Source organism: Crocodylus siamensis, chromosome 14, assembly GCF_052110815.1.
Source record: "Crocodylus siamensis isolate JL-2025a chromosome 14, ASM5211081v1, whole genome shotgun sequence".
NCBI lineage: Eukaryota > Metazoa > Chordata > Crocodylia > Crocodylidae > Crocodylus > Crocodylus siamensis.
Genome location: NC_143408.1, coordinates 11,433,490 through 11,721,847, shown reverse-complemented (window position 1 = coordinate 11,721,847; position 288,358 = coordinate 11,433,490). Strand labels below are relative to the sequence as shown.

The following is a 288,358-nucleotide window of genomic DNA, read 5'->3' as shown; positions in this document are numbered from 1 at the left end:
TGAGCTGGACTTCTATGTAGGGCATTTTTCTGGGTTGGCAGGGATTTCAGGCTTTCTGTACTTCTAGTGGACCAGGAGGATCCTCTGTCAAATTTAAAGTCTGCTTCATTGCATGGAGGCATAAAAGCATTTCAGTGAACGTGTTGAGAATTTGCAGAGCTGAACAAGATTTTCCTTTCCACATTCTCAGAAATGGCTAAACTATTTTTGTTTTTTCCCTGACATTTTCTAAAGCAATTCAGCCACAGGCAGACACACAAACAGTGTACAAAACTTTAACCTGAGCGGTTAAAGGTTGATAAAGTTATAAGCAACTAACAATAAAGTCTTATAACAGAAAGAAATCAGGTGATACAGGTAGTAATACATGTAATTGTATAAGTAGCAGCTCTACAGAATATGCCTAGTTAATTAGGGCCAGATCCCATTACAGTTAGGTATCTCCGTCCACTTTGGACCAAACATTATCATGTCTATTTTGTAACATACCATTACCTTAACCCAAGTCACAAAAAGGAGTGAAGAGGAGGAAGATCCCTTCACCTAACTGTGTTTTGGGGTTCCAAGCAAGGTGAAATAGGATGAAAGTTAAATGCCTAAATCTACTTAGGTGCCTAATAGGTGGAAGAGGGCCTGGCCTTTAGTTGACATGTGCAGGCTGGGCAGTTGTCTCATTTTATAATGTAATTCCCTCCTGTGCATGTTAAGTTGTGTGTTCTAAAATAAGCAAAACATCACTATTAAACCTTTTTTTCAACCTATGCAAAATCTCTCTCTCTGCACCCTAGGACTTAGTCAAAAGAAACCTGAAGTATTGGAACTGAGCTGAGTTACTTCCTGTTCTGAAAAGAATTTTACTTAACTTTTTTCGGGGTTACCTCAAAAAGACATAATACTTCAACCCCAAAAGGAAAATTTAGAAAGTGAACAGGGTGCAACTTGTATAAAACCGAAACAGACATAGTTTTTGTATTGTGATAGGGGCCACCAGAGCTCTGAAAGTTTGCAGCCCATGCAGAGGGAGAGGCTGGTAGTTTACCCACTTTCGGTTTTTATTCATATGTTTATTTCTCATATATGAACTATTTTTCTTTATGCTTTCAATAAGCAAGGGCAGCTTATCTTCTATTATGAGTGATTCATACAGAAAGTCTAGGGACTTTTACCAACCTACCTAACCAGAGGGTACATTTTTGGCATGCTGTTGAAACGAGTATATATTTAGATGATAATGACCAGAATTTAGTAAGATGAGATGACCATTTGATTTGCCTATCTTTTCGGATCCACTAACATTTAGAAAAGGGTTGAAAATAGATATGCAGAATAAAAAATCAGGGTCCTCTTAACATATGTTCACCTTTACCCTGTAGAGGGCAATCATGCTCTATTCATTTATAAACTCTTCTTTTTCAGAGGGTATCTTGGCCATTTGGAGAATTTAATTCATTGTCTAACCGGTTATGCAGATTGTTGAGTCTCCTGAGACAGTTTATTAGGTCAAGGATTTAGCAAAGAAGTGTCTTTAAAGGAACTCTCAGATGCAGCCTGCATAGTAATGACTTAGAATTCCTTCAGTTTCCTCTGAACGGGGATTATTCTTTTCAGTGCTAGGAATGAGATCTAACATATATGCCTATCAGTCTGTTTTCCCAGATCATCTACTCTGAGGAGTCACCAGTATTGTCAGGGTAGATTCCGTCTGTGTTATCTGAGGTTGCTAGTGTTGTTACAGAGTTGGGTGTTACCAGTCACATCAGGCTCCCTCAGTTTGGATGGTCTATGCGTACACTATCAGGATCTGTGATGCTGCCCCTAAAGACTTAATTGTTACAAGAAAGAGACCACAGACTTCAGTTTTTAGTGACAAAGAGCTCAACCAGGAGTATTATCTACAAATAAGCCTAGATACTAGTGTCCATGACCAGCCTACATGGTGCTAGCTGAATTATTTGCAGGCATTCTGTAGGCCTAATATGCAGTGAATGTACCCTCTAAGCCCAGTACAAAGTATTAAGGGTTCCCAGGTCCCTTTTTAAACACCAATAAAAATAAGCTTCATGTTTACAGCCTTGGGCAGACCCAGAGGGGATGAGGTAGCATGGTTACACATTCCTTAACTGTACAGTGCATGCACAGTGAGCTTGCTGAGATCCCCAGCATGTCAGTGCAGCTGCTGCCAGGAGCACTACATGTGCTATGACCTCTGAGCTCACCAGGTGGTTGACATGGGCTCTGGCTGGGGCTTCTGCTTTTCTGTAGCTCTAGTACCTGTGGTGGACTGTGCTGTTGGGCAGCAAAGACTGGGAGTGGAAACCCAGAGCCCACAAAGGGCCAGACCAAGGCTGAGGGGCCCAGGAGCCTAATACAGCGGACCTTGGGCAGAGGGACTCAGCTAAAGTGAGCCAAGGCCAGGGGGCCTCAAACTAGAGAAGAACCAGAGCCCTGAAATGAAATCCCCCTGCCCTCTAGCGGCAGACTCCCTGTCCAATTATAACAGCAAAGTGTGGCGGGTGAGACAATAGACTAGGACCTGAGAGACCACAGAGGCAAGCAAGGCAGGGTCCAAGCAGCCACTAGGCTGTGATTTTGTCACCCCAGTGCCAGACTCACTACAGGGTTGGACTAGATCTCCAGAGGTTCCTTCCAGCCCTACTTTTCTATGATTCTACTTTCCCAGCACTTCCATGCAAGTCATATGCCTCATTTTGTTCACTCAGGGCTACTTCAGTTCATACTGTTAGCAAGACCTCTGTGTTATTTGTATAAGTACTGATTAATGGTTGTATTAATCCAGAACAGTGATGCCTACAGACACTAGTTTCTTAGGTTGTGGAGGTCTCTTCCTGGGCAGCAGAATGATCACAGCCCACCTGCACAGAAGGGGACAGATTCCACCCTCCAAGAACTGGGAGCAGATGGCGATGAGGTCCAGGATGCAGAATGCATTGCAGAATTCCACGGTCAGGCCAGAGATGCCTGGAGATTTGTTGGTGGGCTTCAGACAAAGTTCATCTGTGAACTCATCCAGAGTACAAGGGAGGTCCACCCAGTTTCAGTTAGTTCTACTGACTAAGGTCCTGCAGGCTTGGGCAAGTATAAGCATCAGTCAGATCTGGAGAGAAAAGGACAGTGTAGAAAGGGATAATCCTTTCTTGTGTCTTCTCCGAGGTGTATAAGCCTCTTTCACTAGGAGGCAAATGATATGCTTTTTTGGCTCCTCTCTGCCTTTCTCCAGAACTGCTTTTGAAGGTGAGCTACTGCCCCCTATATTTAACAGTCACTGGTATAAAAAAAAAAAGCAGTCAGTGGGGAAGTTTCTGCCCTACTGGGAACAAGGATCCAAGGTTTACACCAGGCCTTACTTCTGCCTAAAGCAACAGCCATGTCACTGAGCTTAATACTGTCAAGCTTACCTTCCTTTTTCTGGCATATTGTTTTATTTTGGCTGCCCAAGGGGCGAGGTTCAAACAGAGGGGTGGAACAGAACTTGGTTAATGCATGACCTGAAGCCTGGGTGCTTAGAGAACTGTGCTAGAAAGTTAGCAAGACATAGGTAGGCTTCTCGAGGTGAGGGGGGACTAGAACATAGGTGTCCCAGTTCTTGGGCTGACTATTAGAGCTAAAATACCAGAAGGCCCTCCTTTTCCTGCCCCATCTAACACCCATTAGACATGGGCTTTTGTCCAGCATAATTTCATAACTTACACATCCAGAATGGGCATATGTATGCAGCTACATACCTGCTCAGCCACTCTAGAGCTTACTGTATATGCTCAGTATATGCATGCATGCTTACACAGTCACACTGAAGGGGTAATAAAATCACAAACTCTAAAAGTGCCAAAAAGTCCGCTTACACAACTGAAAAACTGTCATTTAAGTCCATAATGTAGAAAAGAACTCCTCCCTTAAGTGCTACAGGTTTAGGTGGCAGCTGAACACAGGTTTTGTAGATCTAGCTCTTGCAGTGACTGAAAATGGAATCCGCACAGCTCCCCTGCAAACGTGCTTGATTCCACCAGGCAAGGTGCCATGGCACCACAGTGGATCCCTTGAGTTACAGGGCAGATGGCACCAGGGTTCATTTGTGTGGTTTTTGGCCACTGGGCTCAGGATGCTGGGAGGAAGGCTGTGATATTCCTACTGGGGAGGGGAACTGCATTCAAAGCAGAGAGAGGGATGGTAGAGCAACAAACGGCAGCGAGATGGGTGTTGCAGGGGGCCGAAATTTCAGTGCCAAGTTTTGATGTGATGAGGCAAGGGAGTTGCCATTCTCATTATCGCTTTCTCATATGTGAGGGGTAGAGAGATCCATTTCCCCAGCTGAAAAGACAGTGAGTGGGTTGTCCTGGACTTCCAGGCCTTTCTGGGTCCCAGGTAATTGCAGTAGCAGGTGGAGGCAGGGGATGTTGGGGCTCCCCTTGTCCCTCCTCCTGGGTGGTGTCAGTGTCTGCATGATGAAGTAAACAGGTGTGTACAGAGTCATTTCCTGTGAGGATCTGTGACAACTTTTCATGTATAATGGTAAGCTGGTGCATGCCAGAGACCCTATTGGCATCTCATTCCCTTTTGTACCTCAACTTAAGGATCTGGTTTTGGCCTGGCATCGCAGTCCTGGCAGTGTCCTTGAGCTGCTATGTCCACAGCGTTGTACTCATAGAAAGCCTGGTTACAGTATATTGACTAGAGTGCCTGTTGGCTTATCTCATCACTCCAAATAACAAAAACAATACCAGTTTAAGCACATTTGGAATATTCTAATTATTATATGTATTCATACCCTTTAAAGGATTCAGCTGCCAAATGCTAACACTGAGCATAATCTGGCCAAATCTGTGCAGATTTTCATGATGACAATAAAAGGCACATCCATGACTTCAACCTGACCCATATGCTAGATTGCAATTCCCTGCTCCAATGAATGCATGGAGGCACTATACCTTCTAAACAAAACATTTGTAAATCCAAAAAAAAAGTTGTCAGAGGGCAGTAAATATTTTCTCAAATATTATTGTCTAAAACATTTTGACTAAATTTTCTAAATAAATCCAGATTCTGTGGTAAATGACCAGCATGGAAAATTTCAGCCCAAATCACTATTACCATGCAAAGTTATAAACAAGTGAAATGTAGGTCTTACCATGGAAGCTTCAGAAAACTTTCACCATAAGTTTCACCTGTGTATCTAATAAAAAATATGATAATATTCTGATGCTGGTGTGACCTAATTAGAAATACAGCAGTAGAATTTTTCCCCTTTTTATCATTAAAGAACATCTTGTTTGGACTCAAGAGCTACAGGGACATTTTTAGCTATAAGTAACTCCATGAAGTTTACAATCATCAGGCTTTAAGTGCAACAGGTAATATTATGCTCCCTAGCAATGTTCTAGTTAGAGTCCAAAGTTAATGGCATTGTTCAAATTACAGGAACACTAGCAATGTTGATCCCATCAGGGTTCTTAAGCCAGATCCTGATTTAATCCATCTGGTATAAAATTAGAGTTACTCTGCTGATTTAACTTGAATTATTCTTTTTAAAGCAGGGTAAATTAGATCTTTCAGTTTTATGATTCCAATAAAAAGTGAGCTCCATCTACCTTTAAAATGATTCCCCTTACCTTTGACTTCTAGAAATTAATTACAAGAGACACCTCCTTGCCACAAGCTTGGTCTCATTGGTTTTCTAGAATCTATTTTGGGAATAGGCTATTAAGACACTATAAAAACCATGCTTTCAGATTAGATTCTTTTTAGGAGGTCAGCATTTCCAAGGGGGCCTAACCTAGAAGTCATTGTGACTTTGACAAATTAAATTTTTTTCCTCAGGGAAGCTTATAATAAAAGCTCTTTAGACTTTCTCCTGATCAGACTTTGTAGCTGCGAGATCAGACCTTGAAAGCTGGGGGGGGGGGGAAGCTTCTTATTAGTGTGATAGTAATACTACTACTTAGCACTTTTTATCCTGAAGTATTTTATGTAGACTTATGTCCTTTTTACAGCTGAAGAAACAGCCACTAAGGCAAAGTTACTTTTGCATAGCCCTGTAAGAAGTCAGAAACAGAGCCAATCGTAAGTGGCACCTTATGTGTCCCATGGCAGCTGTCTCCTTTTCACATGCATCTTAATTGATACATTGTTAGTACAAGAATTCAGGGGATAGCAGGTGATGTTTGTACAGTGCCTAGAATAATACAGCATGTACTGTGTAACTATAATATAGATATAGCCATAAAAAGAAACTGGGGATAGAAAACAGGAGTCTGTGGGCCCATTTACATGTGCATTAATGCACCATTGTTACTAAGTTTAGTACCTGTAATAATAGGGACTAACTCAATGCTCAGTAAATGATACAACTGCCCAGTAGTGCTGGCGCATGGTTTTTTAGTGACACTAATGCACAGTAGACTCATTCTACTGCATATTAACACAGTTTTTGCCATAACATGGTAATGTGCAGTAGAATGAGTCTACTGAACATTTAGAGTTTCATATAGATGCATCCTGTATTCCTCATTTTGTACCCTATGCATTGTATTGTGTTACCTCCCAAAAGAACAGAGATATGCTATACTATTGTGTTTGTTCATTTTTCTATAGAAACAGGCAGGTAGACATGTATCAAGTATAAATAAAATGGACAACTTATTTTGTGATTAAAGGTTCCCAGTCTTTAAAATGATCCAATATATGATTCTTAATTCAGATTATGAACCCAGCAGTGTTTTATAAATCCAAGCTCAGAAAACACCAATACTGTAAAAACACAACTTCCCTCTCATACTGATAATTTAAAGACACTAGCTTGCTGGGCAGATGTCAGCTGGCTAGACTTAAGTGATCTCACTTTTTATCACTTCTACTTGCTGGGATTGTGGCAGGGCACTGTTGGTGCCTGCCACTTTAAGGGCTGAGCCAAGCAGCCAGCAAGTGCTTGATTGCGGCAGCCATTTTAGATCCCTGGCTGCCTATATAATCAGACCAGTTGCTGTTGTTAGGCCAGTTATAAACATCACCTTCCTGTAAGGCTGCATGTAACATCCTGGAGGTAAGGGCAGGAGCTGTAGGGGTGGTTTGGAGGCTCTTGGTCCTGGGCATGACCTAAATCTGCACCCTGCCAGGAGTGGGTGGTCTGGTGGGGCTCCCAGTGGCACGAGAGCCCCCAGGAAATGCCAAGCCAGTTACCACCCCAGTGAAAGTCAGGTAAGGGCACCTTAACCCGAGCCCTCACCTTCAGGTATGCTATTTGAATCATCTGATCCAGGGAAGGCCAGGTAAGCTTCAGGAAGTGCCTGAGCCTGCTGGGGTGAGTGATCCTGTGGGGCCAGGCACACTTCATGAAGGACCTGAGCTGGGAATGGGGGACCCTGATCCCTGAGTGCAGGACTCAAGTGGTCAATGCTGGGGCCAGGACTGGAAGGATCAAAAGGGCCAGGAGCCCACCACAAGGGATGCCCATATAGAGTGAAGAAGCTTAGGGTCCCAACTGGCCTGAGATGGGACCAGGGCTTCTAGGGAAGCCAAAGGGGCCACAGCTAATTGCAAAGGAGACGGTTGAGTCAGTTGCCTGAGATGCCATCTGCAAGGCTTGAGCTGTGGTGTAGGGGAGGAATGGAGCCTCAGATAGCACCCCCTGGCAAAAAATGGGCAGCCTCCTGCCTAATTAACACCTCAGTATGTTCCATCAGGGTGTGGCAGGTGAGACAGGTGGGTAGCATGCCCAGAGGCAAGTGGGAAAGCCAGCACTGTGGCTAGTCAGGAAGCCCCACTTTGCCACAGGGATCATGCCATCACTAAGCCATGGTATGTTCATTACATCAGTACTTACATCTTATGGGACTGACTACAAGGCACAGGCAACTGTGAAGTCACTCTCACATCACACCTAATTGGTGTGTGAAGGCACAGGCCCCCATAAGCTCATCATTCAATTAGTTTCTGCATGAAGGCCTAATATCAGTAGTCCTCTGTGTGGCTTACTGGCACAGCAACTATAGCTTGAGGAATATGTGTATCTAGCTGTGAACTTAATTTTTCATTGTAGCCTCCATTCTGGATTAAGACACCTGTTTTGTTTTATTCCAGTCAGTTATCCTGTTCAGGAAAGGACAGTTTTGTTTGCTGAAGGATGATGTCTAATTCTTCCACGGGGATCTGCCGGTAGGTAAGACAATGGGTTCTACCAAGAAACTAGAAGAGGGAAAGGACCAGCATAATAAGGGAGTAGATCACATAAAAAATGTAGATGATATTTGGAATGGGTCATTGAGAAGAAGTTTCAGTTTGTCATCCAAGATAACAGGTCAGGGGAGACAGAGGCCAGAATGGACAGAATAGAATCATAGAAAATGAGGGTTGGAAGGGACCTCAGGAGGTCACATCTAGTCCAACCCCCTGCTCAAAGCAGGACCATCCACAACTAGATCATCCCAGCCAAGGCTTTGGTCTAGCTGGGTCTTAAAAACCTCCAAGGATAGGAGATTCCACCACCTCTCTGGGAAAACTGTTCCAGTGTTCTACTGCCCTCCTAGTGAGGAAATTCATCCTAATATCTAACCTAAGCTTCCCTTGCTGAAACTTGAGACCGTTGCTCCTTGTTCTGTCATCTGCCACCATTGAATATAGTCTAGCTCCATCCTCTTTCAAACTTCCCTTCAAGTAGCTGAAGGCTGCTATTAAATCCCCTCTCTGTCTTCTCTTCTCCAGACTAAATAAACCCAATTCCCTCAGCCTCTACTCCATAAGTCATATGCCCCAGCCCCCTAACCATTTCTGTTGCCCTCTGCTGGACTCTCTCCAATTTGTTCACATCATTTCTCTGGTGGGTGGCCCAAAACTGAACGCAATACTCCACCGGAGCAGCCTCACAAGTGCTGAATAGAGGGGAATAATTGCCTCCTTTGATCTGCTGGCAACATACCTACCAATGCAGCCCAGTATGTCATTAGCCTCCCTTGGCAACAAGGGCATTCTGTTGGCTCATATTCAGCTTATTGTCCACTGTAACCCCCAGGACCTTTGCTGCAGAGCTGCTGCCCAGCTCCCAGCCTGAACTGGTGCATGGGATTGTTCCATCCTAAGTGCAAGACTTGGCACTTGTCCTTATTGAACCTCATGAGATTTCTTTTGGTCCAATCTTCCAATTTGTCTAGGTCTTTCTCAATCCTAGCCCTAGGTTCCAACATATCTACTACTCCCTGCAGCTTGGTGTCATCTGCAAACTTGATGAGGGTGCACTCTATGCCATCTTCCAGGTTGTTGATGAAAATATTGAACAAAACCAGACCCAGAACTGACTCCTGGGGCACTCCACTTGATACTGGCTGCCAACTAGACATTGAGCCATTGATTACTGCCATCTAGGCCTAATGATCCAGCCAGTTTTTTGTTCACCTTACAATCCATTCATCTAGCCCTTACTTAGCTTTCCTGTGAGCATGTTGTAAGAGACTGTATCAAAAGCCTTGCTAAAATTAAGGTATACCACATCTACTGGTCTCCTTAAATCCACAGAGCCAGTCATCTCATAAAAGGCAATCAGATTGGTCAGGCATGACTTCCCTTGGTGAATCCATGCTGACTGTTCTTAATCACCTTTGTCTCCTCAAAGTGCTTAGAAATGTACATTTTAAGGATCTTCTCCATGATTTTTCCAGGGACTGATGTGAGACTGACTGACTGGTTTGTAGTTGCCTGGATCCTCCTTTTACCCTTTCTTAAATATGGGCATTATATTTGACCTCTCCCAATCGCCATGAGTTTTCAAAGATTACATAGATTTTTTCATAGACATTAGGGCTGGAAGGGACCACGGAAGATCATCGAGTCCAAACCCCCACCCAAAGGGCAGGAAGTCAGCTGGGGTCATAGGATCCTGACAAGATAAGCATCCAATTTACTCTTGAAGGTGTTCAGTGTAGGTGCCTGAACTACCTCTGATGGCCAGCTATTCCAGAACTTGGGGGCTCGGACAGTGAAGAAATTCTTCCTTATGTCCAGCCTGAAACGGTCTTTGCAGGAGTTTATAACCATTTGACCTCATCCCTTGGGGTGCTGTGGTGAACAAACGTGCCCCCAGATCCTGGTTGTCACCCCTGATAAACTTATAGGTGGCCATCAGATCACCCCTGAGCCTGCGCTTTTCCAGGCTAAAAAGCCCCATGGCTCTCAGCCTGTCGTCATAAAGTCTGTTTTCCTGACCTCTGATCATGCATGTGGCTCTTCTTTGGACTCTCTCAAACTTCTCCACATCCTTTTTGAATTGTGGAGCCCAAAACTGGATGCAGTTGATGGTCAGAAGCTCTGCCATCAAATTGGCCAACTCCCTCATCACCCTTGGGTGCATCCCATCCTGCTCCATGGACTGGTATATATCCAGCTTTTCTGAATAGTTCCTAACCTGTTCTTTTGCCACTATTGGCTGCTTACCTTCTCCCCAAGTTGTGCTGCCAGATGCAGTAATCTGGGAGCTGCCCTTGCCTGTAAAGACTGAGGTAAAAACGGCATTGAGCACTTCAGCCTCTTCTGCATCCTCTGTTGCTAGGTTGCTTCCCCTATTCAGTAAGGGACCCACACATTCCCAGATCTTCCTCTTGTTACTGACATACTTGTAGAAACCCTTCTTGTTATCCTTCACATCCTTTGCTAGCTGTAACCCCAATTGTGCTTTGGCCTTCTTGACTTCATCCCTGCATGCCTAAACAATACTCTTATACTCCTCACTATTTTTTTTGTCCAACTCTCCACTTCTTATTAGCTTCCTTTTTGTGTTTTGTGTGTGTGTTTGTGTGTTTACTGAAGAGCTCCCTGCTAAGCCAAGCTTGTCTTCTGCCATACTTGCTACTGTTCCTGTGCATCACAATGGCTTTATTCCTGCACCCTCAGTAAGGCTTCTGTAAAGTACAGCCAGCTCTCCTGGATTCCTTTCCCCCTCTGATTTGGCTTCCCAGGGGATCCTGCCCACGAGTTCCCTGAGCAAGTCAAAGTCTGATCTTTTTTTTTTTTTTTTTTTTTTCCTGAAATTCAGGGTTTTTACTCTGCTGCTTTCCACCTTTCTTCAGTATCTTTTAACTTGATCATCTTGTGGTCACTGCTGTCCAAGTTGCCATCTACTAATACATTTCCCACCAATTTTTCCCTGTTTGAGCAACAGGTCAAGAAGAGCATGGCCCCTAGTTGGTCGCTTCAGCACTTGCACCAGGAAGTTGTCCCCAATGCTCTCCAAAAACTTCCTGGATTGCCTACACACCACTGTATTTCCCACCCAGCACATGTTGGGATGATTGAAGACTCTCATGAAAATGAGGGCCTGTAATTGGGAAACTTCCACTAGCAGTTTGAAGAAAGCCTCATATACCACTTTCTCCTGGTCTGGTGATCTACCACACACCCACCCTGACATCACCCTTGTTGCTCTCCCCTCTAACCTTAACCCAGAGACTTTCACCAGGCCTATCTTCAGCTTCATACTGGAGCCCTGAGTAATATGGCCCTTTTTTGGTAAAATCCAACTCCTCCTCTTTGCCCCTTCCTGAACAGTTTGTTTTTTTGTTTTTTTGGGTTTTTTTTTAATACCCATCCATGACAATGCTCCAGTCATGCGAGCTCCCTTGCTTCCATCTCGTCGCCCAGCCTGTCCCTCCAAACCCCCCGTCCTATCGCCGTCACCCCCTCTGCACCCTCAGGTGGGGCGAGGGCTGGCCAAGGGGAGTGGAAGAGTCTCTGTTATTCCAGTCAGGCCATAGCTCTGTGAATGTCCACAGGCTTCCAGTTCTTCCTGCTTGTTTCTCAGGCTCTGCATTCATGTGCAGGCACCTAAGGTAATTAGTCAATTGCCCTGGCAACAGAGCAGGTTGGCAGATGAATCCTTCTGTCCCTGCAGAAGGGAGTCTCCAACCAGCACCACCCATCACTACTTCTTGCTGGCAGTACAGCTCCATATCTATTCTCCAGATGGACTGCTACAGGTGGAGATGAAGACTTCTGCTTGCTGCCAGAGGTCACAGACTTCCAGCTTCCACCTTCCAGGGATTCCATGTCCTCTCCCTTCTCTTAGTGCCACCTATAGCAGTTCTTCCATAGTCAGCATCAGGTCTCCTTCAGCATCAAATCAATGAAATCCTCATGGCAGAGGATGCTTTGGAGTCTCACCACCTCCTTCTGTAGCTCTCTTGCCTGTTTCCTGCAAGACATCATGAGGAGGCACTGCTCACACCACAGGCACTCCCCCACCTGGCTGTCACTGGAAGGAACCTACAAGCCACAGTCCCCACAGCATCAAACCTGAACCTGGGGGGACGCCTCAATGGTGAGTGTTTTATGCCTGGACAGAAACCTCACAGGTGCAAACACTGACAGTGGCAGTGGCTCTGCCATTGTGACATTCTCCAGCCATTCCCTGGGTCTCTTAATCTGCTTCTTCCAAGCAAACCTTCCCTAGTGAACTTGCCTGGGAGCTGGCCTGTTTACTGTTCTTTGGCCCCAAAGGGTCCTTTTCCCCTGCTTCCTCACACCAAGCTGAAAGGCTCTTCCCACAAGGGGGCTGGAGGCAGAGGGGGCAAACTGACCTGCAAACTGTTTGCCCTATTTGCTCTGCCCCTGTTTGCTTATTCCCCAGTCACTCAAGGAGTCTTCTTTTATACTCTGCTGGGCTTGGATTGGCTCTGCACCCTCATTAGGGCTTCTGTCATGCACAAGCAGCAATCACTCAGCAATCATGACTGGTACTTGGAGAACAGTGGATCCCACAGCAAGAAGAGAAGGAGGATATTAATAATATCTACACATTGGAGGAAGCCATTGGACTTCATCCAAAGTTTCCCATATTAATAGTCTGAAGTAGGAAAAAGTGGCAGAAAGATGAGAGTTTTTTCATTTATATTGAGATGGTATAACCCAGTTAGGGGATTACCTTTCCCTTGAGATACAGATGGAGCAGCCAATCCTTTACAGAGTGTGTGAATTGGTTGGGTTGAAAGAATTTTATTAATTGTCATTATATGACCTGAAAATGTGACTGGTAGCTTAAAAAAAACTGAGACACCTCTGTGCTAGGTCTAAGTATCTGATAGGTATATAGGTGGGACATCTGCTTCTGAGCTTCTGTAAGGGCTAATGACCCAGGATTAGGATCCAGACAAAGGAACACATGAATGTTCTCCAGAAATAGCAATTGGGTGAACTCAAATTGGGGGACAGCACCAAAGTGATCCCCAAAGAATGATCCTAGTGATCTGACATTTTTGCCCAACTGAAGACAGGATGCATTTGGGCAAACTATTCAGGGACCATGCTCTTGGGAATGAAAATGCACCATGCAGGCTAATATGAGGTTGCTTCTACCTATCCAAATAATGTCATGCCATGGGTTTCTTCAGCAATGCCTGCTCAACACTTCTGTTTCCTAGATTTTATAATAAGAAGATTATGATGATCATTGGCTTCCACCTTTTGCCTTGTTTGGTAAATGAACAAGCCTAGGTCTACATCCTCTCGCTGTCCCCGCACATCAGCTTAAGAATTTGTGAACCCACAGGCAATTGTGAGACCATTGCATCATTACCTTAATTTGCTGGGATGAGGTCAAGACTGAGGGTATTGTGAGGTCACTAATTTGGCATGTGTTGCTTAGCAAACTGAAGCCAATGCAAAGCGCTTTGGAAGGTAAGTAGCTCAAGATTTTTAGCTTATTAAACAGATGCTAAGACACAGGTACCAGCTTAATTCCACTGGCTGAGCAGGTAGTGGGCCTTGAAGTTACTTAGCACCTCTGACCTGGTATATGTTCCAAGGCACCAATCTTCAAAAGGCAAATGGTTCAGTAATTCCTGCATCATCTCTTTCAAAACCTTTCCAGTTTAATACACTTGAAGAGTCAGTAAAGACTTAGTGTGGTTTTTTTTTTCTTTTTGAATGGTGCAACAAGGTGAAGAAGGGAACCCTGTTACCTGGTGACCGAATGGGTGTCATGGAAAGGACAAAGGAATTCATTTGCCCAAAGGGGGAAAAGGGTTAGAGAAAGGGCAAGGTTGATAGCCGACTGGACCCAGCTGACAAGCAACAGCACACTGGGAGGAAGTAAAGATTAAAGCAATTGTGACTGCCGACCACACTAAAATGCAAGCATCCAGAGAAAGAGCTGGATGCACCAGAAGAGAGAAGGAGAACGCTGAGAACAAGAAGACGAGGCAGGACCCGGGGGATCGCAAATCCCCTGTCGACTGGTGAGAAGTGGGAATACTTACCTATGGGGTCAGGGGCAGTGAAGACTGCTGAAGACAGGTGCAGGGAACCTATAAGGAAAAATCAAAAAGAGATGAGAAGAGTTAGTAAGTGTGAGGAAATACCAGCAACTTGCATGAGTGGTGAAGAAACCGTGTCTTGGTTGGGGGTTTGCAAGGTCAGTTCATTATCATTTGTAATCATTACCCAATAAATGAAATATTCTGTTTAACACCTAGCTGGGTGGCCAATGACTGTATACCTCACTTAGAATAAGAATGATTCCCTTTCTCTCACCTCAAGTCATGGCAGGAGAGCTCTGAGTGAGGCCAGGGAGCTCTATCTTCCCTCCCACAAATGATAATAGATTATCCTTTTCTTTTTTTTTTTTTCTTTTTTTTCTTGAAGGATTTTTAAATCTACTTTTATTTTATTGCTCTAAGTGAACAAACTAGAAAGGATAGAATTCTATTTCTTCCTAGTAGTCTAAATAGCATTTTTTTTAATTACCTACATGATACTTTTGGCACATGAAGGTAGAGATTCTATTAGATGATTATTTTATATGCATATACCTGGGCACATGCATCAGTAACAAAATAGTGGGTAAGAACGCTTCATTGTTTAAGCCCCAATGAAAAAGCTGCCTAGGGAACACGGAGACTAGGTACCAGCTTCCCCCCCCCCCCCGGGTTTGGGCCTGTATCTCTATGATGCTCAACCACTGAGCTCTAGTCAGCACACCACAGGTCGGCCACTACCTAGGGGCCCCTTTCTATTGGTCCTTTTATGAAGATGAATCTCTGCCCCTTCCATTTAATATAGTCACATGGTCAATGTTATGGTCGGGGCTGGTCAATGTTATGGTGACAACAAATTTTTTATGACACGGGACTGGTTCTTCTTCTAAGCATCTGACACTGCATCTTCCCCCCTCCCCCCCCCCCCCCCGGCTGTAACTGGTCATTCTGGTATGAGGACAAACTACTGCCCCCACCCACAATTTTTTTTGTTGGCACTTTTTATCAATAAGCTCCCTTGCACTGTTTGTTCAATAAAAGCCATCTTTCTAACAACCAACCATATCCTCAGTCCCTAGTCAGTCACGGCTCCTCATCCTGGCCCTCAGTCCTTTGGAACCCAGAAGCATAGGTCCAGTACTCCCATCTTCCTGAGTACCCTAAGTCAGGCAGGCATACTGCAGAGTTTGATCAGGTATTCACCCACTGCAAGAGGTTCTGAGTATGCTAACTTCCACCTCCTGGTGTTGAAACCACAGCACTTCAATGCATAAATGGTGACTCTTCTATCTGGAATGCTGGGCACTGTTGTGTGAATACCTCTGCTGCATGACAACTGTGAACTGGTTCCAAATCAGTGAGACTTTCCTATGGTTCAAGATACCATACTTGAGGTACTTGTGTGTCCACACCCTAAGCCAAACACTCTCAGGGTTGTTCCTTTTCTCCTGGTCCACATACTTCCAAAAGGTGGCTGGCTCCACCCTCATTCTGAGCTGCCAAGCTCCCTACACTCTTCTCCCTCTCAGCAGTGGCTCCCTTTCTGGGACCTTTGGCCACGCAGGCCCTGGCTTCACCTCTAGCGCAGTCAGAACCCCAGGCCCGCTGGATCTGGGCATCCCTCATGGCAGGTGCTCCGGCCATTTTGACCCTCCTGGTCCTGGCCCCAGCACTGACCAATCAAGGGTGCCTCAAGTCAAGCTAGCCCACTTTCTCTTGGGGTCCACCTGTTGTGGGGACTAGGGTTATAAGATGCCTTTCTCCTCACTTTTCACCAGGGTGGTAACTGGCCTGGCATTTCTGGGGGACTGTTTTGCCATCCAGTCATACCCAGCACCAGGAGCCTTCTGCTATCCCCGCAACTCCTGCCATTACCTCCAAGGTCTTCCTGAGCAGCAGCTCAGCCAGATGCTGTCTCCTGAGCTGCCAGCAGGAGCTGCCAGCAGCAGACTGCTGCCCCAGCCTGCGTGTGCTGCATCCTAAAATGGCCTAATGAGCACCTGCCAGCTGCCTGCCTCCAGCCCTTAAAGTGGCAGGCACTCACAGGTGCACTGCCGCAGTGGCTTTTTAAGGAAAGTCTTCTTAAAACTGAAGCCTGAGGCAGAGACCTTACATAGCCCTCCAGAGTCACCAGCTACCCAGGAATGTATAAGCATGAGTCTGGGGGTCCAAGCAGTACCTCCCCCTGCCAATCTAGCCACTTCTCCACAGTCTAACAATTGCCAGGCTGTTTTGGGAGAAAAGTACTCTTTAGAAGCTACAAAAGCTCTGGCAGCCCCAGTGCACCCAGTCACCTGGGAACCCAAAAGCGGGGATCCCGGCAGAACTTGCCCCTACACAAACACCTGGGCGCTCCCAGTTAGGGCACCACCACACAGACTTCAGTGAAATGCAGGAATAGTATTTATTGAACTCAAATTCTCTTTATTTGAATTCACTATTAGTCAGTCAGCCAGTGCTGAGGCCACACTGACCATTGATGTAGCAATAACTTTCCTCCATTCTTCCCGGTCTTTTGCAATCTTTGTACAATCAGTCAGTTTTAATCTCATCAGTCTTTGATGTTAATGGTCCACCGTGTTGTAGGTCTTCATCTTCTTCATCCAACCATATCACCCTGCAGGATGGTGTTGGCAAGGGTGCCAGGCCTTCTTGTTACATATCCAAAACACTCCATCTTTCTTCTTATGATTCCAAATATGGGTTCATATTTGCCAACTTCTTGTCTGATTTGATTTTTCACAGACTCATCTGTTCTATGTGCAGAGTAGGGTATGCCTAGAAGTCTTCTGAAGCATCACATTTCAAAGGTCTCAATGCACTTGTCCAGCGCCCTAGTGAGTGTCCAGGTCTCACAGCCACAGCGAGTTGTTGAAATGACAACAGCATATAGTAGGTGGAGTTTCATTTTCATTGTGATGGTGCTGCTAGTCTAGATTTTCTTCAGTCCTGCTATTTGTCCAATGGTGATTCCTATTCTTGTTTTTACTTTTTTTTCTGATGTAGTATCTTCTTTGATGGTTGCTCCAAAGTATTTAAAGTGTGTTACTTTTTCTAGTTTCTCACTACCAATTTTTGTTAATGCATCATCTTTGCTATTGGCTGATGTTATTACTTTCCTCTTCTCCACACTAATTTTCATTCCATATTTCTTTGCAGACTTATGCAGCCTTTCTGTTATTTCCTTCAGCTCTTTTCCAGTTCCAGCTATTAGACTAATGTCTTCAGAAAAATGAAGGTTGTTAATTTCTCATCCTCCAATGAACACTGTTCCCATGTCAGTTCTCTAAGGCATCTGGCATGATTTGTTCCAGGGATAAATTAAATAAACATGATGAGAGAAACAACCTTGGTATACTCCTACTGATGTTGCAAACCACTCCACAACGTTGCTTTCAAGCAGGACTCCACTACTTGTATTGTAGTAGAGTTTTTTTCATAAGACTTATCAGTGTGGGACTGATGTCATGCTTCTTCATTGTCAGCCAAAGTATTTTTCACCAAACCCTGTCAAAAGCTTTTCTAAAACCTATGAAATTATGATGGAGTTCTTTTTGGTGGTCACAGTACTTTTCACACGTGATTCTAAGGTTGAAGTTCTGTTCTATGGTGTTCCTTCCAGATCTGAACCCAGCTTGTTCTTCTGCTAATACAATTTCTATTTGTGGCTTGAACCTATTCAATATTATTCTAGGAAGCACCTTACTTGGATGACTGATGAAGCTAATGGTGTGGTATGGTATACTGGTGTAGATTCCCCTTCTTTGGGGTAGGAATTATCATTGATTTTGTCCACTGCATTGGCCAGGTTTTCCTTTTCCATATCATATTGCAAATTTTGTGCACTATGTCAATTGTCTTGTTCCCTGTTTTTAATAGTTCTGCAGGTATACTGTCCAGGCCAGTTGCTTTTCCACCTTCCATGCTCCTGATAGTTTCTTCTACTTCTTCTCTTGTGATATCTAAGCTTTTATCTTCATCTTCTACAGTTCCAGATTCTCCTTTCTCTAGTTAAGATTACTTTAGGTCTGCTCTGATATTTTGACTATACAGTTCTTTCACATGCTCTGTGCACCTTTTGTGTATTGCCCTGTTTTCAGTAAATAAGTCACCATTTTTGTTCTCTGTGGCCGTGTAGACAAAACAAGAGGCATGTGTGCACAACACTTTAAAGTGTGTTAAATGCTTTTGCACTGCTTTAATGGTGGAGGTGTTTGCACACCTTGATGGCGTATTGTGCAGTAATTCCAGCCGCTGTACCAAATTTGGCAGTGTAATGCGCCTTAAATGACTTGGGGCACAGCAAACTAAAACTCTGAGGAGTTTTAGTTTGCTGCCCTACAGCTGCAGAGCGAAGCACCGGGCTTCGCGCAGCTCAGGGGCTCTGCAGGAAGCCCATCCAGGACGTGTGGCAGTAGCCCGGAAAGGCAGGCTCCGCCCAAAAAAAGCAGCAAACCTGATCTTTTTTATTTTTCCCCCCTGGAGTCTGCCTGCCTGCCTGAGCTGTGCAGGGGCCCAGTGCTTCCCTCTGTGGCAGCGTTGCCCACGGGGACTGCCGAAGCCAGGTGTCTGTGGGTAGGTACTGTCTGCAGGGGAGAGGGGCGGGGGGAACGCCACTGCAGCAGAAGGAAGCACCTCACCATCCCACCCCCCCAGCCCAGGGACCGCTTCGCCCACTGGCAGCTCGCCCTCCCCTCCCCGCTGCCGGAAGGGCAGGTAAGTTCAGGTGTGTAAATGACATGGGGTTTAAAAGGGCCTAAATTGAAGCAGTGTTCTTAAAAACCCACCACTTCAATTTAGGCCCTCTGTTTTGTCTACACACAACCTACTGGATTTGTTCTTGCTTGATCCATCCTGGCTATCTTTTTCAGGTTCTAAAAAACTATTCAGAGCCTCTTTGAATCACTTCCATTCTGTTTAGGGTCCAGTTCTCTTTCACTTTCCTTATATCATTTATCACTTTTTTTGGTTGCATCTCTGTATTGGAGGCTACTGTAATCTAGTTGAAAGCATTTACCTCTTAGTTCTCTGCATGCATAGCACATTTCCATGATTTTGTCATTCATCCATGGTTGGTCCTTCTTCTTTTCTCTTCCAAGTACTTCTTCCACAGTTTCCCTGAGTGTTTGAGTGAAGCCATCTGTAATGTTCTACAGGTCAGTTAGCATTAGAAGTGGTTCAGACGTGCCCCTTATTTTTACTTCAAAGTCAGCTTTGTCTGCTGGATCTCCTAGTTTTTCTAAGTTATACCTAACTTGTGGTAGCTTTTTGCTACCAAAAAGCAAAAAAAAAATACTGAGAAGGAGCAGAAAATTTCATTTTGGGGCAACTGACATCTTATTCCTCTTCTTTGGCACCTAGCCAGTTGGGGGTCATCCTCCCCACTTGGAGAATCCTAAAGAAACTCCAGGCACCTACTACTGGGGGATATGATGGGCTGTGTAATCACTATCACCACTGGTGGTGGTTCAACAGCACTTCAGTGTCTAAAAGAGGAACGTTCTATTTGTTCCCCATTGTCGCAGAGCACTCAGGTGCCCTGCACCTAAAAGCAGAAATGGCTCAGGAGACGCCCCTAGTGGTGAGAAGGGGGAGGCTCAACTGCCAGTCACCAGGGCAGCACAGGTGCTGGTTGCTAAGGGAACCAAGGGGATCAGCTGACAGGAAGGGGCCTTCTTAAGCCCAAGCATGAGGCCAGGAGGGCAATTCCCCTCTGGCAGCCAAGGAGTGGGGAGTTGAGCCAGTGAGGAGATAGACTGCAGGAGCATCCCCTGGTTGCCGCTATGACTTGGAGTATTCCCGGCAGGGATAGAACGTGGTTTTGACCGGACGGTTTAGAGTTTATGTTGTAGCCCAGGGGCTTGAGTTTTGGTGTAGTTCTATAAAACCGGAGGACCGGGTGAGGCTACTGTAATCTAGTTGAAAGCATTTACCTTTTAGTTCTCTGCATGCATAGCACATTTCCATGATTTTGTCATTCATCCATGGTTGGTCCTTCTTCTATAAGGGGTCGGAGGAGGCCTTGTAAGAGCTCCACAGTAGCGTGGGGGCAGTGAGGAGCCTCGGAGCCGAGAGGGGGCAGTGAGGAGCCCCGGAGCAAGAGGGGACAGTGAGGAGCCCCAGAAGTAAAGAAGAAGGGCCAAGGCATAGGGCAAACCCTGTCAGGTACCATCTGTGAGGCTTGGGCTGCGGTGGAGGGGAGGAAAAGGAGCTGCAGATAGCACCCCTGACACCGGGCATATAAAGTGGGCAGCCTCCTGCTAATTACATCACTCAATCAATTAAGATCAAGGTGTGGCAGGAGAGTAAGAAGGCAGTTAGCCCAAGACAGGAAGCTGGAGCCGCCAATAGAAAGGCTCCCGCGAGATATTCCTGTCACACCCATGCAGACCTCTAACCTGGGATAGTTGTGAACAAATTCCAAATTCGTGACAATCTTGGAATAGGTCAATTGTTATGTGTATTCAAACTCTGTGATGAACCACAGAGTCATAGAAACATAGGAAAGTAGGGCTGGAAAGAACCACCAGAGATCATCTGGTTTGGCTTTCTGATCAAGGCAAGATCATCCCTGTCCCAACCATCCCAAACCAGCCTCTGTCTAACCCATTACAAAAACTATGCCTGATTCAGTGGCCTGATTCAGGCACAGGAATATGTGGCCTGATTCAGTGGCCAGCTCTCCAAATCGAATCAGAGGACACTTTAATCGCTCCAAATCAAAACAGAACCCTACAAATCAATTCAGAGAGATTTGGAATGATTTGGTGAATTGGACATAAAAACATTTAAAGCTGTGTCTTCTACATACCACTAGATAGCAGATGGCTCGTGAATGCTGAGATGCTGGGGTGTATGGAGTGTCCCACTGGAATGCGGGAGGCTCCCCAGCACACTTGGTAGCGGACTCAGAACTGGACCAGAAGCATTTCTGGTCCACTGCTGGGTTAGCTGCTGAGCATGTGGAGGGGCCCCCCGTGGGACACTCCATCTGCCTCACCATCACAGCATTCATGAGTTACACTGGTACCTTAAGGTATGTAGAAAAAGCTTTTAAAGTTTGTCTATGTCTGAATAGCTGATTCTCTGAATAAGCATCAAACCTTCAGATTCAGATTTGGCCGAATCGAATCAGGGACAGTGATCTGAATCAACAAATCAAATCACTGTCTTCGATTCAGGCCAAATCCAAATTGAATAGGGCCCACTTCACAACCCCTAGGGTTTCATAGATTCCATAGACATTAGGGCTGGAAAGGACCTCAGACGATCATTGAGTCCAGCCCCCTGCCCAAAGGGCAGGAAGTCAGCTGGGGTCATAGGATCCCAGCAAGTTGACCATCCAATTTACTCTTGAAGGTGTTCAGTGTGGGTGCTTGAATCACCTCCGATGGCAGGCTGTTCCAGACCCTGGGGGCTCGGACAGGAAAGAAATTCTTCCTTATGTCCAGCCTGAAACGGTCTTGCAGGAGGTTATAACCGTTTGACCTCGTCATCCCTTGGGGCGCTCTGGTGAACAAATGTTCCCCCAGAAACTGGTGGTCACCCCGATAAACATATAGGTGGCCATCAGGTCACCCTGAGCCTGTGCTTTTCCAGGCTAAAGAGCCCCATGGCTCTCAGTCTGTCATCATAAGGTCTATTTTCCTGACCTCTGATCACGTATGTGGCTCTTCTCTGGACTCTCTCAAGCTTCTCCACATCCTTTTTGAATTGTGGAGCCCAAAACTGGATGCAGTACTCCAGCTGCAGCCTCACCAAGGCCGAGTACAAGGGGAGAATGACGTCCCGGGATTTGCTTGAGAAGCATCTATGGATGCAAGCCAGTGTTTTGCTCGCTTTACTAGCTGCAGCATCGCATTGCAGGCTCATGTTCATCTTGTGGTCAATGATGACGCCCAAGTCTCTTTCTTCCATAGTGCTAGCCAGCGTAGCACTGCCGAGCCTATAAGGATGCTGCAGGTTTTTCCTCCCAAGATGGAGAACCTTGCATTTTTTGGTGTTAAACACCATCGGGTTCTCATCCGCCGATTTGCTGAGCCTGTCCAGGTCAGCCTGGATCACCTGCCTGTCTTCTGGTGTGGATGCTTTGCCCCAAAGTTTGGTGTCATCGGCGAACTTGGCCAGTCCGCTTCTGACTCCAATGTCCACATCATTAATGAAGATGTTGAACGATATGGGTCCAAGGACAGAGACTTGGGGGACCCCACAGGTCACCTGGCAGTATGATGATTGACTTTCACCTATTACTATCCTCTGGGTCTGACCACGAAGCCAATTTCCCAGCCAGCGGATCGTGGTGGACCCAAGGCCACAAGTGGCCAGTTTTGCCAAGAGGTGATCATGGGATATCAGATTGAAGGCTTTTTTGAAGTCAAGATATATGACATCAATCTCTTTTCAGGTAGTTTTCTCTCCTGTGCTCCCTGTTCCAAGCCACAGACCCAAGAGGGAAGGCTGCATGGAAGAGGTTAACATTGAGCCTTAGACAGTGATGTCACCGCAAAGGGTTTGGTTTCTTAGACCACACACACACTTCAGAGAGAGAGAGAGGACTCCTAGGATGAGATGGAATTCACATCATACAGAGAGGTAAGGCCGTGTTCTCAGCCAGGATAGCTGATCTACTAGACAAATCTTTAAACTGTCTTTGCTGGGGGATAGGGAAACTCCAAGTGGAGCATGCCAAGGGACTGGCACACAGGAAAGCTCCCTTGTGGAGGACACTAACACAAATGTTTTTGAAAATACTAACCAAACAGTTCTTCTACAGCGTCTCAGGAGATCAAGGGTGTCAGTTGGAGGCCTCAGCTGCCTATACACCAATGCCAGGAGCATGGGGAACAAGCAGGAGGAGCTAGCCCTTCTGCTGTCTAGTGAGCAATGTGACCTGGAAGGGATCATGGAGACCTGGTGGGACTCCTTGTATGATTGGAGTGTAGCCATAGAGGGCTACACCCTGCACAGAAGAGACAGAATAGGGAGAAAAGGCAGAGAGGTAGCTCTCTATGTGAGACAGCCTACACCTCTCTGGAGGCAGACACCGGCTCCAAAGATAAACAGCTTGGAACCCCCTGGGTGAAGCTATGTTGGGGTGCGGTGAGGGGAAGAGGTGAGTGAAACCTAACTGTAGGCATTTACTATAGGCCGCCAAACCAAGGGGAGGAGCTGAATCTGGAGTTCTCTTGAGAACTGATAGAGGCCAAGCGTGCAAGGGACTTGGTTGTCATGGGTGACTTCAATTACCTGGACATAGATTGGAAGGAGTACTTGGCTAGGTCAGATCAGTCACAGTTTCATGACTATGATTGAGGAGCAATTCCTGACCCAGGAAGTGCAAGGGCCAACCAGAGGTAATTCTCTCCTAGACCTGGTCTTGGCCAAGGGAGATGATCTGGTGTGTGGCTTGAGCATTGAGGATAACCTGGGCGACAGCAACCATGAAATTATCAGGTTCACCGTCCACCGCAAGGTCAACATGTCAATCAGCAGGATTGATGTCCTGGACTTCAAAAATGCTGACTTCAACAGTCTCAGAGCATTAGTAGGGGAGGTGATGCAGGACCAGGAAGGGAAGGCGAATGCGGTCCACAAAGAGTGGTTGTTGCTCAAGGATATGATCCTTAAAGCACAAAAGAAAACCATTATGCAAAAAAGAAAGGTAGCAGAAGGTCTGGCAAGCCCTCTTAGTTTAATAGGGACATCGTGGTCCACTTAAAACAGAAAAAAGAGGTGTATGCACAGTGAAAGCTAGGGACAATCCTCAAGGAGGGCTATACATTAGTGGCCAGCACTTGTAGGGAAATGATCAGGACAGCCAAGGCGGTTACTCAGTTTAGGTTAGCCACGGAAGTCAAGGATAATAAGAAGTCCTTCTTTAGGTATGTAGGCACTAGAAGGAAAACAAATGGAAGTGTGGGACCCCTGCTTAACACCTTGGGACAGCTAGTAACTGACATTCAGGAAAAAGCTGAACTCCTGAATGTCCACTTTCCTTCAGCATTTCACCAGACCAAGGAGAAAGACAAGTGAGATAAGGCTCACTGGGGGCATGCCAGGACTGACAGCCTTCCCACTGTGGATGCTGAGCAGGTACAATACCAACTAGAAAAGCTAGACATTTATAAGTCTGCAGAACCAGATGGACTTCATCTGAGAGTGCTGAAGGAGCTGGCTGAGGTCATCGTGGAACCCCTGGCAAAGCTCTTTCAGAATTAGTGGTGTCCAGGGGAGATCCCTGAGGATTGGAAGAGGGCCAGCATTGTGCCCATCTTCAAGGAGAGGAAGAGGGAGAACCTGGGCAACTATAGGCCGATCAACCTCATCTCCATCTCAGGGGAAATCCTGGAAAAGCTCAAAGAATCTATGTGCGATACGCTCACAGAAGGTAAGATTCTGAACGACAGCCAGAACGACAGCCAGCATGGCTTTGTCGCGGGTAGGTCTTGTCTTACCAATCTCATCTCCTTCTATGACAAGGTCTCTCATGTGGACATGGGAGACAAGGTAGACATTATATACCTAGACTTCCAAAAGACTTTTGATCTAGTATCCCATGATATCCTTGTGGGAAAACTGGAAGATTGTGGGCTCAGGTGCTCAACGGTTCAGTGGGTGGGAAACTGGCAAGAGGGTAGGATCCAGAGAGTTCTCATGAATGGATCTGTGTCATCCTGGCATGAAATGGCCAGTGGTGTCCCTCGGGGGTCTGTGCTTAGACCAATGCTTTTCAACATCTTTATCAATGATTTGGATGGGGGAGTGAAAAGCTCACTGGCAAAGTTTCATAGACATTACAGCTGGAAGGGACCTTGACGATCATCAAGTCCAGCCCCCTCCCCCAGGGGCAGGAAGTCAGCTAAGGTCAAAGGATCCCAGCAAGATAATCATCCAAACATTTCTTGAATGAGTCCAGGGTAGATGCCTGCACCACTTCTGGATGGAGTCTATTCCAGGTCTTGGGGGCTTGGACAGTAAAGAAATTTTTTCTTATGTCCAGTCTAAAACGGTCTTGGAGGAGTTTATGACCATTGGTCCTTGTTTTTCCTTGGGACGCTCTGGTGAACAGACATTCTTCCAGGTCCTGATGTACACCCCTTATGTACTTATAAGCAGTCACCAGGTCCCCCGTGAGCCTGCGTTTTTCCAGGCTGAAGAGTTCCATAGCTCTCAGCCTCTCCTCATAGGGCCTATTCTCTTGCCCTCTGATCATGCATGTAGCTTTCCTCTGGACTCTCTCAAGCTTCTCAACATCCTTCTTGAATTGTGGAGCCCAGAATTCAATGCAGTACGCCAGCTGTGGCCTCACCAAGGCTGAGTATAGAGGGAGGATGATATCCTGAGATTTACTTGAGAAGCATCTATGGATGCAAGCCAGGGGTTTTTTGCTTTACCAGCTGTGATGTTGCATTAGTGGCTCATGTTTATTTTGTGGTCAGTCATGACCCCCAAGTCTCTTTCAGCAGTGGTGCTAGCAAGCGTAGCACTGCCAAGCCTATAAGTATGCTGTGGGTTTTTTTTCCCCAAGGTGGAGTACCTTACATTTATTGGTATCGGACATCATCAGGTTTGTATCAGCCCACTTACTAAGTTTATCCAAGTCAGCCTGGATCACTAGCCTGTCCTCAGGTGTGGATACTATGCCCCAAAGTTTAGTGTCATCAGCAAACTTAGCCAGTGCGCTTTTGACCCCAATGTCCACATCATTGATAAAGATGCTAAAGAGAGCCGGTCCAAGGACAGAGCCTTGGGGGACACCACTGGTCACAGAGCACCATAATGACTTGCTACCATTGACCACTACTCTCTGAGTCTGACCTCATAGCCAATTCCCTAGCCATTGGACTGTGGTGTAGCTGAGGCCACAATTGGCCAGTTTTTCCATGAGGAGGTCATGGGACACCAGATCAAAGGCTTTTTTAAAGTCAAGATATACAGTGTCAATCTCTTCTCCCTTGTCCAGGTGATATGTCACCTGGTCATAGAAGGAAATAAGGTGGGTCAGGCAAGACCTACCCACAACAAACTTGTGCTGGCTGTCCCTCAGGACATTGTCCTCAGCCAGCTTATCCAGAAGGGTCTCCTTGATAATATTCTCCAGAATCTTACTGGGGATTGAGGTCAAGCTGATTGGTCTGTAATTCCCAGGTTCACCTTTCCACCCCTTCTTGAAGATGGGTACCACATTGGCCTTCTTCCAGTCCTCAGGTCCTGAGTGCCATGAGTTTTCAAATATTTTTGCCAATTGTTGAGCTATGACACCTGCCAGTTCCTTGAGTACTCTAGGGTATAATCTTTCAGGACCAGCTGACTTAAAGGTGTCCAGCCTCTCAATGTGATTTTTTTACTCAGTTAACACCGATGATGGGTATAAATACACCCTCACCCTGGCCATCCCCACATCTTGCTAGTCAGGGGGGTCCCATTGGCAGTCCCAAGTTTACAGAAGACAGCAAGTTATGGGGCAGTGTGGTCACATCAGAAGATAGGTTGCAGATACAGGTGGACTTGGACAGGCTCAAGAGTTGGGTAGACCAGAACCAGATGAAGTTTAACACTTCCAAGTGTAAGGTGCTCCATCTGGGGTCAAATAACCCTCAACATACATACAGGCTTGGTGGTGACAGCTTGACTTGCACCACGACCAAAAGGGACCTAGGGGTAATGATTGACCATTGTATGAATATGAGCTGTCAGTGCAATGCAGTGGCCAGCGGGGCAAATAACATGCTGGCATGTATCAACTGCAAGCTAATTCTATTCCATCTCAGAGGAAAGGCAGCAAGAGGGCACAACAGCCCACCTGGCTCTCCAGGGATCTAGCAGACCTCTTGAAGCTAAAAAGAAAGGTCTACAAAGGATGGAGGGATGGGATTCACCTCCAAGGAGGAATATTCTGCACTGGTCCGGTTCTGCAGGGAGTAAACCAGGAAAGCCAAGGCTGCAACTGAATTCCAACGGCTTCGAGCATTAAGGACAATAAAATGTCCTTTTTCAGATATGTGGAGAGCCGGAGGAAAAGCAAGGGCAACGGTGGACCCCTGCTGAACCAGATGGGACAACTGACAACTGACACCCAGGAAAAAGCCAACCTATTAAATGGGTACTTTGCGTCGGTCTTTCATCAGTACCATGGGATGCCCATGCCCACTACAGGACAGGGAGGTCTGGGTGGGGGGGATCCCTTGCCCTCCATAAATTCTGACCTCATGAAGGAAAACCTTGAGAGCCTGGATACCTTCAAGTCAGCCGGCTCTGATGATCTACACCCCAGGGTACTCAAGGAGCTGGCTAGCATTATAGCCCAGCCTCTGGCACAGATCTTTGAAAACTCCTGGCGATCTGGTGTAGTGCCTGAAGACTGGAAGAAGGCCAATGTGGTGCCTATCTTTAAGAAAGGGAGGAAAGTGGATCCAGATAACAATAGGCCTATCAGCCTGACTTATAACCCAGGGAAGATCTTAGAAAAGTTTATTAAAGAGGCCATCCTTAATGGACTGGTAGACACCAGCACCCTGAGGGATAGCCAGCATGGCTTTGTTGCGAGGAGGTCTTGCTTAACCAATCTCATTTCCTTCTACAACCAGGTGACCTATCACCTGGACAAGGGAGAAGAGATTTATGTCATACATCTTGACTTCAAAAAAGTCTTTGATCTAGTATCCCATGATCACCTCTTGGCAAAACTGGCCACTTGTGGCTTTGGGTCCACCACGATCCGCTGGCTGGGAAATTGGCTTCGTGGTCAGACCCAGAGGATAGTAATAGGTGAAAGTCAATCATCATACTGCCAGGTGACCTGTGGGGTCCCCCAAGTCTCTGTCCTTGGACCCATATCGTTCAACATCTTCATTAATGATGTGGACATTGGAGTCAGAAGCGGACTGGCCAAGTTCGCCGATGACACCAAACTTTGGGGCAAAGCATCCACACCAGAAGACAGGCAGGTGATCCAGGCTGACCTGGACAGGCTCAGCAAATGGGCGGATGAGAACCCGATGGTGTTTAACACCAAAAAATGCAAGGTTCTCCACCTTGGGAGGAAAAACCTGCAGCATCCTTATAGGCTCAGCAGTGCTACGCTGGCTAGCACTATGGAAGAAAGAGACTTGGGCGTCATCATTGACCACAAGATGAACATGAGCCTGCAATGTGATGCTGCAGCTAGTAAAGCGAGCAAAACACTGGCTTGCATCCATAGATGCTTCTCAAGCAAATCCCGGGACGTCATTCTCCCCTTGTACTCGGCCTTGGTGAGGCTGCAGCTGGAGTACTGCATCCAGTTTTGGGCTCCACAATTCAAAAACGATGTGGAGAAGCTTGAGAGAGTTCAAAGAAAAGAGCCACGCACATGATCAGAGGTCAGGAAAACAGACCTTATGACGACAGCCATGGGGCTCTTTAGCTTGGAAAAGCGTGATCTGATGGCCACCTATAAGTTTATCAGGGGTGACCACCGGTTTCTGGGGGAAAGTTTGTTCACCAGAGTGCCCCAAGGGATGATGAGGTCAAATGGTTATGAACTACTGCAAGACCATTTCAGGTTGAACATAAGGAAGAATTTCTTTCCTGTCTGAGCCCCCAAGGTCTGGAACAGCCTGCCATCGGAGGTAGTTCAAGCACCTACATTGAACACCTTCAAGAGTAAATTGGATGCTTATCTTGCTAGGATCCTATGACCCCATCTGACTTCCTGCCCTTTGGGCGGGGGGCTGGACTCGATGATCCTCTGAGATCTCTTCAAGCCCCAGTGTCTATGAAATCTGTGAAATATAGTATAAAACTAAGGAAGTGATACTCCCACTATACTTAGCGCTGGTGAGACCACAGTTGGAGTATTGTGTCCAGTTCTGGGCACCACACTTCAGTAAGGGCAGGGAAAAACTTGAGAGGGTCTCTGTAGAGAGACACCCATATGATTAGGGACTTGCAAGGCAAGCAGTACAAGGAAAGGCTGAGGGACCTGGGCCTCTTTAGCCTAAAGAAGATAGGACTTGATAGCGGCTTACTGCTATATCAGAGGAGTGCACCAGGAGCTCGGTGAACTGTTCACGAAGGCATCCCTGGGGAAGACCAGGACCAATAGATACAAACTTCTGGAAGGCTGCTTCAGGCTTAATACCAGGAAAAACTCTATCATAGGGTGTCCAGACTGTGGAATAAACTCCCCCTAGAGGTGGTGCAGTCACCTACCCTGGAGGTTTTCAAGAGGAGACTGGATGGTCACCTTGCTGGGGTCACTTGACCCTAGCTGTCTTCCTGTCTAGAGGTGGGGGGGACACCCAGTGATGTGCGAGGTTCCTTCCAGCCCCTAACAATTTATGAATAACAAATCAGAGAGAGAAGGCCCCAACCCCTGCTAGAGAGGGAGGCAAAAACCCCCACAGTCTGTACCAATCTGACTATAGGTAAACATTATTTTCTGATCTCAACATGGTGATCAGTCTGATCCTGAACAGAGGGGCAAGAAGTCTCCCAGCAAGAGTATTGGCACACTAAGTCAAAATCCCCAGCCATTCACTGCAGCCAACACCCAGTGCTTCTGAAGAAGGCAGAAAAAACTTCTGACACCTATAACAACAGGAAGGAGAAAAAATTCCTTCCAACCCCATGTGGCAACAAGAAAATCCCAGAAGAACAGGAAATGCCAAACACTCCCTTATGGTGTTCTGCAACCTGGAGACAGCAAACATAACTCCACACATTGGACCCTTGTGCTGGACAGGCAGAACACTTTCTACATCCCCTCCAGAATATTATACTAGCTCCTTTAATCTTCCATCATAATTAAGCTGTTTGGGGAGCTCTGCTTCATCTTCTGTGCTGACCATAGTCCTGCCCAATATCTACCTGCTCCAGGCTGCAGAGCTCCTCTTATTATTTCCCAATGATCTGTCTGGGGGTGGGGGTGGGGGTGGGGGTGAGGGGAGGGATGAGGGGAATCTCCTAGCCTTCCAACTGTGGCTCTTTCCAGAGAACTCTAGGCCTAGCTACTCCTACATCATCCCTGAGTGATGATGCTTATCCAGCCTCTTCCTAGAGACTCCACAGCTTCCCTTGGCAATGTATTCTACTGCTTCACTGTTCTAATAGTGAAGAAGTTTTCCTGATATCCAGACTAAACCCACTTGCTATAATTTCAAGCCATGGATCCACATCCCATTCTCTGCAGCAACAGAGTAAATATATTCTTGTTCTTTATGGCAGCCTTTCAGATATTTGAAAACTGTTGTCATGTCTTCTCTTAAGCACCTTTTCCACTAGCAGAAAGCCCCTATTCCTTTCAACTTTTCCTCAAAGGCTTTGACTTCCAAGCCCTTATCAGTTTTGTCCACCTCTGGACCCTAACTTCTCCATATCCTTTTAAAATGTGAAGCCCAAAACTGCACACTATACTCTAGATAAGGTCTAATTAGTACTGAGTAGCATCTTCCATGTCCTGCACCTAATACTCCTGTTGATGCTGCCCAAAATCACATTCTTCTCTGCAGCTGTGTCACACTGCAGTCTCATATTGAGTCTGTGATCCACTGAGACTCCTAGATGCTGCTCTGTAGTGCTGCCATCCAGCCAGTTGTCACTCATCCCATATCTGTGTTTTTGGTTATTCTTCCTGATGTGTCACACTTTGCATTTGTCATCGCTGAACTTTATCTTACTGGCTCTAGCCCAGATTTCCAATCTATCAAGACCTTTTGAATTGTGCTGCTCTCCTCCAGTGCCTTCGCAGTCCTTCCCTATTTTGTCTGATCTGAAAATTTGCTCAAGAAATTCTCATGTTGAACATCCCCAGGTCCAGGGCAGACCCCGTGTAGGACTCTACTTGAAACCTCCTGTCATTCTGACACAGATGCATTTATAAATTATCCTTTGCTTGCAGCTATAGAGCCAGCTGTCTAGCAACCTTGTAGCAATTTTGCCTAGCCCACATTTCTCCAATCTGTTTATAAGAAGGACATGTGGTTCCTTATCAAACACCTTGCTGAAGTCCAGATACACTATATCCACATGATTCCTTTCATCCATGCAAGCAGTTACTCTGTCAAAGAAAGAGATCAAGTTTGTTTGGATAATTTGTTCATAGTAATCCATACTGGCTTCTCATAATCAGCCTTTCCTCCTCCAGATGCTTGTAAATTGATTTCCTTATGATATGCTCCAGTAATTTCCCAGGTATTGAGATGAAATTAACCAATCTATAATTCTCCGTTCTTGCTTTTTGCATTTTTGAAAGAGGGAAACTGTGTTTTCCCTTTTCCAGTCCTCTGTGACATATCTCCCATTACTTTATATATATTATGGCCAAAGGCTCTGAGGTCTTTTTTGCCAGGTCCTTCAGTATCCTGGACTGAAGTTCATCAGGCCTGGCTCATGTGAATTCATTCTGACCCACCAAATGCTCTCTGATTGCCTCTTTTCTTATCTCAACTCTCATGTCATCTCCTTCCTTATCAAAATAATCCTAATTACCTGTCTGGTTGCAGCTTCATTTTTTTGTGACGACTGAGACAAAGTATCTGTTGAATAGCTCCACCTTCTTTTCATCTTCTGTTAAAGAGCTCACCCTGTTTTTTTAACAGTGGATCCGTAGTTTCTCTGGTGTTTCTTTTCTGGTTGACATATAGAACCTCTTCTTGTTGTCTTTAATTTTCTTCACCGTGTGTTGCTCTTTTTACATTTTCCTGCCAGATTTTGTCCCTGAAGGTTCTTGCTATTTCCTGGTATGCTGTGTTGGTGGTCTACCCATCTTTCCATTGCCCATATGTTTTCCTTTCCTTTTAAGGCATCCTAAAAGCTCCTTCTCCAGCCACAGTGGTCTTTTGCCATTCTTCTTGTACTTCCATTGTCTTGGGTAGCTTCTTGTTGAGTTTCTAATACTGTGTTGTTTAGAAACTTCCAGCCTTCCTGGGCCCCTTTAGCCTTCAATCTGTCTTCCCATGACACCATGCCTATTACCTCCCTGAGTTGGTTGAAACCTGCCTTTTTGAAATACGGTGTCTTAGTTCTATTGACATTGTGCTTTCCCCATCTCAGAACTGTCAATTATATCATACTGTGTTTGGTTCCCCCAAGTTTCCCACCATTAGAGAGGTTGACATTCATGCAGATGCTGAACGGGAAATAAGAGCAGGGAAGGTGGCATTATTTTCAGATATAAAAGCCTCAGTAAGACTGTCATGGCTGGGAGATTTAGGAAGAAAGATAAATGAAAAGTTGTAGGTAATGGAAGAAGTGAGGAACTATGCATAGGTCAGGAGGCCTTAGCTGTACTATCTCAAGAGGGTTGGATGAGGGTGGTAAGATCTCCTTTGGTTGGGACAACTTTGAATATTGTCCAGAAGTGGTCAACCTGCAGGACAGGTGCCATAAGTGGCATGGCCAGCCTCTCTATGGGGTCCATGGCAGTTGGGGAGGGGATAGGCAGTACAATGGCAGATAGGGCAGGAAACAGAAAGCAGAGCAGCAAATCAGGCAGGGAACACAGGGCTGGGTTCAGCAAGCACAGCAATAGATCATGCAAGGGAAAGGGTACAAAGTGGTACTTGGGGAGGGTACAGGCCTAATTTCTGGCATGCCTGCTAAAAAGGTCAGCTGAAGACACCTGGCACTGCCAGCCTCTGGTAAGTTTCAGTAAACCATTACAGTTACATTATGTTTAAAGATGCAATCTCCCTTCCCCCAGGAGAATCCCTTAGCAATGGGTCATCCTCCATCATCCCAATGGGTGATGCTTCCATGGTACCTAGTCAACTTGGGAAAATGGGTACAGGGTAAGGGGACATTGCTTCCTGTGTTCCCCAAATGTAGGGGTGTCAAACATTTGGCCTGCAGGCCAGATTAGCCCACAGAGCCACTCTAACTGGCCTGCTTCTGATTGGGGTGTTGATGACAGGCTACTGTCAGGCAACTGGAGGTTGGGTACTGTAGCCCGCAATGGATCCTGCAACACTTGTGCACAGGAGGACGTGATGATGGGTGGCAGGAGGGCAAGCAAGGGCCAATATAGTCTGTCATCCTCTAGCCACCTTGTCTGTCCACACCACCATGGCTCTACCTCCTTGGCTGTCAGTCTGTCCACACCACCATGGCTCTACCTCCTTGGCAGCAGTTCTGGCTCTGGCATGGGGCACGCTGCAGTGAAAAGAGCTCTACCTCCATTACAGGGCACATGGCAGGAGCTAGTGATTTTGCTGCTGCCATATGCCCCATGTCAGAAACACCATGCCCTGGATTAGTTCCAGTCTGCAAAAAGTCCTGCTGGCCAGATCCAGCTGAGGGCATGAGGTGAGTTTGATACCCAGCCCTAATGCATGCCTTGAGGCTAATCTGGGTATCCTTCAATCAATGCCCCCTCACCCATGACTGCTTTTCAGCATGGGAAGGGAGGAGAGAGTAAGGAGGGGACAATAAAGATGGAGGTAACAATTAAGGTGGTCCACTGTGTGAACCAAGTGTGTCCTTTCTGGAAATCAGATGCCCATTGTACAGTGAGTTCCCTTGCAAAGATAGGAGCCCAGTGTCATCATGGGCCACCTCACACCTCATTTCTGCAAGGCACTAATGGGTTAATGGAAGGCCAAGTGCTAGTGAGCCCCTCCCTGCTGGAAGGGTTAGCTGGGATGTCCGATAAGGTCATACACAGGAATTTGAGCAAAGGGGGAGTAGCAGGGCATGGTCTTGCACCAGTAGCATCTGTGCCCAACTCCTGAACCTGACCCCACCCTATCTGCACCATGCCACAGGGGAAAAAAAACTCTTGAGCTAGAGGTGATATCTTTTATTAGACCAACTAAATAGTAGCAAAAAAAATCTTTCTTTGTAAGCTATTGGGTCCAAACACCCTTTGTCAGGCTGAGGAGAATTCAAAGATTATAAAAGTTCTCCCAGGTAGAAAAGAAACTTCATTTTGCACAGGGGAGATAAAACGTGGATGTTTTTTCTCCTGGGTTCTATTTAGCTGGTCTACTAAAAGATATCACCACTAACCCAAAAGTTTTGTTTGTCTCTATTTCTTAGACCAACATGACCAAAACATACGTCCTATGCCACAGGAAAATAGCACAAACACACCCTTCCCAAAACATCCACCAATCACAGGCCCGGGAACTGGAACCAGTCCTCCAAGCCCCTTCTTCCCGGCTTTTTTGCTTCCCATTATGAAAATTTTCATAGTGTGGGGAAGCCAATGGGAGGGAGGGAGGCAGGGAGCAGAAAAAGCCAAGGACGTTGACTTTGCTTTCAGTGCAGAACCCTCAATTGTGTTTCTGCTACTGGGATCAGATGCTTTTGTGTGGACAAAGCTAGCACTTGGAAGTCACATTCTATTCCCACTTTCTAACCTGGGTGAGGGGCAAAGAAGCCCAAGACCCATGTGAAGAGGACCCTTCCTGATTTTTCCTGCAATTCCCTCACTTATTTGACAGTCCTAGACATCACATAAAGACTGGCTCTGGAGACTTTGATCATCTCAGTGGAACCTGAATGGGACCCACTGAATCCCTAGCCCACCTCCTCATCCCCCATCTATAAATGCAAAGGGCACTGCAATGTGGAACCGTGAAGGTCACCTCCCTCTTCCCTCCCTGCCTCCTTACTGCCCACTAGCTAAGGCAGGGGTAGGCAAAATGCAGCCTGCGGGCCGGATGTGGCCCGCCAGGCCATTCTATCCGGCCCACAGGGCTCTCCCCAAAATTTAGAAAATTAATATTTATCTGCCCCTGGCTGCTTGTCATGCAGCCTTAGATGGCTTGCCAAAACTCAGTAAGCGGACCTCTGCCCAAAATAATTGCTCGCCCCTGAGCTAAGGTACAAAAATACAAACCTTTGTAGATTCATAGAAGTAGGGTCAGAAGGGACCTTGTAGATCATCAGGTCTGACCCCCTGCCCTGGGCAGGAGAGAAAACTGGACTCAAATGACCCCAGCCAGGTAGACATCAAGCCTCCTCTTAAAGACCCCCAGGGTAGGAGCCAGCACCACTTCCCTTGGAAGTTGATTCCAGGTCCTAGCTGCCCTGACCGTGAAGTAGTGCCTTTGGATGTTTAGTCTAAACATACTCTCTAGCAACTTGTGGCTATTATTCCTTGTTACCCCAGGGGGTGCTAGGGGAACGGGGTCTCTCCCAAACCCTGCTGGTTCCCCATAGTGAGTTTATAGACAGCCACCAGGTCCCCCCTCAGCCTTCTCTTGCGAAGGCTGAACAGGTTAAGGTCCCATAGCCTCTCCTCATAGGGTCTGCCCTGCTGTCCCCTGACCATGCAAGTGGCCCTCCTCTGGACCCTCTCATTGCTCTCCACATCCCTCCTGAAGCGCGGCACTCAGAACTGGACGCAGTACTCCAGCTGTGGCCTGACCAGTGTCACATAGAGCGGGAGGATCACCTCCTTAGACCTGCTTGAGATGCATCTGTGGATGCATGACAAGGTACAGTTAGCCCTACTGACCGTGACCTTGCATTGTTGGCCCATGTTCATCTTGGAGTCAGTAATGACTCCAAGATCTCTTTCTGCCACCATGCTCTCAAGAAGGGAGTTTCCCAGCTTATAAGTGTGCTGCTGGTTCCTACTGCCCAAGTGCAGCAAGCACCCTGTACTTGTCAGTATTGAAACCCATCTTATTTTTGTTAGCCCACCCCTGTAACCTGTCCAGGTCCTGCTGTAATCTGTCCTTCCCTACTAGCGTGCCCACCTCACCCCAAATCTTGGTATCATCAGCAAATTTAAACAGGCTGCTTTTCATCCCATCCTCCAAGTCACTAGTAAAGAAATTGAACAGTGTTAATCTTTGCTAATTTTTTATTTACATTTGAGTAAAAGCCAGTGAGCCACCACAGCACTTCCCACATGCTGTGAAGATTTTCATAATGGGCAGTGGAGGGGTTGGTCTCTGGTCCCTGGCCTGTGATTGGTAGATGTGTTGGGAAGGGTTTGTTTGTGATATTTTCCTGTCCCACAGTACAGATAGGGTAGGGTTGGGTTCAGGAGTTGGGCACAGATATTACTGGTGCAAGATCATGCCCTGCTACTCCCCCTTTACTGGAATTCCTGTGTAGGACTTTATCAGACTACCCAGCTAACCCTTCAAGCAGGGAGAGGCTCACTAACACTTGGCTTTCCATTAACCCATTATTACCTTGCAGAAATGAGGTGTGAGGTGGCCCATGACACTAAGCTGCTGTCAATTCAAGATTTCAAGGGGAGGAAGGAAGGAAGGAGAGCACCAGAATAAGGAAACTGAACTTCAGAAAAGTAGACTTTAACAAACTCAGGGCCCTAGTGCAGGATATCGTGGGAGGCAATTCTGAGGTGAAAAGGAGTCCAAGAGAGCTGACTGTACTTTAAGGAGGCCCTTTTAAGAATGCAGGAACAAGTTATTCCAATGCGGCAGAAGAATGGGAAGTGCAACAGGAGCCAACTTGGCTAAACAGTGATTGCTGCAAGAAGTTGAAACTCAAAAAGGAATGCTATAAAAAGCAGACACTTGGTCATAGTACTAGGGAACAATGTAAGAGTATATCGCATGGGGATGCAAGGGGAAGGCCAAGGTGCAATTCAAGACACAACTGGCAAGGGATATAAAAGACAATAAAAAGTTTTCTATAGATATGTCAAAACTAAGAGAAAGACCATAGATTCCATAGGTCCCTTACAGAATAAGGAAAGCAATCAAGTCACAAATGATGCAGAGAAGGTTGAAGTATTTAATGCCTTTTTTACTTCAGTTTTCACAAATAGTAGCAGCTCCCAGATAATGAGTGAAGCTGGCAGCAGAGATAGGGATGGAGACAAACAGCCTAGAGTAATGGCAGAACAAGTAAGGGATTACTTAGAGAAGTTACATGCTTTCAACCTGGCAGGACCAGATAGGATGTATTGAAGGAATTGGCTGAGGTAATTTTGGAGCCATTGGCTATCCTTTCTGAGAACTCATGGAGGTCAGATGAAGTTCCAGTTGACTAGAAAAGAGCAAATATTGTGCCCATCTTTAAGGGGAAGAAGGAAGTTCCAGGGAACTACACACCAGTCGGCCTGACCTCTATACCTGAAAGATCATGGAGCCAGGTCCTCAAGGAATCCATTGCAAAGCACCTAGAGGAGAACAAGGTGATCAAGATGGCCATCACTGATTCACCAAGAGCAAGTTATGCCTGACCAATCTGATTTCCTTGTATGATAAAATGACAGTCTCCGTGGATGAGAAGACAGCAACAGACATGGTATCATCTGGTTTGATTTGGTATTTTATAACATATCTGGGACCCAGAGCCTTTCACAGGCTTTGTTAGTTACTATATAGTAAGTTACTACATCTTGAATATCCATTCAAGATCATGCGTGTCCAGACTAGGTTAAGTGCAGCTCATGTCCTGCAGCCTGATTAAATGGGTCAGTTGAAGCCATAAAACTAACCAGGGCCAGTTAAGCCCTAGCTTACAGGGGCAAGCCTAAGTGAGGCTTCTGCCCTGTATCCAGGGTAGAGGAGCCCTGGCTGAGCCCTAGCCTCTTCCCTCTGATTGGTCCCAAGCCTGCTCTTAAGGCATCCCTCCAGCACCTGAGCTTTGCTACACATGGTATTTTAAAGATGCAGTTGGCAGGTCCATATGCCTTTATTTTATCCCACTTCTGGTTTTACCCTATTGCTGTCTGATCAATAGTTCTTTCCTCATCCATAATCCTTGCACCTTTCACGTACTTGTGCAGTCACCACATTCCCCAAGTCAATGTTTTGCTATATATTTAGCTTCTTTAAACTTTTCACATGTCAAACCATCCTACATCTAGTCATTTTTGTTGTTCCTGTCCATATTCTCTCCCACTGAGTGATACAGCAGCCTCTTATCAGAGCTGGAGTGGCCTTGTTGGGCAGGTCTGTTTATGTTAGATGATCTCCCTCAAATCTAGCCTTCTTCTTTTTCACATTCCATTCTGAGTTAGTCTACAGTACATGAAAGGGCCAGGTTGAGCTACGCAAGAGAGAATTTCTGCTTTCAAACTGGCTACTCCCATGCTAGCATCTTTGATTAAAAATTAATCCTACTGCCCTAGCTCTGTGACTCTCCTACCTGAAAGTTCACAGTAGCTGCACTGTCATCACACTGGGCTGCGTCTGTCAAAGATGTCTCTTGCACATATATGTGTGTGTGCACACACGCGCACACACCTTTCCCTCCACTGTCTCCCACAACAGAAATGATTGCATAAGTACTGCACTCAGCTATGAGAAGGTAATTCCTCTGGAGCTACAGTGATGTCAGGCTTACAAGAGATGAGGCTGATTCTGACTCCAGCCAAATCTCTTTCTGTTTTTTCTTAATCATGGCCACTGGAGCTAGAAACATTGCAGACCACCCTCTGTAGTTAGTTACTCCATTTTTGTATTACCTACCTTTGGCAGCAGTTGGTAATACTCATGCCCCTTGTAGGCCTGCAGTAGCCTTAAATGCCCTCAACTTTAGTGGGCCACCTGGAGCAGCTGTTCGCCACCATGCAGTGGTCCTCCCCATGGAGACCCAGGTGGCCATCACCTTCCTCAAGCTCACCATGCTTGCCAATGTGTGCTATATCAGCCATTTCTTCAGGCCACCAGGGGACGTTGCTGTCACCCCTTCTCCCCTCCCCTGGGGTAACACCTTGTCATAAGTATATAACCTGACCTGGTGCTGAATGGAAAATGGCCTTCTAAACCTAGTGCGGGCGCTCTGAGTATCAGGTTATGGCATTTCAGCTAACCAATGCACCAGCTACGTTTCAGTATCATATCAATGATAATTTAGTATCACTTTCCTCTAGACTCTTGGGGGTGAGGGCTGTGAGGAAAGTAGACTTCCTTACTGAGGGTCATCAGTGTGAGACCTACCCCTTCCTTCCTCCCCCAGGTGGTCAGAAGAGAGGGGCTTTGCTGCCAAATCTACCCCAATGGTAGCCGAGGTCAGAAATTTGGCCTTGGTACTGACAAGGGAACTTATTTTGGGGGGGGGGTCCTGGCTCATTTTTTTTGGGTCCTGGCTCCAGAGCAAGATGCACAGGTGTAAGGCCGCTGTACCCCCATGAGCCCATGGACCCCAGAAGAGACCCCAGGACCCCCGATGAGCCCCAGCCTGTCTGCGGGGAAGGGGCCTGTGGTGGGAGGGATGTAGAGAGCTGGGAGTGGGCTGAGTGGGCTGAGGAGGGTCACGCCCCCCCGCCGACTCCTACTTGCCCAGCCCCTCAGGGAGCCAGGTGACCGGAGCCTCATGAACAGGCCGCACAAACAGCTGCACTCCTGGGCCCAGCGCGCAAGTTAGTGTGGAGTTTGCACAGGAGGGTGAGCAGGGGTGCCCAAGGACCTGCCTGTGAGGCCCCTAGATAGGCAGTCCCAGCTGCAGCTGGCCTACCAGCAGCATGCCGCAGATGGGAACACGCCACACCCCAAGGGTCCCCTTGGGGTCTGCGGCCCCCGCTGGCTCCTCAGAGGCCTCCACTCAGATGGAGCCCACGGTTCCAGGCTCCACGCAGATGGGACCCCTGGCTCTCATCTGCAGGGGCTGCCTGTGACTTTTTCAGGCTCTCGGGTCCGGGAGCATGACCATCTCCCCTTGTGAGGTCTCCTGCCTTTTGGGGTCTCTGGTGCACCAGAGCTCCAGACCGCAGTCCAGGGACTATGTGCCATCAGGGACTGTGAGCAGGAGATCGACTCCTACTGCCAGGCCCTTCACCCCCGGGAGCTGGACGGTAGACCACAGTCACCTTCCAGGACTGGGGAGGACTTGAGGACCTCCCATGCTGTCCAGCCCAGGGGCTGGACCAAGGCCCACTGCACGAAGGTTTCCCCCACTGCTGGAGCTTTGCAACAGGTATGAACCTGTTGCAGCCCCAGCAGAGCCTGCTAACTTGCCACCTCCTGCAGGCAACACAGGCAGTACTGTAGCTACCACCCCTGCTCTCCCCAAGACAAAACGTGAAGTGTTTGTCGTGGAAGACTCCATCCTGAAGGGGACTGAGGGGGCAATCTGCCACCATGACCCCTTAGCCCAGGAAGTCTGTTGCTTCCCAGGAGCCTGAATCCGAGACATTGCGCAGAAGATCCCTGAGCTCCTCCGGCCCACTGACCACTATCCTATGCTCCTTATCCATGTGGGCACAAATGACACAGTTTGGAGTGCTCCCAGCCGGGTCATTAAGCACTACAGGGATTTGGGAGTGGGGCTTAAGGGGTTGGGGGCACAGGTGGTGTTCTCATTGATCCTCCCAGTCTCGGGCTACGGGCTGAGGAGGGAGAGGAAGATTGAGGTAGTGATCCACAGACTGTAGCGCTGGTGTCATCGGGAAGGCTTCAGCTTCCATGACCACAGTCCGCCCTTTAGTGAGAGAGGCAATGAGCTGCTGGGAAGGGACGGCCTTCACCTCTGCTGGGGAGGAGGCTCTTCTCAGCCAGACTGGCTGACCTGCTCCACCGGGCTTTAAACTAAGCCTGCCAGGAGATGGGGGGGACTACCACTACTGCTGGCCCACTGAGCAACCCTTGCAAAGCCAGCAGGCCAAGGCACTCTAAGGAGCCCAGCCCTGCCCCAGCCCTGGAATGAACTGTAAGCAAGGCAGGGCCCCCCGAAGGGACACGTGCATGCCTATACACAAATGCCAGGAGCTTGGGGAATAAACAGAAGGAACTTGTCCTTCTGCTAAACACAAAAACACATTATGATGTCATAGGTATAACGGAGACTTGGTGGGACTCTACCCATGACTAAGTCACTAGTATAGATGGCTACACCTTGTACAGAAGAGATCGACTGGACAAAAGGGGCAAGGGTGTGGCTCTCTATGTCAAAGAAAGCTACGCATGCCTGCAAGCCAACATTGGCACCCAGGGTGGATGACTAGAGACTGTCTGGGTTAAAATCCATGGAGAACATGGAACAGGGGGCACTATGGTGGGAGTCTACTACAGACCCCCTACCCAGGATCAAGACCTTGACCAGGAGTTCACCAGGGAATTGGCTGATGCTGCACGCTCCCGGTGCATGGTTGTCATGCAAGACTTCAACTACCCAGACATCTCGTGGGAAGACCGCTCTGCCAAATCTGAGTGGTCACAAAGCTTTCTCTAGTGCATGGATGAGCTCTATCTGATGCAGGAAGTCTATGGGCCGATGAGCGGTAAAGTGCTGCTCAACCTGGTTCTGGCAGTGATGGATGACTTAATCAGCGACCTAACAATTGAAGGGAAGCTGGGTGACAGTGACCACGAGCTGATGACCTTCACCATCTGCCGTAAAGTTGGCAAGTCAGTAATACATAAGTCCCTGACTTCAGAAAAGCTGACTTGGACAAGCTCAGGAGGCTTGTCAGGGAGGCCCTAGAGGGCCACAGCCCAAAGGGGAGGGGAGTTCAGGACAAGTGGTTGCTCCTCAAGGGAGGAATCCTGGATGTGCAAGCAAAGTCTATCCTGTCTCAGAGGAAATGCAGCAAAAGGGCACAGCAGCCCCCTTTTCCTGGCTCTCCAGGAAACTAGTGGACCTCCTGTGTCTTAAAAGAAAGACCTACAAAGGATGGAGGACAGGATCCACCCCCAAGAAGGAATACTCTGCATTGGTCCAGACCTGCAGGGAGCGTACCAGGAAAGCCAAGGCTGTGATGGAACTGCAACTAGCTAAAAATCTCAAGGACAATAAAAAGTCCTTTTTTAGATACGTGGGGAGCCAGAGGAAAAGCAAGGGCAACACTGGACCCCTGCTAAACCAGATGGGACAACTGACAACCGACGCCCAGGAAGAAGCCAACTTGCTAAATGAGTACTTTGCATCAGTTTTTCACCAGTCCCATGGGACGCCCCTCCCCAGTACAGGACAGGGAGGCCTGGATGAGGGAGATACCTTACCCTCCATCAATGCTGACCTCGTGAAGGAACACCTTGAGAGGCTGGATACCTTCAAGTCAGCTGGCCCTGACAATCTACACCCCAGGGTATTCAAGGAGCTGGCGAGCATCATAGCCCAGCCCCTTGCACAGATCTTCAAGAGCTCATGGTGCTCTGGTGAAGTGCCTGAAGACTGGAAGAAGGCCAATGTGGTGCCTATCTTCAAGAAAGGGAAGAAAGTGGATCCAGCTAACTACAGGCCCATCAGCCTGACCTCTTCCCGGGGAAGGTCTTGGAAAAGATTATCAAAGAGACTATCCTTCACAGACTGGTTGATGGCAATATCCTGAGGGATAGCCAGTACGGGTTTGTTGTGTGTAGGTCTTGCTTGACCAATCTCATTTCCCTTTATGACCAGGTAACCTATCACCTGGACAAGGGGGAAGAGATTGATGTCATATATCTTGACTTCAAAAAAGCCTTGGATCTGGTATCCCATGATCACCTCTTGGCGAAACTGGCTAACTGCAGCCTTGGCCTCACCACGATTCACTGGCTGGGGAATTGGCTCCGTGGTAGGTCCCAGAGGGTGGTGGTTTGAAGGAAGTCAATCGTTGTGGTGCCCTGTGACCAGTGGGATCCCTCAAGGCTCTGCCCTTGGGCCTATACTATTTAACAGCTTCATTAATAATGTGGACATTGGTATCAGAAGCAGACTGGCCAAGTTTGCTGACGACTGCAAGACCTGGGGTAAAGCATCCACACCTGAGGACAGGAGGGTGATCCAGGCAGACCTTGACAGGCTCAGGAAATGGGCGGACGAGAACCTGATGGTGTTTGACACTGAAAAATGCAAGGGTCTCCACCTTGGGAGGAAAAATGTGCAGCATACTTATAGGCTCGGCAGCGCTACACTGGCTAGCACTACGGACGAAATGGAGTTGGGGGTCATGATTGACCACAAGATGAACTTGAGCCTTCAATGTGATGCTGTGGCTAGCAAAGTGAGCAAAACGCTGGCTTGCATTCAGAAATGCTTCTCAAGCAAATCCCAGGACGTCGTTCTCCCGTTGTACTCAGCCTTGGTGAGGCTGCAGCTGGAGTACTGCGTCCAGTTTTCGGCTCCACAATTGAAAAAGGATGTGGAGAAGCATGATCAAAGGTTAGGAAGACAGACCTTATGATGAGAGGCTGAGAGCTATAAACTCTTCAGGCTGGAATAGCGCAGGCTCAGGGGTGATCTGGTGGCTACCTATAAGTTTACCAGGGGTGTTCACCAGGATCTGGGGGAACATCTGTTCACCAGAGTGCCCCAAGGGATGACAAGGTCGAATGGTTATAAACTCCTCCAGGACCATTTCAGGCTGGACATAAGGAAGAACTTCTTTACTGTCTGAGCCCCCAAGGTTTGGAACAGACTGCTGCCAGAGGTGGTTCAAGCAGCTATTTTGAATGCCTTCAAGAGACATTTGAATGTTTATGTTGCTGGGATCCTATGACCCCAGCTGACTTCCTGCCCCTGAGGCAGGGGGCTGGACTTGATATTCCAAGGTCCCTTCCAGCCCTAATGTCTATGAATCTATGATTGAGAGGGGCCAAATTATGGGCAGAGTTAGGGGTGTCATTCTTGGGCTCTTTGGCCCAATGATGCCCTTGCTGTGCTGGGTTCTTAGAATCACAGAAAATTAGGGTTGAAAGGGACTCTGGTCATCTAGTCGAACTGCGTGCTTAAAGCAGGACCATCCTAATTAGATCTTCCCAGCCAAGGCTTTTTCTACCTGGGTCCTAAAACTTCTAAGGATGGAGATTCCACCATCTCTCTCTAGATAAACTAGTGCTTCACCACCCTCCTAGTGAGAAACATTTTCCATCTAATCTAAACTTCCCATGCTGCAAATTGAGACCATTGTTCCTTGTTCTCTCATCTGCCACCACTGAGAGCAGTCCAGCTCCATCCTCTTTGGAACTCCCCTTCAGGTAGCTGAAGGCTGCTATTAAATTCCCCTTCAATCTTCTCTTGTCCAGACTAAATAAGTCCAGTTCCCTCAGCATGTCCTCAGAACTAATGTGCCCCAGCCTTCTAACCATTTTAATTGCCCTCCATTGAACAGTCTCTGATATATCCTTTCTGTAGTGGAGGGCCCAAAACTGGACACAGTACTCCAGATGTGACCTCACCAATGGTGAATAGAGGGGAAAGATCACTTCCCTCAATCTGATGGCAACACTCCTACTAATACAGCCCAGTATGCTGTTAGCCTTCTTTGCAACAAGGTCATACTGTTGGCTTATATTCAGCTTATCATCCACTCTAACTCCCAGGTCCTTTTCTGCAGAGCTGCTGCTTAGCCAGTCAGTCTCCAGCCTGTACTAGTGCATGGGATTGTTCTGTATTAAGTGCAGGACTTTGCACTTCTTGTTATTGAACCTCATGAGATTTCTTTTGGCCCAATCCTCCAATATGTTGAGGTCAGTGTGGATCCTACCCCTACCCTCCAGAGTGTCAACTGCTTCTCGCAGCTTGGTGTCATCTGCATACTTGCTGAGGGTGCACTCCATCCAATCTTCCCGATTGCACAGCACCTTTGGTGCCTGCCACTTTAAGGGCTGAAAGCTAGTGGTAGAACAGCCTGCAGGCGACTGAAGTCTCCAATCAGGTGTCACATTGCCAGAAAGGGACTGCCTAATTGGGGAAGAGGGCTCAGCTGCTGACAGTAAGAGCAGGACTGAGCAGGACAGCCAGCAATTTGCTGGCTGCAGCCTTAGGGAAAACATCACCTGGCTGGAGCTGCTGCTCACAACATCTTGGAAGTAAAGGAAGGAGCTATGGGGATAGCAGGAGGCTCCCAGTCCTGGGTAATGACTGAAAACTACACCCTGCTAGGGATGGATGGTTGTGGTGGGGCTGCCTGTGTCAGAGTGGTCCCCAGGAAATGCCACACCAGTTGCCTTCCATGTGAAACATGATTATGGGGCACCTTATAGCCCCAGCCCCAACAACCTGGTAGGTAACCCAGTTGCAGGGACAGGCATGGGGACCGCGCATCCTTAGGAAGAGGCACCCAAGCCCCATGCAGTGCAAGACCCCAGTGGCCCCGGTGAGAGGGAACAGAAGTATATGCAGAGGCCCACACAAAGTAGGGTGTGCAGTGGTGGCCTGAAGGACTGTGTGTGAGGGGTGTAGAATAGGGTCTGCTGAGGTGGGCCTGAAGGGCTGCACCAGGGCCACGCAGAGTAGGATTGCAGGGGTGACCTGAAGGGCTGCATATGGGCCGGCCCCACAGGTGTGAACTTAAATAGGAGGACTTAGTGAGAGGGCATAAGTGGAAGGCACTAGTATGTGTGGAAGTGGAAGCCCTGGGGAGGGGGCAGAAAGTCCAAGGTACGTCTACAGATGCCTGAGGGCCAGAGGCTGAGACCCCAGGGTATAGGGTAGGTCAGAGCTGCGTATAATACCCTAGGCATTGCGGCATTGAATGGGTAGCCTCCTGCATTCAACATCTAGTTTAATACAACAAATTGTGGCAGGTGAGACAGGGCAGACTGCCCTAGACAGGTGGGCAGGCTGACATCAGGACTGGCCTTTGATGGCCCCCTGTCACACAGATCATTGATGAAGATATTGAACGAAAGGGCCACAGGACTGCTTCCTGGGGCACTCCACTTGGGAGTGGCTGTCAACTAAGTAGAGAGCTGTTGATCCTGGCCATCCAGCCAGCTTTTTATCCACCTTAAAGTCCACTCATCCAACCCTTACTTCCTTAGCTTGCTTATGAGAATGTATCAAAATCCCTGCTCTTCCTGCATCCACAGAGCCAGTCATCTCATCAGATAAGGCAATCAGTTTGGTCAGGCAGGACATGCTTTTGGCAAATCCATGCTGACTGTTCATAAATCACCTTCTTCTCCTCCAAGTGTTTAAAAATGGATTCCTTGAGGACCTGCTTCACAATTTTACCAGGGACTGAGGTGAGACTGACTGGTTTGTAGTTCCCTGGATCCTCCCCTTCTGTTTCTTAAAAATGGGCACTATATTTGCCCTTTCCAATCATCTGGAACCTCTCCCAACCACCACAAGTTTTCAGCAATAATGATCAGCAGCTCTGCAATCACATTAGAGAACTCCCTCAGCACTGTTGGGTGCATCCCGCCCACCCCCATGGACTTGTGCATGTTCAGCTTTTCTAAATAGTCCCTAACCTGTTCCTTCAGCACTGCTGGCTGCTGACCTCCTCCCCAAACTGTGCGGCCAGGTGCAATAGTCTGGAAGCTGACCTTGCCTGGGAAGACCGAGGTGAAAAACGCACTGAGCACTTAATTCTTTTCCACATCATCTGTCACTAGGTTGCCTCCCCCATTCTGTAAGGGACCCACACTTTCCCTGATCCTCCTTTTGTTGCTGACATACTTATAGATACCCATCATGTTCCTTGCTAGTTCCAACTCCAGTTAAGCTTTCACCTTCCTGATTTCAACGTTGTCTGCCCAAGCAAGGGTCTTATACTTCTCCCAAGTCATTTGTCTAAGTTTCCACCTCTTGTAAGCTTCCTTTCTGTGGTTAAGCTCACTGAAGAGTTCCCTTCTAAGCCATGCTGGTCTTCATCCATACTTGGTAATCTTCCTGCACGTTGGGATGGTTCATTCCTGCGCCCTCAGTACGGTTTGTTTGTTTTTTTAAACAGACTAGCTCTCCTGAACTACATTTCCCCTCAGACTGGACTCCCAGGGGATCCTCCCCATCATTTCCTTGAGTGAGCTGAAGTCTGCTTTTCTGAAGTCCAGGGTCCTTACTCTGATGCTCTCCTTCCTTCCTTTCCTCATGATCCCGAACTCAATCATCTCATGGTCACTGCTGCCCAAGTTGCCATCCACTGCTACATCCCCTAACAATTCTTCAATGTTTGTGAGTAGCAGGTCAAGAACAGCATGGCCCCTAGTTTGCCTCTTCAACACTTGCACCAGGAAATTGTCCCCCATACTCTCCAAGAACTTCCTGGATTGTCTGTGCACTGCTGTATTGTCCTCCCAGGATGTCAGGGTGACTGAAGTCCCTTATGAGAACCAGGACCTGTGATCAGGAAACTTCCACTAGCTGTTTAAAAAAAGGCCTCATCTACCTCATCCTCCTGGTTTGGTGGTCTATAGTGGACCCCTTACCCCAGTGTCACCCTTGTTGCTCTCTCCTCTGTCCCAAGCCCAGAGACTATCAATAGGCTAATGTCCAGTTTCACACTGGAGCTTTGAGCAATCATACAGCTCTTTTACATAAAGCACAGCTTTTCCTCCTCTTCTACCCTGCATGTCCTATCTGAACATTTTATACCCATCCATGACAGTGCTCCAGTCATGTGAGCTCCCACCAAGTCTCTGTTATTGCAAGTGCACCATTGTTCCGTATTCGCACAAGGACTTTCAGTTTCTCCTATTTTTTTCCCAGGCTCCATGCGTTTGTGTACAGATATCTGAGGTAACTAGTGGATTGCCCTACTTTGTCAGTAAGAATGAGAAGGCCTCCCCTGTAACCCGCTTCTGCTTGTGCTTCCTACAGGTCACCCGCTTCCCCACTCACCTCAAGGCTTTGGTCTCTATCCCCTGACGAACCTAGTTTAAAGCCTCCTCACTACATTAGCAAGCCTGTCTGTGAAGATAGTTTTCCCTCTCTTTGTCAGGTGGATCCCAGTTCTTCCTAGCAATCCTGTTTTTCAGAAAAACATCCCATGGTCAAAGAAGCCAAAGCCCTGCTGGCAACACCTTCTGCGTGGACATGCATTGATCTGCAAGATGTGTCCAGTCCTGCTCAGGCCCTTTCCCTTGACCAGAAGGATCAATCGGAACAGCACCTGTGCCCCTGTGCCCTTCACCCTTGCACCCAGAGCCCTGTAGTCACTTTTGATCTGCTCAGGGTCACTCCTGGCAGTTCCATTGGTACCCACGTGGATGAGCACATGGGGTAGTAGTCAGGGGATGGATGAGTCTCAGTAATTCCTCCATGACATCTTGGATACAGTCTGTGGACAAGCAACAGGCCTCTCAAGACAACAAGTCAGGCCAGCAGATGGATGACTCCATCCCTCACTGAAGGGAGACTCCAACCACCACCACCTGTCACTTCCTCTTCAGATTTCATAGACATTAAGGCTGCAAGGGACCTTGCAAAATCATAGAGTCCAGCCACCTGCTCAAAGGGCAGGAAGTCAGCTGGGGTCAGATGACCCCAACAAGATAACTATCCCAACGTTTCTTGAAAGTGTCTAGTGGCAGTGGTCTTGATCCTCCCAGTCTTGAGGATTCCTGGCCTGGCCTCCTCCACCAATGGAACATGCTTCTCCTCCTCCTGTTGCTAGTGCTCTATATCTGTTCTTCAGAATTGAAGGTGGAGATGAATACTTCTGCTTGCTGTCAGAGCTCACAAACTTTCAGCTTCTTGCGAGTCCATGTCCTTTTCCTTCTCTAGCATTGCCTGTGGCAGTCCTTCCTCTGCAGTGCTAGAGGTCTTCTCCAGCATCAAATCAATTAAGTCCTCATGGTGGCAGATGCTTTGGGTCCTTGCTACCTCCTTCTGTGGCTCCCTGAGGGACACCACCAGGAGGAACCCCTTACAATGCCGGCACTTCCCCACCTGGCTGTCACTGGAAGGAAACTGTAAGCCACAGTCTCCACAGTGCCAAACCAGGACCTGGGTAGAAGCCTTCTCCATGGTGTCTTCCACCCACTCGATTTTTCCCTGGAGATGGGTTTTCTGACAAAGCTCCAGAGATGACTGACATCAAGATAAATCCTGTCTCCATCTTTGGTGATGTGAGGGAGGCCTCCTCTGTGTTAGAGGGACTGAGCTGTGCCTGGGCCTTCTGTTTGGCATGGCTGGCTGTTCACTGCCCACAGTGGATCAACACTCACTCAGGTTTGCTGTGAGTTGGGAATGAGGCAGCTCCTAAGGGACTGACATGGCGTTAAGTTAGGAAGTGGTAGTGGTGATATGGTAGTGGGGGAAGTGTGACAGGGGCAAGCTTGCATGCCCAGTGCAAGCATCAGCTTGCCCCCTGTCTATGGGTCAGCCATCTGCCTTACTTGTCTGCCACGTCTTTATGTAATAATATTGAAGTGATAATTAGGTGGGAGGCTGCCTATTATACGCCTCGATATTGTGGGGGCTATCTGTGGCTCCATTCCACCCCTACACCATGGCCAAGCCTCGCAGATCGCATATCAGGTGGCCAACTCAATCATCTCCTTCACCCATTAGCTCTGGCCCCTTCCCTGGGACCTTTGGCTTTTCTTTAAGCCCTGGCCTCATCTCAGGCCAGTCGGGACCCCAAGCTTCTCTGCTCTATATGGGCATCCCTCATAGTGGGCTCCTGGCCCTTTTGATCCCTATCTGTATCCTGGTTCCAGCATTGACCAGTCAGGTCCCATGGTTAGGTCCAAGCCGCCTGCCTGGATTCAGGGATCAGGGTCCCCCATTCCTGGCTCAGATGCTTCACAAAGTGTGCCGGCCCTACGGGGTCACTCACCCCTGCAGGCTCAGGCCCTTTGAGAAGCTTATCTGGCCTTCCCTGGATTAGATGGATCAAATAACCCACCTGAAGGTGAGGGCTGGGGTTAAGGCACCCCTACCTGCCTTTCACTGGAGTGGTAACTGTCCTGGCATTTTCCTGGGGTTCCCACACCACTGGGAGCCCCACCAGACCACCCACTCCTAGCAGGTAAGGTTTTAGGTCATGCTTAGGACCAGAGCCTCCTGCTCCTACCTGCAACATGTTCTCATGCAGTAGCTCATCCAAGCAATGTTTCTTGCCTAGCTCCCAGCAGCAAACTGCTCTTGTTTATATAGGTGGCCAGAGTTCTAAAATGGCCGCTGTAATCAAACACCTGCTTAGTGCTTGATCTAGCAGCCCTTAAAGTGTCAGGCACCACTGGTGCCCTGCCACAGGAAGTAGTGCTTCCCCTCACCTCGTTTCTCTGCCCTCTCCCCACAAAGTGCCCTCAGCCCATGCTGTGTGCTGAGGCTGGGGTGCAGGGGATGCTAGTATTGTTTGCACTCCTCCTTAAAGTGGGGGCACACAGTGCCTCCTTCTGATGGCTCAGAGAGCATTCCTGGCAGAGGTGCCCTGATGCCCAGCAGCAGACACACTTACTTTCCCCTGCTGTTTAGTGAATCTTATACAGGGTCTCCTGGAAGGGGACCATTTGAGCCAGCTTCCAAAGAGATGCTGATCTGGTAGGGCAAGACATAAACACCCCCATAGAGATCACTTGCTCCACCACCTCTTGGGCAGTGACCTCTGGGGCAAGGAAAAAGATCATCTTAAAGACCACCATGATCTTGGGGGTAGGGGTAGGAACCTACAGTCCACACCAGGGTTTGATGTGGGTGCTTTAGGGATCAGGTGGCAGCATACCCTGTGGTGCCTAATGATGGTAGGGAAGGGGCCCTGTCTGCCTGAGGCGCTCTGGGCAGAAGCAATGAAAGGCCTAGACTGGGTGGCTGTAGGTTTCACTGAAGCTGCCTTGGCATATATCTGGCTGCTCTGCTGAGAAGCTGAACTTGGAGAGCTGGTAGAAGGCCAAGCGGGCAGCATGCTGGCTGATCAGGCAAACCTGCCTGCAGCAGGTGGATTTAGTTTGATCTTTGCATCATGTCCTTTACCCTCTACCCTCCCCGCCCCCAGGCTTGGAGGAGAAGCCAAGGAGATCTTGTCCTTGTTCCTGCCTTCACCCTGGTTTGGGGGTGCTGTTGCCCCATAGAAGGAGTGCCCTGGTCACACTTGTCATCCCCTGTCTCTCTTTCTGCCCTCTTGCTTGGGGCTTCTAGGGTGACATCTCCCTTAGGGGTGCTTTTCCTGCCATGGCAGGTTAGAGTGGGGTGGAGTGGGGAGGGCTAACGTGGGGAGCAGGAGCAGTGGGTTCTCCCCTCTGCGTAGGATAGAGAGGGTGGTATCTGGGAGGATGGGTCAGGGGTTACCTGGAAAGTTGGGGTGGGGAGACATAGAAAGTACGGGGAATAGCTGATAGGCCTGGGTCCATTTACATAAGGCTGGGGAAATGGAGCAGGGGGCTTGGAAACATGAGCTCAAAGACCCACACAAAGGGAAGGCTCAAGGCTGGCTTGCTCGGGCTGCAGAAACATGAGAGAAAACAGAGGGGTATCACTGCAGTGGATAGTGGAGGGGTCCCACTAGCATTGCAGAGCATCCCTTGGGGATGGAGCAGCTGTGGTGGCAGGGGGTGAGCAGGCCTTATCCTTTACCCTTCCTCCCCCCCACTTACCCAACAGGGGAGAGTGATGTGAGTCAGAGCCCTGGTGGAGAGCAGGCCTATTTGCAATACAAGGAGATGGTGAGCCTTTGTCAATGAAAAAGATCAGGAATGGGTATGAAGGTCAAAGGCTTATAACTAGGGTTCCAAAGTGGGATGCTGAGCAGAGAATACTGGCTAGCACCTGCTGCCCCTTGAATCTGTCTAAGGAGTCTGTGGACAGCAACCAATGAAAGTCTGCACAGAGGAGTAAGAGGAAAATAGTCATACAATTGCACAGGTTTCCCCTGGTCAGGGCCTCCTTCCTGGTTGATCTTGGCCAGAGCCCGGAGCAAGTTGACCAAGAGGTCCTGAGATTTGGTGGGGCTATGTATAGGATGTGCATAAAATACAAGGTGTGGGGAGAAGTGCAGCCAAAACCTCAAGAGGAGGAGACGCTAGAGGAGCTGCAGACCCGCGCACTCAGATAGGTGTGCACCAGGGTCTCCTTTCAACTACAGAAGAGACAGGTGTTGGGGAAGTCTAAAATGTACCACGTCTAGACCTGTGCTGATGGCTCTATGCAGGAGGCATCAATGTAGGTCCCTGGTGGCTTGCGGGATTAGGGTGGAATACAGGCTTGTCCACTGGTACTCTTGCCCTCCGCAAAAGAGTCCCACCACTTGGTGTTTGGGTGGAGTGTGAAGATGGGATGGCAGATGGGACGGACCACAAGCAGAGCTGGTGGCAGTTGATGGTCCTAGAGCAGACTGGTTCGATGTCCCACATATTGCAGTGGATGTTGAGGCAGGGGCCTGTAAGCAGCTCACTCACCCAGCTGCCTTATCTAGGCCAGGCAGCAGTGCATTCAGGGTTTCCAGACAGTTTATTTTATATAGGGAAAACTCATCTCCACAGTAAATGAAACAACAACAAAAGCAAATGTGCAAACAAAAACCAAACCAAACCAAACCCTGCTGTCTTCCTTCAGGCTTTGAGATGGGTGACCTAGGCTTTATGCTTCTCCCTCAGCACCACAGCCTCCTCTATTTTTGCACCCTGCTCCTAAAGCTTTTAACCCTCTTTATAGCTCCACCCCAATTTACTGGTCCCCAGATGCACCTGGCCCCCATTAACCACCTGCCACTGGATTTCAGCACCTCCTTACAGGCCTCACAACAAGCTCCAGAGGGCTGAGGTGACAGACCTATTTGGTGACTGAAGACTGTGGGGCTAGCCCACTACAGAATTTGTGGCTGCCACCTATGGGCAGCGATGAGACCTAAAGCCACCCACTGAATGCTGGGGACAACAAATGAAAAAACAGGGCATAGTCATGAGGTCATAGGGACAAAACAAGTGCATCCTGGGGGGACACCGAGCAGAGCACCCCGGCCAGCGCCCACCGGCTCTCAAAAGCAGCCAGCGAGCCAGCAGGTACTGCCCAGTGCTACTCTGCCCGGACGTGGGAATGAAGGAGACGCAGGAAAAAGGCCCCACAGTCCCCGGGGACCCTCCTGACCAGAGCCTCCTTCCTGGTCAGCCAGATGGCCAACTTGGCCAGGGCCAGGGCCAGGAGGAGGCTGACCAGGAGGTCCCGGGCCCTGGTGGGGCCACGGATGGGGGGAGTGCATAAAGAAATCGGTGTGGGGAGAAGTGAAGCCAGAACTTCAGCAGGAGGTTGTGGAGGAGGAGGTGCAGGGGCTGCAACCAGGCGCACTCCAGGACCAAGTGCCCCAGGGTGCCCCTCTGCCCACAGAATGGGCACGTATCAGGGTGGTTTGGGTCCTGGATGGCTAGGAGCAGGTCATCTGCACACTCTAAGAAGACAGACACTCTCCTGGATATTTTTAAGAGCAGGTTAGACAAACACTTGACTGGGATAGTTTAGTCAGCGTTAATCCTGTCTTGAGCACAGGGGTGTTGGTTGTAGCCACGTTGGTCTAAGGACGTAGGCAGACACAGTTCTTTGGGTAAATGTGATATCTTTTATTAGACCAGGGGTTGTCAACCGGGGGTACGCATACCCCCCAGGGTACTTGAGAAGGCCCTAAGGGATACGAGCGGTGGGTGGGGACGGAGTGCTGCCATGCGCTATCCTGCGCAGGCGCCGCCTGCCTGGCTGGACACTAGGGGTGAGGAAAGGTCACATGCTCCACATCCAGCCATGCACAGCCCCCTCCCCCCCCCCCAGCTCTGCGTCTGGCTGCTAGGGGTACACTGCCCCAAAAAGGTTGAAAACCCCTATATCAGACCGACTCAAATACTTGAAACAATCCTTCTTAGCAAGCTGTTGGGTTTAAAACCCCTTTGTTGGGCTGAGGAAGCCTTGGCAGTTGGCGTGTGCTCTTCCTGGATGGAAGGAATAGTAAAGAAGCCAGCGGCTGGGCTGGGCTGGTGCAAGAGAGGCCGTCAGTGAAGATGTAAACGGAGGAGTCCGTGGGTGGGAGGCAGGCCGGGGCCGGGCAGGGACATGAATGTAGCTGGTAAATAATGGGGAGTACCTGGGGAGTCAGCTGTTGGGCAGGTTATAATGTGTCATAAAACTAAGGTCTGTATTTAGTCCATGATTTTTAAAATTATGATGAGGACACCGCACTGGCCGCTCCCGGAGGTTTGGAATTCTTTCCTGCCGTCTCCCCAGCGTCGCCCGGGCTCCGGCCCTGCACCCCCGGCGGCGGCCGGAGCGACAGCTGCCGCTCCCCGGGCCCAGGCTCCGCGTTTTCCCGCCTCCCGAGCGGCCGGCAAGGGGCTGCGCGGCCCCGGGGCGGCAGCACGGGCCGCCCTGCTCTCGGCGGGGACGTGTCGTCCGCGTGTGCCCGCTCGGCGCCGCGGGAGCGGCTTCCCGCCGGGCCCGGCGCTGCGGGGGCAGAGGCCGCCCCGGGCGGGCGCGGGCGCGGCCCCAGCCGGCCGGGCGCGCAGGGGTTAAGCCCCGCGGCGCGAGCGGGGAAGCGGCCAAGGCGGCGCGCGCTGCTGCGCTCGGCGGGGCCCCGGCCGCGTAAGTACCGCCGTGCAGCCGGCGCCCGTCCCGTCCCGTCCCGTCCCCCCCGCGGGCTCCCGCGCCGGCCACGTGGAGACCCGGCGCCTGGCGAGCGCCGCGCTAGGCCCAGCGCCTGCCTCCCGCCGCCGGCCGGCTCTCCCTCCCGCGCCTCGTCCCCGCCGCCGCCGGCCGGCCCTGCCCGGGTACGCGCCCTCGAGCAGACTCCCGGTTTGGAGAAGAGCTGGAAATAAATCCGCTCGCTCCCTTCTCCCTTGCTCCCGAAACCAGCGGGCGCCCGGGCCTCGCGCCGCCACAGCCGGGGCGCCCCCCCCCCCCGCTCGGCCGTTGCCTTTCGCGGGCTCCGCGCCCCGGCCGCCGCAGGCAGGAGCCGGGCTACGGCGAGCCCGTCCCGGAGGAACGTGAGACCGCCCGTGGGCCGTGCGCGGATGGCCGGCGAGGTCTGCCCAGGCTCTGGCGATTTGGGCGGTCTCTTGCACCCACCAGCGCGTGCTCTGGGTCCCCCACGCATCGCTTGTTATGCCCCATTTATAAAACTTGACCCCAAAAGTGAGATGTTTCTCCTTATTATCATAATTATCTGTGATTCAGAGTTTTAGAGGGTTGTAGATTAATTGTATATTTCTATGCATATTTTAAGAAATGATGTTAAGATGCTGGCAGGGTGAATAAGACTGATAGTTTAAATAACAAAAAACCACCTGATTGATTTTTTTTATTTCAAAAAGATTTCCCCCGCCCCCAACCCTGCCCCCATTACACATTTTAGTCTGCGTTACTGGACTGCCGGTTAACCCGGGAAGTGAGAGCTGGTGTGGATGCTCTACACGTTTGGGCCAGACTGTAAATGCTTGTTTCAATCTAGGGTTCAGCCTAGGTAAGGTGGCCTAGTGTAGACAAAACTGGACATCTGAATTTGAGAGCAAGAGGAAAATCGGGTCATAGCAGGATCTCTGGTCAGTGCGTCACACTGGCCACACTTAGTTACAAATGCAGAAATGGCTTTTCCAATGGCAAACAGCTTGGATTGTGGTAGTCAGCTGGGGTCTTGTCTGCGGACGTTGGATCAGTATTTCAGAATCTCCCGGCTACCGACAGCGCAACCTAGGCAGGCGGCGGGGCTCGCATCGGCGAGGGCAGGATCGGAAGGCAGTCGGGTAGCAAAGGTGGAAGCTGCTTCCCAAACTTTCATCTTGCAGATGACCCTCTCAACTCCACAGAGGCTGAGACTAACTTTTAGAGATGATAAATATTAAGGCCTCGCAGCACCTTCCTGGTAGCAGGAGAGCTGCCCCCCAGCTGTGCATTTACCATTTCTTTCACCAGCCTGCTTAGACCTGAGCCCAGGTTTCAAAAGTGGCACCATGCTCGGGTTCCCTGAGTTCCTGTGGATACAAAAGCTGTGAGGACCAGGAAACGCTTAGCAGGGCTCTCTCCTGCCAGGAGTCCTGAGGCTGTGTAGTCCTCTATTCCCGGCAAGTAGCGGCAGATGTTAGAATTGCTTTTTGGAGGCTTAAGTAGTACTGGGATGCCCCACTGGGAACTCTGCCCAGTCCCACTAAGTAAAGCTGCTGCCTCATATGTGCAGTCTCTGCTCCAGGGTATTACACGGGTTTGGAGTTAGGGGCAAGGCAAGGCAGGGAGTACCCAGAAGAATCTCTGTGTATCTCAGTGCACTGCAGTGTCTTACAGATAAGAGGAAAGACCGGGGTGGGAGGGGTGTGTGTCGTCCTTTCCCTGTTGGTTGTCAGCTGTCACGGTGGCAGGTAACTGGAGAATTGTGGGCTCCAGCCTTGGCAGCTGAACAAACTGTCTCTATTAAAGAGCCTTCCAGAGTGAGACATCCAGGTAAGCGCATCAAGCCATCTCAGTGGGTGGGGTGATAGGGTTCAGAAGGGCTCGCCTAGTGATCCTGACTGAGGACAAACTGCCTTGGACAGCGTGGGAGGTGGATACAAGCAGAAACAAACACCGGTGCTTACTGAGCTCTTTTGCTACCGTAAACATCATAGGCCTCTCCCCTTCTCAGGTACCCTCTGACAAAGATCTCAAAGCCACAAATCCATTGGTTAAGCTGAACTTTTTGAGCAGTCACAGCCATCATGCAGCAGTAGAAACAGGTAGAAGGAGGTGAAATCATTGAATCAAGGGCATAGAGCAAGGTAGTGGCAGAGCCAGGAATAGAGTCCCACTGTTTTGACCCCTACATAGTTGTTCTGCCAATAATTAGTACTGTATCCCAGGGTATGGATGTTGTGTGGGGCTTTACAGGGGGAGGAGTTGCTGCTGCTCTGGCCCTGGCCTCAGTTGTTATCTTTTAGCTGTTAGATGTTCAGGAGCCTGGAGCTGTACATATCTAGCAAAACTGCTCCAACTTTAACCCTGCCTCACCAGGGTCAGAGCTGTTGCAATTTTGCTTCCTTATATTGCTACAGACTCATGTAGCTGTTAAAATTACATCATAACAGCTGCAGCAGGCAGCCCTGCAGCAGTTCCCCCTCCCCATTTGAAGTTTGCCTATAGCCCCAGACAATGTATTAATGAATCACTGCTGTGGTCCATAACATGTCTACTAGGGACAGAAATTACACATGAACCAGTATAAGTGATTGAAAACGGGTTCAAATCTGTAACACAACAGAAGTTTAGTGCGCAGAAACCACTTTCAAAATGACCAAAACCAGTTTAAAATAAACCTGGTTGAATGTAGTATCAGACTTCCCCCAGCATCCCAGGATGGTTTGCACGTCCTCCTCCCACAAACCCCACACTCACAGGGTGGGTGCACTAGCCTTGGCCCAAGCTGTCTGCTCCAGCTGAGCAGGGAGATGTGTCCTAGCCCCCCACTCCTCCCTCTGGCTTCTGCCCTGGGTCACTGCATGTATGTGGCTGCCTTTCTGAAATCAAAAGGGAATGTCTGTTCACTCAATCTACAGCTTAGACTAACCTGCAAAGATTGAATCAATTCAGCCTCTGGCTTTTTGACTGGCTGTGCTTAGCCCATATGTGATTAGCAGTGATTCTCAACCAGTGTGCCAAAACACCTGAGTGTGCTGTGAGATCCTTTTAAGGGTGCCATGGTGTGTCACGCAATATTAGCACTGTGCAAACACACCTACACACGAGTCACAAGATAAATCCAGAGATTTCACACAGGGGTTAAAAAAAATTCTGACCTGTTGTGAATTCTTTTCAACAGAAGAATTGCTCTATTATTTTTCCATAGTCAAAAAAATGAATGAAAGGTAAAAGCTGGCGTTTTCTAAGGGGTTCCTTGAGTCTGGCAAGGAGTTGCTTGCATCTAAAAAGCATTGAGAACCACTGGTGTAGAAGGCACAATGTGGTGCAATGCAGATCCCTTAAGCAATGGGTGTCAAACTTGCTCGGTCCCCCAGGCCAGATTCAGACTGCAAGGGACCTTGCAAGCTGGATCTGGACCCTCACTGGTGACGGGGCAAGCAGCAGCAGTGTTAAACCACAGGCAGCTGTGGGTACCTGAGTCACTGTGTCCTCAGTAGTGCTCCATACCCCAGAATTCAATAGGCCTTGCCTCCGCTCACTTCTCCCATGAATTCCCAACCCCGTCAGGAGTCCTATGGGTTGGATGACATGGCTCTGAGGGCTGGATTTGGCTCACAGGCTGTATCTTTATCCAGAAGTGTAGCTCAGATGATGGGAAGCATAAGGCAGTAAGGGCTGCTGCTGTGCTGATTACAGCAGCAAGATCAGCTGCTGCTGTGGTGGTGGCTGTTTTTCTGCCCTCCCACCCCGAAAGGTGGCATCTAGGGCTCCTGTCCCAGTCCCCGGCCCCCCCCACCCCCAATTACTCTGCTATCTTTGACACCCATGCCTTAAGCTAAGTGTGGAAGAAATACAGTCATGTTAAGTGCAACATTAGTAACCAGACTAATAAGCTTTGCTTCTTAGCAGAGCTAATTAGCTCAGGCACTGTGCCACTTTACAGTTCTTTATGTTTCTCTGCAGGTATTTGCTCCCTGGAGATCTACTACTTGCTTGTCCTACATTAAAATGGTGCAAGTTTTATTGTATCTGGAAAAAAATATTTCACTCTCAAAGTGCTTTTACAAACCTAACAGTTGCTGCTCAGGCAAAAACCTCACTGGCTGATGAGAGAGTTCCTAGGTGTAGTATCCTCCATGGTGCAGACTTGTGTGTAATGAATGTGGAAGGGGTTCATTATCGAGGCTATTAAGCACAGAGAGGTAGTTCTCTCAGGCTCTTGAGCCTGTGCTGCATAGTTTTAGCACATAAGATCTCCCCAAATCCGGACTAGGTCTAAGTCATAGAAGGCCCTGCAGTGGTTGGTTCTCACCCCTGTCATATGAATTTATACAGCCCTTTGTGATTCATGCCTAATTTCATGTACCACATGCAATAGAAATTCCAGCCCTCACACCTTTCCTTATATAAATCTGGAAGACAGGTTCAAGAGTCTCTCAAAAAATGCGAGTGACCAGCAGCACTCAAGTTCTGTGCATTGCTTCTTGCTGCTTTACAGCAGGAGGTGACATCCCCTTGATATCATGATGTAACACAGTGAGCAAATGACAAGGCTCTGGTTTTCAGACATACTCATTGGGCACATGGTGTCTGGAAAACTATATATAATCTGACCTGTGGGTGTGGGTTGGGGGGTGATTGGAGGTGATAGGGGAAGCAGGACAGATTCCTATCTTGTTCTATGTGCAAAATGGCAGTTTTCTAACTGTATGAGTGCCATTTTGGGTACTTACCCATAGTTTACTATTCTGTTGCCCTTGTAGCATGGATACATACGCCTAGACTGACTACACACAGCCTAGCTAGGTAAGTATGCAGTTGTGTAAGTTTGTACCTGAGCATATGTCCTAGGGGTGAAAAAACAGTACGCCTCCAATACCCTCCCCATAGGGCCACTCTGTCCAGCCTGCTGGGCTACAAGGGTTGGGGGCATGGCCTGCCACAGAATCCAGGGCCCCCAGACCTACAGCTGCTTGCCCTACTGCTGCAGCCTGGATCCCACCCAGGGCATGGGATGAGTTTGACACCCTTGTTTTAGCCCCAGATAGCTAGATTGTTAGGATAGTAACCAGAAATGCAGGCTTGTGGCCCTCTTTAACCAGAAGGGGGTTGAACCTGTGTCATTCCAACTTGCTAATACTGCACAGTGGTCTAGCCACTACACAACAAGCTAAACATTATCCAGCCCCTTCTTCAGTGCTTCTTTTTAAGCTGAGCTACTTCACTGTGAACATTCATCAGTGGATAAAGTAAAGGGAGAACAGTGAAGAAGTTTCTGCTTCAACAGAAAAAGGCATAGGCTAGAAGTCAGCACCTGCTTTCTTCTAGGGCAGCAGCCATCTTACTGAACCATACAACTTAGACCTTGGGTTTTTTTCTTCCTGGCTCCACATGTCTTTCTTAGCAGCGCAAGGCCAGTGCAGAAGGAAACCAAAAGAAAACCCTGCATGGCACCTAATCTCTGCTATAGTAGTCTGAGTGCTATGCCAGGAAGTCAGAGAAATAGATATAGGTTCAAAATTCCTCTGCCTTAGAATCCAGATCTGGTGAATTGACCTAACCACCAGCTCATGGGCTTTTGTCTGGCCACATATTCATGACTTATGAATCCACAATGGGTATGTGCATGTAGCTTTTGTAGCACCTGCCAGGCTAGTGTGCAGCCTACTGCACATGCTCAGAGTATATGTATGTCTACACTTAGGCTTAATAATAGTAGCATAAAGATAGAGTAGTAGAGTTGCAAACTGTACACAAGTGCCAAAGAAGCCACTTAGGGCACTGTAAAACTGACATTTAAAAACAACTGAAATAGAATTCTGCCCTGAGTTTTCACTGAAAGTCCAGGCTAGAGTTAGGTGACAAGGTTGGCTAAGTTTATTCACATGTAGCTCTGACAAATCAAGACAAACTCAAGTTCTGACAAAGTGAAGATTTGTATCACGTTTGGTATTCAGTTCCGCTTCTCAGGTTGAGGGATAACCTGCAGTCCTGCATCCAAAACAGCTCTGTCCGTTTAATCGATGCTGAGTCACAACAATGATATTCCATTTCTTGTCTTTGAGTAATTCTGCTTAATACAGGAAAGTTATTGCAGACTTCACGCTTCAAATATGATAAGTGAAAATAGATTTTGGTCTTTTACAGCAGGGGTGTCAAATATATAGCCCATGGGCTGGATCTGGCCTGTGAAGCCACATCATCTGTCTGGGGAGCATTTCATCCAGACCCTGCTGCTGACCCTGGGTCTTGAGTAGATCCACATCACATGTGGTGCATGCTGGATGGGCCTTGCGCGCAGGGCTGGGAAACATGCCACCCACAACCCGTACTGCACAGTCAGTCTGGGACCCCCACCCTGCATACCAAATTCAGCGCCTGCAGCTCCTGTTCTGGTCAGTGATCCAGGACGTGAACCACATTTGGTGCCTACTCCAGCCAGTCTGGAATGGGCGTCACATGCAGAACGGGTCCCATGGTACGCACTGCATGCAATGCAATTCTAGATCGTCCAAAGTGGATGCTGGATCTGGCACACAGACATCCATGGGTCCCATGCAGGCTTTATCAAATGCCCACTCTGGTTGGTTCAGTACTGCTCTGCACAAAGCACCCACTCCAGCCAGTCTGGGGCCCACCCTGGATGCAGCACCTGCCCTGATCCAGCACTATACCATGTACAGCTTGTGTCCTGAACTGGCCAAAGCAGGCGCTGTGGGTACTGGATCCAGCATGTGGGGGGAGGGAGTTGTTCATGGGCCCAGTCCAGCCTAGGGCGCCACATGAATTTGACACCCCCATGTTAGAGTGAGGTTCCTCTGTCAGAGACCTCAAAATTATTTACATAGAAGAATTTTAAGCACTATCAGTAGCAATTCTGCATGTCCTCAATAACGAGCCAACATCTTCGTTTGGCCTGCTATTTGTTCCTCCTATAGAATTAATTGGATGCTCGTGTTGTGCATGATATAGCTGTTGTTTTGGCAGATTGTGAGTGATTTCTTGTAACAACAGTAACTGTTTGGCATTTTTGTATTTATGAGTAGAGAAAGGTAGTTAGCCATGTTGGTCTGAAGTCAGGCAAAAGGCAGGGCAGGGTGGCACCTTATAGATTAACTCGCTTAGAAAGCGTTTCTGAACAAACTACTGTAGTCTGTAAGGTGTCACCCTGCCCTGCCTTTTGTCTTTCTTGTATTTTGTCTTTATAGCTTTTCGTAACTTTATATTGTATTTTGTATTATAGCTTATTGTAACTTCTCCAGGGTTCTCTGGCTTTGACTAGCTTTTTAGATGTTGGCACTAAAGCTTTATTCATTCTCTCCGTAAACCTCTGAACTGATGATCTTAATGACGTATTGTGAAATATGTTGTGATATTCTAACTATGCTAAGTAAGGATAACTTGATTCATTTAGGGCTTTTAATCAGGTTCTTTGTTACATTATCTTCATTTTCTGCTAATTTGATTGTTCACAGTAAGGGCTGGACAGACTGTGTCTTACCTTGATGGTACCATTAGCTGGATTCAAAGAAAAATGATTACATTCTCCCCCTCCTCCCCCCCCCAAGTTAGCTAGATTTGTTAATAATATTCTGTTATTAACTTAATCTTGTGTGAAAGAAATTACTTTGTTAGGTATTGCTGCATTGCTACTCGAGATGCTGTGTAATGGCTAATTTAAAAAAGAGTAGAAATTGAAGAATAAGAGGTAATCTTCTTTGTCTAATTAATATAGCTAAATTTTTAAGGATAGAAGTGACCTTGATAATGCCTGGCCTGTGGCATAACAAAAACCCAACACATTTCAATCACTTATCCCTGCAGAGTCCAGTAACTTATGGAAAGTATTACCCAATTGTAATTTAAAGATATCAAGATACAAACACTGCAACATCCTAAGGTACGTTGTACCAATGATGAGTTACATTTACTGCAAAGATTTTTCACCATACTTACAATTAGAATTGATCTTATTGTACCTTTGCCTGATAAATTAAGGAGCCTTCTAATTAAGTAAATACTACATTTCAGAGCCTTCAGGAATCTCCCAATATAGGTACTTAAAATGGTGGTCAAGTCACTTTATAATCTTTCTTTAAATCAGGGGTCAGCAACCCCCAGCACATGGGCCGAGCACGGCACGTGAGGCCATTTTGCTTGGCACACCACTGCCAGCCTGGGCTCTAGGCAGCTGCTGCCAGCCACGAAGCCCAGGCTGCTCCCAGCAGGCTGCTGGGTAGCTGCAAGCCCTGCTGCAAGCAGATTGGGCTCTGTGGTTGGCAGCAGCTACCCAGAGCCTGGGCCAGCTGCAGCCAGGAGGCTGCAAACATCTGCTCCGGGCTCCGGCATCAGCTCCATACAGGCGGGTGCACACGTGCCTCAGAGCGGACTGTGGGACAGGGGCCTGAGGCAGCACAACCCTGGCCTCTCCCCCGCTGCCGGCACAGAGCTGATGACAGCTCCGGAGCCCGGCACAGCTGTTTGTAGCCAGCCTGGGCTCCGGGCAGCTGCAGCAGGCAAGCTGCAAACAGCTGCGCTGGGCTCCACAGCCGCGGCATCTGCTCCATGCTGGCGGCAACTGCATATGCACCTCAGAGCGGGCAGTGGGAGGGCTTTGCTGCCTCGGGCCCTATCACCACTGTCCGCTCCAAGGCGTGCGTGCACCTGCTGGTATGGAGCTGATGCTGGAGCCCGGAGCAGCTGTTTGCAGCCTCCTGACTGCGGCTGGCCCAGGCTCTGGTAGCTGCTGCCAACCACGGAGCCCAGGTTGCCTGCAGCAGGGCTTGCAGCTGAGCCTGCCTGACTTCCACCTGCTCCAAGCCCAGCCCCGGCACAGCCTCCCACCAGGATGAGGCTGGTGCTGCCCCTTGCCAGAAGCACCGCACCTTTTGTGGGTTTAGCTGTGTGGGGTGGTTGGGCTGTTGGGCAGGCTTCAAGCCAGGGCCTTGGCCAGCTGTGCTGCAGCTCCGGGGGCTGGCTCCCCAGGGAAGCACAGGGGCCCTGGTGGCACGAGGGCATTGTTGGGTCGGACTCTGTCCAGTGGTCCAGGAGCCTGGCTTCATGCTCCCACACAGCTGGTTCTGTGCGTTTGTCTGCCTCTGTCTGGTTCTGTGTGTCTGTGTGTGCACACGTGTCTGGTTTTGGATGTGTGTGTGCATGTGTCTGTTCTGGGTATGTTCTGGTTCTCTGTGTGCATGTGCGTGCACCTGGTTCTCTCTTTGCTCTCCTTTTTCTCTCTCTCTCTCTCCTCTTTCTCTTATTTGTCCCTTTTATCTCTCTCTCATTGCAACATGCTCAACAAAAAAGGAATACACAACAACAAAGGCAACATTTTATTATGTATATCCCCACCTCCCCCCTATTTTGTTTTTCTGGCACTCTGGCACCTTCCAAGGTAGACATTGTGGGTTTTTTGGCAATCCAGCCAAAAATGTTGCCTGCCCCTGGTTTAAATAAAGTGAGAGTTTGACACGGCCTCGTTTGCTGCATATGATTTAACCCTGCACAGTTGGATCTCAATATATGGGTGTGTGTGGGTGTTAATTTTTGACCAGTCACCTATTTTGCATTGTTGCAATATTGTTTTTTCGTTTGTGCTTTTTCAGTTTGGTTTCAGGCTTGGGTAATACTTGAGACATATTTACCTTGCAGATGTTTCCTTTTGCTATTTATGGGAGCTCTTGGAACCAACTGCTATAAGAAATTCTCTACTGGCCCCTCTTTTTCACACATAATGAATATTTTTGCCATGTCATAATTGCTGAGGTCAAGTCAGTATGTTGCACAATTCTTCATGTAGTACGGCTTCTAAATGCAAGTATTTATGATCTGTTTTTAACTGAACCACTTTCCTCCACTGTACAAAGTTGCCTACCAAATCCAGTAGCGTACAAGAAAAAAAAAATGGCAAATCTCTTAAAGACCGATGCTTAACCTGTGACCTGTTGGTTTAGAGCACTTTTCAGGGAAGGAGAAAGTTGAAACCTCTTCTGGGTAAGAATACCTGAGTGTGCCTCCTACTTCCTGGGCAGGTGTTCTTACCAGTAGATTTCATAGACATTAGGGCTGGAAGGGACCTCGGAGGATCATCAAGTCCAGCCCCCAAATTATTGGGGCCTCCAAGATTATTGGACTTAAACATTGGAGGATCCTTTCCCAGCCCTCCCCACATCGCACTCCAGCAAGTCTGTGTACAGGAAAATTCTAGTTTGCCCTGTGGCTAAACCAAATCCAAAAATACACAAGTGTCAGAACCTGGTCGCACATGGTTGTGCATGTGCCATTCAAGTGCGTAAAGTGAAGCAGGGTTTATCACTTAGTTTTCTTGCTCACACTAATTCTAATGGGGCTCTCTCTCGCTTCAAACATGTGCTTACAATCAAGCATATTTTTAAATGTTGCCTGAATAGATATTCTTTCTGGAATTGAGGTCTTAATAGGTAACCTAATTCAAGGTTTGTGTGTAAGTTAGTCTTTTTTGTGGTGCTTTCCAATTGCACATCACTTGGCTAGTTTTATGTAATTAATTGCTGATTGCTGCTGTCAAGCATTCACTCAGTTACCTAGCTAATTGTAGAAAAGCCTGTTTAAGCTCTTTTCGTGCTCTCTAGCATCAGAAGCAGCAGGGTATATGGTTTCAACAAGTCAGCAAAGCACTGCATGCATTTAGAGAGAAGCATGAAACAGTTTCCATGATTCCTAGCTAATTCTATGACAGTTCTCATGAGTTACTGTTCTACGTACATTATTGTGATAAGCAACAGTGCAAAGCAACATTTCTAGCTTCCCTATCCTAAATATAGTTCATTTTCAGCTTTTCTTTAAATACATTAAAATATTTTTGCCAGCTATATATACAAATGTAGAAACGTGTGTGTGAGTGAGAGACAGAAGGAAAGAGGGTCATGGGCATATATGCTACAAATGCTTTCTATAGCACTTCAAAAGTCTAGTCAACAAAGGGGTATGCCCCACAGAGCTACGGAAATGGCAGACATGCTCTAGGAATGTCGTTGGATGAAACCCAGGATCTACCATGCCTCCCCCTGCCCCCCTTACCCCCACCCAGTAGGTCAGCCTGTGGAAGGGGCAGATCGAGGCCCCCGTGGTGAGGGGGGGAGTGGGGCAGCAGGGGCAGGGGTGAGTGGGGCCCAGCTGGTCGGAGCCCAAGCAGCTCATCCAGGCGCACAGGGTGGGGGGGCTCCCAATGCTGCGTGCACCTTGGCGGAGGCCCAGGGAGGCATGTGCCTCCCCCGATCTGTGTGCAGGGCGAGGCAGCTGCTGCTGCATGCTGGGCTTTGTGGGGAGTGAATAGCAGTCCCAGGAGACCCAAGGGTGGGGAATGGAGCTGCAGCCATCAGGACATCAGGCTACAGGCGTGGGCAAAATGCGGTCCATTGGCCAGATGTGGCCCGCCAGGCCATTTTATCTGGACCACGGCGCCCCTAAAAAATTTAGAAAATTAATATTTATCTGCCTCTGGCTGCCTGTCGTGCAGCCCTCGATGGCTTGCCAAAACTCAGGGGCAGTGTGAGCTGACCCAGGGGAGAGACCAGCGAGGGACAACAAGGAAGGAGCTTCACAGAGCTGGCAAGAGCTGAGCCAGCAGGGCAGGCGCAGTGCCCCGGAAGAGCCTGAAAGAGCAGGACCTGCAGGCAGCAGTGGGACCCTCAGCAGCGTGGCGTGCAGCCGGCAGGAGAGGCTCCCCGCTGGGCTCCAGGATCCCCGGGGAGAGGCTGCAGCCAGCAGGAGAGGCTCCCTCTGCTCCAGGAAGGATCTGAGCAGTGACCTGAGAGGTTTCCAGCTCTGCTTCCAGCTCCTCCAATCAGAGGCCAGGCAGCTTGACATGAGGCTGGGGCTCTGGGAAGGTCAAGACCCCTAGCAGGCTTGAGTAGTGCTACCAGTGGTGGCTCTGTGGCAGTGTTCCTGCCTACCACGTGGGCGGTCTGGGTTTAAGTCTTAGCTGGGGTGAATGAGCTAACAAGAAGCAAATCTTCTTGCAGTGGAAAGGTGCCATTGTGTTTCCCCACTCCAGGTACCAAGGCCCTAAATTTCCTTATCATTTGACATTTTGCATTTTTAGCCTTTTTATATTTCACCAACCTGTATTGTTTGTTCTGCTGTTTGTGTTTTATATTTTGTGAACCCTGTTTTTTGTCAGTGATTTTAAGTGTCTAACCTTTATTAAATCCTGCCCCCTTGGGGCATTGTAGTGTCCACTATACCCTCTGATTTATGCCTGTTATGTTCCCAGTATTAAAAGGTATATGGTTAAGTCCCCATTGGTGGTTTGGCTCTGCTCTATAGGGGGAGGAGAGTCCCTACATCTCCCACAGCGTTTGTACACCTGCTTTGATCCCTTCAATTGGAGAGGGGGTACCTCTTGGAGTACCGCCTGGGTTACACAGTATATGAACCAATAGGCTGCCCCCAGATGGAGGGGAGTTGCGGGGAAGGGAGGAGAGCCGTGCTGCAGTCCTAGGGGACCTGGGCTGCAGCAGGGTCTCCTCTCATACCATGAGGCAGGGAGGAAGCCACAGGTCCAAGCAATCTCCTATTGTAACCACTGGCTGGAAAGCAGACTGCTGTATGCCTTTGCAGTGTTTTTGTAGCATTTCAGCCTGAGGGCTCAGCAGGGGGTCATCACATCTGTTTTTGCAGTGCTACATTTTATAGCACTTCAAAGTGAAGTGACACTTGTAGCACTACAGATGTAGTGTCTGTCCACAGCCAGAGATGTGGAGAGGTGTATTTGCCCATGTGTGTGACAGAGTGAGGAAGAAAATGGCATGTGGAAGAGAGAGGGGCCTGTTTCCGTACCTTCAGGCATGAGAACAGAGCAAGGTGTCAAACTTAATTATTACATCACTCTTCATACTTCCCTAGTTTCATGAAGTTTGAGGTCAGAAGGGACTATTAGCTCATCAGGTCTGACCTCTGTATACCACAGTCCATTTTACCAGTAACCCCTATATTGCAGATCACCAGGGATTCTGGTTGTCTCTGATTTTTAAAAAATCCCCAATTTTTGGATTTAAAGAAGTAACCCAAAATCCACATTTTTCCATGATTAAAATGAAACACCACTAATATATATATCCTGCACTCATTCTCCCTATCCCCTTCACCTTTTGCCCAGCTTTTCCCCCTCCCTCTTCTCCTTTCTTTCCCACCCCACTCACCCACCACTGCTCAGCTTTCAGTACAGGGAACAAAAGTCTTGGAAGATAGCTAGCCCACAAGGGAAGAGTTAGGAGCAGTACCTTGCCTCCTGAGATATTAGCCTCATGGGGCAGATAGCTGTTACTAAAACACAAACTGCCTAACACAACCTTAACACAACCTTGCCTGAAGAGGAATAACTTTGAGAGGCTCAGATCAACTTTTCTTGTCCTAATGTGTGGACACTCTCATCTTAAGAGCATTTAACATGTTTGAAAGGTAACATGTAACTGTGCTGCCCTTCTCTCATGCATTCTTGCCATTTGGAAATATGAACTGCATTGCCAAACAAGAAACAAAGATTTTTAACCTCCCTGGCTACCTCTGACATTGGACACCTCCAGGGATGAAATCAGCCCAATCTGTACATCACAGACTCACAAAAGCAGTCTCAGACCCAGGGGAATACACTTCTAGCTCCTATCTCCCCTGGGCAAAATGAACTTTATTTTTTTTCCTAAAAGCACTTTTACAATCTTTGGTTTCTCCTTCTCAGCCTGAAGAAGGGTACATGTGCTTGAAAGCTTGCAAAGAAAGAACTTTTTTTGTTACTATTTAGTTGGTCTAATAAAAGATATTGCCTCTGATCTAAAAGCTCTGTGTATTTTTCCCAGACCAACACAGCTATGATTGATCCCTTCTCTCATGTGCATTCATTCCCATTTGTCCATGTCTTTTTTTTTGGACATGTGGGGATCAAAACTAGACATGGTACTCCAGGTGAATCCTCCCCAGTGCTGAAGAGAGCAGAGGATCACTTTCCTTGACTTGCAAGTGATGCTGCTGTTAATACTGCCCAGTATGGTCTTGGCTTTTATTGCAACAAGAACACACTGTTGACTCACATTCAGCCTACAGCCCACTATGACCACCCCCCTGGTCTTTTTCTGCAATACTGCAGCCTAGCCAATTGCTCTCAATTCTACATTTGTGTATGTGATTGTTTCATCCTAAGAGCAGGATTTTCACTTGTCCTTACTGAATCCTATCTGATTGTTTTCAGTCCATTGTTCCAGTTTAGCAATGTCATCCTGAATCCTAATTCTGTCCTCCAAACTGTCTCGGCTCCATCCATTTTGGTGTTATCTGTTAATTTGCTAAGTGTGCATTCAAAACCAATCCTTCAAATCATTAATGAAAATATTGAACAGTACAGACATAGGACAGACCCTGAGAACCATACTTAATACCTCCTCCCAATTACAAATTGATCTTTGAGCACAAAGACCTAAGCAGCCAGGATTCCACATTATACTTCTTTCATCTAGATTGAATTTCCTCAGTTTACTAGTGAGAATGTCAAGGGAAACCGTGTCAAAAGCCTTGCTACAATCAAGATCTATTAAAAAGGAGGGCTATCTAGTAGAGAAAGGGAAGTGATCTTGCTATTGTAAACACCAAGGGAATATTGAAAGTAATGTCCTGTCTATTTCTGCTGTCCATACTTCAAGAAGGTACCTGAGAGTTAAAAGGTTACCAAGTTTCCTAGGGGAAAAATACTTTATGAAGTGAGACTTAAAAGAGTTCACCTTGCTTGATGTATCAAAGCGAAGGCCGAAGGGTGACTTGATCACTCTGTATAAATGCTTATACATGGAAAAGAGATGTGACAGTGAGGAGCTCACTGGTAATCTTATAGTTTTGGTAACATAGTGATAAGTTATGAAAGAGTGGGGGCTAACTGTTTTGGGTACAGGATAAGTCTTCCCAAGCACCATTCCAAGCCCCTTCCCCTGATTGATCTTTCTTTTTTCTGCTCCCTGCCTGATCTGTTGCTCTGCTCCCTGCCTATCTGCTGCTGTTATCCCTGCTTCCTCCCCAATTTGCCAGCATGCCATACTTAGGGGCTGTCTGCATCATTTATGGCATGCATGTGGCAGGTTGGTCACACCTGCTCTGAAACATCAGGGATTGGCCACAGATGGAGATAGGAGCACCAGATATACTGGAGCACTGTTATGAGGTAGCACCAAGTATTCTCTTTCTTAGATGCCTGACTGATGAGTCTTGTTCATAGTCAGGTAATATTGATAATCAGATTTAGGGTAAGGAGGGAAGTGGCTGGAACTGTGGGACACTTTTGCCTTCCTCAGTATCAAGGAGCATACCTTCTGGTGCCTCAGATCCTCTGGACATACCTTAACTAATCATATCCCTGCCTCCATATCTTCTGTACTATTCCTATAGTGCACAAAAAATTAGGCAAGCGAAGACTGAAATATTCCATCTAAATCAAGGATGCCAAACATACAGACCATAGGCCAAATCTGGCCCATGGGGCCATGCCCTCTAGCACTTGGGGCTTCTAGAGGGGCTGGGTCCTCACTGAAATCCAGAGGTACAGAGCCCTGTTGGGGATGCATGTCACCAGCAGGGAGTGAATGATGGCTGCATTAATCCTCATGGCTCCTAATGCCACTTGCCCCCTATCACCACAGCTCACCATGCCACTGGGTCCTGCACTTCTAAACAGAGCCCATGTTGCCCCCATGCAACCAGACTGAGCTTCACCATCCCCACATGCTTGGATCACGGCCCCACATGCCTGGATTGAGCCCTGTTGCCCCCTCTGGGCAACCTCAGGGGTGAGGCAGGTGAGTGGGCAGCTGCAGGGCCTGGAGGGGGCAGCACGGGCTCAGTCCAGGCATATGGGGCAGTGTGGCCCAATCTAGAGCTCAGTGGGGACAGCAGAGGTGCCATCTCGGCTCTAGGAGGTAGCACAGGCTTGATCTGGGTATGCAGGGATGGCAAGACCCGATTTTCAAGGGCAGGGCTGAAGAACATGTACTACCACTAGACAGCCAGTGAAATAGGCAGGCACAGAGTTGATTTGACAGCTCTTATCCAGGCCCCTGTTCACCAGTCCTCTAGCAGCAAGTCAGAGCTGTGTACATTAGAGGGCATTAGCCCTTAATGTGCAACTGCTCACAGTAGGTGCAAGCTGTAACATTGTAACAGCCCTTACCAGGTACTAATTTTAACATGTAACTACTCCTTAACAAGAATGACTAGCGTTCTAGAAAACTTGTCATATGAGAAAGTGTTGGAAGAACTGGGATGATTTAGTCTAGAGAAGGGAAGACTAAGGGAGGGGGTTGATAAAAGGCTTCAAGTTGCACTGGCATGTAGTTATAAAGAGGATGGTGATAAACTGTCTTCTGTGCCTACAGGAGAACAGATTGCAACAAGGGAAATTTGCATTGGATATTAAAAATAATTTTCTTACTATGGCGGTGGTTCAGACTTTGAACAGGTAACTGAAAGAAGTTATGAAATCTCCATCTTTGGATGTTTTTAAGAGCAGGTCAAATATTTGTCTGGAATGGTTTAGTCAAGATGGTTCAGGTCTTGAGCAGGGAGTTGGACTAGAACTAGATGATCTCCCAAGGTCTCTTCCAGCCCTACTTGCTAGGTCTCTAGGTACCTAGAATGACCTCTGACAGTCACTACTTTATAAGATAGTCTCCTATCCTGTATATATTATGTGTATTCTTGATTTGCAGGTGCATTATCTCACATTTGGTGGTATTAAAATGGATTTTGTTGTGAATGTTAATTTAACCAGACAGTTCAGATCACTCCGTAGCAGGAACCTATCTGCCTCATTAACAGCAAAGACTTTTTATCATTATTTACATTACTTTAAAAATATTGAATAGAACCAAGAATTGACCTCTGGGGAACCCCACTAGAAGCAATCTACCTCTTGATGTCTTCCCAGTAACACTTTGAGATCAATTTTTAATCCAGATGTTTTATAGTAGTAAGGCAAATATGTTGGAGAAATATATCAGTGCAAGCTGGCTTTATTAAGGAGACCTGCAATCATCAGGTTTTGACAATCAATTGTAACTTTCCAATTAGATGACCCATTTCCATAAGTTTCAATAAGATCTACCATATCATATTTCTTTTCTTACAGAAGCATCTTCAACTCTTCTCATTACCTAGATTGCTAGCGTTTATTTACAGATAATCAAAAATCTGTTTCTTATGTGCCTTTTTGTGCTTAGTTGATTCTGTGTAATAACTTATGTCCAAATTAGTGAACATTTAGTGACACCATAGACTTTAAACATGTTGACATCCATGAACAACCTGGTTTATAGATGGTTAGCAATAGGTGCAGCAAAGCCTGTTTGCTAAGATTTTCATGCCTGGTTTATGGATTAAGTTACACAACTGTCAGTGACATTAATTTGAGAAGATCACCTAATTATCCTGGTAAGTCTCAACCTTTTTGCCCTTGTTAGTGGCATAAGCTGGGACACCTTTTTGTAAGTGGTTCAGCATTTTGTTATATAGGTTAGATCCTTCCAACTATATTTATGTTTGGCTGATCTCTCTACAGTGCTGAGGCACTGAGAGATAGTAGTAAATTCTGAGAAAATCTAGGCGCTAATACTGTCATCCAGCATAGTAAGTATGCAAACATTGTTGCATGGTGGTTCACATGTGACCATGTCATGAAAAAGCTGCTGTGTAAACTCAGCTCAGCTGTGTGTTGTATCTGGATTGTGTCGTGAGCAGACTTTCCTTATAACAATGATTGGATTTCAGGACCTGGCCCAGCCTAGAACCTGTGATGCAAATGAAACTTCAAACCTCACCTGATGGGTCCTGTACAATGGAGCACAGATTAGTAGAGGCCCTGCCTTGTCAATTCAGGGCAGTGGCAGGGGTTCTGGGACAGGGGTCCCGGTTGGGATTTCCCTAACCAGTCTCTGTTTTAGATGGTGGCAAAGCTGCTTCATGATTTGTTGAATATCTGAGAGTCGCAGGGGAAAGTCTAGTCCCTCTGTCCATAGAGGAGGGTCAGGCTGAGCGTAGGCAAGCCTCTGGGCCCCAAGCTGTCATATTTCTTTTACAACTGCACTGAATGATGAAAGCTACATGCTGCCAAGAGGAGCAGCTCGCACTGTCTCATAGCTTATTACAGAAAGTGAGCCAGAGGGGAGGCATGTTCCCAGCACTAGTTCTTATCAGGCCACCTCCACTGTGAGCTCCCTGATCTACTTTCAGTGATTGCTTTTGACCTAGTAGAATTTAGAAGAAGCCCCTGAGAAATCTCACAGCTAATGCATGGAGCTAAAGGGGAGCTAGTAAGCAGCCATGCTAGGGAGCCAGACACATGTCAGAGTTGAAGATGCTTCTGTAAGAAACTGCCTCATCAGGTGGAAAATTCCAGTGCTCTTCCCAGTGGAAGATTACACGGGGGTGACACTACTTAGGAAGGAGACCTTGAGAACAACTTGTCCATATACTATCCAAACTACTGCCTCTGCATCGGTCCTGTGAGCTGTATAATCCACCAGGATGTTGTTGTGCTTGCTAACCCTCCCTCTCAGCCGTGCAGTGTGGAGCACCTAGGGAGCATCCACTGGCCTCCCTCTGCTCCGTCATTGTTTTAGGAAGGCTCATCCATAATAGAGATTATGCCATCTTTGCATGCTGTGGGTCCCTCTCATTTTATCTTTGATTGAGAACTGGCTGTGCTAATGGCCTAGTTGGCACCTCATGCAGCATCTGTGCTCTACAGTCAATGCCTGAACAATTCTCTCTTTGCTGCACCTGGCTTCATTCCTGGAGCTTGAAATAAGGCCCTGGGCATTGCATAAAGGATTATGGCACCTTGCCTGAATCCTGATTCTGTCCTTCCACAGCATGGCCTGGGCTGTCTAATCAAGTTCTAAGCTTGCTGGGACCCAGCTGTCCCACCTGCCCTGCCCAGTTTCTCCCCATCCCCACTATTTTGTGAAAGTTGATTCTGTCGCCTTCACTCATATGTAAACTATTCATTAGAAAAGGTAAGAGCACTTTATGGTAAGCAATAACAAGTGGGTGGGCTAAGAAAAAGGGGGCCTAGAGTTAGAAAATGAAGCAGGGAGATGGGTAGGGGCTAAGTATAGTTGTGGGGTCAGTACAATTCCACAGTTCAAGTACAAGTACTTGCTTGCAGACTGCACCCTGAAGACCACGGGTGGGTGCCACCTGCAGCACAGATCCTGGAGCAGCCAGAATCAGTGTGGTGTGTAGTGTGGATCCCAGACTGGTCAGAGCAGATGTCATGCTATGCACAGCACCCTCAGCAGCTGGTCCAGGACTGCACCACATGCGGCACGTACTCCAGCTAGGTCAGGAGCCATGTACAGTTCTGGTCCCAGACCACCTGGAGCAGGCCCTGTGTATAGCCCATGTCCTGAAAAACCCAGAGCAGGTGCTGCCTGTGGCATAGTTCCCAGAGAGGATGGAGCAGGCACTGTATGCAGCATATGTCTTCGGCCCTGCCTCTGGGGCTGGCCTGAGTCCATTCAGACTCAGGGGTAGCACTAGGGTTGGATAACAGGGCTCCATGGACTGGATCTGGCCCACAGGCCATGTGTTTAATAACCTTGTTCTAAGTGTGTTAGGGATCCCACAACCACGATTTCTTGTACACCCCCTGATCCCCTCTTTCTCTGGCCAGCTGGATATCTTGACTAGCATGGCCTACATTTTGGGATAGCTGGGAGGATCCCAGGGTGATGTCCAGGGCCAGGAATGGACATTGTGCCCTAGTGGGAGTTGTTCCCTGGGGAGTGGAGGGGAGAGTAATCATACTGTGGTGAGAGTCAGCAAGTAGAAGGAATGGTCCTGTGAGATGGATGGCCTTGTTCCTCATTCAGAAAACTAGCACCTAGTTGACTATGTCATAGGGCATGCCTGAGACTATTGCAATGCACGTATCACCACAGCTATGACCAGTGCAGACAACTGCTGGAGGAGTCATCATTTGGTACATTCCATTATGTCCATTTGTGTTGCCCCTAAACGACATAGAAGTAGCAACCAAGAGGTTCAATATCGAGGGCTTAAAAACTCTGCAAAAAGTGATCATCCCGTACAGTGCCTCAGTGAGAAACTCTCTGACTTCCCTGATCATCTTGACACCACCAATCACTGGGAGAGCCTCAAGAAAGAAATCCAGGAGGTGTACGAAGAATCTCTAGGCTTCTTCACAAAGAAATACCAGGACTGGTTTGATGAAAATGATAAGGACATTAAAGCTCTCACTGGGCACGTTTACATTAATGTGCTGTAATTACAGTGCATTAAGTTTAGTACGTATAATAACAGGTACTAACAATGCACTGTAATTGGCACTACTACACAGTAGTGCTGGTGCATGCTTTTTTGCGATACTAATGAACAGTAGACTAATTCTACTGTGCATTAGTGTATTGGTACGATTTTTGCCTGCCACAGTAATGCACAGTAGAATTAGTCTACTGCGCTTCTCATGTAGACGCACCCGCTGACAGAAAACAAAAAGAGAGCCTTCAAAACTTGGCAGAATAGTACCAACTGCAAATTAGAAACAAGTTAACATTAAAGCTGAGCCCCAGAGGAAAATTTGAGAACAAAAGAACAGGTAGGGGAAAGACAAAGTGAAAGAGATTAAAAAATTGTTGATAGCCACAACATGCATAGTTTCTTCATTGCAACCTTAGCTATCTTTGGGCCAGGACAAAAGGAACCATCCCTCTGAGGTCTGAGGATAGAGCAACACTGCTTAAGGTCGCTCCACCATCACTGCGTGGTGGAAGGAACACTTTTGCAAGCTCCTGAATCAAGATGCCTATGTTGAATGGAGTAGCATTGAAACCATTCCACTGCACCCCATTCTGGACTACTTTACAGATCAACCAACTTATAAAGAGGTCTTGAAAAACAACAAAGCATGATCTTAATGCAATACCAATTGAAATTGATAAGCAAGGTGGCAAAAAGTTTTCATTAGCTACACATCATTATGAAAATCTGGAAGGATGAACAAATTCCTAGTGACTTGCAAGATGCCAGAATCATTACTTATTCAGTGAGAATGATCAGATTGCAGCAATAATCATGATATTGTACTCCTTTCTGTACCTGGGAAGACCCTCACCTGCATTCTCCAAAATAGATTCATTTTACTCACTGAGGAAATTCTACCCAAGTCCTACTGTGGTACCACTCAGAGGTACAATAGATATGATATTTGAGCTAGGCAGCTGCAGGAGAAGTGCCAGGAGCAACACCATGGTTTTTTCATGGCATTGATTGACCTAAGATCTTTGAGTCAATCAACAGAGAGGCCTTATGGAAGATCCTGGTGAAATTTGAATTCCTGTTCAAGTTTTACCATCAGACTGCTTCATGATGACATGAAAGCAGTTGTCCTAACCAATGACTCAGAAACACTTCACTATTAGAGCTGGAGTCAAGCAAGGATGTGTGACTGCCCTAACACTCTCTTCATAGATTTCATAGACATCAGGGCTGGAAGGGACCTCGGGAGATCATTGAGTCCAGCCCCTGCCCAAAGGGCAGGAAGTCAGCTGGGGTCATAGGATCCCAGCAAGATAAGCATCCAATTTACTCTTGAAGGTGTTCAGTGTAGGTGCTTGAACCACCTCCGCTGGCAGACTGTTCCAGACCTTGGGGGCTCGGACAGTAAAGAAATTCTTCCTTATGTCCAGCCTGAAACGGTCTTGCAGGAGTTTGTGACCGTTCGACCTAGTCATCCCTTGGGGCGCTCTGGTGAACAAACGTTCCCCCAGATCCTGGTGGTCACCCCTGATAAACTTATAGGTGGCCATCAGATCACCCCTGAGCCTACGCTTTTCCAGGCTAAAGAGTCCCATGTCTCTCAGCCTGTCATCGTAAGATCTGTTTTCCTGACCTCTGATCATGTGCGTGGCTCTCCTCTGGACTCTCTCAAGCTTCTCCACATCCTTTTTGAATTGTGGAGCCCAAAACTGGACGCAGTACTCCAGCTGCGGCCTCACCAAGGCCGAGTACAAGGGGAGAATGACATCCCGGGATTTGCTCGAGAAGTATCTATGGATGCAAGCCAGCTTTTTGGTCACTTTATTAGCCGCAGCATCGCATTGCAGGCTCATGTTCATCTTGTGGTCAATGATGACCTCCAAGTCTCTTTCTTCTGTAGTGCTATCCAACGTAGCACTGCCGAGCCTATAAGGATGCTGCAGGTTTTTCCTCCCAAGGTGGAGAACCTTGCATTTTTCGGTGTTAAGCACCATGAGGTTCTCGTCTGCCCATTTGGTGAGCTTGTCCAGGTCAGCCTGGATCACCCGCCTATCTTCTGGCGTGGATGCTTTGCCCCAAAGTTTGGTGTCATCGGCGAACTTGGCCAGTCCACTCCTGACTCCAATGTCCACATCGTTAATGAAGATGTTGAACAGTATGGGTCCCAGGACAGAGCCTTGAGAGACCCCATTGGTCACAGGGCACCACGATGAGTGACTGCCATCAATTACAACCCTCTGGGTCCGACCACGGAGCCAATTTCCCAGCCAGCGGATTGTGGTGGAGCCAAGGCCACAACTGGGCAGTTTGGCCAAGAGGTGATCATGGGATACCAGATCAAAAGCTTTTTTGAAGTCAAGATATATGACATCAATCTCATCTCCCTCGTCCAGGTGATAGGTCACCTGGTCATAGGAGGAAATGAGATTGGTCAAACAAGACCTACCTGCAACAAACCCGTGCTGGCTATCCCTTAGGATGTTAGCCTGGGCCAGTCCATCAAGGATGGCCTCCAACTATATCACAACTGTTCCACATCTTGTTGCTTAAAGACTTCCATCTGAAGTCAGCATCTGATATTGCTTGGATGGGAGTCTCTTTATCATCAACCAGTTGCATTCCAAATCCAAAATAACCAACACCTTCATTAATGATGATCATGACATCAGGACCCAAAACAAATTTCTCATCTCCCAGGCTGTTGTCATCCCTACCACCAGCGAGGTCTTCACAAGATATGCAATTGTGGGCTCCATGTTTTACAAAGGATGTTGAGAGGTTAGAGAGGGTCTAGAGACCTGCAACAATAATGATAAAGGGCTTGGAAGGCAAATCATATGAGGAGACCTTGAAGGAAATAGGCATGTTAATTTTGTGGAAAAGGCATGTAAGAGGCAACAGGATACCAGTTTTCAAAAATCTGAAGGGCTGCTGTAAAGAAGAGTAAAAACACCTTTTCTCTGTCGGTGCAGAGAGCAGATATAGACCAGTGGCTTGAAGTTACAGCGAAGTAGGCTTAGATTGAATATCAGCAAAAAACTTCTTCATTATTAGAAGAGTGAGGCAGTGAAATACCTAAGGAAGTTGCGGACTCTCCATCACTGGAAGTCTTCAAGAAAGGGCTGTACAGGCATTGGCCAGGGATGATTGAGAAGTAGCTATGCCTATGTTATACTATGGATATTTTCCACGCTTCTGGGTGTTACTGGTTGCCTCATGGGGCTGGGAGGGAATTTCACCCCCCACCCCCTGCTGCTACATGTGTTAGGGATTTTTTTAAGCCTTCCTCAAGGTCACTAGGTGCTGGTTGCAACCAAGGCTGGGGATTTTGACGGGTGTGTCCATACTCTTGCTGGGACGTAAGTCTGGAGGTTCCTGACTTAGAGGGTCTTCCCTTCCACTCAGGGTGAAACAAATCACAATATTTGGGGTCAGGTAGGAATTTACCCCGCGGTCAGACTGGGCTGTGTGGTTTTTGCGGCCCTTTTCCTTGGAGATGTCAAGCATTTTAAACAAGTTTTGCAGCACCAGGATGTTGGCCACCGTGTTCCCCTGCTTTACCTGTGGCAGGTTAGGGTGTTATACGCTGTGATTGTGTCAGAGTTGACTGTGTAGTTTTGCTAATCGGTTAGACAATGGATTGGTATAGGATGCTTTGGATAGGGATGATCCTGACTCAGGCAAGGGTTAAACTATGTGAGCCCTGGAAGTTCCTTCCAGCCCTACTTATCTATGATTCTATGATCCTTCATACCGGTAGGAAGGAGAGAAAAACAAATGCCAGAATCCTGGCTCAAGCAAACATCACCAGCGTTGAAGCCATGTTTATATGCCACCAGTTACATTGGTGTCGCAGGGCACTTAGGTGCCTGCTCCTAGAAGAGCAGAAACTGCCTGGGGAGAGCCCAAAGAGCCAGACAGGAGCCCAGGTGCAGGTTGCCATGGCAACCAGCTAATGAGGAAATTAGCCTTCACCTAGTCAGCTGGCTGGAAGGGGCAGGGCCCTGGGCCCTCATAAACCCCAGACTGGGACTAGGGAAGGCAGTTTCCTGCTAGCAGCCAGAGGGGAAGGAGCCTCCAGGCAGGAAGTGCCCAGTGACGCTGCGACTGCCTGATATGCTGCACTTAGGGCTAAGGGGACTCCGTGAGCTCCACAGGTGCCCTTGCCTACTAGACACTTAGTGCCAGGGACAAAATCTTATTCTTTTAAAGGGGCAGAGCACACCCCAATCCTTTGTATTATGTTATAGCCCAGGGCCCTATGTTTTGTTTGCTGTTGTATAACACCGGTGGTTTGGGAGAGGCTACTGGGAAAGGAGGAGGCCTCATTGGGGCCCCGCTATAGTGTGGGGACCCCAGCGCCAGAGAGGGTGCGGCATTTGGGGTGCATAGACCCCAGTGCCAGAGAGGGTGCGGTATTTGGGGCACACAGAGCCCGGCATCGAGGGGCGCAGAGACAGGGCTACGGAGAGCCCAGTGAGGACAAGGGGCCAAGTTGTAGTAAGGCCTGGGGGAGACAACAGCAATACCATCTGGGAGGCTTGGGGCGTGGTAAAGGGGCAGTTTGGAGCCACACATATAGCCCATAAGGCTAGGGTGTCCCAAAACATCTATTTTGAAACAGGATCCACTAGGGGTCTGGGGACCCATGGGGTCCAGGAAAGTCCATCAGGACCGTGTCCAACCAAATGTGAAAGCAGCCTGCCTATATTACATTTACATCAAGAGATGGCAGGCAAGAAAAGAGGGTGCCCATTAAGCTGAATTGGCATGGTTGAGGGGCCTTAGGAGATCACGGCCATCCTTGGATACCCCATCCCATGACAAGTGGACAAGATATGTCATAAGGATTCCTGTGCTTCCAAGTGACCAATGGTCATTGCTCTAGAGGTGGGCAAAAGAAGCGATTCAAGGACATCTTGAAGGCCAATCAGAAGAAATGAAATATTAATGTCAACACCTGGGAGATGCAAGCACTGAATTGTCTCTAATGGTGCCATGATGTATGACAAGGCATCAGTCATTTTGACCACACTCACCTCACTATGGAGCTGGATAGATGAGATGGACAAAGGGAAAGAGCTGTGATCAGACATTATCTACTCCTTCCTCCTGGTTCTGTTTGTCATATCTGTAATTAAACATGTGGATCTCAGATCAGCCTCCTCAAACATCTGTGAACCACTGATGACTTTTCTATTTACTTGAAAACTGTTATCCTATTCTGAGGGACTGCCAATGATGGCATTGCCTGTTACCTAACCTTAGTGTTAGAATTTAGGTGGTGGCACCGAAGTAATGAAAACGCTTGGACAAGAATAGTCTGTTCTCTGAAGAGAGCATTTATTGAGAACATCAATCCACAATTTTAAGCATAAGATAAAGAGACAACATAAAACTTAGCCTAAGAAAAGGCACAACAGAAATTTTGCGTAAGTAGTCCTGAGGACACAGGAGTCCTGCATAGTCCTGAGGATAGGGTGTCTCCCTGCAGGCAGGCATTCAGAAGGTTTTCTGAGGTCCGCAGTTCTTCAGGTGGGGACGGCAGTTTCAAAGTTATTTCTGCTTGCGTTTTTTATGGGTGAGCTGTCCTCCCTTGGTTGCCTTGACAATGGCACATCTTTCATGTCCATTGCTCCTCTCATGTGTTCCACATCCTTTGCCCCTTTCAGGATGTTTGACTGTTGGTTCCCAGTTTTCATAGGGCTCACTTTGAAATGTAGCATCCTGCTTCCTTAGGTCATACAGGTTATCTATTCAATATCCTCTTCCTACAGAATTAATTAAGGGGCCAGAAACTGTTATGACTGTGCCAAGTGTTTGCCAACAGGCACTTGGAATAAACTTTGCAGTTGATGAAGTCCCAGCCATGGTGTGCAGGCGAAAGGATGGCAATGAGTGTGCTATCATTGGCCCTAATGCACTTTAGGAACAGAGGCTGGTAAAACGGTCCACAGCTTCTTGTGGGTTGGTCATGTGTATCTGTAGCAAGTGCTGGACCCCAGGGGTGGTCGTGATGCCCCCGGTAGCCATGCAGCTCCTGCTCTCCTTTGGTTCTAGGCTACCCTCCCTCTTCCTTCACCTGCTGCACCTTTGTTGGCATTATGAGAATGTGAAAAGGGAGGCTGCCCAACGGTGCTAGTGCAAGCCCTAGTCTGATTGCCAGCAGACCCCTCTCATATCCCATTGATCCCAATTCTGCACTTGTTTTAGGTGGGCCCTCCTAATCTGCCTGTGCCTCCAAAACATCTGATACCTAATGGACCATTCATGGTCTCCCTTATATCCACATCCATGCCTCACAGATATTGCTGTTCAATCACCCTCCCTTGCTGGGGCTTCAACCTTCATGGCATCCTCCCCTTTCCTCTTTCTGGGCCCTTGAGCCCAGGCCTACTGTACTGGACCTGGCTTCTGGGTTCCAGTCTTTGTCTCCCCCACTTTGGTTCTGGGTGCTTGGCCCTGGTGTCTTCTTCTCGGGCACTGACCCCCCTGGACCTGTCACCACCCTGCTTGTGCACTACTGGTATCTCCTCCACTCCTGATAGACCCAATCAGTCTGCTGATATATACTATAACAAAGGAATAAGACACCTGGCTATAACCAAAACTCCATATTTGGTCTGGACATAACTCATCAGTTACCTGGCAGAACCCCAAACTCCACTCTACCCTGAATCCTACTCCCCTGCAAGCCAGCAGTGTCCTACTTGCATTTTCCCAGGGCAGCCCAAGTATCAGCCAGGAACTCTTCTGCAGGAACTCTTTCCTCCACAGCCTTCAGGGCCAGGATACCCATCCTGACTCAGATCCTGGGCTTATGTGCTCCCTAAACCCTACCTCCTTCTGGTCAGGTGACTTCCCCAGCCACCCACAAGAGTCCTCTTTCTGAGCTTGATCAGGGGTTAGTTGCAGGAGGAAAAGCAGGTTGCCTTTCCTTCTGCAGCTAATCCCTGCTCAGCTGCCTGGGCTCCGTCTGCTGCGGTTTCTCACTTAAAATAACAGGAACTCTAAGCTCCCTGTTACAGTATGATCTATGGTGCCATGATCCCCTTGATCAGCAGGGACACCTCCTACATGTGATCACATGCTATGAATGTACCAACATCAAACTGGTTTACCATGGACGTACCAGTTAAACTGGTGTAACTGTTGGAGATAGTGAGCTTGGACTTATATTCCAGTTGTTAGCCTCTCAAAGCAGGCACCACCTCTGGGGTGATCTGTGTGAAGGTGGGCTGTGACATGCAGAAGTTCACCTACTCCTGTTCGTCATCCCAGATGGCCACAGCGATCTGGTCCCACTGGTCAACATCGGACTGGTGTTGTCTCCCTGACCCAGAAGTGCTGTAAGCTTTCATTGCTTGCTTCCCTGGCCCAGAAACACCACTCCACAGTTTGGAGACACTCCCACATTGGTCTGGGCACACTGCATTGTATGGCAGCCAGCAGTTCTTCACGGTAAATGACACTAGTGGCAAGGGACAGTTGGACATAGCCACAACCGTATCTTCCATGGAATCCAGCAACTGCATGGTCGTTTCCACTGTGAAATGTCCATCCTTGATCATTTTGCAGCTTAGAGAGGTTTACCAGGGGTGGGCAATTATTTTGGGCCGAAGGGCTGCTTAGCAAGTTTTAGCAAGCTGTCGAGGGCTGCATGGGTAACCCCACCCCTTGACAGGTGCCCTGCCCCCTGGTCACCATCTTAGTACTGGAAGTCCCGCCCCTGACCTCTGACCCTTGCCACCGTAAGTCCTCCCCTTGCCCCTGGAATTACTCCTTCAGAGAAGAGGGTTTTTGCTATCTTAGAACTGGGAAAAAAACAAATTATGTACTAAAAATCAAATACCCATAATATTATATTTTAATTCAATTAAAATATATATTTTTGTCCTGATACCTGTGTGTTTGTGCTTTATATGTAGAAATGATTGCATAATAGCTCAAAATGTAGTCTTACTCTTGTATAGTGTGTGGGGTGTGCAGCGGTGGTATTGGGTGGGTGGATGTGGGGTTTGTGGGGAGCTGTGTATGTGTGTGTGTGGTATTTGTGGGATGTGTGATTGTGTCTGGAGGAGGGTGTGGCTGTGGGGTTTGCAGAAAGGGTTGCAAGGGGGGAGCCAGCCAGGCACTTGCTGCCCCAAGCCTTATGCCTGTGTTTGAGCTCTGGGGGCTGCCATGGAAGGGCCTGTCAGGCTTAGGGGACAGTGCAGGGGGCTCCTGGAGCCACTGGGGGTGGCATGAGTCAGTGGGGATATGGCACGGGATGTGGGAAGCCCAAGGAGCTGGTGCAGAACTTGCATTGCGCGCCTGAGGCTTGGGGTAGCAAATGCTTGGCTGCCACCCCCCAAGGGCAGCCCGAGGGTTGCCACCACCCTGGGGGGATGGCCAGCCTGACAGCAGCTTGCCTCCCAGCCCTGGGACAGCCAGAGGCTGCGCCAGGAGCCAGAGCAGAGCCGTGGCTGATTTTCTGCTTTAGGAGCTCCTGCAGCTTCCAGGAGGCTGGGGGCCCCAGGGAAGCTCCTGGGGACAGTGTGGGGGTGTACCTGAGGCTGCTGAAGGTGGCACATAGCCCAGGAAGTCCAGGGATGCGGTGCGGAAGTTGCATCCTGTGCCTGAGGCTTGGGATGGCAACAACCTGGCTGCCCCCCCCCACCCCCATGGGCATCCCCCGTGGCTGCCACCACCCTGGGGGGAAGGCCCCCCCCCTGCCTCCAGCAGGAGCCTGGTGGCAGCTTGCCCCCCAGCCCCAGGACAGTGCAGGAGGCTGCACCAGGAGCCAGAGTGGAGCCATGGCTGCTTTTTTCCTCTCAAAGCTCCTGCAGCCTCCCCAAGCTTCTTGTGCCCTGGGCCAGGACCCTGCCAGGTTGTGCCACCCCAGCAGCCTCAGGAGGTGACCTGTGCTGCCCCTGGTGCTGGCCAGGAGCTTCCCCAGGGCCCCTGGGCTCCTTATGGCCGCAGGAACTTCTGGAGCAGAAAAGCGGCCACAGATCCACTCCCACTCCTGGTGCAGCCTCCCGCCCATCCTGGGGCCAGGGAGCAAGCTGCCACTGGGTCCCTGTGGGGTGGGAGGCCCAGGCCTTCCCCCCCCAGGGTGGCAGCACCCACCAGAGCCTCCTGTGGCTGGGGCAGCTGGGCTGTTGCTGCCCCAAGCCTCAGGCATGGGATGGAAGTTCCACGCTGCCTCCCCGGGCCACATCCCCAGCTGGGTCATGCCACCCCCAGCAGCCCCAGGCACCCCCCCGTGCTGCCCCCAGGGTCCTGGGGGGATGGGAGCCAGCAACAGCTGGGTGGTGCCCCCAGTGCCAGTGGGGCCCAGAGCAGGATGGCAGGAGCCTGGGTGCAGCTGGCTGGGCTCCATGGAGCTGGGCTGGTTGCCCCAGCAGGGAGAGAGGGGAGCCACCCTGCTCTGGGCCCCACCAGCGCTGGCTCCCACACCCCCTTGCTCCCAGCCCCCCTAGCCCTGTGGCCAGATGGGGACCAGCGTGCCCCCCAACCCCCTCTTACCTGAGCTTCCCACTCCCTCACAGGAGGGAACAGCCTCATGATCCCTCCTGCTGGGGGGGGGGTGGGGCAGGGCGGGCCCTGCTCCTCCAGGGGCCTGCTGTGGCTTCCCCTGGGTCCTACTGCCCCTGGCTCCTTTCACTTTTGACTGGAGCCAGAGGCAAATAAATATTAATTTTTAAAAAATTTCTAGGGGCCCGAATGCAGCCTGGGCCAGACCCCTGAGAACATCAGGATAAAACAGAGCACTGCCCCACCTCGTTCCTCCAAATGGGTTTGGCAATGCAGCCTTCCAGCACTTCTGAAAAATGTCCATAGCATATTTGCTGGGGAACAGTTTCACCCCTGTGTTTGCCACCTACATAGGAGGTATAAAGTGAAATTATTAGGTGGCAGGTTTAAAATGAATAAAAGGATTTTTTTTTCACTCAGTGTACAATTTAACTTACTGCCACAGGGTGTTATAGGAAGCTAATAATTTAACCAGGCTCAAGAGGGGATTGGATATAGTCATGCAGGATAAGTATACATGAGCTGGGGTGCAAACTCCAAATTAGGGCTGCCTAGGCCTCTGAATATTGGAAGCTGCAGGGGAAAAGGAGCAGATCAGTTTGAACAGGCCCTACATAAATACTCTTTCCATTAGCATCTGTTCTCTGCTACTGTGAAGTACAGTATACTGGGCTAGATGGACCTGTCATCTGACACACTACAGCATTTTCATGTTCTTATACCAATATTAAGCATATTACTTATTCTTTGATGGATGGGTCATGTTTCCCACAGAAGTTCAAGTCCCGTCTAGGATGCTTTTTTATGTAACTCGTTTTGGCCATTCACAGCTTCCACAGCTGTCAGTGGGCACTGAACCCAGCACAAGCCTCTGAACCACAGCCGCCTGGATTAATAAGAATTCCCTCAGCTGTCAGGTAGTAGCTGACATTTATCCAGAATGGGGCGAGCTTCTAGAAGCAGATATGCACTAAGACATGACACCGTAGCTTTGAAACAGGCAGGTGGGGGTAGGGGGGAGTTGGTGTCTTTGTGCATTCTTCTCTTCCTATCCCGTATCACAGGAGTGATGACTAGTTTGAAAATGCTTGTACTTGACACCTAAAATATGTTCTTGTGGTTTTGCGGTAATTTTGGTGTTTAACCTGGTTTCCATTAGAGAAGTACCTCTAGTCATCAGTATTTAATAAAGCAATACAGGAAGTCAATGGAAGCTGTACCCAGTTCCTTGAAGACTGAATTTGGCCCACAGCTAAAATGTATGGCTTGCTTATTTCTTCTGCGTGCTACATAAATAGAATCTGGCTGGTGACGTGACTGATGTGTACACAGGAGAAACCTGCATGTTTGGATAAAGTCCAAAAATGTGTATTTTCAGTTCTTCAAATGACGCTGTGCGGTCTTGATGTGTATTTAGCTCTCAAAGCTTCTGTTTACATAAAGAAGATTAGTAAAAGAAAAAAACCCTGGGCTCAGTATCTGGTAACCTTCTGGCTTTTGCATCTAAGTGGGTTTCTGAATGAAAGGCAATCTAGTTGAAAGCTACAGAAGGTAAGGGATATAGGACTGGAAGAGCAAGTGAAACCTTCTCTAGCACCATACATTGTTCATCATATTATCATCCTGTGCCCTTGACTGCTATTAACTCTTTTTTGCAGTTTGTATGAGGAGGGAGAAGTAGTCACACAAGCATTGTCAGTGTTAATTCCTGCCTGGAATATATGCAGCATCTTGGTGACAGGTGCCTTGAGTCCCCAGCTCTCCCACAATCATTTTCAGATCTTTCAGTCTCCTCCTCCCTGCTACCTCTATCCCGCCCCCCACTGTTATCTATCTTAAGAATAATACAGGCTTCCTTTCTCCTTTCAAAAGGCACTGCTGAGAGCTCTCCACTAAGCTGAACCTTCTTAAGAAGGATATTTTGCCTCCTGTTTGTGGTGGAGGAACAAAAGGGAAGAACAAAAGAAGTCAGAGTAACCCCCACCAACACAGGCAGTTTTCAGAGTAAAGAGTCCTGCTGCCCTTCCAGCCTCTGGAGAACTGAAACCTGCTCCAGGTGAGTAGTTTTGTCTGTAAAAGCTGTGATGTCAACAATGCACGAATATGATTGCTGCTGGGTCCAAGCTGCTGAAGTGGGATGTAGGCATGCTATAATGGAGGATGGGGATTTTCCCAAGCTATTGTGTAAGGGAACTTTGAAAGGTAGCAGCAGTGATAGTTCTGCTTTAGAAAGGAGTCCTCCCATAGGAGGAAGTGCCTGGGAAAGAAGGCCGGCTCAGTGGTTACATTATTATAGCGTTATATAGTCTAGTGCTGGAACTAGAGGCTCTGTAGAGCCTCAGAAGAAGCAATTTCCATTATAGAGCATGAATCTCAGTGGGTACATATTTTTAGGACAGGGAATTCCCCTTCCTTTCTATCACTGCTCCTCTTTTATTACCCGCTTTGTGGTGGTGGAGTCTGTTATCTTTCTGCATCTTCCCACAGTCGTGGAGAGTTCCCTCCCTTCCTTCCCTTTTCCAGGGGAGACAGCATTCTTTCCCAGGCTGGATCCTGTGTATAGACCACCCCAGCATACATCCTTCTGTGTAAACCTTGAGCTCCCTGGTGGAGAGAAACTATTTCCTCTTGTCAACCATTACCTGCCTAATTTGTGCCTGTTCTCCTCTTCCCAGCTTCCAGTTTCCTGCTCTCCCTGTTCCTTCCTTTCCTCCACCCCCACTCCAGAACATGCTGCTCCTGATGTAAGACAGCATAGCAGTGTTTCCTTGGAGACAAAGGAAGGAGTTTTCTTAACTATGGTGATTATTCCCAAGATCTCTGGTTGATTTCCAGCTACAAAGAAGCACCAGCAGATGTTAACAGAAAGAAGGGACTGTTTTTTAGGGGGATAAAGTCGGCCCAGTGGAATCACTGGCCCATGGGACACTTTTTTAGAGCTGCCATTTTTGGTGGTAAATCATATGGGCTGTGCTACTTGGAAAGGGTACCCCTTTCCGTGGCAGAAGAATGATGACTTGCTAGGAACAATGATAAGACGGCTGGTCTGAATCTAGTGCTTGAGCTCACAAATTGGGTATTTTCCTGGATCCTTCCTTTGTGCCCGCTCCTTACTTTAAGGCTAGCTGTGTGATGGTAATACTCTAATCATTTTCATTGGTGATTATGCAGATTGTAGCAATATTTTAGCAAGTGCCTTACTGTGCTCTACATATATACAGACATGGAGCATGTGGTCCATCCCAGTCTCTCCTGTAATTAGTGCTTTGGAGGGAGTATGCTGGGGGAGACAAGATAGAGTGGTCATTCCCATCCAAAATTCACTTCAATTTTAATTTTCAAAACTCACTGGGACCTTTAAGAGAGAAAAAGGTCCCTATGACACTTCCTGTCCTATAAGGGGCTCAGAAATTGTGCTCATCCATGAACAAACACTCCATTTTAAATGGAAGTAGTTTACCTTTATAACATCTGGTTGTCATGCTATAGCTGTCTAACACAAGAGGACTATAAGAGAAAAAACACCATCATTATACTGCAATGAGGAGATATAAATAAGTCTATTCAATAATGAAAAGATGACATGAAACAGTCCTGTTCCCCTTCTGTGCAAAACCTAATGGATGGTGATTTTGAGGGCAGTCACTGAAGCATTCATGTAGATGATCGCAGCTTGTACCCAAAACTTTATTTTATTATATTGTTGTGTGTTAGTATTAAAGAAAAAAAGATGGTAGTAGAGAGGAATGAATTTGTTTAAGCTACTAAGGATCTGCTTTGTCAGCCACCTTGTTTCCATCAGGACTTCTCTAGGCCTTGGCCCTCTTTTTTCTCACATCTGTTTGTTTCCCTGGAATAGTTATTTCAATGTTAGCCACTCTCATGACTTCTGGTGTTGTTCTTGAAGTCCACGCTTTGGGAATGTGAAAAAAAACTTAACTCTTTCTTATATTATATGTTCTACTTATGCATCTACTAGCTACATGGATGGATGGATGCTGTAAGTATTCACAACTCTTGGTAGGGGCAATATCTTTATTAGACCAACTAAATAGTTGTGGAAAAAATCCTTTATTAGCAAGCTTTCTGACTCATGTGCCTTTCCTCATGCAAATGAGAATGAACAGATTGTAACATCTCCCAGATAGAAATGAAATTTCATATTGCACAGTAGAATAGAAAGGCATTATAGGTTCCCTTGGGTGGAAAAGTTCATTTTATGCAAATTAGGCTCAAATAAAAGTTGGAGCAGTCAGTTTACCGCCAACGTGTCTGATGGCAAGCAGGGTGTTGAAATTTTCCTCCTCCTTGGTAAGGTGTTTTCTATTGCACAGCAGAGAAGGTGATGGGATGTCTCCTGACTGAGGCAGTTCTGTTGTGTAGAGCTTGTTTAGATGTATGCTGGGAATATTAGGTAGTTATCCCAAAATGCCTCAGCAGGAGACAGAATGACTACAGAGCATGCACACCACCTGGAAACAGGGAGTGCAGAAGCAGCCTAAATAGGAATGAAAAATAGTTATTTGAATATAACCAAAACTCAGGCAGTGTTTGGTTTGGAAGTTAAGAAAAGGCTTGGGGACTCAAGCAGGGGAATCATCTTTAATCTAACAAATTCCCTAGAGAAGCTATTGTTTTTTGCTTTCTGAAATCAACCTCATGACTTGGCCATAATGACCCTGAGCTAAGAAAAGGGTTGTAATCTTTACAGCTAGAGGCCAGATGATGAATAGGAATTTGGGCATCAGTACATGTTACAGATAAATTTCAGAGGCTTTGATTACTATCAGTCTCCCCACAGACCTGTCTAGTTCTCTCCATATTCCATGTATCTTTTCTGTCTTATGGTAGTGCCTACTGTCCCCAACCAGGGTCAAAGCCCATTGTTCCAGGTGCTGAACAAGTACAGCATAAGAAGGAGTCTTAGCCTTGAAGAGGCTAAAATTAAGACACGACTAATGAAGGAAGGCCTGGTTCTCCCCCCTGTTACAAGTCTGAGACTAAATTAAGAGGCTAATTTTTATTATGCAACTTGCCCATTCAGGAAGCTGCAACCACAGCTTTGAAATGAGTCTAGATCTCCCGAGTAACAGCCTGGAGTCTTAACCTTCACTTACGAGCACAGGTCCTAGCACGTTACATTACATCACATCCTCAAGATTTTGCTCATGAGGTTTTAAGATGGAATTTCAAGTTACTGTTTTGGTTTATGCAAGTCTCCTTGGCTCTTTCCCCTGTGGAATTGAATACTGTACTCTAAGCAGGTAACCATGAACATTGTGCACCACACCTAATGGAAAAACTAAGCATGTATTTAGCTTCTGTGGCCTGCATGCTCATACCTGAGAGCACCACCGTGAAGTATGATGTACACACTTACTCCCATTCTTCATGCCAAATCCTGAAAATGAGGTAACATGGTCTCTTCAGGGTAGTACTGAATACATGCTAAATAAGGATGCTCACGACAGAGAGCCTAAGAGTAGTGCTGGGATGTATTCTCAGTGCCACTTGCAGGCCTCACTTCTAGTATTTGACACAGCCAGAGGAATGAGTGAGTGGTATTAGGTACTTGTGTCAGGGTGGGCCTAAAACAGTCATGGCATCCCCTGCCCTGCTTCAGCTCCTTCATATACCTCTCGGGACCTGAGTTTATATCCCTCTGGGCACCCTTCCAGTCACATGGTTTCTCCACCATGTACAAAGGTTCCCTCTGAGCCCAATAATCCTCCTGCTTCTACTGCTCTGCTGTGTCTGGACCTTTGCCCCTTTTCCTACTGCAGTGGGAAACTTGCAGCCCAGTAGCCCCTTATCTTGGTTTTCTTCTGGCTGCTTACTCCAGATGACTAACTCAACTGTTCTTTCCTCCTTAAAGGGACAAAGGCAGAAGCCCGTTACAGTACTATTTTTTTTTATTTTATTTTTTTTTAAAGAAAAAGGTCCCTTTAACCTTATATACAAAGATGAGTTTCCTCATGTTAATATAAAATACTCAAAAAGATACAAGATGCTACAGATGCCATCTGGAGAGAATGATTCATTTTTAATATGCTCATGGAATGTGCTAGATTAGGCTCAGAGTAATTCAAATTTCTCAGGACAGAGCTGGGAAATGTATTGTCTGGCTGAAATAAGACAGCAGTTTACAAAGCAGATTACTTAATAGCCCTTTTCTCTTGCATCATATGCATTAGGCTTCCAGGTGAGGCACGTGCCCATTCAGAAACTTAGAATCATAGAAAATTAGTGTTGGAAGGGACCTCCGGAGGTCATCTAGTCCACCCCCTGCTAAAGCAGAACCATCCCCAATTAGATAATCCCAGCCAAAGCTTTGTCTGCCTGGGTCTTAAAACCCCCCAAGAACAGAGAGTCCACAACCTCTCTGGGTAACTTGTTCCAGTGCTTCACTACTTTGTGAGAGAGTTTTTCCCTTAACCTAAACCTTCCCTTGCTGCAACTTCATAGATTTCATAGACTTTTAGGGTTGGAAGGGACCTTAGTAGATGGAGTCTGACCCCCTGCCCTGGGCAGGAAAGAGCGGTGGGGTCAGATGACCCCATCCAAGTGCTTGTCTAGTCTCCTCTTAAAAACCTCCAAGGTAGGGAAGAGCACCACCTCCCTTGGAAGCCCATTCCAGACTTTGGCAACCCTTACTGTAAAGAAACTTCCTAATGTCTAATCTAAATCTCTTCTGTCAGTTTATGGTCATTGTTCCTAATAACCCCAAGGGTTCCATGTCCAACTTTTCTAAGTAGTCTTTGTGTTTTAGTTCACTGAAGCATTTCCTGCTACGCAAAGCTAGTCCTCTGCCAGACTTCCTAGTCTTCTTGCACATCAGGCTGATTCATTCCTGCACCCTCAGTAACGCGTCTTTAAAACATGACCACCTCTTCTGCACACCTTTCTCCCTCAGACTGGCCTCCCAAGGGATCTTGCCCATAATTTCCCCGAATTCTGCTTTTCTGAATTCCCTGAATTCTGCTTTTCACGATCCAGGGTGGGAGACTCCCCTTCCTTCTTTCCTCAGCATCCTGAACTAAATCATCTAGTGGTTGCTGCTGCTCAAGTTGCCATCCACTACTAAATTCCCCACCAATTCTTCCCTGTTTGTGAACAGCAGGTCAAGACCATGGCCCCTTATTGGCCTCTCCAACATTTGCACCAAGAAGTTGTCCCCAACCCTCTCCCAAAGCTTCCTGGACTGTCTGTGCACTGCTGTATTGCCCTCCCAGCAGATGTCAGGGAGACTGAAGTCCTCCATGAGAACCAGGGCCTGTGACTGGGAAACTTCCACTAGCCATTTGAAGAAAGCCTCATCCTCCAGGTCAGATGGTCTATAGCAGATCCTTACCATGATGTCACACTTGTTGCTCTCCTTGTGGCACAGTGGGCCTGCCTGCCTAGCCACAGTGCTAGGTTCCCCACTTGCCCTTGGGCATGCCTCCCACCTGACTCACCTGCCACATCTAGTTCTTATTAGTTATGATGTTAATTAAGCTGCCCATTTGTTGCCCCAATGCCAGGGGGCACAATCTGCAGCTCCAAACCTCCCCTACACTGCAGCCTGTGCCTCACAGATGGCATCCAGCTGTTAATCACACTAGCCCCCTGCTGGGCTCCAGAATCCTCCTATCAGGACCCCCCTTTGATCCCTCCACTCAGGCGGCCTACTCCGCTATCATTCAGGCTGGTGAACTCCTTGTAGCTCTCTCTTCTTAGGCATGGTCCCCCTGAGCCCATCAGCCACACAGGCCCTGGCCTCACCTCCAAGGCCAGGCAGGACCCCAGGCACTCTGCTCTGGGCATCCCTCATGGTGGGCCCCTGAAGCTTTTGACCATTCTGGTCCTGGCCCTAGCATTGGCCAGCTGAGGGGGTACTCTCCCTTCAGCTTCTCACTAGCCCCACACTCTCTCTCAGGTCCACCTTCCTGGATGTGGGAGCTCAGGTGCCTCACACCATGACTTGTGCTCCAGGGTCTCACAGGGGACTCTCACACCCCGCTGGAGCAGCAGGTCATTGTGCTACTTAAGCTCTTACTTTTGATGCACACTCAGCCTCCCAGAAGTGGAGGACTTACCAGAGTCAAGACTCACCCCTCTCTCTCTTGGTCTGAGCCCCCTTTACTTGACCTCTGGCCCAAACTTCAGCCTTAGGCAGCCAAAGACCTACCTGGGCCTACTTCCCTCACACAGGGCTCCACATCACCCCCTCATCTGGGGCTCTAGATCTCTGCCCCCTTCCCTCAGGGCTACTCATCTCTGCTCCCTCTCCTCAGGCCACAGGGTTTTCCTCTCCAGCAGGCTCAGGTGGCCACCACCATGCCTGGCCCCAGCTTTCCCTCTTGGGGGTCTCTCAGGGTCTTGCACCCCACAGGGTACAGGTGGCCACAGCCATACCTGGCCCCAACTACCTCCAGTGTCACATAACCCACCCAAAGGTGAAGGCAAGGGTTAAGGCACCCCTACCCACCTTTCACCAGGGTGAGAACTGGCCTGGCATTTCCTGGGGGCTCCCACACCACTGAGAGCCGCACCTGGCCACCCACTCCCAGCAGGGTGCAGTTTTAGGTCATGCCCAGAACCAGGAGCCTCCAGACCATCCCCATAAGCTCCTGCCCTTACCTCCCAAATGCTACACAAAACCACAACATTACAACCTTCCCAGCTAGCAGGGAACTCAGCTCTTTATATAGGCAGCCAGAGATCTAAAATGGCTGCCTTAATCAAGCAGCTACTGGCTGCTTAGCTTTGGTCTTAAAGTGGCAGGCACCAGCAGTGCCCTGCCACACACCTTCCCCCTTTAAATGGTACCTAAGGGGTTTCCCCTGCTGCTCCTCCAAAGCAGGCTCCCACTGGAGCCTATGGGAGCCCCCAAGTGGTAAGCACCCTCAAAGGTGCTCCACCACACTCCCCCCTGACCTTAACCCAGAGATTTTCAACAGGCCTATGCCCAGTTCCATACTGGAGCTCTGAGCAATCATACAGCCCTTTTACATAAAACACAGCTTCTCCTCCTCTTCTGCCCTGCTTGTCCTTCCGGAACAGTTCATACCCACCCATCACAGTTCTGCAGTCATGGAAGCTATCCTACCAAGTCTCTGTTATTCCAACTAGCATTTCTCCTGCTAGTTTCCCAGGCTCCATGCATTCATGTACAGATACCTGAGGTAACTAGATGTCTACTCTACTTTGTCAGGAAAAATGAGGCCTCCTCTGTTGCTCCCTCCCGCATGTGCTTCCTCCAGGTCACCCACTTCCCCAATTACCTGAGGGCACTGGTCTCCATCCCCTGGTGAACCTAGTCTGAAGTCCTCCTCACTAGGTTTGCAAACCTGTCTGCAAAAAAGCTCTTCCTTCTCTTTGTCAGGTGGATTCTCTCTCTTCCTAGAAATCTTGCTTCTTGGAACAACTTCCATGGTCAAAGAAGCCAAAATGTTGCTGGAGACACCATCTGCGCAGTCATGCATTTATCTGCAGGATGCTTCTACCCCATAGTTAGGCCCTTCCCCTTAACCAGAAAAAAATCATGAAAACACCACCTGTGCCCCTGTGCCCTTCACCGTTGCACCCAGAGCCCTGTAGTTACTTTTGATCTGCTCAGGGTCACCCCTGGCTGTATCACTGGTGCCCACGTGGATGAGCACCATGTGGTAACAGAAGGCTGGGTGAGTCTTGGTAATGCCTCTGTGACATCTCTATCTGGGCTCCACACAAGCAGCAGACTTTCCACATGTATATGAGTCCCTGAGCATTGTTCGTTGTGATTTCAGGGAGCCTTTTTTGGTGTTTATCGTGTTTTGTTTGGACCATGTCTAAATTCCTATTCCTGTTTCAAAGGGACATGACCAATCACTATGGACGGATTACGTTTGTAGTGGGAGAAAAAGCATACAGCCATTCAAGGGATTTCTTGCAGAAGAGAACTGGCTGTTCCGCAACAAAGTTAGATGGATTCCTACTAGGAAAATCTCCCTCTTCCTGTGCTAACTTGAATGTCTGCATGTTTCATTACGGTGTTGAGGACACCTAATACCCCACAATCTCCTGTTCTCCCTCCTTGCCTCCTCTAAGGGAGAGGGAGGGAGAAGCCTGGCTCCCTGTTGGTTCATCTGTGGGTGCACTGTCAGGAAGCCCCCTGAGGACTCCGTGTTGGAAAACTCCACCCCTCAGCCACAATGCGCTGATTCGTGGGAGAGCAGTTGTTCTGCAGGGGAAGCCTGCTGGAGTCCCAGGAGAGTTGCTGCCACAGAGAATGGCCCCCCACCCCTGTGCTCCTCCAATTCAACCGTGCTACTCCTGCTATCTGCCGGCAGCAGTAAACAAAAAGAAATAGCAACTTAGACTTCATGCTCCAAACTGAGAAGCTGTGGTCTAGTGGCCTTCACCCTGATTTTGTTTACAACAGTGTGTATCTCATTTCCAAAATCATTTAATATAGGGAGTATTTCCATTATATGGAGCAAATGACCAGAGGAGCTGAAAACATCCAGCACTGACTAGTCAAAAAGCACATGTCATATACTCTCCTGCACATTAGATAAGCTTTGAAGAAAGCAAATGCATTTTAAAGGGATCTGCAAGCATCCTGCCACTCAAGCTGTCTCTTTTTGGCAACTCTTTCACCAAATGACCCCATATTTGTACCACAAAGCTCATTCTTGCTACTACTGTAAGACGCCAGTTTCAAGACAGTTTCCCCATGCATATAGATTTTGCCGCTCTTATATCTTGTTTTCACAGTAAAAGTGCCATATTTTTCTCTCTGGCTGACTAATATGCACGAGCCATTCTAAGAAAAGAACACTGATCGGATTGTTTTGGCTTCACTCTGAGGCATGCCAGTGTCAGGGCTATACCTCCATGAGGGTTCACCTTAATAAGTTTACCTCATGATAAAGTCCAAGGGCATTGTCTTCACTGTGTTTTGCCCTTTGGGATTGCTTACACATATTAGTTTCCCTAAGTTAAAAAATAGTTTTTAGCCATGAAGATAAACCTTTAAACAAAAAGACCTCCTATTTGATGTAACTATGGAAGTTTCTACCAGTGTTAAGTCCTTAAAACTGCCAGCACAAAACTTCTGAGCCTCAGTAGCAGTGCTACCCATAGAAATGGGGAGCCCTGGGAAAAGTTTCTACCTGATGCCAACATACCTCTTTGCAGCTACTGAACTTAGGGTCATGGCTCCCTTAAGGTCATATCTATACTGCCCAGGACATTAGTGAATACCAGGCTAAAATGTGCCATGCTTATTCCATGCATGCTACCTGCTGAACCAGAGGCAGTATAGCTGGCTTAGTACAGCAGAAGGTGCACGTCAATAAGCTGTTCCATTTTGGAGAATTCATTGGTACACCTAAGTGCTGTACTAAGATGACCAAACTACTTCTAGTTCAGGAGCTAGTTCATGTGGGGTAGTCCTACCATATCTCATTATGAACCTCCTAGTACAATACTGCAGGAGAATAAACATGTATTTCATTATATTTCTGCATTTTAAGCACGATAAAATAGAGGCCCATCATAGATTTAATGTAAAAGAAAAAATAGCTTCTTGTAAAACCATTAAAAAAACCAAAAAACAGTCAAGACCTCTAGAATACCCAGTCCTAGGAAAAAATTCCTGGTTGTCCTCCAGGTGAGCAGCCCAACAGTAAGTAGTGAAATGTACACTAGAAACTCACAAAACACTCTTGGTCTCCTGGCCCTGAAGACAGAGAGCTGTGCAAGGAATCATACTTTCCAGGCTTAGTGCTGAAGATGATGATTCCTCGAATGGCTCTCCGGCTCTAGAGACTGCCAAGGACAGCCGAGCACTACCCTTTCCTCCCTGCCAGAACTGGTAGACTGAAGGCCCTGCACCCCACCACTAGAACTGGGAAACGGGGCAGAGAGACGTGCAGGCATTCCAAGTCTGCAGTCCTGGGGCTGGCTGAGCACACTGGAGAGTGCTCATTGGCTATCCACCCTGCCGTCTGCCCACTCCTTCTGGTGTGGCAGCGGGGAGGGAATGCCAGAGAACTGAGCAGCTACCTATCATGCTCTGCAGCCATCATTTTGAAATGCTTCCAAACATGGGCTGATCCGGGTTTTTAAAAAGGGGTGGGCATGGCAGGTAGAACCAGGACCACCATGGTAGGGATGCATGTGAGATATAGCTGGACCCCTAGGCCTATAGTGGACACCCAATGGCAGTTGGGCAGGGAGTAGGCATAGGAAGGGGAACTTCCTGTCGCTGATGTTGTCCCTGGCTGAATATGGCATCCTTGCAGCTGCTCTCCACAGCTGGAGCCTCCAGGTCAGTGTGGGGAACCTGTGAGAGAGAGCTGAGTAAAGAGCAGCAGCCTATCCACTGCTGCTGTCCCTGGCCATGCCCAGAACCCCTTGCAGCTGCTCCTCATAGCCCTTGGCTTGGGTTTGCCTCCACACCCAAGTCATCTGGGGATGGTGGTAGTGGCAGATCTCATCCTCCCTGCACCTGATTCTGGGAACTCCAGCTCTAGGCAGTCACTGAGTGGGATACTGGGCTCAGCTGGGAACAGCAGTGGCAGGCAGGTCTGTCCCCACTGTCCTGGGATGGAGCTCATGGAGTGCCAGGCTCAGCCAGAGGTAGTGGTAGTGGAGACAGCAGCAGGCAGATCCCTGTTTCCTGCCTGAAGTGTTTGAAGTACCTCAAATGCCAGATAGCCTCAGAGTGCACTAGGCATCCTCCCCACAATTTATGTAGCTAGATAGGCACTCTAGTGACTTCTTAATTATTACTCCTGCAATGAAAATGTGGGTGCTAGACAACAGTTGAGGTCAAATTCCATCAGATAATATCCGATTGGTGCAGATCAGTGCAAGCCACAAATATGTGCAAAAAAGGGGAAGAAAAAGAAAATTTTACTGACCATTCCTTCTTTTCTAACAGCTGTCTTTTGAAACTTAATAACAAAATGGTCTTGTAACTATTCCCTATGCCCCAATAAAACACAGGTGTTTTCAAGACAATAGTAATTAAGCATAAAACATTGAGAAAGAGAATGTTGGTTCCTGTTGAACAGACAAGGGGTTGATGTTTTTTGCTGTTGCCAAGGCAACAGACAGAGGCCCTGCACTGCCTGCACCCTTGCCCCAAAACTTATTCTGCTGTGGGTGCCCCAGCCTGAAGAGCCTGAATCTTGCAGAGCACTTGCATAAAGACTATCAAGTCTATGAAAGCCTACAATAAATCTAGGATTCTCCCTTCCATTTTGTCCCATTCCCAGGTCTTCTGTTTCTCACCCCTCTCCATTCACGCACTGGGAGGAGAGCTTCCAAGAGTCTGCCTGACAAAAGATAAATTACAAGTTATCCCTTCTTCCTTCCTTTTTTTTTGTCTTTGTGACAAGGTATTTTTAGCAGAATTCACAGATTCACTGGAATCTGACAGGCTGCACTGTGAGCACTTTTGCTTTGGCCTCGAATTTGTGACTGTGTCACTGTGCCCCCCCACAGCCTCCAGGAGTATGCGGCATTCATGCACCCTGCCATACTGAGCATATAGAGTGAGCATGCACAGCAGACCTATGCACTGCACATGTATGTGGCTATGTGTACATGCACCCATTTGCAGGTACCAGAAACAAAGATAGGGGGAAGGACCCTCCCATGTTTTAGCTCTAATAGCTAAGTAGTTAGAGCACTCACTGAGCAAGTGAGAAATCTAGATTTTAGCTCCCTCCCTTCTCCACACCTCCCCCGCCATTACACAGACGTGCATGAACTTACAGCTCTCTGACTTTCCTGCCTAGTGAGCTAACTACCACACCACAGACTAAGTATCACCCCAGCCATGGGTGGATCCAGGATTGCAGTGACGGGGATGTGGCTGCATGCCCTTCAAGGATGGGGCACATGCTCGGTGAAGAGAACTCATTGCACATGAGCTACTCAGCTGAGGGGGATGTGGCCCCAGCCCACCACTGTGATCCTAGATGCCAGCAAGCTCTCAGCAGCTCATGCTAGGAACTGCACATGTGATATTTGAGCCCACTGGCACAGGGTCTGCTGGAGTCCCTGCTTTCAAGCAGCTTCCAGGGCCTGCTGCTCTTCATTCTTCCTTCCCTACTCTCCCACCTAATTCATCAGCAGGAGGAGATGGGAAGAGCAGTGGCAGTATGGTGCCTCCGGAGCTTTGTGAAAGCAGAGGTTTCATTGCTACTGGTTGCTCTGCCCCTTCACAGCCTGCTGCCCCCAGGGAGAGGAGGAGGAGAGGAGTGAGGGGAAGAGTAAAGAGAAGCAGGGACTCCAGGCAGAATCTGTGCTGACCACTGGTGAGCTCACAGAGCTCGCTGCACATATGAAAATCCCAGCACAAGCTGTTACATGGGTGAGCTGTGAAAGCTCACTATATATGTGGTAAAACTTTAGTTTTTGAAACTTTTTTTGTTATTTTTATTTATTATGATTAGGGACCTACAAATTCACAGGCCCCGGCTGCTGATTACACAACTGTAACAGAGCCGGGGCCCCTGATTTCATGACCGTATCATGGCCGAGGCCACCATTTTGAAAGCTGCACTGGGCAAGCAGTTTCAGCCAGGTGGCTCCTACCTCAGTGCATGAGGCTCTGGCTTTGGCTCTCAGCTGCCAGATCTGGAGCCGGAGCCCCAGCACTCTTCATGGGGCTGAGCCCTACTTGCTTGTGCTGGAGCAGCCCACGCCATGCTCCGACGGGTGTCCACAGCCCGGCCAGGTGCTGCTCTGTTCCTCCCTCCTCTAATTCCAGTATCCGGAGCTGGGCTCCCACGTGCCTCCTGGCAGTGGCACGGTGTGGTGCAGCAGGAGCACGAGGAGCTACTACTGAAGGTGACGGGTGCACAGGAGCATCTGGCTGGCTGCAGCCGCACTGGGAACAGCCCGCTGGAAGCTGCTCCTGCCCCTGCTACGCCACACCGCTCCAGGCGGGCAAATGAGCAGCTTCAATGAGGTGGCTCCTGCCACAGTGCCTGTGCTCCAGCTCCAGCTCCTGGCTGCTGTCCCTGGAGTTGGAGCCCTGTGTGCTGGGGCAGGAGCAAGAGCAGGAGCAGCTTCCAGCAGGCTGTTCCCAGGGCCCCCGGCCTCCTGCATCAGCTCCTCCTTTCACTCTTGCTGCACTGCGCCGTGCCACTCCTGGCAGGCATGTGGGGGTCTGGCTCTAGATCCTGGAACTGGAGGCAGGGGGGGCACAAAGCAGCACCTGACCAGGCTGCAGGCACCAGTGGGAGCACAGTCTGCTCTGGGGCAAACAAGCGAGGCTTAGCCCCATGCAGAGTGCTGTGGCTAGGGTTACCATATTTCAAGGTCCAAAAAGAGGATACCTGTGGAGCGGGGGAGCAGGGGGAATATGATGGGGGGGCAGTGACATGCTGGTGCCCTGCCCCTGCCCATTCTGTTGTCCCTCACTGACACGCCCCCCCGCCCCCAGCTGCTGCCCCTCACTCTGGACCCACTGATCCCAGCCCTGCTAGTACCCCTCACTCCCAAACTGCAGCCCCCTGGCACTGCCAGTGCCCTGCCCACCCAACCCACAGTCACCTGTCCCATCCCCTGTGCTCCTCACTCGCGACCCACTGCCCCCTCCACCTCTCCCAGCCCTGCCAGTGCCTCTTACTCCCTACCTGCAGCCCCTTGCCCCCCAGCCTTGCTGCTCAAGCAGCTCTTGCATTGTGCACACACTGGCTGTCTCTCACACACACACTCCAGCTTCTGGAGATGGGCAGTCTGCCTTTTTAAAAATCTTTCCTCCCTGCCCCCTGCCCTTCTCGGAGACAAACTTTTTACCATGAAAAAGGGGGGGAAGCGGCTGTGTTCAAAAAACTTTTTGCCAGCTCTTTGCTGGCTATTTCATGTGAGACTGCCAGTTCCATGAAATCGTGTATTTGGTAGGTCCCTAATTATGATTCTTTAGCGTCACAGGGCACACCACAACATAGCAGGCTATGAACAGCCAAGCCATGCCCACTTTTTCATTGAGCCAGAACTTTCTGGATAAAGCACAACTTCTAGAAATCATTATCAGCATTGTTGCTGTTATCATTATACTAGCCAATTGCCCGTCAAGAATGATGGGCCTGGGGGGGAGCGGGTGGGGATGGACATCCCCCCCCACCCCAGGCCCTGTCCCCCTTCCCTCTGGCTGCTTGGGGTCTGAGCCTGCCCCCCACCCCGTCCCGCAGCGGCAGGGAGGAGCGGGCCTGGGCCTGATGCGGGGGGGGACTGAGCCCAAGGGGTGGGGAGAAGCCGGGCCACCATGGCCTGGGGGGGCCAGGAGGAGCGGGCTGGGAGTGGGGGTGGGGAAGGAGTGGGCCAGGGCCTGAGGGAGGGAGGATGCCTGCTCCTTCCCTCCCCCAGCTGCTGCTGTGACTGCGTTGGGTCAGGCCCGCTATTCTTCCCCCATCTTGACACGGTGGGCCGGCTTTTCCCTCGCTCGGGCTCCTTCCTCCTCCTGCGTTGGGCCCGGGCCCACGCCCCCCTCCCCACCGTGTTGGGCCTAGGCCCACTCCCCTCCCCCGCGTTACCCGTGTTAGCCTTGCCCCCCCCGCTCCGTCCCCTGCATCCCCACCATCGCGTGGCAGGCTGCCTTCTGCCAGAATGCTTCTTTGCGCTCTGATTGGCTGTTTGTAACGCAATGCATTGTCAGCAGGACAAGGGAAGTGATTATTCCCCACTATCCAGCACTGGTGAGGCCACATCTGGAGTGCTGTGTCCCGTTTTGCCCCTCCCACCCCCACTACAGAAAGGATGTGGGCAAGCTGGAGAGAATCGTTCAGAGGGCAATGGAAATGGTTCAGGGACTGGGGCACATGACTTACAAGGAGAGGCTGAGGGAACTGGACTTATTTAGTCTGCAGAAGAGAAGACCAAAGTGGGGATTTGATAGCAGCCTTTTACTACCTTAAGGGTGGTTCCAGAGAGGACGGAGCTAGACCATTCTCAGTGGAGGCAGATGACCGTCAAAGAGAAATGGTCTCGAGTTGCAGCAAGGGACGTTTAGGTTAGCAAAAGCTTTCTCAGTAGGAGGATGGTGAAGCACTGGAATGGGTTACTTAGAGGGGTGGTGGAACTGCCATCCTTGGAGGTTTTTAAGGCCTTGCTTGACAAAGTCCTGGGTGGAATGATGTAGTTAGGGATGGTCCTGTTTCGAGCAGGGGGTTGGACTATTTGACTTTCTGAGGTCCCTTCCAACCATAATTTTCTATGATTCTATAAAGAGCTATGTTGGTGACTGGCACTGTTTGAAGAACAAAGGCATGAAGTTGACATTTTGATGCTTTATGAAGTGTTGCATGTATCTTTGTACAATAAAGGAATTGGGGCGGGGGGAGGGGAGGTGGGTGAAAGTGGGCTCGTTCTTCACTTAACAGTCAGGATTCATTATCTGTCGTGTATAAAATGCATTCATGGGAAACTTCTGTACAGTGTACTGGCTGAAACTATACCAGCATTCATTCTTGCGCTCATAGAGGAGAAGAATCTATGAGACGGTGCCTGACTGAGTTGTAGGCAGGAATAAAGCCAATATGGTGTTATGATGAATGAAAGACGTACCTTCAGAGATTCACTTGAGTTAATAACAATCTTTTCCTCTTTTTATAGCCCCTTTCAGCTCAGCATCTCACAGCATTTGACATATATGAATTCAGCCTCATACCCTTATCTTTTCTTAAGTAGAGGAATCTCCTTCTTTTACAGACTACCACAGAAAGATGACATGGCATAGTGAAAGAAAAAAATCATACATCAGATAGAAAACCTGTGCTATACTGCTACCATTATGACTGTTCTTCCTGAAATACGTAAAGTTTGTCCCACCAGGTCTCTCAGATTCCAAACAGATCATAGCTGTTTTCATGAACTGTGACTTCCAGCACATCTTGTTTGTTTCCTTTACTTCCCACATTTGTATACATGTATCTGATGTATTTTGCATGTTGACCTACTTGTTTCCCTTTTGCATCCCTTCTTGCTGTCCTTTGTCTCTCTGGACCTTTTCCACAGTTGAGGGTCTTATTCTGGTCCTCTCAGCTCTGGATTGCTTTCTCTGTTGCTGCAGGCCTTTATTCACCATCCTCCAGGGAGCCTAGTTTAAAGCCCTCCTTATCAGGTTGGCCAGGTGACCCCCAAAGGTGCTCTTTCCAGTTCTGGGCAGATGGATCCCATCTCTTGATAGCAATCCTCCTCCCCAAAATATCTGCCCATCATAGGTACCGCAGAGCCTGTGTGGGGCAGAGATGGATGAGAGCTGCCCGCTGTGGACTCAGGGCTCCGTGCCCTGCTGCTGCCCCCCCAGGAGCCTGGCACCACCATGGCGAAGCACTCGTTGCTCACCCGGCAGCAGTGGGAGGCACAGCTCTCTGCCACCACCTCTGTTGCTGCTAGGTGGGCAGAGGGCACTTTGCCATGGCAGCGCAACCGGTGGAGGACTCCTGGAGGGAGGGCAGCTGGGTGGGGGGTTCTGAGCCCACAGTGGGCAGCCTGCATCTACTCCTGTGCCATGCCCAAATCTGCAGGGCACATGCCCCCCCCCCCATGTCCCTCTCCCCAGGAGTGTGCACAGCAGCAGGGAGCTGCCCCTGCTCCTCCCCCTCCCCTGAACACGCCATCTATGGCTCTGTGCCACTCACTGCCCTGGCCTCAGGCCTCATGCACTGCCCTGGCTGGGCCATGCCCCCAGCCCCAGCCCCTGCCCCACTCCCTGCCTCACTGTGGGGTCCTCAATTTCTTCCCCCCCTCTCCCCCATAGACTACCTGCAGACAGCCAGGGGAACTGCTGCCTGAGGCTGTATTTCTGGCCATGTGTATGTGTGCATGTGCACGTATGCACATGGCGCCTGCATCCCACTCCTCTAAGCCCCTTGCAGGCTGGAACTCTGCCAGCCTGCAAGGGAAGAACTGCCATTTCCTGGATCCCTACGTGATGCTGGGAATCTGGGACAAAAGCTGTCTTGGAGTCATGCAGCCTGGGACCAGGACTTGATGTTCCCATTTTGGGACTGCCTCTTCCAATAGAAGGCCAGGGCCCTTGGGCATACTTGGCGCCTATGCCGCCCGTTGTCAAAGAATTGTAGGCCTTCGCATTACCCCCACTATCTCAGCCACACCTTTACTTCCATGTTTAACAGGGGGCCAAAGGCCTCTGTTACTAAAAAGGGGAAAGTGCAGCAAGCTAGCCTAGCTGTGTAGGTAGGCAGGCAGCTGAGACAAGGCTAGCTGCACAGCAAGAAGCTGAGGGAGTAATGCAGATTCCCAGGTGGCCAGAGGATAAAGGCTGCAAGCAGTGAGGCTGAGCTGCAGCAGGGGGGAGTAGGCTGCCCATTAGATGAAAGGAGAACCCCCTGTTCAGGATTATGGAATCACCTGACCAAATGGGGCAGGGCTTGAGGGTAAATAAACCCAGTGCCTGGAGGAAGGTGGGCAGTGAGGCCTGTTGCATTGCAGGGAACAGAGCTCTCAGGAGAGAGGGGCTACAGAAGACACCCTGATAGGCACCAAAATACTCGGGGAGTGGAGAGGTGACAGCTCAAGGCAAGGAGAGCTAGAAAGATATTTTTTTTTATAAAGCGGTGGCTTCCATTTTGGTTTTAGTTTAGACCCAAGGACAAGGTTGTGGCTAGGAAAGGTGGGGTGGGGTGGGGTGGGTGGAGGCCACAGGAGTGCCTGAGGAGCACACAGCTGAGAACATTGCCAGGGCCAGTGACTCCAGGGAGCTAGAGCTGAGAGAGGGCAGCCTCACCTGGGTCAGTAGTCCCAGGGACTGAAATGAGACAGGTCAGAGGGCCTATAACCTGAGAAGGGTGAGACCAGGACCAGGGACCCTAGAACCAAAGAAGGGCTTGAGCCCAGAAGCTGAGGTCTGGGGTGGTGGATCTACACTGAGGGGGACCCAGCCACAGAAAAGGAGCTGAAGCCAGGAAAGTTGAAGCCCCTGTAAAGGTTTTGTTGTCTGAGAGGCCCAAGCACTATGGTGTGGCTAGGCAGTGATATCATATACCATTTGTAAGGCATGACTGTGGCCATGGGGGTGGACAGAGGCTACAAATACAGCCCATAAAGTGCCAGGTGTCCAAGGCCCTAATAGGGCCAGAAGGGCTGCGATTAATTGCTTTAGTGGCAAGTTTGCCACAGACTGGACCCACTCTGGGCCCTTGGGGCAGCTGCGCAAACCCTTTTGAGCAGCATCAAGATGTGGCAGGAAACATAATAGGGAGGGGCACTCCTAGGGATCTACGTGAGCAAGAGCCATGTGTCTACCAGGGGGTGGCGTGGCACCACTGGAGCATGGGTCATGTCATACCCTGATATGATGGTTATTGAGAATACCAGTTGTGATCTAAGCTCCTTCATCCTCCTGCCAAGAGCCTCATAGTGTCCTCTGATCTGTTCAGTGTCATTTCTTGCAGTATCATTGGTGCATACATGGACAAGAAGGAAAGTTAGTGGTCTGAGCAAAGGATGAACTCTGGCTGTCTTTCTGTGATATCCTGAATACAGGATCCAAGCACATCTCCCAGGGCCCCAAATCCAGATGACAGATTGATGCTTCTGTCCCCTGCAATACAGAGTCACCTACCATCACCACTGTCCTGTTCCTTCTTGGTGCACCAGCTTTAGAGCCCCCATCTTTGGGGCCCTGTACTTCCTGCTGTCTTAACTGTGTTGCTCCTGCTGTTCCACAACAGGGTGCCTGGAAGTGGTTACTGGCTTTAGTCTGTTCCTCTTGAATTCTGGGAGTTTCCTTCTAGCAATCATATGCTGCCACTTCTCTTCTTTTTCCTTTGGCCCTTCCAATGCCAGTTTCTCATAACTCCTGTTTAACAAGTCTTAATTTTTCCTGATAGTATGCAGTGTGGATTTTAATCTTTTCCTTCAAGACAGACACCAACTTATAGTCGGTGCAGATGAAATGATCTTGACCCCTGGGAGGAACATAGACCTGGCAGATCCTACACAAATAACAAATGCTGATCCAGTGTCCATTTATACCTCCTCTGCTACCTGGAGAACAGGAGGAAAAAAAAGAAAAAAAACCTCACACACCAGAGCAATACACACAAACACACACATGCATGTACCTCCTGCTCCCTGGCTCCCACATGCAACAAACTCCCAGACAGACTTCCTCTCTGTTCACTGCTCCCTCTGTTTGCAAGGAGTTGGTGTTAATAAGGCTGCCTACCCTGGGCCTGGCTGTGCCCCCCCTGCCTCCCAGATAGCTAAACCTGGCTCTCTTGAAGCAAACCACTCCACACACAGCTAGAAGCACACTCTCTGTCAAGCATTCAATCCAAAAGAGGCACAGATCAAACACACAGGCACCACAAATTAGACAAACAAAAGTTCTGGTGTTCAGACAACCAGTTTCCAGAAAAGCCTAAGCAAGACAGTCCCACCACTGAGCTGGTCCTCTCCTGTCCTCACAGCATCTCCAGGCAAACTCTGCTTTTCTGTTCAGTATCCACCACTTCTTTTGTAGAAGGAAATCCATGAGTACTAATTAAAGATTTTATCCTGCAAAAAACAGTATTATGATTACTTACTGCAGTAATGCCAACTGTTGCAAAACCATCATGAGACTCGATCTTTCAAAGTCAAAGTAACTCCAGCTCGTGATCTCCCAATCCAACCCTCAGATCTCTGGATTTTCCCAGCTGGTAAGTGGAGGGAAAGGGGCAGGGGTGTGTGTGTGTGTGGTGCGGGGGGGAGATCAAGGCCCCCATGGTGAGGGAGGGAGTGGGGCAGGAGCAGGGGCTGGGGTGAATGGGGCCCTGGGGCTGGGACGGGTTGTCCAGAGGTGCATGCAGTGTGGGAACAGAGGTGGGCTGCCTATTGTAGGCCCAGGCTCTGCACCCTGCTGCCTTGCTTTGGAAGCTCAGCCACGCGACCCCAGTGTGCCTCCTGCTGCCGGGTGCGTATGGGATGTGCGGTACGGGCAACGTGCCTCACATCCCCTGCCCCCCCAGTGGGCGACAGTGGCATCGTGCAGCTGAGCTCCTGGTGCAAGGCAGAAGGGCGCAGAGCCCCAGCCTGCAGCAGGCAGCCTCCTTCTGCCCTCTGGGGGGCATGTGCCCTCATGCTTTCCCCAGGAGTGTGTGCCTCTGCAGGGGACCGCACCTTTCCCCCATTCCTCTGCACACCTTGCCCTGGCCCCGGGGCCCCATTCACACCTACCCCAGCTCCTGCCCCACTCCCTCCCTCACTGCAGGGGCCTCAACCTGCCCCTCCACACCTCTTCCCTCTCCCCCACCACCTCCCTTCCCCTCCATTTACCAGCTGGGTGCTGTCTGTGCATCTGTATCTCTGTCTGTCTGCTTTTCAATCCCAAACCACAGTCCAGGGTGTGTTGGGACCCCCCTCTCCAGGCTCCAGACCCCACACACACACCCACAACCCCCAACACCTTCACAAATAACTGCCCCCCACACACGCATACACATTTACTTCAAAAACAGCATCTCATGATTTACGTGCCAGTTTCTTGATTTTTTAAGAGTTCATCTCATGATTTTTGCTACCGTGGGGTTGGCAATACTGTTACTGTTTCCCCTCACTAGCCACCAACTGATGCAAAAGAAAGAGAGCCTTCTACGACCAGGTCACAAAATCCTTAGATGCAGGGGTAGCAGTGGACATAGTCTTTCTGGACTTTAGGATGGCCTTTGACACCATCTCTCACCCTATTCTCATTAAAAAACTTGGAGATAGTGGTGTCAACTCCTACACAGTCAGATGGGTCACTAACTGGCTGGAGGGCTGCACCCAGAGAGTGGTGGTGGACGGGTCATTTTCGATCTGGAGGGATGTGGGCAATGGGGTCCCCCAGGGCTCGGTCCTTGGGCCCGCACTGTTCAACATCTTCATCCATGACTTGGACGAGGGGGTAAAAAGCACCCTGTTCAAATTCGCTGATGACACTAAGATGTGGGGGGACATGGGCACGCTAGATGGGAGGAATAGGCTGCAATCGGACCTAGACAGGTTACAGGGATGGGTGGATGAGAATAGGATGGGTTTCAACACTGACAAGTGCAAGGAGATGCATCTGGGGAGGAATAACCAGCACCATACCTACAGGTTGGGGAACTCCCTTCTCATCAGTGCAGCAGCAGAAAAGGATCTTGGAGTCATCATTGATGCCAAGATGAACATGGGCCGGCAGTGTGGGGAGGCAGTCAGGAAGTCCAACCACACCTTGTCATGCATCCACAGATGTACCTCGAGCAGGTCCAAGGAGGTGATCCTCCCCTTCTATGCGGCACTGGTCAGGCCGCAGCTGGAGTACTGCGTCCAGTTCTGGGCGCCGCACTTCAAGAGGGATGTGGACAACATGGGGGTCCAGAGGAGGCCACTCGCATGATCAGGGGACAGCAGGGCAGGCCCGACAAGGAGAGGCTACGGGACCTGAACCTGTTCAGCCTTCACAAGAGGAGGCTGAGGGGGGATCTAGTGGCCTGTTACAAACTAGTCAGGGGGGATCAGCAGGCATTGGGGGAGTCCCTGTTCCCCTGAGCACCACCAGGAGTGACTAGAAATAACGGTCACAAGCTGGCAGAGGGTAGATTCAGGCTAGACATCAGGAGGCGCGACTTCACTGTCAGGTTGGCTAGGATCTGGAACCAGCTTCCAAGAGAAGTGGTGCTGGCTCCTACCCTGGGGGTCTTTAAGAGGAGGCTGGATGAACACCTGGCTGGGGTCATTTGATCCCAGGACTCTTTCCTGCTATGGCAGGGGGTCGGACTAGAAGATCTGCTCAGGTCCCTTCCAACCTGACCAACTATGAAACTATTTACATGGACTCCTGTCAGTTGCACTGAACTTCCTATGTGTAGTGTAAGGGAAGTTGCTATGTTGCCAAATACACAGAGGGAGAAGTCAGTAAGGAGGGCAAGAAACATGACAGCAGTGAATTGGCACAAGCTGTTCTATAAAACAAGGATTCTGGGTCACCTTCCTCTGATTGTGTTTGCCTCTCTAACTATAGAACAGATCAGCACCAGGTCCTCTATAACTTTTTCATGGGCTGTAAGCAGCCTCTGTTCAATGAATTATGCTTGGTTTAGTTCCTAATGGAGAAATGTTACTAAAATATGTGAAACAATCGTGGTTGATGTAGGGGCAATGTGAGTGCCAAACACAGCATCAGGCTTCCTGGATTTTATTCCCGGCAGCATTAGCGACACATAGGGGGTACACGTGTACCCCCGAGCATGGCAGTGCACCCCCTGCGAAAAAGCACTGCCAACACTGCCGGTGGCGCCTGCGGCAGTTGCTGCTCGCCATCCCTCCCCTCCAGCCCTGCCCCTCACCGCCAACAGTGCCACCGCTGCCTGCAGGAGATCACCGTGCCCCCCCCGGCCTCCAGTGACATGCGGTGTTCATGCCCAGCAGAGTCATTGTGTGATCCTGGGGAAGTCCATTACTGTCCCTGTGCCCCTGCTTCCTTCTGAGTAAACGGATATAATACTGCTGACTGCCCATTGGAAAGTGCTCAGGTGTCTCTGGATGAAAGATGCTCTATCAGGGCTGAGTATTATTATCTCACTTAAAGCTTGTTTACTCTGTGGTGGAATATGTCCCAACCAGGATGGGCCCCCACACGTCTTGCCCACTTCCCACTTATTCAGGCCTGTGGGCCTGCTCTAAACTTGGAATTTCATTATTAAAGCTGTTTAATATCCTTTTGAGGATACTCTCAGGCATTTGGTCTCTGGAGGTGCATCTATACGTACACTTCAGTGCACCTTAGCCTATTTTAATGCACATTAAAGAGTCACTAAAAAGTGCTTTTTAGTTATTGCGCATTAAAATAGGCTAATGCACATTAAGCGTCACTTAAAAAACATGCTCTTTAGTTAATGCACATTTAGACAAGCTAATGCACATTTTCCTACTACTTCACAATAGAGGGTACCTGTGAATGAGCATGGAGCCTGCTCCAATGTGCAGTAATTACAGTGTGTCGGAGCAGACTCAGTTAATCGAGTCTTCTGGAGCGTAGTAATTACCATGCTCCAACAGCCTCCTGCATCTCATGTATCAGCATCCCTGCACTTCACAATGGTGGTGGGGGTGCTTGAACTAAAGCTCATCGAACAAGCTTTAATTCAAGCCCTCCTTCCCCCCCACTATTTTGAAGCGTGAGGATGCTAATACGCAAGACACTGTAGCTTTTTAATTAAAGTGGCTGTCAGAGCTGCTCTGATTAAAGCACCACCCCCCAACCCCTGGAGCATGTGTAAAAGTGCTTGGAGGTACTAGATTTAATGTGCATTAACTAAAGCATATTAATGCATGTGTAGATGCACCCTGGCATGCTTGAGAGCAGCCACTGGGGATGAACAAGAATTGGCCTTGCAGGCTTATTTTGTAGCCAGTTCAATTATTTTTCCCTTTGCTTTGAATTGAATATTTAAATTACTGCTATCTTATTGGGCTTGGATAGAATTTGCTCAGATGAAACTTTTTGTTTCTGGATTCTTAAAGACTTAAAACATCAATGCTAAAAACAAAAAAAAGATCTCAGGATTCTTTATTAGATAACTTCTCATGCTAAGTTAGAATGTGTATATGGTTATAGCAAAACTAAAGAAGAATACCGCACTTACCTGCACAGTCTTCCATGTCTTGTTAGATAATTCAGGAAGTCAACAGATAAGAATGAAATTCAATAACATACCAAGAGGCCTTCAAGTCAAAAACTCTGTCACAAAATATCACCTCTTTTTATACTATTTTATTCTCATTCCTATTTCTACTTGGCCTAAGTTAGTATACATCAACAGGCATAAAACATGCATCAGGATCACAGAAATTAAGGGCTGAAAGGGACCTCAAAAGATCAAGTCCAACCCTCCTGCTCTTGGCAGGAATACTGCTGAGATCAAATGATCCCAGCAAGGTGTCTGTCCAGTCTCCCCTTGAAGACTTCCAAGGCTGGGGACTGCACCACCTCCTTGGGAAATCTATTCCAGATTCTGGTCACCCTTACCATAAATAAGTTCTTCCTTACATCCAACCTGAAACCATCCTCTAACGGTTTATGGCCATTGCTCCTTGTCCTTTCCTTGGACACCATAATGAACAGTTTTTTTCCCCGGTTCCCAATAATCGCCCCTTACATACTTACAGATGGCCACCAAGTCCCTTCTCAGTCTTCTCTTCCCCAGGCCGAATAGTCTCAGATCCCTTCATCATTCCTCATAAGGTTTGTCCTCTAGGCCCTTAATCATTCTTGTGTTGCTTCTCTGGACCCTTTCAAGATTCTCCACATCTTTTTTGAATTGCAGCACCCAGAACTGGACACAGTACTTCAGCTGGGGTCTCACTAATGCTGAGTAGAGGGGAAGCATCATTTCTTTAGCCCTGCTCATGACACATCGGCTAATGCATCCCAGTATCCTATTAGCTCTGTTGACTACAACTTAGTCCTGTTCATTTTGAATCAACCATAACCCTGAGGTCCCTTTCAGCCATCGTGCTAGCCAGGACACCTCCTTCTAACCTATATTCATGTCTCCAGTTATTCCTCCCTGGTTGAAGCACTTTGCATTTAACTGCATCCAGTTCTGCTTCACCCACCTTTCCAGCTTGTCCCTGCTTGGATCCACATCCTATCCCATAGCACAACTGCTTTTCCCCATAAGTTAGTATCATCCACAAACTTGACCAGTATGCTTTCCACATCCTCATCTAAAATGTTGATAAAGATGTTGAACAGCACAGAACCAAACTCTGCGAGACACCACTGGCCACCTCCTGCCAAGATGATACAGACCTGTCCACTAACACTCTCTGGGTTCAACCTCTTAGTCAGTTCCCAACCCATCTGACCTTGGACTCTGCCAGCCCACAATCCCCCAATAAGTATATGACATCAACTGTGTCTCCCACATCCCACATCTAAGCAGTTCATTGCTTGACCATAAGAGATGAGGTTGGTCAGACACAACCTGCCCGCAACAAAACCATGTTGGCTATCCTTCAGCATCATGTCTTCTGCCAGTCTCTCACAAATGGACTTCTTGATAATTTTTTCCAAAATTTTACCCAGTGTCAAGGTCAAATCAACTGACCTGGAGTTTCCCAGATCCTCCCTCCTCCCCTTCTTAAAGATTGGCACCACACTGGCCCTTTTCCAGTCTTCCTTAACCTCTCCTGAGCACCATGAGTGTGCCTGAGCAATAAAAAGTTTTTAAAAATTTCACCTAGATAAAAAAAATGATAGAGTTATAGCGCCCCTATACACATGTGCAGAGCCTGCTCCAACATGCTGGAAATCCAGCACATCAGAGCAGACTCAATCAAGTCTGCTGGAGCACGGAAGTTGATGTGCTCCAGCAGCCTTCCACATCACATGTATCAGTGTTGCCGCACATCTCCACACTGAAAAAATGGTGGCAGAGCACTTTGAAATAAAATATATTCGATGAGCTTTAGTTCAAAGCACTCTGTAAATATTTTTTCAGCGCAGAGATGCACAGGGTTGCTGATACATGTAACACGGGGGCACTTTTAGTTAATGTGGCTCCCTAATAAAGTGCCCGGTGCTACATCCCACACCACATGTAAAAATGCCCATAGGGTTGAAAGGGACCTCAAGGATCATTTGGTCCAACCCCTTGCACAAACACAGAATTGCTGTTTCTAAATCATTTCTGCCCAATGCCTATCTAGGGTCCTCTTAAAAACCTCCAACAAAGGACATTCCACAACTTCTCTGAGCAGCCTACACTAATACCTTATTGTTCTAACAGTAAGGAAGTTTTTCAGACATCTAAGACAAATCTTCTTTGCCACAATTTAAAATCATTGCTTTGTGTCTTGCACCCTGTAGACAGGTGTTCTCTCTTTTCTTTATGGCAGCCTTTCAAATATTTGCTTAAAACATTCTTGTAACAGAGAGCTTGGGGCTCCTTGTTACTGTAAGATAAAAGCAGCCCAGCCAGGGAGATCTGCAGGCTAGGCAGAGCACAGCAGCTACAGGGGCCAGGGACAGGCTCAAGGCTCAAGCAGTATTGAGCCCAAAGTGGGCAGAGTACAAGGCAGCAGGGAGACAGGGGCTAGGGGCCTGGCACCCAAGAGGGGTGTAATGTGCAGTGAAAGACAGGGACCAGGGACTTGGTGCCCAAGAGAGGCAAACTGAGAGACAGGAGCAAGGGGCCCAGCATGTAAGAGGGGCAGAATGAGAGACAGGCTAGGGGCCTGGCATCTGAGAGGGGCACAGTGAGAGACAGGGGCCAGAGGCCAGATACAGTAAGCTCAGGCTAGAAGGCCTTGCTATAGTAAAGGGGCAGAGGCTGAGGAGGCCAAAGCCCCAACAAAGGGAACAATGTTATTGTAACACCTGTGAGGCATGGGGCATGGTGTAGGGGAGGTTTTGGAGCCACACAACTAGCCCTTAAGGCTTGAGGTGCCCTCCAGTGGCAGAGTTACAGAGTGAGGACCAGTGAGGGACTTAAGTATCAGTGAAGCCTGGCGACGGGCTTGGGCACAGGCAGAGGCTGGTGGGGTCCAGGTGGACTGAGGCCACACGAAGGCCCATGGGTACCTTGCTTATTTATTATAATACCATCAAGGCAGGCTAGATGGGAAGGTGCCCTAGGGGTGGAGTGGGGCACGATTATGGAGCCACCAGGTGGCATCATGGCCACCCCTGGGACCCTGACCTTGTTACGCTGGTGCACTGGCTGGCAAAGTTGGCTGTGCCAGAAAGTGAGGGAACGCATAGGTCAAGTAAAGCCAGACAGAATACAGATAATGCTCCTTACCCAGCACTGAGATTGGGGGGAGGTATAGAAAGCAGAGATGGCTGCAGAGATGGAGTGGCAAGTGCAGGCATTAATCAAGCAACAGATTTCTGTGACTGAGCAGGCCCAGGAATGGGAGATCAGAGAGGTAGTTCCCTAGCAGCTTAACCAGCTGGAATCCAGATGGCGGCTAGCCAAGATTTACTGAAGCAAAGAGTGCAGATGTTCCAGCATGTGAAAGAAGAGATTTGCAAACTCCAGCTGCAGAGTATGAAACCCCAACAAGCATGGATAGTGGTGCAGCAGAGACTGCCGGAGCACCTATCTGTCCAGGGGATGGAGCTCCCTGAGTGGCAAGAGTAAGGCACTGTTGGAGGCTGATCATGTAGATACTTTGGAGCATGAACTATTAAAGACACAACTTTTTGCAGATGAGGTGGGTGGACAGGCAGACCACCTGCAATAGGAACTGGAGGTGAAGCACCAAGGCTGCAAGCAAACTGAAGCAGAGGTTAACTTCCCTAAGGCAATAGATGCTGACCAGGAGTAAGGAGAATAAAAGCAAAGAATTGAGATGCCTATTGGCAGTCACAACAGCAGCAATTAAGGAAATAAGGCAAATGATAGTGGCCAAGGCAGAAAAGAGCCAAGAGCAGGAGGCAGTTGCAAGCGGTCCAAGATAGGGTGGGCGCTGTTGCCGCTCAAGCTGGGGGGATGGTCTCTGCCCCAGTGAATGAAGGCTTTGACAGCTCAGGAGAGGGGGAAAGTACAGCAGGCCAAGATAGCAGCCCTGAAGAAGCAGAGGTACAAAACAGAGATCACCATGCAGCAGGACATGTAGGACTGGCAAGGAAAGTACGTAGAGAATGAGCAGCTCTTGTCTGTGTTACAAGAAGACCTTGTTAGTGCCCAAGCCCTAGTGCAGGAGCTGATGCCTGTGGCATACCTGAGTATAGACAGGCATAGACAGAGTGAGCAGGAAGACCTCAGGCACTTGACCTCAGGTGCAGCCTCAACCAAAAGGGTGGCTTGAAGAGAAGAGGGCAGTGGGAGTCTTTGGCACAACAGTGGCTAGGGGAGAGATCGATTCACCCCAAAGAGGAGTTGCAAAGCCACCAGAGCACTAGGAGAAGGCCCCAGAGAAGACCAAATAGGTTCCAGAGGGAGAAGAAGGTCTTCCTGCCCAGGCCCAGGTGGGGGCCAAACTTACTTTGAGGACTCCAGACTTGGACCAGAAGAAAAAGAGAGTCCACCAAAGGGTGAGCTACCCAACCCCAGGAAGTCCAGGTAAACCCCTTGAAAGTATGTGGGGTGAGGGCTTCTATGGAGAAATTCATGGACAGTGGGCATGTGGATCTACTTGTAGCGAGTATGATATACAGCCAAGCTCCAGACACACTTCCTTAAGTAGGAGGGGGTAGATAGCACTTCCACGATGCAGACAGAAAGACTTTTGTAGGGGAAAATATCCTGGGGCACAGAAGAACCCAGGGCACAGCCATACCTGGGTGGGCAGGGGGACTAGAGGAGTGCAAAGGGTGCCAGAGATCCTGCTGCCTATAAGTGGAATATGGCAGCCTGTGCAAGAGCCAGGGACAGAGACACAGGCTGCACGGAGATCACCCACCAGGCCTACAAATGAGCAGAGAGCCAGTACAGACCAGGGTAGGAGACGTCAACCTGACACCAGCCTGGGAGGTAAGGGATGGTGGCTCAAGATCTAAATGGTTCTGAGGTGCAGAAAGCTGTTCATGAATAACCTCCCTGAGTGGGTTTCCTGGTGGACTATCAAAGACCACTTGAGAAACCAAGAATATTACATTCGTATTGCTGTACAGAGACTCAGACCCAGTGGCCGAGGTGTGGTCAACTGTAAAGACAAAGCTACTGCCCTGAAAATAGTAGAGGCCATAGAGTTTTTGGACCTCAGAAGGAGGACTTTCAGCAGGGGGAGCAGATGATATGATCAGGAAATTCCCTGGGGCAGTAGGAGTAGAAATGGCAGGTCCCTGAAGCCTTGGAGTTGCCAGAATGCCCTGGAGATCACAAGACAGGTAGCCTGGGACCTATGTCAAAAGAAACCATCAACAAGAGATAGGGAAATCTGTGCCCACTGGCCTGAGATGAAGATTAGGGGGCACCAGGCAGCTGCTGGGCACCTCCCTTTGCCTATCCGCTGAAGATAGGGAGGGAAGGTGTATAACAGAGAGCCTGGGGCTCCCTGTTGCTGCAAGATGAAAGGAGCCCGGCCTGGGAGATCTGCAGGCTAGGCAGAGCACAGCAGCTTCAGGGGCCAGAAGCAGGCTCAAGGCTTAAGCAGTATTGAGCTGGAAATGGGCAGAGAGTGCAAGGTGACAGGGCTAGGGGCCTAGCACCTGAGAGGGGCACAGTGAGTGATGGGAGCCAGGGGCCCAGTGGCAGAGAGCAGTGTAGCTACACAGGGCCAGGGGCCCACCAGATGGGCCATGGGCCCAGTGACCAGAAAGGACAAGCGAGAGCAAGTGCCTCAGAGCCAGGTCCAATACAGTGGGCTCAAGCAAGAAGACCTAACTATAGTAAAGGGGCCAAGGCCAAGGAGGCCGAAGCCCCAACAAAGGGAACAATATTATTGTAACACCCACAGCTGACACCATAGTAAATACCTAACTATGCTAAAGGAGCATGGTGTAGAGGACAACTTGGTGCTGCACAATTAATCCTTAAGGCTTGAGGTGCCCTCCAGTGGCACAGTTACGGAGTGAGACCCAGCCAAGTCTGGCAGAGGCTGGCAGGGTCCAGGTGGGCTTAGGCCATGCAGAGGCCTGTAGACAGCCTCCCTATTTATTATAATACCATCAAGGTGTGGGCAAAATGGGAAGGCACCCTAGGGGTGGAGCGGGGCACGGTTGTGGAGCCACTGGGGGTTTCATGGCCACCCTTGGGAGCCCAACCTCGTTACAGTGCCCTGCTTAAAATTGATCAGTTCTATTCTTTTCATTTGTCAAGAAACCCCAAATGAGTTATGAACTTCCCTGTGTTTTAATAACTTTTCTCTACTTTTACTTCATATAACACAGCCTAATTATTAATACTTTTGCCTTTATTATTTAAACTTTCAAGCCTACCCTGACTTTAATTGAACCTAGCTTTTAGCATCACTAAAATATATATTCTGTAAACTATAGTCAGTAAACAGTTTTATTTTTAGACCCTTTATGGGCAACAATGTCCAGGTTTGAGTACCCCTGTCAGCCCAAGTGGGTACAGTAGGGGCCTGTTGTACCTGGGCTAGGCCACTGTTATGGTGTGGACAAATCTTTTGAAACTGGTCTCCCCAGATCATGTTGGCAGGCATGTGGGAACTCCAGTCTGCAATTAACCAGCCATGAATTTAGGACAGGGGTGTCAAACTCATTCAGCCCCACAGGGCACATGAATGATATGGGGCTAGTCCACGGTTCAGGCCAGACCCATAAATTGGCCCTCCATTCTGGTCCTGATGGTCACCGCAGGACTGTCACTGCATGGCCCCAGAGCTGCCACCATGGGGTTTTGCCACATCAACTCGGAGCTCCCCCCACCCCATCACAGGGTTGTGCAATACTGTCCCAGAGTGGTCAGGAGCTGCATTTGGCTGCTCTGGGGTTGTGCTGCGTGTGGCAGTCACTCCACAGACCCTTGCATGGCCATTCAGCATACTTTGCATGCTGCCTATGGGTCACTCCAAGACCAGAGGCAGCACTGGGGACTGGATGATATGGCCATATTTTTGACAATCCTGATTTACGACCTCACTCCCTAGAGTTCAGCCTGGCACCTTTCACCTGTGCTTCAGAAATAAGAGAGGAACTGTAAGCTTCCATACCAAGATGGCCTCAGAAAGTATCCTGTGATGTCCGTTGCAAAGAAGGGCTATCTGCTCACTGATGTCATTGACACTGCTGTTTCTAAAATTGCCTACTTCAGAAGTTTAACAACTCTCCCGTTGCAGAATATTATTCACTAAAATCCCTGTTTGTCAAAGTGCCTCCTCATCATTGAAGGTATAAACAGTTAGAATAAATTAGAATAGGTTCCTAATGATCAGAGAAGTTAAGTTCTGGAACAGCCTTCAAAAAAGTCAAGAAAGGTAACTACTTTTAAGGTGGAGTTTGGTCAGTTAATGGAAGGGACTATATGACATGGTTTCATGTATTACAGGGGTCTAGACTCAATGACTGATTCCCTTCAGTCTTATATTCCTTTAAAAAAAGTTAATGAAGCCATTTGTGAACAAGACAAAGGGAGGCAGATATAGCAACACATCAAGGTTTGCTGTTGTTACCAACCACTCATGCCTGGCATCTGGAAATACCATATGCTACAAGTTATAGCTAAGAGATCAATAAGTAATGTAAGGCCCTGGAGCACATGAAACAGAATTCACAATGCTACTGAATTCACAGCACAGACACAACTTGGATGAATTTTTCATTTGTTTCCCATGTGAGGAGTAGCAGAAAGGACACAAACTGGAATCTTTGCCAGAGTGAAAGTCTACTCTGTTAACATATAAGAGTTGGGACTGTGTAACAGAAGAGCAAATGTGAGATTCCAGATGCACTGAAGCAGGTGAAAAAAATGAAACCTAAAGAACATTTTTTGATAAACCTGAAGCTTATGTGTTTAACTTCCATAAACTTAATTCAAACTAAGTCTTAGGAGAGATGTGCAATGGAGAGCTCAGGGAGACTGTTAAAAAAGAGAGGTGCTCCTAACTGTCTCTCCATTATCCTGCACCTTTAACATCTGTGCAAAGGATACGCAAAATATTCCCACAACAGAATGACAGTGGTTTCTCGCTCATTGCTCTGATGTACCTGACTGCACCGTGTGACACAGCATTAAGGAATTAGGCCCTTCATGTCCAAGAATGGAAAGCAGAATAGTTAAATTTAGGCATAAAGCTTCCGATTATTAAAATACAATAGTCTAAGCCTTGAGTTGACAAAGGCATGTCTGATGGTGGCCAGATCTGAATCTGAAAGAAAGGGTCACAGCCTACTAACCAGATGGAGCTGTTGGAAGGTGATCCTAGCAGCTGCTGCCACCTAAAGATCCAAGTGCAGTGTGGGAATCAGGAGCATCCTAAGCCTGTGAACCTGAGTGACAAGGGAAGGCTGAACCTCCTCAACGATAGGTGTTCCAATCCCACCATCAAGTCAAACTGTTATAATCATCATCACCTCTGTCTTGTTGGATTCAGTTTCATCTGGTTCACCCACATTTAGTGCTGCCAGGCACTTGAAAAGGACTAAGGCTGAGAGGCCAAGGTCAGATGAGAAGGAGAGAGGTTTCATTAACATGCTGATGGCATCCCACTCCAAAACTCCAGACTGTCTCTCCCAGGGGTCGCATATACAAATTGAATATGAGGGCCAACAAGACCCCAAAGGATCCCACAGGAAAGGTAGAGGTGATCACCCTCACCATCCTCTGGGGCTTCCCCTTTAGTAAAAAGCAGAACCAATTTAGAACAGCCATGTGACTATGCAGTCATATATATTCTTTATCAGCACCCGATGTTCAGCTGTATCGAAGGCCACTGAAAGACTGAGTAAGATCAGCAGGGCATAAATTGCACTGCTGATCTTCAGATGAAGGTCATCAGCCAGTGCCATTACTGCAGTCTCTGTGCTCTATCCAGAACTAAAACCAGACTGACAAGGCTAATGGAAACCAGTGGAATCCAGATGTACCTGGAACTGTTGGCTTTCCACCCATTCAGTGACCTTTTGCAAAAAGGGGAGGTTGGAGATGGGCAATAACTGGATGGGCAAGCATCAAGCAATGGTTTCTTGAGAAGGGAGAGCTCATGGCAAAACTGAATTCAGTGTACAAAACAGAGCCACTTTTGCTCAAAAACTCAGCAGGGGGTGGTATCCATTTTTTACCCAGTGATCTACTGATTACAGCACTCATCCACGAAGTGGGAGACTTCTATTTCAGGACCTCTTCAGCCTGAAGAGATTCAGACCCACATCTCCAACTTACCAGAGTGCCCTAACCATTAGGCTATAGAACAGTCTGAGTGGATACACTTTACTGTTCCTATTGAACCTGGGCCATTGTGAAGTCAAGAATACAAAAGTCATGGAGCTAGAATGAAAGCATGCAAATAAAAAGTGTATCTTAATGTATTCAGAAGACCTTGTTTTTGCAGAAAAACTTACAGTTCCTCTTCAGGCAAATTTAAGAAGTTTGGTTTATTTGTGAAGTTATAGAACAGTTTGCTTACAGCTGAATTTAATTCAGGTGGATTCTCATTATCCAAACTGGCAGATTCTCCTAAAAATGAGTGAACATTTCCATCTAGTATCAAGCTTCTTCTCTCCCCCAATCCAGAACTTAGTTTCTTTGCTGAGATATTGTTGCAGCATGAGCCAACTGCTTCTTGGGAGAAGTGATAGTATTGTAGCTTTTTAGTCAGGGTCTGAATCGAAATCACTTGGAGCCCTGGCAGCTCCTTAGACTCAGTGTCTTTCTAATTTAGCTCCATTCGGTTCTAGAGCAGTTTTCCAGTCTTAGAAATTAGAATTACACAGGGGCCAGAGGCATGTTATCAAAGTTGAGAAAATGTGTCAGTTTATCTCATTTTTTCTCCTCTGCTTCTCCTTTCCCAGTTTCCCAAGAGTCGTGTTTCCTGGATCTGGTGCTTAAGGCGATTATGAGTGAACAGCAGGGCCACGTGAACAGCCTGTTCCTGAATGAGGACTCCACCAAGCAGCGCAGCAGTGAGGGCTGGATTCAGCACTTCCAAAAGGCAGTGCAGAAGCGGACAGCACGGGCCAAGAAACGAATGTCTACTATCACTAAGGACCATGCCAAGGGCTTTCTCAGGAGAAATGCTTTCGTCCTTTTCACCATCGCTGCTGTTGTACTAGGTAAAAGACTGGGTTCGGGAGGCCTGCACTGTATTTATTGATCCCCAGCTATTAGTGGTGACTATAGAGCAACACTGCGGAGCCAGGAAATCAGGGTTCTGTTTCTCTGCCATAAGCTCATTCTGTACCCCTGGGGAGGTCACTTCACCTTTCAGGACCTCAGTTATGATTTGTGGCATTTAGGAACCCCAGTCCAAATTTTAGATTAGACTCCACTGTACTAGGGATTATTCACAATGAAGTCTATTTAGCCCTATAGCTGGGATAATAATGGGAGCTAGGAATGTCATGTCTCACATTTTTCAAGTAGCAAAAGCCCCAGTTACATTACCAAGAAGTCTGTTTGTTGGAATAGATTATTTCCTTTGGGAACTGGTAAAAGCCATGTTAGAAATCTTCTCCAGGATAAATGAGACCATAGTACTACCTGCAAAGTGAGGATGATATCAGAGGCTAAAGACAGACATGGGTTTCTCCTGTGACCAAGCCTTTTATTCTGGGATCTAAGTCTTAAAAACTCTTTGTCCCACTTTAAATACTTCTGAAGTACTGCTGAATTTCCCAGCATAACACTTTTTTCCCCAAGACAATTGCAGCTAATCAAAGTTAATTGTCATTCAAGCTGCGTATGTAAATGCTCTCTTCCCCCCCACCTTCTTTTTGATGTGACTCAGAGCTGGAGATCATTAGACCCAGGACAAACCAGATGTCTGTTTTTAACCAGACATTGCCTCTGCAGTACTATGGTTTTAATTTACGCACAGTTTAAGGGCCTTGTTACATGGTAATTTTGGGTGGTTCCTGGAGCTCTGAACCCCTAGACTGTCTGCATATTAGCAGCTGAAACTGGTCTGCATATTAGCACCTGGTTTTCAGCACTCATCATCATGCAGCTCAAAATGATGTCCTCCAGGAGACAATTCTCTCTGATCCCTTCTACCAAGCTCCTGTTGCACTAAGATGCAGCCGGGCTAGGCTAAACTTAAGTGCAGTGATTTTCGACCTGTGGTCTGGTGACCTCTGAGGGTCTACTGACTATGACTAAGGGGTCCGCAAAAGATAACTGTGACCAATCAAAAGTATGTGAATACCTACACTTACAATTCAAATGGGTCCACACCTCCATTCCAAATTTTTAGGGGTCTGCACACCAAAAAAGGTTGAAAACTCCTGCCTTGGTGTAAACGCTCCACCCTCACCTACTGGGCCAGGTCAGGCCCACTGATCCCTCCTCCCCTGCCCTATTCACCCCAGATCCCTGCCCCCACTTGCCTTCTCCTCCTCCCTGCTGCCCCCCCTCCCCCTCCCACCTGTGCTGTCTGTCCGGTGGTGCAGGCAGGGAAATGTTAGTCTGCCCATCCAGCTGACACCATTGCTGCTCTCTGGGCCAGGCAAGCAGCACCCTGGCAGCAGCAGCAGCCGGGCAGGTAGGTGAACCCTTTCCTGCCGAATTCCCTGGGATAGATAGCTTAGCAGCCATAAGTAAATAGTGCTTCAGTGGCAGAGGGAGGCAAGGTAAGTGGAAAATAGGGGATTGGAACACATGACTTCTGAGGCGAGGCTGAGGGAACTGGGCTTATTTAGTTTACACAAGAGAAGATGGGGGTGATTTGAAAGCAGCCTTCAGCTTCCTGAAGGGGGGTTGCAGAGAGGATGGGGCTGGATTGTTCTCAGTGGTGGCTGATGACAGAACAAGGAGCAACCATCTCAGGTTGCAGCAAGGGAAGTTTAGGTTGGATATTAGGGAAAAACTCTCACTAGGAGGGTGGTGAAGCACTGGAATGGATTACCTAGAGAGGTGGAGGAATTTCTATCCTTGGTGGTTTTTAAGGCCTTGCTTGACAAAAGCCCCGGCTGGAATGATCTAGTGGGAGAGATGGTCCTGTTCTGAGCAGGGGGCTGGTCTATATCAGCATTTTGCAACCCGTGGGTCACGACCCAAAAGTGGATCGCAAGAATATATGAAAGGGTAGTGAACAAGCTTTCAAAATGGATTCTTCTTTAAAGGAGAAAAACATGCGAAACCATGGCTTTTCCCTCACAGACTGGCAGAGTTCCAGCCTTCAAGGGGCTGCCAGGGGCCCCCTTTGCCCCACACAAACCCCACTGTGCCCCACACACCCACTTCCTGCCCCCCACACCATGGGGCTGGGACCTGGGGACAGGGGGCAGTGGGTTGGGAGTGAGGGGCACTGGGTCGGGACTGGCCATTGGTGTTTACAAATTGGTCCTGGTACAAAAAAGGTTGAGGACTACTGGACTAGATGGCGTCCTGAGGTCCCTGCCAACCCTAATTTTCTTTGATTCCATGAACAGCGGGTGCCCCCGGTGGTTGGGGGGGCACAGCTGTGCCAGTGGTAGCAGGAGCCCAGCAGCGGCGAGTGGAGAGCTCCTGCAAATGCCACCAGCACTGTCGGCAGCCAGGGTGGGGACGTGGCAAGCGCCGACCAGTGGTCAGTGACCATCTGTAGGCACTGCTGGCAGCAGTGCCATGGGGCAATCGTGGACCAGCGGCAGGGTGGCGGGCGGCGACCGCCCACAGGCGCTGCTGACAGTGTCAGTGGTGCCTTTTTGCTGGGTGTGCACCGCCACGCACAGGGGCGCATGTGCACCCATGTGTACCCCCAACGTGTCGCCCCCGTTTGATTCTGTGCCATCCTGAGAGACAGGGTGGAGTCCCAGAGTTATAGGGAAACCGGGGGAGCCTGGAATGAGAGCGGCGGGTTACCTTTCAGTCCTTCAGGCCCCTGCTGGCGTGAAGTGTGACTGTTCCAAACTCAAGCTAGCACTAATACCCGTCACCATTTGTATGGCTCACAGTGTAAGGTGTAACAAAGCCCCAAGTGTCTGCCAGACTGACTGTGCCTCTGAATGCCGACGCTCATAGAGGCAAGTTAGTCTGGTAGATACTTAAATTGCTGTCACACAGCCAGCTCCAGAAGTTGGATTCCTGAAAGCAATAATAAATCTTTTCATTACCACAGAATCTTTCAGCAGACACTCTGAGAGCTTTATAATGAATGCCCATCACCTGGAGCCTCTGAATCAAGAGTGAACTTTTCTTTCTAAAAGAACTGCTCCAGCTCAGCTGCTGGAGTTGTGTCAATACAGGAATCATGGGATCAAATTTCTGGTTTGTTTGACATGGGCTGTCAGACTAGGTTATCACAGTTGTTGCTCCTAAAGTTGAAATTTTGGCATTTATGAGCTGCATGGCTGTAATCCAGGAGTGCAGTGGAAGGTTTAAAGAGCAATACCACCCTTCAACTTTCTTATTGAGCTCTGGCTGGCTATTGCATTTCCATAATCTGGCTTCTGTTTACCAAAGTATCTTAGGGCAGGGGTTTTCAACCTTTTTTAATCAAAGTACCTCTGGCAGCTGGACATGGAACTCCTGTCTTAGTGCATCTTTACACATGCTCTGCGGTGGGATGGGAGGTGGGCACTTTAATTAGAGTGGCTCTTGGGAACTCCTATAATTAAAGCGCTCACAGCATCTCATGTATTTAGCATCTCTTGCTTCAAAATGGCAGTGGGGGGCACTTTAGCTACAGCTCGTTCAACAAGCTTTAGTTAAAGCATCCCTGTTACCCTTTTGAAGCACTGGGATGCTGAATACAGAGGATGCCAGCAGACGCAGTTAATCAGTTCTGCTCCAACATGTGCTAAGTAGCATGCTTTGGAGCAAGCATCAGGCATGTGTGTAGGTACCCTTAAAGTTTACATAAGTGGTATCTAGTGTAATAAGAAGTGGTCCTGCAAATTCTAGGGAGAGCCATTCCCAGTCCCTGATACATTTTTTTTTCCTACTTAGGAATTGTTTTTTAAGAAAGGGAGTTCCATTAACTTTCTTCCTAACTAAGCTAGCTAAAGGGGTTTGTTTCATCCTCCTGCTACTGAGTATGGACATCTCCAATGTACATCTGCTTTAGACTACAGAGGTCTTCTAATTATCTCCCTGCAAGCCACGGGCAGGTAGGGGAGCCAGGCTCTAGATCTTCCAACTGTTGCTCTTTACAGAGCACTTCAGGTGTAGCTACTCCCAGATCATTCCTGACCAGTGGTTATCTAGTCTATTCTTGAATACCTCCAGTGATTGAGATTCCACAATATCCCTGGGCAGTCTGTTCTTCACTGTTACAGTGAAGTTTTTCCTGATAGCCAATCCATACCTATTGTGCTGAAACTTCAAGCCATTGGTCCATGTCCTGCTCTCTGCAGCAAGAGGGAAAAGGTGTTCTCACTCTTTTTTTGACAGCCCTTCAGGTACATGACAACCACTCTTTCCTGGGTCAGGTATTGTTTAATATCTTCATTAATGATTTGGACAATGGAATTGAGTTCATGCTTCACAAATTTGTGGATGACACCAAGTTGAGTGGAATTGCAAACACTTCAGGAAAAAAGGTCTACAATGAATCAGATGAGGTTCAACATGGACAGTTGCAAAATCCTGTACTTAGAATAATTGCATATACAAAAAGAGACTAGGGAATAACTGGCTAGGCTGCAGTACTTCAGAGAGGGACCTGGGGGTTACAGTTGACCGTAAACTGAATTTGAGCTAGCAATGTGCTCTTGTTACAAAAAAGGCCAACATCATAGTGGGCATATACACGAGACACTTTACTGTGCAGTACAGCTAATTACTGTGCACTAAGTGTCAGCATCTACATGTGCGGATGCTTATTGTGCAATAGTTAGCTCTAATCACAAGTAAACTTGCTACCTGCAAATGCAAGTAGCAAATTTACTTGTGATTAGTAACTGTGCAGTAGCACATGTACAGATGTGTGACCCAAAGCAAATGCGCTCCCAAGCAGCAGGAGCGGGAGATTGCTTTCTGCACCAGGGAGCTGCTTATTGCCAGGGTGGGCTCCGCCCCTGGAGCCTGGGCTGGGACAATGTCCCCCTGCTTGGCAGCAGGGAGCTTCCAGCCCCTGCTCTGTGATCATGGGGCCACGTGTGGGAGATCCTTATCTCCCAGCCCTAGCCCCACAGTCACAGGGCTGGCACTGGGAGATCCTCATCCTGTGGTCACCTGGCCTAAGCTAGATCTTTATTTTCCAGCCTCAGTCCTGCAGTTGTGGAGTGGGGGCTTGCTTTGCAGCAGGCAGCTCCCAGGTCAGGGAGCAATGTCCCAGCCCCTGCTAGGAGACGGCTATCTCCTGGCCCCTGGGCTAACACCGAGGGGGACCCTAGTTTAGGATTACAATATTTCCAGATCCAAAAAAGAGGATACCTGTCATGGAGAGTGGGGGGTGGGGGCAGGAATATGATGGGGCGGAGCAGTGACAAGCCGGTGCCCTGCCCCTGCCCATTCTGTTGTCCCTCACTGACAAGCCGCCCTCCACAGCCCTGCTGCTGCCCCTCACTCCAGACCCACTGACCCCAGCACTACAAGTGCCCCTTATTCCCAAACAGCAGTACCCTGCCCCCCACCCCTTGCTGGTGCCCCTCACACCCAACCCGCACCCCCTGGTGCTGGCAGTGCCCTGGACACCCACTCTTCAGTCACCCATCCCATCCCCCCGTGCCCCTCACTCCTAATCTGCAGCCCCCTGCCACTTACCCAGCCCTGGCGGTGCCCCTTGCCCCCCTTCCAGTGACCCTCACTCCAGACCCACAGACCCCTGCACCCCTCCCAGACCTGCCAGTGCCCCTCACTCCTGACCTGCAGCCTCCTGCCCCCTAGCCTTGCCAGTTCCCCTCACCCATGACCTGCAGCCCCCCAGGAGCTCAGGCAGTGCTTCTCACCCCAATCTGTGGCCCCTGCCCCCCAATCCCTGCCAGTGCCTCTCACTCCCAACTCACAGCCCCCTTCCTCCCAGCCCTGCTGCTCAAGCAGTTCTTGCATTGCTTTCTTACTCTCTGCCCCTCCCTCCCCCTGGCTGTTTTTCGTTGTTCCTCTGCTCTCCCACAAGGTGAATGGCTGTCAGGGGCATGTGACCGCCAACAGCCAATCACCTTGTCTGCTGCTTCCAGTTGCAAGCAACTGGCCCAGGAGGGCAGAGGAACAGCAAAAAACCAGGACATTTTGCTCTTAATTTTAAAACCCTCCTGGACGCAGCAGAGGGGGCCAAAAAAGAGGACATGTCCAGGAAAACTCGGACATATGGTAACCCTAGCCTAGCTGGCTGTTGAAGGGGCCTGTTGCAGGGAGTAGGAGCAATCTGCTGCTAAGAGCAGCAAATCTGTTCCTGCATCCTTGCACTAGTGTCCAGGAGAGCTTACTCTCAAGTAGTTTACTTGAGAATAGGTTGCTCCTGAATGATTTTCATGTATAGTTGCGCTCTGAGTTGTATTAACAGACATATCACTTGCACATTGAGGGAAGTGATTCTTCCACTGTATTCAAGATTGATGAGGCCTCCCCTGGACTACTGTGTTCAGTTTTGAGCCCTGCACTTCAAGAAGAATGCCAACAGATTGGAAAGAGTCCAGTGAAGGGCAACAAAAATGATTAAGGGCCTGGGTGACAGGATATATGAGGAAAAGCTGAAAGAGCAAGGATTATTTAGTCTGGCAAAGAGAAGATTTAGTGGATTTGATAACAGGCTTCAAATACCTGAAGGGAAATTACAGAGCGGATGGAGATGGACTTTTCTATGTGGCTGCATAGATAGGCTGCATAGGATTAGGAGAAATGGCCTCAAGCAGGAACAATTAGGGCTGTAGTTTAGGAAATGCTTTCTGACTATGAGAGTGGTCAGCAATTGGAACAGGCTACCTAGAGAGACTGTGGAATCTCCACTCCTGGAAGTTTTAGAGAACAGGTTAGACAGATACCTGGCCTAGTTTGGGATGAACCTGTCTTGAGTAGAGGGTTGCACTAGATCAACATGTGAAGTCCCTTTCAGCCCTACTTTCTTATGATCGTATATCTTCTCTTGATCATTTTTTCTGCAAGCTGAACACTTTTTTCAACTTTCAAGCTCTTCATCATATTTGTTGCCTGCCTCTGGACCCACTGTAATGTCTCTATTTCTTTTTTCAAAGTGTGGAGCCCAAAACATCCCACAATATTCTAGATAAGGCCTAACCAGTGCCAAGTTAAGAGGTACTAGAACCTCCTGTTTCTTACACCTTTTGCTCCTATAGGTGCACCCCAAAAACACATTTGTACAGCTGTGTCACACTATAGGCTCATATCAAGTCTATGATCCACCAACTCTCCTAGAACGTTCTCCACAGTGCTGCCATCTCGGGCTGTGCGAAGCTTCAGGTGGTGATTCGATTCAGAAGAGATTTGGCCCAATTCAGTGGCCGAAACTCCAAATCCAAATCAAATCAGGGAACCAATTAAAAGGTTTAAATTGTTGCGAAGCTCTTTGAATCAATTCGGAAAAGATTTGGAAAGCTTCGGTGATTCGGGCAGTCCCCACCCACTGCAGCAGGGAGCTGGACCTGGACTCTGAGCTGGTAAGTAGGGAGTGGGGGAGGAGGGCTGGATGAGGGGACCCCCGACAGGCCCTATCCTCTGCCTGCTCCCCCAGCCCCACCCCATGGCTGCCCCGCCCACCCCAGCTCCTGGCCCTTTAAAAAAAGCTCCTACCTGCCAGCTGCTGCCCGGGGGGGGTGATCCCTGCTGCTCCCCATTGCCCTACACTGCATGGGGGCATCTGTCATAGTTTCATAGTTGCTAGAGCAGATCATCTAGTCCGGCAGGAAAGAGGACCGGGGACAAACGAGCTCCCACACCCCGCTCCCAGCCCTCCATGGCTGCCTTGCCTGCTCCAGCTCTGGGCCCTTTAAGGAAAAAAAACAAACAATCCCCCCTGGACTCACCAGCTTCTGCAGCAGTCTTAGGGCAGTGTGGGGCAGTGGGAGCCAGTGAGTCAGGGCTTGTTTTGTTTTGTTTTGTTTTTAAAGGGTGGGAGCTGGGGTGGGCGGGGCAGCCATGGGGGGTGGGGGCTGGGAGAGTGGGTGGGGGTCAGCAGGGCCTACCTAATTTGTGACAGAAGTTCACAGCGCGGTGGCACCTTTAATCTCACTCTTTTTGCCACGTGCCCCTCCCCCCACTGCTGAGTGGCCAAGAGACAAAACCTTAGCATTAATTGCCTCTCAGCCATTTAGTCGGGGGGGGGGGAAGGAGGATGTACAGCGAAAGGAGTGAAATTAAAGGTGCTGCTGTACCTCAAACTTTCTCCATGATTTATGTAGGTCCCTACAGATTATTCTTCCCAAAGTGAAGCAGCTTGCATTTGTCAGCATTGAACAAGGTGGCAGAAGATTTTAGGGAGGCCCCACCACTGACACTATTGCATGGGACTGAGCAGTGTTGAAAGGCTTTCTTGGTATGACTGCTGTTTAGAAGAGATGTAGACAGATTCTTTTCATATTTTCTTTTTTGTCCCTTTTTTTGTCAGGGATCATTCTGGCCTTTGCTCTCCGACCCTACAAGCTGACCTATCGCCAAATCAAGTATTTTTCCTTCCCAGGAGAGTTGTTGATGCGGATGCTCCAAATGCTGGTTCTTCCCCTCATTGTCTCCAGCCTGGTCACAGGTGAGGAATCTTTCCGTCTGCACAAATCATGCCATGGTTAATATGCTGTGCAAGCAGATGCCAACATTGCCTAGAATGCCATTATCGTGCTCAGATGCTAGTGCCCACGTTTGTTTGACTCACATTGATAAGCCCGAGCTGGAGCATGCAGGAACATCCTTCTGTGTCCCTGGTTGGCTTTGTCTGTGAAGGGTAAAAAAGAAGAATCGTGGTACTGTACTGCCCACTCCAGCATTCAAACAGTGTAGGATTCTGTTTCCCTTTGTGTGTCTGAATGTCATCTTTCTAGTCACGTAAGCAATAGTTCTGGCACCTACACACAGGTTGCAATTCTGTTACCGCCACTATAGACATGTAAGCATGTGCACATATGCTGAGCATATGCAGCAGGCTGCACACTGGCTGGGTACATGTGCAGTGACTTGCACATGCTCACTGTGGATTCATGTATGTCCCAAAGACATAGCCAGCAAGAAACCCATCACTAACAGCTGTTAAACACTGAAGGGGGGTAGGGGCTCTCATGTTGTAGCTTAAATAGCTGAGTAGGAAGTGTACTTACCAAGGAAGTGGAAGACTAAGCTTCTAGAACCCTCCTTCTTCCCCTCCAACCCCAAGGGGGTTTGAACCTGCATCTTGCTAACTTCTGAATATGGCACTCAAGTGTCTGAGTGTGCTAAACAGGTCAGGCTGTATCAAGCTACCCTCCAGCATCCTTTTAAACCCAAGCCACTGCATCTTGTATTCAATAGTCATAGGATAACACAGATAGAAAACAGGAGAATGTGAAAGTTTCTGCCTTACTGGAAGCAAGTATCCAGACTAGAATCCAGAGTCTTTTCCTCTCTGTTGCAGCCTCCCTCTCAATAAGCCACATATTCTTTAGTCCATAACCTTTCTCTAGGTTCCACGTACCTCCCACTCTTGATTGCTGTCTTCCAAAGAGGCATTTCAGATTAAGGCTGACTATTGCTTAACCTACAGTGTAATGATTGGAGTATTGTACTGGAATATCAGAGTAATACAGGCTCAGCTCCACTCTGGCTGACGGGCTAGAACCTGAGTTTCTCATCTCCTGGATAAGTGCATTTACCACTCAGCTATTTACACCAAAACATGGAGCAATTTTCTTTTTCCCAGACTTACACTCAAATATGTGCGTGTGTAGCCACAAGTGCCCTAACCACTCAGCTCTCTGAGCTAAAACATGGCAAGTCCCTCCTCCTCCCTTCCCCTTCTCCAGACTTACATTCATGTGTATGTGTATTCAGCTGCATCTATGCACAGCCAGTGTCTAACTGACTGAGCATATTTGATGTAAGCACGCTCACTTATGCAGCTATAGTGCTGAGGGAGGCCAAAAAACAGACATGTGGCTAGAAAACTGCCATTTCGGCCCGCTTTACACATACCTGGTATCGCACAATTAACTGGTTAATTACACAATTGCTATGAGACCAGCTACACATGCAAAGTAGTAACTATACCAGCCAACTGTAAAGTTAGACCTCAAAAGTGTGTCCTAACTTTATAGCTGGTTGTTGTCAAGCTTTAATTTGCATCTGCAGCAGGGAGACCCTGCAGCTGGAACCCCATCAGCTGACAGGCTCCCAGCCGCAGGGGTACACCAGTCAGGCATGGGTCCTAGCAGCCATGGGGCTTGGCTGCCCCAGGGGTGCATGAAACCCCCAGACAGGGCCATCCTTAGGGGGGCAAATTGGGGTGATTTTCCCTAGGGTGATTTGGCCCGAGTCCTGCACCCTGCTTGGGTCATCTCTGCCCCCAGAGCTGGGGGATCATGGTAGCCATGATCCCTCAGCCCCAGGGATGAATGGGGCACCCCACAGCTGAGAGCCCCTCACCTGAGGGGCTCCCAGCCACAGGAGTTTGCTCCAGCACACACCCGTCTCACGCGGGGCAAACAGAAGCAGGGCAAGACTGCGGCAGGACCTAGCCCTGGGAGCTGTCCCAGGTAAACAGGGACTGGGGGTGAGGGAGCGGTGTGATTTCTGGGGTTGGGGGCAATGGATGTGGGATGTGTGATTGGGTGTGTGGGAAGTGGTGGGGAGTATGTTGGGGAATGTGGGGTTTGTGGGGGGACTGCCACACGCCCACCCCCCTCCTCTGCAGCATCAGCCAGGCCATGCCAGTGACAGCAGTGCCATACCTGCAGTCTGTGCAGGGAGGACAGGCCCGGCTGGACCTGACCCGGCCCAGCCCGCTAGCATGGCTTGGGACAGGACCAGGATGTAGGGCTCTGGGATGCACAGCTCCTATCCAAAGGCATGTGCTAGCTGGCCAGGCCAGGCCAGGCTGCATTGGGCCCGTTCTCCATGAGGGTCAGACGTACAGCTGACAATGCACGGCCGTACAGCTGTGCCTACAGCAGGCCATGGTGTATCGCCACCTGACCCTTATGGAGAACAGACCCGACGTGACTCAGCCCAGCTTGCCCAGCTAGCGCATGATTTTGGACAGCAGCCATGCGTCCCAGAGCCCCATAGCCTGGTCCTGTCACAAAGCACGCTAGCGGACTGGGCTTGTTCTCCCTGCACAGACCGTGGGTCTGGAAATGCTGCTGCCAGCACAGCCTGGTTGGTGCTGCAGGGGGTGGCAGCTCCCCCCACACAATCCATATCCCCCCATCCCCTTCCTGCAAACCCCCACCACCCCACCCCCGTCCTGCAAACCCCACACCACCCCTGCACCCACCCACACACCCCACACCCCGTCACCCCTCTCCTGCAAACCCAACACTACCTACACACCTCACACCACATCCACACACCCCCACACCCACCACACCTCTTCCCACCCTCCTCCTGGAAACCTCACATCCCCATATCACATACCGAGTGTTCCCAGCTGCCAGACAGGATGAGACCTGCTGGCAGGAGCTGTGGGTTCCCACACCGTGGTTAGTGAAGGGATCAGGGACAGCTCTAATTTTTCTATGATAAGAAAGCCAAAAGCAAACATAAAAGCATATAGATATTTAGAATTTTTTTATTATGATGACAGAGACACTGGTAGGCTTCCAGATTGCTTTAAAATTGTAAATATATCAATAAAAACATTGCCCAACTGATCTCTCTCTCTCTCTCTCTCAGATATCTATCTGTCTATCTCGCTATCTGTCCTTTGTTTTAATTGTGCAAGAACATGGATTTTGGGACATTTTAAAGAGTGAATTTGGGATTTTTTATAAGAGAATTTGCAGTTTTTAAATAGGGAACCCCAGGATTCCTGTTAGTGAGGCATAGTTGGTAGGGTCGGAAGGGACCTGAGCAGATCATTTGGTCCAACCCCATGCCACTGCTTGAAAAAGTACTGAGGTCAAACGACCCCAGCAAGGTGTCGGAATTTTAAAGTTCGCGAATGCCAATGGGGAAGGGAAGCACGCAGGACACGGAGACAGGATAACAATATGATGGAACATTTTATTTGTGTGGATAAGCGTAGAATACAAGGGGGTTGTTGGGTCACGGGGTTCTCGGTAATCCCTTGCTTTCAAGCCTGAGGGCTTGGTGCGGCTGACCATCGGTAAGTCCCAGACTGGGTAGACGACTTATATAAAGACAGAACCACTGGGTCACGGGGTTTGCGGTGATCCCTTGCTTTCAAGCCCGAGGGCTTGGTACAGCTGACCACCGGTAAGTCCCAGACTGGGTAGGCGGCATAGGGTAGTGTACCTAACAAACTAAACTAAGCTGTAAAAGTCCTTATAAAGTAAAGCTAACGCTAAACTATTTACAGTGCTTAAGCGAAAAAGGCACGGCGGCTCACCAGTTCCATCTTTGTTGCTGGAGAGATAAAGATTACTCTGTTCGGCAGGCCTGAAGGTCACTCAGGGATTCATCCTGGGGGAGGCAGCTCCTGGGTGATCAGTCCAGTCGCTCTTGTCACTTGAGGTTCGGTCGTGTGGTTCCTCCGACGAGCGCTTGGAGCATTGCACCTTTTATGAAAGTTCTGCAGGGAACTTTATCCAATCATTGCAAGTGTGCATGCCTGCTATATTTCGTGTTGCTGTGGGTTTTGGCAGGCTTTTGTTTCTTGCTGCGTAACTATAGCTGGTAATTTTCTGCCTGCTCAGAGACCTTTTGACCTGGTCGATGGACCCTGCCAGCGGCTTGCCTGGCTCGGCCATATTCTGAGTAGGGATTCTGACACAAGGTGTACATCCAGCCTCCTCTTGAAGACCCCCAGGGTAGGAGCCAGCACCACTTTGCTTGGAAGTTGGTTCCAGATCCTAGCCGCCCTGACAGTGAAGTCGTGCCTCCTGATGTCTAGCCTGAATCTACCCTCTGCCAGCTTGTGACCGTTATTTCTAGTCACTCTGGGTAGTGCTCGTGGGAACAGGGACTCCCCCAGTGCCTGCTGGTCCCCTCTGACTAGTTTGTAACAGGCCACTAGATCCCCCCTCAGCCTCCTCTTGTGGAGGCTGAACAGGTTCAGGTCCTGTAGCCTGTCCTCGTAGGGCCTGCCCTGCTGCCCGCTGATCATGCGAGTGGCCTCCTGTGGACCCTCTCTATGTTGTCCACATCCCTCCTGAAGTGCGGTGCCCAGAACTGGACGCAGTACTCCAGCTGCGGCCTGACCAGTGCCGCATAGAGGGGGAGGATCACCTCCTTGGACCTGCTCGAGATGCATCTGTGCATGCATGACAAGGTGCGGTTGGCCTTCCCTGACTGCATCCCCACACTGCCAGTCCATGTTCATCTTGGGATCAATGATGGCTCCAAGATCCTTTTCTGCCTCTGTACTGATGAGAAGGGAGTTCCCCAGCCTGTAGGTATGGTGCTGGTTCTTCCTCCACAGGTGCAGCACCTTGCACTTGACGGTGTTGAATCCCATCCTATTCTCATCCACCCACCCCTGTAACCTGTCTAGGTCCGATTGCAGCCTATTCCTCCCTCCTAGCATGCCCATGTCACTCATCTTAGTGTCATCAGCAAATTTGAACAGGGTGCTTTTTACTCCCTCGTCCAAGTCACTGATGAAGATGTTGAACAGTGCAGGCCCAAGGACCGAGCCCTGGGGAACCCCACTGCCCACATCCCTCCAGGTCTAAAATGACCCGTCCACCACCACTCTCTGGGTGCGGCCCTCCAGCCAGTTAGCGACCCATCTGACTGTGTGGGTGTCAACGCCACAGCCCCACAGTTTTTTAATGAGAATGGGGTGAGAGACAGTGTCGAAGGCCTTCCTAAAGTCCAGAAAGACTATGTCCACTGCTACCCCTGCATCTAAGGATTTTGTGACCTGGTCACAGAAGGCCACCAGGTTGGTCTGACAGGACCTGCCTCTAATGAACCCGTGTTGGTTGCCCCTAAGCATAATCTCCCCCGCTGGCCTCTTGAGGACGTGCGCCAGGATAATTCTCTCAAAAAGCTTACCCAGGATTGAGGTAAGACTGACTGGCTTATAGTTCCCCAGGTCCTCCTTCCTCCCTTTTTTGAAAATGGGAACCACGTTGGCCCTCTTCCAGTGCTCTGGCACCTCACAGGAGCACCACGAGTGCTCATAAAGCCGTGCCAGGGATCCCACAATGACCTCTGCTAATTCCCTCAGCCCTCTGGGGTGGAGATCATCAGGACCTGCTGATTTAAATACATCCAGTCCCTCCAGAAGTTCCCTGACTAGGTCCTCTCTGACCCTAGGCCTCGGTGCACCTCCCCTGGGGCCTGAGGGGATCCTGGTGGGGAGGATGATCTGGTCCCTGCTCAGGAAAATGGAGGCAAAGAAATTGTTAAATAGGTTGGCTTTGTCGTCCGGTGTGATGACCAGATTTCCTAGCATGGCTTCCAAGTGGCAGGACCCAGGCAGATTTCCTGCTCAGGACTGGCACCTAGGGCCCAGCTGGAGGGCAAATTAGGTGGCTCACCTCCTGGCCATTTGGAGCCAGGAGGACATGCTTTGACAGTTCAAAGCAGGCCACCATGCTGAGAACATCTTCTGGGAGATAGCTGCCCAGATGGCAGGGCACGGGCACACATGGCAGCAGTGCCGCACAAAGGCCAACTGTGCAGCCACAGCCCACTGGCAACTGGCCCAGGGCTGCAGATGCTTCTGCTGCAGCCATGCAGTCCCTGTCCGAGTCTGGCAGGGGTGCAGCTTTGGGGCCACATGCTGTCACATGTGGCAGAATATCCTATCCAGGCAGCAGCCCCTACTTCCAGACTGCTGCAGTGGGTAGAGGGTTCAGGGAACTCTCAGTTAGGGCTGCTTCACCCATCCAGCTGGCACAAGGGGTAGTGTCCTCAGATACCAATTGGCTGGGCCCCAAAAGCTCCTGACTATTTATATAACCCAATTATTGTGGGCCGTGAATGGCATGTGCCCCCAGTGGCTGGTGGGGCATGGCTGTGCTGGCGGCAGCAGGAATGATGGTGGTGAGCGGGGGGGGAGCTCCTGCAGACACCGCTGGCATTGTCGGCGGTGCAGGGGGGTGGGGGATGGCAAAGGCCAACCATGGGTCGGCGACCACCCACAGGTGCTGCTGGCAGTGGTGGCAGCAGCCGGGGGCGATCATGGACTGCCTGCAGATGCCAGTGGCGGTACTGGCAGTGCAGTGATGAGTGGCGACTGCATGCAGGCACTGCCGATAGTGCTGGTGGCACCTTTTTGCAGGGGGTGCACTGCCATGCACAGGGGCTGCATGTGCACCTGCATGTACCCCCTATGCATCGCCCCTATCATGGGCCCTGAGGTCCACACGGCTAACTAATAGCCCCTATAGTAGGGGGCCAATGGATGGATGATACAACAGAATAATTGGGAGAATTAATTAAAAAAAACAACAGAATAGGAGTGTTGTGTGGGTCAAAACGTGAAAAGAAATTCGCCGGAGGGGTGTGACAACGAAGATAGAAAAGGGTAGGCGTGACGTGGGGATTATAGGTTCAAAATGTGAAAAGTAGTTTGCCAGAAGGGGACACCAGGCAGAGCCCACCTGTCCTCAAAGGCATCCAAGAAGCCAGTGGATGCCGCCCACTGGTGCTCTGCCCAGAAATGTGCATAGACAAGGGAAAGTAAAGCAGCCCCACAGTCTCCAGGCACCTTCCTGGCCAGATCCTCCTTCCTGGTTAAGTACAGGGCCCACTTGGCCAGGACCAGGAGGTCCCAGGACTTGGTGGGGCTGAGGATGGGGTGACCAAAGAAAAAAAGGTGGGGGGTGAAATTCAATCAGAACCTCCAGGGGAGGTTCTGGAGGTGGAGATGGAGGAGCTGCACCCTGTCACACTTGAGGAGCCACCAGCCGAGGTCCCCAGGGGCTCGTGGGATGAGGGTGGAGTATGGAATCAATCACTAGGGTGCCCTAGCCACACCCTCACGGAGCAGGTCCCACCACTTGGTGAAGCTCCTGAGAGCAAGTAGCCCTGAGCTGCTTGTCAGGGCAGCTTTTTATACTGCTGGGGCCATTTCTCCCCCCATTTCACATCCCCCTTCATATCTCAACATCTGCCTCTTGCACTCCACATTCCTCTTCACTCCTCAGAGTCTGCTTCTGGCTCCCCCATACTCCCCATGTATAATTTAACAAACTAGACACTCTTGCCTTGTTTTTCATTTCCCAGGTATGGCCTCACTGGATGGTAAAGCTTCAGGGAAAATGGGAATGCGGGCTGTAATTTACTACATGGTGACCACCATCATAGCAGTCTTCATTGGCATACTTATGGTGATCATCATCCATCCAGGCAAAGGAACCAAGGACAAACTCCATCGGGAGGGGAAAATTGAGCAGGTGCAAACAACTGATGCCTTCATGGACCTGGTGAGGTAAGAGTATAAGTTGGTTTAGGGTAAGAGCATGCCTTGTGATAAGCTGACATTACTGCACTGAAAACCATTCTGAATATTCATTCTGTAGCTGTAGAACAGGGGTGTCAAACATACATCCTATGGACTGAAATCCATCTCATTGAGCTGGGTCATCTGTCCCACAGCCTTGATAAGGGACCTTATCAAGGCTCCCCTGTGGCAGCCAAGCCACAGGGGCGAGATCCGTGGTGCTAGAGCCCCAGGAGTACTGCAGGAAGAAGCCCAGCACTGCAGTTGCTTGGTAGGGCTGTGCAAAATTTTGCCTGGTGTTTCATTTCAAATCCGTTTCAATGCATTTTGAGCTCAAAACAGTGAAATCAAAATGAAAGAAAGGCCTTTGAAACATCTATGAAACAAAACAAGGGCACTTGGAACGTTTCAAAACGTGTCGAGTTTCCAAGCCAGGCTTACTTGGCTTCAGTGCCAGTCCCAGCTGGCAGCAGCAACCTCCTGTCATCTGGCAGGCAGACTGGGGGCCTGCCCGCACTCCCGGGAGGGCTGCAGGGGCTATCACACCCCCTAGGGATGGCCCTGATTGCCACTGGCCCCGGCAGGCAGATTGGGGGCCTGTATCCCCAGGAGCAGTCCGGCACAGCCGCCGCAGCCCTCCCGGGGATGCCTGCTCGATGACAGGAGGCTTCTGGTGCTGGGTGGGGCCAGCAGCAGCACCAATCTTCCTGGCACTGGGTGTGGGCTGCACCCAGCACTGTCCCAGGCACCAGGAGCAGCCTCCTGTGATCTAACAGGCAGATTGGGGGCCCCCCGTATCCCTGGGAAGAGTTGGCAAAGCCCCAGAGCCCTCCCAGGGGTGTAGGGGGGCCCTGATCTGCCTGCCAGATTACAGGAGTAGCAAATGCAATGCAAATGGCATTGAGCCTCTTTTCAAGTTATTCCTCTATCTGCCAGAGCTTGCCAACAAAGCTTGCCACAATCTCTTTAGTTAAATGATGAAGCCTCATTTGTCTGAAACATCTAAAAAAAGGCTGGGAGCTGCACAGTGGCAGCACCCCTGGCCTGTCACTGATCTGATAGCCAATTTCTGGACGTGGACACACGTAACAATTGAACTGTTCCAAAATGTCAGTGACTGGAACCAGTTCACAATTCTGTGAAGTGCTGTGACTTCAACACCGGAGGGTAGGAGTGCTCACACCCATGCTTTGGTGGCTTAAGGGGCTGGGTGACCTATAACTGGAGGCATTTTCACTTTTCTGCTTTCCCTTCTCTTCTAAAACATACGAGGTAAATAAACTTCATTAGTCTGCAGTTGGCCAAAGTCTGCAGTGTCCTTGTCTGATTTGGAGGGGAAGTGCTTGGACCCAGGCCTTTCAGTTTTCAGGAACCAGGGAGGCATGATTAGGGGCTGCAATTGAGTAGGGAGTGAAGACACTTTGTTTTTTATTGAGTAAATAGTGCAAGGTGGCTTATTCATAAAAAGTGCCAAAAAAGCAGGCAAAAAAATAGGGGAGGGGAGGACAATAGAATTTTGCCTTTGTACCAAAGCCAGGGGTGGGGAGTGAAAAGAAGGAATGTGGGATGCCTGAAGGACTAACCAGGACCACTTGGGGTCCGGACATGATACCTAACCAGTTCACAATGAACCAGTTCAAAACAATACTCAGTTTTCCAGGTATGCTTTTGAATCATTCTTGGTAGCTTTAAACTGATATAACAGGCTTGTATGTCTCTCTGCTTCAGATTTAAACCACTTTTAACCCACTCTGAGTGTTATGTATGTCAATGCCTTCTATTTCTTATGTTTCTGGACCATGGGGTATACTTTGAATCAGTGGGGAAGTACAGTCTGTGTAAGAACAGGGCTCAGTGACAGAACTGCCAAATCCTGTAGCCTTTGTCTCCCACTAATATGCTGCATCTAGGACCCTCCAAGAAGGAGACACAGTTTGGCCCTCCAACATAATTGGTACTTGTGCTGGGTATATTGGAGTAAGAGCAAGAACAGAGATCTCTAACCAGGGAATGATCATTTATGGTTCATGAGACTGGGAGAGGAACTCTGATCTTGCTGCGTTTTTAGTGTATAGATGGTCTAAGATCAGGACATCACTGTTTTCTTTTAGGTGATTCAGTCAGGAAGAAAGAGACTTTTCTGCCACAGCAGATTGATCTGGCTTTTGAGTAAGCCTAAGTGTCCTGAAGGGAGCCAGCATTTAATACTAAGACTGTTAGGCAAAAAGCCTGCTAACCTGATTTCAAGCCAAATAGGATCATAACTGTCTTTTTGCTTTGTCTGCTGCAGGAATATGTTCCCACCTAATCTAGTGGAAGCCTGCTTCAAACAGGTATGGATGCCAATTTGCCTGGCTTGCTTTCTCCTGCCCAGCACTCTTATTCTTTAAGCCTATGCAGAATAGACTGTCTATGTTGCCTCTTTGGAGGCCCAAGAACAAGGGTGGCTTGACTGCCACTTTTGTACTTCCCACAGTTTGCTTTGGAGGCTACTGTAGATGCTTGTTTAAATCAGAGTAACCTGCAGACAGCCTTTCCAACTTGTCTGTAGACAACTCAGAACTGCCAAATCAAGGATTGCTTTGGGCAGTCCTCTTCCTGCCTGCAGCTTGCATCTTTCCAGGGGCCTAAGTGGAAGCAGTATGGTGCCATAGATGTCAGATCTTCACTGCCTGCAAATAGAGGGAATTCTTCCAGAGCTGCTTTGCAACTTTTCAGTGTCTGTAATTGTGGGAGTAGTATAAATGGTCCACAGTATACTGTCAGGCACCTTGAGTTGAGCTTCAGGGTTGACTCCATTGCTGGTATAAATAGCAGACTTCTAGGGTCACTCGACTAGGCCACTAAGGAAGATTTAATCCCATGCGGAGTTAAACTTCTCATACAGAATGAACTGCATTGTTTGGTAAGCTGAACCCATTCAAATAAAATGAGTTCAGGGGACTCTGCTTTTTTGGGGTTTAATTGGGAGGAGCTATGGAGATGTCCAGATTTATGTTGCAGCTAATAATATGTATCATTTCAGTACAAGACCCAGTACAACACCAGGGTCCTCACCAGAACTGTCCTTCACAACAGCACCGCCACAGCAGATGCCACCACCACTCAGATCTCTGTGCCTGAGAATGTCACTGGCATCCTGGAGAATGTCACACATGCACTCGGGAGCATCCAGGAGGTGCTGACCTTTGAGGAGATCATTCCTGTCCCTGGCTCAGCAAATGGGGTGAACGCACTGGGACTGGTCGTATTCTCTGTGTGTTTTGGTTTAGTAATCGGTGGCATGAAACAGAAGGGACGGGCCCTGCAGGAGTTCTTCAACTGCCTCAATGAAGCCATCATGAAGCTGGTGGCCATTATCATCTGGTGAGAAGCGAAGTGGGGGGCCTGCGGCCCATGCCCCATTGTTCTGATGAGGCATTAATTAGCTATAAACATGAACAGCCAAATTCTAGAATCTTACATTACCTGGAGAGAAAACGTTCCTCTCTCAGTTGCTTCAGTTTTATTTCCCTTTTATCCCTGATGTCATATTTATGTTGCAGGGACATGTGGGGAGTGGATCATGGCTCTGCCCCAGACCCAAGCTGTCACTTCCCATGATCCTGGCCCCAGTCCCACCTGCCCTGCTCCTGGATACCGCTCCCTGTCTGCCTATGGCCCCATCACATTCACCCAACTGAACATGCCCTACCTGCTGGGGTCCTGGGCTAGTCTCCATGGACACCCTGCCCACCTGCCTGCCCACTCTGTCCGGTGCCTGTAGCTGTAGGTGCAGGGTAGATGGACTGGGGTGCCTGGGAAGCAGGGCCAAATGCAGCAGTGGAGACACTGGCAGCGGCAGCCTAAAGGAGCCGCTGCCACAGGGGCTCCTAAGACGCCAAGTCTGGCTGCTGCTTTGCTTGGTCCTGTGGACTACAGCAGTGTTTCCCAACCTTTTCCAGCCCAAGGCACACTTAGATTAATAAAATCTTTCTGTGGCACATCTATTTAAGCATTCCCCTTCCCCACACTCATAAGCTCATTGTAGTTCATTACCGTGGTAAAATTCTGTGAAACAGCTGTTCAGAGGTTCGCAAATTGTGCATCCCCCAAAGCCAACACATGCGCAGTACATGAATTTCTTTCTTCTTGGCTGGTTCTTTCTCTCCCGCACAGCCAACACATGCACAAGTTTTCTGTGAATATCTCATCAACATGGCTTATTCGTTATCGGTAGGAGTCTGGAGAACTTTCTTTTCATTATTCCAAAATTCTCGCAGCATACCAGGGAACAATTTGCAGCACCCTGGTTAAAAAGCATTAGACTACAGCTCCCAGATTGCACAAGAGCTGTGTGCGGGGATAAGGTGGGCTGCACTCCTGCCCCTAGGAGCTGAAACTAAGTAACTTTCAGGCAGTCTTGTTTCATAGTAACTAGATAACTCAAAGTTAGATACTGTAGTCCTTGACCCTGAATTTGACCTATGTTCTGAAAGTTTGAGAACAACTCTTGACTGTCTCTTGTGCATGCTTCTTGTTCGTCTGTCTGTATACTGCAAAGCACTTTTGGACATTTTGTTCTTGAGACTGAAGTCTCTGGCTTGAGTGTTATTTTAAAATGCTCTAAAATCCATGTACAGACTTAGATATATTACTTTTTAAGTATTATAAACAAATAACAGTTGTTTAATTAAAGAGAAAGACTAGTAAGCATTTAGGATAATATAATTACATATTCCAAAAAGTTGGACTTAATGTGATCAAAGAAAAACAAGCAACTGGGTCATTTAGTCCAAGGGTTCCTACTACTCATTCCTGTTAAAATTAGCTGCTCCTTAGAGTTTCTTATAATTCTGGGGGAAGAGTGCAGTGAGTGTGGAGAGTGTGAGGGTTGCAAAGGTGCAGAGAGGAAAGGAAGTAATAGGAAAGTCTTAAATAAGGATGGTTGTCAGATGAGGATTAAAAGGGGTGAGAGAGTTTGGTGGTAGATTTGGGGGAGCAAGGAGAGATGAGGATTCAGTGCAGTGAGATGGAAGGGTGGTGGCTAGGAAGAGTGACATGGGAGTGGATGGCGGGGAGGAATTAGGGGCAGGGGGCCAATCAGTCCTACATGATCCCCTCCCACTTGAAGCCTCCCTTTTTCCTCTTATACTGGATGAGCTAGATAGTGAGGAGGAGTCTGCTATCCGCAGCACCATTGCTTGGAGTGACAGACAGGGCTACAAGATGAAGGACCTCACACACAGAGTAGAATGAGAAGAAGCAAACTTCAACCTTTGAGAAGACATGGACTCCCTCTGTGATCCAGGACCTGGAGGTATGTCTCCTCCAGGGTGGTCTGAGCCCATCTCGCTGGCCCCTTTATGTGAGCCAGAAGCCCGAGGTGTTTCCCTTTTGAGGATTGTTTCAGTCATTCTTCAGGACTCTGCATGCATTAGTCAAGATATTAAATACCCAAGGGAGAAGGGGTGATAATACACACTGTTTATCACAGGCTATTATGCTTCATCAGTAACACCTGCTTAGAGCCCAATAACTTGCATTAGATTAAGAAAATATCTGTCATCAAGACATGCAAGCCTTGACTTGAAGACATCAAATGAAACAAAGTCCCCTTGTTCCATTGGTCATTTGTTCCAATGGTTAATCAAGACCCCGATTTAAAAAAAAAAAAGATCCCCACTTCTAATTTGAGTTTGTCTAGGTTCGTCTTCAAGCTAGTCATTCTTGTCCATATTAAATAGTCCATTTGAATCTGGTATTTTCTCCTTGTGGAAATGCTTAAACATATTTCAGTATCAGTCTCACTACTGAATATTTTAAAGAAAATTCACCTCTCTACATCTGCTGACAGCTTCATTGTTTAGAAATCTAAGGACTAATCCAAGTCAAAACCAAGAGTAAATGGGAGTGGGCTAGCCCTTTACACATATAGTCTTTCCAAATTGCATCCTTGCCCCTGATAGGCTTGTCTCTAGAATAGATGTCAATTAACTTGAATGAGCAGAGATTAGTTTACAGACTACACAGCGTTGTCCCTGGAAAAGGTGTTAACACTTTCAGACAGTTAGGCTTGTGCTCTGTTGAATCCTGGAACAAAAGGTTTTCTTCCAGGTGGAATGGAATGTCTTTTTACATCTTTAAGGCTGGGCATTGAGCAGCAGACTTATTCCTGCTGTCTGTAGATCCCTCAGTTCCCATGAAGGAATGGAGAAGCAGCAAACAGAGAAAGTTTGCCTTGGGGCTGCTGTAAGAGAAGCAGATCACTGGTAGGACTGCCTTGAGGAGACTTTTCTGGATGCTGATGACCCTGGGCATCTAATTAGTGGTTTTGGGGTGTTTGATTTGTGCCTTGCTTTTTATTTTGTTTTTCCCCTGGAGTGACAGCTTTCAGGATTTTCATTCCCAGCTCTGTGCGAGTTATCTACTTCAAGTGCAGCTGGTTTCTCTGACTGAGGAGTGAAGCTAGGCTAGGCAGCCTTTTAAAGGCAGCTCCTTGCAAACACAGAGAGAGCAGCAAACAGAGAGGGAGTTCACCTGGGAGTTCATGGTAGGAAGGAGCAGGAGACTCTGTCTGCATGTGTGTGTATGCATGCATGCGCAAGCATGTGCATTTTTTTTCTGCTCTTTTCTTTTTCTTTGCTTTTGTTTTTTATAGCCTAGGCATCCTCCAGAGAGCAAAGGAGGCATAAATGGAGACTGGATCAGCAGTTGTGACCTGCATGTGCCATGTTCATGTTCTTCCCAGAGGGTCAAGTGTGAGCTGGTGTCTGCCTTGGAGGAAAAAATTGAAAGGTTAGAAGCACAGATATCCATGCTGAATTTTTTCAAGGAAGAGGAAGATTATATGGGCAGGGGTTATGTGTGGCTGATAGTGGAGAGACCAAAGGGAAAAGAGAAGTGGCAACATGTGACTGCTAGAAGAAAGTGTCCCCAGAATTCAAGAAAAACAGATTGTACTCAGCAACTGCTTTCGAACACTCTGCAGTAGAGCAGTTGAGGAAAAGGCAGAGATGAGGACATCAACAGGCAAGATCCAAAGGACTCAGCAGTCTAGAGAGCAGAAAATACAGAGTGCCAGAGATGGTGGTGCTAATGTCACTACATCAGAAAGGAAGAGGAGAGTGGGGATGGTTAAGTCTCTCCCTTCTGCAGGGAACAGAAGCACCAATATGGGGTCACAGGAGGTGTGCTGTCTACCTGGAGCATCTTTGGGAGTCATCTGGCCAACCTAGTAAGGAGGGCTTTAAACTAGGTTCCATGAGGGATGGTGAACAAAACCCTCCAGCCACAGAGAAAACAATTCATAGGAGAAAGGTCCTGAAGAAGCAGTTCAACAGCAGGAAAGGGTCAGAGAGCCACAGGACAGCAACGAGTGATGCAAAAGAGAAACAAGTAGGGTGAAATGCAAAATACATCTAATGTATGTATGCAAATGTGAGAAGCATGGGGAACAAACAAGATGAGATGGAAGTCACAGCCTCTGGAAAAGCTATGATCTGATTGGTATCACAGAGACTTGATGGGAAAGCTCTGATGACTAGAACATCAACATTGAGGGCTGCATTCTGTTCGGAAACGGTTGGGAGAAAAGGTGGTGGCATCACCTCTTATGTCAGAAACACATATACTTGTTCCCTAGTTTAGGAGGAACAAGATAGTAGACCAGAATATATTTGAGTGAAGACAAAAGGTGAAAGGTACAATAAATATATTGATAGGGATTTATTGTAGGCCACCAAGTCAGGAAGAGGAGGTGGATAAGGCACTCTTCAAAGAGGTTTCAAAGTTATCCAAAAGTTATGAGATGGTACATATGGAAGATTTCTATTTTCTGAATATCTGGTGGAAGAACAATACAGCCAGTGCAAAATGCCGAGACCATTGCTAACCTGTGTGAACAGCTTTCTATTTCAGAAGGTGGAGAATACAACTATGGGGTCTTCTATCTTGGATCTTGTCCTGATCAATAGGGAACAACTGGTGGAGAATGTGAAGGTGATGGAAAACTTGGGAAGAAGTGATCATAATATGATAGAATTCAAGATCCTGAGATGGAGGGAACATGAGGTCAGCAAAGCTAAGATGCTAGATTTCAAAGAGGTGGATTTCAACCAACTCAAGAAGTTAACAGTCATGACGCAATGGGAAGACAGACTGAAGGATGAAGGTGTGCAGGAGTGCTGGGAACTTCTAAAGGGCACAGTACTGAAAGCTCAGTGAGAAGTTATTCTGGCATGATGGAAACATGAGAATGGAAAGAGGCCAATGTGGAGCATCTAGCATACCTCAAAAGCAGAGGGAAGGTATACAGGCAATGGAAGGACAGGCACATCACCAAGGAGACATACCAGGAAATAACAAGAACTTCCAGGGACAAAATCAGAAGACAAAGGTAAAAATGAGACTTCACTTGATGAGGAAAATTGGGGGGGGGCGTTATTGTTTTTAAGGATATGATGATGCAATGATAACAGAACAAGGAAAAACATATTCACAATTTTATGTCCAAATTTTGCAGCCAACTGTTTGCCTCAGGTATAGTATTGTGCAAATCCAGTAGATTTCTGTTAAATGCATGGAGAGGGCATTCAGCGATGATGCAGTTCAAAGTTTGAAATGGGCCACCACAGTTGCAGTTCCGTGAGCTAGTCCAGCCCTATCAATGCAACAGAAATCCACATCTTCCATGTCTTGTCCTGATTCAGTTTAGAGAAGACTAAAGATGTCTAGGGAGATCAAAGCCAGCTGGTCTAATGGTAGGATTTGTAATAATGATTTCTGTATTAAGGGGTGAATTGGGCCACCCTTGCGTCCAGGCATCTTGGATGTTAAATGAGTCTTGCTCAAGTTGAATTGTTGTGCTCCAAGCGGGATGTCTAAAATTTTAATCTTAGACTTGCTGTGGTTTTAAGAGATCATTATGTATAGGCATCTGTGACTTATTTTTTATTGCAGTCTGTAATTTAGTTAAGGCATTTTTTCTTCTTAATGGGGGAGGATATATGTTACTAAGAATAGAGGATTGGATTATTACTGTAATGATTTGTATTGCTAGGTTGAGTTGTATGTCAACCTTATCAGTAGGAGCACTGGTTAACCAGACTGGGGCACAGTATTCTACTGAAGAGTAGGCCAACACTAAAGCTGTTGTTCTCAGCGCATCGGCATCAGCACCCTAAGAAATCCCAGGGAGTTTCTGAAGCAAATTATTATGGGGTTCGCTGCTGTCCTAGTTAAGTGTTTTTTTAAAGGACAGCATTCTTGCTAATTATCTTGTTTATTGTTCAAGTGAAATGTAGGTACTTCCACTTCCACAAGCTTTGAGTGCAGGCACCATTGTTTAAAGTAGGTATCTAAAGTATTGAGATCAGATGTGAGTATTATTTCTATCTGTGGAGAAACAAGATTGCTGCATAACCAGGGCAATGCTATTAGCATATATCAGTTTTCTTGAGGAGGTGCCTGGGAGGTCATGAATATAAAGATTAAACAGCAGAGGCACAAGGGCTGATCCCTGCAGGAGTCCAGTGTTCAATTTATGTGGTCTACTCTTAATGTTATCTGGAACCATCTATTGCTAAGCATGTTGTCTAATAAATTAGTAATTTATTTACTTTGGGCTCTGCTTATCCCCTCAATATTGAGTTGGCAGGTGCACAGTGAGGTCCTGATGTTATGGATCTGAAAGCTCTGTGGTGATCTGTTGATGTTCATTTATCTTTATGATCATTGGCTTGTGAGGTCCAAAGGACAGTTTTGACGACATCAAGTTGTAGACTATTTATCAGTATCCAGGGTGCACCGTGTGGAAGCAGTCTACATTACATGGGGGGAGTTAAAGATAATAAGAAGAGGTTTTACAAGAATACTGGCCAGAAAAAGACCAAGGAACCTGTGGCTTCACTGTTAACTAACCAGGGAGAACTCTTAAAAGAAGATGCAAAGAACACAGAGCTACTCAACAGCTATTTTACTGCAGTTCTCACAAAATATTAAGCTGAAACCAGATACCTAATAAGGTTCATTTGGATAAAGAAGGGGACAAGCTGAGGGATGAAATAACAAAAGAAACAGAGAGCTTTTGATGGATCTGAATGAATTCAAGTTAGGAGGGCTTGATGAATTTCATCCTAGATTACTGAAAGAATGAGCAGAGGAGATCTCTGAGCCCTTGGCAATAATATTTATGAATTCATGGGAATCAGGTGAGGTACCAGAGAACTGGTAAAGGGTCAACATAATGCCTGTTTAAAAAAAGAAAAAAGAAAGAGCAACCAGTTAGCCTTACCATGATACCAAGCAAGTTACTGGAGCATATCATAAAGAACTCCATTTTCAAACATCTGTGGGAAATGACTGATTGCAAACAGCCAGCATACATTTACTAAAAATAAAATATGCCCAACAAACTTGATCTCCTTCTTTGACAAAATAACTACCTGTGTGGATGAAGGTAACAAAGTGGATCTAGTATATGAGGACATCAGCAAAACTTGTGACAAAATCCCTCATGACCTTCTCATAAATTAGAAAAATATGGGTTAGACAAAACTACTTACAAGGTGGACAGACAAATGGCTCAATAGCCACAAGCAAAGGATAATTATAAATGGAATAATGACAGACTAGCAGGAGGTTGCAAATGGAGTCCCACAGGAGTCAGCCCTGGGCCCAGTGGTGTTCAGTGTGTTTATAAATTATCTGAATGCTGGAAGAGAAAGCAAATTTGTAGGTGATAAAAATGGGAAGGATTGTGAACACACCGGAGGACAGGAGCGCAATTCAGAACGATCTAGACCGACTGGAAAGCTGGGCTAGAGCCAACAGGATGAAGTTCAATGCTAACAGATGCAAGACACTGCATCTCAGGAAAAATAATAAAAAATACAAATACAAAATGGATGGATGGATGGCAGAACTATGGAGAAGGATGTTGGGAGTATTGGTGCATCACAGACTCAGTATGAGTCTGTGGCATGTTGAAGCTGCACTGAAGACAAATACGGTTTTGAGATGCATTAACAGAAGCATTAGGTACAAGACACTAGAGGAGATAGTGCCTCTCTACCCAGCACTGGTTAGGCTTCTTCTGGAGCACTGTGTGCAGTTCTGGGCTCCACATTTTAAAAAGGACATGAAGAAGTTAGAGAGAGTCCAGAGGTAGGCAACAAAGATGATTAAAGGCTTGGAAGGCGAGTCATATGAGAAAAGACTGAAGGAGCTAGGCATGTTCAGCTTATGGAAAAGGTATGTAAGAGGGGGCATGATAACAGTTTTCAAATATGTGAAGGACTGCCATAAAAGAAGGGAGAACACGTTTCTCTCTTGCTGCAGAGAGTAGGATGTGGATCTATGGCTTGGAGTTTCAGCAAAGTAGGTTTATATTGGATGTAAAGGAAAACTTTTGCACTAGTAGAACAGTGAGGCAGAGAAATAGACTGCCTAGGGAGGCTGTGGACTCCATCACTGGAGGTGTTCACAAAGAAGTTAAACAGCCAATGGTCAGGGATGTTCTAGGCATAACTATGCCTGCATCAGTATTCCCATGCTTCTGTGCTTTGTTGGTTGCTGCATGGGGCTGAGAGGAAATTCTGCCCTCTTCCCCTCTCCCCCCACTTCTTTTAAGCCTTCCCAGAGGTATCAGATGTTGGCTGCAGCCAAGGCTGGGGATTTTAACTGGGGTGTGCCAGTACTGCTGCTGGAACTGAAGCCCAGAGGTTCCTGGTAAGAGAGCCTTATGCTTCCACTTGGGGTCAGACCAACAGTCGTATTTGGGGTAAGGAAGGACTTTTACCTCATGGTCAGACTGATATGGACTGTGAGGTTTATGCCTTCTTTTGTAGCAGGGGGCCTGAATCTCTTCCTTGGATCTCTCGTGTGTTGTAATAACCTTTGCGAGCAGAAGGATGTTGGCCACCATGGTCCCCTGCATTACTTGTGGCAGTGTAACAGTGTCTTGCTCCAGAGGTGGCTGTGATGCCCCTGTAGCCCCTTTAGCCCTTATCAACTTCACTTTCTTTTGCTGTCCCTGGGCAATCTCCCTTTCTCCTTTTCTGCCATGCCTTGATGTTGTTATGATTTTAGAAAATGGGAGGCTGTTCCAGGGTTTCTCAAGCCTGATCTCACGCTTCTGACCTCAGGTGTCTTCACTCTGCACCTTAAGGGATAATTACGTGGGCTCTGTCCCCCCAGTACCCACGCCCATGAGTCACAGATATCACGCACACTAATTAAATCATAACCGTCCCTACAGGCTATGGGCTCCTGGATCTGTTTGTTCTTACACTAGTTCCTCTTTGGACTAAGGGCAGTCTGGCCCCCTCAGTCTCTGGCCATGCCTTTGGCAATTCTCCTTAGACCCTGACCCCACTCCTAGACCAGTTGAGACCCATGAGCTCTCCAGCTCCACCAGTCTCTGGCTGTGGCCTTTTCTTGGCCTTCAGCCCCTCCTGAACCCTGACTCTGCTCCTAGGCCAGAGAGACCTACAGGCACTCTGGCCCTACCTGCTCCTCAGGCCCTCCAGCCCCTGCTCTGTTTCTGGGCCCTCTGGTCCTTTGTTTTCTCTCTGTGTCCCTGGCCCTGCTCTCCTGCTGAGCCCTCTGGTCCCTCTCTCTTGGGCCAGCTGGGACATCCTTACCTTCCCTTAATGCCTTCCACAAATCACCAAGGTTGCTTAACCCAGCTCAGATGTTAACCAGGAGCCCTGCTGCCCAGGAGTTCCTCTTCCCATGGCTCTCATGGCTCGATCGCCTGCCCAGCTCCATCTCTGAACTTATATCCTGATAATCCAGCTCCTGTAGCCCATATGATTCCTAATTGCCCCCTAGCATACCTGCAGGCTGCTTCTCAAGTAGCCTGCCTTCTCTTAAAATAGCAGGAGCATCAAGCACCCTGTGCTCCCACCCAGCTGCTGCTGAGCTCCACGTGCCCATTCACTGTCCCTTCCCCATGCCTGCTGCTGCTTTCATAGCTTCTCTGCCTGTAGCTGCTGCCACTCCTCTACACCTCCTGCCAGCTGCTATGGTACCATGTGGCTCCCGGCTGCAGCACCAGTACCACAGTAGCTGGCTCAAACCAACCCTGAGGACTGGGGTGATCACCCACAGTCCTCCCCTGCCTCTCCTCTCCTCCCCCTTCTTATCTGAATTTCCCTCTGGCACAGGGAGGCAGGAACAGCCCCAGGGACCCAGGCCAGAAGCCTCTGCTTCACCTGGGGCTTCTGGCTGGGGTTGGGGGGACAGGCCACCAGGCCTTGCTTCTGCTTGATCCTGCCAGCAGCTTCCCCTGGATCCTACTACCCCTGACTTCTGTCAACTTTGACAGGCAGCCAGGAGCAGATATATTATTTTCAGGTTTTTTTTAGGGGCCCTGCAGGCTGGATAGAATGGCCTGGTGGGCCAGATATGGCCCGCGGACTGTATTTTTTCCGCCCCTGCATTAGTGTCCATTCCTGTCTCTCTGAGATCCATGCCACAAGCATCATAAGACTCAGACTAGCTTGAGTGGCCATCAGATTGGGTATGCTAGAGGAGTGGGAGGGGAGAGGAAAGGGAAGAGGGGTTGTGGGCCTGATCTGTCCCATAGATAAGCCGTGGTTCTGTATAGGATGGTTTGGATACAGATGATCCTGCCTCAGGCAGAGCATTGCATTAAATGACCTCTGGAGGTTCCTTCCAACACTACTGTTCAGTATTTTTTTGTGAGAATCCTCCAGCCCCGTTCTATTATTGCCCTAATGACAACTACATTTGGAGATCTATCAACTAGCTGATTCTTAATCCATTTAACACAGTTTTGTATATATTGTATGGTGCTTATAAGAATAACGTGATAGCTAGTAATATGTTTAGATTTTTGAGTGATCAGCCAAACACCTGACCAGTGATGTAATGAAGGTTGTGCAACCAGGGCACTGGCTCCAGGAGCCCACTTATAGGGGTGCAAGAATGGCAGTTGCCATTGCCACCCAGAGTACAGACCTTGGTAGTTATGGCTCTGCATCAGATGACCCCAGAGAATGAGATCAGGTTTACTTGACAAAATCTATTTTCTATATACCCTTACTTATTATCATTCATTGTATTTCTAGCCTTTAATTCTGTATTAACTGAATGTCACAACAGCTTTTCCATTATTGTCCAGGACTGAAAATACGTTAATCCTAAAATTCCCTTCTACCTCTTATGAACACTGACACAACTTTGGTATTTTTCCAGTGTCCAGGAATTTCCCTGGTATTCCAAGACTTATTACAAAAAATTAGCAGGCCAGAAATCTCCTCAACCAGCTTCTTTAGCAGTCTTCAGTGCAAGTTATTCAGGCCAACTTATTTAAAAACGTTTATCTAAAGGTGTCCTCTAATAAATCTCCATGGTTGCCAGTGGACTGGAAATTACTTCATCCTGCTTCTTTCCCAGCAAAGAACAGAAATATTTACCAAACATGCCTGCCTTTTTTCACATTAGTAACAGTGAGTCTATACTATTGTCAGATTTTTTTGGCCCTAGCACACTTAAAAAATGCTTCTTATTGTCTTCAGTCCTTTATACTGTAGATTTTTCCCTGTTATTTTTAGTTTCCATTACAAATTTTCTATTCCTTACAACTCTAAGTTATATCAGTTGCCATCCTTTTTTACCTATTTGTTACATAGTGTTTTGTTCTAATTGCTGCCTTCAGTTTGATGAATTAGGAAGAGCTTTTAGCCAAAGCTAGCTACTCTCTTGACTGTAAGATCATGCCTATTTGTGGCCATGTAATACATTCTGCCTAAAGAACACCCAAGTTTCATTTTTTTCCTTGCATTTTTCCCCCTCGATTTCTCTCAGCTTTGGAAAACTGGCCTTTTTGAATCATCAGCTATACATGCATGCAAACTTCTGAGAGTCACATGCTGCAGAGGGATCTGTAGATCTACTCTGCAATACGCTAGCCCCAGATCTGATTCTGGCATTCTAAATGTTCACTGTTTTGCTACTGCTGGCCATCATGACCAACACAGTTTTCCCACCTCCCTCTCACCTCTTGAAGTAGCATGAAAAACATGGAGAGTTGAGCTGGTGTGTAGAGCTCAAAACTCAGTGTGCGTATTTGTGTGTGTGCGTGTGCGCGCGCGCACAGAGCAAGAATGGTGTGGAAGTGGTCAAAGCAAAGGATATGGTGGAGCAGTGATGTATCGTGGGTCTCCAGTGCCCAGGAGCCAATACTTGTATTTGCATCCCCTACTCCCCCACCATCCTTCTTGTAGCAATACTTAAAGCAGAGTTGGCCCACAGTTTTTTGGGGCTCCCTGATACAAAGAAGTGGGGGGGGTCGTGAAGCCAGTGGGGGGGTGGAGGGGGGAGGGGGTGGCAAGTGACCAGATGTGAAACTGGCAGCGGCAATGCGGACTGGTGGCAACCGCCCACCCCCCTTGCTATGGCACTGATTTCGAGTGTTCATGGCTGCAGGGCACCCCTTGGCTGCAGGGCGCCTGTGGCCACAGGTTCTGCAGGATAGGGCGGCCCGGCTCTGACTTAGTCACGTTGCACAATAGGAACTCTGAAGGGCCCAGCTGGTGCCCCCCACCCCAAACCAGGGCCCCCACCCGTCAGTCCGCCGCTGCGGTGGAGAGAATGTCGGATCACAGCTTGTCCAAGGGACCTGAACAATTTCAGAGAATTGAGAGCTACAAGGAGAGGGCCTTGTTTCCCACTCCAGAAGAAGGCAAACCCTCTCCCCCCACCGCTCCTCCCCTCACCTCTCCAGTCCATAACAGTCTGACTACCGGTTAAAACTGCTTCCTGATTCCCAAAGGTGGTCTGACCCTGAGCACACGGCCCTGAGCACAACCCTGTACCACAAACCTTTGGGTTTAAGTGACACAAAAATAACGTTCTCAATGAACTGATAGAAGCAACAGGACTGGCATCCATGGTCTTTATGCTTAGGCAGTCTAGTGTGCTAATAATGTCTATTGAAAAATGGTGACTATTCTAGTGATTCAGAAGGAAAAAGCACATCACATTTCTTGCACCATATAGACAAACAAGCATTAAAGCCTACTTAATGCTGATTATTGTGAGGATCACTTTTCCTGTGTCTGGTTTACCTAGAGTTGTAATCAATAGCTCCTTTCTTTGAGCATTGAATTTAAAATCCTTTAAAATACTTTTCTTTCAGAAATGACCATCTGAAGGAAAGAACGTCTTCAAAGGCTGAAACCCATGAAACAGGGCATTTGGTTATGGCAGGGCCAGGAGCTATTCAGGAGAAATAAAGGAAGGGGGAGCCTCCAAAGGTCAGATGCCTTAAGTTCAGCTGGTCCAATAGATGCTAAAAGTGCAGTGCATTACCCAAACCTTTATCAGAACTGAGTAAGAATCTCCCAATAACAGGCTTTCCCACAAAAGACCTGGTATCTGCCTCTAGCTGGGAATGTCTTTAATAGTAAGGCCACAAAGAATATTGAAATATGGGATGTTTGTAAAGTCTACTTAACTAAACTTTAACAAATCTCCCAGATTGAATTGGAGTCCTGATACCTTCAAGAATGAGCTGTGTTTTGCTCGAGTCCCTTGCATATGATTCCTGTCCTGTGACCAACCTTGAAAATGAGCCTGAGATACTGGAGCTCAGAGCTACTGGAGTGCAAAGCCGGAGTTTGTACATGGGTGGGTGTGAAACCAAAGTCTTGTTTACCTGAAGGTAATTCACTGTCCTGTGATCTCCATTTTAGGAGTAAGGCTTGTATTCTGTCTCAGCCCTGCTACTTCTCATTGGTTCTCATGGGAACCATAAACCCAGCCTGGAAGATATTATAGGGGAAATGGGACCTATGAGATAGAGGTGACAAGTCCCAGCTTGAGAAAATGTTGTAAGACCAATGCAAGCATCATTTAAATACAACTTCATGCTCATCCCCATGTTCTTCTCTAGCGCCAGGACCCAATTTCAGGCATCTATATATCCCCATTCCTAGCGCCACCTACTACCACAATTAAATAAGTGCATAAATAAAAATATTAGTTTAGCCACTATCAATAATGCAGCTGCTTGTACCTATCCCCAGACAAGCCCTGTCTCCAACCCCCAGCGAGGAAGACCTGGAGGAGAGGGGAGAGTGCACATGCTTATGGAGCCCACCATGCAGAAAAGCCAGGGTTATTGGGAGTTAGATGCCAGGGGAGATGGAAAGCAAGGCTTCTGAACTGAAAGAAGAGAATCCCCCACAATGCACAATCCATGCATTCAGCAGATGACCAGGCTCTTTGACAGATGAGCAAACATTGCTTGCCAGTTAAGTCTGGATTCTAAAGTATGCCAGTTCCCTGCTATCCCTCTGCTTGCTAGGGAGGGTCAGTCATAGAACCATTTAATGACTTCACATGTTATTGTGCCTTTGAGTACCCTCAAATAATGTGACGTTCTCCTGGTAGTGTTTGCTAGGACTGGTGTGACAATATGGATGCCAGCTCTAAGTACTTGGCTTCTGTGTTTTGATAACAGGTATGCGCCAGTTGGGATAATGTTTTTAATTGCTGGAAAAATTCTGGAGATGGATGACTTAGCAGTGATGGGGGGCCAGCTGGGGATGTACACAGTCACTGTCATCGTGGGATTGCTCATCCATGCCCTTTGTGTCTTGCCGCTGCTGTACTTCATCGTCACCCAGAAGAATCCCTGGGTTTTCATTGGAGGCCTTCTACAGGCTCTTATCACTGCGCTTGGCACCTCCTCAAGGTATAGTTTATACACTACCATCTATCCCTACCTACTCTGCTCTGTTGGCATGAGTAAAAAATAGCCAACAGAAGTGTGTGTGTGGCAGCGGGGGTGACTGGACTGGGCACTTATTTAGATGTCATGGATCAGACACTGTTGGTCCAAGCTTCCACTGTTTTCAGTGGGCTACTAAGATCTTTTCAAACCCTTTGCACTAGGCAAAGCCAAAGCTAAAACTCACTGAAGTCAGTAAAATAAATAAATAAATAAACCAGCAAAAAAACCAATCATTGATTTTCTTGGCCCCTGAATTGGGACCTGAATCGTAAGAAAATCCACTTTCCATCTGTGTTATTCGGAGAATATCCAGTGTGCTTGTTTAAACAGCTGACTCCGTAATTAGGCTAGGACTGAAGGGCTAAGCTCAGGATACAAACCACTAAAACAATGGCTATGCCTCAAAGGAAGTTTGTCAGAAATGCCGTAACAAACTTGTACAAACACTCTCACACTTTCACAGATATGCACATTGACATGTACACATATTCATAGATTCATGCATACCCAGCATTATCTCACCACTTGGTGAGAGGGCAGCAGGACAGGCCCTACAAGGAGAGACTGAGGTACCTGATCCTGTTCAGCCTCAGCAAGAGGAGGCTGAGGGGGGACCTGGTAGCTGCCTACAAACTCATCAGGGGAGATCAACAGCAAATAGGTAGAGCCCTTTTCTCCCCAGCACTACCTGGGGTGTCGAGGAACAATGGTAATAAGCTGATGGAGAATAGGTTTAGGTTAGAGATCAGAAGACAATATTTTAGTTAGAGTGGCCAAAATCTGGAACCAGCTTCCCAGGGAAGTGGTCCTCGCCCCTACTTTGGGCAAATTCAAGAGGAGGTTCAATGATCACCTGTCTGGGGTCTTGTGAACCGAGCATTCATTCCTGCCTGTGGCAGGGGGTCAGGTTAGATGATCTGTTCAGGTCCCTTCTGACCCTAGCTACAATGAAACTATCACATATATACTTATACATTTTTCTCCCTTCCTCTCTATACATATTCCCTTACACATATATATGAAATAACGTTTACTAATATAATGTACACACTCATGTACAAACACATTCTTACACAGTATCTTTCTGTCATACATAGGCACTTTTTCTCACATATATACACAAATGCACACACAATCACACTTGTTTATTCACAGAAGGCTCTCTATTCATATACAGTGAGAAGACATAAAAGTTTAGGCTTGTCTAACAATGACGCAAAAAATATCAGGGCCCCTTCTTGCAATAGAACCTGCATCCCTGTGGTATGCCCAACAAGTTCCTAATCCTGGCCTTGTTCTGATATGGCCAGCAGCAAGTCTACATAGACCCAATCCCAAGACTCTTAGGAGATCATGTGTCAAATGTACAGCTGCAGAGTGTGCCATGTCTTGGGAGATCTGCTTGGCCTGCATTCCTGCCCAAGATGACTACTGAGCTCCACCTGCTGGGCTACTGTGACCTTCCTTTGCACACCTGGCAGAGTGAGAAATCAGAGAGAAACACTGACAAATGAGGCAATGGTCAAATATGCTTGGGATGTGTGGTCTTTGATGTTGCCTAGAGGTAGGCAGCATGGTCTGGAATTAGAGATTTGAACTGTGAAAAGTCATATTTGGTGGTGAACCACCTTGAACAAAATCACTTCTTGTCTCTGACATACCTTCTTTACCAAGGCAGGTTTTAGGCAAAATGCTGGAGAGAGAGTAAGATAATCAGGGACCCTTTAGTGTTTGCAGAGATATACTCCATAATTAAGTGCCTTTGGGCAGGATACACTCTGTGCTTCACTAGTCACTGTCCCAAAAGTCAAGTGCTTCTATTTCACAGTCTTCTGGTGTTTCCTTTCAGCTCGGCCACTCTCCCCATCACATTCAGGTGCTTAGAAGGAAACATTGGAGTGGATAGGCGTGTAACTAGATTTGTTCTGCCTGTGGGCGCAACTATTAACATGGATGGCACAGCTCTGTATGAGGCCCTGGCAGCCATCTTCATCGCACAAGTCAACAATTATGAACTTGACTTCGGGCAGATCATCACAATAAGGTGTGTTTGTGTGCGCTTGTATCACGGTTTAGCTGAGCCCTCCAACTTGTGCTGGAAGGGACCCTGAGGGTTTTGAAAGCCCAATTCAAATGTGACCAGGCTTCTGCTCCACTTAGAAGATACAGTGAAAAGAGACAGGGGAGAGGAGAAGAAATAAATACAATCTAGTCATCATACCTCTTGGGCCTCACTTATACCAGTGGTCGCCTACAGGGAGTTCCACTATAAAATGGCCAGAGGCCTGCAAAGCCCAATTTGTGGTACACAGTATGAGCCATTATGAGGGCCAAGCAGTAGGGGTTGGCCCTGGAAGGTTGGGCAGGGAAGTGGGGTGGGTTTCTGACAGATTGACTCACATAATAAATATTGGTTTACCACTGAACTAGATAAGCAAGTTTTAAACTGAAGTGCCTTGAAAATCTTGTGAATTTAAATTACTTATGGGAAGCTCAAAATAGTTTTGTAAATTAAAAAAAAGAGAGCTTGAGACCTTCCCCATGTGTTGGATTCAGAATGGAATGCAAAGACACTGTATAGATGGTGAGTTAAAAATAAGCAACAAGTACCTGGTCAAACCTTTGGAAGTTCCCACAAAGGAATCCTTTGAGATCTCTGCTGGAGGAAAGAATAATTTCTCCAAGTTTTGGAGGATAACCAGGAGTTTGTTAGTATTTCTAGTGTTAGAGTGATGGTTGTAGCCATGAATATCCATGAATATAATGTGAGAATTCAAGACACCCTTTGTAGCAAAATGTAAGCTTCAGGGGCTGCAACACAGCAGAAAGTAGGCAAAGAGTTAAGTCTGGCTCAGTGAATGATAAATGCCTGGCCCCATGGGAGTTAAAAAGCACTGACAGAACTGCATAGCTGCAGAGTGCTTTAAAAATGCCCAATCATGCAACAAATTGAACCCTCATTACATGAGGGTTCAAATGAAGGTGCTCCAAAGCAGGGTGCCTTCAATAGCATTTGCCGCTACAGGCTGGGAGCAGGGCTGGGCAGAAGCTTGTCTGTCTTCAGAATGAGAGGGGACAGAGATCTGTCTGGGGTTTGTCCAGGCTACACTGGAGGATGGGGTGGGTAGACTGGAGTCCCCCCTGACTGTAAGGTGGGGAGGCTGCAATCCACCCACCTCACCCTCCAGTGCAGACTGGGCAAATCCCAGACTAAGCTCCCTCCACTCTTCCCCCCACATTCTGAAGACAGCATCAGAGCTGGGAAGGGGGAGGGGCAGGACTAGGAAGGAGCCACTGCAGAGACAGCTGCTCCAAACTGGAGTTCAGTCCCCCAGTCCCCAAGACCCAACAGCCAATGTCTGTTGTGCTGGGGGAGTGCTGTAATTCATGGCACTTCCTGTGAAGCACCATGAGTTACAACAGTGAGCTGCACATTTGTCAGTGCCCACAGTGTCTGCTGTGAGATCCTGATTAACTGGGGATGGCAGAGAAAAGAACTATAGAGGCAGCTGCAGAGGGCTGGTGCTGCTGCTGTGTTCAAGGCTGATTGTAACCATAGCAACTGCAAGTGTGCACTTCATTGCACACTGATCACCTTTGCCCCAGGGTGACATGGCTTTTCTCAGTGACTTGAGGCCAGAAGAGGTGTCAAAGCTGTTTTAGCTGATAGGGATTTGGGTGCCTTTGAGTATATTGAATTTATTACTCTTACATGAATTGCCCCTTTTAATGACACTGGTTCTGTGATAAGGATGCTGGACTAGAATCATGCGTGGAAGAAATCACTTGGTGAACTGTTGCACTTTTTTACTGTTAAAGTTGTGGCTTACTTACAGTTGGAATTTGCCTAGTATCAACTTCCAGCCACTAGATCTTGTTCTTCCGTGGTCTGCAAAGAGTTATCTGGTATTATAAATTTCCTATGTACATAGCCCTCATCCCATATGCAATTTATAGTTTGATGGTGACAGTGTGCTTAGGAGTCTAGTCAATGATGCACTGCAGGATAAGATTATTGGCAAGATGGGGGTCCAGGAAGTGCAGTCGTCCTAAAGGAAGCGATTCTTTGGGCACAGAGGGAGACTATCCCAGTACCAGGAAAAAGGGGGAAACGAGCCAAAAAACTTCCTTGGCTAAACAGGGAAATCCAGGGGAGCCTAAGGGCAAAAAAGAAGGCATATAGGCGGTGGAAGCAGGGGGAAGCTACCAAGGAGGGGTATACCTACTTGGCCCACACTTGCAGGAAGGCAGTTAGAAAGGCCAAAGCAACTACAGAGCTGAGGCTGGCAACACAAATTAATGACAACAAAAAGGTTTTTTTAGGTATGTAGGGAGTAAAAGGAAGGCAGAGGACAGTAAAGTCCCCTACTGAAGAAGAAGGAGCAATTAGTGACAGACAGGGAGGACAAGGCTGAGTTATTCAATAAGTTTTTTCCTCGGTGTCCCTGGACAGGGGTCAAGATAAGTCTCCTAAAGGGTTCTTAGATGGGCATCAAGTGACACTGCCCACCAACTGTTGACGCTGACTTGGTACAAAGTCATTTGGATGGACTAGAAGTGTTTAAGTCAGCAGGCCTGAATGAGCTTCATCCAAGAGTACTGAAGGAATTGGCCGGTGTCATAGCAGAACCACTGGCACGGCTGTTTGAGCACTCATGGCGTCCAGGTCAGGTCCTGGAGGACTGGAAAAGGGCCAATGTGGTCCCTATTTTCAAGAAGGGGAGGAAGGAGGATTCAAGTAATTATAGGCCAGTCAGTCTCACTTCCATCCTTGGAAAGGTCTTTGAAAATATTATGAAGAATCATATTTGTGGGAGTCCAGTGGGAAAATGGAAAAGAGGTGGATGTTGTTTTCCTGGATTTTAGAAAGGCCTTCAATACAGTATCTCATCCCAGTCTCATAACTGAATTAAGAGGCTGTGACATAGGTGTTTATACAGTCTGGTGGGTGGCAAATTGGCTTAACAGTTGCACCCAGAGTGTGGTAGTAGACGGGTCGGTATCAACCTGGAAGGATGTGGGTAGTGGGGTCCCGCAGAGTTAGGTCCTTGGACCTGTACTCTTCAATATCTTCATCAGTGACTAGGATGTGGGTGTGAAGTGTACTCTGTCCAAGTTTGCAGATGATACTAAATTGTGGGGTGCAGTGCACACTCCAGAGGGTAGGGAATGATTGCAAGCAGACCTGGACAGGATAGAAAAGTGGGCAGTACACAATAGGATGCAGTACAACAAAGACAAGTGCAGAGTGCTGTACCTAGGGCTCAAAAATATCCAGCACACCTATTGGCTGGGAAGTGACCCTCTCAGCAGCACAGAAGCGGAAAGGGATCTTGGAGTCATAGTGGACTCCAAAATGAACATGAGTCATCAGCGCGATGAAATCATCAGCAAAGCTAACCACACCTTATTATGCATCAGCAGATGCGTGACAAATAGATCCAAGGAGGTGATACTTCCCCTCTATGCAGCATTGGTCAGACCGCAGTTGGAGTACTGCGTCCAGTTTTGGGCACCGTACTTCAAGAAGGATGTGGATAGACTTGAGGGGGTCCAGAGGAGGCCCACTTGTATAGTGAGGGGCTTACAGGACAAGCCCTATGAGGAGAGACTGAGGGACCTGGACCTCTTCAGCCTCCACAAGAGAAGGCTGAGAGGTGGTCTTGTGGCCACCTGCAAATTCATTAAGGGGACGTAGCAAGGGATTGGAGATGCTCTGTTCACCAGGGTGCCTCTTTGGAGTAACAAGGAACAATGGTCACAAACTGACAGAGAGCAGATTTAGGCTAGATATCAGGAAAAATTTCTTCACAGTAAGGGTGGCCAAAAATTTGTAATGGGCTTTCAAGGGAGATGGTGCTCTCCCCTACCTTGGGGGTCTTTAAGAGAAGGCTGGACAGGCATCTGGCTGGGCTCATCTGACCCCAGGGCTCTTTCGTGCCTAGGCAGGGGGTTGGACTCAATGAGGTCCCTTCCAACCCTGGCATCTATGAGTCTGTGACAGTAAATGAGGTAGGGGCCATACACAAATGTTAAGTGTAAAATGGAAAGTTGGACAGCTGCCTGATTTCCGAGACACTATCCTTCCTGAGCACTGAATGAGGTGAGTAATTGTGGGGAATATAGTAAATGATCATAAAATACAAAATTATATAATAATGTTTTGATATATAGGGATAGGGTTATGATTCCGCATGCGACCATAAATCTGGTGTTTTATAATTTTCCTGTGCTGGAGTTAGTATCATTTTAATGTAGACAGTTTTGCTTGTAATTAAAGACAGAGAATCAAACTAAAATAATTGGAAAACCAATTTTTCCCCTTAAGTCATGAGAAGCTTTGTCAATAGTTTTGCCACTGGAGCAGGAACAGACACTAATTAAATGCAGTCTCTCCTATTTAGTAAGGCATGGCCTCTTTTTCTTTTCTTGCTGATAACTGTTTTTCTGTCCTCTCCAGCATCACTGCCACAGCAGCCAGTATTGGAGCAGCAGGTATCCCACAGGCAGGCCTAGTGACAATGGTTATAGTATTGACATCAGTGGGGCTGCCAACAGAGGACATCACACTGATCATCGCTGTGGACTGGTTTCTGTAAGTTCCTGCAGAGCAGCGGACACTGCCTAGTCCAGGTCCCTCTCTGCAGTATTCTGGAGTTTACTTTGCACAATCCCTGTCAGGAACACTTATTTGAAATATTTGGAATCATATTGTTTCTGTTCCAGGAAAAAGGATTCAGTACTAAAATACTAGGGTTACAAGGGTTACACTACTAGGGTAATTAATTAAGTTTGTAACATGCACCTGTCCCCAAGATCATTTCTGTTCCTTAAAAAACCTTAAAACCTGCATATCCATAGAGCGGCAGCTGCCATATTTGATCATAAAAATGTGATGAAAATATTCTAAAAATAAACACAGTAGGCTGAAAGAACAATTCCCAATTCTGGGATTATTTGTAAGAAGGAAACTGAAGAGAGCTGTAGACAACTGACGGGGCAGCGGGGGAAAGGGGGGTTGAATGGCAGAAGGTGCATCTGTGCAAGTTTGCATTAGAGAAAGAGTGTTACTGAAGGTATGAGGCTGGTCAAGGAAAACTAAGGAAATGGGAGCTTTTGAAATAATGATGGCTGTTGTGCTTAAAAATATTGCACATCTACCGAAAAAAGCTTTAAGTAATGCTTAAGCTTTTTCTGCTCAGTGTGTTGCACAAATTACCAATTAGCTCAAATGATGAGGGAAATAAGGCAAAATACCATGTTTATTGAGTATAATATTGAAAAGACGCTCATACATGCACACACACTCACTCTCAATCACTCTGCAGAGGTTATAGTTACCAAAATTCATTGCTCAAAAACTACACTAGGTAGCCAGCCTAGTTAGTATGAGATCAGGAATGGGGGATACAGACACATCTGTGTTCCAGTAAAGTCCATAGAGTGTTACCCCACCTCTTGCTGCTAAGTCTCTCTCCTTTATAGGGATTATTAAGTTGGTTTTGGGTGACTGGTCCACCTTTTCTGATTCTGTGGCTTCACTGTCTGAAATCTCAGTACTTTTCCATCCTGACAAGCAGTTCATCATTGTCTTTAGGTATTGCTCTTCAATCGTGCTGTTTTACAACATCCTTCCATTATTGCTGGTGTGGGCTGTGTCCTGAGTCTCTAGCTTTGAGATGTTGTAGACCTTATCATCAGTCTTGTCTTTTCTGTTTACCTTTATTCTTCTTCAGCATGATTCACCTTTTGGTAACTTGTTTGCTGACATATAATTTACTCTGCTTTTACCATTCACTCTCCATTCATTCATTCATTCGTCCATATATATAAAATGACTGCTATACTCATGCTAAACATTATTGATTTATACTAAAGCTTAATTACAACTAAATATTATTAAAATAAAACAAATACAAATTAGTTTAAAAACAAATAAACCAATGCTGGTTCAACAAGTGGTCCACAGGGCTGGATTGAGGAAAAGGTTTTGTGAGCCTTGTTGGGTGTATAGAGAAGTGCTGAGAGCTGTGTCAATACAGTTCCTAGCATCAACCTTCAGTAAAGCTTGTGCCTGGCACACTCGCATGTAACACAGGTCCCCAGTCTAATGCAACTCCATGCCCTCCCCCACCACACCAACGATTAAACCAGGGATGGCCAATTATTTTGGCTGGCGGGCCATTTAAAGAGTTTTGGAGACCTGTTGAGAGCCATCTCTCTCTCTCTCTGTCTCTCTCCCCTTCCCTCCCTCCCTCCCTCCAGAGCATAGCCAAACCTGTAGCTTGCCAGGAACCTTGAACCCGGGCAGGAGCTTCTGCCACCTTGGGTGGATGGCAGCATCAGCTGTAGGCACAGCCAACAGGTTCCAGAGCCCTGACACGGGACCTGCCAGCAGTGTCACAGCTGAGGCTGATGCCCGCTTGGCTCAGCAGATCTCCATTACAAAAAAGTAGGAAGTTTAAACACAAAAAATCTTATTGTGAAACAGTTACGGTTATGTCACGTGCAACTCATGTAATAAAAAAGCCACAAAAGCAAGGCAATTAAAAGGTAAGCCAGCAAACAGGTCATGCTCTCTGCTCCCCCATGGAGGGGCAGAACCAGAGGTGTAGTGGCATGGCTGCACCACCCTTTTAGATTGGACCACACCTTATGACTTTGTTAAAGTCCCCAAACCAGGTGAGAATCCACACTTTTCCCTCCATGTTCAGAACCATGTCTCCTCCTCCTCCCCTTCCCTTCTCCCCTCCCCCAACTGCCACTGTTGCTTTCCCTGCTATCTGGGGGGAAGCTCAAGAGCCACTCTGACCTGTTCCAGAAGGTCTGAATGGGGGCTGGGCTCAGCTGGGACAGAGGCAGCAACAGCATCATTGGGCACGCGGTGCTACCCTTCACGTGCCAGCTCCTGGGAGACTGGGCAGGGTGGGAGAACCTGTTTCCCACCCCTCACTGCCGCTGCTGTCACTCTTACTGTCCCAGCTGAGCTCAGACCCCATGCAGTCTGCCTGGAATGCGCAGGAGTGGCTCTGAATCTTCCCATTGCCCCAGGGACAGCAGGGAAAGGAGCAATGGTTAGCAGAGGGGAAGAGGGAGAGGGGACGGTAGAGGATGTGACTAGGCATGGAGGGAAATTGGTGATTCTTATCTGCTCTGGGGACTTTAAAAATTCCCTGGAGGCTCACACAGCCACCTCTGCAGTCCAGGTGCATTCCCACACACATACCCCACTTTGGTAAATCCTGGATTCACCACTGTCTCCACCCACAGATATTTGGATTCCACCATAACAATTACTGAGCACCATAACCTTGATTCTATCATACAAATGTCAGTTCAACTCCAAATTTTGCAATAAATAATAAAACATGAAGTGTTTTGCTGAGCACAGTAAAAGGTGCAGTTAAATCATGGCTTAAGCATAATCTAACATCTTGGCTTCAGCTTGTAAAAACATTTAGTTTCATTCCTTTAGCTGGGCAGTATGCATAGATGTGAGTCAGCTGGTCAGCCCCCTGATCACAGAACACAGAGATTCTCAATGGAAGTGGCAGGAAAAATATAATTGTTGGGTGTTGTGGGGAATGAGATTCCTTGGTTGATAATAAATACATTTTTGTTATTAACCCAAGAATCCCATTCCCCTCAACATTTGACAACTGTATTGACCCTGCCAACTCCATTGAGAATCTGTTTGTGTTCTTTGATCAGATACAAGCAAAGTAAAGGACAAAAGTGATTCCTGCCTAGATGTACTTTTCACATTCAATATAATTAATAGGTGGTTAACAGTAGAAAGTCAAAGTGAAACTGAAAAATGGTTCTTAGCAAAGTATGTATATGGAGTCAGAAGCTACAGTTCACAAGCTGTTCTTGTGATAAAGCTGTTCTTGTAGGCATAGTAGAGTGTGTATACTGTTAGATGAGTTAACTCTTCACTGCCATAGATTTTGTGTGACGGTTCTGTGTGGCCATCTGAATTACTTCATTAGCAAGGCTCTGTGTGAATGAATTAGTAGAACAATGATATTACAAATATCAACAAAAATATCAGAATTGGGTTAAGTAAGATTATATAATGCTGTTTGAGTTGCTTTGATGGATTTTATCTAGGCTTGTCTAAGGCGCAATTTTGTAAAGATAAGTGGGTTTTTGAAGATTACTTTTGGGTTCCCTGTTTGTCAATGTACCTAGATTAAATGTGAACTACCAAGCCTAAAAACTTTCTGCAACTCAAGTGTCAAGCTGGGTTCTTTCTCTGTGATGCATCCTCTTCAGTAGAAAATGTGCTACAAGCTAAATTTACCCTTTGTAACACCTATGTATTCTAGGTGGCATGATTGTCTAGTATTTAATATTCAATCTAGTAAATAATACAATGTTCCAGCTCACCCTGTCTCAGTCAGGCTATCTCTGCAGAATAGAAAAACAGTCACAGGTTATTAGTCACTGACGGTGATAGATATTCCTCCAATACAGACTCATGTTTCTTCTCACACCAGTGAGATACTGCTGATAACTCTGTTACGAGTTACACTGGTCCAAACGAGAGAAGGATCAGACAAACAGGGAGCAGGTTACTTGAAAGTCCATTTTGTAATACCTTCTTAGATTAAGATGCACTTCAGATGTCCTGAGTAATGCATGTTCTATTCCTTCCTACTTCCTACTACTTCCTACTCCACAGCCTCCTACATATTGCCTTAAGAAGGATTTTAGCTCACATTTTATTTTCATCCTATGACCCAAGTTATTCACTCACGAAGGTTCCTGACGTGCGTACAGGACCTGCGCCTCGTGCAGGAGGTACTCATCCCCACTAGAGAAAACGCCATACTAGATCTGGTGTTAGCCTCTGGGGACGACCTGGTGGGGGAGTGCTAGTGCAAGGGAGGCTAGGGGACAGTGATCATGAAATGATCCACTTTGCTATTCAGAGAAAGGTGGGGAGGGTAACTAGCACAGTGCAAATGCTTGACTTTAGGAAAGCCAACTTCGATGTGCTCAGGGCAGTAGTCAGGGAGGCAGTCGGAGCCCAGGGGGTCGCTAGTCTGGGGGTCCAGGAAAGATGGTCCTTCCTCAAGGAGGCTATCCTTGGGGCGCAGCAGGACGCAATTCCTCTGCATAGGAAGGCAGGAAAAGGGCCCAATAAACCTTCATGGCTGAGTGCAGATATCCAGGCTGGCCTGAGGGAAAGAAAAAAGCGTACTGGCAGTGGAAGCAGGGGGCAGGGACAACGGAGGAGTACACCTCCCTGACCCGAGCTTGTAGGGATTTGGTGAGGAAGGCGAAAGCAGCACTGGAGCTTAGATTAGTTTCTGGGATTAAGGATAACAAAAAGTCCTTTTTCATGTATATAGGTAGCAAGAAGAAGTCTCGGGGTAACATTGGACCCCTACGAGGCAGGGCAGGGCAGTTGGTGATGGACGCGCGAGAGAAGGCAGAACTCTCCAACAAGTTCTTTGCCTCCGTGTCCCTGTCTGCTGGCAATGGGGTGTAGAGAGGACCAGGAAGGATGCGAGTCCCCTGACTGTTAGCTCAGACCTAGTTAAGGATTACTTGGAGGGCTTAGATGTGTCCAAGTTGGCGGGCCCGGATGACCTTCATCCGCAGGTGCTGAGGGAATTGGCTGGTGTCATTGCGGAGCCATTGGCATGGCTGTTTGAAGACTCCTGGTGCTCGGGCCAAGTCCCTGAGGACTGGAAAAAGACCAACATGGTCCCTATTTTCAAGAAGAGAAGGAAGGAAGAGCCTGGCAACTCCAGGCCAGTCAGCCTCACATCTATCCTGGGGAAGGTCTTTGAAAAAATTATCAAGGGCCACATTTGTGAGAGCCCTGCAGGGGAAGTGATGTTGAGGGGTAACCAACATGGGTTTGTGCCAGGCCAATCCTGCCTAACTAACTTGGTCTCTTTCTATGACCAGGTAACAAAAAGCTTAGATGTGAAAGAGAAGTCGATGTCGTCTTCTTGGACTTCCAGAAGGCCTTCGACACAGTGTCCCACCCAATGCTGGTGGGCAAGCTGAGGGACTACGGCATTGACGAATGCACGGTCACGTGGGTGGCAAACTGGCTCCAGAGGTGCACCCAGAGGGTGGTGGTGGACGAGTGGATGTCGACCTGGGAGGGTGTGGGCAGCGGAGTCCCCCAGGGCTCGGTCCTTGGGCCAGTGCTGTTCAACATCTTCATTAGCAACCTGGACGAGGGTGTGGAGAGCACCCTGTTCAAGTTCACTGATGACACCAAGCTGTGGGGTAAAGTGAATACACCGGCAGGCAGGGACCACATCCAGGCAGACCTGGATAGGTTGGAGAAGTGGGCGGATCTGAACAGGATGCGGTTCAGCAAGGACAAGTGCAGGGTGCTGCACCTGGGGAGAGGGAACCAGCATTATGGTTATAGGTTAGGGGCTGCCCCTCTCAGCAGCACAGAGGCAGAGAGAGAACTTGGAGTCAGGATTGACTCCAGGATGAATATGAGTCACCAAAGCGATGAAGCAATAGGCAGAGCCAACCGCACCCTGTCATGCATCAACAGGAGCATCACTAACAGGTTCAGAGAGGTCTTTCTCTCCCTCTGTGCGGCGCTGGTCAGGCCACAGCTGGAGTCCTGCGTCCAGTTCTGGGCGCCGCACTTCGGGAGGGACGTGGGGAACCTGGAGAGGGTCCAGAGGAGGCCACTCATATGGTTGAGGGCCTCCGTGGCCAGCCCTATGAGGAAAGGCTGAGGGACCTGAATCTCTTCAGTCTCCGCAAGAGGAGACTGAAGGTGGATCTTGTGGCTGCCTACAACCTTATCAGGGGCCATCAGCAGGGACTCAGGGAAAGTCTGTTCACCAGGGCCCCCCTTGGAGTCACCAGGAACAATGGCCACAAGCTGAGGGAGGAGAGGTTTAGGTTAGATATTAGGAAGAACTACTTCACTGTAAGGGTGGCCAGAGCCTGGAACAGGCTTCCCAGAGGGGTGGTGCTCTCACCTTCCCTGGAGATCTTCAAGAGGAGACTGGATAGGCACCTGGCTGGGGTCTTATGACCCCTGCCACCTCCAGTGCTCCTTCCTGCCCATGGCAGGGGGTCAAACTCGATGATCTGTCTAGGTCCCTTCCCACTCATTGATTCGATGATTCTTATAATCACCTAAGTACAGTACCTCTCACTAAAGCTTCTTGAGATTCATCAAGGAAAGATTTTCCAGTGCGAAAACGTTGGATAAAACTCTCTTTTGTTGACATTTTTCAGCCAATTCTAGTCACAAAATAAATTAGTATTTCACAAAACCCCTTTTTTCTTCTTTTTCTTGGGAAATGTGGGAAGTCTTCCCAATGTCATTCTTCTCTGCTCTTCTACAGGGACCGTCTCAGAACAGCCACCAATGTACTGGGGGATTCTCTGGGAGCTGGCATAGTGGAACACTTGTCTCGGCATGAGCTGGAAGCACAAGACAGTGAGCTTGATAACTCTGTGATTGAGGATAATGAAAAGCCCTACCACCTGATCTTCCAGGATAACGAAACCCACAAACATCGCAGCAGCGAGACAACAATGTGAAACCAGGGAGCAGAGAACAGATTATTAAACCTCTAAAAAGTCAAGACTCAGAACAAACTTCAACAGTGGAGAATGGAAAAAAGAAATACACCCAGAACCAAACTTTTCTCCCTCCCCAACATTTCTACAAGAAGCCTGTCTTCCCTGACTCTTAAATTGAGGCTAAAGAGAAACATTAAACCCTTTCCTTATTTAGAGTTGGATGTTTTTCTGATGTTCCTGTTAGAGAAGCAGAACTAACAAGTGGTATCTTTGTGCTCCACCCCAGACTAGGTTAGGAATGAGAGGAATAACCAGTTAAATTAGGAACTTCCTCCTCTGTCTTATTAGGCAAAAGGTTGGCACACCCTCATCTCCTCTCTCTTAGCCCCCATTTAACTGAGCCACCACATTTCTTTAACTTCCTTCTTCATGTTTGTTTCCTTGACATGCCTTTACCTGGCATGTCAAGGATTAAAGACCAAGACAACGATCTGCTTAGAATTATTTGCCATTTTGGAGTCTCCAGTGAGAACCTGGTTGCTTCCATGTTATATTCCCATCGTTACACTCTTTGTTTTTGTGAAAGCCTGGCTCTCCAACTCCTGTTGGAATAATCCAGGAATCATACCTGAATAAGTAACTGTCAGTGGGAGAGCTGGCCTGGAAACACACTTGATGATCCTAAGCTGAAACACTAACCAAACTTATAACTGGAGCTAGATCAGTGACTGGACTGTCACTTGGGTCATGCTGAGGCACTGCCATGGTTTTCTCAATGTTTTGTTTTCCTACAGGGACACAGAGCCAAGCAATGGTCCAGGCTTCCATTGGTGTTTGGGCATTATGTTTACATGGTTGGCATGTAGCGTATAGTCACTATATAGATCCTTCTTATCAATGTTGAATGACAATTATATTTATGTGTGCATTATAAGAGAAGTGATAAGTGTTCTAGTAAAGAAGTTAAGGTGCCTCTATGGCTCTAAAAGCATGATATTAGGCCCTGCTCTGGATCTGTGCCAAAGGATGCTCCCAGTCAACCCAACTTTTAATGGGCACCTGGTCATTCAGGCTGGGAAGTCAAAGGCTGCCAAACATCACTCCCTTTTGTGCCATTGACTACAGAAACTAACACACCTTAACCATGCTAGCCTGAAGGGCCACTCAGCTGAACTAAACCTTTGACTTTTTTATAGTAACATAATAACTGCCAATCATAACACAATGGTTAATGGCTCCAGAGAGCCTCTCAGGCAGTACTGTCCCAGGCAGGTATCAATGCCACATGCTTCCCAAGGGATGAATACTGAATAACAGATGTGGACTTCTTCTTTGTCTGACCCAGGACAAATTATTACTGTACAAAGTAATCTAAGAACATAGGGTAAGCTGGCAGAACAGGGGAGGGTTGACTGATTACTGTTCTGTCTAAGCAGTAGCCTACAGGTGGGCAAAACAGTCTACCCAGTAGAATGGATAACTTTCACCCAAGACTCACCTCGCCTTTATTTTCATTTATTTTTTTCATTTATTTTTTTCCTTTTTAATACAATTTTAATACAGTTCTTCCCTTAACAAAACCCATAAGTGGGAACCCAGAGCGTAGGCAGCTGCTTACTTTCATAAGGCAGCTGGCCTGTTTTCCCAGCCCAGGAAGACTCATTGCTAAGTCCAAGTCTCTTCCAGGAAAGTTTTATTCTGAAACTTAAATTTAAAATGTAAGCAAGCTATCAAACAAGGTAGTCTGTCTACCAATTTACCCTTTACCATTCCAAAGACTCCCTCCTCTCAGTCACCCAGCTGCTGGATTTACTGCAGAAGCTCAGCTCTCAGTCTTTGGAGGAAACACCTAACCACTGTGCAAAGCTGTGCAAAGCTTCGGCTGGTGATTCGATTCAGAGATTCAAATCCAAATCGAATCAGGGAATCAATTTAAAAAGCCGAATCAATTCAAAGCTCTCCGAATCTTCAGAAAAGCTCAGGAGGCTTGTCAGTGAGGCCCTAAAGGGCCACAGCCGAAAGGGGAGGGGAGCTCAGGATGGGCGGTTGCTCCTCAAAGGAGAGATCCTGGATGCACAAGCAAAATCTATTTCATCTCGGAGGAAAGGCAGCAAAAGGGCACAGCAGCCCCCTTGGCTCTGCAGGGAACTAGCAGACCTCTTGTGTCTAAAAAGAAAGGCCTACAAAGGATGGAGGATGGGATTCACCTCCAAGGAGGAATATTCCGCACTGGTCTAGACCTGCAAGGGGAGAACCAGAAAAGCCAAGGCTGCAACGGAACTCCAACTAGCTACAAGTATCAAGGACAATAAAAAGTCCTTTTTTAGATATGTGGGGAGCTGGAGGAAAACCAAGGGTGACATTGGACCCCTGCTAAACCAGATGGGACAACTGACAACTCAACCCCCAGGAAAAAGCCAGCTTGCTAAATGGGTACTTTGCATCGGTCTTTCACCAGTCCCACGGGACACCCCTACCTATTACGGGACAGAGAGGACCGGGCGAGGGAGATCCCCTGCCCTCCATCAATGCTGACCTTGTGAAGGAACACCTTGAGAGGCTGGATACCTTCAAGTCAGCCGGCCCTGACAGTTTACACCCCAGGGTACTCAAGGAGCTGGCCTGCATCATAACTCAGCCCCTGGCACGGATCTTCGAGAGCTCCTGGCACTTAGGTTAAGTCCCTGAAGACTGGAAGAAGGCCAATGTGGTGCCTATCTTCAAGAAAGGTAGGAAAGTGGATCTGGCAAACTACAGGCCCATCAGCCTGACCTCTATCCCAGGGAAGGTCTTAGAAAAGATTATCAAAGAGGCCATTATCAAAGATTATCAAAGAGCCCATTATCAAGAGGTCTTAGAAAAGATTATCAAAGAGGCCATTCTCAACTGCTCAAAAAGGCCATTCTCAGCTGGCTGATGGCAACATCCTGACGGATAGCCAGCATGGGTTTGTTGTGGGTAGGTCTTGCTTGACCAATCTCATTTCCTTTTACAACCAGATGACCTATCACCTGGACAAGGGGAAAGAGATTGATGTCATATATCTTGACTTCAGAAAAGCCTTGGATCTGGTATCCCATGATCGCCTTGTAGCAAAACTAGCTAACTGCAGCCTCGGCCTCACCACGATCCGCTGGCTGGGGAACTGGCTCCATGGTAGGACCCAGAGGGTGGTAGTTGATGGAAGTCCATCGTTGTGGGGCCCTGTGACCAGTGGGATCCCTCAAGGCTCTGTCCTAGGGCCTATACTAGTCAACATCTTCATTAATGATGTGGACATTGGAGTCAGAAGCAGACTGGCCATGTTCGCTGATGACGCCAAACTGGGCTAAAGCATCCACACCTGAGGGCAGGAAGGTGATCAGGCTGACCTTGACAGGTTCAGGAAATGGGCGGACAAGAACTTGATGGTGTTTAACACCAAAAAATACACGGTTCTTCACCTTGGGAGGAAAAACCAGCATCCTTATAGGCTCGGCAGTGGTATGGTGGCTAGCACTACAGGCAAAAGAGACTTGGGGGTCATCATTGACCACAAGATGAACATGAGCCTTCAATGTGATGCTGTGGCTAGTAAAGCGACCAAAACGCTGGCTTGCATCCATAGATGCTTCTCAAGCAAATCCGAGGACGTCATTCTCCCCCTCGTACTCGGCCTTGGTGAGGCCGCAGCTGGAGTGCTGCGTCCAGTTTTGGGCTCCGCAATTCAGAAAGGATGTGGAAAAGCTTGTAAGAGTGCAGAGGAGAGCTGCGCACATCATCAAGGGTCACGAAAACAGACCTTATGAGAGGCTGAGAGCCATGGGACTCTTCAGCTTGGAAAAGCGCAGGCTCAGGGGTGATCTGGTAGCCACCTATAAGTTTATCAAGGGTACCCACCAGGATGTGGGGGAATGTCTGTTCAATGGAGCGCCCCAAAGGATGACAAGATTGAATGGTCACAAACTCCTCCAGGACCATTTCAGGCTGGACATAAGGAAGAACTTCTTTAGTGTCTGAGCCCCCAAGGTTTGAGATAGACTGCCGCCAGAGGCGGTTCAAGCACCTACTTTGAATGCCTTCAAGAGACACTTGGATGTTTATCTTGCTGGATCCTATGACCCCTGCTGACTTCCTGCCCATGGGGCAGGGGGCTGGACTCAATGATATTCTGAGGTCTCTGAATGTCTATGAAACCTATGAAAAGATTTGGAGAGCTTTGATGATTTGGTCAGTCCGCGGTGGCTGCAGCAGGGAGCTGCAGCTACTCTAAGCTGGTAAGTACTAGGGGTGGGAAGGGACCAAATTGAATCACTGTCCCCCAAATCGGCCAAATCCAAATCCGAAGTGAATGCTAGCTACTTTGCACAGGCCTGCTTACTAACCAGGTTGAACAACTGTATAGGGATAGCCCAAGGTCCTTGACTCTTAAAGGAGCAGGCCACTCCAGGGCATGTTCTAAAATTGGTATCGCCACTATAGCATAGTTTCTTTCAGTATATGGCTGATACCTCAGCTTCCAACATCTCATTCTTTTCTACTATTCTATAAGAAATTTAAGTGCAGATATTGCAAGCCTTCCTCTTTAGCAAGAAGGGCTCCCAGATTGCTTTTCACCCTGATACGAACCATTTGTTCCTTTTATACATTTAGTGTGAATAATCTTATCTTCAAAGGATACATCCTTCTAGCTCCTCTGTGGTCTTTGGATCCAATCCCACTTCCATATACTCAGGCCAGAACAGAGCATCCTCTTCTCACCTGGCTATCTTTAGTTAATATTTGTTCCTCAGATACATTTCCAAGTCATATGTTTCCCCCATTTTGGTTCTGTATCCTGGAAGTTAATTTTCTTATTCACAGCTTCACAGTTGTTAGGGCCATCACTCACTTACTAAGTCAAAAAGGTACATCTTTCTCTACCTTGTCATATCTGAAGTGTATCTCAGAGTAGTCTTTTTCCCTGGGATGATACGACATACCTTAGATGGCATATAAGGAATGAACACTTAAGAAAACATTCTAGCATCCTCCTTTGGAGGAAAAGGCACCCTCCATAATTGCACTCCTTGAATGGGTACTCTTCTTGATGTGCCCAAAGTTTCCATGGTAACATACTACCAAATTTCCTCTTAGTTGTAAAAAGGACAGGCAGCTGATAACCTTGCTGAAGCCCTCTATCTACATATCTCCAAAACTCTCCTCTTGAGAGTTTCTTTCAGCCTGAGACACCTCTTTCCTTCTGGGACTATGACCCTACTTTTACAGACTTCACCTCTTCTTGCCTTCCCAACTGAGAAATCCCCAGTATAGCATATTGCCCAGCACTCTCAAGTGCATTCATTGTAGGTGTTCTTACTCTCTCCACTACCTCCCCCACAGATGCCACCTTACCCAATAGCCAGTTTCAGCAGGAAGGACCTGGAAGACTTGTCTATAATCATCAGGTCCTTGATCCTCTTCAGGGAGTTAATCTCTAACAGACAATCAACAAGTAGCAGATTCCTGCAGTCATTGTCAAGTGCAAACATGTACACTCCCTAGTGGAAATGGCTCAACCCCAAATCAGTGATGATGTCCATCCAGGACAAGCCCTAGTCTATCTAAAATGGCATTTTTTTTTTGTCTTAGGATGCAAGGCAGCCTGCTTATCACCAGTATGTTGCCCATTGCCTGGGCCCCTCCTTTTAAAAACAGTATCACCCTGGCCACCAAGGCTGATTCCTATTAGCTGTCAGTACTGGCTATATATTCAAAGATGCAAAGGAATACCTCATGGTCATGTAGTGGGTCCCAGTTCCACCAATCAGGACTAGGCTTTCCTGATCTTTACTCTCCATGACCAGCACAACTCCCTGAAGCCTATTTTTAAGGTGCCTACTGTAGGTCCTACAGGAGTTGCAGGATTGGCTGCCTTTTAGTCAACTGTGTTTTGAAAGTACTTGAGAGCTTATACCAGCTATTTTGTCTCTGTAGATGCAAATGCTTTTTTCTTTCTCTAGGAACCTCCCTGTTTGGTTTTGTATTTAAACCATGCCAAAATGTCCATTTACGGTTTAGTACTGTTCTTACTGATTAAGTGTGCAATGTGCAAGATTAATAAATGAGCTTGTTTGTTCAAAGTTATAAATATGTAAAGAACTGCTTGGCCAATACACAGATCATTAAAATGAAGAATCGTGGACTTTCCAGGCCCAAGGCAATGTTTTGAAGTAATAATGCACATTTTCACACAGAAACAAATGTACAGTTTGTTCTCAGTGCCAGAAATATGCCCAGTAAACCTGCTTCTGGAATAATGGTCTGTCCCACTATAGCTGCAGCCAGAGATGGAAGAAATTGAAAACTGGAAATCACTGCTTTATGTTCTGGCGGGTTGGTTGTATTAGTGCTTGAAGGCTTTTTCTTTATGCTCTGAAGAAGCATAATAATGGAGACTCTGTGTATTTGAAAAATAAAAGAAAATGTAATCTTCTGGCCTCACTGATTGCAGACAAGAACTTGCCATGTGAACCTTAAAGTTTCAAAAGTCCTAAGCTTTCAGCTGTAAAGACTAGCGTGTATTGCTTCATCTTTTCAAGATTTTTTGCAAGGAAAAAGGCCAAAGAATTTATTATTTCTTTTACAATATTAAGACAAATGGTCTTACATCTTTGGTTAGGTGGCCTGGACATGCCTTCCTGTGTCTGATAAAATTGCCTAAAAATTTAGTTATAAGTTGAAAGACTGATCCAGTCCAGATTTCAGGGTTGTTTCCAGACTTGTCACAGTCTTTCTAAGTAAGGGGTGGGCAAAATACAGCCCACTTAGCCAGCCTGCCAATTGATCCTATCCAAGGGGACACCTGGGCTCAGCTAGGGAAGTAAGGGGACCATATAACCAGAAACGGGAGTTCAGGAGGATAAAAGCTAAGCCCTGGTGGTTAGGCCATGGTCCCCGATAGAGACAAGATCCTGCTTGCAAGAAAGGCTGCAGGGAAGCTGGAAGCCAGAAGAAGGATTTGCAGTGTGTAGAGGCCTGAGGTGAGTGAACAAGCTAACGTTAGGAGTTGGAGGGTTTATATTTGCATTTTGGTGTTTAAATTATTGGAGAATGAGGTTGAGGCTTTGGGGTTGGTGTGGAGGTCACAGAAAAGAAGAACTTTGTGTTTGAGCCTTGCAAAGGCCAGGGGCCCAAAGGGCAGAGAGCAAAAGAGGTGGAGGTTGCGAGGGCTGATGTCTGAGCACCTGGATAGACTTGGACTAAGACCCAGGGAGCGTGGGCATTGGTATGGGGGTGGTTGGATGCTACAATTAGAGCCTTTAAGGCACAGTTAGGACTAAGAGGGCCAGAACTGGCACCCTAAGGGGTAAGTCCTGTACAGCCAGGATCAGTGCCAAGAGGGCAAGCTTGGTGCCAGCAGGGCATAACTAGTGCAAGGAAATAAGCAGAGAAACTTTGTCAGTGGATGGAGGGTCCAGTGGCAAGGAGGATCTAGGCTACACCACCAGGATCACTCCAAGGCTCTGGGGCAGCCTCCTTAAATGCCATAAAAAGGCATGGTAGGCGAGACAGTAAAAGGGAGTATGCAGAAGAGCCAGATTGAGGGGCAGGATTTGTTTGGCCACCAGGTGACACCGTGACCACCTGTGGGCTGGTCCTATCACAGGGACATTCTGTGTTTTAAGATCTGCTCTGGGCAGGGATGCAAGGGGCTGAAACAGGAGCTGAGGTCCAAGACAGTGTGCTAGGGCTGAGGGTCTCAGCTAGAGAAAAAGGGCCATAGGTGGAAAGGCTGAAGCCTGAATAAGGGATTAAGGCCTGAGGGGCTGAGTTTATTGGGTGGGCCAAGAGGCCTCATGAAATTATGACTGAATGACACCTGTGAGGCATAGGCATGGCTATGGAGGAGGCTGGAGGCCATGCTATATAAACCGCTATATAGGCTACTGAGGCATGGGACCCTAGGCTGCTGAGTTAGCTAGTGATAAAAAGGAAGGATGAGCTGCACTTGGAACTGTGCTAGAGGTCCATAGCACCAAATCCACGTCTCTCACCCAGGGACCTTACAGGCAACTTCCAGCAACATTCAGGTTTCATGAAGGCATGGCAGACAAGTGACAAAGAGAAATCCCTAGGTTTGTGGAGGATGCAGAGTCGGCTTGCCACAAGGGTGTATACTTAAGCCCCTTCTGAGCTGGGCCTTTTATACTGGGCCACCCAAAAATGCAGGCAGCAAGTCTTTCACTGGTGACATGGCCAAAGTGACCAGTGATCAGCGTGTTGTGTCCAAGTCTGAGCCTCTTGAAACAGGGTGCCTTTCTGGAACACAGATACACAGCCCTGGTGATAAAGGATACCCTGTTCAAGTCTAAAATCCTGGTTGGGGTGAGGCCCTAAATTCAGCAAAGTGGGTGCAACTCTAGGCAAAATGGGATCTCTGAGAGTGGACTGGAAGAACTCCAATAACTCATATTGCATGCAACGTTCAGTGGGTCCAGGATCATGGATAGTTTCTGTGGGGTGTCCTTTATGTATTCTCCTTTCCTGAACAGGGAGTAAGCCTTGTTATTCCAAGTCCTAGATCTGCAGGTAATTAGACATTTGAACCTAGAAAAGAACAAAGATCAGCAGGCCTGTCACTGGTTGAGACCTCTTGTCAAGCAGAGAAACTCCAGGTTCTTTTGGTTAGTCAGGATCTGTACTGGGTATCAGGCTCTCTCCAAATGAGGGCACCATTCTGCAACAGCCTCCTAGATGACTAACAGTTCATTGTCCAAAATGTCATAGTTAACCTCAGCAGGGGTCATCTTCCAGGAGGCACACAGGTGCAATGTTTTCCTGAGGCCCCCAACACTGGGGAAAGAACTGTTCCAATCACAAAATTGGAAGCATTGCCTCCATTATGAAAAGAGGTGTGCCAAAACTGGCATGGAGCTTCAGGCAACTACTACGGGTTGAGATGCTAAGGACCATTGGAATAAGACCCCAATCTTTAGATACAAGGTAGCAGCACCCATAATGATGGAGAAATTCTGGATGAATCTGTGCCAGAAGTTCTCAAAGCCCAGGAACTGTTGGACTTCCCCCACATCTCTTGGAGAGGTTCAGACTAGCACAGCTGCTATCTTGTGGGGCCTCCAGACTGATGATATAGCCCAAGCATTCCATAGTGGGACTATCAAACTTGCACTTCTTTAATTTTGCAAAAAGGTGGAGCCATTATACATCAGGGCAAATGTGCTGGTTATGCTGTTCCTGGGACTCATTAAAATAAGGATATTGTGCACATACCCTAGACTTATTCATGGTACTATATCCCAAAAGATGTTATCGAAGTGCTAGAAAATGGCAAGTGTTGGAAAGGTCAAAGGGCATATTCAGAGAGACCACTGGTTAGAGCATGGCGCTAAAAGCACCAGGGTTGCAGGTTTGATCCCCAGTTAGACTAGATAATCTCTTGAGGTCCCTGCTAGCCTTACTTCTCTATGAAACCGTATCAAGTACTGAAGGGCATCTTTCACTCTTCCCCTACATGGATATGAATCAAGTTGTGTGACCCCCTCATGAACATGCAAATTGTCTCAGCCTTTCCAAGTTTATGAATACGGGGAAATGGATAGTGGTTCCAAATAGTGACCCTATTCAGGGCTCAGTAGTTCTATACACAGGCATAAGGAACCATTCTTCATTGTCACTAAGAGGACAGCAGGACCAGCTGGGAAAGTAGATGGTAGGATAAACTCCTTAGTCAAGGGTTCTATAAGGTGATTTCTTAAGATTCTTGGCTCTAGTTCACACAGGAAATACAGGTGAAAAAACAGAACCAGCTGGGGTGGTGCAGGCACCTACCCTGGAGATCTTCAAAAGGAGACTGGACGCACACAATGCTGGGGTTATTTGACTCCAGCAGTCTTTCCTGACCAGGGCGGGGGGCTGGACCCCATGATCTCACAAGGTCCCTTCCGGCTCTAAACTTCTGTGAATCACAGCTGTAGCTCAGTGGAGCAGTCATATGGCCTGTGGGTTAGTAGAATATCCGCATTTTTCTTATTGAAGACTTCAGCAAAATCCCAGTATTTACTGGGGAGTGTGGCAATTCTGGGGTCATTTTGCCCTGGTGTGTTCAGGGCTTACCACTTAAGAGGTCAGGGGCTGGGCTTCAGATGCCCCTGAGTTTCTGGGCATACACAGCTTCCCCAGGGAGGATGCTGGTGCAGGCCATGTAATGGCTTTGCTAGTAGGAGACAGGTTCTTCAGCAATACAGGTAACCCCCGCTTAGTGCTCTTAATTGGTTCCTGAAAAACTGAGTGTTAAGTGAAATGTGTATTAAGTGAAACCAAAAGTATCTGACGACCCAACATGGAGACCACAGTTGTTTTTAATGACCCAAAATGGCGACCGTGAGCATTATAATGAAACTTGCTGAGCGCTAAGTGAAATTGGGTATCAAATTATAAATGAGTGTGTAGTTCAAGCTGAGATGGACTGTCAGTGGATCTTGGATGTGGAACGTAAGTCAGGAGACCTCCAACGCCATAGGGGCATGTGCAGATATGTCATGGTCACTCTGCAAGGAAACTTGGTGGGAAGAAGTTTTGAGGATAATTGGGCCCTGAAGTGAGCAGCAAATAGTCAACTAATTCTATCACCACTGGGTTATGTCAGCATCATATGGGAATATGACATGCCCTGGTGAAGCCCTGGTCCATAAAATTGTCTGAGGTGCCAGAGTCCTCCAGGGTACCTTGCTGTACCTCACACATGACCAGATGGGAGAGATGCAGCATTGTCAGGAATGGTGAAGGGTAGTGGCTGTTAGGCCTGTGTAAGTAGGCAGCTATTCGATCCGGCTTCGGATCTGGCCGCTTCAGATGCCAGCGATCCGATCCGGAGCTCCGGACCGGGTTTCCACTTCGATCCAGCCAAAGCAGCTCCAAAGTTTCAGAGCTGCCTCAGAGATCCAGCCATAGGGTATAATGGGGAATCAATGAAATATCTGTAACTTTGTTGCTTTTTGTTTGAGTTGGATGAAACTGGCCGAGGTGGTAGCCGCTGCTGAGAGCATGAAGCCTGCCAAGTTTCAAAAAGATCAGTGCAGGGGTTCTGGGGCAACTGCACACCAAATTCTTGAAAGCAAAACTCATGTCACATGTATGTGTTATACCAACAGGGGGTGAAAACTGCAGGGGTGATAGCCCCTGGTGAGGCCACGAAGTCTGCCAAGTTTCAAGGTGATAGGTGCAAGGTTTTGGAGGGAACTGCTCCCCAAATTATTGAAAGCAAAATTCATGTCACGCATATGCGGTACACCACAGGGGGGTCAAAACTGCAGGGGTAGTGGCCCCTGCTGAGGCCGTAAAGCCTACCAAGTTTCAAGGAGGTTAGTGCAGGGTTTTGGAGGGAACTGCACCTCAAGCTGTGGACCTTTTACAGGTTTCTTTTGAGATGCATATTTAGCCTTTTGTCTTCTTTAGCTTCTAGGTCAACTCAAATGCATATGTAGTTTCCTTGCCTTTACTGGCTCACTGGCCCAGCTTTTCCTTTGACTCTCTTAGTTTGGAAATACACGTGATGAGTTTTTCAGGACTCCGCAAACAATTTTAACCTTTACTTTTATTACTTTATGGCATGAGTCTGGTATTGGGTACAAGCACACCACTGTCTTAATGCCTAATGGGTTGCAAGCCATTAGCGGAGTTTGATTTTTTTTTCTTTTTTGTGGCAGTCTTGTTACCACAATCCAGTCCTGCCCCAGCCGTTGTCTTGTACACCATCCAAGCTTTCAGTTTTCAGATGCAGCAGTGGCCTACGCTGGCTCTTGAGGGAAAGGCATCACGATGGTAGAGATGTTGAGGGGGGTGTACACCACCCAGCTTGGGCCCAACTAGGCTATTGTTTCCTAATGGTGGGTCTTTCCCAGGAAAGGATAAGCAATTGTGAAGTGGCCTGGGTTGCTGCAGTACAAACATAGACCCCCGGATCACCTTCTGCCCTTCTCTGCCTTGAACAAGAGAGACTGCCTGGTTAACTTGCATTTGCTTCTGGGGAAGTTTATTCAAGGAGAGCAAGGAAGTAGTGTTCACGGGTCAGTGTCACCCTCTTAGGGTCCTTGCCCAGGAGTAAGTTTGGGAGCACGGGCAGCAGATTCATGAACACCCAGAATCTTTTTGGTTCACTACCAAACACTGAGGTAGGTAGGAGCACTTGGAGCAGGGATTACAGCTGCTACCAGCAGCTCTGGCTTCAGCTTGAGGATGGCATGTCCATGTGGGGCCCACCTTTTTGGCAGCTGTGCCACAAATTAGCCTCCCATCCTCTGCAAATGCTTCACAGCTTCGTGCACGACTGCGAAGTGCCCTAACCCGCCACAGGTAACGCACAGGGACAACTGCTGCAATGATCTAAACTGTTATTGTAACTTTATCGTACTTGAGCTCCATTTCCCACTTTAAGAGACTGAAGTGCACATCCAGCATTCGGAAAGGGTACAAGGCATGACCAAGTCAACCTGAACCCTGGGTTAACCAAGGTTTTTACCAGTAGATAGAAAACAAATCATTAGGGGTCACGAGTCAGGGCTGTGGTGCAGGGTGGGGAGAGGCTGCGTTGCGTTGCGGTGTCACAAGCAGCAGGCTGCGGGTCAGGACCGGGCTCGGGATCACCGATGGGCTGACGCGCAGCTGCCGGCCCGTGGCTGGTGCTCCGGAGCGCAGCGGGAGGGCCGCGGACGCACCGCCCGCACGACAGCGAGGCGAGGGCTGTCCCGTGCCCGCCACGGACGAGCGGGGCCCTGCGGGACACGGGGCGGGCGGCCGCCGGGGCGGAGCAGGAAACAACGCAGCGCACCCGCAGCTTGGCCCGCCCCCAGCAACCCTGGCCCTCACGCGTCTGCTCTCACGCTTCAGGCCGCGGTGGGACGGAACCGCCGGTTCTGCGCCTGCGCGCCCGGCGCCCGCACGCGGCGGGCGTCATTCGCGTGCGCCGCCTCGTGGGGTGGAAGTACGTGTTCACGGCGCGCGGGCAGAATGGCGGCGTCGCGCTGCCTGTCCGTGTGGCGGTGCTGGCGGCCGGGGTTGCGCGGGGTCCTTCCCTCGCTCGGGGCGGCGCGGCGGCGGGTCTACGCGGCGTGTTCCTCCGCGTCCCCGTGGGCGCCGAGCCCTCCGCGTTCCTCTCCCCTCGTCGCCTCGAGCCTCGGCCCCCGGCCGTACGTGCGGGGCCTCAGCAGCCTGGGCGGCGGCGACGGGCTGGAGGGCGGCGGGGCCGAGGATGGGGCCGCGGGGGGCGACGGCGGCGGGGCGGGGCCGGTCATGACCGCGCTCACCCCGCTGCTCATCCCCGAGCACTTCCCCAACGTGCCGCTCATCGCCGTGACCCGGAACCCGGTCTTCCCGCGCTTCATCAAGATCATTGAGGTAACGGCTCCACGTAGCCCCTTCCCTCCGCGCCTCCCGGCCGGGCTCTTCTCCCCCCTCCGCCAGGGCCGGCCTGTGCCGTCAGTTGCTGAGACATCTCTGTACCGCGGCGCTAAAACTCCTGTTTAACCCTTGTCACGGGAGGTCCTCCCCGCAGCCACCTCGGTTCCTGCTTCATCGGGGTAACCCCCCACCCTCCCCCAGTGCCTTCTGCATTTGCCCGCAGGAGAGCCTGGTGCTCCTCTTCCCACGGGCTCAGCTCCACTGCCATCTTCATCTGAGATTTGGGACCAACAAGTCTCTCATACAGAGGTGGGAACAGAGGCACTTCCGCTGCTGCTTTACATGATTGCTCCTCTGGGCATGGAGATCACTTACCATAGATTTGTTTGTTTCTTGGATCTGAGTTAGTCTCTTGTTTCATGCAGTGCAGAGTAGGAAACTCTTTGCTGGCCTGATAGGAAGGAATGTGTTAAGCAGGGAAAGCAAGATGGCTCGCAACTTGCAGAAAGCTGGCTTGGTTAGTATTAAACACATTTTTGTGCCACTCCCCCATCCCATTATGCCCTTGCGTTGGTGTGCTTCTTTCCACCTATTGCAGTATACGTTAAGCCTGGATCTGTACACAGATTAGGTACAGGTATAGCCATCAGTTATGTTCCCCAAATGTCCTCCTTGGAAAAACACTTAAACAGTATGACCGTAATATAAAAGACAGAGTAGAGATGCACCTTATTGATTAACTCAAGGATGTGTAATTTTCATGTTCAAGAGTGAAGGGAGGGAGATAGTGCTGAGATTGGAAGACATTTGCCTAACTAATAAATCTATAGAGATATAGGGGTCAAAAAAGCTATGATCCTGTGGCTTTGTTACTTGTTTATATCTCATCACAATGTCCAGTCTGCAGCCGGTCCAGCCCCTCCCACTGGGAAGAGCCTGGCTCAGCCTCTGGCCCCAGCCCACCCTCACCCCATGCACAGATTCAAGGTACACATGCCCCCCATGCCTCCCCTGGGTTGCAAGATGCAGCAGGAGTCGCACCTCTCTGCAGCCCCCCGGATGAGCCACAGCTCCATCCTGCACCCCACACTCCCTGACTGTGCAGCGCCTGCCCCAGCCCTCCCTCCTGCCTTCCCTCACTGTGGGAGCCCCTGACCCTGCCCTTGCGAGCCTTTGACTTGACTTGGTAACACCATTTGATTTAATTATTAGATCAGAGGACTAAGACCTGGGATTCTTGGGTTCACTTTTAGCTCTGTCACTAACTTTACAAGGGACCTTGAATAAATCACTTCACTTGTTTATGCTTTGTTTTCCTCATTTGTAAATGGAAATGATCATTATCTTTGTTATTGGGTGGAGAAATGAGGTAAATAGTGTACAGTGCTCTGAGATTTTAAAAGAAAGCAAAAATCCTTACTTATTCAAATGCAAGATAAAGGTTTACTCTAATGCAGGCTTGGCTTTTTCCTCCAATGAGCATGGGGGACAATTGATTAAATGCAGTCCCTTACAGAACTCTTTCTTCATGCAGAGACCCATGAAAAACTACTACCTCAGCAACCACCCAGAACTCTCCGTCTCTCCTGTCGGTTCCCTTTGTTGATTTAGTGAAACAAGTGTATCCATTCCTTTTCTTCCGTTTTCCTGCCTATTCTTCTCTGATCTATTCCCTGTCCTGACCAATGTAGTATTTCAGTTCATGTAGCCCCAGCTAGCTTTCCATGAAAGCCAACCCTTGAAGAAAACAAAGACTTATTTCTTTCCATAAACTGGTTTTAAAACATGTTAATAAAGTCTTTAATAACATTTTGTCTGAGCTATTTGGTATGAGTCATAGAGTCATAGGCACTAGGGCTGGAAGGCACCTTAGAATATCATTAAGTCCAGCCCCCTGCTCCAGGGGCAGGAAGTCAGCAGCGGTCATAGGATCCTAGCAAGATAAACATCCAAATGTCTCTTATCATAGAATCAATGAGTCAGAAGGGATCTAGACAGGTCATCTAGTCTGACCCCCTGCCATGGGCAAGAAGGAGCACTGGGGGAGGCAGTGGTCATAAGACCCCAGCCAGGCACCTGTCCAGTCTCCTCTTGAAGATTTCCGGGGAAGGTGAGAGCACCACCTCTCTGGGAAGCCTATTCTAGGCTCTGGCCACCCTTACAGTGACGTAGTTTTTCCTAATAGCTAACCTAAACCTATCCTTCCTCAGCTTGTGGCCATTGTTCCTAGTGACTCCAAGGGGGGCCCTGGTGAACAGACGTTCCCCAAGTCCCTGCTGGTGGCCCCTGATAAGGTTGTAGGCAGCCACAAGATCCACCTTCAGTCTCCTCTTGCAGAGACTGAAGAGATTCAGGTCCCTCAGCCTCTCCACATAGGGCTGGCCACGGAGGCCCTCAACCATACGAGTGGCCCTCCTCTGGACCCTCTCCAGGTTCTCCACATCCTTCTTAAAGGCATTCAAAGTAGCTGCTTGAACCACCTCCGGTGGCAGTCTATTCCAAACCTTGGGGGCTCAGACAGTAAAGAAGTTCTTCCTTATGTCCAGCCTGAAACGGTCCGGGAGGAGTTTGTGACCATTCGACCTTGTCATCCCTTGGGGTGGTCTTCTGAACAGACGCTCCCCCAGATCCTCGTGAGCACCCCTAATAAACTTATAGGTGGCCAGATTACCCCTGAGCCTGTGCTTTTCCAGGCTGATGAGAGCTATGGGACTCTGCCTCTCATCATAAGGTCTGTTTTCCCGACCTCTGATCGTGTGTGTGGCTCTCCTTTGGACTCTCAAGCTTCTTCACATCCTTTTTGAATTGTGGAGCCCAAAACTGGACACAGTTCTCCAGCTGTGGCCTCACCAAGGCTGAGTGCAAGGGGAGAATGAAGTCCTGTGCCCACTTTACCCCCGAGTTTGGTGTTGGCGGTGAACTTGGCCAGTCCACTTCTGACACCAATGTCTACATCATTAATGAAGATGTTAAATAGTATAGGCCCTAGGACAGAGTCTTGAGGGACCCCACTGGTCACAGGGCACCATGACAATTGACTTCCATCAACCACCACCCTCTGGGTCCTACGGCGGAGCCAATTCCCTAGCCAATGGATTGTGGTGAGGCCAAGGCCACAGTTAGCCAATTCTGCCAGGAGGTGATCATGGGATACCACATTCAAGGCTATTTTAAAGTCAAGATATATGACATCTATCTCTTCCCCCTTGTCCAGGTGATAGGTCACCTGGTCGTAAAAGGAAATGAGACTGGTCAAGCAAGACCTACTCACAACAAACCTATGCTGGCTATCCCCCAGGATGTTGCCAGTGGCCAGTCTGTTAAGGATGGTCTCTTTGATAAAGTTTTTCAAGATCTGCCCCAGGACAGAGGTCAGGCTGGTGGGCTTGTAGTTTTCCGGATCCACTTTCCTCCCTTTCTTGAAGACAGGCATCACGTTGGTCTTCCAGTCTTCAGGCACTTCACCTAAGCGCCAGGAGTTCTCGAAGATCCATGCCAGGGGCTGAGCTGTGATGCTAACCAGCTCCTTGAGTACCCTGGGGTGTGAACTGTCAGGGCTGGCTGACTTGAATGTATCCAGCCTCAAGGTGTTTCTTTACAAAGTCAGCATTGATGGAGGGTAAGGTATCTCCCTCACCCAGTCCTCCCTGTCCTGTAATAGGTAGGGATGTCCCATGGGACTGGTGAAAAACTGATGCAAAGTACCCATTTAGGAAGTCCATATAGTACCATCTCCCATGCTAACAAGAGGTTTATTTTGGTGACACCTCAGAAAGCGGTGGACCCTTTCTCTCATCCCCTTTGCATACGTACACTCCCAAAACACATATCAACATTTCTTTTTCGCTGCACCTCTTGCATGGGCACCTAGATGATCTCATCAAGCTCTGTCTGTGTTGCACTTCTTTCACCTGCAAGATATTTCTTACAGCCATCCATGCTAGGTAAGCATGGTTCATAGATTTCTAGGGTTGGAAGAGACCTTGTAGATCATCAAGTCTGACCCCCTGCTCTAGGCAGGAAAGAGCGCTTGTCTAATCTCTTGATTACCCCCAAGGTAGGGGAAAGCATCACCTCCCTTGGAAACTGATTCCATATTTTGGCAACCCTCACTGTAAAGAATTTCTTCCTGATGTCCAATCTAAATCTATGCTCCTTCAGTTTGTGCACATTATTTCTAGTAACCCCCAGAGGCACCCTGGTAAACAAAGTATCCCCTATTCCCTGCTGACTTCCCCTGCCCCTCGATGAGTTTGTAGACAGCCAGAAGATCACCTCTCAGCCTTCTCATGCAGAGGCTGAAGAGATTCAGGTTCCTCAGTCTGTCTTAATAGGACCTTACCAGCAGGCTCTCAACTATATGAGTAGCCCCCCTCTGAACCCTCTGTGTTATCCACATCCCTCTTGAAGTGTGGTGCCCAAAACTGGACACAGTACTCCAGCTGTGGCCTCACCAGTGCCACATAGAGGGGAAGTATCACCTCCGTAGACCTGCTCATGATCCACATACTAATGCAAGAAAGAGTGCAGTTAACTTTACTTATTACCTCTTCACATTGGCAACTCATGTTCATTTTTGCTTTGACTATGACTCTGAGATCCATTTCTACTGCCGTGGTACTTGGCGTGATACTTCCCAGTCTTTCTCCCCAGGTACAGCACCTTGCACTTATCCTTGTTAAATTGCATCCTATTCTGATATGCCCACTTCCCCAGTCTATCCAGATATGCCTGAATTCGCTCCCTGCCCTCCAGTATATTTCATAGTTTCATAGTTGGCAGGGTCGGAAGGGACCTGAGCAGATCATCAAGTCTGACCCCCTGCCATGGCAGGAAAGAGTACTGGGGTCAAAGGACCCCGGCAAGTTGTTCATCCAGCCTCCTTTTAAAGATCCCCAGGGTAGGAGCCAGCACCACTTCTCTTGGAAGTTGGTTCCAGATCCTAGCCACCCTGACAGTGAAGTAGCGCCTCCTGATATCTAGCCTGAATCTACTCTCTGCCAGCTTGTGACCGTTACTTCTTGTCACTCCTGGTAGTGCTTGGGGGAACAGGGACTCTCCCAATGCCTGTTGGTCCCCCCGATTAGTTTGTAAAATGCCACTAGATTCCCACTCAGCCTTCTCTTGTGGAGGCTGAACAGGTTCAGGTCCCTTAGCCTCTCATCTTAGGGCCTGCCCTGCTGATCCCTGATCATGCGAGTGGCCCTCCTCTGGACCCTCTCCATGTTGTCCACATCCCTCTTGGAGCGCGGCGCCCAGAACTGGACGCAGTACTCCAACTGTGGCCTGACCAGTGTCGCATAGAGGGGGAGGATCACCTCCTTTGACCTGCTCAAGGTGCATCTGTGGATGCATGACAAGGTGCGGTTGGCCTTCCTGGCTCTGTCCCCACATTGGTGGCCCATGTTCATTTTGGCATCAATAATGACTCCAAGATCCTTTTCTGCCTCTGCACTGGTAAGAAGGGAGTTCCCCAGCCTGTAGGTATGCTGCTGGTTCTTCCTCCACAGGTGCATCACCTTGCACTTGTCAGTGTTGAAACCTATCCTGTTCTCTGTAACCTGTCTAGGTCTGATTGCAGACTATTCCTCCCTTCTAGCGTGCTCACTTTTCCCCACAGCTTAGTGTCATCTGCGAATTTGAACAGGGTGCTTTTTACCCCCTCATCCAAGTAGCTGATGAAGGTATTGAACAGTGCAGGCCTGAGGACCAAGCCCTGCAGAACTCCACTGCCCACATGCTGCCAGTTCGAATGTGACCCATCCACCGCCACTCTGAATGCTGCCCCCCAGCCAACTAGTGACCCATCTGACTGTGTAGCTATCGACGCCACGGTCTCCTAATTTTTTAATAAGAATGGTGTGAGAGATAGTGTTGAAGGCCTTCCTAAAGTCCAGAAAGACTATGTCTACTGCTGCCCCTGTGTCTAAGGATTTTGTGACCTGGTCACAGAAGGCCACCAGGTTGGTCTGACAGGACCTGCCTCTAATGAACCCGTGTTGGTTGCCCCTAAGCATAATCTCCCCTGCTGGCCCCTTGCAGACATGCGCCAGGGTAATTCTCTCAAAAATCTTACCCAGGATCGAGGTAAGACTAACTGGCCTATAGTTTCCTGGGTCTTCCTTCCTCCCTTTTTTGAAAATGGGAACCACGTTGGCCCTTTTCCAGTCGTCTGGCACAACACCAGAGCACCATGAGTGCTCATAAAGCTGTGCCGGGGTCCCACAATGACCTCTGCTAATTCTCTCAGCACTCTGAGGTGGAGATCATCAGGACCTGCTGATTTAAATATGTCCAGTCCCTCCAGAAGTTCCCTGACTAGGTCCTCTCTGACTTTAGGCCTGGGTGCGCCTCCCTGGGGACCTACTGGGGTCCTGGTGGGGGGATGATCCGGTCCCTGCTCAGAAAAATGGAGGCAAAGAAATTGTTAAATAGGTTAGCTTTGCCATCTGGTGCAACGACCAGATTTCCTAGCATGTCCTGCAGAGGCCCCACGTTACCCGGTACCTTCTTTTTACCCGCTATGTATTTAAAAAAGGACTTGTTGTTGTCTGTGATCTGGGTAGCTAGTCCCAGTTCCATCTCCGCCTTGGCCTTCCTGACCATCCCCTTACAGCCCCGAGCAACAGAGGTACCAGTCCTCCCTGGTGATGGCCCCTCCCTTCCATTGGGTGTGTGCCTCCCTTTTAGCTAGAAGACATTCCCAGATGCCTCTGGTGAGCCATGGGGGCTTTTGTGCCCTCTTGCCCCCTTTGATATGTGCTAGGGATTACCTCCCTTTGGGCTTGGAAGATCATCTCCTTAAGGAACGACCACTCTTCTTGGACACCCAACTCCCCTCCCCTCCCCTCCGGGACCTCAGTGTCTCCCCGACTATTCTCCTTACCTCATTGAAATTCGCCCTCCTGAAGCCCAGGGCTGCTGCCTTGCTGCAGGCCTTTGCCACCTGGCGCTGGATGGTGTATTCCAGCAGGCGATGATCACTGTCGCCCAGGTGGTCGAGCACCCACAGACCCCTCACCAGGTCATTGTCCATGGCCAGGACCAGATCCAACAAGGTAGGGCTGTGCACCTCCTGGATTAGATGGAGGTCCTGTATCTCAGCTAGGAAACTACGTGAGTGGTGAGACCTGGCTGACTGATATCAGATTTACTATACCCCATAGTTTGGTGTCATCTGCGAATTTGGACAGAGTGCTTTCAACACCCTTATGCAAATCATGGATCCACCTTTTAGTTGTTTACCCACAGCTGCTCCTCTCACTTTTCTCACTTGTCCTTCTGTGAAACTTCTCACCAGTGCCATCCTTACCACTTTCATCAATTTCTTATCATCTTTCACATCCTCCAGTCCCACCGTGCCTCTTCATGAAACCTGTCCTGTATATAATGTAATAAATCTGAGGTTTGCTATGCTCATAGACTCTTCAGAGCAATCTGATTTTACTCTCCGTTTCCTCAAAATTGCAGCTGTGTGAAATTGAGTGATACACGTTTCTTTCCCCTCTCCCTCCATTACCACCTTGCATATTGAGTTTTACGTATTTTGCATAGATGAACAGTCCCAAATCTGGCAGCCCTCAAACCCACATTTCTTTTGCTTTGTACAATTCAGCTCTAGCCAACCTCTCTCTCTTGGCATTCCAGAAGAACACACATATTTCCCTCAGGCAGACAAGGTTCTTTGGGTAAATATGATATCTTTTATTAGACCAACTCAGATATCTGGAAAAATTCTTCTTTACAAGCTTTCAGGTATAAATACCCTTTGTCAGGCTGAGGAAGCACCTGCAGTTGGCGTGTGCTTTTCCTGGATGGAATGAATAGTAAAGAAGCCAGAGGCTGGTATGCGTGCAAGAAAGGCAGTCAGTCAAAATGTAAATTGAGGAGTCAGTGGGTGAAAGGCTGAGGGGTTAGGGGAGGAAGGGGAATAAATGTTTGGCTGAGTTGGGCCTGGCCACAAGCCGGAGCAAAGAGCAACTCAAGGATGCCATCTGTGAGGGATGGGCCATGGTGTAGGGACTGTATGGAGCTGTTGCCAGTACCCCTGGCATCTGGGCATTAAAATGAGCAGCATCCCACAATTTATACCAGTTTTGGGAACAGCAAGTTGTCACAGGTGAGACTGGACAGACTGCCCTACTTAGACTGGCGGGTGGGCTGACATGAGACCCAGCCCCAAGTATGCCCCCTGTCACAGTAGGGCAGTCTGCCCAGTGTTGCCTGCTGATTTCAACTGGGCTCATCTGAACCCCAGGCCTCACCGCGCTTGTTCTAAATCATGGGCCCTAGCCCCTGTGTAGGCCCACAAACAATAAGCCCTTTCCCAGGCTGGGTCTTGTTCTCTTTAGGCTTACCACCTTTTCCCTGGCGCTTGGGATCCCACTGGGTTCCTAGGAACCTTCTACCACACTATAGTTCCTCCCTGACCTCCAAGGTGGTATGAGCAGCAGCTCAGTTGATGCTCCCCAGCTGCTTGCAGCAGACTGCTGCCTCAGCCCTGTGGGCCTGGGTCTAAAATGGCTGCCTCATCAGGGCTGGCCCGCACCTACTTGCTGTCAGCCTTAAAGTGACAGACACCAAAGGTGCTCTGCCACATTAAGACATTCCTGCCTTTAATTGAAGCTGTTAGCAGTGTAGTTGTGCTTAGGTTAAACGGAGTACCCCTGTCTCTTTAAGGGTCATCCGTGGTGCTGCTTGTTGTGGTTGACTCTGCACCCCTGTCCCCCCTTCCCCCAATCCCTTTGCATGCCTGTTGCTCTTGCAAGCTGCCTGATTGCTTTTGCATTCAGTAAACTTATGTTTTCCCACCTTCCCACTGCTTCCTGCCCCTTGCTCTCCATTTGGGGGTAGAGCCCAGGGAATTTAATGGCAGGAAGCTTCTTTCCAGCTCTGACTTGCCTGCCTCTTTATCAGGTTTGTTGTTTTTTTTCCCCCCTGACTTTCTTTCCTTGCCCTTTCTTCCTTTTCCCTGCCTGTTTCTCTGGTTCTTCACCTTTCTTTATCTCTACTTCTGTTGTCTGCTGGATTTCTTTGTCCTTCCCTCAGTGTCTTTTGATCTTTTGTTTGCAGTGCCCTCCTCCCCCTCCATTTTGTCTCCAGTTCTCTCGTGCAGCCTCTCTTACAGAGATTCCACTTCTTTCCATCTCCATTCCTCCCCCACCAGTGGAGTCTCCTCTGTCATTTCTGTCTTGGTCTCTCCCCGCTACTCTTTCTCACTGCCCCTTTCCTATTCCTGCAATTCCTTGGGCAGGGTCTGACCCTGGTTGCAAAAGCTGTTGGGCACCTATGATACAAGTGTCCCTCCTACTCCCTCCCCTCCCTCAAAACAGTGCATTTTATGAACTCCTGGCACTTGCTGCTCTGTGCCCCATCCCTTCACAACTGTAGCACACTATGAGGGGACTGTATACAGCCAGGTGCCTTCCTTTTAGGGATGCACTGAGAAAGATTTTTTGGGCTGACACTGATGGCTGATTATTAAGAAGCTATATAGGCTGATACTGGTCCCATTGCCGATATGTAAGCCTGGCAGCTTGCAGAGCAGCGTCTGACTGGTAAGTCTATTTGGGGGAAGGGGCATGGGGAGGACACGCAGATTGAGGCCCCACAGTGAGGAAGGGAGCGGAGCTGGGGCTGGGGCAGGCGCTGCACAGCCAGGCTAGGGCATAGGACTGAGCCATGAGCAGCTCGTTCAGGGGGCAGCTCCCACTGCTGCGTGCACCCCAGGAGTAGGTAGGGGGGCTGTGTGCCCCCTGGATCTATGTGCAGGGTAAGGGCGGGCTACCACTGTGAGCTGGGACCAAGGATGGTGCGAGGACTGGGTCAGGGCTGAGCTTGGGCCAGGTGGCAGTGGTGCTGGGAGCGGGGGCTACAGCAAATTTTGGCTTGGCTGTAGTCCCCGCACACACACTCCCCAGCTGGGAAGAGCCTGTTGCTGCCCCAGCCCACAGCAGCAGTCCACAGTTGCCATGTGCACAGATTCAGGAGGGCACACGCCCCGTCATGCCTCCTCCAGGAGTGCGCGCAGCAGTGGAAGCTGCCCCCTGGACAAGCTGCGGCTCTGTCTCATGCTTCACCCTGGTTGTGCAGCCTCTGCCCCACTCCCTTCATTTCTGTGAGGGGGCCTCTCCCCCACCCCAGCGAACGCCCCTTGCCCTCTAACAGACTTACCAGCTGGATGCTGCTCTCTATGCTGCTGAACTGCAGTCGTGGCCATGTGCATGCTGCAGCTACACCCGTGGACGCAGCATTTATCAGCACCATTATCAGCCATGTCAGCCAAAAAAAGCCAACTGCCAAGAATATCAGTTTTCCATTTGTTGGTGCCAATATGATATGGACCAATGTGTCAGTGAACCTCTACTTCCTTCACATATCTACTAAATTGCTTCATTTTATAAAACCCCAATCTGGCCCTATCCTGACCACCGATGGGAGGTGCTGTACCCTGCTTGGGCTCCACTTATTTGGTTTTAACTCTGCTTGAGCCCTCCGAGACCCTGTCCAAATGCCATATTTGTCCCTCACTTTCTCTACCAAAGAATTCATTGCACATATTTTTCCAGATATCTTTCTATGTCTTCTGCCTCTAATATATCCATATACATTTGAACAATAATCACTCTTTTCCTTAACTGTTCTGCTGCTACAAACTTTAGCCCTTTTAATTCCTCCCTCCACCATTCTTCTGCATATTTCTTACTTTCTTTGTTATAATAAGTCAGTTGCCATTTCTTTTGGTTGGGGAAAGGAATCATGCTGGTGAGTTGTTCTGCCTACCCCCCATTATCTTGAGCAGTACCTTCTCCACAAAATCATACCTGTTCATTGTCGATCTCTTCTGCACCCCATCACCTATTAATGTTGCCCTTATCCATAATTTCCAGTCTGGGCTGACATCTTGCGGTGTCTCTCCTATATCTTGCTGCAGTGCCATTCCTGGTGCAGATGACCTTTCATCTCACTCCTGATGTTCCTTCTCTAGCTGCTTCCACTCTCTTGTTTCCTGCTCTCTTCTGCTCCTTTCACCCTTTTTGACCTAGTCTATCTCACTGCCGCCTTCTTTGCTGCTGTCTGTGTTGCTGTGCCTGCTCTTGTTTTTCCCTTCATCTTTGCTGTTGTGTTTTCTCTCTACTTTTCTACCTTTATGCACACTCCCTCTGTCTTTGGACCTTTGTTTCCACTCTTCATTAATCTTTCCATCTTCTGGTTATCAGTCATTTTCTGGGCTTTGGGTTTGCCTCCTGCACTCCTGCCATCCCAGTGCTTCTTCAGTCTTTTTCTCTGTCCTTAAGGCATTGATCAGGCTCTCAGCTGATCTCTTGATCTTAGCCAAAGGCCAGGGTGCTGATAGGAACCTACCACAAGGATAGATTAGTACAGCCCTTCTGAATAAGATATGTGCTAGTGTCTTTTGCACTCAGCCCCCACTCAGCACTGACTCTTCTTCAAATTGTGGTGAGCCACTCTGACATATGTTGGGTTACATCAGTCAACAGCCACCCACAACCAGCATCTTGCATTGTTCTCAATGACTTTCCACACAGCTGACACTGTCCCTCACTCATTTACATTGACCTGCAACTCCTGGTCATTAAATGTATAAGAAAACCTACATGGAACTTCAGGAAAGCCAATTGGTCTCTCTTCATGGAAACTGAACGATCCGTTGTTACCATTCCATGGCAAAATAGCTCGGTTGATGTAGCCTGTTAAAGGTTTCTGTGGTGCCCTCTATAAAGTGGCACAATCCTCTGTTCCAGAGGATTTCACTCCCTGTACACTCCTTGCTTGGATGGAGAGTGTGCTGCTCTATTAAATGAGTATGAAAAATCTGGCAGTCCAGATATCACAGACCACCTGCTTGAATCACTCGATGCTGCTCATCAGAACTGCTGGGAGGACTCAACTTCATAACTTAATTTCTGTCGCTCCAGTCAGAGGAGCTGGGGCCTCATTCGCTGCCTGGGAGCAGCTCAACATCCCTCAGCCCAAACTTCACCATCTGTGTCAGCCAGTGCTACTGCTGCCCACCTTTTGAAAGTGGCAAGAACATCCCCTACCCATAACAACAACGATTTTGAGCAAATATGTGAAGAATGGCATCATTTCCATCAAAATATTTGGAACCAAGATCCTCCACACGCCTTTTCACCAACTCTGTGCAGTGCAAATTTCAAATCTGGTACTGCAGCTGGCCATGACAGCGTGCCCCTAGAGTTTCTGAAACATCTTGGTCTTCAAGCTCACAATTGACTTCTACACTCTTTCAAATGTATTGTTCATGAAGGATGAATTCTATCGGCATGATGCTGAGCAAAAATCATTGGCCTACCCAAGCTTGACAAAGACCCGCAATCAGCAGCAAGCTACTGACCAATCTCCCTCCTGAGTGGTTGCTACAAGACACTTGAGTCATACACTGCAGAATTAGGTGTCTCCAGAAATTGATTCTTCCGTAAGCCCAGACCAAGATAGATTCCACTGTGGCCGGAGCACTTGCAGTCAAGTTTTAGCTTTAACCACCTTCTTTGAAAATGGCTTTCAGAAAAACCTGAAGACTGGTGTTGTCTCCCCTGATTTAACAGCAGCATATGATGCTGTCTGGCATACTAGTCATCTGGTGAAAATGTCAGGAATTCTGCCATATCAGGCCACTTGTCTAGTTGAACTGTTATGTTACTACATGTTTGATGCTTTAGAGTCCAACTGGCTACCCAGACTAGCTCTTGGAAACAAAACCAATGACAGGGATCAGTATTGGTCCCTCTTCTCTTCAGTATGTATATTAATGACCTGCCTGCAACTGTCTCACAAAAATTTGTTTACACTGATAACAGTCAGTGCCTTTGCTATTATGGGTGCATCGATAAAGATTTTCTTGGCCAATAGCGATAGCCGATTATTAACCAGCCATACTGGCTGATACTGATCCGATAACCGATTTGGTTACATGTGACACTGGAGGCTGCCAAACAAAAAAAGGTTTATTGGAGTGCCAAACAAAAAAAGGTTTATTTATGCTTTAAAATGTTCTGACATAAATGAAGTTTTTTTTTTTTGTGCATACCAGAAGCCTCTGGCATTCCATGTATCAGCATCCCAGCACTTCAAAATGGCGGCAGGGGCTTATGAACTAAAGCTCATTGAATGAACTTAAGTTCAAGTTCTGTTGCCACCATTTTTAAGTTCGGGGATGGTTTTAAGCGGGGCAGAGCAGAGTGGGGTGAGGGCGGATGAAGGCTGCACTCTGTGGGCTCGGGGTTCTCTGCTCTGCTGCCTTTGCTTCAGGTTCCCTGTGCCAGTCGTGTACCCCCTGCCTTCCAGCAGTGGGGGTCACAACTTGCAGCCCTCATTGCTGCTGGGCAGGCAGGGGACATGCAGCCATTGCAGGGCTCCTGAGGGAAAGCCAGTGCAATGGAGAGACCTGAGCCTGCACTGGGTAGCCTGCATCCACCCTGTGCACAAATCTGGGGGGTGCGTGCAGTGGTGGGGAGCCACCTCCCTTCCTGCTCCCCCTTCACTGCCTCTGTCCTGCTCCCCACCCTGGCCCCAGGTCCCATGCACCACTCTGGCTGGGTGGTGCTCCAAGACCCAGTCCCTCTCTCACTGTGGGGACCTCGATATGCCTTCCCCCCCACCCCCATTCCCGTTCACCTCCATAAACTTACTTGCAGGAAGCTGCTCTCCATGCTACTCAGCTGTTTTCCTGGCCGCATGCATGCATGCAGCAGTGTACATGCACACAATGCCCCCCTGCGTCTTGCTCCTGGCAGCCCTAAGTAGGACCCCTTGCAGGCTAGAATGCTACCCACCTGAAAGGGGAAACCCACCATTTCCTGAGGGAACCTAGGCGTATAGGGGTCCCGGCTCCATGGGCAAGAGGGAACCTAGGTATGCAGGGGCCCCAGCCAGAAGGCATAATTAATTATATTTATTATTACATTATTGACTACAATGGCCAAAAAAAGCCAATAGCCGATTATGTAAATTTCCCTTTTATCAGTGCCAATCTATTATGTACATTATATCCATAAACCTCTATTTGCTACCCAAGCTCATGACTTTTTAAATGTGGAACTCGCACTTAATGGAGACGTAAGACTGATGTTAGAGTACTGCCTAAAATGGCACCTCAAACCAACTATCTTAAGACTGTCTCAAGTGTTTTCCATCTGGATAGTGCCAGCACTAATCATGAACTCACAGTTACCTTAAATGGTCGGTCTCTCAAATTTGAAACTCACTTCGTTTATCTTGGAGTCATCCTTTACCAGACTTTAATTTATAAATTGCATCTCCAGAAAATTGCTTTAAAAATCAAACAAGGAACAACCTACTTGCCAAACTTGCAGGCTGCACATGGGGTACCAATGCCTCAATGCTACGTTCATCTCTCTCCCATCATGTTATTCAGTTGCAGAATATTGTGCCCCTGTATGGGTTGGTTCATTGCACAATAAACTAATGGGCACCCAGCTGTATGTTACCATGTGTTTTTGTCAGGCACGTTGCTCCCCATTCCACTTCCATGGTTATCAGTCCTCAGTAACATTGCTCCCTCTCATCTCCCCTGGATAAATGCTGAGGTAAACTCACTAGCTAGACTCTATGATAATCCTTTGCTGCCAGTGCGTTGGGACATACTCCACCCACCAATAGCTCAGCCTCCCTCAAGATATCCAGGTCCACCCTTTCAAAACGCTTTGACTTTTCCTTACTTACTCGATGGCATGAAAAATGGTCAACACAAGCACCAATCAGTTGCCACGTCATTTCTGACTCTACAGAGAGTCAACCAGGATTTAACTGGCCACACTATTATTGGGCACTTCTAAACCATTTTTTAACTGGACAGGGTCACTGTGCCTCAAAACTGTACCAATGAGGCCTTTGCAATGACAACAAATGCCCTTGTGGATAAGTTGAGACCATATCACATCCCCTCATCTATAAACCCATTTAAATTTGCAGATGACACCAAGATTTGGGATGAGGTGGGCACACTAGAACGGAGGGACAGGATACAGCTGGATCTGGACAGGTTACAGGGGTGGGTAAATGAAAATAGGATGGGATTCAATACTGATAAGTACAGGGTGCTGCACTTGGGCATTAAGAGCCAGCAGCATGCCTGTACGCTGGGGAATTCTCTTCTCGAATGCACAGTGGCAGAAAGGGATCTTGGAGTCGCTACTGATTCCAAGATGAACATGGGCCGCCAATGCGAGGACACGGTCAGTAGGGCTGACGACACCTTGTCGTGCATCCACAGATGCATCACGAGCAGGGCCAAGGAGGTGATCCTCCCCCTCTATGAGACACTGGTCAGGCTGCAGTTGTAGTACTGTGTCCAGTTCTGTGGACCGCACTTCAGGAGGGATGTGGACAACATCGAAAGGGTCCAAAGGAGGGCCACCTGCATAATCCGGGGGCAGCAGGGCAGGCCCTACAAGCGGAGGCTATGGGACCTGAACCTGTTCAGCTTTCACAAGAGAAGCCTGAGAGGGGAACTGGTGGCCGTCTATAAACTTACTAGGGGGAACCATCGGGGAATGGGAGAGACCTTGTTTCCCTGAGCGCCTCCCGGAGTAACAAGGAATAACGGCTGTGAGTTGTTAGGGAGTAGATTCAGACTAGACATTAGAAGGCACTACTTCACTGTCAGGGCAGCTAGGATCTGGAGCCAACTTCCAAGGGAAATCGTGCTGGTTCCTACCATGGGGGTCTTTAGGAGGAGGCTAGACGATTATCTAGCTGGGGTCATTTGAGCCCAGTTTTCTCTCCTGCCCAGGGCAGGGGGTCAAACTAGAGGATCTGCAAGGTCCCTTCTGACCCTACATCTATGAATCTTTCTTAAAGATGGATGCTGTATATACCCTTTTCCAATCATCTGGTACTTCTCTCAACCACAAGTTTCCCAAGATAATGGCCAGCAGCTCTGCAGTCACATGGGCCAACTCCCTCAGCACCCTTGGATGTAACCCATTTGGCCCCATGGACTTGTACACATTCAGTTTTTCTAAATAGTCCCTAACCTGTTCTTTCACAATTGTTATCTGCTCCCCAAACAGTGCTGCCAGGTGCAATAGTCTGGGAGCTGATCTTGCCTGTGGAGATTGCGGTAAAAAGGGCATTGAGTACTTCTGCCATTTTTACATCATCTATCACTAGCTTGCTTCCTACATTCAGTAAGGGACATACACTTTCCCTGATCTTTTGCTGACATACTTGTAGAAACCCTTCTTGTTATCTTTACTGTCTCTTGCTAGTTCCAACTCCAATTGCGCTTTGGTCTTCCTTATTTCATTCCTGCTTGCATGAGCAATACTCTTATACTCCCCCCTTGTTTGTCCTCATTTCCACTTCTAGTAAGCTTCCTTTTTGTATTCTGTCTCACTAAAGAGTTCCCTGGTAAGCAAAACTGGTGTTCTGGCATAGTTTCTAGTTTTCCTGCGCATCAGGATAGTTTGTTCCTGCACCCTCAGTAAGGTTTCTTTAAAATATGACCAGCTCTCCTGGACTCCTTTCCCCTTTAGACTGGTCTTGCAGGGGATCCTGCCCATTGGTTCCCTCCATGAGTAAGAAAACTGCTTTTCTGAAGTCCAGGGTCCTACTCTGCTGCTCTCCTTCCTTTCCTTTCCCCAGGATCCTAAACTCAATCATCTCTTGGTAGCTGCTGCCCAAGTTGCCATCCACTGCTACACCCCCCACCAATTCTTCCTTGTTTGTAAGCAACAGGTCTAGAAGAGCATGGCCCCTAGTTGACCTCTCCAACACTTGCACCAGGAAGTTGTCCCCAGCACTCTCCAAACGTTTCCTGGATTGCCTGCACACTGCTGTGTTGCCCTCCTAGCAGATGTCAGGGTGATTGAAGTCCCTCATGAGAACCAGGGCCTCTGATCGGGAAACTTCCACTAGTTGTCTGAAGAAAACCTCATCTACCTCATCCTCCTGGTCTAGTGGTCTATAGCAGACTCCCACCACTATAACCCTTGGTGCTTTTCCCTCTGACCCTAACGCAGAGACTTTCAACAGGCCTGCCTCTGGTTTCATATTGGAGCTCTGAGTGATTATACAGCTTTTTTATATAAAAGGCAACTCCTCCTCCTCTTCTCCCTTGCCTGTCTTACCCGAACAGTTTGTGCTCATCCGTGATAGTTCTCCAGTGTTGTGAGCTATCCCACCAAGTCTGTTACTGGAATCACATCATAGTTCTGGCACTCTGTGAGGACTTACAGTTTCTCCTGCTTATTTCCCAGGCTGTTGTATTTGTGTACCTAAGGAAACTAGCCAATTGCCCATTTTCTCAAGAAGAATGAGGCCTCCCATGTTGCTCCCTCCTGCTTGTGCTTCCTCCAAGTCACTTCCCCGCTTACCTCAAGGCTTTAGTCTCCATCCCCCAGCAAACCTAGTTTAAAGAAGAGCCTGTCTGCGAACATGCTCTTACCTCTTTGTCAGGGGGATCTCATTTCTTCATAGCAATCCTTCTTCTTGGAAAAACATCCCAGGGTAGAGGCAGCCAAAGCCCTGCTGGCAACACCATCTGTGCAGCCACGCATTAATCTGTAGGAAGCCAGAGTTATGGGGAAAGAGAAGACTTTGGGGAGTGAATTTGATAACTGTCTTCAAATACTTGAAGGATGATTATGTAGATGTTGGAGGTGAGCTTTTCTCTGTGGCTGTAGGGAACAGGACGAGGAGCAATTACTGCAACCTTCTGGAGAGGAAATTTAGGTTGAAGATTAGGAAGATCTTTTTGACTATGAGGGTGGTCAAGCATTAGAACAGGCTACCTTGAGAAGCTGGAAATTTTCAAGAACAGGCTGGACAGACACTTGGGATGGTTTAGTTGGAGATGGTTTAGTTGGAGATGGTTTTCCCTTGGGTTGGATTAGATGACGTTATGACGTTCCTTCCAGGCCACTTTCCTATGATCCTTTGAATAGATTCTTGTTAAATGTAGATAGCAAGGATCAGAACAATGTAACTCTCATTCTTCTCCAAACATAAAGGCGCATGTGCAAAACAACTACTTTTAAGAATTATTCTGATAAATAATTTCAAAGTCAAGCATTTGGAAATTTCTAAAGCATGAGAAGTCTGTGTTCTAACAACACTCCTTCAGCCTGTTATAGTATCTAGACATAATCAGATAATACTGGGGGGTGTTCATGTAAACTGCACTTCAGTACACAAAATGTATAGTGCTTTGGGAACAAGGCAGCTGTTCAGTATTCTTTTAATCTTGAGCATTAATGGTGTACCCTCATGTCTTGGTCATAATTCAAATAGTTTCAGTCGCACCTGGGAACCCTCATTTGTTCCATAAATAAGATCCCTAGGTCTAAAATTGGGCACCCAACAATGAGAAGCATTTGTTAGTAAACACTTAACAAAAAGTTTTTGTGAGTGACTTGCCCAACCTCACATAAGTACTTTGTGATAGAGCAGGAAAGGTGAATGCCATATAAGAAATGTTTTTGGCTTTAACCATCAACTAGCTTCTCTGCTTGTATCCCTTATCTTTGTTCTTTGATCTAAATTTCTAGATCAAATAATATGGGGCTTCTGTATAAATTCACTAGACAGCACTTAAGTTACAGTCTGTCCTGCATGCCAGGTGAGGTAGGTTAGGAGTCTGGTCAGAAATAATGATTTTACTGTAATACATGTGGGCAAGGGAGCAGATTGAAAGTAGTATAAACAATGGTGTTTTTTTAAGTTTCTGTTGTTTGGCTTTATAATGCAAGTATGTTAGAAGGAACTTAACTTCTTACATGTTACCTATTTATTTAAAGAAAAAAGAGTAAAACATATCGTCTAATGATTCAGCTGTATGAACCCCCATTATGTAGTATAAACAGAGTGTGAATTTTTAGCACTAAAGCAGATTGATACTAGGTGAACTGCAGAATTAGGTGAATTATAAGACTGCTTTAGTTGGCAGTAGGAAAATACTTATTCCTCAGATAAATGTAGGGGGAAAAGGGAGAAATTGACTGACTGTCAGGGTGCTAGGGTCAGTGAGTAGGCTCTCAGGAAATGCCAGTTAAATATTCTTCAACATGCAACCCAAGAGTCTACCTGTTCCTGTGATTCCCCAGTGCAGCGTTTGCTTCTGCTGCTGTGGTAATGTGCAATCAGCATTGTAGTAAAAGCTGCTGTTCAGTTGTTTTGGCTAGCTGCCAACATTTTGGTGATTGCTCAAGCAACCAAAGGAAAATAATAACTTTGTAAAACTTAACTGGGGCAAATCTGCACAGAATTTCAAGGGACTAAAAAAAAGCAATTCTGTGGCTTCAGGGCTTTTTTCCTGTCTAATTTCAAAGGCCTGTTGCAAACAGTGGAGACATTATATTGGCTTAGAGAAAAGGCCACAAGAATCATATATGGTATAAAATGTCAAGTGGTCTACACTTGAAGCTTCTGATGTGTCTTCTTGCAAGGTGCACCGTTTAAATTATGTACAGTAATGTTGTTAGAAAAAGATATGACAATTTATATTTATTTCATGGATTTGTGTCCAGTAGTCATATTTATAGCAAGTAATATTGTTAGCACAGTTCCTTATGGGAATCCCTTTCTGGCAGCTTAATTAACTTGTTTTTTCCTTTGCCATTCCAAAGGACTTGAAAGTTGAATAGCATGGAGGGTGGTTGAAATTTCTTTATACTTCCATGACAAACATTTATTTGGCTTTAACAGTTCAGTGCCATTTACAAGCAGGGATGGAATTTTGGCCTTGTCCTGTCTGAAACGACATCTCTGCAGAACATCTGTATTTTTTGCTGGCTGTGTAGTCCTGCATAAAAGTTCACAAATGTTGTACAGCAGTATCAATAGCAACACAATGTAGTGAGACGTGACAAATACAATTGTAGTGGGAAAGCAAAACCAAGGACTTATCAAATCAACCCAAAGCTCCTTGCCTGTAGTGTATTCACAGCCTTTACTATGCATGAGCATTACAATAAGAGCTCTGTTCAACAGTTGTTCAAAGTGAAAGTTGTGTAGACTGGACAAAGAGAAGTTCACAAACTGCTTAAATGTTTGTTCCTGTGGTGAGGAAAAGAGGGGAGTAACTTCCTAAAGGGCATAGATCTTTGACAAAGTTGGGAATGGAGCCTGGAATAAATTTCCTAGGCTTTAACCAAAAGCCTATCCTACTTCTGTGGTGGGAGCTGAAACCTTTTGAGAGCTCTGTCTCTGAATATTGACGTAAATCTCATTTCCATCCTAGGTAAAAAATAAGAAGCTGGTTGAGTTGCTGAGGAGGAAGGTTCGCCTTGCTCAACCTTATGCTGGTGTCTTTCTAAAGAAAGATGACAAGTAAGTATCCATCTCTCTGTAAGTATACAGTCTCGCTACTACTTAGGCTTGTCTGCATCAAGAAAGATGAGGCCCAAAATTGTTAACCAGAAGTGACATTGGTAGCGACAGAAAGGTTTGAAAAAGCCATAATTGCAAAATGTAAATGAATATCAGGTCTGTGTGCTAGTTGCTTTGTTCACAGCATTATTTAAGTTTCTTTCAAACAGACCTCAAAGACAAGGAATGTGAGGAGTCCCAGAATAAATGTGTCTGAGCAAGATTCTGAACGTTTACTTTTAAATATTTTTATCAGCAATGAATCTGATGTGGTAGAAAACCTGAATGAGATCTACCAAACAGGAACTTTTGTTCAGATCCATGAAATGCAGGACCTTGGAGACAAGCTGCGAATGATTGTCATGGGGCATCGAAGGTAAAAGCATCTTCTACACAATTTAGATATTTTACCAGACTTCATGAACAGGCACATCCATTAAGCTTTTGTCACTCTGTATACGCTAATATGTGTACAGTGTTCAGAGAAAGAGGCTGTGGGTTGCGATCTCTTGGATTTGTCTTGGTCAGGGGTGGAGGCAGTTCATGAGGGGGATATATTTGTAGGGGTATAGGTATGTGTGGTACTTCAGATGAATGTCCGATAAGTTTCTATCTGGAGTAGGGATGTAAAAGGTTAAACAGTAATTATATGTATACCATTTAATTATTATACCATATAATGTTTACATCCCGGTTTTGGTGCTGTCCACTGTTGGGGGAGAAGCTCTGGAAGGGGCTGCCCAGGAGGCAGTGTGGATCTGGGCTGCAGCATTGTGCAGCTGCTGTAGTAGGGATGTAACTAGTGGTTACCTGGGGGAGCAGAGCTGGGCAACGTTGAATAGTGGAGCCAGCAGGGCTTAAATAGGAGCGAGCACAGTGGTGGGTCTGCCATCAGGTGCCGCAGAGGCAGGCTGCACAAAGCCAGGTGCCCCTGGCCCCCTCCCTCCCATAGCACCCAAAGAGGCTTCCACCTGCCAGGACAGCCACACTGTACCCAGGTGCCCACAGGTGCCTGGAGCCCCAGGAGGTGTCTCCCTCTTGCCCAGCCCCAGACTCCAGCAGCTGCTATTTGGCAAGGACCCACCTGGAGTCTGTTCTTCCAGGCCAGGGTCGTGTGGCAGGCAGATGTGCCACTCAGGATTGCGCTCAAGGCATCCATCTGTGGGCTGAGTGCCCCCTTTGCTAGGAGCCTCAGCACCAGGGCAAGTCCTCAGCCAAGTGGGAGGAGTGTGGCACTGGCCCAGCTGCTGGCTGCATCTAGACAGGGAAAGGAGTGGCGCGGCAGAGGAAACACGGAGCCAGGGACCCTGCCATACCCTGCCACCCCATGCTGCTGCTACTGGCACCACTGCCTGCGCCTGCACACTCACCACACAGAGCCTGCTGTGGCCACAATCTTCAGTCCCGACTGGTAGCAGAACTCATTGCAGTCCCACATATCACCCTTGGCCCTGGCTCCCCACACTGCCCTGCCCCTCTGCTCTGGGACCATTTAACCAATATAATAAGAGGAGGTTAAACAGGTAATTTTTAAAATGATATTTACATCCCTAGTCTGGAGGAGTTTAGGAAATAGACAGCTTATATTGTAACTCATATATTGTTCATATCTGAAAGTTCATTGGTTTGTTCTTTCCTCTTATGTGTTGGTGGAGTGAACATGGGCAAATTGGAATATCTTACAGGTACTCTTAGAAATAAAGCATCTGCTTTTTTTAATGGGTTAGGTTCTTCAAAAGAAAAGTTTTAAAAACTAATTCCACTTCCTTGTAGAGCAGGAACTTACAGAAGCTAAATCAGTAGCCAATGTACTCTTTCGTGCTTCAGTTTATTTTTCTAGAGCTTGTTTGGCAAATCCCATTTTTATCTAGCAGCTAGTCGCAGTGTATTTTCAAAAGAGTAAAACCTGAATCTCACCAAACTATAATCCAGGCTTTTTGTCACATTAGTTATAGTGAAAAAGCAACTGAAAACAACTCTCCCTTTACCCATTTTAGAGCTGCAGCCATGTGTACCAGTGTTTGGCTTGCAAAGTTGTTAATAGCTATCTCTCCTTTGCCTTCAGAATTTGTATAAATAAGCAACTAGAGATTGAGCCTGAGGAACATGAGGCTGAGAATAAGCACAAAGCAAGAAGGAAGACGAAGCGCTCTAAGAAAGAGACTGAAGAAGAGTCTGATATAAAGGACCAAACTACAGAGCTGGTCCTTGAGCCTGTGGTACACTCATCACCAGAAGTGCTTATGGTAGAAGTGGATAATGTTGTTCACGAAGATTTCCAGGTCACCGAAGAAGTCAAAGTGAGTGACAGAATTGTGTAAGGAAGGTGAATGATGTGAGAATGTATATCCAAACCTGAGGTTTCCCAGTAGGAGAACATCCAGACTATCTTGTTAAAATGAAAGGATAGTAAAATTATAGAATTGCCAACTGGAGAATGTTGTAAAATGCATGGATCTTAGTCATAATCTTCATATAATCCTATTGTAATAATTCTTTTGATAACAACAGTTCAGTTCAGAGTGTCTTAGGTCCCTATTTAACTGACTTGGATTGTGCTGCGTTTATTAATATTCTGTGTCCTGCAGGGTGTTGTTCTAAGGTGGCTGACTAAAAAATGACCATAGTTTTCTTTAAGGGTTCTGTTTAAAGGACTAGCCTGGAATTCTGTGTATAGTGTAGTCCAGTTTATAGCCTCTCTCTCCTTTCATCCAAGTACAGTCAGTGGGGCAGAGAGAATATCCGTAGTAACAGTAGCTAAAATTAGATGGGACTCCAGGCTAGTCTTCAGTCTGACTGTCCATTATCAAGGGAAGGGGTGAGAGCAGGTGATATTCTGAGCTCCAGGGTGGGAGGAATGTTCTACTAACCCTGATGTTTTGCAGGGTTAAGATCCTTATCCTGTATGACAAAGATGAGGACTTGTGAACTAGCCAGACGTGTACATAATCATAGCAAACCACTGTGCAGCACCACTGAGATGCTTCAGTTGTTTGCTGTGGGAAAAAAACCACCTCTGAAATAAAGGTCAGTTAGCTGCATGAGGTAATTTAGGATCTCCAGCCATGCAGCTCTCATAATATAGCACCCCACTGTGAATTAAGTGGGTTGTAAACCACCCAGATGTGAATGATCCAAGTTCTGCTTTATTAGTGTAGTAAAAGCTTCTTATTTTTTAAACTTTGTTATGTTGTTTAATAGGCACTTACTGCAGAAATTGTCAAAACAATTCGGGACATCATTGCCTTGAACCCTCTCTATAGGTATGTATGTCCTACCCAATTTTAGGTCTGTCTTTCAGCAGTTCTTAGTCAGGATCAGGCATTTTGGGCCACAGCCTAAGCAGCAAGGAATAGTAGCTGGGATAAGATTTTGCTTCGGAATTGCAAGTTGATTTGTTGAAAAAGATGATGATGAAGAGCAACTTTGAAAACATGGCAAATGGTCCAAGTACATAAGTTTGATTGGAATTAAGCCAGAAGGTAACTTGACCAGTGGCTGAAAGTGTTAGCCTTACTAAGCTGCAGCACTGAGTGTGCACCACTTATGTAGATCCTCCCTGCATTAACTCTGGTTTTAGCCACCAATAATTTCTCACTTTATTTAGTAAACTAAGGAGATTTGTTTCCTCAATATATTACAACTAGACAGGAGAAAAAAAATCTCAGCTCAGAATTTCAGAGTCAAATGGCTCCTTTTTTCTAATTCAGCTTAATCAGTATTGACTCCTAACTTCTATTTCCTCTAAGGCATCCAATAATTAAAGGAAATATTCTCTTAATGCAAATGTTTTGATTTTTGATTCTGATTGATCTTTTCAGGGAATCTGTGCTTCAGATGATGCAGGCAGGGCAAAGAGTGGTAGATAACCCAATCTATCTGAGTGACATGGGAGCAGCACTAACAGGGGCAGAGTCTCATGAATTGCAGGACATCCTGGAAGAAACTAATGTAAGATGAAACTTAAATCGTTTATATAATTTAGATTTTTATTTCAAACAGATACATTGTCCTCTGTGTAGAGGATGTAAACATTGTTTAAGGAGAGGAGTTGACTTCAAGAGACAATGGAGTGTGTGTGTATGTCTACTAAGGATTAAATTTGAATAACAAGTCTACGCATTTTATAACATATAAATGTTTCATAGAATATGTAGTGATCCAACACAAAGCCAAGCTAGGTATTAGGGCACTAAAAGATTCATTTTAATTACTTTTGTATCTTTTCGGAGAGGAGGATCACTGCAGGACGGCTTTATCTCTGACAACTTGTCCCTTTTTGGCAAACACTAAATTATCTCTTGAGAACTGCAAAACTTTAGAACTCTTGGTTCAGAGATTATACCTTTTATTAGACCAAGCTTTTGGGCACATGCACCCTTCCTCAGGCTCAGAGAAAATTTAAGATGGTAAAAAGTCCCCATAGGTAGAAAATAAACTTAATTTTTCCACAGAGGAAGCTGAAGGTGGAAGTCTGTTCCTCTGGGTCTATGAGAGTTGCTCTGATGTGCAGATAAGGCAGGATTCCTTCTCTGGTGGTGTCAGATGGCAAAAAGACAGGGAAGTGTAGAAATCTTTCTTGTTGTTCAACAGTGAAGTTTAAATCCAAAAGTGTCTGATTTCTTAGTTGGTCTAGTAAAAGGTATCATCTCTGATCCAAGAGTTCTAGAGTTTTGCATTTCTTTTTGCCTCAGACCAACACAGTTACCTAATAAATCTCTTGAGAGTTAAAATCTTTATCTTGTTTGTTCTAGCTGAATGACATTAGAACCAGAAAGAGGTAACTTGCATTCTAATATGTAGGAGGCTTATATTTCACATGATTTGATGGGAAAGTAGTCTACATATTGCTAGTCTGTGAGTAGGAAGGTTTTTCTCAACCTTCCCAGAACTGTAGATGCTGAAAAGTTTCCACAAGTTTCTTGTATGAACCTACCACCATCCAACAATCCTTACTACTTTTGATTTTGGGCCATACGCTGTTTTGCCAAGTGGCAGCTGTAGTGTGTGCAGTGTGAAAACTTACGTTGCTTCTTTCCAGATTCCTAAACGGCTGTATAAAGCCCTCTCTCTCCTGAAAAAAGAATTTGAGCTGAGCAAACTTCAACAACGCCTTGGACGAGAGGTGAGACTTTAAAAGGATGGCACATATATCCTCTTTCAAGTTGATATCATGCTTATCACTCATATCTGAGGATCAATAGCATACAATTATGTAACATGGGCATACATTCTCAAAAGAAAAAAAATGTTTATTACAATAATACAGGCTCAAATTCTGAATCATTAGTAGATTTCTCAATGTTGTTTTTAAGAATCATATCAACACTGCCAGTTATAACTAGCACTTTATCAAATGTGTAGGTTACACATATTATTTCCCAGTAATAATTTGCATGCAGCTTAATTTCTCTTGTATGTGTGTGTGTTTTGGAAAGTAATAAAATCCTAATAATCATAGAATGTAGGCTGGAAGGGACCTCAGAAGATCATCAGGTCCAGCCCCTGTGCACCAAGCCGGAAAGACAGCTGGGGTCAAGTGACCCCCAGCAAGGTGACTGTCCAGTCTCCTCTTGAAGATTTCCAGGTGAAGCTATTGCACCACCCCTGGAGGGAGCTTATTTCACAGTCTAGACGCCCTAGCTGTGAAGAAATTCTTCCTAATGTTGAGCCTGAAACGGTTTTCCAAGAGTTTGTGGCCATTGCTCCTGGTTATTCCCAAGGGTGTCCTGGTGAACAGTTCACCAAGCCCCTGAGGTACTCTCTTGATGTAGCAGTAAGCTGCTGCCACGTCCCCTCTCAGCCTTCTCTTCTTCAGGCTGAAGAGTAATAATATAAAACCTAGTCACATAATATTGGCTGGGAATTGGAAGTAGACATGGTATATGTGAAAAGAAGAGGGTTGAAATGTTAACAAGCATTTTATTTGCAAGATTATTGTTTGTAGGGTTGGCAGGGACCTGAGCAGATCATCAAGGCTAGCCCCCTGCCATGGCAGGAAAAAGTACTGGGGTCAAACGACCCCAGCAAGGTGTTTGTCTAGCCTCCTCTTAAAGACCCCCAGGGTAGGAGCCAGTACCACTTTGCTTGGAAGTTGGTTCCAGCTCCTAGCTGCCCTGACAGTGAAGTAGCGCCTCCTGATATGTAGTCTGAATCTACCCTCTGCCAGCTTGTGACCGTTATTTCCGTTATTTTTGATTGTGGTAAGTTTAAATTGGAGTATGATAAACATTTTCAAAATGGGATGTGAGTCAACTAACTTCAAAGGCACAGCATGCATACCAAATATTAAATTCTTATGTGTGCTAGACAAATCCAAGAGCCTGTCTAGGTAAGAAGAGGTGTTATGCCTTATCTAACAGCCGGAGCAGAAATCTTTTAGCCAGGACCCCTGAATACTATTGCTTTGTCACCAGTTTCTGTGGTTTTGAGCAACCTTCTATTTTTCTTATAAGGAAAATGTGGAAAACACAACACAGCCACTGCCCCCCCTACATCCCTGGGCCCATGAAGAAACTTAAATCATTTTCAGAGTTCTGTAAGTAGGGACCTACTTAATTCCTAGTTTCACAAATTTTGCAGAAACTGAAATCAGCAAAAAACCCCAAAACTTAATATAAATAAAATACTGGCTTCTCCTTGCCACCAGGAGGAGAAGGCGCAAGCTGACAGGGGCAGCACAAAGAGCAGCAGACAAGATGGCAGCTGCCTCCTTGTCCTTGCTCCCTCCCAAGGCCTCTCTGCCAATCTGCGCCGAGGGGTGGGGCCACACAAAGGGCAGCCAGAAATCTAGATGGCTGCTACCCCCTCGTCCCTCCTTCCCGTGGGACCTCTTTGCCAGTCAACTTCAGGGTGGGGTTTATCTGCCAATCAGCACTGAGAGGCAAGGCGGCAACAATATGACTGTGAAATTAGAACTTTACACCACAATCAGCTCACAAAAATTGGTAAGTTCCCCTGTTATTTAGGTACCCATAAAATCCTACAAAAAAAACATGGCAATAATAGATTTCATAGATTTCATAGACATTAGGGCTGGAAGGGACCTCGGGAGATCATCGAGTCCAGCCCCCTGCCCAAAGGGCAGGAAGTCAGCTGGGGTCATAGGATCCCAGCAAGATAAGCATCCAATTTACTCTTGAAGGTGTTCAGTGTAGGTGCTTGAACCACCTCCGCTGGCAGACTGTTCCAGACCTTGGGGGCTCGGACAGTAAAGAAATTCTTCCTTATGTCCAGCCTGAAACGGTCTTGCAGGAGTTTGTGACCGTTCGACCTCGTCATCCCTTGGGGCGCTCTGGTGAACAGACGTTCCCCCAGATCCTGGTGGTCACCCCTGATAAACTTATAGGTGGCCATCAGATCACCCCTGAGCCTACACTTTTCCAGGCTAAAGAGTCCCATGGCTTTCAGCCTGTCATCGTAAGATCTGTTTTCCTGACCTCTGATCATGCACGTGGCTCTCCTCTGGACTCTCTCAAGCTTCTCCACATCCTTTTTGAATTATGGAGCCCAAAACTGGACGCAGTACTCCAGCTGCGGCCTCACCAAGGCCGAGTACAAGGGGAGAATGACGTCCCGGGATTTGCTCGAGAAGCATCTATGGATACACGCCAGCATTTTGGTCGCTTTACTAGCCGCAGCATCGCATTGCAGGCTCATGTTCATCTTGTGGTCAATGATGACCCCCAAGTCTCTTTCTTTTGTAGTGCTAACCAACGTAGCACTGCCGAGCCTATAAGGGTGCTGCAGGTTTTTCCTCCCAAAGTGGAGAACCTTGCATTTTTCGGTGTTAAACACCATGAGGTTCTCGTCTGCCCATTTGCTGAGCTTATCCAGGTCAGCCTGGATCACCCGCCTATCTTCTGGCATGGATGGTTTGCCCCAAAGTTTGGTGTCATCGGCGAACTTGGCCAGTCCACTCCTGACTCCAATGTCCACATCATTAATGAAGATGTTGAACAGTATGGGTCCCAGGACAGAGCCTTGAGGGACCCCACTGTTTACAGGGCACCACAATGAGTGACTGCCATCGATTACAACCCTCTGGGTCCGACCACGAAGCCAATTTCCCAGCCAGCGGATCGTGGTGGAGCCAAGGCCACAACTGGGCAGTTTGGCCAAGAGGTGATCATGGGATACCAGATCAAAAGCTTTTTTGAAGTCAAGATATATGACATCAATCTCTTCTCCCTTGTCCAGGTGATAGGTCACCTGGTCATAGAAGGAAATGAGATTGGCCAAACAAGACCTACCCGCAACAAACCCGTGCTGGCTGTCCCTTAGGATGTTAGCCTGGGCCAGTCCCTCAAGGATGGCCTCCTTAATAAACTTTTCTAAGATCTTCCCCAGGATAGAAGTCAGGCTAATGGGCCTGTAGTTAGCCGGATCCACTCTCCTCCCTTTCTTGAAGATCGGCACCACATTGGCCTTCTTCCAGTCTTCAGGCACTACACCAGAGCGCCAGGAGTTTTCAAAGATCCGTGCCAGGGGCTGGGCTATGACGCTCGCCAGCTCCTTGAGTACCCTGGGGTGCAGGTTGTCAGGGCCAGCTGACTTGAAGGTATCCAGCTTCTCAAGGTGCTCCTTCACGAGGTCAGCATTGATGGAGGGTAGGGGATTCCCCTCACCCAGATTTCCCTGTGCCATAGCAGGCATGGGCATCCTGTGTGACTGATGAAAGACTGACACAAAGTACCTATTTAATAGGTTGGCTTTTTCCTGGGCGTCAGTTGTCAGTTGCCCCATCTGGTTTAGCAGGGGTCCAACATTGCCCTTGCTTTTCCTCTGGCTCCCCACATACCTGAAAAAGGACTTTTTGTTGTCCTTGATGCCTGAAGCTAGTTGGAGTTCAGTTGCAGCCTTGGCTTTCCTGGTTTGCTCCCTGCAGGACCAGACCAGCGCGGAGTAATCCTCCTTGGAGGTGAATCCCGTCCTCCATCCTTTGCAGGCTTTCCTTTTTAGCCACAGTAGGTCCGCTAGGTCTCTGGAGAGCCAGGGGGGCTGCTGTGCCTTCTTGCTGCCTTTCCTCCGTGTTGGGATAGATTTAGCTTGTGCACTGAGGATCGCTTCCTTGAGAAGCAACCACTCTTCTTGAACTCCCATCTCCCTGGGGTCATGGTCCCTGAGGGCCTGACCGACTACCCTTTTGAGCTTGTCAAAGTCGTCTTTTCTGAAGTCAAGGACTTCTGTGTTGCTGACTGACTTGCCAGCTTTACAGCGGATGGTGAAGGTGATCAGCTCGTGGTCGCTGTCACCTAACTTCAAAAGATCTGGCTCAAACCATGTAATATGCATCTACTAATATAAGTTGCATATCTGATAGACCTGGTAACTTTTTACTACTCCTCCTTGTGGCAGGTTGGGGGTGGAGGAGGAGAGACTTTTTTTTTACTTTTTAAACCTTAAGTGTAAGGGTATGTAGTCCTCCCCAGGGCCAAGCATGAAACAGCCCTAGACTTTAGGGGGGCTGACTTCAACAAGCTAAGGAGGATCGTTGGGGAAGCGCTGAGGACCCAGAGGGGAAGGGAATCAGATGTCGAAGGTGAGTGGTTGCTCCTTAAGGAGACGATCCTCCATGCCCAAAGGGAGGTAATCCCAACAAGGGTCAAAGGGAGCAGGAGGGCACATAAACCCCCATGGCTCACTAAGAGCATCCGGGAATGTCTCCTTGCTAAAAGGGAGGCATATACCCAATGGAGAGATGGGGTCATCACCAAGAAGGACTATGTTACAGTCGCCCGAGGATGTAGGGGGGCAGTCAGGAGGGCCAAGGCAGAGTTGGAGATAGGACTAGCTTCCCGGATTAAGGACAATAAGAAGTCCTTCAAATACATAGGGGGTAAAAAGAGGGTCCTGGGTAATGTGGGGCCTCTGCAGGACACGATGGGCAACTTAGTCATCACGCCAGATGACAAAGCTAACATATTTAACGATTTCTTTGCCTCTGTCTTCCTAAGTAGGGACCAGTTCAGCCACCTCCCTGCTGGGCCCCCCTCGGGCCCCGAGAGAGACACGCCTGGGCCAGGGGTTAGCGAGGAGTTAGTTAGGGTACTTCTGGAGAGGCTGGACGTGTTCAAGTCTGCTGGTCCGGACGATCTTCACCCTAGGGTTCTACAGGAACTGGCCGAGGTCATTGTGGGACCCCTGGCGCGGCTCTATGAGCACTCGTGGTGCTCTGGCGAGGTGCCGGAGGACTGGAAGAGGGCCAATGTGGTCCCTATCTTCAAAAAGGGAAAAAAAGAGGACCCGGGAAATTACAGGCCAGTTAGTCTTACCTCAATCCCGGGTAAGCTCTTTGAAAAAATTATCCTGGCACACATCCAGGAGGGCCTTGCGGGGGAATGCATGCTTAGGGGCAACCAACATGGGTTCATCAGTGGCAGGTCTTGTCAGACCAACCTGGTGGCCTTTTACGATCAGGTCACCAAATCATTAGACGCAGGGGTTGCTGTGGATGTAGTCTTTTTGGACTTCCGGAAGGCTTTCGACACTGTCTCTCACCCTGTCCTCATCAAAAAGCTGGGAGACTGTGGTGTCGATGCCCACACAGTCAAATGGGTCGCCAACTGGTTGGAGGGCCGCACCCAGAGGGTGGTAGTGGATGGGTCCTTCTCGACCTGGAAGGACGTGGGCAGTGGGGTTCCGCAGGGCTCGGTCCTCGGGCCCGCACTGTTCAACATCTTCATCAGTGACTTGGATGAGGGGGTAGAAAGCACCCTGTTCAAGTTTGCTGATGACACTAAGATGTGGGGGGATGTGGGTGCACTAGAAGGGTGCAATAGGCTACAAGCTGACCTTGACAGGTTGCAACGGTGGGCGGATGAGAATAGGATGGGGTTTAACACTGATAAGTGCAAGGTGTTGCACATGGGGAGGAAGAACCGGCACCACACTTACAGGTTGGGGAACTCCCCTCTTGCCAGCACGGAGACGGAAAAGGATCTTGAAGTCGTCATTGACTCCACGATGAACATGGGCCAGCAGTGTGGGGAGGCAGTCAAGAAGGCCAACCGTACCCTGTCATGCATCCACAGATGCATCTCGAGCAGGTCCAGGGAGGTGATCCTCCCCCTCTATGCGGCACTGGTCAGGCCGCAGCTGGAGTACTGCGTCCAGTTCTGGGCGCCACACTTCAAGAGGGACGTGGACAATATGGAAAGAGTTCAGAGGAGGGCCACTCGTATGATCAGGGGTCAGCAGGGCAGGCCTTATGAGGAGAGGCTACGGGACCTGAACCTGTTTAGCCTCCACAAGAGAAGGTTAAGGGGGGACCTTGTGGCCTGCTACAAACTGGTCAGGGGGGATCAGCAGGTATTGGGGGAGTCCCTGTTCCCCCGTGCGCTGCCAGGAGTGACCAGGAATAACGGTCACAAACTGGCGGAGGGTAAGTTTAGATGAGATATTAGGAGGCGCTACTTCACAGTCAGGGCGGCTAGGGCCTGGAACCAGCTTCCAGGGGAAGTGGTGCAGGCTCCTAGCCTGGGGATTTTTAAAAGGAAGTTAGATGAGCACATTGCCGGGGTCATCTGACCCTGGTGCTCTTTCCTGCTAAGGCAGGGGGTCGGACTAGATGATCTACCTAGGTCCCTTCCGACTCTAGCTACTATGAAACTATGAAACTTGTTATCAACAAAAAAATGCTGGGTCACCAGAGATTGAAACTATCTTCCCACATGCCCGTCAAGGGATGACACATGTAGGAACAGCTGTCTTTTTCCATCTCGTAGAGTGGCCCCTTGATGGTCCAGTGCAACACAAATAGGTCCACATTTTGTTGCAAGGTGAAGTGTTTACAGTCAAACGTGAACTGTGCATGGACTACAAAGTGGAAGAATTGTAGGGCATCGTCAGAGCTGACCTCCCGTGAGGGGGTTTTTCAGAGTTGCCAACTTGGTCTGGCCCAGTAGGGAATTGGCCAGGCAGATCATGTTCCCCTTGGTCACTCGATATGGGCTAGAGAAGATGTGTACAGTCTCAGAGAAATCCAAGTCCAGTGTGCCAAAGAGGGTGCAGCAAAGAGCAGCTGCAATTGTTGGCAGTTGAAGAAGGTATGGAAGAGAGTCTCCTCCACTTCCTTCTTGCCAGAAGGGCAGGGCTGCCAGTGATGCCGAGTCGAAGTGGCAGACAAATGTGTCTATGGCCAGAGCCCCGTGCAATAGTTGCCACTGGCAATCACTAGTTCTTTTAGTGCTGGGTAGCTTGTACAGGGTGTGCCAGGCTAGGCAGGCTTCCTTTGGTGTTGCTCCCACCAGGCAATGCCTTCAAGTCATGTCAGGGCAGGCAATGAGGACATGGGCATGAGGCACTCTGATTGTCCATGTGTAAAGTGCCTTCCCAGACAGCATCTCAAGGCAGAGGCCACCGTGGTTCTTGCTGTGCACAGGGAATGGTTCCTGCCATTCTCATTGCTGTCAGTCCACAGCTGCAGAAATAGGCAGCAGTAGAGGGGGTCTTTCTAGCAGGCTGCCATCATGGAGGTCTTGTTATATACGGAGGTGGCCTCCTACAGTGGCAAGTGCATCCCTGGGGAGGACAGCTTTCACTTCAGCTAAGAGGCACAAAGCAGAATGGACAGAGTGCAGACCCAGCCAGTCAGCCTGGGCTTTGCCAGGCACAACAAGCCAAGTCAAAAGGGTGGGTTAGCTTGATGGTGTGTGAACAGACTAAGGAAACAATGAGGCTTTCAGAGCTGAAATTCAGTGCCCCCTGCTGCAAGGCCAAGTTGTGGGTCTCAGGGGCTTTCACAGCAGCTCTGGAAATTGCAGGTTGCTGCCCTAGGGTCTCAGTCAGAGGTAGACCTGCTAGACCCAGGCAAGGGCAGAAGGGCATCCCAGCCAAGGTAATCAGGATCCAATAGGAAAAAAACAGAGACCAACATAAGCAGTATCTCAGGATAGCTTTGTTTGCTTACTTAAATAGAAAGGTGTTACAGCAGTTCCAGAAGATGTCCAAGTTTAAACTTAGGTTTCAGAGCTGAGGAGCAGCTGCCAAGAGTGGCCTCTGTTGCATTTTCATCAGGTGGACTTGACATGCTGATGGTATTTCTTGCAGGAGGTTGCTCTTTGCTGACTTTAGGGATTGTGATGAGGTGTAAGGGAGAAAGCTGTCCTTGGGCATGTAGAGCTCAGACTGTTTAGGGCAGGAGTGTCAAACATACAGCCTGTGGGCCAGATCTGGCCTGGTGCTGCTCCTGGACCTGATCAGACTCACATAGGGCACAACATGCCCCTGGTTTAGGGCGTTATAGTCCAAACCAGCACCAGATTTCACCTGGAAAGCTGTTGGGAGCCAGTGCAAACTCTGGACCAGTGGAGTTACGTGTCCCTAGTGATCCAGGCCAGAAAATTTCACTGTTGGCCCTCTATCAAACTCTGGAACTTGAGTTAGACCAGTGATTCCCTAGCCTTCACTGTTCCTGGAATATATCTTATACTTTATTATCCTTGTCAGCCTGTTTTATCTCTGTAATTTCCTGTGGCCGTGATCCATGTTAAAGGGCCTTGTAGACAACATGTTGTCCATGAGCCATGGATTAGTGATCACTGTGTTAGACTGAAGCCTGTAAAGCTTTCAGAGAATAAACTTTTGTCCCGTGGGGACTAAAAGAGACTGATGTGCCCGATGCTGTACACTGACTGAGTGCTGAAGGTCCTTGTAGTAGCTGGGGATTAATTAGATTATAGATGCCCTGATAATCCTAACTGGCGAACTATATGCCGTGCTGCAGAAGAGAATGCAAATTCTGCTAAGATCCTTGCCAGTCTAATGTGGGGAACCGTTTTGCTAAATCCAGATCTAGTGATCAGTTGGCCCCTGAGCATTTGAGAGGAGATTGCTAGCCAAACATCAAAGAGAATGTTCTCTGTACTATTTTACAACTTGGTCTATCTCATTGACATTCTGTCTTCAGCTATGGCTAATCTCTTATGCTTCAGAAGAAAGACATACCTGAACTATGTGTCAAGGGAAAATGTTCCTCTTTGGTATCTGAACCTGAAGGGCCTTCTTTGGGATAAAGCTGAAGCTCTGAACCATGAGTTTTGACTTAAGTCATTGTCTTATTGCATGGTACACATGTTTTATGTATTCTGAGAGCAATGCAGGCAGTTTTGCCCAGGAAGGGGGAGGAGAAGGGGATACTCTGGAGAGATAGGGCTAAGACCCTACTAGCCTCCGTAGAGTCTCTCAGAAACTAAATTAAAGCATAGTTCTAGAAACTTTTTAAAGAATTCTAAATAGTAAGTTATTCTAATATTGAACTACCCTGGTCTCTATAAAAACTCCATCTTAATTAAAGCGAATTTCTTAACTTCAGTTTCTGTCAGTAGCTTTTGTCAGCAAGCGATAGAAATCTTTAGGTAAGAAGGTTGAAAAAAGTTTGATGTAGTTCATAATAACTAATGACTTTTTGCTTATCTTTGAGACAAAATTGCCTCCAAAGCACAAGGTCAGCACTTTTTCGTAAGCAAAAGTTCCCTAAAAAACACCGGTTATTTGCTTGCCTCAGAAGGAAGGGCATTTGCATCTATCATTACCCAGATTTGACTGATCAAGGACAGATTTCAGCAGGAAACTGGAATTTAGTCTTGCCCTCATTTCCCTCAGCTAGGTTTTGTAGCAAGCTATAATACGTCATCTCTTACTGTGTAATGGATAATAAAGGCTTTTATGAAGTCTTTCAGCTTTAGGTTGGAGTTTGCCTCCCCAAAATGGATTCCTGTTGACTTAGTGTTCAGGGTGGAATCAAACCTGACTAATTATTTGGGTGCATCTGAAACTGGTAGTACCTACCTAAGCATTACCTGTCTCAGGAGTATTTTCCTGCAGACCTGCACCCCAAATAGCGTACACACATTATTTTGGAAGGCATCTTAAAAAATAAAAATTCCAGAGTTATGGCTGAGACCTGATCGGAGAGACAGAGTGCAGCTCTGGAGCATCAGCAAAAGTTGGTTTCAACCCTCTTATAGTCATTGCCAAATAGGCAGCAGCTTTTGACTGTAAAGCCAAAAGCTACTGCTAAGTTACCAGTTGTCACGGAGTCACGTAGGTGCCCCGTGACTGTGAGTGAGATTGGCAGAGCTGTCAATCACCATGGCAGCTCAGGTGCCGGTTGCCAGGGCGACTTGGTGGGTCAGGTGGCCAGAAGGGGGCAGGGCTGGGCCTTTATAAACAGCTCAGGCCAGAGCCTGACCAGCAGTTCCCTTCTGACTGCCACAGGAACAGGAGCTCTGCGGCTGAGCTGAGCGGCCTGAGTTAGGAGTTGCAGTGTTACCACGCTGACTGGCTGCGATGATGCTGGGGACAAGAACGCCCTAAAGGGAGGTAGGCTTGAGAGCCTGGTAAGGGGCTTGGAGTTCATGTTTGGAGCACGGAGACTCTGTGTGGTTTAGGTTACAGCCGGGTGGCTTGAGTTTTGGTTACAGTTATCCAGAGGACCGGGTGAGGCTATATAGGGGAGTGAGGAGGCCTCACGGGGGCTCGCCAGCAGTTTGGGGGTTCCCAGTGCCCAGGAGGGGCAGGGTGCCAGTGGGGCACTATTGTTGGTGCCAGAGAGGCGCGGTGTTGTGCCGGAGAGGCACGGGGTGTGGGGTCAGGGACCCCAGCCCATAAGGGTGGTGTTTGCCCAGTGGGGGCAACAGACCCAGCGAAGGGTCAAGGGGACAGGCAAGGCGGCGGCCGCCTGTGCCCCAGCATGCGGAGTGCGGTAGTGGCCCCAGAGAGGGCAAAGGCCCAGAGTGGGGCAGAGAGAGAGAGCGCGTGCGAGGAACGCAGGCATGGGCCCAGAAAGGGTGGGCAACGGCCGCGGAGAGCGCGGGTGCGGTAGGGGTGCCGGTAACAGGGCGGCGGTATCGAGCCAGGCCCAAGGGCGCCGGTAACAGGGGCGGCGGTGTCGAGCCAGGCCCAAGGGCGCCGGTAACAGGGGCGGCGGTGTCGAGCCAGGCCCAAGGGCGCCGGTAACAGGGGCGGCAGTGTCGAGCCAGGCCCAAGGGCGCCGGTAACAGGGGCGGCGGTGTCGAGCCAGGCCCAAGGGCACCGGTGTCGAGCCAGGCCCAGGGGCACCGGTAGTAGCCAGACATCGGTGAGACAGGCCTGGGGGCACCGGGAGCAGGCTGGTGGATAGGAGCCAGGCCTGGGGGCACCGGGAGCAGGCTGGTGGATAGGAGCCAGGCCCGGGGGCACCGGGAGCAGGCTGGTGGATAGGAGCCAGGCCCGGGGGCGCCGGGAGCAGGCTGGTGGATAGGAGCCAGGCCCGGGGGCGCCGGGAGCAGGCTGGTGGATAGGAGCCAGGCCCGGGGGCGCCGGGAGCAGGCTGGTGGATAGGAGCCAGGCCCGGGGGCGCCGGGAGCAGGCTGGTGGATAGGAGCCAGGCCCGGGGGCGCCGGGAGCAGGCTGGTGGATAGGAGCCAGGCCCGGGGGCGCCGGGAGCAGGCTGGTGGATAGGAGCCAGGCCCGGGGGCGCCGGGAGCAGGCTGGTGGATAGGAGCCAGGCCCGGGGGCGCCGGGAGCAGGCTGGTGGATAGGAGCCAGGCCCGGGGGTGCCGGGAGCAGGCTGGTGGATAGGAGCCAGGCCCGGGGGTGCCGGGAGCAGGCTGGTGGATAGGAGCCAGGCCCGGGGGTGCCGGGAGCAGGCTGGTGGATAGGAGCCAGGCCCGGGGGTGCCGGGAGCAGGCTGGTGGATAGGAGCCAGGCCCGGGGGTGCCGGGAGCAGGCTGGTGGATAGGAGCCAGGCCCGGGGGCGCCGGGAGCAGGCTGGTGCATAGGATCCTGGCCCGGGGCGCCAGGCGGGCAAGGAGCCCAGGGTGCCCGAGAAGGAGAGAGAGCACCAGAGGGGCGAGGGACCACATAACGTCCCACGGAACAGCTGCGAGGCTTGGGGCGTGCTAAAGGGGAGGTTTGGAGGCACGCATACCCCTTAAGGGAGGGGCGCACCGAGGCACCCCATTTGGAGTAGGGGCAAGAACACATGCCGTTCACTAGGGGAATAAAGGCAGGCTCCCATTTAACCATTTAAGATCAAAGTCGTGGTGGGCGAGAATTTGAGGGTGCTGAGTACAGCCTTGAGTGACAGTAGGGGGCGCTAGGGAGTTCACGGCCGTTCTAGGCCCCGCTCCCTCACACCAGTGTTTGAAAAGGTTAACTCAGTAGCTCTTATCCCATCCTCCTGAAACAGTACTGCTTGCCAGTTGTACACAGTGGTATTCTCTCTCTCTCTCTCTTTCTCAGAAGAAAGAGCAGTTACTTACTCTTAAGTAACTGTAGTTCTTTGAGATCATAGTTTCAGTTCATACGCTATTCCTTCCTTCTTCTGCCCCTTTGGAGTCCTCATCTGTTATGTTCGTTAACAAGTCATGGCCATACAGACTAGATGAAAGTATTATAAAGAGGATAGATAATGAGTTAGATCTTCTTAGGACAATATAGTAATTGCTCTTTCTCTTTAGTGTGTGTGTGTGTACACCACTGTGTACAACTGGCAAACAGTACTGTCTCAGGATGATGGGATAAGAAGTTTCAGCTGCATCAGTTGAACTGGGACTATAAGACTGCCTTCATTAGGCCTGGCATCATGCCAAGCTACTACAGCCATAATACACTGTTTGGCAAATGTCAGTGGATTAATCCAAGTCTCTTCCTTTGATATCTAACAGGCATACCGCATTTACTCATGTGAATAGCCATCGGTGGCTCAGTGCCTACTTGGAAGGAGGTATCAGGTGGGGTTCCCTAGGGGTTTGTCTTGGGTCCAGTAATGTTTAATATCTTCATGAAGGATTAGGGACTGAGTGCATGCTTAGAAAATGTGCAGATGATACCAAGTTGGGTGGAGTTGCAGACACACTGGATCTGGCAAGGATCAAGAATCTCTTGGATAGGCTGGAGAAAGAGTCTGCAGTCAACCAAATGAAATTAAATAAGGACAAGTGCAAAGTCTCACACTTGGAACAGAATAATTGCACACATGAACAAGAGACTGGGGAATGACAGGCTTCGCTGTAGTACTGCAGCTGGGCCAGATTAGTTTGACACCCCTCCTGTAAAGCCAGCATCTAAGGAGGAATGCATCTTTGTAAGCAACTCTGGGGATGATGCACCAAAAACTATGAGTGATGCACCAGGGATGATGAACTGAGGACCAAGCACTAAATATAATTTTAAATGCCTGCAGTTCTGTGTTTGGTCTATGAAATGATTCAGAGATTTATGAGTTTGCACCAAGATTGGGGTGTAAGTACTGCCCAATCACTCTTGTGCCTGCCTCTGAAGATGATAGGTTTTGTCCTTAATGTGTAGCTCCAGATGGTGCATAAATCTTGCTGCACCTTAAAGTCCATCTCTCAAGTAGGTCTGCAACTTTAATAATTATATTTTGTTTCTTATAAACTAAGCCTATATCATAAAGAAATTATTTAAAAAAATAGTAAGATCCCACAGTGCTTTTATCAAAATTGTTTCTTAGAGTAGAATCTAGAGGTGCACCAATACATTGGTTCGATATTGGATTGGCACCGATATAAAGAAAATTGATTATTGGAAATTGGCCTGATGTGACTGATAAAAGTCCATGCAGCCGCAGCACAGAACACAAGCAGTGAGGAGCAAAGCCTGGCAGCTTAGAGAGCTGTATGCAGCTAGTAAGTCTGCTGTGGTAGAAGGGGAGGGGGGAAGGAAGGGGCCTGATGGGGGACAGCTCAACAGCCCCCATGGTGAGGGGGGGAGTTGAGGCTGGGGTGCACACTGCCCAGCCTGAGTGGAGCAGGGCATGGGATGGAGCCACAGCTTGTCCAAGGGGCGCTCCTGCCACTGCATGCACCCTGGGAGGGCAGGCTGCAGCTGTGGGCTGGGGGCTGTGCTTGGGGCAGGTGGTGACAGTGCTGGGAGGGGGTCTACCCAGGGGGTGGGGCAGGGCGGGGGCTGCAGCCACCACAAATTTCACTGTAGCTCCCCCAACCCTGCCTCCCCATGCCCTGAGCACAGCCCTGCCCCACCTCACACAGATCCAGGGGCACCCCCCCCATGCCCTCCCAGGGTGCATGCAGCAGTGAGGAGAGCCACCTCCCCCACCCTGGCTGGGCAGTGCCTACCCCAGCCCCACTCCTACCCTCACCGCAGAAGGCGTTGATCTGCCCCCCACTCCCGTTCCCTCCTCCCTCCCCTTCCACCGCAACAGACTTACTAGCTGGACACAGCTGTATTGGAAATTTTATCGTATCGGCCTATATGCCTCCTTAAAAATCAGCTATTGGTATCGGCCCCCAAAATCTCTATTGGTGCACCCCTAGTAAAATTATACTGTAAGTGAGATATTCCAAGGTTTATTGGAATTCAAATGCTGTGAAGATCATAAAGATCCCTTTAGGAAGAGATGGAAATATGAGATGTTTGACTGTTGGAACAAATTAAAGTTACTCTGATAATTTCTTTGTTTAGGTTGAGGAGAAAATCAAACAGACTCATCGCAAGTACCTTCTCCAAGAGCAGCTGAAGATTATTAAGAAAGAACTGGGTCTAGAAAAGGACGACAAGGATGCTATAGAAGAGAAATTTCGAGAACGGTTAAAAGATCTAGTAGTACCAAAACTTGTTATGGATGTGATCGATGAAGAGCTGAACAAACTTGGTTTGCTGGACAATCACTCTTCAGAATTCAAGTGAGTGTACTCTAATACAAATTGTAATAGGGATTACTAGGGCACCTCAGAAGTGGAGGTTGCTATGCTCACTTTGCCTCAGAGTATTGTTCTCTTTTTTGCATAACATAGAATCTCCTATTGATCTAATATAGTTTGCCAAGATAATTATGGTCCTGCTGACTTTCCCCAATGTAACAGTTGAATCTTTCAAGCTTTCTTTGGGGTTTTAGAAATGTGGTTTTAGTCTGTTTGAGCAAGGAATACAGTTTCCTTCCTCACCCTTGCGCAGTGCCTCCAGTTGTAACTCTCAAGATGTATTGCTATGCTCAACCCCTACCTCTCATGTCTTTTCATTTCTTAAAAGTGGGTTCTAGCTTTCATGTAAGGTGAGCAGCCTGTGGGCAATTGTTACTATGTGACAGGCTGAGCATCATAATACAGTAAAATCTCTGTTATCCAGCATCCCTGGGGTAAGGGGAGTGCCGGTTATGTAAAAACTCTGGTTATCTGAAATAGCCTGGCAGGTGTTTCAGAGCCAGCTGGGGCGGGGAGGGTGGTGGTGGCTGCACGTGGAGCGGCGCCAGCTCAGGGTGGTGTGTGGTGGCGGTGACTGCTACATACCAGGTTTACTCCCTTACCCCCCCCAGCATCCAGCCAGAGGAGCAGGGTGGGGTTGTGGTGGCCGCACATGGAGCAGCGGCAATACAGGGTAGCGGGTGACAGCAGGAGCTGTCACGTATGAGCTTTCGTTCCCACCCCCACCCCATTCGCATCTGGCTGGCCAGCTGAAATCTCCGATTAACGGAGTATTCTGGGTGGTTAAGTACCGGATACCAGAGATTTTACTGCACTTGCTAGTTCATTGACAAATTTTGGACAAGATGGAAATTGCAAAGGACTAAGTGACTTTTCCCAACAGAGTCAGTTACTCATTGGTATGGGCTTTCAAGAGCATGCATTAATTTGTTCAAAGTTTTTGGAATTTGAAAGCTTTTTTGAAGGTGAAGTACTGTTTATTTCATCATGTAACTGTATATTTATTTATTTATGGACAAGTGAATGTTATGGCATTTTTGTTTCTAAAAATACACTAAATATTTTTGTTTATAGAGTGGATTCTCTGCCAAGCAGTGCTAGAAACTTGCCTTAAATTTCCAGCATGTTTCTTGATACACTCTAAACTAGAAATGTTAGTATGCGGCGTCCTGAGAAGACTCCTCTGAGACTAGCAATGACTGTGGTTCTTCCCTTCACTTTGCCATGTGTGGGGGGAGTGGTTTAGTTCCATAATGTCCCATCATATTAATGCCTGCATGATTCATTAGCAGAGTCGGAACCTCTAGGTCCACCGTACAGACCTCTGTCATTTGCACAAATAGAGTAGTTGATTAGAATTTGTAAGCTGTATGCATCAAAAGTAGAAATGAATGGCACACACTTCACCAGTGGTATAGTGAGACTGAAAATAACATATTAGCCTTCAGTCTAAAGTCTAGTGGGTAGAATATTCTACTGCCATTCCCTGATTTGACCCCTTCTACTCCACCCTCTCCCATCTGTTCAAATTCTGGCCGTCTTCCTCACCCTGGTTTCTAGTCCTAAGGGCGTGTGTAAATAAAACAGGGGCCCTAAATTGAAGCGGTGGGTTTTTAAAAACACTGCTTCATTTTAGGGCCCTTTAAATCCCCATGTTGTGCACACACCTACTTACCTGCCTTTCCAGTGGTGGGGAGGGGAGGGTGAGCTACTGGTGGGCGGAATGGTCTTGGGGTGGGTGGAGGGGTCTGTTGTTTCCCTCTGCGGCAGCAGCAGCTCCACCCCTCTCTTCCCCCCCCGGTGGTACCCACCTACAAGCACCCGGCTTGGGTGGTCCCAGGGGGCACCGCAGCTGCAGAGAGAAGCTCTGGGTCCCTGTGCAGCTCAGGCAGGCTGGCTTTTGGGAGGGGTGGGAAAATCGCTGCTTTTTTTTCTTGGGCGGAGCCTGCTTTCCAGGGCTGCTTCCTGCAGAGCCCCTGAGCTGCATGTACTTAGTTTGCTGCCCTACAGCCACAAAGCGAAAACTCCCCCAAGTCATTTAAGACACATTACATCTCCGAATTTGCTATAGCAGCTGGAATTAGTGCACAATATGCTACCAACACATGCAAATACCAACACCATTAAAGCAGTGCAAAAGCATTTAACTGGCTTTAAAGTGTCATATACACATGCCCCTCGTTTAGTCTACACATGGCCCTGGATTCTAACCTTCATTTCACATCCATCCTCGGCCTCCTCTGTCCTGCAGGTACTGTTCTCTCCCATTCCTAGTTTCTCATCCAGTCCTTCAGTTCCCCAACTCTAGTCTCTATAAATATACTTTGTCCCTGTTCATGGCTCTGTCCTCCAATCTGTGTCCTCCATTTCCTTGTTCCATATTATTTTCCCAGCTGATCCTGAGGAACAGGTATGGGACAGATCATTCTCTGATTTTTTTTATAGCTCTCATCCCTCCAGTTCTGACTTCATCCCTATCTAAAACTAGTCTTTACTGGCTTGCAGCCCTTTTCTACCTTTAACAGGATGGTTTATGATCCTAATGATACTTCACCTTGTTGCATGTCTGGGTTATTTTCCCCTTACAAACCTGATGGTTGCTTCCTCCTCCATGCTTTCTGGGCCCAACAGGGGGCTTATTAAGAGCGAAGGACAGATTTTTTCTCTGCTCTCAGTAAAGGCACCTAAGTATAGTTCTGCATTTGCAAGGTAAGATCTGTTTAGCCTATAGCTGGAGCAGGCACAGTGCAGATGAAATTTAGCTGCTAAATTTCCAAATGTGCCAGGGAGGGGGGGTTGTTTATTTTTTCCTTGGCGGGCGGGGATTACAGTATCAAAATTTGTGAGGATTTTCATGGAGGCAGAAAAGACATATTCATAACAAAGATTTCCCTGACCAATTTCAGGTCCCAATGCCAAACCATGGAAACACAGGAGCTCTTAAAATAAAAGGTTGCCAGAAATCTTTAATAGATCTCTATTTTTATAAATAATTGAACATTTGGGTAAAAATTTACGTATCAAGTGTTTTGGGGTGGCTTGGGATTGTTTTGGATAATTTTAACAAACAGTGCTGCAGTGATAAAACTGTTTTCAGTTGCTTATAACTGGATGTGTTGGGCAACCTTAATATGCAGTTTTACTATACCTGCTTACAGTCACATATCTAGAATGTTGAGAGGTAAATGCCAAATGAGTGGTTCAAAGGTTACAAAAATCAAGCATTAAAAGAGTAGGAAATAGATTTCTTCAAATTTAGTTTTGTCTTTTGGTCCTTTATTTTTTTTCCTACTCTTTCTCTTTGGGGAGGTAGAGGATGATTTATATTGGAATGATCCCATCTCAGGCAGGGGGTTGAACAAGATGAGCAATGGAGGTGCCTTCCAGCCCTACTTCTATATGGTGATGGGTCAATATTAAGCACTGAATGAGACGAGACTCTGGGGGAGAGAGTATGACAGGCACCTGGTCCTATTTTGGCCCCTCCCTTGTCTCTAGGCAAACTGCCTACCATGCTTGCCTGCCACGCCTTGTTGATACTGCTTATGATATCAGATAAGCGGAAGGCTGCCCTTTGTGCACCCAAATGACTTTGGGTGATCAGTACATGCTCCTGCCATCCCTACATGTGTCCCATGCCTTGCACACACATACTACCCCCCTCTCACTGGGGCCTCTTGTACTCCGTCAGCTCTTGCCCAGTCTTTTACATGCTGCCTATCCAGGCCACACTCTCTCTGCCCTGCTTCAGAGAAATCCTCAGACTTTTCTCTCCACCCCTTGGTCAGCCCTGGCGTGGTTTTTTAGGCCTCTCCTATGACCCTCACCCAAACAGGACTGAGCGATTGCTCAACTACAAGCCTACTTCGCCCCTAGCCCCTCACCAGACCACTACGTCCTTTGAGCCACAACTCTGCCTCTTTACACTAGGGCCTAGGATCTTCCACCTCTTAGGACTCAGCCACTCCTCCATGAGCTGAACTGGCCCCACAACTCCACCCTGCAACTCTCAGGGCCCAGCGTATTACACCCCCCTTGGGTTCAGGTGCTGCTCATTCAGCATGCCTGGGCCACCTCCAGGGTCCAGCACCCCATAGGGCTCAGGTGCAGCTACTCTGCTTGCCTACTTCCCCTCCCCCCCAACTTTCCTGGTAACCCATCCAAAGGTGGGGGCAAGGGTTTAGGTGCCTTGACCCACCTTACACTGGGGAGGTTCTCAGTCCCGGTATTTATGTGGCCCGGCCCCACCACAGGTAGGACCACCAGGCCTCCCTATCCCAGCAGGGTGTAGTTTTCGGTCATGCCCAGGGCCAGTGAGGCCTCCTCCTTCCTCATAGCCTCACCCCTATCTCCGAGATACTCCTGGAGCAAGAGCTCTGCCAGGCGCTGTTACTCCCTGCTGGCTGATCTCAAAATGCTCTGCTTTTATAACAGAGCTGTCCCAAAATGACCACTCTCATTAGCCACCTGGCAACTCCCTGCTCCAGCCCTTAAAGTGACAGACCTTAAAGAGTGTTTTGTCACAGAGGGGAAAGATGGTTGTGTGATCCAAACCTCATCCTTATGCACGTCCTTCTTTAGAGTTGGATAAAAAGTCCATTGGAAATTTGGCCACTTCTAACTTCTGTAAGCTTCACTTGGCAATCTAACTTAACTTTTTATAAGTTGTGTGTGAAGTTAAAATTTTGAAATGTACAACATTCCCTTCCATGTCGTGTGGATTTGAACTTTTTAGTTAGGGACAGAAGTTATGCATAAACCAGTTTAAGTTATCAGAAACAGGTTTAAACTTGTAACAGAACAGAAGTTCATTGCATTTAAACCACTTTCAAAATGTCTGAAACTAGTTTAAGATAAACCTGGATGGATGTAGTATCAAACTTAACTGATTTAGGTCAAGCTGGTTTATGGAACTTCTGTCTCAGATCGCCTCCCAGTTCAATGTAACCTTGCAGCCATAGGCTGTGCTACCTGCTTCAACATAGCCCCTCTGCTGTCTAACTAGAGCACTATCATTCCCCTGGCCTGGCTAACTGAGAAGGGGGTGGGGGGGGGAAACCCAGCCCTCTGACTGGCACTGAATCCCCAGCCTGGCACTGCTGGGGAGGGCGGGGGTTTGGCTTCTCCCCCAGGAGCAGGCCTGGAGTTCCCCAGCCACACACCCTCCTCAGCCTCAGCAGGTAGCCCATGCTGGGGTTTGGCTTCATCCCTGGGAGCCAGGAGCCTGGCATCCACACCCCCTCCTCAGCCTCCAGGCCAGTTGAGGAGGTGGGGGCAGAGCCTGCAGCAGGGGCTTGGCTCTGCCGCCAGGAGCAGGGCTGGAGTCCCCCCGCTATGCCTCCTCCTCAGCCGACCCAGAGGCTAAAAAGTAGGTGACCAGGGGACTGGTCCCCCTCCTCAGCCCCTAGCACACCCTCTCCTTGGCCTCTGGGCCAGCTGGGAGGTGGAGAGGAGCCTGTACTGGGGCTTGGCTTCACCCGCCAGAGCTGGGAGCAGGGCTGGAGACCCCTAGGCATGCCCTCTTCTCAACCTCCAGGCTGGTTGGGAGGGTCAGGGGGGAAAACGGCACTGGGGACTTGGGTTTGCCCTCTGGGGCCGGGAGCCTTGAATGGGTGTGAGCTTTGCCCCCCTGCCCCTCCAGCTGTGTCAAAGGCTGAGGAGGGGTGTGGCTATGGGATTCCAACGCTGCTGTGGGCAGGCGGAATAAAGCCCCTGGTTTGGGCCCCTGCTCCCCGCCTCTGCATCCTGCCCCAGTATCTGTCCCATGTGCCAGTTCCCGTGGAGGCCAAGCCCAACAGCTCTGTCACACTCCTGAAGGTCCTATGGCAATTCTATTACAGCTTCCCAGTGCGGTGCCTGCTGCTACCACTACTCTAAGAAAGCAACTCTAGCCACAAACTATTTGTTTAGTTATTTTGATCAACTTCCAAACAATTCAAAAAGAAGGTAAATAGCACTTCAAAGGAAACTCATAACTATAAGAAAAAGTATTTCCCCTGCCCAATGATCTTCACGCTGCTGAATATAAAAAGCCTGTGGCAGTTATTGAGGGTGTTCAGCTCTTTGGAAAAAGGTCTGCAAGAATGAACCATAATTTAGCAACAGCTTCCATTCGTCCCATAACAAAGCTGACACACAGCATTCCACTCCATCCTCTCCACAAATATAGTTTTAATTCCACTCATCCTGCTGAACTACGTGCATGCATACTCACTCAGTCGCTTGCACTTTACTGTCTTTTGCATGTTTTCTCTCTCGTAGCCACCCCATCTGTGGTTATTTTAGGAAAGCTGATCTTTGTTTTTTGCTTGTATCTGCTAGTGTTACACGGAATTACTTGGATTGGCTCACATCTATCCCATGGGGCAAATGCAGTGAAGAGAACCTGGAACTCACCAGAGCTCAGGCAGTTCTGGAGGAGGATCACTATGGAATGGATGATGTCAAGAAACGAATTCTGGTAAAGCACACTCAAAACATTCAGGCTGTCTCTTCTAGTTAGCATTGTGCAGCCTAATTATATGTCTTACTTGTGACTCGCCATTGAACTTGTATTTCTTTATGTATCTAATGGGGAGATGCATGAATATTGTTTAAGCGGGGGCCACAGTTTTAGTGGATCTTTGGGAAGATAAGGAGGAACAGCCTGGGAAACCCCCCAAAAGAGTGAAGTTATTACTGTTCTCTGATGTCAACCGGAGACCCAAATTTGTGTGTATTTAATGTATTTTAATTGCTAATTGTAGCTGCTGCTTTGTGAAGTTTTGCCACCTGGTAGGCAATGAATAAATGTTAAATGTAGAGGTCAGGTTGAATGCCATTCTAGATCATAAAGGCTAATGTGACAGGGGGCAAGCTCAGGGCTGAGATTCAAGTTGGCCTGCCCACCTGTCCATGGGGCAGTCTGCCTGGGCTCACATGCCACAACTTTGCTGTAACAATGAACTGGTGGAAAATGCAGGAAGCTGCCCATTACATGCCCTGATGCCAGGGGGTGCTATCCGTGGCTCCGTACTGCCCCTACACCATTGCCCTTGCCTTGCAGATGGTATCCAGTATGTCACAATGCTGCTGGCCTAAAGCCAGGCCAACGTAGTCCTTTGTCAGGCCTCATTCACGCATGCACTCATACCACTCCCCTCTCACTGGGGCCTCTCGCATTCCACCCTCTCACAGGGTCTCTTGCTCGCTGCACAATACTGTGCTCCCTGCACTCTGCCGTGCTCCCTTGAGCAGCCATCAGGCTATCCAAGTCACACCTCAGATGGCGAACGGAGGGCTAACTCTGCCCTAGCTCCTCACCAGGTTTCTTGCACCCAACAACTTGAACTCATGTGGTTTGGCCCATATGCTGCTGCCCTTCTGGCCTTCCCACGGCCCTACTCAGCACACCCCCTTGGGCTGCCCTTCAGGCTGACTCTCAGCCCTACATAACCCCTGTTAGGGCCTTCACTACCACCCCCTCCCTGGGGCTACATAACTATCCTCTCCCTGGGGCCTCCAAAATCTTTCACCCCTGCAGGTTCAGGTGGCTGCATCTGTGCCTGGCCCCACTCTGTTCCTGGGGTCTTACACCCTCTGGGGCTCAGGTGGCCATAGCTGTACCTGGCCCCCTTACCCACAGTGTTGTGGGAGCTGGGGTTATTAAGGTGCCCCAACCTGTCTTTCACCAGGGAGGTGAGCGGTCCTGGTATTTGTGTGGGACTGCCATGCCACTGGCAATCCCACCAGCCCTCCATATCTCAGCAAGATGCAGTTTCAGGTCATGCCGAGGACCGGGAGCCTCCAAGCCATCCTCCTAGCTCCTGCCCTTGCCTCCAGGATGTTCCATGCCTCAAGCGACCCGGATGGTGCAGCTCCCTCGGCTACAAGCAGCTAACTGCTGTCTCTGCCTGGCTGGTCTTTGTTTGAAAATGGCCGCCTTAATCAGGCACCTGTTGGCTGCCTGCTCCAGCCCTTAAAGTGGCAGGTACCAGAGGTGCACCGCTGGAGCTAAGTACAAACGTTTGGAGCAATTAAATCAGGTTCAGAATGTCCACCTGATTTAAACTTAGCTCACCCTGGTGCAGGACCTTATAGTTGCAGGCCCAGTCTCAGTGACCAGCAGTCAGTTTAAACCTGTAATTTTACAGAAGTTCCATGTACACAAACTAGTCTAAAAATTGGAGAACCCAATTTAAGATGAACCTAGATCTATGTACTATCAGACTTACTTGGTTTAGGTCAAACCAGTGCATAGAACTTCTGTCCACTTCCCCTGCACAGCCCCAGGGCTGGGAAAACCCAGCCACTGGACCCAGCCCTGGGGCTGCTCTTTTCATTTCCTCCACACTGGTCTATTTTTTGCAACCCTGCCCAGCCAGCCGCTTGCTCCCCCTCCCCCTGCCCAGCCAGTCCTCTTAACCCCCGCCCCACAATCCACGCCTGGTGCTACTGCTTTTATCATCCTTTGCCACTGGCAGAGCTGAATAAGTCTGATGGGGGGGCAACGTTGCCACCAGCATAGCCCAGTCCAAGCTTCCCCTCCCCAGCTGGGAGGAGCCCGGCATCGGTCCCAGCTCTGGACAAGCCGCTCACAGCTCAATTCCACACTCCACCCCAGCTGTGCAGCTCCTGCCCCTGCCCCAGCCCCACTTCCTCCTTCACAGTGGGGGCCTTGATGTGCCCCTTCCCTCCACACCCCCACCTGCAGGAGCTCTCCGTTCTCTGCTGACACAGCCGTGGCTGCCTGTGGGAGGTCCCCACTCGCCGCCAGCACTGCTGCTGCCACCACCTGTGGGCAGTTGCTATGTCCCCCCAGCCTCTGGGGGCATGCGGCATTCATGCATACTGTTGCTGAAAGTTCAGCAATTTCACCTTTTGAGTTCCCTCAGAACTCTCAGATGAATGCCATCCAGTCCTAGCAACTTATTAGTATTTATCGATTTGTTCCAAAACCTCTTCTTCTGTTGTCGATTTAGTGTGATCCAGCTCTTCAGACTTATCTACTAGGAAGGATTCATCTTTCATGGGAATTTTGCCACTATCTTCTGCAGTAAAAACTGATACAAAAAATTAATTTAGCTTCTCTGCTATTGTCCTCTGCTATCATCCCGGAGTGTACCTTTTACATCTTGGGCATCTAATGGTTCCATGAATGATCTTACTAGCTTTCTGTTTTTGATGTATGTTTTAAAAGTTTTTATTATTAACTTCAGTATCTTTTGCCAGACAGTCCACATTCTTTTTTGACCTGCCTTATTTCACTTTTACACTTGACCAACTAGAGTTTGTGAGCTTTCTTGTTTTCTTCGTTTGAGCATGCCTTCATTTTTTTTGAAATATGCCTTTTCACTTTGGCTGACCTCCTTAACTGCTATTAAATCATGCAGGAGTTTTACTGAACTACTTGGTACCCCTTTTGATTTGTGGTATACACTTTTCCTGAGCGTCTAATATGATATTTTAAAACAGTTTCAGGCTGCCTGTGGATTTTTTTATGTTGTTGACTACTCCTTTAAACTCCTTTCTAACTAACTTATTCATTTTTGTGTAATTTCCCTTCCTAAAGACGTGTGTATTAGTGTAGTGGACTTTTTCTGTTTGCTCCTTCCCACTAGGATGTTGCGTGTGATTGTTATAGTTGCAATTACATAATGGCTCACCTACAGCTACTTCTTGAACCAAATCCTGTGTGTTACTCAGGATTAGGTCTAGTATTCTCCTCTTGTAGACAAGTTACTCTAGAAAGCAGTCATGTATTACATCCATATATTTTATTTCCACATCTTACCCTGATGAGGTGTTTACCCAGTCTGTGTGAGGATAATAAACACCTTATTTTTGAAAGGAAGCTTAAAGGAAAAAAATTCTTCCTAGTGGAAACTAAGTAGCAGCAGCTAGAGAGCCAAGCCTGCTGCATGTCCTGCACACCAGATGGTACCCACAAACCAATTGGCATGACAGGTCCAGGTCTGCATACCAGCCTGATCTGGTGCATGGGACCATGTCATCCAGCCAGGGGACTCCCCATGTGTCCCCATGCACATCCCAGCTTTTGCCCGCTGCTTTCAGGGAAGAAGACAAGATTATGCAAGACAATACAGTAACCACGATACTTTGGTGTATGTGGAGGTACTGTCTACTAACATGCTATATCTCTTCTTTTCTTCAGGAATTCATAGCAGTCAGCCAGTTGCGAGGGTCAACTCAAGGGAAGATTCTTTGTTTTTATGGCCCTCCTGGAGTTGGAAAGACTAGCATTGCTCGCTCCATTGCTAGAGCATTAAACAGAGAGTATTTCCGCTTTAGTGTTGGAGGAATGACTGATGTAGCAGAAATCAAAGGACACAGGTTGGTTTAACTCTGATATGACCCCAGCAGGTTTTACCAGTCTTTTAAAATAAGTTACTTGATCACAATATTAATTTTTAAATCAGGGGTGTCAAACTCAAATCAGCTGGTGGCCATACTCCCTGCCAGCACCCAGGGACTTAACACTACTGCCATTCACTCACACCCTCCCACCTCCAATTGCCATGATTTTTTTTGTCCCCAGAGGTTATCAAAATAGTAAATTCAGAGACAGGAAAAGGGGATGAGAGGGTATCTATTTCCAGTGGGATCTGTGTTAACCCAGTGAGTGCTGGCCGCGTCGACACAGTAGCCTTAGTAGCCATAGTGAGAAGCCTTGTGGGGCCCACTTCCACATGCTGGATCCAGGCTGGCTGTATGTTTGCCACCTCTGATTTAGATAATACCCCTCCCCCAAAAACTTTCATATTCTGCTTACTGGAGTAGAGTTAATAAACTTCTTCACAGAAATGCAAGCACCACAGAATGGAGTTGATGCAAGTAATACTGTTCTGATGTCTGCTGGTTGCCTGATTTTTGGAGGATTAGGACCTTCTTTCTGAAAAAAGCTTCGCAAGCAGAGACTACCCTTCTTGGGAAGGACCAGAATAAGAATATACAAAATATGCAAATGAGACCCAGCAAAATTTTATTTGATTTTTGTTTAAGATGGATGGAACTGAGAACACTTTTAAACTAGTAAAAGATGGTGCTCTTCTGTGTTGAAACTCCTTGGCCCATGATATGGAAATAAAGTGTGGGGGTGGGATATATCAGATATTTTCAGTCTGGCTGGTGTGATCGTGGGTGTGACAGGAGGCAAGTATCTCCTGTCTGAGTCTTGCCTGCTATGTCTTGATATATGAGGTGTGTGGTATTTTTTGAGGACTCTCCAGTTCGTTCATGTAACATTGCAGTGCCTCACAATTCTTAGCCCCTTTTAAAGGGAGTTGCGCAGTATCTTCCCTGCTCCTCATCCAACTGTTTTACACCTCATGGATTAATATTCATAGCGTCCTATCTCAGAATCTCTCAAAAAACAGCTGGGCTACCTTAAAACTCTCAGGCTTTTCAGTAAGTTGTTAACCTGCCATAAACTGTTGGTCCGCCATAGATCTTAGTAGTTCATTACAACTTAATGACAGTTCATTACCACTGTGACTCTCCAGCGGTGTCAGAGTTGATTCTGCATTGACTGCTGTACTGAAGACTCTTGTCATGAATCTCACGAGTGGGCCACTTTCTCCTGGAATTCAGGCATAGGATAGGGCATGGGAGACCCAGGGCTACTCTTGTCTCAGCACTCAGGACTCCTTGGGTCTGAGTCTGTCCCATGTGGGGGTGCCTCTGCTGACTTTTGCAATATACTTGCAGCATATCAGCCTTCCCAGCCCTTTTTCAGCCTTCCCAGCCCTTTTTCTTTGCTCTGTTAAATTCACTGATATATAGGTCTTTTATGCATGGTGAATTTTCCTGACCTCTGAAGTACCTTTTTCCTTGCTGGTCTGAGATTTGATTACTTCACCAACTTGCTTTCCTTATACATTAGCAATGTGCAGAGCTGGAAATGATCAGCTTTTCAGCTTTAAAGAAGGCTTGTATCTTGTTTATTATATCCCATGTGACTTTCATCCTAGCGTAGGGTCAGGGCTTTCATATTTTGGTGTTTTGTACTTCTGTTACCCCTCACTCAAAAGCTTTACCATTATCCTGGATGCCAGTTCCTTCTTGCTTAGAGCACTAGGTTACTTTATAATATAAGTTATTTTACAATTAGCCCTCTATCCTGGTTTTGAATGAAGGCTAAGCACCATCCCCATCAGATAAGGACATGATGGAAGCCCTTCCCCATCTTTCCTCTTCTCGAAGGTGTAACAAATATACCTAGCTTTTTCACTACAATATATGAGGAAATAAAACCCAGTCACCCTAAACTATAAAGCAACTAAAACAAGACATAAATGTGCAGCCCCGGCAGCTTCCCAAACCATGCATCTAGATCTGAATACTAGAATGAGCCTTGATGGGTCTTTGAACCCTCGTGTGGTGGTTGTGAAGGGTTGCTGAGAGTATTCACCTTAGACGCAAGAAATCAAGATCTACTTCTGTTCCATCAGCTGCATGCTATATTGTCCAATGTGTATAGTACCCTGCTCCTCTTCCCTGAATATTGTCTCTTATAAAACAGGAGGACATACGTTGGAGCAATGCCAGGAAAAATAATCCAGTGCCTAAAGAAGACCAAGACAGAAAATCCCCTTATTCTGATTGATGAGGTGATGTATTAGATCAGATCTGATCCGTCTTCTGACTCTTTTATTTTTAAAGATTGGGTATGCAGTCTCAGCCTGCTGGAGAAACACGGGTTTACATTTACAAAAATGCCCAGGTCCAAAAATGATGTTGAATAGGACTTGTTATTCCCTAGTCACTTGGACGCTATTGAAAATGTTACTATAAAGCTTTTACATTCTCCTTTTTCTGCATGTATCAATGTAGAAAGGTGTGTATTAAGGTCAAATTCCAGTTTACTACTACAGTGTAGCCCTTAGATTGAGTGCCTAGTTTACATCCAGCTTCATGAGAAGGATGAGTGGGTACCAATACTAACCGTCTTTTTATGATTCATAGAAGGATTCCTCCCTTTGGTTGCATGTAAAAGAGTCTTGTGAGGAGTAAGAAATTGACCCAGTCACATACAAGCCTAACTTAATTTGGGGTTAAATGTAAAGCTGTGGGCTTCTAATCCAACACTTCAAACTCCTGAAAAAAAATTGCTTCAGGAAAACAAACAAGGTGTAGTAAGTTGTAGTGTATTAGGTCACTGTTCATGTAAAGGCATGTTGGGATCTGATCTCCGATTCCAACATTCATGCCTCCTGCCATGACACATGCATGGCAGGATATGGGTTTTTGAGATTGGGACCAGACCCTAATCATGCCCTACTTGCCAGGGAGCCTGGTATCGTGATCCTGGGCTTCTCCTGTATAATGATCAGCTGATTGTCAGCTGGCAGGGACTACCATGGCTAGACTGAACTCTACTGTGGTTCTGATGCTGCCAGTGATCAGCTGATTATTACCTGGCAGGGGCTGTACTGGGGCCAGTTGGAGACCCTGGTGCAGTCCACCCTGTCACATATTCATTTTAATGTGTGATGGAAACCAGCCACAAAATTAGTTACACATTTTTTGTGTAATAATTTTCTGACTGGTGTCATGTTTTATTGTACCATAAATTGCTTTAATATGTGACTGGGTTACACTTTAAGATGCAATTGTCTTTGATCGTGATAGCCTCTAATGGTCTTGGAAAGACTAGCAGGTTTCATAACCAGTTACAAAACCACACTGTTTCTTTGGTGTTTGTTTGTTTTTAAAAGAAATCAAATCGGGCAGTGGAAAGTGGTGTTCTGTTCTGAGAAGCCCCTTCATTTCACATCTGTACAACTTGTTTTCCTGTTTTTTAAGAAGATCCCATTACCTTGCCAAGTGTGCTGATTTATTGATGTACTATTGACTGTGTGCAGTTGAACCATGTGATCTGATCTCGTGAGGAACAGCTATTCAAACACCTGATCCATTGCAGAGGATAGTGACTTTCCAAACACTGAAAAGGTGCCTCTCGAACCTTTTCAGTAAAATCCATTATGGTAAGAAGTCTTTCAGGTTACTAAATCTTAAATTTTTTTCTTCCCTGTAGGTAGATAAAATAGGGAGAGGTTATCAAGGGGATCCATCTTCAGCCCTTCTAGAACTGCTGGACCCAGAACAGAACTCCAATTTCTTGGATCATTACCTTGATGTTCCAGTGGATTTGTCAAAGGTATTTTTCCACCTTGTATTGTGAAGATGGAAGCTTACAGGTCTTATTCAGAAGTACCCTAGCTATTCAGACTGGTACTTCAGAGAACAAAATAAGGGAATATATATCATCCTGTTTGCTTAGGAAGATGTGATCAGGATGTATAGTGTTCCATATCAACCTCTAACAGGGGTCAATTGCAAGCCTAAACCAGTATGCATTTTACAGAAAGCATTCCATCTAGCTAGGTACATCTCATCCATAGTATTCTCACAGGTAAGATGTCCTAGGAGCCTACTCAGTCTCTGTCAGTTATGGACCTAATGGAGCACAGAGGTACTTCTTTTGATCAGGAAAATGGTATTCTCATGCTTATGTTATCTAATACAAGTAAAGTGACCTAATGCAGGGCATTGCAAGCGCCTTTCAGACTTCTGGCCTTGGATAGCTCTATGATGTGGTATCCTACCCCCAGCTCAAGTAATACTGCATGTGGGGCCAATATACTTGCTCAAAGGATCCATATTTTAATTATCTGACTGCTGCTCTCAGGTCTTGGCATCTGGGGATGTCTAGGAGGAGATGTCAGGAAGTTTTCTATGCCCTGTTACGGGGGTTACTATTCTCGAGTTGTAGTAGCAAAAAGTTTTCCCCATACACCTGTTCAGCTATTCTGAATTCCTAGTGTGTGCTGTGTACCTGGCTAAACATTAATTTAGGAAGAAAAGGTAACCTTATTCTACAGCTCTGGACTCTAAAGCCTTTTCTCTATAGTTAGAAGCTAGAACACGGAGGGAGAAGTCACATTACAATCAGAGAACCACAGAACTGAGATAGTAAACACTCATAGAATGAAGTGAAGCGGCATGTTAGTGAGAAACACCTAACTTGGTTTGTAATCTTCAGGTGCTTTTTATTTGTACCGCCAATGTAACTGAAACCATTCCAGAGCCACTGAGGGACAGAATGGAAATTATCAATGTATCGGGATATGTTGCAGAAGAGAAAATTGCCATTGCAGAGGTGAGAGAAGCTACATTGCAAATGAGCCTTTTGCAGCTCCCTGTCCTTGTACTGCATCAGATGAAGGAAAATATTTTGGAGAGTAAGGCTGTATTCTTACACTCAGCAAGCATGCTCAAAGAAACACTACCATGCAAAACAGACCCAATATATGATCTGCTTTCCCAACTCCATTATGGGCAGGTCCTGGATATATTTGGGCTTTAGAAAATGAGCATGGGGCTAATAGCAGAATGAAGCAGAATTAATTGAATTGATCAAGTTTTAAGCTGTGAATAATAATAGGAATATGTAATGGCTTTTTTTTTGCCAGAGATACTTGGTCCCTCAAGCACGTGTCCTATGTGGTTTAGATGAAAGCAAGGCCAAGATAACATCAGATGTGTTGCCAGTTCTTATCAAGCAGTACTGTAGAGAGAGCGGAGTGAGAAATCTGCAGAAGCAGGTGGAAAAGGTATGGGGACATTGTATATAAAGATCACTATTTTGTGCTTTTGGCTTTGGCATCTCTTCTTAGATTAGCTAACTCTTGTCTTGCACAGGTATTAAGGAAATCTGCTTATAAAATTGTCAGTGGAGAAGTAGACACAGTTGAAGTAACACCTGAAAACTTGCAGGACTTTGTTGGAAAGCCTGTCTTCACCGTGGATCGAATGTATGATACCACTCCTCCCGGAGTAGTGATGGGTCTGGCCTGGACAGCTATGGGTAAGATGTAGCAGATACAGTGGTTACTAACAAGGTTCTCATTTATCATGGATTGTTGTGCATCCAGGAGAAGCTCACTGCATTTTGTCCTGGTAAGGCAAAGTTGCTAAATCTGAAAGTTGAGTAGCAACTGTGGAGCTGGAATAGTTCTCTGAATTTGGGACATAGCCACGTAGGTGAGGAAATGGAACACCTCCACCAAGTCCAAGGTGGAACTTATTTAACATTAGTTAAACTTTGTTCCTGTATTCTGACTTGCTTTTGATCAAAAATTGATGGTCACTCCTTTCCTTTGGTAAGGATTCAGATTAGGGTGTGTTCTCTCTGAGGCTCTGTATTGTGTGTGAACTGTGTATTATTGTGAGCATAAAGTCATTTGTAAGCATAAACCTATAGCAGCCTCTAGCTTGTCTTCTGCCTTAGTGTACAGTACTGATGTGGTATGCAGTGCAGTGGGTCTGTTTCACCAGAGACCTGGCTTTCCATTTAGAATGAAAATATAGGTTTACTGACCCTCTGAGCTCAGGTGTTCTGTAAAGGATGTGGTGCAGATATTTAGTGCCAAGTCAGTTGTGACTTCAACATAAATTGGTTTAGATATTTGGTGGACACAGGTGTAAACCACGGTATTTTTTAGTAGCTGACCTACATTTGTCCAGTAGTTAAATTTCCTTGAAGGGCCAGGTGGCTTTGCAGAATACAAGCAGTAATGTCTTCAGGATGGTGGCTAAATGTATTTATTTTATTATACGCTGTCTTTCCCAGAAAAGACTCGGGGCAACTTGCAATAAAAAGACAAAAAAACTTAAAAACAGAACTATTGAAAGAAGAAAGCATGCTAATTTCAATTACATTACAAAACAGGGTTGCTAAAGTTGCCCAAAAACTTGAGGAAGATGCAGTAACAACTTTCAGATAGTCTCAACTAGGGTTAGTGTTAGTTCAGAGCATTTGCAGAGTGTAAGAGTAACTGTGTGTAGTCATCTAATCTTATTCTTGTTGGCTTCAAATGCTTTGATGGCACAGCTGTAGATATTTGCATTGGGTAGGAGTTGCAAGTAATGGTAGTTTATTGGGCTAAATGAGCTACTAACTGGAGACTGTCAGTAATTTGCCAGTGTGATTTCAAACTAACCTACCCAAGAGAATGTAGAGCTTAGACTTTAAATAATCTTTGTGCCAGTATTACTGATGTCTTGCAAAAAACCTATTAACTAGAGCTTGGGGTTTGAATTGGCCCTGGTTCACTGTAAACTATTTTAAATTGCTAGCACGCTTAATCCTTTTTTGCTTCTGATCATGTTTTGTAGGAGGTTCCACTCTGTTTATTGAAACATCCTTACGGCGACCCAAAGACATGGAAAATAAGGATGGATCCCTTGAAGTAACAGGCCAGCTGGGAGATGTGATGAAAGAAAGTGCCAAAATAGCTTACACATTTGCACGAGCTTTCCTGATGCAGAAGGAGCCTGGCAATGATTTTCTTGTCACCTCCCATATCCATTTACACGTGCCAGAGGTAAAGTGAGCCAAGAGTCCCAATTCCTTAGGAGTTGTGTAAGAGCCTAGACAGACAGCTTGAGAGAGAAACAGACATGCAGGTTTGTTGGGTAGAGAGGGCTCAGTCCAAGTCATCCTTATTGTGCAGATAGTCTGCCTTCAGCAGGAGACCTGGACAAATGTAAAATATGGCATTATTCCTTGGTATCCTGGGAAGTTGTTCAGATAAGTTGTGCTTCCATCTCCTTTCCTCAGGAGCCATATGGTGAGGATAATACTATGCACTTGGCACTTCAGCCAAGATTCTAGGCATTTTATTATATTTCCTGTGTTGGGTAGATGGGGAAACTCCAGCACAGAGATGAATTCCCTTGTTCTTTGGATAAGTTATAGCCTGAGATTTAGGAGACCTTGATTCAACTTTCTGCCTGACTAGCTCAGTTTGAACCTGGACAAGTCCCTCTAACTAAGTAATGTAGGTTTCCAAGTCACTTATTCAGGCTGATCTGATTACTAAACTATTGCAGAAACTCCACTGAAGTTCTAAAAAGTAATGCAGAATCCTCCAGCTCCAGCCGCTACAAAATTCAGTGGGCATCTATATTTTGGACTGCAAAGGTACCTAGGCATCTAAATTTTAGGCTTATGTACATACATGGAAACATCCCAGTCTGAACATCTAGGTGCCTAGCTCCTGCCTAAGCTCCACTGTGAATCTAGATCAGAGGCAGAGCAATGCTTAAACTGTGTCTGAGTCACTGGAGAACCCTGATCAGTAGATGTGCCCAGGGCACATGTAACTCGTTTACACCATTGAGTTCAGTACAAGATGCAGCAGCCACAGTCATTTTCACATTAACGTGGGAGAAGGAGATGGTGCGCACATTTTATTTAATAGCCTTCTGGTTAGAGAAATCATCCAGGGCTGAACCTGTTTAGCCAAAGAGTATTCAAACCCACCTCTCCAAATTCCCAGGAGAATGCTGGGCTTTAGAATAGTCTAGGACTGGAGGCATCTTCTAACCCGCCTGTTTAAGATGAGTCAGGAGACTCCTGACACCAAGAATGAAAGTAGCATTGGGTCAGTGAAGAGTAATCAAAAGAGATCCTGAATCTAGAACCTAATGATTAGGGTGCCATGCAGTTTTTGGGGATTCCCCCCATCGTAGGCGCTGTTTCTTACACTCAGTGTTATTTCTTGTTGAAAACAATTCATCTAATATAAAATTTAGAACCACTCCTAGGAACAGAGACCAAAACTCATTACTTCCCCCACCTTCCCTCAATTAGGTGTTGGCCCTCTAAGGAGGACTCTAAACTTGGAATCCTGAATAGATGGAGGTGCCTAAACTCCAGAGAGGGATGGAAGTTCAACATATACCTGTGCAAAGTGTTTCATATTAGCAGGTTCTCAGTGACTCTCTGGTCAGCATTTGAGCTCTGAGTGCCCTTTTGGAAGTGTTTCCCTCTCCCTGTGGGAAGACTAGGTCCCTAACGCCTCTAAATTACCTTCCTAGGATTAGACACCTACTTCGGTAAGCATATCAGAGTCTAAATTGGAGGTGCCCAAGACCAGATCTGGATTGTACCCTTAGGCACTCTTGAAAACATTTACTTTTTGTCTCTGTGCTTGAGTTCCCAGTTTCTATAATGGGATAGCACTGTAACAGTGCTTCTAAGGGTTATGAGGATAAATGCACTCAGTATGGTAAGATACTATGGTAATGGAGACCTAGTAGAAGAGAAAGTAGGTAGATTTCTGTGCTACCATCAGAGCCGTACCTTGCTTCCAAAGAGTAGCTCACTTTAACCCAGGTCTTTTTCCTCCTGTATTTTTTCCTGTATTAGAGTTTGACACCATACTTTTATAACTTATTCTTTGAATACTAGTTGTTATGTCTCAGTGCTAATTCCCTGAAAGACTGCATCTATAACTTGAGATTTTTCTGTTATTTTTCCTTTCAGTATGTATTTCACTTCCTTGATTGCTTTTCAGTGATATTTCTTGCATTTAAAACTAAGCTGCCATTACATTAGCTCACGACTGGTTTTCTTATGGGTCTCCATTTTTTTTTATTCTCATTAAATGATATCCAGTCTGTCTTCTCTCCCCCCCTCTCCCCAGCTCTGTGGTTTGTGTTGTGTATACTGTATTTACTCAAATAGAAGATGAGTTTAGTGCCTTGTCTTAAAATCACATAAAAGGAAACCACATAAAATACTACCTTTGAACTGCTGCTAAAACAGCATGTGCTCAATAATGGAAAATGACTATGATGTTGTTTTAATGCAACCAACATTGAGCAGGACCATAAAACACATGGCCTATATTGGACAACAGTGCTGGTGGGAACCTTTTTTACAAATGTTATTAAAAATACACTTATCCTACATTTACAAAGCTACACAAGAGCATTCTTGTTTTACCAAAACAAGAAACAATCATATCACAGAAACAAATACATATAAAAAACATACAACTACATATATTAAACCCTTAAACAACAGACATCAACTTCCCACAAAAAATAAACCCTTACAGAAATCTTTTTCTTCATATAGAATCCCATGAAAGACTGTTACCTCAGTAACTACCTGAAACTCTCTACCCCTCCCATCAGTCCTTTTTGTTGACTTAGTGAAACAAGTGTGTCCAGTCCTTTCTCCTCCACTTCTTTGCCTCTTTCTCTCCAATCCTGTCCTTGTTCCAAGTGATTTAGTATTTCAGTTCATGGAGCCCAAGCTTCAGGCACTCTTTCAGTGAAAGCTAGCCCCTTACACACCCAGAGTTACTTTCTATAAACTAGTTTTAACATATGCTAATAAAGTCCCTGTGGTATGAGTCCATATAGCATCATCTCCAGCATTTAACAACAGGTTTATTTTGGTGACACACAGAAAGTGGCAGGCCTCTTTCCACACCCCCGTTGCATACGTAGACTACCAAAACGCTTTCCACTGTTTCTTCTTCCCCACACCTCTCCTTTGGGCAATTAGATGAGCTCATTAAGCCCCATCTGTGTTGCACTTCTCTCAGTAACAAGATATTATTTGCAATCATCCATGCTAGGTCAGCATGGTCCCCTTTTAATTGTTTACCTGCCACCAATCTCCACACCTTCTTCACTTGTTCTTCTGCGAAGTTTTCCACAACCGCCATCCTGTCTGCCTTACCACTTTCATCAATTTCTTATGATCCTTCAGGACCTCCAGCCATACCTTCCCTATTTTATACCTGCGCATTAATCCTTCCATCCTGATGTAATAAATCGGTGGTCGCCATGCCCATGGACTCTTCAAAGAGGTCTGATATATTCCCCATGTTCTCAAAATTGCAGCTGCATGAAATCAGGTGATGTTCGCTGCTTTCCTCTCTTTCTCCATTACTGCCTCGCATATTGCGCTTACATATTTTGCATGGACAAACATTCCCAAATCCAGCAGCCCCCAAACCCCTCATCTGTCTTGTTTTTGTGCAGTTTTCTGTGTAGTGCAGCTTTAGGCAACCTTTCTTTTTTGGCATTCCAGAAGAACACACAGATTTCCCTATGTATTTTTGCTGTCTGCTGCCATGTTGGTGGGATTACAATTCTTGTGTATAGAATGATCGGCAGTAGCACAGCCTTAACCACCGCTACTATTCTGGCAAAGGACAATGTTCTTTCAGACCATAAGTGAAGTATTTGCTGTATCCTTGCCATCACCTTTTCCCATGCTGTATCACCTTTCCCTTCAGCTTCCATTGGGATCCCTAGCACTCTGATCTCCCTCTCTTTCATTTGAAGGCCAAATTTCTTCAAGTCCCTCCAGTTCCCCACTCCCATTATGGTGCTTTTCAACCTATTTAGTTTAGCTCTTGTTGCTTCGCCATACTGATGTATGCTTTAGCACATTTTTTATCAAAAGTTTATCTCTAATTATTCCTTTTTTTATCATCCATGTATAGTATGCATTTTACCTCCCCCCTCCCCACCCCCAGTATCTGTACTCTGCTTATGACTTTATGCTTTCTTATTCTTTGCGCTAACAGTTCCATGCCACACAAACAGTAGTGACTACAGGAGCCACCCTTGTGTTACCCCTGTATGGGTTTTAAAGGCCCCAGTTAGGTGCCCATTAATATGGACTTGACGCTCCACTTTTCTATACAATAACCTTATCCAACATATACATTTCAGTGGGACCCCCACTTTTCCTAGCACTTCAAATCTGTACTCATGATCTACTGTCATATGCTTCTTCTAAATCACAGTTTGCTATAACTCTTTTGTTTTCCTCTCTTGTGTGGGGGACAGTGCATGTCTGATCACTTTGGATATCCTTCTACCTGTTACTGCTCATACTTGGTCTTCATGTATTATCTTCTTGAGGTTTTTCCTCATCCTCAAAGCCAACGTCTTGGCCATTAACTTATAGTCCATATTAAGGAGTATAATTGATCTCTAGTTTTTCAGGATTTCCTTCTCCCCTTTCTTAAAGAGTAAAGACACCAGACCTCTTGTAAAATCTTTCCCTGCCTCTCCTGTTCCTGCCATTTCCTGAAAAACCTCCACTATATCCCTCCCTACCCATGCCCAAAACTTCTCTTGAAATTCCATAGGCAGCCTGTCTGCTCCTGGTGATTTCCTACTTGTTAAACTCCTCCTCTTCCTTTATCTTTTCTTCCATCTTCTTTGTTTCCTCCTCCCCTGCTTTCTCTTCAGTCTCTTCCAGCAAATCCTTCATCTTCTTTCAGTCTGTCTCCTTCTGATATAGCTCTTCATAAAATCTTGTTGCCTCTAACACCTCCCCTTTTTTCCACCTAGGTACTACTGCTTTTGTATAGTGATTTTAATTCTCCTTTTGTCATCTTTTCTCTAGCTGAAAAGTCCCAGGGCCATTCTTTGTTTTCTCGTGGGTGCTTTTGCTAAAAATATTTTCTCTCTTGTCTTTTTTTAAACCACCTTTCTAACTCTTGTTGTGTTTTTTCTAGCTGTTCTTATACCTGTCTTCATTCTGTGGCTTCCTTTACTAGCTCCTACATCTTCCTTTGCAGCTCTCTTAGCTCTTTCGACAAGAACACATGGTTCCAGTCATGAATGGGGGCTTGTTAGCACATGGAGCCTTTGTGTGAGGTATCTGGTGTACACACATACTGGGCAGGGCTGAGTTGTGGGGTCACCATGGCTTGAAAAACTGTTGACTGTGCTGGGACCTAGATTGGTGACATATATAGTAAAGCATGAGCCTTTGGGCTTCAGACTAATATCCTGTGAGGCTTTTTGGTTAGGATTAAGTGTCACCGGCCAGCTGAGCACTGTGAATATATCAATTTAGTTGCAGACTGACTGAGCACTGCAACTTTATTAGCCACTGGGCTTTTTGGTTCGGGATGGAGAAGGTGATGTTGGAAAGAAATGACAAGTTTCACTTACAGAAAGGAATGAATTTTACTTATGACAACACAGGAAATAGTTTGCATATATAATAGTTAATAAAGGTTAAGCTAATAAACTTAACAATACAGAATAAAATTGACAGTGATAATAAAACAGATAAAGAAATTAACCAAGAGTTCCCACTTGGTTAGTAACTTATTGATAGTCCCTTGGTTCAAAGATGCACGTCAAGTCGAATCAGTGAAGTCAGATGTCTCTGAACTGGGCTGCCAGAAGGATACTGGTGGAAGCCCCTCAGTCAGGACCTGGTCTTCGCTGTCACAGGGAGTAAGAGAGATCCATGGGGGTATGGGACAGCAGTGACCCTTCTGTTCCGTCCTTCCCCAGGGTTACTATGACATGCGTGTTCTTTTATATTCTAATTATGCTAATTTTTTAGTTATATAGCCATTCATAATATTGCTTTATAGCTGTTATCCTATGGGGTTAAAAGGTGTTAGAAATTATTATAATAAGTTACTGCCCAAGCTTGGGTTTATCCAATAAGCAAATTGCAATGCAGCATCTTCAGGTTTAAAATGAACATTACCCCACCTAAATCCAGCCCCTTCAGAACTCTCTGACTATGCTTTTTTGAGATGTACTTTCTTGAAAAGTGCTGGATAAGCTGGGCAGTTGAATCCAGTTTTTATCATCATCAAGGCTAAATTCTGAGCGAGAAAACTACTAGGTCAGCTAATTTCACAGCTATAGCTTTGTCTTTAAGGCCTAGTCAGTTCCACAGGCAGTTACGAGTTACATTTGCGGGTTACAAAAATACAAGCTTCATATTAGACAAAAGTTCCAAATGCCTCCAAGAAGCACATATTTATTGCTTATTAATTTATTTGGTTCTGGCCATCACAATTAAGGGAGACAGGGAGCATCCGAACCTCAAGGTTTCCAGGCCTGGAGTTTTTTACATTGGATGTCTACCTACGTTTGGGGAGTATCTGAAGCCCCAGACCAATGGGTCTGGGAGGGAGGATACTTAACCAGTGGTAGAGCCACACAGACTTTACAATGGAGTTCTGCTTAGTCAAATTTTAGAATTTGACTACCGGGATTTGCTCAGTTGAAATTGAAACTGATTTGGCCGTGAAAAAGATAAAAAAATTTAAAAATTGTTTGTGCTGTATGTAAGTAGGTGCCAAAACACTAGTTAAGAAGTGTTTTTGGAGTATCTGTGTTAAAACTTGCAGCAGTTTCAGAAAATATAAAATGCATTAATTCTGAGTGAACTAAATCTATGGGTACTATGTGCAAATTACTACAGCTGTGTTGATTTCAAGCTTAGTTTTTTTTTAATTTGTCCCTCACTTAACATGTGCTCAGAGAGAGCAGGGTCTGACAGTAAGGAGAGGGGGAAGGGGCTGCAGGGGGAAGAAGTTGGGGGGCAAAGGGGCTGCCTGACCCTTCCCCAGATTTATTTTCCCTGCTGTAGCAGTGGGAAAGGGACAAATTCAAGACAAACTTCCAATAATTAGATTCTATACCAGAAAAATAATATCAAACTCATACATTTTCCATATATAGAATCTAATTATGGGGGTGTTATCTTATAATCAGGGTCATCTTATATTCAAGTAAATATGGTATGGTGTGGTCCTTTCTATTTCTATTTTGGCTTTGGAACATCAGGTTTCAAAACATAAACTCCAGTCCCATCACATGTTCATTCAAAGTGCTGTCATCACTTCGTAAAACAATTGTCATTATTAATTGCTTGATAATAACTTTCTGTCTGAGTGCTGCTGTTTCATTTCTATACTTTTTCCTATTCCTTCTCTGTCACTGTCAGAGGGACATAAAGCCTCTCTCTGACTGTCCATACCGTCCTAAGCATGGTTAATGAAGAACAAAAGGATCTTTAAATGACATGAAGGATGCAAGATAATGGTTCTCCATGACTATGTAAAGTACATGATCTTTCACAAAGTGGGTGCATGTCTTTTTGAGGCTCTATCTTAATCTGTATCTTCTAAGTAATCCAAAATCTGTGGCATTCCCAAATCTATTAATCCCATGACCCATATGTAGAAAATTGAAATGTAATGTTACAGCTGCATGTATAGTTTTGCCTTTTTAATAGGGCTACCTTGGACTTCACCAGTGGCACCTCGACTAATCATTGACATAGTAAATCAGGTATCAACAATCAAAGCCAGATATGTTAGTCTGGACCTCGCAACCCTCTCTTCAGCTTCTGTAGCAGCCCAGCAATGACAATTATGTTGGAGTGAGTTTAGCTGCAGATCTGTGTACAGTGCTCTTGGCAATGAATATTTCATACCTACCTTCTCATTTAGTTTGAACATTTCTGTCAAAATATCTTTCACTCCAGGGAGCAACTCCAAAGGATGGACCAAGTGCAGGGTGTACAATAGTAACAGCCTTACTGTCACTGGCCATGAATCGTCCAGTGAGGCAAAATGTGGCCATGACTGGAGAGGTGTCATTAACTGGAAAAATTCTTCCTGTTGGTGGAATCAAGGAGAAAACTATAGCGGTAAGTGCTGTTTCTGGTTGTAATTGTCTGCAAGTCTGTGCACTCTGCCAATATGTTAGCAAGGGCAAAGGTAAGGGCCCTAGAAGTTATTGTAATAATGTTCAACATCTCTATAGTGCTTTAGCTGGTATGTTGTAGGGCACTGGAGCAGTTTGCAGTATGCTGCAGTCTGCTGTGTCAAAGGGTACTGAGAGATTCAACACTGTGAATATGGAGATATTTTCTGTGTCGGTGACCATAAAGAGTTTACCTCAAGAAATACCAAGGGCTTTCCCTGTAATTTGCCCTGAAATACCAAGGGCTTTCCCTGTATTTTGCCCTGAAATGAATCCTAATTTTAAGGTATATTGGACAGCATGCTGTTGGAATTTGGCAGTTATTAGACACAGACATTAAGGTCAGAAGGACCCTTGGATTATCCAGTCGGATCTCCTTTATAGATTCATACATTTCTACAGTTGGAAGGGACCAGATAGATCATCGGGTCCAATCCCCTGCTCCAGGCAGGAAAGAGGGCTGTGGTTAAGTAACCCCAGCCAGATGCCTGTCTAATCTCCTCTTGAACACCTCCAAGGTAAGGGAAAGCACCACCTCCCTTGGAAGCCCATTCCATATTTTGGCAACCCTCAGCATAAAGGATTTCTTCCTTATGTCCAATCTAAAACTATTCTCCTTCAGTTTGTGGCCATTATTTCTGGTAACCCTGAGGCGCCCTGGTAAAAAAAAGTGTCCCCTATTTCCTGCTGACCCTCCCTGATGAGTTTTGTAGGCAGCCACAAGATCACCTCTCAGCCTTCTCTTGCGGAGGCTGAAGAGATTCAGGTCCCTCAGTCTGTCTTCATAGGGTCTTACCTGCAGGCCCTCAACCGTATGAGTAGCCCTCCTTGGAACCCTCTCAAGGTTGTCCACATCCCTCTTGAAGTGCAGCACCCAAAACTGGATGCAATACTTCATCTGTGGCCTCACCACTGCTGCATAGAGGGGATTGATCACTTCCCTAGACCTGCTCGTGATGCATCTGCTGATGCAAGAAAGAGTGCTGTTAGCCTTGCTTATTACCTCGTCACACTGGCGACTCATGTTCAGTTTTGTTTTTGACCAGGACTCTGAGATCTCTTTCCACGGTTGTGGTACTCAGAATGGTACCCCCCAGCCTATAGGTGTGTTGGAGATTCTTTCTCCCGAGGTGCAGCACCTTGCACTTATCCTTGTTAAGTTGCATCCTATTCTGATCTGCCTACTTCCCCAGTCTGTCCAGATCTGCCTGGATTTGCTCCCTGCCCTCCAATAGTTTAGTGTCATCTGCAGATTTGGATAAGGTGCTTTCAACACCTTCATCCAAATCTCTGATGAAGATATTAAATAATACTGGTCCAAGGACAGAGCCTTGGGGGACACCACTGCCCACATCTCTCCAGGGAGAAACCGGGCCATCCACTACCACTCTTTGGGTGCATACCATAATCCAGTTTTTACCCCACCTTACTTTGAAAAAATCCACATCGCAGCTACTCAGTTTGCTCTAAGAATTGGGTGTGACACTGTGACAAAGCCTTTTTAAAATCCAGGTAAATAGTATCTACTTCCACTCCTGCATCTAAGCACTTTGTGACCTGCTCATAAAAAAAGACCAGGTTAGTCAGGCAGGATCTGCCTGCTATAAACCCATGCTGGTTGCCCCTTAACATTGTGTTACCCCCTGGGCCCCTGCAAATTTGATCCTTTATGTTTTTTTCTAGGGTTGTGCTGAGAATAGAGGTGAGGCTAACTGGCCTATAATTACCCAGGTCCTCCTTCCTCCCCTTCTTGAAGATAGGGACCACATTGGCCCTTTTCCAGTCCTCGGGACCTGTCCCAAGTGCCAGGAGTGCTCAAACAGTCCTGCCAGTGGTTCTGCTATGTCATCAGCCAATTCCTTTAGTACCCTTGGTTAAAGATTGTTGTATATTGTGTCCTCTTTAAAATTCGCAGTTACTTCTGTAATCAGTCAATAAATTGTGTCTAGTTAAAATATCTCTTCCAGAAAAACATGTGAAGGTATCAAAAGATGGAAAATCCATTGCTGCTTTACAGTTTTGTTCCACCGGTTAATCGCTATCAGTGTTAAAAGTGTGTGCCTTATTTCTTTCTTGAATTTTGTCTCAACTTCCAGAGCCTGTTAGTACCTGGGATTATCTCTGTATGCAGCATTACCTGTGAGAAGTAAAGTGTAAACACACACTTAACATGTCAAGGTGACATGCTTTACCTACACACAATAGGTATCTGACAGAGGAGGAGAGAATTTGTTTGGAAAGCTGCTGGCAGGGACAAGATGGAGAGAAAGGAAAAACACATGCAGAAGCACCTACCTCTTAAGGTGTTTCAGGAGAATTTGAATTCTACCACTCCTGCCCTGCACGCCCCCACCGCACCTCCTTCTCCCACCCTTCACACAGATCTCCATCGTTCTGTGCAAGGATTTGGGGAGCAGCTCACTTCTCCAAGGGAAGCACAGAGCTCACTTCTCATTAGCAGTCCAACTGAAGGTGTAGGAAAGGAATTAACAGCCCCTGCCAGAAGCTCTCTGGCTCCCCTTGCTGGCAAGTGCTGGCAGAGCAAATTCCCAGGGCAGTTTTTTCCCCTCTGGATAGCTTGTCCTGTGAATGTAACATCTGTCGGGTCCATATCAAATGTTTTGCTTAAGTCTGCTTTGTTTCCTTTGTCTAGGAAATTGTTTTTCAGAGAGAAGTTAGGCCAGACTTTCCTGGTATCTAACTTCATTAGATTGCAGTTCATCCCATGTTTCATTTACCTCCATGTCTTAGTTTTCTTTAAAATATGTTTCAAGTCCTTTGGAGACCAGTGAGGTCAGATGTGTCATTGCCTGAATTATGTCCCCATTCCTTAAATATAACTATTACACTTGATGCTCTCAATCATGTTGTATTACTCCCTGCTTCAGAAATTAATAATTCTTGTTGTCAAACCTGTGATTTCATATGCCAGCTATTTCTGAATCTTGAGTTGAAAACTATCCTGTACAACGTGACTTATTGTATGGAGATCTTTTGGGGTTTCTTTCCAGCTCAGTTGTAGTAATTTTCCCACCTATATCATTATTCTCATCATCCATCTTGCCTCTGTACCCCATAGTCAACATCATCAGCCTTTTTGAAAACGGAGAGGAAAGTTCCTTGGCCATCTGTACCAAGTCTTAGCCTCAGCCTTGCTACATAGCAGTCCCACTTATTTTTTTGTTCTTCCCTGCGAAGCTGAAAAAGCGCTTTTACTTGTTTTTACTGTACTTTATAGAGTATAACACTGATTGACTTTTAGTAACTCTCAATTCTATCCCAATAATTCCTCATCTCTGAAAGCCTTTTTTTCAATTAGGTTTCTATTTCTTCACCTTTTGTAGGTAAGAATTCAAGGACTTAAGTCCATACAAGTGCAAGGGACCAGCAGGGGAGATTATGCTTAGGGGCAATCAACCTGGGTTCATTAGAGGCAGTCCTGTGAGACCAATCTGGTTGCCTTCTACAACCAGGTCACAAAAGCTTTGGACACAGGTGTTGCTGTGGACATAGTCTTTTTGGACTTTAGGAAGGCCTTTGACACTGTCTCATACCCCATCCTCTTTAAAAAATTAGGCGACTGTGGTGTCAACGCCTGCACAATCAGGTGGGTTGCAAATTGGCTGGAGGGCCACACCCAGAGAGTGGTGGTGGACGGGTCATTTTTGACCTGCAGGGACATAGGCAGTGGGGTCCCCCAGGGTTCGGTCCTCAGGCCCCCACTGTTCAATGTCTTCATGGGCAACGTGGACACAGAGGTGAAAAGCACCTTGTTCAAGTTTGCAGATGATACTAAGATGTGGGGAGAAGTGAGCGCGTTAGAAGAGAGGGACAGGTTACAGAGGTGGGAGGATGAGAACAGGGTGGGTTTCAATACAAACAAGTGCACGGTGTTACACCTGGGGAGAAAGAACCAGCACCATACTTACAGGCTGAGGAACTCCCTTCTCGTCAGTGCAGAGGCAGAAAAGGATCTTGGAGTCACTATTGATTCCAAGATGAACATGGGCCGCCAATGTGGGGACGCAGTCAGGAAGGCTAACCGCACCTTGTCATGCATCCATAGATGCATCATGAGCGGGTCCAAGGAGGTGATCCTCCCCCTCTATGCAGCACTGGTCAGGCCGCAGCTGGAGTACTGCATCCAGTTCTGGGTGCCACACTTCAAGAGGGATGTGGACAGCATGGAGAGGGTCCAGAGGAGGGTCACTTGCATGATCAGGGATCTGGAACCAACTTGCAAGGGAAATGGTGCTCGCTCCTACGCTGAGGGTCTTCAAAAGGAGGCTAGACAACCAGCTAGCTGGGGTCGTTTGACCCCAGCATCCTTTCCTGCCCATGGCAGGGGTCATGATCTGCTTAGGTCCCTTTTGACCCTACCAACTATGAAACTATGTAACTAAGTGTCTGTGGTCCACACTCCAGTCAATATCACCATTTGCTTCCTTTTGTTTATAAAGTTGGTTCTTTTGAAACACAAAACCTTATTTAGGAATTTACGTTTTAAACTCATGGTCACTTGAATCAAGGTTGTTTTAGATTTGAAGTGATTCGTTTGAAGAAGTGTGTTATCACATAACTGAATGAGTTATTATTAAAAAGGGGTAACTAAACTGGGCTGCTAATGTCAAGTGCCACCCCACACACTCCTTTCTTTCCCACTCTGCCATTCCTGAACAGGTTAACGCCATTATGAAGCCTACATCAGATTTTTAATTATACCAGTTATATCATTTTTTCTCCTGCATTTTCATTTTTTCTCTTTATTATGCAGCCCCTAAAATTAATATAGAGCAATTGAAAAGCTTTTCATGCTCTTTGTCATCACTCTTCACCTTGTTCCTGACATACTGAATTTGTTGCAACTTCATATTTGACACATCTTTTATCGCTGCTTATCATTCTCCTCACTGTGTCAGCAAGTTTCACCAGAGGAGATTAGCTCCTCTATCTGTGAGAAGACAGCCATCCTGTTAGGACAGTGTCCTTTTCCACTGTCACCCAGTGCTCATCAAAACCAGATCCTGAACTTCACATCAGTCACACAACCAGTCAGTGGTTCACTTGCAATATTTTTGCATCATCTTCCTTATAGTCTGAAAGTATCTGAGTAGATTACTAATTTAGACTTTTTTCCACTCTTTTAACATCTCTGAACTCTTTTATAATCTCTAGTTCTATATTGTGCTATATAATCTGTTCCAGTATGTGTCACTAATTGTTACTTTCTGTTTGAGAGAGTTGTAGTTAAGCCATGTTGGTCTGAAGTCAGGCAAAAGTTAGGAAGATATGGCACCTTAAAGACTAACTTGTTCAGAAAGGTGTAAGTTTCATAACATCCAGAGTAGTAGTAGGTTGTTGCCTACAGAAACTCATGTCTTTCTGAATGAGTTAGTCTCTAAGATGCCACCCTGTCCTGCCTTCTGCCTTGCTTTCTGTAATGTTTTAACCAAGAATTAGTGGAGAGAGCGTCCGCATTGAGTGACATCCAGAAGATTGTGTGGGTATTATGGTTTTACAAGGAGATTAGCCAGTTTTTTTTCCTTGAAGGTAATATTGATTTCCATTTAGTAGTGGGTTAAAATAGAGTCTACCTAGCCACTGACAACAGCAGCCTCTTAATACCATCCTCACACATCCTAACTTTTCTCACTACAAACCAAAATTGTGCCACAGTCAAGAGGACATGCAATTTTTGAGATGAACATCAAAACATAAGTGAGAATTGACTGCTAAACATGCTTTCTACCACAGTCCAGATAACTTTTTTTTCCTCCCTAGGCCAAGAGAGCTGGTGTTACCTGCATCATTCTTCCATCAGAGAACAAGAAGGACTACTATGACCTTGCTGACTTCATTACAGAGGGACTAGAAGTGCATTTTGTTGAACACTATAAAGAAATATTTGACATAGTATTTTCAAAACCTGATTCTTCTGGAGGTTGACTAAAATATTCGTATTGAAAGTTGGTCTGTTCCTGACTGCTTTACCCCAGTCCAGAAACAAGAGGAAGCATAAATATTGCTGCTGCGCAGCCACTTAAATGGATGATGGCTTAATTTACCACCACCTTGGTTAGAATGAAGTATTTCTCATGTATAAATACAAAGTGAATTATGATTTAAGTAAAATATTTCCACTATGCTTGAGCTTTGACATGATTCCTCAGGTATTTGCACAGTGCTGTTCACCACTAGTGGACCTGCTCAGTTCTACCTCAAGTAGTATAATTCCTGTTCCTAGTGGAGAATGCTATTGTTAGCCTGCTTGTAATGGGGTGTTTAGGTTGAGCTAGCAGGATGTCTTCTATGCTTTAAATGGGCAAAATGTTCTGAAAGTACTGACAGTTTTTTTCTGATTTGCTCAAGAGAACTCTTTCTATATTCTCTACTTACTAATTCTTTATAATATAGCAAGAAAATACAGTGGAGTAAAGGTGGAGGTGGGGTTGCTCAGGTCTTGCCAAAAAACTGCTCCCAGAGGGAAGTGTGTCATCATTTAGATCATCTTAATTCATCTAAAGATGTCACTGTTGTTTCCACTGAGGAAATCAGTTGGAAAAAACTGCACATTGAAATGAGACCTAAGAGAGAAAGTAGCTGTGTAAATGACTGCAAAGGGTTTATGCATATGCTTGCATTTTGCTAGGAAATGTTCATGTTTCTGTTATCCCAATAAGTTATAGGTGGAGTAAAAGGCATTAATATGACCCTGCCACTGTACATCACTATCAAGTTAAACATGGTTTGAGACTAAGTACAGAGTCTCAGGTTAGACCTATGGCAATTATTCAGACTCAGGCCAGAGTTTGAAAATGTGACTAGGACACGCAAAGCAAATATTTTGAAATTGGAAAAGTAGGTATACAAAATGAACTTGACCAAAATGTCAATTGCTAAAAAAATAGATTCGATTTACTGAGGAAGAAGGGATTAATCGTGTTGAAATGTAAGTGAGAAGCAAGCTTTGTTTAGTAATATATTTTATTAGACCAACTACATAATTGAGAGAAATGTCAGGCAAGTTTTTTAGGAAAGAAGCAGATACAGCCTAAGCCAAACACAAGGTTAAAAGAAGAGGTGCACCGATACATTGGTCCCATATCAGTTTGGCACCAATATAAGGAAAACTGACAGTATTGGCATTTGGCTTTTTTTGGCTGATGTGGCTGATAATGTCACCAATAAATGCCCCCGTGCACACATGCAGCCAGCCAGGAGCACAGCCCGGCAAGTAAGTCTGTTGTGGGGGGAGGGAAGGAGCATGGTGGGGGTAGATTCAGTCTCCCACAGTGAGGCAGGGAGTGGGGTTGGGATGGGGTAGATGCTGCCCAGCCAGGGCAGGACACAGGTTGGAGCTGCGAGTGGCTTGTCCGGGGACTTGGTGGTTCCTGCTGCTGTATGCACTCCAAGAGGGCATGGGGGGGTGGATCTGCGTGGGCGGCACCGGGCTCCTCTTGGCAGGAGTTGGGCTGGGCTGCACTTGGGGCAGGAGACAGCCTTGCTAGAAGGGGGGCTACAGTGAATTAGCGCCCTGCATAGCCCTGCTTCTAGCAACGCTGCCACATAGCAGTACTGAAATAGTGGAGACGCTACAGGAATGTTGATGTTTGAAACAGGAATTTCCCTGTAGAGCTATGTTTTGTAGCACTGCGGGCACATCTATATAAGATGCTGTGGCAGCACCGTAGCCTCTGTTGGCAGAAACGGCGATGCCGCAACTACAGCGCTGTAGCAACACGCTTCCTCATTATAGCGCGTTGCTATGGCAACATAGCCAAAAATAACTGCCTGGCTGACAAGGCAAGTACAGGCTTTTACTGTGCCATCTTTTAGTGCTTCTGAAAGAAAGTACTAAACGGCAGCACAATAACAAGGGTGGCATATGGCCACATGTAGATGCACTCTGCATGTATCATCAAAGCGTCCCCCAGCATCCCACTTCAAAGATGGTGGGAGGGGAGTAGGGGTGAGAGTCCCTGAGTGCTGCCTGGGCTTTGGGTGGTGGGAGGAAGGGGCTGTTGCTGTTGCTGTCCCAGTGGGGCCATCTGCTGCTAGGGGAGGATCCAGGAGGGGTGCAGTAGCCTGGTCACAACCCCCCTTCCACATTGCAGATCATGTGCCAGCAGCTCCATTTCCTTCTGGCCCCGGATGCTTGGGTCCCCCATGGTGTTGAGGCACAGCTAGAGCCCTGGACTGCAGTGGGACACCTGGGAGACCAAGTGGGGAGCAGGTGAGGAAGAGGGGACCCTTCTACTGCTGCTGTCCCCAGCTGACCTGGAATCAGGGAAAGCCCAAGAACCACTCATGACCTGCTCCAGCCAAGGGCTACAGGGAGCAGCTGTATTCCCTCTACTGGTTTGGGAGACACCCTCATGCAGCTGCTCCCTGCAGTCCCTGGTTGGAGTGGGACATGAGCCTCCTGTTCCTTAGTCAGCTGGGGCATCAGCGGCAGTTGACTTCCAGGTGCTCCAGCTTCATGCCTGCTCCCAGCTGTGGTCTAGGAGCAAGTATAGGAGCAGGGGATCTGCCCATCTCTGCTGCCACTATCCCTGGCCAACCTAGCACCCCATGCTGCCTCCTACTGAAGCCCCCAGCTGGAGCAAGGCAAGAGCAGCCCTGGGGCTCCTCCACTCTGGGTCACCTGAGGACAGCAGCAGTGGGAGCTCAGAGTCAACCCCTGGTGGAGTGGGGGGGGGGATGGGAGGCAAAGAGGTGACTGCACTGGAGAGGGGGCTACTGACTGGGGGGGCAGAGGGGGGAAGTCTGACCTGCTTTTGTGACTTAAATCCCTAGGAGCAGCTGACATGGCATAGTCCACCTGCAGGGGTGGGGGAAGGGAGCTGCAACCTCACCTACAGCACCAGTGGCATCTCCTGTACCCCCTTTCTCAAATTCCTAGACCTACCTGTGCCTGCTGCCACTGTAATGGGTAGTGAGAAGAACCTGCTGCTGCCTTGGGGAGCCATGTGGGAGTAAGGGCTCTCTTCCAGGTGTCAGAAAGCTGCTGCTGCTCTGAACCATGGGGCAGCAGCAGGTTTTCCCACCAATCACTTGACAGCTTGCCTGGTGATCCCCCTTCTCCAGCAGGGGAGAGAACAGGCTGTCGGTAATCAGGCTTCCCTGGGGGTGATGGGAAGCATAGGAGAACCCCCTGCCTGGAGAGCATGCCTTTGCAGTGACTTTGGAGCACTTTAGCCACGAAGGTGTGAATGCATGTACACTATTTCTAGCACTATATTCTTTTACCGCTACAAATGCTCATCTCTCCACAGCCTCTGTACTTCATCATTTTTGAAAGCTCGTTCTGTAGTACAGTGGTTTCACCCAGTTTCCATAACTGCATTTGTTACATTTGATGGTGATCACATTCTGTGATGGATGCGGTGGGTTCTGATGGTTTCATTGTGGGGCAGGGTCACTGTTGTAGCGATGTGGTTGTAGTGGTGTGCCTTTTATTGCCAGTTTTGCATTTGCAAAATTCTATGTGGTGTGTGTTCATCACCAGGGAGCTTGCTTCTGAAACTGAGTTAGGGGAGGAGGGAGTGGAATATTTCTCACAATTTCATAGACATTAGGGCTGGAAGGGACCTCGGGAGATCATCAGGTCCAGCCCCCTGCCCAAAGGGCAGGAAGTCAGCTGGGGTCATAGGATCCCAGCAAGATAAGCATCCAATTTACTCTTGAAGGTGTTCAATGTAGGTGCTTGAACCACCTCCGCTGGCAGACTGTTCCAGACCTTGGGGGCTCGGACAGTAAAGAAATTCTTCCTTATGTCCAGCCTGAAACGGTCTTGCAGGAGTTTGTGACCGTTCGACCTCGTCATCCCTTGGGGCGCTCTGGTGAACAGACGTTCCCCCAGATCCTGGTGGTCACCCTTGATAAATTTATAGGTGGCCATCAGATCGCCCCTGAGCCTGCGCTTTTCCAGGCTAAAGAGTCCCATGGCTCTCAGCCTGTCATCGTAAGATCTGTTTTCCTGACCTCTGATCATGCGCGTGGCTCTCCTCTGGACTCTCTCAAGCTTCTCCACATCCTTTTTGAATTGTGGAGCCCAAAAGGGGACGCAGTACTCTAGCTGTGGCCTCACCGAGGCCGAGTACAAGGGGAGAATGACGTCCCGGGATTTGCTCGAGAAGCATCTATGGATGCACGCCAGCGTTTTGGTCGCTTTACTAGCCGCAGCATCGCATTGCAGGCTCATGTTCATCTTGTGGTCAATGATGACCACCAAGTCTCTTTCTTCTGTAGTGCTAACCAACGTAGCACTGCTGAGCCTATACGGGTGCTGCAGGTTTTTCCTCCCAAGATGGAGAACCTTGCATTTTTCGGTGTTAAACACCATGGGGTTCTCGTCTGCCCATTTGCTGAGCTTGTCCAGGTCAGCCTGGATCACCCGCCTGTCCTCTGGCGTGGATGCTTTGCCCCAAAGTTTGGTGTCATCGGCAAACTTGGCCAGTCCACTCCTGACTCCAATGTCCACATCGTTAATGAAGATGTTGAACAGTATGGGTCCCAGGACAGAGCCTTGAGGGACCCCACTGGTCACAGGGCACTACGATGAGTGACTGCCATCAATCACAATCCTCTGGGTCTGACCACGGACCCAATTTCCCAGCCAGCGGATCGTGGTGGAGCCAAGGCCACAACTGGGCAGTTTGGCCAAGAGGTGATCATGGGATACCAGATCAAAAGCTTTTTTGAAGTCAAGATATATGACATCAATCTCTTCTCCCTTGTCCAGGTGATAGGTCACCTGGTCATAGAAGGAAATGAGATTGGCCAAACAAGACCTACCCGCAACAAACCTGTGCTGGCTGTCCCTTAGGATGTTAGCCTGGGCCAGTCCCTCAAGGATGGCCTCCTTAATAAACTTTTCTAGGATCTTCCCCAGGATAGAAGTCAGGCTAATGGGCCTGTAGTTAGCTGGATCCACTCTCCTCCCTTTCTTGAAGATCGGCACCACATTGGCCTTCTTCCAGTCTTCAGGCACTACACCAGAGCACCAGGAGTTTTCAAAGATCTGTGCCAGGGGCTGGGCTATGACACTCGCCAGCTCCTTGAGTACCCTGGGGTGCAGGTTGTCAGGGCCAGCTGACTTGAAGGTATCCAGCTTCTCAAGGTGTTCCTTCACAAGGTCAGCATTTATGGAGGGTAGGGGATCCCCCTCACCCAGATTTCCCTGTCCCATAGCAGGCATGGGCATCCCATGGGACTGATGAAAGACTGACGCAAAGTACCTATTTAATAGGTTGGCTTTTTCCTGGGCATCAGTTGTCAGTTGCCCCATCTGGTTTAGCAGGGGTCCAACATTGCCCTTGCTTTTCCTCCGGCTCTCCACATATCTGAAAAAGGACTTTTTGTTGTCCTTGATGCCTGAAGCTAGTTGGAGTTCAGTTGCAGCCTTGGCTTCCCTAGTTTGGTCCCTGCAGGACCGGACCAGCGCGGAGTAATCCTCCTTGGAGGTGAATCCCATCCTCCATCCTTTGTAGGCTTTCCTTTTTAGCCACAGGAGGTCCGCTAGGTCTCTGGAGAGCCAGCGGGGCTGCTGTGCCTTCTTGCTGCCTTTCCTCCGTGTTGGGATAGATTTAGCTTGTGCACTGAGGATCACTTCCTTGAGAAGCAACCACTCTTCTTGAACTCCCATCTCCCTGGGGTCATGGTCCCTGAGGGCCTGACTGACTAGCCTCTTGAGCTTGTCAAAGTCGGCTTTTCTGAAGTCAAGGACTTCTGTGTTGCTGACTGACTTGCCAGCTTTACGGCGGATGGTGAAGGTGATCAGCTCGTGGTCGCTGTCACCCAGCTTCCCATCGATCACTAGGTCGCCGATTAGGTCATCCCCCATAGCCAGTACCAGGTCGAGCAGCGCTTTGCCTCTTGTTGGCCCATAGACTTCTTGAGCCAGGTAGAGGTCATCCACGCATGAGAGAAAGCTTTGTGCCCACTCAGATTTTGCTGAGTGATCTTCCCAGGAGATGTCCGGGTAATTGAAGTCACCCATGACAACCAAGGTCCTGGAGCAAGCGGCCTCAGTCAGTTCCCGGGTGAGCTCCTGGTCAAGCTCGGGACTTTGAGTGGGAGGTCTGTAGTAGACTCCCACCGTTGTGTCCCCTGTGCCGTATTCCCCACGAATTTTTACCCAGAGGGTCTCTAGCTGTCCATGCCGGTCGCCAACATCAGCTTGCAGGGACATGTAGCTTTCCTTGACATAGAGAGCTACACCCCCGCCCCTTTTGTCAACCCGATCCCTCCTGTACAGGGTATAGCCCTCTATCCCCGTGGTCCAGTCATGGGTGGAGTCCCACCAGGTCTCCGTTATCCCAATGACATCATATTTCTTTGCACTGAGCAGGAGGACGAGCTCGTCCTGCTTGTTGCCCAGGCTCCTGGCATTAGTGTACAGGCAGTCAAGTGTGCCCTTGGGGGCTCTTGCCTTGCCCACAGATTGTGCCAGGGCTGGGGCAGGGGTGGGCTCCCTTAAGTGCCTTGGTCCGCTGGCTTTGCAAGGGTCGCTCTGCAGGCCAGCAGTGGCGGTAGTCCCCCCATCCCCCAGCGGGCTTAGTTTAAATCCCGGTGGAGCAGGTCAGCCAGCCTGGCTGAGAAGAGCCTCCTCCCCAGGGGGGAGAGGTGGAGGCCATCTCCTCCCAGCAGCTCGCTGCCTCTCTCGCCAAAGAGTGGGCTGTGGTCATGGAAGCCAAAGCCTTCCCGATGACACCAGCTCCGCAGTCTTTGGTTCACCACGTGGATCCTCCTCTCCCTCCTCAGCCCATAGCCCGAGACTGGGAGGATGGACGAAAACACCACCTGAGCTCCCAGACCCCTAAGCCCCGCTCCCAACTCCCTGTAGCGCCTCATGACCTGGCTGGGGGTGCTCCGAGCCGTGTCATTGGTGCCCACGTGAATAAGGAGCATGGGGTAATGGTCTGTGGGCCGGAGGAGCTGCAGGATCCTCTCCGCAATGTCTCGGATGCGGGCCCCCGGGAAGCAGCAGACTTCCCAAGCTAAGGGGTCGGGGCAGCAGATAGCCCACTCGGTCCCCCGCAGGATGGAGTCTCCCACAACAAACAACTTTCGTTTTGTCTTGGGGAGAGCGGGGCCAGTAGCTGCGGTCGAGCCTGGGTTGCCTGCGGGAGCCAGCAACTGAGCAGGCTCTGCCGGGGCTGCAAGGGGTGCGAACCTGTTGCTAAGCTCCGGAGAGGGAGGGGCCTTGGTGCAGCGGGCCTTGGGGCCCTTGACCACCTTGGTCCATGCCCCTGACTGGGCAGAGCGGGAGGTCCCAGAGTCCTCCCTAGTCGCGGAGGGAGACGGAGCTCTCCCCTGCAGCTCCCGGGGGAGAAGGGGCTGGCAGTAGGAGTCGATCTCCTGCTCGCAGTCCCTGATGGCATGCGGTCTCTGGACTGTGGCCTGGAGCTCCTCCAGCTGGTGTGCCAGAGACCCCAGTAGGGAGCAGACCCTGCAAGGGGAGGTGGCCATGCTCCCGGGCCCCAGAGCCTGAAAAAGGGACAGGCAGCCCCCGCAGCCAAGAGCCAGGGGCTCCGTCTGCGTGGAGTCCGGGACTACGGGCTCCGTCTGGGTGGCCGTCTCTGAGGTGCCCGATGGGGGGGCCGCAGAGCCCGAGGGGACCCTCAGGGTGTGGCGCGTGCCCATCCGTGTCATGCCTCTGGTAGGCTGCCTATGGCTGGGGGGGTGGGGGTCGCAGGCAGGGTCTCGTGCCCTCCCACGCCCTCCCCTGCGCGAAGGCGCCTGTTCGCGCAGCTCCGGTCACGCGGCTCCCTGGGGGGCTGGGCCGAGTAGGGGCCTGGGCGGGGGCTTGACCTGGCCGGCACCAGGGAGCGGCCTCCTCCCAGCAAGCGAGGAGTTAACCCCTTCCCACCACGAGCCCGCTCACCTCCGGCTGTGCTGGGGGTTGGCAGGGGGCTCGGCGGCTGCTGAGGGGGTGTCTGGGGGGCTTCGGGGGAGCGGGGGCGCAGCGGGCTTCACCCGCGCATCTCTCACCGCTCTGGAGCCTACCTCACTGGGTTTTTTTTTTTTGGTTTTTTCCCGTTTGGCGGGCCCTTTTAAACTACGCACATGCGCAGTGGGCCTGCCGTTGGGGGACGCTGGCTTCTCAGGCCAGGGGGGCCCTGCCTGGGATTTGGGGGGCCCTGCCCTACAGGAGGGGGACTGGTGAGTACCCCCTCCTTCTCTTCTCTCTCCCTGGGGGGGCTGGGCCAAGTAGGGGCCTGGGCGGGGGCTTGACCTGCCCCGCACCAGGCAGCGGCCTCCTCCCAGCAAGCGTGTCCTCTTAATCTACCATATTTACCTGAATCCAAGACAGCTCTGAATTTTAAAACAACCTCTAATAATTAGATGCTATATATGGAAAACTATAACACATTTATAAATTGTCCATGTATAGAATCTCATTATTGGAGGGTCATCTTAAATTGATCCCCCCACCACTGTGGCAGGGGGACAGGCAGCGAGAGATTTAAGTGGCATGACTTCTGCCCCTTGAGCCCCCACTGCCTGTCCCCCAGGTGCCTGCCTACCCCTCTGCCACTTACCCCCCCACCATGCCTGCTCACCTGCCCCTTGCTGCCTCTGCCCCCTCCCATCATTCCTTTTCCTCTGGCTCCACTCCAGCTTGGGGCGTGGAGCACGTGTTGCTTTTGCCCCAGCCACACAGCAGCTGTTGTTCCTTCTGATACAACTGGAGAGAAGCTGGCATAGGAAAGGAAGGAAGGACAAGAATATGTCTAGTCAGCCATAAGCAGAATCTGTGGGCTGGCAGGTCAGCTCTGACACTTGCTGATCCAGAACCTAGCTCACTTCTTCACTGTGACACCGTGTAGCTGATTCAGTTTCCTTCAGCTCTTCTTAGTTTGGTAGAAGGGACACTGCATCCCATTCACTATTTTTAATACCAATAGATTCCTCAACCTGCTCTCCTTTTGTTTAGTCACAACTTTTCCTGTATTCTTAGAAGGCATCAGCAGACTATTAGTTGCACTAATTCAGTAGTTCCCTTTTTATATCCTTAAATAGTTCTTGAAATGTTACAGTAATTTGTGTCTGCTTTCCAGATTTGGCACCTATATGTATACTCTAATTATAGCAATCCTGCTTTCTAGTGAGCTGGGAGCCTATGTGCACAAGTTACAAAGTGAATTCATTGTGCACCAGCTCCTTCACAGTAACTGCCGAAAAGCATTTGTTTACATTACAGTAAAAGCATAGGAATGAAAGGTTTCCCTAGCTGTATTCACAGGCAATTATTTCTCCAAATGGATCCACAAGAACATCTATTCCAACCCTGTTGCTCCCCAACCACAGTCATAAATCACTCTCTGTAGGGGTTTTAACAAAAACAAAAATCCTGCACTGTGCCTTGGTTTAGCAATGCCTTGGACATTGCAATGGCAGAAAACTTGTTCAGATGAACCTAGAACCAGGTCCTCCATAGCAGAGGGAAACTGCAGGTGGGGGTGGTGTGCAGCCACTCTGGTGTGTGCCTGGGAAGCCTACAGTACCCCACTAAAGTTATCTAGGAAATCCCTACTCTCTTTGAAGAAACCAGCTCATGCCCAATTCCTGAGCTGCACTGAAAAGAGGTCCTTCTCCAAATAGTGGCTACACCTAGCCAGTTTACAGCTTATGTTATGCTTTACATGTGAGATCATGTGTTGCTAGCCAGTTTACAACTTATGTTTTAAGTATGTGCTTGAGGTGAGTGGGTTGATGTTGTTTTTTATTTCCTTAAGAGTTTTTCCGCAGAGAACCAACTATGCTGTTCCTGCTGTATCATGAACTCTTTTTAATTCAGGACCAGTAGACAAATAGCCTTCAGGTGCAACAGATTCCATAGGGGTGAAATAGTACCAACCACATCAGATGCAGTCTGGATGGCTGGTGAACCATCAAGGTACATAGTACACATCACAGTACCCCATCAAGGCATGCCGTCTGTGATGCTATGCTACCACCGTGAAGACCTTACTTGTAATGAAGAGACCCCAGGCTTCAGTTCTCAGTAAAAAAAAAAAAACCCAACAAAACCAAACCAACTCTTCCAGGTTTTTTGCTTACAAACAGGCATAGGCATTAACATCCACAGCCCATTCAGGCATGGTGCTAGTTAGCTTATTCACAAACATGGTACCAATGTGAAACATAAGCCCCAGCTCAGTGCAAAGTATTTGGGGTTCCCAAGACCCCCTATACCAGTGGTCTGCAAAGTGTGGTGTGCAGGACGATCCACTGGGGTGTGGGAAGAAAATATTAGAACTTCTATTTCTATAAATATATTGGGGGTGCATGCTCAAAAATTTTTACTGATAGGGGTGCGTGATCAAAGAAGTTTGGAGACCACTGCTCTATATACTGATCAATACTGAATGTCATACCATTTGCATCTTAAGGCACATCTTCATCTTACACCAGTTAATCAACATCCCATTTTGTCACGCATCCAATCAGTTAATAAACTAATTAAAGGAAATACCGAAGAGTTATTCCATAAAACATAACTTTGGTGTGCTAGGAATGAGTCACATTAATTGAAATTGTGGCCAAGGGTCCCATCAGCGGATTGGGGCTCCCAGCCGGGGGAACATGCGCACCCCAGAGCCTGGGATCTAACCGCTGACTGGGACACCACAGCTGAGGCAGGCTTCCAGCCACAGGGTGCATCCTCACAGCCAGGAGACCCTAAAAGCTATAGTCCCCCACCCATGGGGACAACGGGAGCACTCTCACAGATGGAAGCCTGTTAGCTGTATATAAGGCTGCAAGCCCCCAGCTGTAAGGGCATACTACTTACCCGTGCATCCCAGGTTCTGCCAGCACCTGCAGTAAGGTGTGATTCAATCTGATGCTGGATGCCATAATCGCACCTCCTGCCATTACACAGCTGGCAGGGCAGAAAGTGTAATCATGTAGATAGATCACACAGCAGATCTAATTATGCCTCTGAAGATCAGGGGTCTCTTAGGTCTCACCAGTCACTAAACTTCTTTGTGACATTTACATCCAGTTCTCAGCAGACGTGACATTTCTGCGAGATGGGGGAAGGTGGTTATCAAGTCACTCCAATTTGTTCTGGTGTTTTGTACCCATTACTCACCATTGGCCTTCAGAGGTACCCAAAAACTAAGTTCTAGCTTTTCCAACATGTCTGCTCAGGTCATATATAGTCTGCTTTCTGGCTACTGAGGTCTATTGCTCATGCTGTTAACAAGCCTCTATTAATCATTATGTACACTGCTCAGCAGTTGTATTAATCCATACTCCAGCAAGGCTCACAAGGTACTTCTGCTTTTAAAGGCATTTGGCTGTTACGATTCAGTAGGTCTCACCCCAAGAACAGAGGCTACTCCTCTCTTCCCCCCCCCTTACAAATAAAAGCTTTTTTGCTCAACTGCTTACCTGTCCCTACTCACCCAATTTAAAAGACATTGCAGTAGCCACTGTTCAAACTCAGTTTGAAGAGATGGCTGCTTTTGTGAACAGGAATTGAGGAGTTTTTAACAAAGCAGGGAAAGGGACACTTAACAGGTGATCTAATGAGGGGGGAAGTTAACTACATTGTCAACCAAGAACCTGCTCCTGGGGTGAGACAAGTTTGCCTTTTGCCCATGAACTTTACTATTTAAGGGGAAACTGAATTTAGCCCACACCATGGATAGTAAAGTCCCTTTGATGGGAAGGGCACGACATCCTGGAAGAAATTAGCTTTTCCTTCATTTTAAGTTTAGGTTCAGCAAAATGAGCTGTGTCCCTGTTCACAAATGCAACATTTTTGTTACCCCACACCTCAATTCCATGTTCTATCAAAGCACCAAAAATATGCCTTCTGTTACTCTTTCAATATCTTGTACAGCTTGAAAAATATCCCCAGTCACTAAAGAAAATGCTCTCTCTAGTTGGGAGTTGCTAGTAAACCACCACGCTGCTGGAGTTTTTTGAACAAACTTTACTGAATTACAGAAATTTGTACAGTTTAATCCTTCTTGGCAGCAGCCTTCCTCATAGCTGCCAGGACATTGCTAAGCTCTTCCCGCTTTCGCTTGGCCCGAATGTGAGTGCCAACCTATGTAAAGAAGAAAGCAATATAGTAAGCAATTACCCCATGACAAGAAGCACAAGTAGGTCCTCACCTTTTCCTTGTCTTATTCTGTCAGTGACAGAAAGCCTGGGCTGCAGTGTACACAACACACTTAGGCTTGAATAAGGACTATGTCTCAATTTGATAAGCCCTCCCTTCAATCAATCCAACTCTCCCTTCAATCAAATCTCCACTGCCCCTGCAAGTAGGACTGTTAGGAAGAGGCAGAAGTCTCCTACTCTCAACTTTTCAGGATAGTTTTAGGTTTCATACCATTCCAAATGCCCTGAATAACTGGATGAAACCACACCCGTTCCACATTCCTCTTCCCTACACTAGCTTTGCAATATGGAGGAACAGATTTTGGATCATCACTTCCAAAACTACAGCAGCTGCTATATACCATACCTGCCTTTCTCTTCCCCCAAGCTGGGCTAGTGACTGCTTAAAGTGATGAGCAAGGGCAGGACCACATCTCCTGCAGTGTGAAATCTTCTGCCTGGAGTAATGTGGCAAGAGGAATCAACAAAGGTTCTTTCATACCCTGGGGTAATACATTATAGTCACTTACCCTTTTCTTTATGAATTTCAGAGCACGTTTGTCTTTGGAAACTTTCAGCAATTCCATAGCACGCCTCTCATAGGGAGCAAAGCCACAGACTTCCCTGATCATGTCTCGTACAAACTTGGTGTGTTTGGTCAAGCGCTGAAGGGTATGGGGGAGAAAGGAGAAAAAGAACATACACACACACATAAATGGTTTGGCATAACCTAAATGCAATAAGGCTACTAAAACAAGTCATTTAATGAGACCTAGGATTTAGACTTTGTATTACAGGCAACTATAATTCAATTATAAAATAAGAGTGACAATAGTAGGAATCATTTAAGACTAGCTGCTAACTCCACACCCTAAGTACTTGTTTTGAAATGAGGATTTAAAATTTGACTTGTTACCAAGCTCTTTAGCCAGACATAGTATAGCACAACAGATTTACTAGTAATTCTATTACTGACATTCTGCTCTGTTGCCAAATGAGACAAATACACAAACACTATCTAGCCCAGTGGTCTCCAAACTTTTTTGATCGCGCACCCCTATCAGTAAAAAAATTTTTGAGCACGCACCCCCAGTATGTGTATATTTATTTATAAATTACATACATGTACTACTTGCGTACAGTATATGACACATGACCATCTGACATAGGGACCAAGTGAGGGCACCAATGTCAATCCATATATTAAATATTAGTAAAGCTTAATTTTTTTTTTAGATAAAAAAATTAATATAAATAGAAGTTCTAATATTTTCTTCCTGCACCCCAATGTGTACCCCACTTTGGAGACCACTGATCTAGCCAACAACTGTCAGTGACCACATCTTGTTGCACCTGCAACTCTCTCCACAAGCACAGCTCTATGCTGGTTAGTCCTCTCTCCACATGTGTTACATTGTATTAACCTGTGAATTCCAAAAATAATACCCTGGTTGTTAAACAGACCACCACCGCTCATGTTAGATTTGTTATGCAGCAGTAAGATGACATTCCAGATACCTCTGACACACTCTAGACACACAGAAACCAGAGGCAGAAACAGAAGTAAGGTTTGAAAAGAATACCATAGTATCAGTGACATCTGTCTGTCCCCATGAGACAATAGACTCCCATCAAGTGAAGCATCAGTTCATTAAGGATGCCCATATACGAGACACTATGCTGCACCCAAACCTAGAGCCAACTTCATTCACTATGGCACATGTCTGCATAGCAGCTTTGGAAGAGGTAAACCTCAGAACTGTCAGAAGCTTTTGAGACGAAGGGGAAGAAAACAGGTTTTTCAGTAACCTTCAGCTGTGGCACTGGTTTAGGCCTCATGCATGCTGTGTGTAAAGGAGCGCTGAGGAGTAACTGTGGCAAGAGCTGAGCTCAGAGCAACTCAGCCAGTTGCAATTCTTTGTTTCATGTTGCAGGTGCAAGTATCTGCTTGCTGCATTCAAGTGGACACAGTTCAAGAGTGCCTGAGCCAGGTATAATGTAGGTGAACTTCATTAAACCCCGATCTCAAAACAACGCTTGTTCTTCCAGTTCTGAGCTTCCCCTTTCCCCAGAACACTTGGTAAACTTCGACTGTTACCTGCAGTTTGTTTTGCACGGTTTTCAACTGGCTAAGTAACTGCTGATGTTGCAGTGCTACTTAGCAGTAACAAACGGGCAACATAAAAGTTAGGCTTCTCTGGTTTTCCAACTGTCCCAAAGATCAGTTGCTTTCATCACCATCCAGGATGTCCCCTATTTCTACAATTCAGCATGCAGCACTGAGAGACTATTACAGGTAGATGCACAAGGGTGCAGCTAACCCAAGGGTCCAGCCTTACTTCAAGTGGGTCAGTTTGCAATTAAGCCCCTTAAAATTAATCCAAAAATATTCTGAGCATGCCAATATGCAATACCGCATAGCAGGTTCAGTGAAGTTATTGATAACCTAGTGGTTGTAGGGCTCCTGTTAAGCAAGTGGATCAGGAACAACAGCCTGTTCTGAGTTCTAGCTCCAAGGCTCAAACTCTGCATGTTCGGGTTCCTTATCCCAGTATAAGCACCTACACCTTTACTTGTTCGCACTGTGAGGATTGTAATAGCGGGCAGCAATTGTATGAGCACCCTGGGTCTCTTCTGTGAGGAATCCTCACTTCTGCAGCAGCTTCAACATGCGAAGGGTGAAACTATTGGCAGCGCACCAGGCTTTCGCTATCCCTCATCACTGTACTGCTACTTCAGTTATTTCACTAATCGATGACAGGATCAGCGAGCACCTCTCTAACGTGTCCCCCTTGGAGAACAGTGGGAAAAACCCAGACACAAACCCAAGTCCTCCCCACCTGCCCCGATCCCCGGTCTTTGGAAGAAAGAGGCCGTGGCGCGCCGCCCTTTGCTGAGCAGTGGCCGAGCTCCCTCCCGCTTCAACGCGCTGGGCTCGGGGAGTCGTACCGGAGCCCGCAGGGACCCAGCCCCGCACTCCCGCCGCCCCCCGGCGAGACTCACCCCTCTGCGGCGGCACTGCCGCGGCCTCGACACGTTCCTCGTCACCTTGTGGCCTTTGTGCAGGCCCACGGCCATGGGGTAGCGGATCGCCATGTCTGTGGGGACAGCGCAGCGCGTCAGCCCGCCCGAGCCCCGGCCCGCCCCGCCGCCGCCCGCCGGCCCCCGGCCCGCGCCCGATGGACGCGGATTCGCGCGCCCGCTCCCGCCTCACCTGCGCCCGCGGATGGCAGCCCCGGCGGAAAGGCGGGGCCCGCGCGGAACTCTGGGATAGCACTTCCTGCCGGTCCGCCAGCGCCGACGACAAGCGCGTCACGAGCCAAGAGCGGCCGCCAATCGGCAGCCTCTCTAGCTCCTCTGGGGTCACAGAGCCGGGCCCCGCCCCGGCCGCGCTGACTTGGCCAGCTTGTCCCCGGCGGCGCGGCCCGAGTCTGGAGGCTGAGGCGGAGCCCGGGCCGCTCCTGCGAGCGGAGCGCTCGCTTCCTCCTCCCTGGAGCTCAGCCTCCAGCCAAGCGCGGCTCCCTGCCGGTCCGGAAATTTGGCAGCGGGAGCCGTGGCCGTGCCCTCGCCAAATGCCCCGGTCTCTGCTACACCCCGTTTCCTGGCGGCTCAGCCGTGCCCCCACTTCCGGGTTGGGGCCAGGCCACTGCCCTCCCCCCTGCAGGGCCACCTTGGGGCCTGGCCGTGCCCCCCGCCCAGCCACGCCTGGGTCAAGCCCCGCCGCGCGGCTGGATGGTGTTTGCTGTGGCAGCCCAGCACTGACTGGATCCGGCCTGCAGATGGACCCGGCACTGCCAATCCAGCCCACCGGGCAAAACGTTTTCGGCTTTGGGAGGCTTATTCTGTGTTCCCCCGACACCATCTTCTCTTTTGTCAAACCAGGCGGACACCCGATTCCTCCAGCCTTTTCTCCTCCCTTGTCATTTTTGTTGCTGTCCTTCAGCTGTCTCTGAAGAAGAATCAGGTGGTCGCTCGGGAGCAGCCAGAATCGGTTGATTCCCATGTGTAAGACGACAGGCTCTGTGGATGGGAGGAAGAGCAGTGAATGTAATGTAATTTAGTTGTAGCAAGGCTTTTGACAGTCTCTGGTGACATTCTCAATAAGCAAAGGAAACAAAGACTAGATGGGAGTACTGTAAGGTGGATGCATGGCTTGAGTCGTCATGCTCAGTGAGTAGTCATCCATCTATGGCTCACCATCTAGTTGCGGGAAGGTACTGGGTGGGGTTCCCCAGGAGTCCGTCCTGGGTCAGGTGTCATTTCAGCACCTTCATTAATGATTTGGAAAGCGATGTCAAGTATATGGCCCGTGGGCTGGATCTGGCCCAGGAGCCTTTGTCTGGCCTGCCAGGAACTCATTGGGCCCTATGACCCCAGCTGACTTCTTGCCCTTTGGGCAGGGGGCTGGGCTCGATGATCTCCCGAGGTCCCTTCCAGCCCTGATGTCTATGAAATCTATGAAAGTTGAGGAACGAGGCCAGGGGCATGGGCGGCCACAGAGTCCAGAACCAACTTGGCATTCAACAGCAGGAGGGCAAGTAAGGGCTGACACAGCTCTGGTCACCCTGCAGCCGCTTTGCCTGTCGCCACTTATGCAACCCTACCTCCCCAGATGCCCTTGCTGGATACCCTGTGCTGGATCTGGAGCTGCTGCCCCTGCAGAGGGCACACAGCAGCAGCACAAGGCATATGGTAGGGGCTAGAGTCACGGTTGTGTGTCCCAAGTCAGAGCCGAAGCCAGAACTGCTGCCACCACAAGCTTAAAATCAGAGCCAGACCAGCTGCTGCCACTACCTCTCCTGCCCATAAGGAGCCCTGTGGTCCAGATTCAGTCCAGGTCACAAAGTGAGTTTCTCAACCCTGATTTGGAGAATGGGATGCACTGTTAGCAAGCTTGCAGATGGCACCAAGTTCGGTAGAGTTGCAGATACCCTAGAGTAGGGGTTTCTGAAGTTTTCATGTTGCGGCCCAGCAGTCACAGCTGACCGCAGCCAGAATTTCCAGTTGGAAGACAGGTAAGCATACCCCCGCCCCTCAGGTGGAGGGGTGGGCGAAACCCTGCGCTGCTGCAGGCCCCGTGGAAGGAGCCATGGCCTCTCCACCCGGCTCTGGGGGGCCACAGTTTTTTGGTCCACGGCCACTTCCAGTCTGGCAGCCAACCACGCAGCTGACCAGCAGTCGACCTGCTGCAGCCCAGCACCAAGCCACGGCCCAGGGATTGAGAACCCCTGCCCTAGAGGGCAGGGAAATACAAGATTTTAATATGGTAATTGAATGTGCACATGAGAATCTAAGCTTAAATATTTGTTTGTTGAATCTGCTGATGGCAACTAATTCCTAGTTTTGCTTTATGTTCAAAATACATTCAGTGTTGGCCAGTATGGCAGCACTCTTGCTCCTGCCAGTGACTCAAGTCATTTTATTTCTGGCTATACTTAGACGAATACAACAGACTAGGATCCAGGATGGCCCAGATTAACTGGAGAAATGGTCCCAAAATAAATAAATATATAAATATGTATTAAAATAGACAAAAATAAATAAATATACCTATTTAAATTGAAATCTTTTAAATTTTTTATGTCCTAATTGAAATTCAGTAAGGCAACCTGCAAAGTCATGCACTTAGGATAGAATAACTATGCATGAACACAGACTGGGGAGTGACTGGCTAGGCTACAGTACTCCAGAAAAAGGACTTGGCAGTTACAGCAGACCATAAACTGAATATGAGTCTACTGTGTCCTTTTCTTGCAAAAAAAAAAAAAAAAAAAAAAGGCCAACAGGAGGCTGGCTTCTATTAACAGGAGTCCCACTTGCAAATTAAGGGAAGTGATTCTTCCACTCTGTTCAGCATTGGTGAGGGTTCACCTGGAGTCCTGTTCAGTTTAGGAAATTAGGGAATTTCTCCTTAGAAATTTTTCTAGGAGAAAATCCAGGTCCTCCTCCAGGTCTGAGGGGAGGCCTTGTAGCACCCTATAACTTTATCGAGGGAGGACAACAGAGAGTTGGAGATATGCTATTTACCAGGGCACCCCTAGGAGTAACTAGGAATAATGGATACAAACTAGTAGAGAGTAGATTCAGGTTAGACATTAGGAAGAAATTCTTCACAGTAAGGGTGGCCAGAATCTGGAACGGGCTGCCAAGAGAGGTGGTACTATCACCTAACTTGGAGGTCTTCAAGAGGAGGCTAGATAGACACCTGGCTGGGGTCATCTGACCTCGGCCCTTTTCCTGCCTGGAGCAGGAGATTGGACACGATCCTTTGGGGTCCCTTTTGACTCTACAATCAAGTCACAAAGGCAATGGATGCAGGTGTTGCTGTGGATGTAGTCTTTCTAGACTTCAGCAAGGCCTTTGACACCATCTCCCACCCCATTCTCATTAAAAAACTAGGCAACTGTGGCATTGATGCCTACACAGTCAGATGGATTGCAGATTGGCTCAAGGGTCGTACTCAGAGTGTAGTGGTGGACGGGTCATATTCGACCTGGGGGGAAGTGGGCAGCGGAGTCCCCCAGGGCTCGGTCCTTGGGCCCGCGCTGTTCAATTTCTTCATCAGCGATTTCGACGATGCGGTGAAATGCAACCTGTTTAAATTTGCTGATGATACCAAAATTTGGGGTGAGGTGAGCACACTAGTAGGGAGGGAAAGACTGCAGCAAGACCTGGATAGGTTACAGGGGTGGGCTAACAAAAACAGGATGTGTTTCGATACTGGCAAGTGCAGGGTGCTGCACTTAGGCAGTAGAAACCAGCAGCACACTTATAGAATGGGAAACTCCCTTCTTGAGAGCACGGAGGCGGAAAGGGATCTTGGAGGCATTATTGACTCCAAGATGAACATGGGCCAACAATGCGAGGTCACGCTAACCACACCTTGTCGTGCATCCACAGGTGCATCTCAAGTAGAGCCATGGAGGTGATCCTCCCCCTCTATGCGATGCTGGTCAGGCCACAGCTGGAGTATTATGTCCAGTTTTGTGCGCCCCATTTCAGGAGGGATGTGGACAACACTGAAAGGGTCCAGAGGAGGGCCACACGCACGATCCGGGGACTACAGGGCAGACCCTACATTGAAAGACTGCGGGACCTGAACCTGTTCAGCCTTCACAAGAGAAGGCTGAGGGGGGACCTGGTGACTGTCTATAAACTCACTAGGGGGGACCAGAAGGGTTTAGGGGAGACGCTGGTTCCCCTAGCACCCCCTGGCATGACAAGGAACAATGGACACAAGTTATTAAAGAGCAGATTTAGATTAGACATCCACAAGAACTACTTCACAGTTAGGGCGGCTAGGAGCTGGAACCAACTTCCTAGGGAAGTGGTGCTGGCTCCTACCCTGGGGATCTTTAAGAAGAGGCTTGATGACTACCTGGTTGGACTCATTTGAGTCCAGTCTTTTCTCCCGCCCAGACAGGGGGTCGGGCTTGAAGATCTACAAGGTCCCTTCCGACCCAACTTCTATGATTCTATGATATGATTCTATGAATCTATGGAAGGGACCTCAGAAGGTCACATCTAGTCCAACCCCTGCTCAAAGCAGGACCATCCACAACTAGATCATCCCACCCAAGACTTTGTCTAGCCAGGTCTTAAAAACTTCCAAGGTTCCAGTGCTTTACCACACTCCTAGTGAGAGAGTTTTTCCTAATATCCAATCTAATTTTCCTTTGCTTCAACTTGAGACCATTCCATTCTGTCATCTGCCACTACAGACAACAGTCCAGCCCCATCCTCTTTGGACCCCCCGCTTCAGGTAGTTGAAGGCTGCTATTAAATCCCGCTCCACTCTTCTCTTCTGCAGACTCAGTTTTCTCAGACTCTTCTTAGAAGTCATGTGTCCCAGCCCCCAAACCATTTTCATTGCCCTCAGCTGGACTCTCTCCAACTTGTCTATATCCTTTCTTTATTGGGGTGGGCAAAACTGGACACAGTACTCCAGATGTGGTCTCACCAGTGCAGAATAGAGCAGAATAATTACTTCCCTTGATCTGCTGGCAATGCTCCTACTAATACAGCCCAGTATGCTGTTAACCTTCTTGGCAACAAAGGCACACTGCTGACTCATACCCATCTTATTGTCCATTGTAACCCCCAGGTCTTTGTCTCCAGAGCTGCTGCCCTAAGTACAGAACTTTGCACTTGCCCTTGTTAAACCTCTTGAGATTTCTTTTGGCTGAATCCTCCAATCTGTCAAGGCCACTCTGAATCCTAGCTCTGTCCCGCAGCATATCTACTATTCGCCCCGCCCCCCGCCCCCATCTTGGTGTCACCCACAAACCCGCTGAGAGTGCACTCCATCCCATCTTCCAAATTATTAATGAAGATACTGAACAAAACTGGCCCCAGGACCAACTCCTGGGCCACCACACTTGATCCTGGCTGCCAGCTAGACCTCAAGCTATTGAACACTACTTGCTGAACCTGGTGATCCAACCAGCTTTCTGTCTACCTTACAATCCATTCATCCCACCCATATTTCCTTAACGGCTTGCAAGAATGTTGTTGCAGACCATATCAAAAGCCTTACTAAAGTCAAGTTATATCATGTCCACTGCTTTCCCTGCATCCACAGCACTTGCTCACTTGCAAACATAGTGCCCATACTTAAGAAAAAGGAGGATCCAGGGAACTACAGACCAGTCAGCTTCACCTCAGTCCCTGGAAAAATCATGGAGCAGATCCTCAAGGAATCCAATTCTAAGCACTTGGAAGAGAAGAAGGTGATTAGGAACAGCATGGATTCACCAAGGGTAAGTCATGCCTGACCAATGTGACTGCCTTCTAGGATGAGATGATCAGCTCTGTGGATGTGGGGAGACCAGTGGATGTGGTATACCTTGATTTTAGCTAGGCCAGGGTTTGTCAACCCTGCTTGCCCCCCTGCCCAGTGTCCAGCTGCTTGCCACCCCCTCCCCCAGTGTACACATTAAAAAGGGGACCACCGGGGGTATACTTATTAAAAAAGGTTGAAAACCCCTGAGCTAGGCTTTTGATCTGTTAATTTGGACTGCAACTTTCAGAAACCCCAGGGGCTGGGAGGCAAGGGAAAAAGGAAGATGATGCTTGAGGCTGGAGTAGGGAGAAGAGAGAGCAGTGTGCACATGGACCCTGGTCAGCCCTACACAGTGCACAGTGGAGCTGGAGATTTTACTGGCTTGGTGAGCTGGGACTGTGGACTGAAAAACCTGGACTCAGGCTTGGGGGCAGCTGCAGGCTGCTGTTCGAGTGCTCTAGGGACTAAAGGCTTGTTTGGGGACACTTCCAGAGGTGTGGAGAGGAAATTAAGGTGCTGAGTGTATGCTACCACAGTGTTGATGTTTCTTTACCTTTAACCTGTTCCTTCCCTTTGGCCTGTTGGCTTGTGGCCGTAACCCCTATATGATTTTCTACATAAAAGTGGAAACTCCCCCTTGCTTTTTGTGCCAGTTTCTACAGTTGCAGGGCTGGCACAGCTGTTTTTAGGAATCTGCTTTTAGGAATCCCTTGACTGGTTCCGGGGCTGCTTTTAAGGAATTTCTGCAGCAGCCTAGGCCCTGATGCACAATGTATTGGCTTCAATCCTTGAGTAACTCCTGCCTCTGTGACTTCCCTGGCTCCTGCCCTGGTACTCCTAACCATATACCATCCCTACAGAGTTCAGACTCTAGTTCAAACGTATTGGTTCAGTGTTTGAACTCTGGCTTGACTTTAGCTTGCTTCCTAGACCCTGATCCTGGTTAGTCTCTTGGGTTGGTGCTTGGCTTCTGATCCTTCTTGGCTTGTAACTTGGATCTGCCCTCTGTTGCTCCAAACCGTGGCTTACCTTGGCAACCCCTGGTCCAGCCCCAACCCTACCCACTAGGCCTGCTTCCCCTGTGGACTATGACAGCTTGCACAGCCACCCTTCAGTAACCCCACTGGCTCGTGGTAGGATGAATCAGCTGCTGGGTCAGATTTCTGGGGTTGAATTGCTGGTCACACTGCAAGATTTACAAGCCCAAATCATGGCCCTGCAGGCTCCAAACACTCCCCTTCTGGGGCCAGCTGCTCAACTAGGCCCATTGGCAAACCTCAAGCCCAAGATTCTCCTACCAAATAAATTTGATGGGTACCCCCATAAATTTGGGGGATTTATAAATCGATGCCACCTGGTCTTCTGACTGTCTCCCCAAATGTAGGCATTGGACACTGCCAGAATGGGGCTAATAATCTATTTACTGACTGAAGATGCCCTGGCCTGGGGTCTCCCCACTCTTGGAGGTCTTAAGTTCCCCTCCTTGATCAGCTCAAAACTTTGATCAAGGTAATGGTCATAATCTTTGGGGACCCAAATTGCATGGACATGATGCAATGGGCCCTTCGGACCTTGAAACAGGGCCACTGCTCTGTGTCCTGCTACTCTGCTGAATTTAGGTGCCTAGCCAGTGCTACAGAGTGGAGTGAAGCTGTGCAGCACTTTAATTTTGCCTGGGTCTCCAGGGAAATATCACGGATGAGCTGGCCTAGGTTGAACTTCCAGCATCTCTCTGGTTGGGCTCATCAAAATCTGGATTAGGATTCAAGTCTGCTTGACTGAACATTGGCAGGAGAAGTGGGCCTCACCTTGCGCCTTAGGACTAGCTAGGTACCCAAAAGAACATGTGTTATTGGCAGTGGAGCTCATGCAGATGGAGACAACAAGGAAGATGCTCTCCACTAACGTAAAGGTGTGCTGGTATTCAGGAGGTCTCTACCTCTACTGCGGAGAGGCAGGCCGTTTTGCCTGGATCTGTCCTGAAAAAGGTACTCCAAGCTTGTCATTAGGGAACTTGACCAGCCCATCCTTGGTGGAGGGAGGCAGGTTGGACCAGTTGCCTACTCCTCACCCAACCCCTCTGACTTGTGCTAGAATCTCCATCACTGCAAGGGAACCAGATTCACCCTTGTTAGTCTCCCTCCATCTGTCATCCAGCCATGGTTGGCATCTCCCAGTCAGCTCTCCTGGATATGGGGCCTTGGAACTGTATGGACTCAGCATTTGCTGCATGTAACTAAGAGCCAGAAGGCTCCTGTTACTTGAGGAGAAAAAAGTAGTAGGTGGAGCTGGCTACAAGGATGATAGCCCACCAGGGGAAGTGGCAGAGGCTAGGAGTGCCTATCACAGAGATGGTTACTCCGCAATAATTCAGCAGGGCAGAACCATGCTTGGGAAGCACAGGCCCTGCTGCAGCAGTGAGACCAGCAACAACAAGCTGCACTGGAGGCTAGTCAGCAAACCTACACAGGAAGCACCTGTGGCAGTTCAGGGAGCCACATGATCAAATGGAGCATGGCTTCCAGCCATATAAACTCGGGGCCTGAGCCAGAGCAGGCAGTCTGGCTCTGGAGGCTACAGTGGAAAGAGTACATAGGTGGAGAAAGGTGGAGGGGCTAATGGGGTTTAGGTCCCCACCCCCCAAACGTGGAGCAGCGGTAGGGCCGCAACAAAGCCTGGCCGAGGGCTTCCAGCGGCTGCAGCAGATGTGGGGCAGAGGGCAAGGCAAGCACTGCCCAGCTGGCAGCATGGGACTGAGCTGCGAGCAGCTTGTTCAGGAGGTGCTGCTCCTGCTGCTACACACACCCTGGGAGGCATGGGGGGGTGCATGCCCCCACTCTGTGCAGGGCAGGGCAGGCTGCCGCTGCAGGCCAGTGCTGCATTGGGCTCTTCCTGGCACAGGGGGACTGTGCTATGTTGGGGGGCAGGCAGCGGTGGCACTGGGAGGAGGGCTACGGGTGGGGGGCCGGCTGCAGTCACTGCAAGATTTGCTGTAGTGCCACCGCCACCCGCCCCCAGTGTAGCATGGCCCTCCCGCCAAGAAGAGCCTGGCACTGCCCCAGCCCCAGCCCACAGCGGCTGCCTGCCCTGCCCTGCACAGATCAGGGGCATGCACCCCCATGCCTCCCAAAATGAGTGCAGTGGCAGGAGCCACACCCCCCCCCCCAACGGCACCCAGACGAGCTTTAGCTCTGGCCCACGCCCTGCCCCACCAAGCCCTGGCTGTGCAGGGCCTGGTGGGGTGAGTGCGGGGGTCCCAGGGGCTCCATCTCCTCTGACCTGGCAGCACACAGCACAGCTGTGGCTGGCCCCACTCTGGCCCCCTGCTCCAGGCCCCCCTAGGCAGTGTGGGGCTGGGGTCGAGGCTGGGGTGGTGCAGGGAGGTAGCCAGGGCCGAGCTAGGGAGTGGCAGGTTTGTTGGCACGGGCACTGGACAATAATACTGGGCCCCAAGGAAAGGGCGGGTCCCAGCCCCATTCCCTCTCCCTCTTCCCTTGCCCCTCCCCCCACAGACTTTCCCACGGGGGGGAGGTGCGTGCACAGCTCCCCCCCCAATCTTTTTATTCCTCCACCTGTGAAGGAGTGCCAGTGCAGGAGGGCCCAGGAGAGCTCCTAGCTGGCACTGGCACTGGCACTACCTTGGGGAAGGCAACCAAAACGCTGCTGCCTTGCAGAATAATTTAACCCAGGATAAAGGGAAGCCTGGTTGTACAGACAGGTGGCCAGAGGGTCGTATTCCTTGATTATAGTTTAAACTGGTGGTTTGTGGAAAGGACTGAGGGTGTTTCAGAGGTCCCATTAGTGCCTGAGTGGCACATGACCACTTTGGGCCCTACAAGGGGTGAAGCCCAAGGTACATGAATGCCTCATGTCTCCCAAGGCTAGTGGCGGTGACGGCATGACAGCGGCAAGTGGGGAGCTCCTGCAGGCGGCTGCACTGACGTTGGTGGTGAGGGTCTGCAGAGCGGGGACCAGCTGCAGTGATGTTGGCAGTGTGGGGAGTGGGGGTGGCAAGCACTGACCAGTGATCAGCGACCACCTGCATGTGCCACTGGCAGCATTGACAGCTGCTAGCAGCGATTGGCGACCACCCGCAGATGCCACTAGTTATGTCAGCAGCAAGGGAGGGGGTGGTGAGCAGTGACCACCTGCAGGTGCTGCCGGCACCGTCGGCGGTGTCCGGTCTCAGGGGGTGGATGTGCACCCATGTGCACCCCCTACACGTTGCCAATGATCACAGCCATCCCTGGAGCCAGACTGCACAACACCAGATTTGAGTTAGGTCAAAACATACCTTGGACATAATGGAGTTGGTGGGTGGAACCACCCTGGCTCCCCCATGTCACCAGCCAGGGCTGCAATTTTCTTTGTGACCTAGAAGGAGGCTTACTTTGCCCTTGCATGAACTACAGAGCACTAAATAAAATTACTGTCTGGAACCACTACCTGCTCCCTTTGATTCAGAAGTTACTGGACCAGCTCCACTTCCCCAGAATATTTACTAATTAGTAGGGCTGTGCGAAGCTTTGGGTGGCGATTCAATTTGGGGGAGATTTGGCCCAAATTGATGGCCAAATCTTTGAATCCGAATCGAATCAGGGGACATTGGCAGCCCCCCAAGCCCCACCCACTCCCCCAGCCCTCTTATGGCTGCCCCCTCCCCGCCCCAGCTCTGTACTTTAAAGAAAAGCCCCGGCGCTCACCAGGTGCTGCTGGGCGGGGGGCGATCCCTGCTGCCCCCCACTGCCCCACGCTGCATGTGGGCAGCTCCATCTGCCAGGCCAGCACAGAGGGATCTACCCACCCCTGTCTGGCAAGGTCAGGTGGTCCCAATTACAGGTGATTTTGGCTTGGACCATCCTCCAGTGCACCCAGGCTACCTTCATCCCTGGCACTAACAGATGTGAATTTTTCAGCAGGGGCTCATCTAAGAAGTCTCCACCCTAGGTGACTGTATCTGAGGACCTGGAGGCAGCACCTAACCTCCTGGCCCGAGGAAATCTAGGCAGAGCTCTGGTAGCCCCCTGAGGCCTTGTATGGGAAGACCTCTTGGGTAGAGGAGCTGCCTGTCATATGGGAACCCTTGGAGTCAGTACGATGACTCTGTTGAGAGGGCCTTAGCTCCTGATCAGCCCTGTATGATGTGATACGGGACTGTGGCCTTTAGGGGGAAGGTGGGACACATGCCTGCCTCTCCCCACTCCCCCCAGCCATCACCATGGCTGGACCAGAGCTGAGTGGAGTGTGGGGCAGATGTGGGCTGCCTGCTGCAGGCTCAGGGCTCCCTGCCCTGCTGCTTTTTCCTCAGGAGCCCTGTGCCGACCTCACGCCCCCTGCCTGCCCAGCAGCAGCAAGGGGCACAGCTCCATGCTGCTGCCCCCCACTGCTGCTGGCTGGGCAGAGGGCACCTCACCTTGGCAGCATGGCCAGACCGGGCCCCTGGGGGCAGGATGGGGAGCCCAAAGCCCTCAGCAGGCAGCCTGCATCTGCCCCCACCCCCACCCCACAAATCCAGGGGTCACGTTGGTTCAATATAAGCTATCACCCTAAAAAATCCTTGCCTCTTGCATAATAATTCCTGGAACATCACAGCTATAACATCACTCTAACATTAACATCATTTGCTTAATTACCTCCATGAATTCTCTTTCAGTTTCAAGTGGAAATCCTCTTCCCTAGTTTTCTGCCCAAAATAGTTGTGTGATATTGCTGTGTTTTACAGGCAAATACAGCTGAATTTCAGTGTAGAATTCTATATTAGGAATTCTTTGTTCCTAGTCCAGCATCTTGGAGCAACTGAGTAAAGCTCATTTTTACTCAATAGGGTCATTTTGAGGCTTTATTCTCCCTGCAAAATGCTTTCAGATCCCTTGTATTTTGCACTTCTGGACTGTATGTCACTGCTCTCCTTTACTGACACAGTCATCTTAACTGTGTTCTTTTCAAAACATTATATGCTACACCACACTACCCACTGTATGTGAGACAGACATTAAGACAAAATTCCTTCATTAGGAGTGCTAATACTCGCAGCTACCAACAGTGTTTACCCCCAAAACACAAAACAAAGGAAAACAGTCTTTTGTTACAACATAAAGCGGGCTTCACATTATATTTGTTTCTTTAGATGCAGCTAAAAGCTTTTGCTTTTTTTCTTACATTAACACTTCCTTCACTGCACCTAACATGGAGCCTGACTTTTTTATTGGCAGAATAAATGGAAGTTTTGCCCCTCCCATTGCTGAGACTACGACAGTCTTGAATTCAGCCTGCCCAGGCACAAGGTACTTAACACCATATAGAGCTGTCTCCCTGTTTCCTCCAGCAGCTGCAATAACCATTGGAGCTGTTGGAGAAGAAATGTAAACAACTCCATGGTGATAGGCACGGTTCCAGTAGCAGTTGGTCTATAGATTTGAAAATAAGGCGCTTTTTTCACTCCCTAGGGATACAGAGTGCATTTTCTTTGCTTTGTGGGATCAGTGCCAGACTGTTATGTAATATTACTATGAGACAGTCTGTAACACATACTGCCAAGCTTGTACGGCAATGATCTCTGTGGTTATTCCAGTAGGAATTAAGGCTGGAGCTGCAGAGAGCTAATAACATGTGTTGTAGGGCATTGTTATAGGGCACCTTCTGATGATCCTTTAACCAGCACGCTGGTAGCCATCTCCTCTGTTGGACTCACCTGCCATGCCTTGATGAGAGAAAACAATGAATGTACTGAAAAAAGGAAACTGCTGACTTGTATACAATAATAGGTGCCCAGTATATTGGCCTCTGTTGCAGGGCTCTACCACCTGTCATACTCTGTCGATGCCCAGCCGGCAGAAGTCTCAGAGTTCTTGACCTTCTAGTAAAATTGAACTCTGCACCCAGCTTGTAACTCCAGCAGGTTTGTTCTGTCGCCAACTCCTTCTTTCACCACTATCTGATAAACAGTCCTGTCCAGTACCATCAAATTGCCTGTGACAGGGCTTGGTAGGCCTCTAGGAGAAAAGCCCTCTGTCTCTTGTTTCCCCCTTGCAGCTCCCCCTGGTAGCAGAGCTCATAAGTGGCTTCCTCACTCTCCACTCCCTTCCCACCAGCCACTTGACTTGTAATGCTTCACCATCAGTCGTCTGGCTGTCCTGTAGTCATAGGACTCACTCCACATAGTCTTGAATTGTTCCAGTCTGTAAGGTTCTGCGCCCCCGTGTAGACTGTTGCAACTTCTGGAGTTCTCAAAGACCCGTGCCAGGGGCTGGGCTCTGATGCTCGCCAGCTCTTTGAGTACCCTGGGGTGTAGATGGTCAGGGCCGGCTGACTTGAAGGTATCCGGCTTCTCAAGGTGTTCCTTCACGAGGTCAGCACTGATGGAGGGCAGGGGATCTCCCTCACCTGGACCTCCCTGTCCCGTAGCGAGCATGGGTGTCCCATGGGACTGATGAAAGACTGACGCAAAGTGCCCATTTAATAGGTTGGCTTTTTCCTGGCCATCGGTTGTCAGTTGCCCCATCTGGTTCAGCAGGGGTCCAGTGTTGCCCTTGCTTTTCCTCTGGCTCCCCGCATATCTGAAAAAAGGACTTTTTATTGTCCTTGATGCTCGAAGCTAGTTGGAGTTCAGTTGCAGCCTTGGCTTTCCTGGTTTGCTCCCTGCAGGACCGGACCAGCGCGGAGTAATCCTCTTTGAAGGTGAATCCCGTCCTCCATCCTTTGTAGGCTTTCCTTTTTAGCCACAGAAGGTCCGCTAGGTCCCTGGAGAGCCAGGGGGGCTGCTTTGCCTTCTTGCTGCCTTTCCTCCGTGTTGGGATAGATTTAGCTTGTGCATTGAGGATCGCTTCCTTGAGAAGCAACCACTCTTCTTGAACTCCCGTCTCCCTGGGGTCATGGTCCCTGAGGGCCTGACCGACTAGCCTCTTGAGCTTATCAAAGTCGGCTTTTCTGAAGTCAAGGACTTCTGTGTTGCTGACTGACTTGCCAGCTTTACGGCGGATGGTGAAGGTGATCAGCTCGTGGTTGCTGTCACCCAACTTCCCATCGATCACTAGGTCGCCGATTAAGTCATCCCCAGTAGCCAGTACCAGGTTGAGCAGTGCTTTGCCTCTTGTTGGCCCATAGACTTCTTCAGTCAGGTAGAGGTCATCCATGCACAAGAGGAAGCTTTGCAACCGCTCAGATTTTGCTGAGTGATCCTCCCACGACATGTCCGGGTAATTGAAGTCACCCATGACAACCTTGGTCCTGGAGCATGCAGCCTCAGCCAATTCCCGGGCAAACTCCTGGTCAAGCTTTGGGTGGGAGGTCTGTAGTAGACTCTCACAGTTGTGTCCCCTGTGCCATGTTCCCCACGAATTTTAACCCAGAGGGTCTCCAGTTATCCACCCTGGTTGCCAATATCAGCTTGCAGGGACATGTAGCTTTCATTAACGTAGAGAGCTATACCCCCACCCCCTTCTATCTACATGATCCCTCCTGTACAGGGTATAGCCATCTATATTCATGGTCCAGTCATGGGTGGAGTCCCACTAGGTCTCTGTTATCCCTATGACATCATAATTATTTCCATCAAGCAGGAAGACGAGCTCCTCCTGCTTGTTCCCCAAGATCCTGGCATTTGTGTACAGGCAGGCAAGTGTCCCCTTGGGGGCTCTTGGCTTGCCCACAGATTGTACCAGGGCTGGGGCAGGGGTGGGCTCCCTTAAGTGCCTTGGCCTGCTGGCTTTGCAAGTGTCGCTCAGTGGGCCAGCAGTGGCGGTAGTCCCTCCGTCCCGCAACGGGCTTAGTTTAAAGCCCGGTGGAGCAGGTCAGCCAGTCTGGCTGAGAAGAGCCTGCACCCCAGGGGGAGAGGTGGAGGCCATTCCTTCCCAGCAGCTCGCTGCCTCTCTCGCCAAAGAGCGGGCTGTGGTCATGGAAGCCAAAGCCTTCCCGATGACACCAGCGCCGCAGTCTTTGGTTGACTACGTGGATCCTCTTCATGTGCTGTGTGTCCATCTCAGGTAAGTACCTTGCCACATTTTTCTCCTCAACGGGCCAGTGATGGTCTCCCTGTTACAAAGTGAACTTTATGAACTGAGAGAGAGTTGGATTTAATCGGCTCCCATCCTCTACTAATACTGTGTGTATTGCTGTTAGGAAGTCCAACATACGTTTTCAGGCAAACCAATTGCAGTGGAATGAAGCCTTGAAGAAGTAGCAAACTGGTAAGACTAAAAACTCAGTATTCTAACAGCTTATTATTGAGGTTGTGTTTGATGCAAAACCCTGTGTCTGACTCTGTGCCCCAGGTATGCAGATAAATCTAGTTTTGCTAATGAGCCAAACTGGAATAGCCAGTCCCAAAACCCAGAATTCTGCATCCCCAAATTCTCAAGCGATCATCTCTGGTGCCTGTTTTTGCTCACTATAGGGATATGTAGTTCAAAATCCTGATTTGCATTCATATCTAAAGATTCTGCTTAAAGACTTTAAGTATATCTTAAAGACTTGATCTTGAAGTATTTATAAACCTCTGTGGATTAAAACATGGCTAGATTTGGCAGTCTGCTAGAGACTTTTTCTACCAATCAGGCAATATAAAATAGCTGGATTTTGGCTATAAATGTTGCCAATGGGAAAATATCCTATGCATGAAGGAGCTCCAAAAATAGCAGTGTCCTTTACTTTCCTGCTGTTCCTCCTCTCCATTTACTTAAGTTGATCTAGCTGGTCTACCACCTTGGCAAGGACGATGAGGGGCAGAAATCTGTGCTTCCAGGAGGCAGTGGTCCCAGCATGACAGATTTCTTGATGACATCCCCGATAATTGACACCCATATCAACAGTTACAAAACTGTGTGCGCCCAGTGTGTGCCCTGCTTCATGGATTGCCACGGTTACTATCTGGGATAGCAAGATGGCTGATGTTGAGACCATGGAGTCCTGCTCCAGTCCTGGTGGATAAAAAAAAAAGCTATTGTTTTATCTGAATTTGGCTCAGGCCGTACCTGCTTATTTCTAAGACCTGAGGAAGGGCACTTTGGGCCCAAGAGCTTGTCTGATGTTCCTTCCAACTATACCATCTAGTAAAAGAACACTAAAAACACCCCTAATTTCTCACATAGTTTCTAGACCACCACAGGTACAATAACACCCCAACCCTATATTAGGTTGCAAATTCCATCAAAACTTGGAGTGAGTTGTAAATCTGAGAATTCGTCATAGAGAAAGTGCCTCACGCATTTCCTGAGGAAGCTGTAGTGTGAACACCTTTGCTGATCTCAGCTAAGCAGGCTCATAGGTGGAGGGAAAGAAGATAGACAGGATTTGTTTACATAGTACTGTGCATGTCATTTTGGGCTTGATAAATCAAAAGTAACACATTTATTTTTTTTTTGGAACCAAATGCAAATCCCAGATTGCTGGGTTTGTACTCTCTGGGCAGGATAGTCCACTTTTCAATCAGGCTGAACCTTCCAGCCTTGAATGAATTTACTGCGTAGCCCTATGTACAGCACTTGATATCAGATCTATGCTGGAGATGAGAGGTGTGCAGACCTGATTTGTATAGTGCTGGTGAAATTCAAGAATGACTCAACTGAAGTTAATCTAAGTCTGGTTTGGGCTCTTTGTCTTTACAAAAAACTTGTTTGGTGTGCCACGTCTTCCAAGTTTTTCTTAGTTTGGGGACTTTATAAAATTAGGATTATGTCTACACTAAGATGCTTCTACAGCCAGATGGCAGCTGCCAGAGCATGTGCATTATGGATTTTTGGAAGCTCAACACATCTCTGGTCCAACAGTTGTACGATTGGAGCACAAAATCTATTTTGAGAGGGCACCAGCTGCTGAATGGACCATGGCAGCTGGGTGAAGATACAAAAGTTTTTAGATTCTCTTGCCTGCTGCTGGGAATCAGTGGAAGTCTTGTTCCACTGCTCAGAGATGGAGTAATTCTTATGATGGAATGGCAGGTCCTGCTGCCACAGAGGGGCTTTGAATGTGCATGTGCTTTGCTGGCAGAACGTTTGTAGTATGGATTGGACATAGAATGGAATTCAGTTCTGGATCTGAAAGTAAAATCCCACAAAGTTTAGGATTGAAAGTCCTGGTCCAATGTTAATTAAAACTTGCATTGGTTAATCCAATTTAGATGGGTTGTTAATCTCTATATGCAACAATCACATATATACAGAAATTTCTGTCTCCCGTTTCACAAGCTATGCAACTGCTTGCAGTCAGAGTCCCAAGAAATACCTGTATTGTTTTTACTGCATTGCTCATCTTTGTAACAGGGGGATATTAAGTTTCAGAGCACCTACCAACCACTAGCTAGTTAGGATTAGAAAGAATTGCCCCTATGGGCAGATCGTTTTGCAAATATCTATCGATGGGAGGTTTTGCATTTTCCTTGGAATTGTCTGATACATATGGGCCACCGTCTGAGACAGGAAGGTAGACTGGATAGACTCCAGTCCAAGCTGGAGTGACAATTCTGTGTTCTTAGATCTATCCTATGTGTAGAAGGGTGCCTTGCCAGGAAGATTCTGCCATGAATGACAAGAAGTATTCAGCTTGAACAATCTGTTTATAGCAATGAAAGGAAGCAACTTTGCAAAGAGTTTCAAGTTCAGTACATGTTTCACCTATCTAAAAGAGCCCTTGTTTTACAGATAGTATGGGATCTGTTTCGCTTTAATCCCCCAAATGTGCATGGTGTTCTGTTCTGTTCCCTTAATTATGAGCGTTTTCATAGCAGATGCAGAACTAGTCTTTGGGACGTAGTATCTAATTTGTTTTTTCTCTTCTCATATTCACATTGTTCTGATGATATTCTTGTCCCCCTTGTGACTATTTCTAAAGAACTTTTTTTCTATTGTCCTTTGTGGGGAGTTGTAGGGGCACGTCCTTCTCCAGTCCTCCTATCCAATCAGTGCAGAAGCTCCCAAATATTTAGGAATTTAGAGGAGTCCATTCAGGGAGTCTGCATCTTCACACACAGTGGTGTGGTCCTGTTTATCCTGAAAATTGATTTGTCCACTTGAGAAACATATTTTTTAAAATAAAAGATTTGGTGAAGGCTCTGTTCTGCAGTAAAATCAACGGCTGCTGAATACATCAGACCCTTCTTGCAAACTGATGAGCTGTCATCAGATGGTTTAAATGAATGACTTGGTAACTGCTGACTGAGGTGGTTTGAATTCGAAACAAAATGTTCAGATACATCTTCACTTCCCAAAACCTTATAGTCCTTTGCTGAGAAGGGATTGGAGAAACTGAGAGAATCATTGACGCACCTGGGCTGCCCCCAGCAGCCTTACCTTTGGTCCTGGGGAATTGTCAGGGCTGCAGTGGTGGCAATCTAGACATGAGAAGCCTGGTCAGTCAGGCTCTGGTTTCAGTCAGCACATGCTTGCCACTATGTATGTATGTATGTATGCCACTCTGCTTTTTGTCTTGTGAATCTTTTTTTGACACCAGGAGATCTGTGTCAAAAACAAATCATCATGCTGCTAATTAGCAGCACAGCAAACACATGCACGTGCAGCACGTGCAGTTTGCAGTGCCACAAACCACACATGCGTGCTCATCTGGACACACCCTTACTGCCAGTAATCCTTGTTATTTCAAGAGTTGCCTGCCTTTACTTCTCAGAGATCCATAAGGTCCCTGGGCCAAGCCTTTATTATCAGTGAATGGATATTAAATTCTGACGTTGGAGAATCAATTTTGCTCACTGAATGAAAGAAGTAAACTCTAATCAATTCTACATTTTACTGGTGTGGGTAGTGCTAGTGTGTGGATCCTGTGTGTATGTGTCTTGATGATTCAGGAAACAAGGGCTAGGAGATAAGGAGTGAATGGCAGAACCACTAATGATTTAGTACTGGTCAAGGAGATAATTAGTTTGACATGGCAGTCAGTCTCACTAAGGTATTTGTTACAGCCCATATAGAATATTGTGTATTACCAGGGAGTGGTGTGGACACTTTTGCTCATGTATGGTACCCTAACCATGCATGTCATAGCTAGATTTTTCCTATGGAGAGTGAACCAACCGTCTAAGAAACTATAAAAGATATCATATCTCAAGCCTCCAAGTAGTAATTCATGTTTAAGGGAAATTGTTTGGGAAAACAAATTTTGCTGTGACAAAATATGAAATTGAATATTATGAAAAGAATTGTTAAAATTATTAGGGAACATATTCTCCATGGTTTTCAAGGATTAAAAAACTAGAAGATAACTTCCTAAAAACAAATAGGTAAGCCTGGGCTGAACTGTATCAAGTTAATAAGTAGGAACCATCTGGATTAAATTACCTAGAAAAATTGTGAAGGGTTTGAATTTGAAACATTACAAATGACAAAGCAGCAAGGAGGTATTGAGATAAGCGCACACACAAAAAAGGGTTAGAATGGAATTTTCAACATTCCTAAAATATATCATCTTGGCATGAATCCTCCAAATATTTGCTGGTACTGAGAAAGAAACAAGATGCTCATCATAAGTGCATGGCTTAGTACTGACAAGCATTTAATTGCTTTAACTGGTAAAGGAAAGATATTTTTGAAACAGAACATGAATACAGATAAGGAGCAACTCCATTGAGAGACATGCAGTTAGGTTCTGGAGCTGGGCCAGCAGCAGTTGGTTTAGAGTTTTCAGACAGGCGCCAAAATTAAAAAACAGAACTGCATTTCAAATCCAAAGGAAGTGAAAGGGGAGGTTTCCACAGGCATATGGGCTGTTCCTGCTGTGGCTTTCAGCCCTGGCTAACAGATGGCGCGTGACCAAGTCTCTGTTTAAGATGCCAAAGTACTCTGGGATTTGTAGTCTGTGTTTTCCTCCTCCCTTTTTGGAAAAAAAATAAAAAAAATAATTAAAATTCTAGCTAGCTGTTTATGGCTAGGAGTCAGACTGTATACTTAGAGCAGATTGGTTAGATTATTAAAAGTCAGCACTGAACTGGAAACAGTGTCTGTGGTCATCTTGCAACTATTGTATATTAAGAAAGAATATGTCACCTTTGCAAAATGGTACTAAGTTAAAAATGATAGCACAAAGAAAAGAAAAAAATGATACGAATAAAGAGTCAACTTTATTTAGAAGACTACATTATCTTATATATAATGCAAGCATAGAACTTGGGTTCAGTTTCCCACTCTTTCAGACCTTGGGCAAGTCACTTAAAGCTAGATCTGCAAGACTTAAGGCTTGCCAAACTAACAGTTTTAGGGCCTAATGTGTACTTATTGTAATCCACAGATGTATTAGGCACTCAGGCTCTGTATATAATGGATGAAAAGGATTACATGCCTTTCCATGGGGCCCACAAAAATCTAGCAATACTAAGAGGGCAGGGGACACCTCAAGTAGTCATTGCAAATGCCAGACAGAGGGTTATCTGTTTTATAGCCATTTTCATCTGAGAAGAAGGAATACAGATACACCTCTTGGTTCAGAGATAATACCTTTTATTAGACCAACTAGAAAATAGTAAAAAAAAAAAAAAAAATTCCCAAGCTTTTGGGTGCACACACCCTTCTTCAGGCTGAGGGGAAATTAAAGATGGTAAAAGTCACCTTAGGTAAAAAATAAGCTTAGTTTTACACAGAGAAGGCTGAAGGTGGATGTATGTTCCTCTGGGTCCATGAGAATCCCTTAGTGTGAGTTTCTCTTTGATGTTCAGATAAGGTAGTTTCTCTTTCCTGGTGGTGTCACATGGCAGAAATGTTGCTTTCTTGTTTAGCAATGAAGTTTGTAATTCCAAGAAATGACTAAAATTCAGTATCTTCCGTGTTTCAGGGATCTGTCTTATAGGTGTGTTGGTCTGAGACAAGGAGTACAAAACTCTAGAAGTCTTGTTCAGAGGTGTTACACCTTTTGTTTTTTCAGAATAACAAAATAGCAAAAAAACAAAGGGCTGTGCATGAGAAATTGCTGCCTTTCAGTTTCTTAGGCACTTAACTTCAGACTGTGGGAAGGTAGGTGCTTATAGCTGTTCGGGATTCACTTCATGGAAATGAGCACCAAACCCTGTCCTCTTTCGAAAATCATGGCTAGAGGGTTTGTACCTCCCTTTAAACAATAGCCAGTAGGCAGCACTCAGTCAATGTGGGGGATCCAGTTGTACGATTCTCTTCAGTATCTTAAGGCCTGGGTTCTTAGTCAGGTGTGGGGAAACCTGGATTCTGCTCCCTGAACTGCTTATGTATTTTTAATTAGACAGTTATCACATTTAACACCTCTCACAAAAAATCCTTAATGCCTGGGATCAGAACCCAGGTTTCCCTACCCCATTAAGTGCCTCAGTAACTAGATTACAGAATCATGGGGTGCTTATGCA

At 47.9% G+C, this 288,358-nt stretch overlaps 3 protein-coding genes across 3 annotated transcripts; 2 read left to right on the top strand and 1 right to left on the bottom strand.

Moving 5' to 3' along the window:
* Positions 1 to 53,991: 53,991 nt before the first annotated feature.
* Positions 53,992 to 173,840, top strand: LOC149853369 (excitatory amino acid transporter 1-like). The gene is made up of 11 exons (XM_090028072.1): positions 53,992 to 54,311; positions 86,016 to 86,199; positions 119,533 to 119,793; positions 128,163 to 128,300; positions 135,878 to 136,082; positions 138,385 to 138,427; positions 139,120 to 139,460; positions 153,568 to 153,801; positions 155,690 to 155,884; positions 160,301 to 160,435; positions 167,190 to 173,840. Exons 3-11 carry the CDS (start codon positions 119,577 to 119,579, stop codon positions 167,386 to 167,388), a joined length of 1,707 nt encoding a protein of 568 aa, XP_089884198.1. The 5' UTR covers positions 53,992 to 54,311; positions 86,016 to 86,199; positions 119,533 to 119,576; the 3' UTR covers positions 167,389 to 173,840.
* Positions 173,841 to 179,079: 5,239 nt separating this feature from the next.
* Positions 179,080 to 252,285, top strand: LONP1 (lon peptidase 1, mitochondrial). Its single transcript, XM_090027263.1, has 18 exons — positions 179,080 to 180,744; positions 200,993 to 201,081; positions 201,377 to 201,496; positions 203,186 to 203,420; positions 204,322 to 204,383; positions 204,942 to 205,071; positions 206,162 to 206,245; positions 220,552 to 220,772; positions 227,112 to 227,250; positions 230,944 to 231,122; positions 233,311 to 233,398; positions 234,826 to 234,948; positions 235,834 to 235,950; positions 236,264 to 236,404; positions 236,493 to 236,658; positions 237,969 to 238,177; positions 245,920 to 246,084; positions 251,922 to 252,285. Exons 1-18 carry the CDS (start codon positions 180,358 to 180,360, stop codon positions 252,084 to 252,086), a joined length of 2,820 nt encoding a protein of 939 aa, XP_089883389.1. The 5' UTR covers positions 179,080 to 180,357; the 3' UTR covers positions 252,087 to 252,285.
* Positions 252,286 to 264,073: 11,788 nt separating this feature from the next.
* RPL36 (ribosomal protein L36) lies at positions 264,074 to 267,606 on the bottom strand. The gene is made up of 4 exons (XM_090027812.1): positions 267,481 to 267,606; positions 267,270 to 267,364; positions 264,797 to 264,931; positions 264,074 to 264,210 (listed from the first exon to the last, which is right to left on the bottom strand). The coding sequence occupies exons 2-4, from the start codon at positions 267,360 to 267,362 to the stop codon at positions 264,121 to 264,123; spliced, it is 318 nt and encodes a 105-aa protein (XP_089883938.1). The 5' UTR covers positions 267,363 to 267,364; positions 267,481 to 267,606; the 3' UTR covers positions 264,074 to 264,120.
* Between the last annotated feature and the right edge of the window lie 20,752 nt (positions 267,607 to 288,358).

Bases quoted from the DNA above. Each gene is read 5' to 3' on its own strand.
- LOC149853369 (XM_090028072.1), top strand. From the start codon at position 119,577: ATGAGTGAACAGCAGGGCCACGTGAACAGCCTGTTCCTGAATGAGGAC. The intron at 153,802-155,689 runs GTATAGTTTATA...GTTTCCTTTCAG, and splicing joins GCGCTTGGCACCTCCTCAAG to CTCGGCCACTCTCCCCATCA. The intron at 155,885-160,300 runs GTGTGTTTGTGT...TGTCCTCTCCAG, and splicing joins GGGCAGATCATCACAATAAG to CATCACTGCCACAGCAGCCA.
- LONP1 (XM_090027263.1), top strand. From the start codon at position 180,358: ATGGCGGCGTCGCGCTGCCTGTCCGTGTGGCGGTGCTGGCGGCCGGGG. The intron at 201,082-201,376 runs GTAAGTATCCAT...TATTTTTATCAG, and splicing joins TTTCTAAAGAAAGATGACAA to CAATGAATCTGATGTGGTAG. The intron at 235,951-236,263 runs GTGAGAGAAGCT...TTTTTTTGCCAG, and splicing joins AGAAAATTGCCATTGCAGAG to AGATACTTGGTCCCTCAAGC.
- RPL36 (XM_090027812.1), bottom strand. From the start codon at position 267,362: ATGGCGATCCGCTACCCCATGGCCGTGGGCCTGCACAAAGGCCACAAG. The intron at 264,932-267,269 runs GTGAGTCTCGCC...CATACCCTTCAG, and splicing joins GGCAGTGCCGCCGCAGAGGG to CGCTTGACCAAACACACCAA. The intron at 264,211-264,796 runs GTAAGTGACTAT...TTCTTTACATAG, and splicing joins TGAAATTCATAAAGAAAAGG to GTTGGCACTCACATTCGGGC.